The following is a 243,793-nucleotide window of genomic DNA, read 5'->3' on the forward strand; positions in this document are numbered from 1 at the left end:
AACTCTTCATACCACAGCTCGGAAGACGCAACGACTCGAAGCTGACAGCCGTTTGGATTCTGAAGTTAGAAGTATGACAACTGCTGCAGTCACGTAAGGTGACTTTCATCCAGACGATGACCCCAGAGTCCCTGGTGCTCCTCCCCTTGGCTGATGAAGCTTGTCCTGTAGTGCATTGCCCTGTGTTTGACATTCAGTGTGTCTGGTCTTGAATTCTGATTGAACATTCTTTCAACCAGAGGAGGCATATTCCTACATGAATGTCCCTTGAGGTAGTGCCTGTAGGCACAGTTTGTGTGTTTAAAATCCCACCTCCATTTCTTCCCCAACTCTTTAAGAAGTGGTTGTGGGGGTTGATAATTGGCAATTAGATAAGAGGAAAAATCAACAAGTGATCACCCTCAAGAGGAATAGCTCCGATATCAACCACTTCCCCTCCCCATGAACCAGGATGCAGGAAGCATGCAGAGCTGCTGTTTTGAAGGTGAAATGTGAAAAAGCAGACTCAATGGGCAGAAAGTTCCCTGTGCATGCTAGTGGACACAAAATGGGTCCCTCATCTATAAACTGCCACCTCCTTTAGCGCCAGCCCTAGGTGCTTAAACTGTTTTAACATCCCTGCTTGGCTCCATTTACTAAAGACCTTTGTATAGGGCCTAAGCTAAGTGGAGTCAACCCTAGAAGGCCCGTGCTATTAAAATAGAGTTGATTATTTAAATCAGCATTGGGCCAATGTGACCCCAAGCTCATGCTAACCCGAAAAAGTTCACAATATTGATTTTGAAATATGAATCACACCACTGACGAAGATTGTCATAATTGAGGCATATATGTCAGTAAGTGACCGACTTACTTAAAATGCTATAGGTTGATTTAGCATCTTGATAGTTTAAGGAAAAAATAGTCTATGAACAAAGAGAAGACTACAAAGTCTGTTGAGCAGAGAGAACCAGTATCATTTCAGTCATTTCCACCGCTGGCTCTGCATCTCTGAGAAATGGGGGAGCTCAGTCATTTTCAGTGTTTGTTTTGTGTTTTGCATGCAGATTTCCCAAATTCCATTTTCTGGGCATGTGAGCAACGTCTAATAGTATACCCCAAGTCAAGGCATGGAAGATTTAGGCCGAATATGAGAATGTTTGCAAAACAAATTTTCAAAGCAAAATTGGTTCATATTCTTATTGGACTCAATTTTGGCAAAGTATACAGAAACCCCAGATGATTTTTGTTGGCAAACTCCACAATAAACACCCCCAAATCTCTTTGCAAACACCAGCTTTGCTCAAATAGTCCAAGACCAGGTCTTAGATTTATTTTCAACAAGTGTGTTTTATTTTTAACTATCCATATTGGGATGGCTTAGATTTTTGTCCCTGGGCAGTTGGTTTGTGTTCTTTCAGTTGGTTTTATTATTAAGTCTGGTATTCTACACTACACCGTACATATCTTGTAGTGGAGACTATTGTCACCTGACAACTCTTAACTAAAATAAAGAGTGCTTTATTTTACTGAACAATATACTCCATGAAGTTGTTCCAAGAGTCAGACCTTGGCATCGCTCAGAAATTGCTGAATATCAATAAGAATTTGGGAGTTGCTCCTCATAGCATAAAAGTTCTTCATCTTGACTTAAAATTAGGCCAGTGTCTTCTGGGAGATGGGAAGAACTCACTTTGGAAATCCTTAAGAAATATTAAGTTGTGCGTGAAATCAGCACCATCTGACTAAAAACCTAAGTGAGAAAAACTGGAGATAATCTGTAATGTTGTGGCCTGAATGAGAAATGTCCCCCATGGACCTGTGTCTTTAAACAGTTGGTCCCCAGTTGGTGAAACTGACTAGGGAGGTGATGAAACCTTCAGGAGGTGGAGCCTTCCTGGGGGAGAGGGGGATTTCTTGCCCCACCCCTGCCTTTTCACTCTGCTTCTTGAGTGCTGCTTTCTCCTATCCCCGTGTTTCTCCTGCCAGGCCTTCCCTGATTTGATGGATTCTATTCCTGGAACCATAAGCAAAATAAACTCCTTCTCTGGTCTAAGTTGCTCTTGTCGGAATGTTTTATTACAGTGTATTAGCTTGCCTTTTGTTTCTCTGATAAAATATTCTTCCCAGAAGAACTTGACACAGAAAGAGTTTATCTGGCTATGTTTCCATCTCACAGCCCATCTTTGAGAGAAGCCAGGGCAGGAACTCAAGGCAGAAACTGAGGCAGAAGCCACAGAAGAATAGTGCTTACTGGCTTAATTTCCAAGGCTCGCTCAACCTGATTTCTTAACCAAGCCAGTATCAACTCTCCAGGGGGTGGCACTGCTCACAGTGGGCTCGCCTCACCCACAACAATCATTAATCAAGAAACTGTCCCCACAAAACTGCACCCAGGCCAATCTGATGGAGGCATTTGCTCAGCTGAGGTTGTCTCTTCCCAGGTGATCCAAGCTAACTTGCATCAGGGTGACAAGAAGCCCCCCAGGGCACACAGCTCCAAAAAATAACTAAGGCATGTGGTTTCCTAACTAGTGTCAACCTTCTCATTAGTGGGCCATGAACCACGGAGCGTGTGAAGAAGCCTGGGATGTAAACTACAGAGAGTTAAGGCAGAAGTTAGGAAGCAGGGAGTATAGATAGCAGAAGGAAATAGAGAAAATCCATTAAGGGACAGAAGGAAATAAAATGTGTCTATAGTATGATCTTGTGAGCCAGCTGAATCCCTAGGTGCCACACTGAGAATGGCAAGGTGTCCTCCTTCACCATCCCATTGACAGAAATCATAGCAACCAGCAGAAGCCACTACACGACCAGTGTTCTCTAATCTGCTAGGCACAGATAGCATGCACTGTCTTATCTGTCTGTTTCCTTGGGTCATGCGTATTATATTTCAGCTGCATGGTTCATCTAACATTATTTTTCTCCCCATCTCTACATACATCCTCAATTTATTTCCGCCATTAGGCAAGAGCCAATGCTTAAGTAAAAAGCAGTTTACACATCTTTGAGGCAACTGGGAAAAGAAAACTCTAGGGAGCCTTCCATCCTTCCAGGGTTTTACCCTCAAGGCTGTGAATCCAGGACATGGTGATTAATCCCTCCACCTATGCATCCTTCCATCCATTTGGCTGCCCTCTAACAAAATTAATTAGGTTCTCCTGGCGTCTGCCATAGAAGTGGAGATAAAACATGAACAATAACAACAAAAAGACCGTTTCCACCATCTTAAAGATAACCCACAAGACATTTAAATAGACATTTGCATAATTATATAAATAAATGTGTGGTTGGAAACCATAGTGAATAACATACAAAATCCTGTAGCAGAAAGCCTAGCTTTAAAGAGTTTGTTGTTATTATTTAGGGTTTACATTATTTTATGTGCCCATAGAAGCCATATCAGGGTATCAGATCCCATGGCAAGTTCAGTTATATGTGTTTGGGACCCATAGGATACAGGGTCTGGCAATGAAACTTGGGTCCTTTGCATGATTAGCAATCACTCTTCTCCTCAGGTCTCTGTTTAATTTTAGTATGTCCTAGTGAAAACAAACTCAAAGGGCCATCTTGTGTAGGCTATCCAGAGAACTTTCTCCATTGTCCACAGCCAGGAAAATAACTTGATCAAGATTTTATGTTATTTGTGCTTCAGCAAAATCTCTTGGACCTTGGCTTTTAAAATTCTGCCTCTGTTAAGCACTTCAAAAACGAATAGCAAAATAAATAAATAAGAAAAAAAGTTTATTTAGAATGTTTTAGTATTCTAACTTAAAATAAGCTAGGTTTCACTAAGAAATGAAACCCAGAGAAGAAGGATCTTGCCTGAACACAGTAACAACCTTGTACCCCTCAGGGGGATCTCAGTACAACTCCTGGCTCACCCTTGGCCAAGGATACAGAAGATCTAGGATTTTAATATACCCCTCCCCCCAACCCCGTATTACCAGTGGGTCTGCTGGACTTGAGTGGGAGTTAATGCCTGTGGCTGCTAGCAGAGACTGTGGTACAGAAGGGGACAGGAAACACTTAGAACAGGAAGAAAGGCAGGCTCATTTGAGAGGGTGACAATGAAGTCTAGAAGATTTCATTAGCTTTTTCAAAAATAACATTATATTATTATCTTTCAATTACTTACCTGTCTTCTCACCAGAATCGTCATGCTGATATTATCCCAGCCACTCACATAGCATATTATGCTTTGTACTCAAGACAGAATTCTAGCAATACTCTTTTGTATACAGGGATTCTGATGGGCGATTACTGAGAAAGGAAGGGGACATTGTTTTCAGATGTTACGGCTGGATTCTTTCCTTTTTCTTCTCCTTCTCATTCTTTCCACTTTCCTTCCCACTTCCTCTCTCCCCTTCTCTCTTGTTTCCACCTTTCCCTCCCTTCTTCACTCTTTCATTCCTTTTAAATTCCAGGACAAGAGTGTGAACATGAACTTGGGAGAACCGCAACACCAGAGAAGCGCCCTTCCAAGCAGGATGAGGTAGTAATCCACACTTGATCCCATCTGTGCAGCAGGCACTCACATTTTCTCCTTCAAAGCCTTGCTTCTGTTCGTTCCCGATTCCATGAAGGACATTTCTCCACAGCCAGCTTCTTTGCTGTATTAATGTGGCCCATTCTGAGATCTCATGGCCTGGGGAGACATTAGTATCCTTTCGCCAAAGGATTCACACTTGGCTTACCTTTCAGGAATTCAGCATGGTGTTAAGTTGGAAGCATAGACCCCAGCCCTGAGCCTGAGAGTTGTATTGATCTGGACTCCAAATCCCAGCAGGGAGACCACTCCCACAGAGTATTTAACTGAACTCCCAAAAGAGGAACATGTGGTCCCTTTTCCTTCCTCCTGTGGTTGCATTATGGCCTCCCCATTCCCCCTTGGGACCACCTAACAACACAGGAATCCCATTAAACCTAGATGTTTCTTAATTTGGCTTGTTTGGGAATTTGTGTTGGCAGAGAGCTCATGTTAGGGTTCTACAAAGATGCACAAGGGGTTTTAAATAGCAGTTGATTACAAGCATTCTCCTCTGAAATCAGTGCATCCATTAAGAAAAAAAGATCAACACTGTTAATAACATTATTACCTCAATTAAGGGGCAGCCAGCTATGAAAGGCAAATCTACAGATCTAAAAAGATCTGTAAACACAAAGAATACCCTATATATGATCAATTTAAAAAACAAAAAGATAAACTTGCCCTGTTTACCAAGTTTGGTTTATTTTACACATCAAATTTCCATTGCTTAAAAAAGGGGAAGTTCATATAAAGTATGAAACACCCTGGCTTTATTAACACAAACATATTTTTATTAAAGAGTGAATGCATTTATCTAAAGAATAGTTTACATATGTCATAATGCAACAAGCATATCTTCAGGAGGTGAGTCCTCACCAATATGACTCCATGCTTATTGTACATGCCTTGAAACTGTACCCACATGGGGGACATACACACACGTGCGTGCGCATGCACGCGCACATATACACACACACACACACACACACAAACACATACATGGACACACAGGTACACAAACCAAAAATACCAACACCATTGCTGTCTGGATTATATTAGCTTTCTCTTAAGGCTTCTAAGGTGCCCTGTTGCCCCTAACATCACGAGAAGTAAAACACACCTTTTAAAGGGGCAATATCACTTGAAAAAGTGTTTCATGTGCCCTCTTAATGTGTCTATTTACCTTAAATGTGTATATTATAACAAATACGTTCCATGATCCTTTATGATATGCAAAGATCTTAAAATTGAGAGATCTCAAGCTATCAGTGAGAATCTTTCTTCAGAACTGATGTTCAAAGGGATCATTCTGACTCTAAGATATTATTGACTTTAGGACAACAAGATCACATTTTCCTTTATAAGTTTCCAGATAGACGTGAGATTTCTACACAGACTTGATTTCACTCATTCCCTTCTTGAGTTCAATGCTGAATAATAGAGCAAGACTTCCCAGGCAATGTCATGTCAAAGTTTAAAACATCCATGAAGGAGTCATCCAACAGTGTAGTAACGATGGAAGCTACTACAAACCAGGACTTTATAAAGGGCAACCTCTATAGACGCTGGCCACCCATTCCCCCTTTTCTCTAGGGTGTCTGATGTCTGAGAGTCCTGGTAGGCTGGTAGGTTTGCTGACTGTTCATTTAATTAATTTGTTATTTCTTCTTTGTTGGAGTCCTGCAGTGTGTTGAGCCTCCATCCCTTTTGGGGAGGCTGGAAGAAGGAGAAACATGGGCGGGGGACAGGAGGAGAAAAATGATCATTAGTTGCAAGGATTCTAAGAAAATAGAAGAAGTGAATACAAGAGGAGGGTACTACTTGGTATACTCATGTAAATCAAAGCATTATCTTTAACTGTGAACTATCTGCCATCTAGCGTGCTGTTAGTTGTAAAGCTTAATCCAAGCTGTGCTGATTCATGTGCTGAGGAGAGCGTCTGCCAACATGCCAAGCAAGGAGGAGCAATCCGTCAGTCACCGGGACAAGTCCTTTCCATCCTGAAGCCTCCACATCAGCATCACCTCCCCACGCCGCCCGCCCGCCCAGGGATCACAGAGATGCTGCTAACATTCTTGCTGGATTTCATAAGGCAGATCGGAACAGTCCATCAGACTACAGCCACGGAGCATTTGCCTGAGAATGGTGAAAATAGGCATGGAGATCTCCCACCCGGAAGTGTTGAAATAAGAGAAAAACCCAAGAAGACAGTCTGGAACTTTCCTCCTCGTCCACACGCCCACTCTCCTCATGGGCACAGCAGCAGCAGATATCAATGTCACGTAATTAATGATACATTTCTTTAGATTTAGAATTGCTCTTCTGAATTTAAAAAGCATGGTCAGCCAAGAGTTTTGGCAGTCTTTTCATACCAAATTTGAATCATTGCAGATGCATCTGTCTTCCGAAACTCCTTGCCCAAATGCTGCCTTCGCTGGAACATCTCAAGTTCCTTCAGCCATCATCAGATTCCAATTCCTGGGAAGCCTCTTCAGATGAGCTGCTCCTATGGATCCGCCCATCACTCTTCATACTGTGGAAAGTCTTCTTGAAGGCCTCCATCATGGCGTGCGCCAGCTTCTTGGCCTCCAGCTTGCTCTCACACTGCACGGCGTGGCAGTCCATCTGGTAAGACAGGTCATCATTGATCTCTCTGTACACCCAGGCAAAGATGTTGGGGCTCACGTTGTGGTCAGCTGTGCAATAGGCGATGCGAGCCACCTGGAAGGTATCCATGTGCACGGTCGCCTCGCCTTTGTGGTCAAGGTGATGAAGCCAGACTTGGAATGGACGGATCTCTAGGAGGGCATTGGCTGGAAAAACATCTTCTCGGGCCAGAGTGTGTTTCTTCCAGAGCTCAATGACTGGCTTCTCCGTGCAGCCAGATAAAAACTGCATGCCTGTGGTAGAGACTTTCCCCAGATAGGTGACCTGCAGACGAGAGACAGGAAGGAAAGGGGGAGGTCAGCATGGCGTACTGAGCTCACTCGGAAAAGCTAAGAGACAAGACAGGTGATGCACACCAAAGTGGCAGAGCCACTCCTGGACCCCATGGAAGCAGAATTTCTTCTTAGCAAGTTTCCTCCAGGGCAAATGTATTGAACTTCTTTAAACAGAGTTGGACTTTTTAAAATCTAATACCCGGAGAATTCCTTCCCTCTTCCAAACCCCTTTTAAATTAAAAAATGACCAATGATGATGATCTTTCATTAATTTGGCATTTCTTTGAAATCAGAGGTCACTAGAAGTTTACTTTCATTCAGCCAGAACTGTGAGCAAGAGCTCAAAGACAGCAGGAAACCAGGAGGCCGGCGCATCTGCAAAACAAAGCCTTTATGAAACTTATCTCTTGGCTGAATCCTCTCTGCAAATCCTTCCCTTTCTGACTTCCTTTATGCTGTTTGCTTCCAGCAAATACCAAAGACACAAAAATGTGTTCTGTTCAAATTACAGCCTGAAGCATGATTTCCCCCTTCCACTGAGAAGTTTTAAAAATACAACAATGCTTTGCGAAATGAAGGGTATCTGGTTAAATGACTGTAGCTGAGAGACTAGGGAAGGCTAGAATGCAAGGTTATCAGATAGCTAGCTAGGCACTATTCAAAGGAGGGAAAATCATCCCAAAAGATTTAGATACTGTCTTTTTTAAAAAGCTTGGGAGAAAGCAAAAGAACTTAGCTGTGGCCAAGCCTGAAGACCCGAGTCCAGTCCCTGAACCTACGTGATGGAAGGAGAGAACTGACTTCCATTTGCTGTCCTCTGACCACATCTGCCTCTGTTCGTAACTTACCCAGAGGTATATGTTATTGCTTTTCTCATCAGGACAGGTAGACCTGCTACCACTGAAACGTAGACATTAAAGAACTGAATGAAACCCAAGTGGTCTGTCGTGGAATATTAAAGATGTGCTACATTCTTTTATGCTGTGGACTATTTGTTTAATGATGCAAAGATGTGTTGTATTCTTTGATATTTCATTTGTTTAACTCTATGAAACTGTGTTACATTGCCTGCCTAAACCACATGCTTAAAGACCTGAGGAGCCAATAGTTAGGCAGGAGAGAGAAATAGGCAGGGCTGGCTGGCAGAGAGAATGAAGAAAGAGAAGAGGGAGATGAGCCAAAAAAAAAAGAAGAAAAAAGAGGAGAGGAGGACACCAGAAGCCAGCCACACAGTCACACAACCAGTCTTGGAGTATGAAAGAAAGAAGAAAGAAGAAAGAAAGAAAGAAAGAAAGAAAGAAAGAAAGAAAGAAAGAAAGAAAGAAAGAAAGAAAGAAAGACATATAGAATAGAGAAAGGTAAAAGTCCAGAGACAAATGGTACACAGGATAATTTAAGAAAATCTGGCTAGAAATAAGCCAGGCTAAGACCAGGTATTCATAAGTAAGATTGTGTCTCCATCCATTTGTGAGCTGGGCCTCCAAAGAGTAAAAACAAAACAAAAAAAAAAAACCTACAGTGGTCAAGTAATGAACAATGTAAAGTTGTGTAGAATTGGTTAATTTAAGTTATAAGATCTAGCTAAAAACAAGCTTAAGCTATCAGCTGAGATTTTATAATTAGTAATAAGTCTCCATGTCATTACCGTGGAGCTGGTGGTCCCCATGAAAAAGTCTGACTAAAAGGAAGAAGTTAGATGCTGAGCGGGGGGCAGAAAAGACAAGGGAACAGGGACAGCTAAGCTTGAGTCTTTTACAACCTTCTCTTAAGAAGTACAGAGGGGCTCACATGAGATATATCTCACGTCCCTACTAATTCCTACCTTCTCCAAAGTACTGCCGTGTCCAAACAGTGCCCATTAGAGGACTGGCCTTTAATCATGAATGTATTCAACCTTGATCAAACACTATAGAAGTTCATCAAAAAAAGTTAAACCATACTTTGATTTCATTTTGATATGACTCATTCATTCTTTCTTCTGAGAGCAAATTACAGGATTTTAATTTGTCTACTCATGTTCACAGAACCCATTATGCCTGAAGTTAAAATGTGGAAAGAGCCCACGTACGCAGTGTCATACAAGTGAATGCACACATACAATGGAATATTACTTTGTACCAAGGGGAGGGAATTCTTACATATACTACCACATGGGTAAACTCTGAGTATACTAGTGTGCAATAAAATAAAATAGATAAACACTGTGATTTATCTCATATTAAAACAGTGAAAATCACAGAGAAGGAAACGAGAGTCTTGAGAGACGGAGGCACGGAGCACAGCAATGGCTGCTCTTGCCTGAGAGGTCCTGAGCTTCTGTCTTATAAGCCTGGGAGAGTTATGTTGTTCAGTGGAGGTGATGGCACTAGAACATCTGCCAGCATTAATACTACTGAAGCGTGTACTCAAAACTTGCTTAAAATGCATTCCATCGAAGCGAACTCTTCGAAAGTGTCATAAGGATGCTGAAGCGTAGCTCTCCACAACTGATGGTTCCCGGTGGGGATGGGAGTCGAGAAGAACTCAGTTTTCTTTAAGGGACTGGCCACCAAGAGTTTGACCATCCTATAGTGAGTATACGAGCAACACCAATTGGACTTGGTTTATTTGTTATTTTATTTGTTTGTGTTTTGTTTCTTCTTTTGGGGGGAGGGGTCTTAAAGGGTGGTGGGAACAGACCTGGAGGACTGAGAAGTGAATGTGCTCAAGGTTTATGATGTGAAATTTCCAAATAATCAATAAAAATACTATGAAAAATGGCTTAAGATGTCGTTTTTAGTGTTGTATGTATTTTACAAAAAGAAAAAGAAAAAAAGAAACAAACAAAACCAACTAGTTTGGGTGCCTAAAGAGAAAACATACACATCATTTTCACTGAAACTAGAAATATCAAGTTCTGTTAGATAGAAAGAAAGATAGTCTGTAGGAAGGGAAATTTTTTTGATTAACTTTCAGTGCATTTACACACACACACAAATTTTTTTAAAGTTATACAGAGAGTTCAACTGTAAGAAAATTAAAAGGTACTTTTTCCAAAGCTTCATTAAAAGCTGTAGATGACTTACTCAAATCAAAAGCAATTTTCTAGTAATAAAATTCTGGCAGCCAGCCAAAAAAAAATGTAACTCTCCTTATGAATGATTATCATCCATAAGGTAAGGATTTTTAAGGAAAATACTTTTATTTTGGAAGTTTGTTTACTGAAGAATGGAACAGATTAGACACTCAAGGTTTTGATGAGACAATAATAAAAGCTATGTAATAATGCATAGATATTTACAAAGAGAATTTTAAAGCACTGAGGTAAAACATAATGCATAGAATTTATTCTGGGTAAACTAGTGTCTACTTTCACCGATGACAGAAAAGAGCCATTAAGTAGCATTGCCAAAGGTGTCAAGTCATCACATATGCCCACAGCAAAATCAAACCCCAGTAAACTGAGGAGCTATAAAGGATGTTTGTGTCACATGCGATGGCAAAAGCATCAAATCTATCAAATTCATCGACAACTGGGATTTTCAATAGGATCTCACTACATAGTTCCAGAGGGTCTTGAACTCGTTAGGTAGGCCAGACTGACCTTGAATTCCCAGAGATGTACCTGCCTCGACCTCCCCAGTTCTGGAATTGAAGTTGGGCCATCACATCTGCTTTGGGATGGGATATTGTTCTTACTAACTCTGTCTAAAGGGCCGAACTTATACATAGGCAGGAGACGTACCCAGAATCATTCAGATAGTAGTAGGAACATACTTTGTACATAAAATGTGTGGGGTGTGAGCAACAGCTTGTTGATCTGTGAAGAATTGGACATAGAGTCTGAATGTCCATTGACTGTTTTTGCTATTGGATGAGAGAGAGAGACATCCCCATTTGTCCTTGCTGTCCCTCCATGTTCTCACTACCTCTGTCCTTAGATGGTCGCAGGCATCTAAGAGGAAGTTAGCCTTGCCACATGACTAGCGAGATTCAATTGTCTGGCACTTTTAGAATCTCTTCCAGATTCACATATATCCAGACACGTTTTAAAATAAACATGTTATTCATTTTTTTTGCAGCTCTCACAAATGACAAGAATGTGGAATCTAAAAAGGCCAAACTTGCAGAAATAGAGAGCAGGATAACCAGCAGCAGAAGCTTGGAGGGTTGGAGGGGGAAGACCCGGTTCAAGAGTGCAAAGCGACAGCCAGACAGAATAAATCAAATATTACATATACTACTGTATATAGGAGTGATTGCAGTCACATGAATTGTAAACCAGATAGCCCGAAACAGCTAAAAGACAGGATTTTGACTATTGTTATCATGAAAAAAATGATAAATGTTAAACATCTGGACTATTTATAAATATCTGATAGCTATTCAATGTAGAAATGTACAAAATTATGCTCCTGCTGGAACCTGACCTCTCCCAACCATGATCTTGACTTGTTTTATAGAACATCCTTACCCTTCCTGACTCTCCACCCTCCCTGACAATCTCTGAACCCTCCCTAACCACATGGTAACCACATGTCTTTTGATTTTTTCTGCATTTATTTATTGCCCCATTGTCTCTCTTATCTAAACCTACTTTGCAATTACTCTTGATTCTACTCCTTAAAAGGGGTCCAAGAAAGCGATTTGGGGCTGCTCTCTTTAACCTGACTTCGGAGGCAGTCGCTGGCCAGCTCTTGGGTGCACCCCAATAAAAATCAAGTTCGCTTCAAAGTTGGCTCAAATTATGATAGAATCGTACTCTCCCTGGTGGGGTTAGCAACTGTGTATGCAATTACACCCCTGCTATATACTGGGTCAAGAAGTAGCTAGATATTGGCAAACCGAAATCCTAGAGCATGGAGCATTGTATGTGTATACACCTACATCAGCAACGTCACGGGGGCTTGCTCGAAATCTATATCGGGAAAACATCCCATGCCCTAGCTACTCTCCACAGAGGCCTGCCAGGCTTGCCATCCTCTCTGCTGCATGGCTCAGTGGGTGCTACCACCAGCACAGCTGTAAAGTGTCAGAAGCAGGTGATGAGAGAGAGGGTATGTGCCAAAGAGATGAATGTTTCCTTGATGAATGGGCTTCTTTTAAGCCCTGACCGTAAGAGGTACAATCTTCTGGGGCTACAGAGTTACAAAAAATTCCATCTTTCAAAACTGGTCACTAAATCTATCCAAACTTGTACACAGGCTTTTTTCTTCTCTCTCTCTCTCTCTCTCTCTCTCTCTCTCTCTCTCTCTCTCTCTCTCTCTCTCTCTCTCTCTCTCTCTCTCTGTTGTTCTTTACCTTCCAGGGGGAATGAATAAAGAGACTTGTAAGATGAGGGGAGCAGCAGCCTTCAGAAGGATTAAGAGCTAGCTAGGCTCAGTTCATGAACACTGGAATCTCTTCTGTGGTCAGAGACAGGGGTGGGGTAAAAAACCAAGTGTAAATGAATCATTCTAAGAGCGATAAACAAATAGCAAAGAAAGGAAAACTTGTCCTCATGTGTCACTTGATGGCGTAAACTCCCACCCCAACCGGTATCCGCAGTGAGGGACAGTGAGCTTTGTACAGTCCCAGTTGAAGAGACTGTCTGAGGACATTTCGAACACGTGGCAGTGAGAGACTGTGCGTGAGAGGGAGCCATAGCATGTCTGCAGTGCTGACAGCAACCACAGCGCTGCTGTCCTCGGAACCTCTCCTTCCCAAGCATGCGCTGTCCAACCCACTCGCCAGCTCTGCCTTCGTGCCCAGTCCTGCTCAGCTCTGGCCAAACAAGCCGCGGTTCCTGAGATTTTTCCTCATTTCGGCCAACACCACTCCTCCTTCCCGGAGGCCAAATACATAACTCATTCTGCTTAGAACCTGCCCCACTTCTCTCTAGATCAGACAAGATACGAACAGTAGTGACCCTGACCTCTAACAAGGATGCAAGATGGATGGATAATAATGTTAGAGTCCACACGCCTTTGCAACCAAAGAGTTTTTGGCCTTTTTGGCTGCATAAGCCCAGCTTTATAAACTGGGCAACAGTCCAGTGTACTTCTGGAGTTCTCAAAACAGAAAAGGAAGGAAGGAAAGAAGGAAGGAAGGAAGGAAGGAAGGAAGGAAGGAAGGAAGGAAGGAAGGAAGGAAGGAAGGAAGGAAGAAAAGAAGGAAAAGACAAGAAAATGGTCCATCGACAACAAAAGCTCTCTAGAAGCACCCCTTAGGCTATGAAAGATCTTGCTCTTTCTCTGTGTTCTGTAGGAGACTGCCTTTCTCTGACTAATATAAAATAGCGTGATAGAACAGAAGGTGAAGAAAACGTAGCTGGATAGCCTCATAGCCTTCGGGTTACAAGACAGAAGATGAGAAAAACAAGAGTTACTGTTAACCCTGGGTCAAATGCCACTGCTTTGCCCTCACATTGATTTCCACTGGCATACTTCAGAGAACCGGGAATGAGAAAGCATAGGGATTATTTAAGACCTTTACTTGAATCTTCTCTCTTCTTGCCGGACAAAAAGAACAAAACTCCACTGGACACGCCCATCATTTTACAGCCCAAACTGCAAACAGATCTGCCAGTTATGGGCATGTATCATGTGCTCTAATTTGCAAAGGCAGTATTAAGAGATAATGATGTTCATAGTAAAAACTGTGAAATTTCTGTCTACAAAATAATAAGCATGGAAGATTCTAGAAGAATAGTGAGTGAAGACCAAAAGGTAGTAACTGAAAATAGTTCCTGAATCCCATGACTCAAAAGCAACAGCAGCAATTGGACCATAGATGGTGACAGTCACCCAGGGCTTCCTTTATACAAGGTTAGTGGTGAAATGATTATGCAGATCATGACCCTTCATTATGACTCCACATGTAAGGAATATTATTACCTTGCTTCTATAGACTAGGGGCCTATGGAGAAATCAAGCAATTTGTCCAAGCCAGATGGGGGCCGGGACTTAACGTAGGATTTCGAACCCTTGCTGCCATCAGCTGTATTCTGTCTGTCCTCTCATAGATGATCCGCTCAGACAGGAGGGGGTCAAGAGGCCAGTAGGTAACCAGCAGGCAGCCAGCAGGTTCCCCTGAAGGGCCTTGTCTGGCATAGGTGTCACCCTCCCAAGAGTTGAGACATCTCCATTCAAGGCTATCTGCATCCCAGAGTAACTCAGGAAAATAGTGCAAGGGAGTAGCTGATCTCTTAACTATTTTTATTGTTCCAAAAAGGCTTTAAAATGTGTTTGCTAATACTTTCCTGTAGCATGCCTACATATAATTTAGCAAATAATAAATTTCATTTACAGGTTGAGGCTTGGGGGGGCAAGGAAATAGTTCAAAGCATAGCATATATGATAGAAAATATAAATCTATTGTTAACCACAGTAAAAACTGCTGATCTGAACTAAATCACCCATTTTCCAATGAGAAGTCAGCAGATGCTTCAGGGTCCACTAGTAAACACAAGTAGAACTTGGGTCTACATCTCCCAACTTGCAAAAGAATAACCCTGTAACTCAGCATGTAACTTCATGATCTAACTTCTATGAGTCATAGCATAAGTACTTGTAATGGTGGAGAGTCCATATGAGTTTGACAGCACTACAGTGGCCAGCTGATTAGACAAGCATTGGGTGGCTGTGCAGGTCTCTTCTTGATTGTGACTAGCATCTAAGTCAGATATGTCTGAGTCAAGCAAACCAATATTCATAAGGAAGGTAGATCTGGTCCCATTCCCTGCAAGGCTGTATATCCCTCAAGGTATCTGTTGGTACTATTTACGACAGTACCAACAATACTAAAAGCAATAATTTTCTCAAGTGAATATTTATCCATAGCCTACTTATGCTCAAGCCCTTGTAGAGAAATATTTAGTAGTTTTTCCTAAGGTCATGGATATGAGGAATATTTTATAGCTTCAACATTTTCATGGATTCCGTTGACAAAACCTAAAATCAGATTCATGGGAACTTTACTGGGGGATATATTGTAACGTAAATGTATACTATGAGGGTAATAAATTAAATAAGACTAGATATCTAGGAATAATTAAGTTCTATTTTAACTGCAATGAAGTCATGCATGTGAAGCTCTGCTGTTCACCACAGCATGTGCCTCACAATTACATGTTTAGGCTGACAAATTTGCTCGTGATATATATATATATATATATATATATATATATATATATATATATATATATGATATCAAGCTGTTTCAGTAAAGTAGATGGATTAGATTTTTACATCCTACCTTGCACGTACCCAGCCATTCTGATGTGCAATTTATCCCGTCATTTGGATCTCGGATGTGTGAAGCCTGGAAATATTGTCACTGTCACTGTCAAAGATGGGAGCAATTAATCTACAGGGCACCAAAGTGTGCCCCTGAAGACAACGACACTTAATAAAAAGGACACCACACTAAAACCCACATTTCCTCAGCAGGTCCCATCTGGAAAGCTGACCTCAGAATGGTCCAGTCCCAGAGCTGCTCCACCCAGTGGCACCAGAACAATTTATTTTATGACAAGGCTTTTATTTCACCCTCTTCCTTCTCATCGGTGGAGCTTGCTGGAAGTGAGACTGACGTCCAGAAGCCTGCTATAGGCAGGTCCTCGAAGGGTCATGCTTTCTTAATGCTAAATCAATATCAGGCACACTGCTTGGGAATTACTCCGAGGAATGGTTTCAGGGGACAGGCACTGCAATGGGGAAGAAAATGTCCCCAGTCTCAGCCCTTGGAACTTTTTCCAGTTCATTTTCCTTGGCGTACAGCTCATCAGAAATAGACCACATAAGGCACTCAATGTTTGAAAAGATTAATGTTGGTATAATATTGTGTTAAGAAGTGATAAATATACAAAGCAAATGTATATAAGGTCCATAGCTCTTAATTTTTGTCCTATAGAGGTAGGACAACAAAAAGGAAAGGTACTAGTAACCAACCATGATTTGCCATGGATTCCAGAGCAGTATGGACAAGTTCAAATGAAAACCTTGGCACAAATTTCCACTGAAGCTTTGGTTTTGTTCTGTTCTAACTTGATTTTTTTATTCCCCTTTTTTCAAAGCGACTTCTGTTCCTGAGAGGATACCCTACAATGGTATTTTTCCTAAATCAATATAGTTTCTAAATGCTTATCTTTATGCCCACAGGTAAGTTCAGCTCCCACTCCGTCTCAAAGAAGCTCCTTTTTACAACAGGTGGAGACTATTAGAGAGAGCCACACTCAGTCAAAAGGCAGAGAATAAGAAACTGTGCCCAACCTCAACAGATACGCCTACAATGTGACTTTTATACTTAAACCTCACAGAGAATCACAGAAGAAACATTATAAAAGCCATACCTAGTTTGGTCTTTCATTTTTTAATCACCTTCCTTATTTTGCTCCTTCAAAGAATTGTTTATTATTTTGGAGGTATAATTCTATTATTTTCCCCCTTCCCTTCCCTCCAATATACTACTCCTTGCTCGCTTTCTTGATGACAAGAATAGAGAAAGCGGTCACTCAGGTTTTTTGATGATTGGATTGCAGACTGGTGTGACACTTTAATGGAACTGTTAATGTGGAATTCCCTCCTGCCTTCTGCCTTAGCAATGCTATAGATGTCTCATCAATATAAAAATGCACTATCGCGACTTTATCCATTACATCATCACTCATAATTATAAAACTCATAAAAGCTTTCATGCTCATACAAAACAAAGCAGTTTGATAAAGTATACTACAATCATCTAAGATGTTATTACAAAAGCATATTATATGAACTATAGCATACTATAAAAACAAATTTATTCATAGAGAATGACTTATTGGCTATATTATAATGTAAATTATAGCAGACCAAAAAGTTACTGCTCTATAAGAGCAAGAAGAAGAAGTAAAAGCTCATATTTTTATGAATTTGCTCAGTTAGGAAAAAGAAAATCCAGAAAGAACAAGAACTTGTTTCCAACAGGGGGTGGCTGGTAATGGGAATTAAATCTCACAGTGATTTGAGAACAGGGTACCCACTTGGGGAAATGATAGCTTTTAGAACATCATTCCACACAGTTGTGGCATCCAGAATAAGGGAAACTGAGATTAATGCAGGCCACAGGAAGGGGGAGAAAGAGTTCAAAGTGAAATCAAAACAAAACCGAGGGAGTCCCATGGGATTGCAAAGGAAATGTGCAGCCAGAGAGGAGGGAACAAAACACCCAAGTGATGTTCCTGTCCTCAGGCTTGAGCAGGAAAGGCTACAAGGCAATGTGGAATTATATGTGCTGTTTGCTTTTTAAAGCAGTGAATATGTGTGACCCTGCACCTGTTTTGTGCTTACTAGAGTTGCAAGTTAGACCAGTAAATGAAGAACTAGGTCTCTCACTTTTAGAAGTCAATACAGAAGGCAAAATTCTGGGGGATATGCGTAATTTGCGCAAATCCATGGCTTTTGATAGATAGACAGGTTGACACTGGTATCAACATATAGGTAGATTTTGTCCACGTGGATGCTTACACACACATATACATGTTTTTTTTTTTTTGCTGTGTCCAGTGCCCTGTGAACAGTAGCATGCATGTAGCAAAAAAGCCATGCCTGGAGAGAACCAATCCTAAACCTAACAGTTAAAACTCGGAGACCATTCCAGAACATTGAACTTTGCCAGAAAGTGGAAAGACAGAATGAAATAGTCAACAACAGCCTGAAGGCTCTCCTGTCAACCAAATGAGGGCTATCTGGCTATGGATATTTATGATGATGGTGGCAATTACACACTAAGAGAGTCAGGGTTTGTATACAGAAGATTCTGTCCCATCTGGTCCTCCAGTCATTCAGTCCCAAAGAAACACACAGAGGCTTACAATATAAACTATTTAGCCTATTGTTCAGGATTATTACTAACTACCTCTTACAACTTAAATTAACCCATATTTCTTATCTATGTTTAGCCATGTGGCATGGAACCTTTTCTCAGTAAGGTATTCTCATCTTGCTTCTTCTGCGTCTAGATGGTGACTGACTTTCTGCTTTTCTTCTTCCCGGGATTCTCTTATTCTGGTCACCCTTCCTATCCTTCCTGTCTGGCTACAGATGCTGCAAGGATGTGCCACGTGCCTGTCAGTCATCCAAAAATCATCAAGGATAAGCAGGACAGACTCAAACAGGGGAGGAGGGTGTGCTATGCTTTGTATCTGCAATGTTCTCCAGAGACTCATGTGTTGAGTGTTAGTTGCCGAGCTTGTGACACTATTTTGAAGGCTGTGGAAATTTTAGGACAGAACTGTGAAATGCACTCCTAAATTCAGGATTAGCTGGGATAGAATACTGATAGAAAAACTCAGTGAAAGAACGGTGTATTTGATTTCATTGTTCCAGCCCTTCCTATCCTGAAAAATAGAGTGTTGTGGGCCAATTTGATTCATAGTGCTAGGAGTGCTTTCTAATGGCTCGATATCAGGCGGTAGGCAGGAGACAGTAAGTATAGACAGCTAATCTACCTCAAGGGCATTGCTTAGACTTTATATATATGAGAGAATGAAGATCTTTGGGTTAAGAACACTAATGAGACTCATCCTAACGTTAGACTGGATCCTGATACTTTCCCCTTTCTATTGATATGAAGTATATTAGTGTGTGGTTACATACACCCTGCTTATAATTCCAGTCTTTTCAGGAGGCAGAGGTAGGAAGGGCAGGAGTTTAGGATAATCTACTACATAGAAAGTTCCCCACCAGCCTGGGCTACTTAAGCTACCTGTCTCAATATTTTTAAAGTAAATAAATAAGAGTATAATGGAATACAATTTATTTGGACACAATTTTACTTATGGATTCTGTTAAATACAGAGTTACACAGATTTGAACTGTACGGATCTCTTCCAATTGTCACAGTAACAGTACTTGGGATTTAGGAACAATGAAAAGAAATTCACATGTTATGAGTAGCTGCCTTTTTGTCAACCACTGTACAGTGGGAGAGAGTAATGCAGATTTGGTTGCATCACATGCTTGCATTTTTCCAGGAGAGGATTCAATAATTTCATGAGATTTTCAAAGTCTTTAGTAACACAAAAAGACATGTTATCTATGGCAAATTCCTGTGAGCAATTTCGCTGTAGCAATGAACATGAACATGTTTAAGATTTGGATATACATATTTAATTGCCTTGCAGGACATCTAATCCATGTCATATCCTGTAACTTCATGAAAGTCTTTCCAGGGACCAGATACTTTCAACAAGGGCAGCCGTCTTGTTACCAGCTTCACTAAACTGACAAATAAAAGTGTTATTCTGCTATTGTTTTAGTTACCAATAAGATGGAGTATTTTTGTGTGCTTTTTGGTGATCCATATTGCTTCCCTTGTAAATAACACATTCAATTTCTCTGACTCTCATTTCCACAAAGACTGTTTATCTGTTCTTTCCAATGTTTGTATTTCATTTTTGTTTCAAATCTCCCTTGATGGCTCAGAATGTCCAGAATGATGATAGATAAAACGGATGATAATGGCAATCTTGATCAGAAGCAGGAATTCATGTGAATCGCAAGGCAATATCAGCAGAAAAGCAGAAACACAACATAAAACAATCATTTCCCCAGATGGATTGTGATGACCTACTAGCTGAGGATTAGGGGACCAGGTACACAGGAATTTACTATTGCATGGGAGACATATTGTAATTTCTTTTATAAGTTTAACCAGTTGTGCTATTTTTAATTCAGAGGGGGAGATCACACAAAGCCATTTATACACAGAACACATAGAACTCTGAAAGTGTTTACTGTACTACCCAGGGGCATGGTGTTAAATCCTGTTTCCCGGAAGCACCATGTACCCTAGGAACTACGTTACTTCATTATTACCTTGGGGGTATTTATGTATAAATTAAATACACACTTAGACATAGACATATGCTATATTTAGATACATACATTTTCATCTGCATGCACCTCACATGGATAATGAACTCCATGGAGTCAAAGCCCTATAACTATGGAAACATGCCCAAATGGTAAAGTCATTTGTCTATAAAACTTCCTCCAATGTAAGAGACCCCAGTTTTCAGGTAATTTGCTGTTGTGGCTCTCCACAGGAGTGTGGTCCCTGAAGCAATATCAGAAGAGGCTGTAGGACTCCAGGAAGAAAAGCAACAGTACATCATCTTTGCCTATGAATTCCCAATTAGAGCACACATCTCCCTCCACATCATCACAATGTCATACGAGGGCCATGACAGAAGAAAGCCCTGGGGAATTCTCTAATTGTCAAAAGGGATGGATAGATTCTCCAGCAGGGTTCTGGTGCTATCCTGGTCCTATGATGCACACAGAAAGCTCAAGATTGCTGTCGCTGCAAGCCCCTTATTATGAGTTCAGACAGACTGTGCATCTCGAGAGGTTCTTCTACTCTATTGAACTGTACATGGATCCTCACTGATAATACCTTTTTGTAGTTGCCAGAAGTTGGTATATTTGGAAAGGTCCTGTGAAGTTGTGGCCCCTCTACATAAGCACTGCACCTGAGCCTAATCTGTATAACATGCACATGTATGCTGCCATATGTACACAATATGCCTACACAGGTCACCTTAGAGACAAAGGAGAGGTCATTAGAAATCTTGGAATAGAATGTCCCATCTCAAGATCAGTGAGCTCTGTGGGACTTCAGTCCTCAGTGACCATTTAGGTGTGCAATTCTTTGCTTTTATTCTTCCAACTGCATTAGGAAGTAAATTCTCCATAAATTTTGATTAAAACAAAAGTAACAAGAAGTTAACAGAACAAATTTTAGCTCATTAAAAGTAGAAAACCTGCTGACTAAGGAGAGCTGATAACATTACCTTTTGGGCACTAGAGTTTCTGACTGCTTGTGATTATCTGAATCATAGGATACATGTATGCATGCATGTGTATATCTATGTGCACAAGCTTATGTGAGGGCCTATGTTTGGCATCTGGTGGTTGATGTCAAGCACCTTCCTCAATTATTCTCCTTTGAGAAGCTTCTCTTACTTCATCTGTAGTTACTAACTAGGTTGGGCTAGCTAACCAGCAGACCCTAGGGACCTTCCCATGTCTTGCTAAACAGTACTGAGATGATGTCTGGGTGCCAACAAATCTCTTTTACAAGAGATCATGTAATATATACATACACAAAAAGTAGCCATGAGATGCTGGCCTTTCTTAGACTAGATTATTTTATTTAATAGGATTCTCCAGTTGCATCCATTTTCCTGCAAACTTCAGTCAGCTCTTAATGGATAAAAAAAAAAGGTCTGTTGTATGCACGTGAGAGTGCTCATGTGGATACATAATGTATAAGTCTTTGTACATGGATATAGATATGCATATATATACACCACATTTTCCTTATCTTTCCCCTTCACAACTGGGCAGCTTTATAGCCCAGTATGAATTCTTCAAGAGTCCTCAATTCTCCCCCTTCCTACTGAATACTCCATCTAGCAAGTAATATGTTCCTTTTGCAACATGACCTCAGTTGATTTACTCAGGGTCTAAAACCATGCCTTGACCAGGTATCTTCCTTCAGAAAAGTGCTAGTTGCCTGATTTTCATGGTAGAAAATACTCAAGTTCAGCTTAGAGCCAAGACAACATGGTCTCAGAGTCCCACAATTTTTACCTCTCTTTGCCATCCCATCCAAAGACATTGTGAAGTTCCCACCCTCCTCCATCCTTCCTCCAGTTTTGCTGATGTGGCTAAATAGCACCATAATGCCCATTAATTCTTCAACAAAAGGAGTACACATAATTCATACATATAATAACTATACATATATGTGGACTAAGGGTGATAAGTTCTCAGGCGGATGTTCAAAATCGCCATCTTGTGGGTCTGTGAAAATGTACATAGAAATATGAACAATAATGCAAAGAAATGTCAGATCTTTAGAGTAATGGACATAGAAGAAAACTCTCCAATTAAGTATTCTATTTTAAAGAGTCCCACTTTAACTGGCTTGCCAGCAGTAGCATCTTATCACAGCTCCTGCTCCTCCAGGGAGAAGACTGACCATCTCTTCTGCTACCAGGGACCTTCCCCTCTAATTGCTGTCACACAGGCCTTATCTTGTGGAGATTTCTCCTCAACAAATGGAGATGGATAAAGCACATGCTGCTTTTAAAGCAGATTTTCATGCTGGTCCATTTCCTCCCCTGAAGCCCTCATCCATGAATTAAATTTACTTGGTAATTTATCGTCTAATTTTACCTGGAGGTAGGTGTTCATTTTAGAAAGGGAGATAAAGCTGGTCTGAAAATTACCTAGAAGCTCCCTGGTCTCGAGCCGACGTGAAGGGAAAAGGTATTCAATTAAAATTCCGGCAGCTGGCTCCCTGCAAATGTTGGCAGTGGGCCGAGAATAATAGAAGCAACCCAAACTTGAGCATGAACCCATCTGAAAGTTTCCTTTATGAGTAACAGTAGTGTCCAGTAGATGGTTGCAGTGCAGAAACACAGCTTCGTTTCCATGGCATTTATTTTTTGCTATGTTCCAGATATAACTGCTCTGGAGCAGCGAAGTCTTTAAAGCGGTCTTAGTCACCAATGGCTTCCAACAGCAGAAGCCTGTGCCATACGAATCCAGCAGAGTCATTGTAAACCTAAACATAATAGCACTACATATGAATGGAAGGCAGATTTACATCAATTAAAACACCTGCCGAGCAGGAATAAAACATATATAAATTTGCAATATACATACAAGTTTGGCTTGTTTCCTGAGTGGATTTTTCTCAGACAGCTTCATTTCTTGTCTGAGTGTTTACATCTATTAGGAAAAATGGATGAATGGATGACTTTGAATCCTCCAAAATCAGAGTCCCAAAATCTGTGAACTTAGAAAATATAAATATACCAGGTGGTCAACGAAAGCAAAACAAGCCTTTGCCCATCTGAAAGCAAGCATTTATCAGGCACCCAAACCATGCCAGAAAGTGGCTTGCATATTGGCGACAGTGAACAAAATGGGAAAATTCCCTCCCCTCATAAGAAAAACATCCCATCTCCTTCACTGTAGTAGAAACCGAAGCCCAGAGCTTCTGGAAGTTTCCAGTGTCACATCAGCCTTTCAGGTTGTTGCCACAAGGAGAGATGACCAGCTGTGGGAACACTCTCCTGTCTACCAAGAGTTCACATCTGGCATTCCAAACAAGAATGCTGCTTTTAGCTCTGCAGCAAAGCACAGCTTCTATGATGTCTATCTATCTTGAAGAGTTTGCTGTGGGATGTGTGGACCTGGTGAATATGTATCGCTTTCATTGTTAATAAAGAAGCTGCTTTGGTCTATAACAAAGCAGAATAAAGCCAGGTGGGAAAACCAAATGTCTCCATTTGGGAAATAGGGAGATATAAGGAGAAAGAGGGGCACAGTCAGGGAGACTCCAGACAGCCAACCAAGAAGGACCGGTAAAGCCACAGCCATGTGGCAATATATAGATTAATAGAAATGGGTCAGTTTAAGTTGTGAAAGCTAATTAGTAATAAGACTGAGCAATAGGCCAAACATTTTGCAATTAATACTAAGTCTCTAAGTGATTATTTAGAAGTGGCTGCAGGACAAGGTGGGGTGAGGGGGCCACCAGAGAAATCTCCGTTTACAATAGTTGCTATGGCCACAACTATAAATGAATATGCCGAAATAAAAGAAAACTACAGGCTGGTGGTTGTGCTCAGTGGTAGAGCATATACTTAGATGTACAAGGCTCTTGGTTCAAGTTCTGCCCTCCTCCAAACAAAAGAAAATCTGATAAAGGTATTCCTTGAATTATCTGTATCTTGTATACAAAGTTGATGTACAAAATGCATCATCTGATAAACTGATGATGATCCTGCCCTTAACAGAGAAAAATTATAAATATAAATGTGATTCTGTTCTAAGCAGTCTGAGAATGTGGCCACAGACGCGGATTTTGAACTTTCACAGCCACACAGTCTCGTTGTTTTAAAAACTGGTCAACATTTTCACGTATGGCATCCAAGTAGGACCTAATTTTGTAAGCCGTGTATCTGTTACTCATGCCAGAAGCAAGATTCCAAGACTGGGCCACTTTTCCAAGGGGGACCTTCAGGTTGGAGAGAACTAAACTGCAAATCCAGAAAACCTAGAATTTCAGCTAAAAATTAATTCCTCAAAGGCAGTGATAGCTGAACACAGTCATGTCGAGTAATCCGCTTTGTCTCCTCATGAACAGACACTATTCAGTAATCTTATTCAAAGCATCTTAAGCCAAACTATTTAAACAATAAGAATACTATGAGGCAGCCTTGAAGGTCAAAATCTGGGCCAACAATCTGACCCATGGACCCCAGTTAATCTTCGAACACCTTACCATTTAAATACATAAAATCGATCCATAGCAAGCTAGTGAGATTGGGGTAATTTGTTATACAGCAGTATCATGGCCATAGATGACAGATACATAGTGCTTCTCACCGGGCAAACTTCCTCCCTGTCATCTGAAGAACAATCCATATGACTAAGTAGTCTATCTTTAAGAAATGCAAAATCTAGCAAGCACATCAATAAAACCTCAATACAATATAGCATAAATGAGACTCCTCTAAAAAATGAAAAGCAATTCCTATGATTGCAGCCCAGAGCCAAATTAATCTTTCTGCCTGATGTGCCTCTCATTTGCCTCTTCCCAGTGCATCCACCAAGCAATCTGGTAATCGAGGTGTTCACACATTTCTTCCTAAAATCAATTTCCAGTTTGAAAAATTGTCCTGCTGCTATGATTAAAATAATTTTACCCCCAAATCCCTAATGGTCTACACTAAGATATACTCTAATATTAGAGTTCTATTTTCTTGATATTTCATTTCCAAAGGTAAAGAAAATAGATGCGAAATTACCTGGTCTTTGTTTGCCTCGAGGAGGTAAACTTATTTATTTCAAGATGGAATTATCAACTTTGTTTTTCTAGCAGCATTTATCGAAGGTTTTCTCCAAGTACAAAGCAGTAGACACAACTTTATCATAACACACAGAATTTCTTTTTTTGCTGACCTTGAGATATGCTGAATGCTGCTGTGGCAACACCAGAAATAGACAAAATTTTTCATGCCAGCGCAATGCAAAAGTTAATAAAAGCATTCATTTTTCATCCTTGACTCTGTCCAGTGCACCTTCCCCCTGCAAACAAGCATTTGTCTTTTTGTTTCATTAAATTACAGGTGCACAATGAAAACAACATTCAATCACAGGGAGAACATGCCCTGCACTGTGGTGGCCACATTTATCTAGGAAAAAGTCCATCCCACAAGTAAAATACCTAAAGATTATATTAGAAATATCTTTAGAAAATTGGAATCTAGATGAAATGATATCGTAGATTCTACCCAATGGCAGAACACTCTCCCTCTGCCTTGCCCAACTCCGGGTTTTTGTTTCAATTTTCCAGAGAGATGCTAAAAAGGTATTTGAGATCACACATCTAAGAAAATGCTCTAGATCATGAAAGTACAAAGAATTCACTGAATTTTCCACCCCCGCTCACTGAAAGCCAAAGAGGAGTGGAGAGTTAAGATCTGCATGCAATAAGCTACAGAAACAGAACAAAGATTTCTTGCTGAACTATGCGTTTGCAAAGGAAATAAAGGACAATTATCAAAGCAAAGTTCTTTCTTCTTCTGAGTTAAAAAACAATTAGAAAGGTTAACTGCGCTGAGGCGGATGGCTGTGTGTCCCTTAGTAAGAGAGTAACCAGAATACAGACAACCTCCGTGATGTGGAAAGAACTGCTGTTTATGAGAAAATGCCAGAGAACCCGGCACCTCAGGATGCAGATATCCTAGATATACTAGAAGATTGTTGGAAGTCATCTTGGAAAATCAAAAAAAGTGTAATCTATTTACTGAATAGTTTTCATAAGTTCTGTTTCTCTAATGGAAATTGCCACGTTCTCAAAAGGAGAGGTGAGGTCAAGGCAGCAATTCTCCAGTAGTGTCTCTTCTTCTGTTTGAGGAGTCTTGCAACAGCAATGTTCTTCGTCATTAGCACCCAGTGGTCTCAATACTAGCTGCAGCTCAGGTAAATGCCAATGTGAAGAAGATGATTCCCTCACACTAAATGGACATTCAGATCAAGCTGACTGTATTGCAAAGATTTCCATAGGACATACACTTTGTGGCCTACTCCCCTGGTGGTTCTCCTGATCTTAGTGCTATGGCTCTTTGTGAACCTCCTGCTTTCCTTGGTCTTTCTTGTCCTGGACCCTTTAGGGACACCTGATGAGGATGCTAGGCCAGTAGAGCTTTAAATGCATTCAGTAAGTTGCTCACATGGGGAGAGAGAGCTGAAGAAGAAAAAGCCGGCTACTTAAAGAGGCAATGAAGTCTAGTTTTCCTGCCACGGGTTGTTATATTGTGTTTATAAGATCCATTTTTTTGACCAGGAAGCATGTCTACAGAGGAAGACACCCTTAGAAATCCATGAAAAGTAACCCAGCCAAGGGTTACTGGCCTTTCAAAAGGAAGACTGCATGTTAGGGTAACAGCACTCATTTTTTTTTCTCTGCAGTCTCAATATAAAATTCTATAAATATCATTCAAATCTATTTCAAGACCCTTTAATGCAAAACGAGACGAACAACAAATATGCAAAAATGATAACAGCAACCAACCGGAGACACACTTGCCCAATGTCTTGACTATTTTCAGTAGGATAAGATACAAAAGGAAGTGACAAAGAAGAGGCAGGGGATAGGAGAAGAGACTGAGGTGAGGGTGGGTTGATTGAATTCTACCATAGTGTATATCTTTGCATTAATGTTAATTAAAATTTATTTAAAGATACAAAAGAAGGAACATCTGAGAAATTAGTACGTGGGTAAGAAACAGCAGAACTAATAGAAGTAAGTGAACACATGTGGATGGGGATGGGGGATGAGAGCAGAGAGAGCGAGAGAAGGGATGCAGGAGGATTGAAAAAAGAAGGAGCGATGCTGATGATGAAAAAAAGAGGGAGGGATGCCAGTCATTTTAAGCTGTGTGGTTAGTTTTCATAGCAAAACAGAGACACTAGGAGGGACTGGTCAATCATATCCCCCACAGTGACTTGAATTCTTGAAAAAGATACTGAAAAGCCTTGACCACATTGAAATAACTCTTGTGCATTGCCCTCCAGGAAATCAAACACCTACTATGTCTTATGCACTGTGGTAGGCAGTTTCATAATTTCCTGTGTACTTTTCAAGGTCATGATCACTCTGCTGATTGACAGCAGGATCTGAGTCTCAGAGAGGCAACTCAATTTGCCTAGCTCCATAAAGCTACCTTCTTCCCCAGCCATGCTAAAGCTCTTAGGAACTCAGGCCTCCATCAATCAGTGCCAACTAACAAGCTAGCACAGGGACCACATCTTCACTTCACATAGGAATTCCAGCAAGTATCATTTGGGAAACCAACTGTAAAGTTTATTGAATAGCTTTTCCTGTCCCTTTGTTACATTCTCCCAAAGTGAATTCGTCTTCAGTGAATATATATTTACTAAGAATATTCCATGAGCTAGCATTATCCAAAGCATAGGACTATAAAAAGGAACATGTTTTACGTAGCTCATGTGGAATGACCAACACAGTGATACAAGTATTATACATAAGCAATGTTTCAGGTTCAATGTTGGGGAAGTTATGAGTATCATGGGCTCAGAGTAAGGATCCAATGTCCAGTTCAGGATCAGGGTAACATTTTCTGGGAAAGGATCCACATATGAGTCCCAAAGAAACAAGATTTAGGAGGAAGTCCTGAGGCTGGATAAGAAATAAGTGTGTTGGTGATGTGTAGAACCGTGTGATTTATCCCAAAGCCATGACTATAACAAGTGCAGAGCTTCAGGTCAGAAGATAAAATGCTCTCCTACTGAAGAAAGATCTTTGTGTTTGTAGAAAGCAAATAGACTGGGGGGTGGGGCACTGAAGCAGGCAGGGAAAAAGGTCAGAGGTCACCACAGAAATAAAAGAGGGCTTTGTTCACAATCAATAAGACATGAAGCCACCCTGATCCCTCACCAACCAGATATATATCTCACATGGGGGGAATGACAAGATGTTCTCCAGGATACTTGTCAGTTGACTGAAAGAGTGGACAGTAACTCACAGCTGAAGGAAAAAATAACAATGATTGAATCAAGGAGAAGATGACTTCATGCATCTTCCAGACAGTTTAGAGCATCTGAGACTGGCCTTGACTACTTGAAAAATATAGCTTTTAAGGAACTTTCTTTAAAAGACAGGTAGAACTTTCCACTTTGCTAAAATGAGAGCAATTCTCAAGATTAATACTTAACGTTTAAATTCTCTAATTTTTGACCAAGTTGTTGTGTTATGAGGATACCAGGATGAGAAGTTTATTTTGTGTGTGTGTGTGTGTGTGTGTGTGTGTGTGTGTGTGTGTGGTCACATCCTAGCTGCCAGCTACCATGAATGGCTGAAAATTATTTAGAGTACGACTATTTTCTTTGTTTGTGAACAGGAATTTTGGAAGGCCATGTCACAGGACGATACTAGAATCTTCTAAATGAAGGCTTTGGAGTAAAAACACAATTAAAGAGTAATAAAAATCTACTCTGCTTTCCCGCTAATTCCAAAGAGAGCCCAATAACGTGGAGTTTATAAAGCAGTTAATGGAAATGTGCTAGAGTCCTGGAATGGTGCGGCATTGCCTTGTAGAGAACAGATGGTGGCTATGAAAACTACGAAATTTAATGAGCCTAGAGTGGCCTTGTGAGGCATTGAGGCTCAAGAGAGTGATAACGAGGTACCAGCCATTGGCCCCATATTGATAGTTTGATTTTTCAGGATAACAGCTTGCTAGATGAGCTTGAACAGTCTCTGGGTGCTTAACAAGAGAGACCTTGGCTGAGTGGCAGCTACTCAAGGCTGTCAGACTTTGCTTTGAACATAGCTACTCATTTGTATACCTAGCAGGGAGACTTACTTTATTTGGATCAGCAGCAAGAATCCAAGATTCTAGGGGTGTTATTCTATGACTAACAGGGTTAAGATCTCACCCAGTTCTTAGATGGGGATGGAAATACCATCCTCGTTGAGCCAAGCTGCTGTCTACTCTTTCTATTGTGGGCAATTAGATGCTGCCTGAAACTCTGATTCAAAAGTAGAACCTGTTGGGTGTAGAGAGTGTGGAAAGTATCTATCATCAGGCACCCTATTAATCCTAGTGTATCACATCTCCCTAAATTTTTATGTTTTATACCCATATCCAAGTTGTGTAAATATACAAACACACAGAGATACACATATGTGCACATAATTTTTTAATGGAAAGAAGAGACTGAGTCAGGATACTACAAGTCGAATGTTTTCCTAGCCCACCCCACACCTTCCAATTCTGCCTGTTATCTTTCTCTTACTCCAAACCTGAGCATAACATGTCAGGCCTCGTCCATACCTGCACAGACATTTGATGGCTGTGGCCCCAGTTACATATACAGTTTATTGTCTCATGTGCAGATTACTTCCATCATGGCTGAGCTATATCATGTATAAAGAAATCATGAATTTTATTCACATTTGTAATCCAAGTCAATTCCCGCGATTTGCGATCTTACTGCCTGTAATCCCATTGCAGTTGAGTGAAAACAAGCGCCCAACCAAAGCTGAAAGCCGAACAACAAATTGAAAAATAAACCGATGAACTAAACAGAACTATAGGAACAGACATAAAGCAGAACCCGAGACTCTGTATATTCATCTGTCAAATGCCCAACTTAGACTGCTCCAGGTAGTGAAATTACAAAAACAAACAACAGTTTCTGACTTCAAAGATGAGGGGTGTAAGTTGAGAATTAAAACACAACTGGAGACACACGGAAAGCATTCGGTGGGGTTTGAGGGGTCGAAAGAAGCTGGTCAGAAGAGCTACATCTGTAGGATGTGCAGAAGATAGCTGAGTACTTACAGTCATTCTTATTTTTATGTACATGAAAACAGCCTAAAACATTAACAAAGCAAAGAGGCCTGAATAAAACCTCACCGAAGTCCGCGGAATCAAGACCCAGTTTATTAAGCTGCACCAGTTTACCAAGCATGGTGCTGTTAGCAGTGGATTGGAACACCCAATCCCCTGGCTTCTCAGACACAGATCTATGAAAGAACATGTTTACACCTAGGGGAGATAGCTGTTCATACATGGAATTGAGGCAACTAGACCCCTCTGTACTCCTCATTCGTCCTCAGCTTATGACCCTTATGACCTACATCTAGCAATCTCCATACCTCCTTCAACACCCCTCGCCCCGCCTACTTCCAGTCCTCTGTGAGGTCACTAGTGAGAAAAATTTAAAGTACCTCCCTGTCTATGGAAGAAACGAACTCAGCAGCAAGGCAAAAGAGTTTCCCTTAACATTCATCCACCAGCACCCTCTCCACTCTAGGCTGAGGCCACCCCTGGAAAGGCATACAGCACTTCTCACTTCCCCTGCATGTACCCGGTCACATCTCATCATCTTGGTCATCAATGATGGAGTGACATTTGCTGAAGTGGCCTTTAGTATTCTTGGTAATCGCCTTACTATCCAGATCTCTGCGGGGAAGTCCCTTCCAAAGCCTGCCACCAAATCCCCAACAGGCTTTATTTCTCCATGCCAGGTGACTCCTGGATTCCACTGACCATTGCACTGAGCACACCCTTAGGACAGTCACAGTCCTCTCCTCCACATCTTAGATGCCTCTCTCAACTGTGAAGCCACCCACCATGATGACTACCATGTGACGTGTGCTAGTGGAGTCAGAAAATACCTGGCATTAAGAAGGAAACACAGAGGGAATATCAGAGCCACACAAGGAAGAATAGGCAATCAGAAGAAAGCTCTGAGTGTCAGGAACTAGGTGGCATCACTGCTTGTCCTTGCTTCTTGACTTGGGACATTTGTTTCCACTGCTCCCTGAATCTGCAATGAATGCATGCAGCCAAAACTCAAACTGTCTTACAGAATACACATCCATCATGAGAAACTTTCTGATAGATTGGGCCAAGTCAAACAGTGGCAGAACTATAGCCACCCTGTGGTGGCTCTTCCCTGCCTCAAGATCTCCCCTACAAAAGTGCCCTGGCATCCCATGGGGATTCAAGAACTACTCCTGATTTCAGACTCTATCATTTATAAACCATTACATGCTCAAATAAACTCTTGAAATAATCTTATAGTACCTCAGTTTACCTTTATAAAAAGCTACAACTCATCTCTAACTCAAACTTTTTTTCCCTTTGGAAGATAAGAACTTACTATAGACGTTGACAGACAATTTATCCTGGTCCTTTCCAGTGTAATATTTCATCAGCTATAAGTATTGAGGCATGATGAATCTTGTGCTTTTCAACCTCTTAGAGAAAACTTAGAATAAAGCTTTCTAATATCCCTGAGATCAAAAGCACATTACGGTCTAAACAATAGGCCACCACCCTTACCTCTCATGTCCTGAGACACTGAGGAGGCGACATCTCTTCTACCTTGTGGTCACAAGAACCTGCTTCAAGAGAAGACTGTCTGGCAGAGGCCAGACTGAGAATCGGAGCTGGCTAGGCACTGTCTATCTTCCTGCCCACAGGACCCCTGTAGGTGAAGATTAACGTCTTCACTTGGGGAACAAAGAGAGCTAACTGGAGAGGCCATAGCGGAACTACCGTTTTCAGTAAAAGCTGGTGAATGAGTCAAGGATCAATGCCTTGCTTCTAAATCTGAAGCTTTTCCCTTGTATGGCTGGCATTTAAGAATCACCTGCTTGGAATCTCTCCAGATAGTTTGCTCTTTTCTAACCTTTCTCAAACTCCTCAGGTCCCCCTCCAGGTTGAAAAAATTTTGAAAAATGTTAATCCCTAAATAACCATAACCCAAATTCTCCTCCTGACTTTAATGTGAAGGACATTAGAAAAGGAAGCCAGACTGAGCAGAGAGATTACACATTTTCTCCTATCCCATCTTCCTAGAAACAAAGCATTAATCAGAAGAATGTATAATAAATGCAGTTGAAATTTTTTTAACCTTTGCACGAGAAAAGTACACTTTAGGGTTGATCTGAACTTGGAGAGTGAAGCAGAGAGCTGCAGGCATAATGGAGGGATTGATCGTCAGTGTGATGCCGATGGCCAAGCACAGGTGATAGTTGTAGAACTCACTACTCATGAGACCTGAAGCATGTATGAGCTAAAGGTTTACGCCTGGGGATCCAGGACTATCTCTGAACTGACCTTGGGAGAGTCACAATTTCCACCTATCACAAGGCCTCTTATTATCATCTGATCTCCAATGCGGCAAGAGTGTAAGTAGTTCTACATTACACCTGCTTCAAGTGATGGCACACTGCCCCCTGTGAAGGTGATGTCACAGTTGCAGCTTGCTGAGCTTGCGAGACACCAGCCCTCTGCTGAGGATTCTATGAATTACCTCAATAATAGTCACATAGGCCAGGTACTGAGATCTGCCCATTTACTGATAAAGAAGGACAGATGGAGTCCAGCTGGCCATTCTATAGTATTTTCTAGATACATATGTTTTGGCTTTACCATCTTTCTATACATAAACCCACAGGCATGTAAAGTTCTATTTGAGGCTGCTAAACCTCAGGAGGAAATTGTAACTGCAAGACTGAAACAGAATGTCTGGAAAGTAAGAGTCTGTTGAAGAAGAAAAAACTCTGCATTCCCTGGTTTATAATCATAACCAGCTCTATAAACGTGTGGGATGAGGACATGGGGAAGAATAAAGAACAGCCTAATGTGTCTGCTCTGACTCCTCCCAAATACGAGCCTCTGCTCAGCTTTGAAGCCTCTCTTTACACTGAGCGAAAACATTTCTCACATCACCCTTCTAAAAGTAATTTAATGTCTGTCACTGCCATAATACTGACATTTTCTTATTTGACACTCTCAAGTGGGCCAATATCTCTCTTCATAATTTTAGACACCCAGGGGATCACATATAAATCCACAAAAATAATGAATTTGTTCCCCTCTTATCAACAGAACCTATATTTTCATAACATAATAGGGGTGTGTGAATCCTATTAGAAATCAAATAACATAACCTATCATTGCATTGTGAACAAGATGTTCTTTATTTTAAAGGTTCATAAACAATAAGAGGTTAGCAGAGCCAAAAGAACAAAAATGCTCTACACTTTCTATTGAGCTGAAACCCTTATTTTAAAAATCTCAACAATTTAACAATTATAATTTTAATGTGCACATGTCTATTAACTCTATAAATCAAGGAATAGTTTCCCCCAAACCCAGTGAAAGAATTTAGCTGCACTGCAGCCCTGAGTGTAGTTTCCATTAAGGGTGATCCATCACTATGAGGTCTTTAGATTTCCACTAAAAAGTGGGTTATATCTGTTTCCTAAGTTATTTTAGGGTTACCTCTTCAGAAGAGGGGACAGTTAGAACAGCCATAAGGACCAGTAAGGGAGAACTTCTGGTTCAGAGAATAGAATCTCCGGCCTGAGTAAAGACCCAATGTTCTGGGGAGCATGTCAATCACCTGGCCAGGGACTACGCCCAGGAAGGTGAGTTCGCCTTAAGCCATGCTAGATATATGAGGAGGTCATAGCCCTTCAGTGCAATGATATACTTTTGTTTCTCAGAATCCCCACCTCCTCGGATCCTCTCTTAAAGAGGTAGATACACAGCTGGGTAAGTCAGCCTGGTTTTCTAAATTACTCAGAAAAAAAACCACAATCTTTTCGTTTTTCCTTTGAACCTCTTTGCTGAGAATGATTTCTAACATGATAGGCCTCAATCTATCTCTAAAGCTCTGCTCCCTGCCCCAGGGCTGCCAGGGACTATGTGGCTGGCCTCCATACTGGCTTCACCCAATGGCATTTTTTTTCTTGTTCTTCTCTGGTCTCCTCCAGGCAGCCGATAGAATTTACAGCTTGCTAGACCTGAGATTTTTCTTTTAAACTTCAATAAAATTGTTCTAGAGGTAAAGGAAGGAAGGAAGGAAGGAAGGAAGGAAGGAAGGAAGGAGAAATAGAAGGAAGAAGGTATTCTTACACATTTAGTGGTGGTTTGGGGTCTACTGTTTTCAAAGCCAAGGTATTCATCAAACCTGATACATGTTTTATACACAATTGTTAACAGCTAGGCAGAGGTTTAATCAGGCAATAAAGCTCATGACTGAGTGCAAAAAGAATGTCTGGGATGCAAGGAGCTTCCACAGTATCACAGTGCACAAACTGGAATTGAAGCTTAAAAGATCTCTCCATTACCCCTGTCATATAGAAGTATCTACTCAGCCAGGTAGATTAAACTGAATTACAGGGCCTACAATGCAGTTATCGTTACAAATTGGGTAATTGTTGCCATCTTTAAGCTATAATTTGGGCAAAGAGTTCTAGGTTGTGACTTTAAAAAGACAATTTGTTGCCAAAACTAAGTTTTATTAAAAGGCAGCAGGTTTTGTTGTGGCCCACCCATCATGCTAGCGGTATTTAGAATGGACAAGCCTCACACAGGTCACGTCTCTCCAGCCCTGAGTAAAGCAACCACTGCCCACCCAGAGGGAAGAGAAGACATGTGCTGTCCTAACATAAATATGCAGTGAATAGTCCAGACATCATGAAATCCAACACAACTAGAACTCTCTTTCACATCAGCATGCAAATCCAAAATTCATTATTAATTTCCAAAAAAAAGAAAACCTTTGGATTCAATCAAAGGAGGAATGAAAGCAACTCACCTGAGTTGATAAATATTTGCCATATAATCTTGTAAGATGCTAAAATATTTCAGAATATTTTAAAGTCATTGAGTCTTGTTTTATGAGAGAAAACAAACTTATGACAAAATAAACCTATTTTTCGTGGGCTAGAAAATGATCCAAGAATATGCAAAAATATATACAAACAATATCATTCCCACACCATTGCGAGGATTTCATGCATATTTCCAATCCTTGGGCCACCTTCTAAACTAAATGTAGAGCTGTCAGGTCTCCTTCAAAATAGAAATGATTAAAACATGACTTAATGGCTTGCAGATTGACAAACTGTCATATTTATAGCTTGCTTTTACAGGGCCTGTAAAACAGCAAGTCGGATGGTAAAACCTTAATATAACGATGGCACAGGAATCTTCTAGAGTGTTACAATCTGTTCGGGTAATGGTGCTTAAGATATCTGATTTCTCCTTTAGGTTTTCTCAGAAACAGACCAATATCTAAAAATGCAGAGCAAAGCAAAGGGAGGAAGAGTCCTTAGAAGATCAATGATGAAGACTTGACTGTTAAGATGGAGATGCATGAAAACGGGGTTAACCCGAGAAAAGAGAGGGAGAGAGTACGAGAAGTGAACTTAAGACATCCAAATTTCGTGGATGCTTTGACTAATATTTTACAAACACGTTCTGGCTCACTGGTAAAATCGAATATGCATTTATGCAATACAAAACTTAGGAGATGACAATGGCTCTTTCGTCATTAACTGTCATCTCAGGATCCTCCATAAATTCTTCAGGTAGGTATGCCTACACAGTCACCGAGTGTGACAAGATATTTGCCTGTCTAGGATGCTCTAACCCCTTTTTCAGAACGCCCACAGTATCAGGAGGGGAGAATTACATAGCTGGCTCTCGCGACAGGTATCAGACCTTCTCAGTCAGCCTCTCTGTAGGATGCAGTAACCAAAGTCGAGTCCTGAACAGATGTTTTCGAATCAGCTGCTCCTCTTTCTCCAACACTCAATGCCTTCTTCATTGCCTAGTGGTGGGTCCTGTTCGTAAGTTGCTCAGCTATTCTCCTTGACGGCCAGTAACCTGCCCATTAATGCCAAGTCTTCACTCCTCCTTCCCTCTCTTGGATTCTCTCACACTCTTGGTTTCAGGGATGGTACCACCTCATTTCCCCTCCTTAAACCATGCTTTCCCCCTGCTCTTCTGCCTCCTGCCTAACCTTGCCTCGCAGTATTCTTTCTCAATCAATTTGTTCTTGTGACTTCTGGCATCTTCCCGTTGACAGATGCAAACGTGCATCTTTTCCCACACTTGTTCTTCAATATCATTAGAGAGCAGAAAAGTTGGTTTTCAGAGAAGAATCAGGAAAAATAAACAAAAATGATGAAGTGTAGTTTAAATAGAAACATCTTATAACATTTGTTTAAACAAAACAAGCCAGGTTAACTTTCCAAGGCAAACTTGTTAAACAATATCAAGAAATTGTGAGAATACTAATCTAAAACATAAAAGGAAGAAAATAAGATGAAAGATTTTAAAAATATTTTGTTTGAGAATTTCACACAGGCATATAACATGTTTTGATCAAGTTCACCCTCAGTTCTTCACCCTATTCCCTTTCAATTTTATGTGTTCCTTTATTTATTTATTTATTTATTTATTTATTTATTTATACTCACTGAGTTAAGTTAGTGCTGTCAGTATGTACCTGGGTATGAGGCCATCTGCTAGAGCTCAGGGATAGAATCCTTAAAAATCTCTCTCTCTCTCTCTCTCTCTCTCTCTCTCTCTCTCTCTCTCTCTCTCTCTCCCTCCCTCCCTCCCTCCCTCCCTCCCTCCCTCTCTCTCTCTCCCTCCTCCCTCCTTCCCTCTCTCCCTCTCTTCCTCTCTCTATCATCCCCTCCTTCCCTCCCCTTCTTTCAGCAGTCATTATTTTAAAGACCTTGTTTCATTTTTTTTCAAGTCATTGTTCATCCAAACCTAGATTAAATGTAGAAATTACATCCTAAATAAACTTAAATAGATGGACAAAAGGGTTAGTCTCTTGGCTATAGTTTAATCCCAGAAAAGCTTCTCTGAGACACATCTCATTCACATGCTTGCTTTACACAAAGTATCCACTGAGTGACTCTATCTCTAACAGGTAGGACTCTTCCAGAAAAGCAAAGGCATTTCCCCAATAAAAAGGAACATCCCTATTAAGTAATTGTTTAATGCTAGACTTTCCCTAAGGAACAAAAGAAGGGATAGCTCTGTGAAGGTCTCATAAAAATCCCTCTGGGGACTCTCTTTCCTGTGCTCTCCATCTTTTCATGTTGGTTATACCTGTTTGGTTTCTTTGGTTCATTTCCCCAGTGTTTCACTCAGGTCCTTACTGAGTGTTGTGCCTAGAGAGAGGCCAGCCAAGGTTAAGGAATGGATGCTTCTATCCTTCTAAGAAAATTTTCAGAATCTTATATCATTCCATTTGAGAAGATAATTAAACCATGAAGAGAAACATGAGTCAAGATTTTATGAGCTTTTAATAATCAACATGCCCCAAGTTAAAAGAATACAGATCTGGGCTCAGTGACCAGATACATTCAGTATCTATTGTATAGTAGGAGCTGAACTATGGAGGTGGGGCCAGGAGCCATACACGAACATTTATAAATATTTCAGAATATGTTTAAAGCTACAGGATGCAAGAAAGAAAAGTCTTGGGTGGACATCTTGACATGGAAGATATGAGGTAGATCTGGGGAGATGGGATGGGATTGTGCTGGTCAGAGAAGGAGGCCTCTGTGCAGCCCTTCAAATAGGAAGGGACAGGACAAAGTTAAGGTCTTTCCTTCCTACCATTCCTCCAGTCTACCATCGATAACCTATACATGACCTAGGAATACCAGAGAGTTCATGTCCCCACCATTCACCTGACCAAGAGCAGACTCAAGCAAATTCTCAGATTTCAGGGTTCATGTGAACAAACAAATAAAAACGAGATAGGAATCTTATCTTGTTTCTTCCTTAAATTCCTGCAGTACTTGTTTGCTGTCTCCTGGTCGAAGCTCAAGGCACTTGAGGATTTTATTACATAGTTTCTCCCTCTCTTTGCAGCCTCATTTTTGCCCTAGTCTTTAGGGTCAAATAAATTCAGTGCAATGCCTTGAGCACTCTCCTCATACACCCCTGTGCCTGCACACCTTTTGTCTACTCATTCCCCTGGAGTGGCTGCCCAACTCCATCCCAGCTGCTGGGCCCACTCTGTGAATGCTTTCTGCATTCAAAAGCAATGCGAACATCATCTCTAAGTCACCAGATGAAACCAAACAGTCTGCACACACTGCTTCATCCTCATAGATACTAAGATTAGAGCTATTGCAGGATTATCCAACGCATGCCCTCCTCCGCAAGCCCAGATCATCTCTACGGCAGATGCCACTGTCTACTCTTGCTTCTTGTAGCTATTTGCGAAGTACAAGAAGAAAATAAGGGTTAGATAAACATTGAATAAATGAATGAATGAATGAATGAATATTGAATAGTTGACAGACACATTTAAATTGACTTAACCACTATTTCCTTAGCACTTACTAAATAGCAGACTTTTGCAAGACATTAAAGAAACAAAGAGAGCTGAGACTTATTAGTATGCTTAGGAAGTTTCATGCCATGCAGGGAAAGCCAAACACAGAAAACCATAATTATAACGCCACACAAAATGTGCAGTCATAGGTGTGTAAATGGCTCAGAAGTAAGACGAGAGAAAATATTGAGGCAGAATCTGGCTATAGCAAAGTCTTTAATCCAGGGAGTAAGGAAAAATAAATTTGGTCAGGAGGCTTCATTCTGATTTAGAAGCCACTGGAGAGCCACTGAGAAGCTTAGGAGAGAAATGGCCTATTGATGCAAGTGACATTTTTAGAGGCACTATTTGGCAGCCAACTGAATTCACTTGGGCCCTGAGACGGCGTCATGTATAAGATGACCTGAGATTCCTTGTCCTGAATTATAAGACGAGGCTTTCTGCTTTATAAACATACCTTGTTTCACAGCATGAATGGTGTTTTTCTCATTGGGAGAAGATAAGCAATCATGCTTCCAAAAGTTAAGCCTTAGACAAATAAAAGGGTGATGTTATGTGCAGGAGACAGTGCCTGTTTGCATCTGCTGCATGGTGCAGTTGAGAGAGAATCATTCACGACCTTGGGAAAATAGCACAGGATTCTCAACACCAAGGGAGTCTGGGAAGAGCAAAGAGCGTCAAGGGACATTTTCAGTCTAGTAGGTCCAGCTGGCTTTTCAAAGTATTCCATCTGTCAAATGAAGGCAGTAGAGAATTATAGGCTTAACCCAAAAGAAAATAGGAATGAAAATCAATAGTGTCTGCGCTGGGTAGTTTATGTTAACTTGGCACAGGCTGAAGTCATCTGAGAGAATGGAACTTCAATTAAGAAAATCCCTCCCATAAAATCAGACTGTAGGCCAACCTATAGGGCATTTTCTTAGTGATTGATAGGAAAGGGGGCAGGCCATTGTGTGTGGTACTGTTCCTGGGTTGGAGGTCCTGGGTTCTATAAGAAAACAAGTTGAGCAAACGATAGGGAGCAAGTTAGTGAGCAGCACTCCTCCATGGCCTCTCTGTCAACTCCTGCCTCCAGGTTTCTGCCCTGTTTGAAGTCCTGGCTTCCTTCGGTAATGGACTACATTGTGGAAGTGGAAGTCAAACAAATCGTTCCCTCTTCGATGTGCTTTTTGGTCATGGTGTTTCATTGCAGCAATATAAACGCTTGCTAGGACAGTCTCCAGATGGCATTTCTACATCTGGAGCTGAATGGACTAAGGATGTCTCAGTCAGTCAGTCAGTCTCAACACTCAGTAACTGCTTTTGGGGAACAGAAAAAATGTGATTGTGGTGGGAAGCATTCCTGCCCTATCTGGTCATAAGCAAGTATGCAGGCATCATTTTTCCCAGCATCCTTTACTCTCAGAAGTCTAAATCCTGAGATTGATCACCTGACCATCACCTGTATCATCCTAGTAAGAAAAGATTGTTAGCTGCCTTGGCAGAAGAGCTGGCACCAGTGGCATCAAGTGACTCATCACAGACCTTTAGAAAGGTAAACTGTCCACATTGCCGCAAGGATCTAACCACGTGAGCAAGCCTGTTAAGCAAAGAACTTTAGGCAGATAAGGTAGGAAGACTGGAGATTCTCCAGCTGCACTATTGATTAGAAGTTGGTGCAGGGCAGGTGACAAGGACTCTGGGTGGTTTCCTAGAGTGAAGAGACACCCATGACTGACGGCCACTCAGGAAACATGTAGTCCATCTATACACACCAAAGGAACTGGACTCTGCCCACAGTGTGAGCATCCTTGAAGTGACCTTTTCACCCCTGCCAATTGGGAAGCCAGTTCAGCTGTCATTAATTTCAGCTTCTAAGGACCATAGCAATGCACTTGGCCCAGACCATCATAACTCCTGACTCACAAAGGCTGTGAGATAATAATCGGGATCCCTCTAAGCTGTCTAATTTGTAGTAACCTGTAAGAGCAGCAATAGCCACTGAGTGTACCTTTAAAATGCATTAAATGATACATATCAATTGGTACCCATACATCACTTAAAACAGAATATATACTCCATTCTGATGTGATTTCACAAAGTAAGTGAGTAGATCAGACAATGAAAACTATGGGGTATAAAAGAGTGTTGAAGAGTAACAGGTTATGAAAAGGTACCTCCAGAGGAAAGGGGACCCTGTAGGCACAGTCTTGCCTCACTGTTCAGAGAAAACCTACCTGGTCCAAAACTAAATGTCTTACTTTGTAAGAACAAATATTGCGAATCCATCCATTCAAACAAAGTTCTAAGCAGTCAATCAATCCAATGTTCCCCCAGAGAGGCCGTGCATACTCATCAGTAGATGTTCTGCTACAGCCACACCAAAAGAACAAGGTCAGCTAGAATTTACTGCTGGCTGACCCAAGGAAAGAGAAGACGGACCAATATTACCAGTAAATAAGAAATGAAATTAGACCTGGAAAATAGCTTATGGCCAAAAGCTAAACACTAATATCAGCTGGAAAAGTTAATGTTGGGCCAAAGAGCTTGAAATGAATGAGAGAAGCAAATGTCAGTTATTTAGAAGGTAAGAAAATATTTGATTCAGACCATCTCTTCACTAAGTCAAAGTCTATTGTGTATTGTCCTTTGCAGTTGTCATCAGCTAATCTATTATGGATCATTCTTGTGGTTCCATGAGGCTGAAACTGACCCAGGGGTATTCATGGAGACTCACTTGTCCAGAAGTGGCATGTTTACCCAAAGTACAGAGTCTGCCATAACCACAGACAAACCACCGAACCACCGAACCGTCAAACCATTTCAGATTAGATCATTGGTAGTCACACGCGTTAGCTAACTGTAGCGGTTTAAATAAGAATGTCCCCCCACTGCCTCGGAGGCTGTTTGACTGCTTGGTTCCCAGTTTGTGGTGTTCTTTGAGTAGGTTTGGCAAGGATGGTCTTACTGTAGGAAGTATGTCACCATCACTGAGGAGGTAAGGCTTTGAGAGCCTATAGCTTCACCCAACTCCCAGTTTTCTCTCTCTGTTTTGTGTTTGGGTTCAAGGTATGAGCCCTCAGCTGCCATGCCTGCCCCTATGCCTGCCACTTCTCTTCTGTGGGAGTGAGCTTTATATCATCTTGATACAAGATATTGTCATCAGAGAGTCTTTGTTGAAAGAAAACAATCACTGTATAATTGTGCTTCTCAATCTAGGGGGTCACAATCCCTTGGTGGGGCGAGTCAAATGAACCTTTTACAGACCTTCCAGAAACCACAGGTATGTGTATGTATATATATATATATATATATATATATATATATATATATATATATTTCATAACATATATATGTTATGAATTACATTCATAAATATTCATAGCTATAATTCTTCTCCTGTTATAACTCTTCCCATCACTATTAAGCAATTCAAAAGAGGAGAAAATTAGTTATGAAGTAACAATGAAAATAATTTTATGGTTAGGGATCTCCACAACTTGAGAAACTATATTAAAGGGTCACAGCGTTAGGAAGGTTGAGAACCACTGCTCTATAAGATCATGATGTAGACAAGCATGTAGGGCATTTTCTTAATTAGTGATTGATCGGGGAAAGCCCATTGTTGGTGCTGGCATCCATGGGCTGACGGTCCTGGGTTCTGTAAGAAAGGAGGCTGAGGAAGCCAGGGAGAGCAAGCCAGTAGACAGCTCCCCTCCATGGCCTCTGCAACAGCATCTGCCTCCAGATTCCTGCACTTTGAGTTCTTGCCTTCAGTGATGAACAGAGATGTGGAAATGTAAACAAAATAAACCCTATCCTTCACAAGTTGCTTTTGGTCATGGTGTTTCATCAGCAATAACCCAAAGATACCTTCCAGGATACCTTTGGAAACCATAAGCCCAAAGAAACATTTCATTGTTTTGGTCACGGAGTTTAATTGCAGCATCAAAAAGTTAACTAATCTACCTTAATAGGTCAGTGCCCCAGGGGACCTGCCCTAGCAGGAAACCTCGTGGCAGAGTGATGGGAAGAGTGAACTGGACAGTGATGAAAGTAGCCTGGCAGCCCAGCAGCTGCCAGTGTTCACACCGTTCACACCACTTTAACCAGGCAGAGATGGTGAGTTACCTACCACACCAGGTCTGCAGGAGAGGAAACATTTACTTTACTGAATGGTTAGAAAAGGAAAGCTTTTGAAAGAACTCAACACCAATGCGACCCTTTGAATAGTTACATCCTCTTGACTGACCAGACACAGTGTTTATTACTGTGGCGTAGCATCTTAGATCCAAAAATAGAACTAAGCACAAGCAGATTTTTTTTTTTTTTGTCCAAGACACTAGCCCTCACAAACAGAAAATCAAAAGTATGACAAGGTCAGAATTCAGGTCAAAGAATACACGTGTTCCTGCTAACAGCTGTCTCCTCATCATTCATTCTTCTAAGCATTACCTAGCCAATGCTTCTGTGGCTACCATAGCAGACAAAGAGAAAAGCGGGAGGAGAGAAAAAAACCCTCTTTATTTGCAGCCGGGAATGGCGTCGACAGTTCTCAGCGTCTCCAGGTCAACCTAACATGATGACGCCTGCGGCAATGATTCGACTCAGCTGGTTGGTTTGCAGGCATGCAAACTGGTCCCGTCTCAACCCGACCTGCCTTGAGAAATTTTATCTTCTTCTTATTCCAAGTAGCCTCATGTTCCTGATTAATAACAAATGTGGACACTCAGACCATGAAGTAAGGAGAAGGCGACCAATCTTCAAACACCACAGCAATTTTATGGCTATTTAAGAAAGGACTCTCCAACCCAGAGCCAAGATAGGAAAACTTCCAAAAGCAAAGGGTAGGCCAGGTCTTCTCAGCACACTCTAACTGAGCGTCAAGTCCAGCAGGAAACAGTATTACCCCTCCAGTTGTTTGGGCAAAGCGTGCTTTGTCTCACATGTTAAAGCGACACCATTTCCACTTCTCCACGAGGACATGACCCAAGACAAATATTACTTTATTTTCCTTAGTAGTTCAAATTAGATGCTTTGTGTCAGGAGGAAATAGAATCACTTGGTTTTAAAAAAAGATGTTTTCTTCTTCTCATTTCCTTATGCATTATCATTTCTGGAATGGATACAAGAAACTTAAAGCGAAAATTCCCCAGGCTTCAGTTTCAAAGCTGAACAAAAAAATCTTCTAAACGGCGACCTGCAGTAAGACACACCAGGTTTTCTCTCTAAGTTCTGAAAAGGACAACGCCTATGGTAATTATGTTAACGGCATAGACAGCTTTAAGAACACAGCCACATACATCTCTTACGTCCTCCACTACAAAGCCTTGTGAACGTAAGAGAGAACAAGTGTTAATCTTATGCAAAGGAGGGAAACACAAGGGCACAATCTGATGCGACTCCATGGTCTTTCAGGAAGTTCATGACAAAAACTTAGGGAATGAGTTTAGATTGCTCCATCTCCCTGGGAGAATGAATCTTCAAAAATATCTCATCTGTCATTCATTCACATAAATTCTCTACCTGACATTTAAATGGTAAACCTCCACAGAGGTTTATTAGTGAACTGAACCATGAGAGAGATAGCCACAGTGCTGAGGTTCACATGGTGCCTACAGACCTGTAACAGCACGGCTTACATGCAGCTGACCTGCAGTTATAATAAACAAGAACACAAGTAACCTATGGCAGATGGAAAAGGAGCTCTTATCAATTACATATGTCCCTTTGTCCTTTCTCTGGTCAACTGGCCCGTCAGATGACAGAACTCAGTACAATTTCACTTGATATCCACAAGGAAGTATAAATTAGACAAACCTGAAATTATTTAGTACCTAAGGGTGCAGTTTCTAGAAAATAAATGTAGAAGAAAATTGCCTTTTATTTAAAATACATATATTTATTTTCAAATTAGCAACTTTGAGAATAACAATGACTTTCTTTACACATAACATTTTGGAGATCTGATGATCCATATCCTGTTTTATACTACTTACTTATATTTACATTCTGGTCTTAGTCAAAACTATAGTGGGCACATATAAAATAATATATTTCTAGCTTTAAAGGATTAGTTTTTGACAGTTTCTTTAAATTTTCAGTTGTATTTATTTATCTTTGCAAAGTTTCTATAGCCCAGGCTGGTCTCTTACTTACAGCATCATCCTATCTCAGCCCAACCCCCCACCCCAAAGGGCTGTGATTACAGATATGAATCACATCCATCCAGAAATCTTCTGTGGTTTGGAAAAGTTCTGTACAAGTAAAATGGAGAGAGATGGCATGCCTGCCAAGAGCCTGCAGCTATGACTTGAATAAACTCCCAACGCTCTAGATATTTAATGGCATCTGAAAACGCGCTGGATATGGAATGTCCTGTTCCTCAGACTTACACGTCGTCTGCAACCACATAGATCCCTTGGGTCTGTTTGATCTCTATTGAGATGCTGCTGTATCAGCTGCGTGTAGACCCAGCTCCTTTAGAGGCAAAAGGTAATAAGCCAGTCTTTGGAATGACCTTCATCCCAACACTCCAGTGTTTCCCTGGTGAGGATTCTTATTGTCACACTAATTAAGTAAAAACATAAAAGGCTTCCCCCAGCGCTGTCTGCAAGGAAACCCTTCTTGCTGATTTTATTGTATGAAATCTTTGAAATGCTAGGAGGCATATTAATTAACAGCGGAAACGATGCTGAACATCTATGGAATGCTTAATTAATTATACCAAAATGATACCTTTAATACTTGAACACTGAAGAGCCCACTCTTGGTGATGCTGTGTGGAGGAGAGGATCCTCTGCTTCGAAAGACAGGCAATGAAGGTTTGAGACTGTGGCAGGGGTGAGGTCCGTTTTGCCAGCTGACACAGTGATTGGTACCCAGAAGGGATATTTCTGTGTGTATTACAGGAAAGCACTCCCCGGCAGATAGATGAAGGCAGAGGGTAGAAAGGAGAATGGATGAGAGAGAAGATCAGAATGGAGATGGAGTGTGGCCTGTGGGTCTCTAAGAAAGTAAAGGACCCCATTGATTGAAACCATGTTGCACGCCAAGATGAAACATATGTGAGCAGTTTCCAGTACTATTTCCCGGTCAAAAGTTACTCACTTATCCCTGCCAAACCTGATCACAATGGTAATTACTGTGCAGGGCTTAACTTGCAATTCAGACCCTCCTTTCGGATATCCCACAGTAAAGACAAGGATCTCAAACATTAGCCGGTGCCGATTGTCAGTCAGCCTCCTAGGATGGCAATGTGCCCTGTTATGTCATGTCTAATAAGTAAGTTAATCAACTTAGAAATAAGTGATGAGACTCCATACGACACAGTACAAGGAGGAGGAACCTGCAGTTGGCCGAGCTGATCTGATTAAATTCACTTTAATTACCTTATTCATTTAATATTTGAATGAGAGAATTAGGTCCTGCTACTTGCTATTCTCCCCGATGTGAGGGGAGGAGCTGGATGTCAGTGCTGGTCATTTTGGCTATGTCTCCCTGTCTACTCATGAAGGCAGGTAGCTGCTGCAGTACAGGTGTAAGGCTGGTAGCTTGCAGCTCTCTTGACCCCAAGACCAGAACATTCTCATGCAGTACAAAAAAAAGAAAAAAGGCAAACCCCACCCCTCCGGCTCCTCTACTAATTTTAAAGTATCCACCTTCCTGCCTGATATAATTAGCACTTTCTGTTTCCTGAAGCTGATTCTCCTGGGTGCTTTATTTCAAAAAGCCAGAGCTTACACAAAGAAACGAGAGGAAAGTCAGCTGATGAGCCAACATCACTCGTTCATGCAAGCATGGATGCAATATATTCATTATATAATCTGGCCATGGAGGTATTTGTTGAGCAAGTACTATGTGGTAGACACTGTAGACCTGCCAAGTAGCTTTGACTCTTAGTCCTTCAGGATCACACCCTGCTAAATTGAGCCAAATTTGAACTCTCTTACTGGGCAGTATGCCTGTATAGCTTTTATCCATCCTCTCTGTTGTCCAGTACAAGCTTTCTTACACGGGAGCAAGGTCAAAGAGGTAATAATTCTCTCCTAAGCTTTCTGCAAATACTACCGCTATAATATGAAAATGATACACAATTTGCAAGCAATGAACACAACACTGTCTCTCATTTGGATCAGAATAGGTCCCGTCTTGTCCCATCTTCCCAGAAAATGAGAACTGAATTGCCTTCCCAAAGCACATGGACTATAAAGTTCATAGGGTTAAAGCACAGGAACTGGGCTGTGGTGGAGCACACCTTTAATCCCAGCACTCAGGAGGCACAGCAGGCGGATCTCTTTGAGTTCAAGGCCAACCTGATGTACAACATGAGTTCCAAGATGGTCAGGGTTATACAGAGAAACCCTATTTCAAAAAAAACAAAACAAAAGCACAGAAGACTATGTAGAAGAGGAACCACAAAAGAATGTGGGAACGTGTATTGAAATTCCCTCTGGGGTGGAAACAAAGGGATGAGCACCTCCATTTTTAGGAAACACCATCAAACCTGGGTAGCAGAGGTCCAACCAAGTCTCTATGTTGAAATGCTACCCCCCCCCCCAGCCCAAATGATGATTTTAGAAGGTGCTGCCACTGAGAGATGATCAGGTCATGAGAGCAGGACCATCACAAACAGGATTGGTGACCTTGTGAGATTATAGGGAAAAAGGCCGTCTGGGACGCATTCCCTCACTGGCACTCCAGTCTTCAGCTACCCAGCTCCCATGATGGTAATAAATAAATCTCCATGTTTATAAGCTGAAATGTCTAAGATTAAGTGGTCCGAGTGTTTTTAGTCATAGTAATCAGGCAATGTGAGAATCAACCATATTGCACAGAAAACAACAATGGTAGCCTTCACTTTGACTGACAGTGTGACTGACAAGGGCCAGGGAGATTTAGTAACGCACTTCTATGGGTGTACCTGTGAGGAAAATTCCAGAAAAGACCAGCTTGAGTATGGCTATGAGTAGCATCGTCCTGTAGGCTGGAGCTACAGATGGAGTGAAAAGAAGAAATGGAGGAGTCCAAATAACACAGACATACTCACATATTTATTCTTTCTCTCTCCCTCCCTCATTCCCTCCCTCTCTTCTTCCCTCCCTCCCTCTATCCCTCCCCTCCTCCCTCTGTCCCTCCTTCCTGTCTACCCCGCTAGGCCTCTTCCGCTCTGCCACACCCGTCCTAACATGACGGGCTGAAACTATGTACGAAAATGTGTTTCCCCCCCTTAAAGTTGTTCAGCTCCAACATCTTGCCCCCTAGCTGAGAAGCGTCTGTTAGGATCAGGTGTCTGCCTCATAGGAATTATTCATATCCTCTGATGATGTTACTCTCAGTGCAAACGTATACTAAGGCTATTTCCTATCTTGCTGCACGTTCAGCTAAATCATTTGAAAGCCTTTTAGCTCTTTTTGAAGTTGGTGCCAACCGCCCTGGCCTGTGCGTAGGTCCTGTCTTGACGAATGTCGATTGCATCCACAGACAAGACTAATGAGTTCATCAGTAAGGTGTTTCTTAACTTACCTCAAATATGGATTTATAACCCTCAAACTAATGCTTGCGTTGAGGTCAGTATTTAGGCAGCTGTTTAGTGCCTCAGCAGCTAAGGACCTCTTCTCTGAGGGTGAAAAGACAGAACTATGAGCAGAGAGTTTCAGATGCCCCAACATAAAGAAAAAAAAATTGAATTTAAACATGGGAGCTTTTGGCAACTCTGCTAACTAAACTGACCACCTGATCCGTCTTGCAAAGGAGAAAGCAGCAATGCTGGGAAACTGGCTCAAGGGACCACCAGTGGCTGAGAAGCCATCCTTGAGGAATCTTGCTTATGTTTTCTCTCAGGCATCTGAGGGGAGTTGCCCACCTCAAAAATCATCCAAGTAAAGAAGAAGCACGTTCAGTTTCCCACTCGACTAAACAGTAAGGGCTGTGAAGAGTGGGTAGGATCCAACAGTCCCATCAGGAAAGTCAGGCTTCCTTGATCTCTCCACTCAGGCCTCAACAGGAACTCCTGAGGTGCCTCTCTTCACCTCACGGTCTGGAACTTGCACAGGTCTCAAGAGTACAACTGAATATGTGCAGAAAGCCAAATCATTTAAATACGGGCTTAAATATGTCCCCTCACAAAATGAAAATCGAATACTTTGCTTGTGGAGAGCCTTTTAGTAATGGGCCTTTGCATACCTCTCTCAGTCCATTTCTTCCTCCCAAAGTGGGTGAACACAGTCTATAAATCTACGTAAAACCTCACGATGTGCTCGCTCTCGGCTCACTTGACATCTGCTCTCCTGAGCACTCAGCTCCATCACTCTCCATTTCCTATTGAGGCTAAACGTGATGTCGGGGTAATAAACCGTGGGGCCTCTCTTTACCATCACCCCTCCCCTACCCTGCAGTAGCCTGGGCTCTCTTCTCTCTTTCTAGTTATCCTTGCCAACTCCCTATTCTCTCTCTCCTTCTCTGATCTTTCTTATCTTGCTCTCCTTGCTTCAGCTAATTGTTGCTGTGTAACAGAAAGGTCAGTGGTCCCCACAAACATTCATTTCTCATGTCCCTGCCCTTTGTGGGGTTTGACAAGCACGCCTCCACTGGGCGGCGCTGTGTTCTATGTCTCTTCTTCTCGACTAGACAGCTTTCTCCATCTCACTAGCTGCAGTATGAGAGAGAGAGTCACAGCAGCCTCTATAGACCTAGGATCTGTCATCAACTCCGCCACACAAACCTAAATGAGAAAGGGACAGGATGAACTCAGGATCAGAAGTGTGAACTACATGATATAGTGTCCCCTTTCCTGGGGAAGGAAGGCGCTGCGCAAGCTGCTGGGAGAAAAAAAGACGTTGGAGCTCTGACTTTGTGATAGACCCTTCATACTGTAACACCAATCTGCCAGGTGACTGTGCCTACTCGTGCACTAGTGTTACAGCTGTGATGGGTGTATCCAACTGCACCCCAGAGAGGAAGGGATATCTGGGTTGCTTTCATCAAGGTAGGAAGACCTGCTCACTGTGGGTGGCACCAATCCCCTGGCTGGACTCCTGGCTTGTGTAAAGGAGAGGGGGCTGAGCAGCAGCTATGCATTCATTGCTCTCCTCCTGACTGTAGATGTAGCATCTCCAGCTGCTTCAAGCTCCTGCTGCTTTGATTTCCCCACCACAATGTACCTTGAACTGGGGGCTGAAACAAACCCTTTCTCCCTGGAATGGTTCTGTCACCAGCAGCAGGGAACCTCAGATGCTGTCTGCTGGCATTCTCAGCCTTTGCCCTGGTGGAGGCTGGAGGTCTGTTAGCACATTCTGGATGGATGAACCTAATAGTCAAGGGACGTCACACACGGGGGTAGGCAGTAAAGGGATATTTAGGGTGCTAACCATAGGCTTAGATAGAGTGTCTACGGAGCCATGACCCCTCCTGTGAATCTGATGTTCTGATCATCAATCCGCCTTGTAGAACGCTTAATGGAGGTGCTGCTGTTTCCTGCGAGCTTCAGTTCATACGGTGCATGGTCCGTCCTCAAGATTCTGCTAACGGAAAGCAGGAGTCTCTCCCACCCCAAAGAGCAGCAAAGCTACACCTCCTGGTCTTCTCTAATCACTAAGCCACTTACACCCAGGAAAACACTGGGTTCTCTGCCGAGAGAAACAAAACAGAGAACGTTTAGAATGAGTAACCTAGTAAAGGTTTGGCCCTTTGTTTCATACTTGGGCTTCTGCGTCTCAAAGTCTAAGTGAAAGAAAAGGGGAAAAGTACCACACAAATGGGATTCCGTTCTCTAATGGGAGAATTTAAAGCAGCCCTGAGATTTACATGTCCCAATAAGCAAGCCTCCTTCAAATGATATTTAGTAGGAAATACCCATTTTGCATTTGGGGACAAAAGTGCCATGGCCTCTTTTTTTTTTTAACTGTACAAATTTGGAGTCATTTTTGATTAACAAGTTACTTTAAAATTCTTTTCTATGCTTGTTCTTTTAGAAGCCCAATTACATTTCATTTGGGGGAGGCGTGAATTAGAAAGTGAAAAGACGTTTACATAAAATTAACATCCCAATGGCTTCCCTTGCATTGATAAGCAAATTTCTTTTCATATCAGAAACCATTCATACAGAGATGCTCATTATAGACATTGGGATCTGTCAGCTCACTGAACACAACACACTCTAGTCTTGCTGCATCCAGCTCCCCCAACCTCAAACAGACCCATCAACTCTTGCCTGAAGGCCACAGACTAAAAGCACTCCTAGGTAAGAGCAGAATCCCAAAACAAAAGTTACTATTCACTCTTAGGTGTGTGATGACTTAGTTTTCCTGGTCATTCCTGGATTTGGCTTGATCTAATCTGCTGTACACATTTTTAGGTTAGGAAAATGAGCCCGTCTTTGCAACAAACCAATTTAAGATAAAGTAAACCATAGCAGCTCCTCCTTGCATTTCTCTCTGAATTCACTGGAAACATCTAGAAGCCTGTCAGATAATTCTGAAGAATAGCCCCAGAAGTAACTCAGACAGAAACATCTGCATATATATCTCCAATTCAGTGAGCAAAACTGTCCAATCGCCTGTGAGCAAAACAGCCATATGTGTAATAGAATTACACTTAGAACTCATGCAGTCATTTGCTTCAAGGTTGGCGCTAAGGAAATGGCAGCTATTTGCCTCTTTTATTTTACTTTGGAAAATCTAAATTAAGGAAGGGAATCATAATGTCAGCATTTGCTAATATTCTCATTTTATTGAGTAGAAGCGTATGCTGCCTTTTGGACAGTGTCAGCATTGATCTAAATAATTTGTTTTGGAGGCAATATTCTTGCTAAATGAAGTGGAGATAATTTCCAGTCTTCATATAGAAGGCTCTTTATTCAGCAATTTTCTCTTAACAGGTCATCAATAAACATGACATGATCTCCAAGAGTTGACATCTAAGTTCTGGAGTGTTCGCTAACGGCGCAACAGAACACAGAGAAGACAATGTGATGAATGTAACTCTGACTCGTAGCTCCTGGCTGAAGTTTCACCTTCTTTATCTTTCCTACCTAGTGGTTCAGCTAAAGACAATGAAGTAAGGCTTTCCAAAGAGGATCACACAGGTAATATTGAAAGCACAAGAACCCCAAATACTCCAAGTTCTCAGAGAATTAGGTCTAGATTATATCGTCATGGAAGAAAAACATCATGCCTGGGCTTGGTCAGAAAAGAAAACAATTTCTAAGCAGTGTCCCTTGACCCTTGCCATGCTTTCTTATCCTAACAACCCCGCAGTCGGATCTCAAGATCTTGCTCAGAAGGCATTTGCATGTGTCGTGAAAACTAAACAAGTCAGAAGAGGAAACCAAAGAAGGAACATATGAAGCACACCACAAAACCCCAGCAATGAGATCTCAGCTGTGAAAATAGCCTATCCAAGTCATCCTGTGTTTGATTAAAAAAGAAAATATTTCTACCATGTTTGAAGTTCACTGCTGTAGCAAGACAAAACAAAGGCTTCAAGGGCTTTGCAATGTAGAAATGCATGGAGTGTTAGTGAAAAAGCAGCTCATTTGACCTCTTCGAGGATACTTGTGTTCCCTGGTATGCGGCTGCCTTCTTGGAAATCTCCCTTGCAGAAGTCCGACTTGGTATAACAGTGCCTCGGAAGGAACAAAAGCCTTGTGCTTACCTATCATCCAAGGACTCTGTCACAAATAAAAAATAGTACACTTTGAACATCCTGGGGCAACATACTCCTTCTATCTCAAGGTCTGGAACTACTGGGTTTAAAGCTGGAGCTTATAAAGATGGGTTGTTGTGGCTAAGAGAACTAACTGTCTTGGGTTGTACATCTAAGAGGCTTCTCAGCTTAATTTATGGATGCTGTAATAAAATGCGCAGACAGCAACAACAGAAAGGAGAATGACCTTATTTTAGCTCAAAGTTCCAGGTTAAAGTGTATCATAACAGGGAAGACATAGCTGCAGGACCCTGAGGGAACTGGTCAGATCACATCTATAATCAGAAACAGAACAACGAATGCATCCACGCTGGTGCTGAGCTTGCTCTATCTAATTATACACAGTTCAGAATCCCCTGACTAGGGAATGTTACCATCCACAGTGGCAGTTTCCCTACTTCAGATAACAATATCAACATATAATCCCCCACAGACATGGCCTCAGGTCAATCTTCTAATCTTCTAATCTAGAAGGTTCCCCCATTAAAACACCCTTCCCCAGGTGATTCTGGATTGTGTCAAGGTGAAAATTAAACTAGCTATCACATCTGAGAAATACGCGCCTTAAACTCGATGTTGGTATGTTTCTTTCCCAATGACTCCTTCAAAATGATAAGCGTCCGATATTATCAAATTTACAGTGTTTGTGTATAAAAGAAGTCATTTATTGACATTGTTATTATCAAATTTACAGTGTTTGTGTATAAAAGAAGTCATTTAATTGACAATGTCAAATATAATTATTCTGAAAAAAAAAGTACATATTATAGAGTGAAGTGTGTTGAAAAGATGGCAAGGAATGGCTCCTGTACTCCTTAGGTCAATCGTAGTAGAACCTTCTGACCACCATCTTCTCTGGGAAGTAACATTTATAAATTCTTCTTCACCTGGCCAAAGATCCTTTCTTGACTTTTACCGAAGATGTAAAGGATAGGACTGTTTTTGAGATATCATCTGTCTGATTCCACAAAGACGATGGGCAATAGGAAATCCTTGGAAACCTTGCTCTCAATAGTCAGACTTGGAGGTGGATGAGATGGGGCAGAAAGTTTATCCGAATCAATCGGAGACAACAGTTGGGGATTCTGGAAGGTCAGACTCATACTGCCAAGGTTTTGCTCCGTTAAAACATGCGACAGTGTGGATCCAAGAAGGCAAGTCTGAGTCTGCTATCTCGTGGTGCCTCTAAGGCAATGGTTCTCAACCTGTGGGTTGCAACCCCTTGGGTGGTCAAACAACCCTTCTACGGGGTCACCTAAGATGATCAAAAAAACACAGATACTTACATTACAGTTCATAACAGTAGCGAAATTATATTGATAAAGTAGCAACAAAATAATTTTACGGTTGGGAGGTCACCACAACATGAGGAACTATAGTAAAGGTCGCGGTGTTAGGAAGGTCAAGAACCCCTGCTCTATGAAGTCTGAGGCTGACAGGCTGACCACAGGTGTGGCACGGTGCAAATCACAGGCACTAGTCTCAGCCTAAAGCTCCGAAAGGAAGGATCTTTGACGTTGCTTCTGACCCCTTTCATCAGCTGTGAGCTGAATAAGACAGACAAGTGTTCCTTCTGAATTCTTCCCACTTATCAGTACCTGTGAAACATGAAAGAGCAAAGAAGCAGACAGGCCTACCCCGGGGAAACAAACCGAAAACTCTTGTGAAAGAGAATGGCCTCTTTATAAAAAGACTTCTCCGGACCTAGGAATAACATCATTGAAAGCATGAGAAAATATTCTTAAGTAGCTGTAAAGTAAGTGACCACTAAGCATCCACAACTTTCTGTTTGTCTCTGAAGAAATGTATTTCTTGTGACTCAAGTAGTAGTTACTCTTTTGTGGAGTTTGGGAAAAGATTTCAATCCGGCAGACATTTGTGGTGCTCGTACACAAAGCTTACATACAATATGTCTACAAGCCAATTGGTCTACTCATCTATATGCGAGATAGCCATATTTGCATTCCAATTACCCGTCTGGGCGTAAACAGATGGCTGTTTTGAAATCAGAGGAAAAGATACACCTTGCCTTTTCCTATTCTACTTCAGAAAAAAAAAAGTGATTAGTTCGAATTGAGGAAGCACAGTTATACCAGCATCTGCTCCCTTCTTTCCTTCCCTTGCAGTTTACTTGGTAAAGATGGATTCCTTTTAATACACTTTACTCCCTAAGTGAAAACCCTTTCTCAATTTACTGCCTATTCCTGTGGCTACCTCCACAACTACATACCTCTCCCCTTTCTTGATCTCTCTCACTTTCCTGAGCCTTGCTCCCACGTCCCCTCTGAGCATCTCTCCCCACAGTGCACCATGAGTTCACATCCATAGCTAGTAAGGTGATTCTGGGCTGTGTGCTTTGGCAGCCGGGAGTGATTTCTTTTTCCAGAGTTCTTTCTTCTGTTTCCAGAGTGATACTCCATCACCATTCTTTGGCGCTGTGCTCTACCACATTTCTCTGATGCTAAAGGGATGCTAAGGGTTTTATTGTTCTTCTGTCTGTCAGCATGGTCAGACAGGTGTTACCCAACACCCTGGGGCTTCACTGGAAAAACTGGCTTGGGCCTGAAAACTTCCAAGAACCAGAATCCTTACTTCTTTCCAACAATGCTTGCATCCTTCTACCACTGAAATTAGAAGTGGAAACAATTGAATCTTTTTGTTTGATTGGGGTTGTTTTTTGAGAAGGTATCTCTTGTAGTCTAGATGGACCTTGACCTGGTCAAGACAAGGGTATAGACAGGTATAGTACCTATACAGACAAGGGTAATTCTGAACTTCTGATCCTCCCACCTCTACCTCCTTCCTCAGTGCCAGGATTACAGGCATACACCACCACTCCCATTTTATACAGCACTGGAGACTGAATGGAGGCCTTTGCCCACACTAGACAACTACTTTACCAACTGTGATGCCTAGCTTTTATGTCAACTTGACATAAACTCAGTTCATCTAGGAAGAAGAAATCTTAATTGAGAAAATGCCTCCATAGGATTGACCTGTAGGCAAGTCTATAGAGCATTTTCTTAACTGATATTAGATGTGGGAGAACCCAGTTCACTGTGGATGATGTCATCCTTGGGCAAGTGGTCCTGGATGCTATAAGAAAGCAAGCTGAGGAAGCAATGGACAAGTGATCCTGGATGCTATAAGAAAGCAGGTTGAGCAAGCCATGGAGACCAGACCACTAATCAGCCCTCCTCCACGGCTTCTGCATCAGTTCCTGCCTCCAGGTTTGCCATGGGCCTTGCCAGAGAAACAGCAAGTTGTAATCGAAGTTCCAGGTATCAGCACACCAGAAGGGAATCCTCTGATGGGCCAATCTTGTTTAGGCAAGGCCACAGGACTCCAGACTCCAGAATGTCTTTTGCTTCTGTTGTGCCTTTACATGTTTGTTGCAGCTCTTTTTCTCTGGTATCTAGCATGGTATGAGTGGATGTGGGGAGATCTCCATTGCCTGTAATACAATGTGATTATCTCTTGGAAACATCCCATTCTACTGGGCATTTTTACCTGGGGACTGTCAAGAAGATGACCCCTCTCTAATTTGTACTGTCTAATTTGATAATAATAATGATAACTTATACAAAGTTTTAATGAATAAAAGTAAATACAAGGATATGTTTCATAGCCAAGGCCTGTGAATCTCACCTAAGGAGATGCATGGATTGTGGCTCAAGTTAATGACCAACAGTTGAGTCCCAAGAGCCCAGCTAGTTTAAATTCTTTTAATAAAATGTTGGGAGATGTGTTCACAGGTCTTGGAGTGCATCACAGCTGAAAAAAGCTTTGAAAATAACAAAGTTAGACTAAGATGTTTTTGTTAAATAACTTTGAGGTTAAAAAACACCCAAGAAGACAATCTAAAGCTTTAGAAAGGCACAGAATTGAATGAGAAACTCTTTAAGGTCAGAGAACAAGAACAAAGCAGCTCAATTATTACTGGCTGACATACTCTCCTTGATAGGTTTGGCTGATAACCAAAGGTGATAACTAACTTCTTATACCCATTTCTGCTCTCAATCTCCTGATGTAAAAATCTCTTAATGAATGGATATGTACCCTAAAGATTTAAAGTAGAGCTGACTGGTCTTTTACATATATAAAACTTTATATTTTTGATTTCTTTAAGATTCCTTATAAGATTAACTTTCAAAATAAGTAATTACATAATTGGCCCTTTCTTTGTACCTGCGAAATGCAGCCTGCCAGTAAAAGACCTGACAAAAACACCTTACTGGCCACATGGTTAATCTATAATAAGTTGCTTGGGTATAAATGTATGTGGGTTCTTGGGATAATTTGTTTTTTATCTGTACTACATAAAATCTTTAACCATGTGAGGGAGATGAAAAACATATTTTTACCTATAATCATTCACTTGAAAAAGGGAATGCAACTCTTTTGACTCTTGTACTGCCTGGAAGATTCTGTTGGGGCATAAAATCTGTAAAACAACATGAGATAAAGGAATGAAAAAGAATAGGAATAAAGAAGGAAAGCACCAAGAGGGTTTGTGAGGGCCATAACTCTCCTCAGATAGAAAAGTTTAGCCTTGCTGAATTTATGGGTTCCTATCAAAGCCCTGTGCTGTTGGAGGCTGGTCCATCAGACAGTGGTACAGGTTCCTGCTTTGAGTTCCTGCCCTGACTTCTCTTGGTAATAGACTGTTTCTTGTTGAATGGAGGCCACTTGTTTGTCCTGGCCACCAGAACCGAAATAATCACACAGAAACCATATTATTTAAATCACTGCTTGGCCCATTGGCTCTAGCTTCTTATTGGCTAACTCTTACATCTTAATTTAACCCATATCCATTAATCTGTGCATTACCATGAGGTTGTGGCCTGCAAGTAAAGTTACCGCATGTCTGTGTCTGGTAGCGGCTTTATGGCTTCTCCCACTCCTCCTACTTTCGCCCAGCATTCAGTTTACTTTGCCCCACCTACCTCTATTCCCTGCACAGGCCCAAGACAGTTTCTTTAATAACCAATGGTATTCACAGCCTACAGAGGAGAATCCCACATCAATTTCTGGAATGTGTTAGAAATAAACACTTTCTTCCTCAAATAAAACCCTTTTTCCCCTTGCTTTTGGTCATGATGTTTTCACATAGCAATAGAAACTGTAGCTAACATACCAACTGAACTATATCCCAGTCCAGCAGCTTAAAATATAAGTTTCACATTTCCTTGTTTCCAATCATGAACCGGTGAATCAGTAAGATAATAATCATGGGGAAAATGTTTCTAGAATATGTATTTAGAAAAGAAGAAAACACTGTGATTTTAAATCCAAAAGGGAAAAAAGGGGGAGGGATAGAATCCACAGAAGAGCAGCACAAATAAAGAGTACAATGACAGAACCACATCTTTAGCCCCTGCCCCACCACACACTGTAGAGGAAACAGGTATGGACGTAGCACATACGGGTTTATTAACCACCTGCACAGGGCACGTTTCACCCACTGTCTTTGACAGCGGCCAATTTGAGGAAGGAAACTTAATACTGAAAGGCATGGCACTAATATAAGCTTTGCTTCCAGCACAATCTAGACTGAAGAAAGTATAGGAGAGTGGATAGCACCATGGCTAAGTGGACAGAGGCGCTCGAAACCAAGCCTGACAACCTAAGTTCAAACTCTAGAACCTTTACAATGGAAGAAGAAAACTGACTCCCCCACATTGTTCTCCGACCACCACATGCTATGACAGACATGGTACACACACACACAGCTGTATTAGACGTGTAAATGACATGGTGCTTATTTGGTTATAAACTTGGAGTAGGCATAACATAAAAGAAATGGTTAAGCCCACTGCTGAATGGTACTTTGAGTTGAAATTCTGCTAGAGGAAGAGATTCCAAGAAGTACTTAAAAGGCTAGATTCCTCCTGGTGGACTTGCCAAGCAGTTAAGAAAATGTCTCCTGACTATAAGTATCAAACTAAAAAAGAAAAAAAAAAGGATTAGTGCTGACTTCTTCAATATTTAAGAGTAGAGAATGACCCCTTCTGCTTTCCATAGATGCATGTCTCCTTATAGTGCCAGAGTGAAACATCTGACTCTGGCCTATGAGGAAGGTTTCCCTCCTCCAAAATTACTTATGAAACCCTCATGTGATGATGTCAGGGGTGAGACTTCAGAGGCAATGAGGTCATGAGGGAGGAGCGCTTACAATGGGGCTAGTGCCTTCTCAGAATAACATTAGGGAGTTTGCTTCTCCTTGTTCTCTGCTCCACGCGATTTGAGGACACAAGACATTGGCCACCCTCAAGCAAGCAAGAGGCACTCACCAGACAAGAGAATCTGCAATTTCCAGAACTGGGAGAAGTAAGTTCTACTTTTAGAACCACAAACCTGTAGAATTTGTTAGAGCAATTCCAGATGACTGGCAGGTTCTCATGTTTATTTTATGTTCCAAAATAATGAAACTGTACTAAGTCATAGCAAGATCATATTGGTTAACATTTTTAAATCCATATGATTACTCACAATTTTTTAATTAATTAATTTGGGACGTAGGGGGAACACATGTATCAGAGTATATAAAGATCATATGACAAGCATACAAAGATCAAATGACAGCTTCTCAGGATCCCATCCTTTTTTTTCCATCTCATTTCCAGGCAGAAAATGAGGTTTCAGTTGCCGCCTTGCTAATTGATAATTCAGGCTGGATGATCTGCAAGCTTGCTCTTCAGGCTAATTCTCCTGGCTCTGCCTCCCACCTTCCCGCAGAAGTGCTGGGATTAAGACTTACACAACTGCCCCCAGCTTTTTAGCTGTGTCATGAGGATCAAACTCAGGTCACCAGGCTTTGGCAAGGACCTTTACCTCATGAACCATCTCCCACTCCCAGGACTGGTAATGTGGAGTCAGTTATTTTTTTTCTCTCTCTCCTTTAAATCAAATCAAACTTATTTCCAGGAAATGAAAGTAGAAAGAGCACAAAGGAAGTGAAGACTTGTGAAGGATCCCATGCATGTGCACACAGAGGATAAACCCCTCAGGCTCCTCACATACAGCAAGAGTGCAGGAGAACAATGCAGAATTGGTCTGTTCTTGCTTCTGACTCAGCCAATAAGTAAATAACACATAAATACATCCAGATTCTCTTGTCTTCTACCTGCTCGTACAGAATGTGCAGAACCCCACCTCCAATCCTGCTCATATAGATACAGATTCTTAGATGGTCTCTTCCATTAAAAGCCTCAATGCGCTAGAAATTCTCCCTAGGTCTGCTTTGTTAATGGAGATCTATTGAAACTGAAGCAGATTCAGCGTTTGTCTGGTATCAACGATCAATATCAAAGGAGTCCAGGTCAGAATTGGACTTGGGGACAATCCAGTCCCCAAACTTCCCTGCTCCTTGGAAACCCAGGTGTTCAGGGAGTCTGGCATCACAGAAGCAGGTCTGGAAACCAGACAGTCTTCGTTCATTTCAATAGCACTATCCACATCTCAGAAACACAGCCATTCTGTCCACACTCAATAAACGCTCAGTGATATGTTACCCAATCCATATGCTGTGCTTTGCAGAGTCCCAAGTAATTGGTGTAGTTAACTAGTAAGGGCTTCTTCCCCCACAGAGAGCATGAGGATGCATGAGAGGTCTCGCCTTGAAGCAGACACAGCATCACTGGGTATTCATTACAGACAAACCGACATTTATACAGCTCAGTATGGAAAATAAAAATAAGGACAGCACTGACAGCTTCTAAATATCCTAAAACCAACTAACACACAGTTCTACCTGCACCTAGACAATGCCAAACCCAAGCCAGGCACATGCAGTAAATGAGCTGTATAGAACGTTTCCTGGGTGTGGGGCAACCATAACCCAGTAAATACCAACAGCTGACTATGCCAAATAGTACAGGAAAGGGCGGGTGCTTATGTACCATCTGTTATATAATACCAAGGTCACACATGTGGTAGAAATGCCACTTGACTTATGGTAGGTAGTACTATATCCCAGCAAAAGCATTGTTCGGAAAAAAAAATCCGTCAGTCAAAAATGCAATCAATATTCAATATGCCTAACCTACTAAGCAATATAGTTTAACAACAGAACTAATCCCAGTGGAGGATCAGCTGTCCAGCCGCCTGGCTGTGTGGCTAGCTGAGAGCAGTGGCTTGCTGACGCCTGTGCAATGCTGAAAGAGAGTATCAAGTATCATGCCGCATGTTTCTAAGCTCCAAAGGGGGCCACATACCAGGCAGATGGATGTGGCCTATGGAAGTCAGAAAAGGCAAACACACGTGTCTCCTCTTTCAACCCATCAGGAAGGATTGCCAGTGTGCTGATCCCCTGGATCTGAGCTCTGTGAAAGCCACAGACATCAGATCTGAAGAAATTCACACCGTTCTGTTTGTGATTTATATGATACTATAGAGAGGTATGCTAGAGTCAAATTTAAAGACAAATAAACCCTGTGAATTTAAGAAAAATAAATGCATAAATAAAATTGCATTTTAAGCCATTTCCTTTGTTATGGTTTGTGGCGGCAGCCAGAGGAAAGAGAAAGCACAACATTTAGGACTGTGGTGCACAAGGTGAGAGGAGGAAACAGCAGGTGGTACCTGAGAGGAGGAAGTGAGACAGAGGCAGACGCACTGCCTCCCATACCATCTCAGGACAGGTAACTTTTCCTCTGAAAAATAAGCCAAACCGGTCCACGAGAAGCTGCCTTGCATGGATCCTGGTGCTTCTCCATGTGCTGTTCTCACCGTGGCATGGGGAATCAGTCATGCTCGGAAAACTCAACTGCCTATCATCTTAATGGAAGCCATAGGATAAGACCTCCCCACCCCCAGCTCCTGTTATAGATGGCATTCGTTCCAAAATGCCTCAATCTAGCAGAAAGATTCAAAAGTAGGCAAAACTACCACATACGGGAGACCTGGGATATATTTCTATTCACGCAGCACATTCATTGTCCAGGACAAACTTTCTTGAAAGCTTTGGGGGGGGAAAACAAAACAAAACAAAAAAAAAAAACACCTCTGAGAGACAAGAAGTCTTCTGGGCAGAAAGAATCAACTACCCAGTAGACAGGAAATTTTAAAAGAACTAAATCTCTTCAGGGCTATGATTTCTCAGGATGATAATACTTCTTCTTTACATTTATTTATTTATTTATTTATTTATGTGTGTGCACCTGTCTCCATCCATGTCCATGTCGGGCAATGCATGCATGTGTAGATCAGAGAAGAACTAGTGGGAATAAATCTCTTTGCAACATGTGAATTCTAAGGCTCGAGATCTTGTCGCCAGGTTTGGCTGTAAATGCCTGTCCTCACAGAGCTTGCCTATCCCAAGTCGTAGCACTTGCTCTCTATCTCACAGGCTTTGATGTTATTGGTTCTCTAAGTTCTCTAGGTTCATCCACATCTGAAGCTCCCATTTGGGCTAGGACAGTCTGCTATAAGACAGCCCTCAGTCCCCGCAATATGATGGATTACATGACCACCACATGTCAATGCAACAAGAGAAGCACTGATTTGAGCCATCTTTTGTTCCAGACATCCACGATCATTCTCCTAAATTACCTTGGAACTGCTGCACAGCCCCCTGTGGAGAAGTCTTTGATTAGCTTCACAAAGGAACACCGTGAATGCAAAGACTTCCAGGAAATGCCCCATGAAGACAGAATGTATGAAACAAGTAAGATACAAACACAAGCAAGAACATTAACGCTGAACAGTGGAATATTTCTGTGTTTGGTTAGTTTTGAATAACCAGACAGACAGGTTTCATTTTTCAACATACAAATTTATTGGACCCATGTTATCCCAAGTCAGTGCAGTAACTATTGACTGTGTAGTTTATTTAGAATGAACTACATACAATCCTATCTATGCTTCCATTTGCCCCGAACTCCTGGGAAACTGCTAACGGGTACAGTAAGCTTGCAGCTTAACATGGAGACTGACTAGCAACGGCCATTTAGAAATGTCCATGGAGGGTTTCAGGTTCTCATGCTGTCTTTTTTTCCTTCATTGCCAATACACTTTTTTTTATTTACTTGATTTTTAAGTTAAGTATTTTATTTTTTTATTTGTGTGTGTGTGTGTGTGTGTGTGTGTGTGTGTGTGTACTTGCCACATGTGTGCAAGTTCTCTCAGAAGCCAGAAGAGGGCATCAGATGTCTTGGAGCTGGATTACAGGCAACTGTGAGTCATGTGATATGGATGCTAGGAACCAACTGCAGGTCTTCTGACAGACCAAGTGCTCTTAATCACTGAGCCAATTCTCCAGCTTCGATAATTTCTCTTCTTAACGATGCATGATCAGATGCATACAGGTACACACACTGGAAAGCATACACACACACACATACATTCATTCACAAGATACACACATACACACACAAATACACATACCTACATATATACTTAGATAGACACATATGTATGCATATACACAGGGAGAAAACGTGAGAAATAAGTAAAGAAACAAGAGTCAAGTCTAAAGTCAGGAAATTCATAGCCACTGAACTTACAGACATGATCAGCTAAATGTTTTCTACTCCTGAAAAACTAAAGCACAATCTCTACAGAAGTGCTAAGCACTTCTAGGGCCTCTAGAACGAGGGTACTATTTCCTGAAACACCCATGTCCGACACATGTTTGTGTTTCCCTGTGTTCCCTGAGAATGCTACGTGGGCGGGTCATAAAGTCATGCTGTGGAGGGAGCTCAGGATAAGTTCCATACATTGTGATTTCAAATAAAACTCCTGAGACAGAAGATCGGCCGCTATGACAACAGTGAGAACGGCGCACATGTTAGTCATCAGAAGAGGGCGTGAAGAAATGTAAATAGTGCTTAGGGGACTATTTGTGGGAAGCTTGTTTTAATAAATAAAAACTTCAAAACGGCTCAGTGACCAACAGATATTCCAAACACTCTTGTACAAGAAAGCTCAGTCCTCACTGTGTTGGTGCAACACGTGGCCGTGCCATTTAGCTTCCTTTTAGAAGAAGAGAAAGGAAATTCCAAAAGCCAGGGAGATCAGAGGCACTTTCTAGAGCCAGGGCCCCAATCTGATCTGGACCCTCTCTCTCATTCCAGCAGCGCATGCAGAGGAAGTTGGGTCCTTTCTGGAGGGGAGATTCAATCAGCAACAGAGGGACTCCTTCCAGCTGCTGGGCAGCTAAACCCTGAACCCCCAGTTCAACAAAGCTAAACCCAGCCCCTCCCCTCAGGACAGAGGAAACAGTCTATTTGATCATGGATTGGACTAAGCCCCTGAGATCTGAGCTAGGAAAGGAAAATCTGGACCATTTGAATGGAGGCAGGGCAAGGGAATGAGCACCAGGTCTTGGAGTTGTTCAAGTGCTCCAGAGACTCACTTTCTGGGAGAATTGCAAGCCTCCATCACTGGAACCCTTGAGTAAGCACAGAGCGCAGGAGAATGCTCAGGAAGGTCGTCAAAGCCTGAGTTCAATGCAACCCAATACTTCAAAACAACAGCCCTCAAAGGCTACCCCAGCTTCAAATGAGAAACGGAAGCCACAAGCAGCGTTGGTATCAGAAGGAGGATGACTAGGGTCCTTAAAGCCATGTTCCATCCTTCAAACACCCAGCCTGGCCCAGAGCAAGTTCATATCAGACATCTTTTTCAGCCAATATACATCTATTCAAGAGAATAGCAGAGTGACCGGGATCAAAGTATTACTTAGGACAGCACATCTCTAGAATAAGTCACCAAAGGCATAACTGCCACTTACCAGCTTTCCCACTGAGTCCAATTAGGGCTGCACAGATCGATAGGCACAGATGATGCACAGATGTGGGGCCATCTACTGGGGAATGGTCAACTTACCATGGGGCATCCTCTTAAAGAAAACTGACTCTCAATTCTCCAGCAACCATCAACAGTCAACAGCTCCTAAGGGGAAACCCCAAGCATGCTAGATCTTGACTGACTAGATATTGTGCAGGTCTTGGGCACATAAGCACAGCTGCTGTGAGTTCAGGCATGTAATAGCCCTGTGATGTCCAGAAGGCAATATTCTGTCCCAGTCCGTCCCTGCAGACCTGTGGCTCTTATGATCATTCTAGGCTCCTCGGGTTGTTCTTCTAGTCTCAAGGCAACAGTGGTGCTAGGGAAACCAAATAATAAAGATGTCCCATTTAGGGATGGGCCCTCCACAAATCACTTATTCTCTGTACCCTGACCATTAGTGAATGTATTCACTGCCACCCACTAGAAGGAGCAGTTTTTCTGATGAGGACTGAGAGCTGCGCTAATTTATGGGTACAAAAGTAAGCATTCAGAAGGCATTCACATACCATATCCATTTAACAAAATAAGAGCAATACTACATTGGCCTGCTCAGCCATGACTTATGGCTTAGGTCTTAAATCCATTCAGAAATATGTTAGCCCCCAAACATTCATGCCTCTATTGCACTCATGGTCATATTTTTTTTTTACCAGACTTGTCATTATTGTGACTAGAAGGGTTCACAACTGGGTAAGGCTGCTAAAGACACCTCTACCCAGCAGACTGCATAGCATCTTCTGGAACTGTGAAGGCTGGCCAGCAAGGAGGAAGCTTCCAGATTAGTACCAGATTCCTGTCTCCATGTCCTGTGACCAGAGTATACGTCCAGTAACCAGGTATTATTGCCAAATTCTGGTGGGCAACAAGAACAATGTCAGAAGACTATATTGGGTTTGGGGGGAATGGTTCTCTAGGACACCCCCGACCAATTTACTCAATGGAAAGTATCCCATACCTGGTACAGATATCCAAGATTCTTTATCTATGACTTAAACCACAAACCTGGGAGCCCCTTTCTCCACACCCAGACCAAGGAAATCAGTACTGGGGATGGATGGTGACCAGAGAAAGGTAAAGTGATACATAGCATAAACCATTTTATGTAGATTATATTCCGAAATGAAACTATTTTAGCATTTGGGATTAAATAAACATTAAGATGAATTTCAAATTTTTGCTCATCTCTTCCATATGACTGCTAGAACACTTTAAGAAAAAAAAAACCATACTGTTCACGTTATCTCTCTGTTGGGTAGGGCAAGTCTGGGTTCCTAACTTGACACACATTTCCTACTTAGCCATTGAACTAACCTGACCACATGGAAACTCTAACTGGTCCCACTCCATGGATGAGAACATTGAAGCCCAAAGGGTAGAAGTCCTTTTCCCAAATGCCATACCAGTGAGCAGACGCCAGACCCGCTCCAGACAGATACATCGTTTTACTTTTACTACAGTACACACAGCATTTTCTGTGCGGTTTAAGCCACATAAGTAAAACTATGTAGGAAAATATCTGAAGAAAGAAAAGTCTTTCTAAATGACTTTTGCTAAAGGGTCTGCTACTTACCCACAAATTCAAGTTCAGATGCCGGGACCAAATAGTTGGAAAAACCAAAGTAGAATATTTTCCCCTAATGATGTTATATTTCATTAGTAAAAAGTCTGGCATAAGATGCAGAGTCGTCCGTAAAGGGAGCAGTTTAGAGTCACTGGATTCTGGTTTACCTTTCACTCTCTACCAAGGAAGAGATTGAATATGCCTTTCTGTGGACACAACCACAGCGTGGGAAGCCTGGCTATGCAATGACATGGATTTTTGGAAAAAGTGATTTCAAACTATACCTGAGAACAAGGCCCAAGAACAAAGCCCCAAATAAAGAAGTTCAATGCTGTGGGATGGCTCAGCGTGGGCTGGGAAACCAGATTTATAAGGAATCTGTATCACCATTGTCACGATAGAACTCTTTGCATTTCCCAGTAGCTGCTTGCTAAGCAGCCAGTGCTTCAGACAGTAAGAATAGAGTCTCTAGCTAGTGACACGCAGCCTCAGGATGCCAGGCAAAGAGGCACAATGAAGGGGTTCTTTGCCATCTGCAATCTTGCTTTCTGAAAAGAATCTATCCAAGGAAACATGCAGTTAAAAAAATGGAACTTGAGGCTGAAAAAAAAATGGCTCAGCAGTTAAGAGTACTGACTGTTTTTCCATAGGACCCAGGTTCAATTCCCAGTACTCACATGGTGGCTTACAATTGGTCCTAACTCCAGTTCCAGGTAATCTGACACGCTCTTTTGGCCTCCAAGGGCATTAGGCATGCAAAGGGTGCATAGACATACATATAGGCAACACCCATACACATAACATAAAAAGTAAATTTTAAATGGAACTTAATTTGTGCAAGGTAAACATTCATGCCTTCTGCCAGCAAGTGACCACTGGAAAGGATATTTTCAATCCACAGAGTGACTTTTTCCAATTTACCTTCATGCAGGAAGACACAGTCATATGAATTCTTCTGCATCTGTTTAACACGTGAGCAGTAAAACAGTATTTTTCATGTACTATAATCCATATTCTTGAGACACCTTTAGAACTTTCTAGAATGAGCTGAAGTACAAATGGTGTTCAGCACAGTGATTCGGTCATTTGGTAGCTAGGAAGGGAGGAAGGAAGGAAGACAAATGTAAAACTGACTATAGACTTGAAGAAATAGAATAAAGGAGGCATAGGAAGAAATGAATAAATAAACAGAAGAGCTATAAACTCTGTAGGAAATGCCTCACAAGCATCAGAAGTCAGTGACATCCAGTGTCAGGCGTCTTATAGGACAAAGATCAAACAACAGCTTCAAGGAAGGATTTTTGTGTAGACTCCGTTTGCTCCAGTAAGTAAGACCTGAGCTGTAGGATGCTGAATGCTTACTTAGCACAGGGACGTTAGTGATGCCTTGGGGGAAACCCTCCAGTGTCATAAAAAAAAAATCAGCGACAGTTCACTGTTGTCTCTCTTGTGCCACTTCCCACACACAAAGCAAGGACAATGACACAGATACCTGCCTCATCCCCTCTCCCTTGAAACAGAGGCACGGAACCCCCGAGCGCTGCATAGGGCAGAACGTCTGCAGAAATTACTCCCCCGCACCCATTGCACTCTTCTGAGTGGTGGGTCCCCTTAGTGTTGAGACACAGTCACCACTATAATCTTGGAGATGGTCCAGTCATGGGGTCCACCCGTGTGAAAATAATCAGTTACCTTGCTTGTCACAGTGATGAAATCACTGATAAAAATCTATATAGGGAAGGAGGAAATCCTTTCAGATCACAGTTTGAGGATACAGACAATCATGGCAGGGAGAACCCAGGAACAGGCCCAGAAACACTGACAGCTAGAGGAGAAGCAGAGGGAGGGGTCTTGCTCACGTCTCCACAGAGAGGAAACAGAAAACAGGAAGCAAACACAGGCTGTAACTCTCAAAGCCCACACGTCAGGGACCCATTTCCTCCCATTTCTGTCCTCCTTCCTAAAGGTTACCCAGACGGCACCACTATGTAGACATTAAAGTTAAATGCATGCTTCTGTAGGGCAGGGAGGGGCTGCAACTCACACTCAAACCATGATCTCCATCATGAAAAAGCCACCTTTCTGGGTGGGGGGGCATAGACAGTGCCTTCCATGCGTCTTTGTAGACTGAGTCTGCTGCTCCCTTAGGCTTGGGCTTCACAGGCTATGAACTGTAAGATCTAATTTCTGTAATTTATTATACTAGTATATGGGATTTTATTGCAGTAGCACATACTGAATGGGACACCAATCTTGATATTCTGCATCTATGTCAGCTTCAGGGATTAACTATCCAAAGTAACATGTGTAAATCCAAACCTCTAGGACCTACGCATGCGTGTTCATTTGAAAATTGGACCTTTGAAGAAATAATTGAGTTCAACATAAAGATTTCAGATAGTTCTGGATTTTAGATGGCATCTCAACCATCTGACTGGTACCCTTACTAGAGACTATAGAATATTTGAAAGTCAAGGACACACAGGGAAGAAGACTATATAAGGATGAAACAACAGGTGTTGCCACAATCTGGAGACACCTCGAAACACCACAAGCTGGAAGGAGTCTTCCCCAGAGCCCTGCCAATGCTTTAATTCTAGTTTCTGGCTTCCAGAACCATGAGAGTATACATACCCTACAGTGTTAAGCCACCACGTTAGATGCATTTTGTTGCAGTAGACCTATGCCTTAATCAGACTTTCCAATGCTGTGACGAACAACTGAGAAAAGACCTTTGAGCAGGAAGGACTTGTTTCAGGCCCCAGTTTTAGGGGTTCCAGCCCATGGTGGGCTAGACCCATCACTGTGTCGCTGAGAGGAGGCAGAAGGCATGGCATGTGATGAAATCTGCTTCCTTGTGCTGGCCAGGAGTCAGAGAGGAACTCCATCACCACTGTGGGCTCTTCATTTCTCCCGTTTGCTGTTTCACCAGGACTCCTAAGCTATGGCCACACACATCTACAGAGTGTCTTTCTGTGGTGTGCTTTCCTAATTCTCTGAGGTATTGTCAACACAATCAAATTGACAATCAAGGTTGACCCTAGGCGTTAATATATAAGATATAATATATATAATTGTTTTTAGAATCACTAAATGGGATTTCCTAGTCTCTGGATACAATGACAGATACTCTCCTATAAGGCATTCTCTTCTTCACCAAGTAGAAGGAAGGTAACAAATATAACACAAACTTGAGCAGACCCCGAAAACATCCTTCGTGAGGTGAGACTGATAACTGTCCATTTCACACCAGTTTCCCCAAGTCAAGTTGACAGTGGTTCCTTTACTTGTTCGCATTTTGAAGCAGAACGAAAGGCTCACACCAAGACTCTTCTATTGGAAATAAGGAGACACACTGCATGACTGCTAATGCTGCCTCATCTATGTGTGCTCCATGGCCTGCAGCACTGACTTCCCAGGGAAGATGGTAAGAAATGCAGGCTCACAGGACACTTACCAGAGCAACTAAGCAAGAATCCACATTTTGACAGAAGTCCCAGGTGTCTTTTGGAAACATTAAAGCTGAAAAGCTCTCAAGCATTTACTCTTTGACTATTTCAGCAGACATGCAGTTAAAACGTCTTAAAAGAAGATGTCCAGAAACCCACAAACTGAGTGACATGTGACATCAATGCACTGGTTAGAAATGCAGGCCCACTACTACCTGCGTGGTTTGCAACAGCACGGCATGCTTTGGCTTAACAAGAAAAGGGTTGGTACAGAGGGAGAACCCTGGTTGCAAAAAAGCCCATTTAACTCAACTTGGAACGAGTAGGCCATGTTTCCTTAGGAAAATGGGGCCTTTCCAGAGATCTGAAGAATACTTCCCATGAGACTTGGAAAAGAACGAACCACACAAGCAAAGGTGCAGAGGTGAGTGAGGCACTGGGCTCTAAGAACTGTGAAGTGAGAGTGAATGATAATAAAATTGAAGCCGGAGGGGCAGGGGCCCTTGTTAGCACTCTCCATGCTAAACGTCCTGGACATTGTTGTGTGAGAAATGGGCAGCCTGTTGTCCTTCTTCTGGCAGTAGAAAGAAAGAAAACCCTGAATTCTACAGAGTATGCCACAAATCAGGCTCAATATTTTTTTTAATAAAAAAAGAAAGAAACTGTTTTTAATATAATATTCACAAAATCTGGGACACTCCTGTGAGGGTTAACCTTGTCAACTTAAATGGATCAAGAGTAACCTAAAAGCCTCTTAAAACACAGAGGATCTGAATGCCAATAGCAATGCAGAGATGGGGCTGTGCTCCTTGGGTTTCAGTTGTGAAGAGAGACCTATCAGATTGTTTGCCTATGGTTCCAGTGGCTATGTTCACTTGCCCAGGTGATCAAATGCTGTTATGGCTATGGTTTAAGAGAGCCTGGTTACTTGTGAGCTCGTGCAAAACTTTGCTGTCATCCACCAGGCAGTGGTGTCACGGGAATGCAGGAAGCAAAAATTACACAGTTATGACATCATCGGCCCAGATTTCCAGTGAAAGTCTGGGAAACTGTGTAATAGGTAACAGGGTCAGAGTCCCTGAGGCCAATGTGTGAAATAGCAAGAATAACCATCAACAGCACTACTTAGAACTTTGAAGGTCATGACATTGACTAAGGAAGGGTGCAGGCAGTGGAGAAAGACTGCCCAAGGAGAATTGAGTGGGCCGCTGCCTTAGGAACACATATTATGCCACCATTGGACCTGAATGCTAGACACAATGCTTCAGGGTTTAGTGTCTGCTTTATCTTGCTTTGGTCCACCCTCACTCTTTATTCTTCTTCCAGTCCTTTCTTTTGGAGTGGAAAATACTTGTTCTGTGGCACAGTGTATTGGAAGAATATAACTATTTTCTTTTCATTCTTTTTTAATATTTGTATGAATGCAAAGACAGAGCTAAAAGTTTTCTTGAAGGAGACTTTGGATTTAAACTTTTAACCACTACTGGAACTGTTGAGACTTCAAGGAAGCAATTTGGAATGTTTAAAATTATACCCAAGACAGTTACATCATATTAGAAGGAGTCAGGATCTTTTGTTTTCTCTATTTGAAGGTTAATCATGGTATAAGGAACTTGTTTGGTAGGAAGTTGTAGATGGGATGGTCTCAAGATGGTTAATCTTGTTTGGCAACTTGCCTAGTCTGAAAGATGCATAGCAGATCACAAAGCCCTCCTCCAGGTGCATCTTTTGAGTATTTGCAGAGGATATCAGCTGGTGGAAGCTCTGGCAAAACCAATGGTTTGATCTATCCACAGACTCTTTTAGCAAATGCCTGGGAGGTGTTGGAATGTGCAAGAATGAACATATGTGATTCGTCATAAGTGTGGGTGTCTTTGAAGGATAAATCTTGACCTTGGACACTTCTTGTTATTACTTTCTTCTTGGCTTCTATTGGGGGGGAGTATGTTTCCTCTGCTGTCTCTTCTCATCTTGTTTTGGTTTATCATGGGCCCAGGAACACAGAGCCAGCTGACTCAGATCAACACCTCAAAACCCATGAGCGAAAAGGAGTAAGTCCTCCTTTTCTGTTGTATTCCTGGTGTGGTAGTCAGTTTTTAATGGTCAACTTGTCACAACCTTAGAACTACCTGAAAAGAGAGCCTCAAACGAAGGATTACTAGGATAAGCTTGACCCATGGCTTTGTCTATGTAGAATTGTCTTATTCATTGAAGTGGGAAAACACAGTACACTGTGGTGGCATTATTCCCTAGGCACAGAGTACCCAACTATGTAAGACAGGAGAAAACTAGATGAGAGCAAGGAAACACAGATCTACTTGTGTATTCTTGCTCTGTGTTCGTAACTGCAGATGCAACACTTTGACTTCTCCACAGCACTGTGGAAATGTAAACCAAAATTAACTTTTTCTTGCCTGAGCTGTTTTGTATCGGGCTGTTGTGTCGCAGCAACAGAAATAAAACTAGAACAGCTGAGTAGGTTTTCAGTAACAAAAACTGACTAAGATTGGTTTTTTTAAAAAGCAAAATACAGCTTATCTATTAGATGTTATGACGCTATGGTATAAACTAAGAAATGTTTAAGGTACATCAGAGGGTCAAACCAGTACACGGACAGCTCTAGCAATGAAATGTCACTTGGAAATTTAGTTTAGGTATTTACTAATTTACTTATACCTAAACCTGAAGGTAACACATTTTTTTTTCTTTTTTGCTAAAGCATCAGAATGAAAGTCTGCCAAGTGTGTTTGGCTAGTGTCTGTGATCCAGCACTTGGGAGGTTGAAGCAAGTAGACGGTTGTGGTTTGAGGCCAACTTTGTCTGCATAAGAAATTCTAGGCCACTCAGGACAGACTACAGAATAAGAGTGTGTCTCAGAAAACAAACGGAGTGAAAAAGATAAAGCATGGCGGGATGTTTGCGTGAGATACATGGGAACTCAAATCTTCAGGCTGCAGAAGCCCCCGAGTTCTTTCTCATACACTGTGCACTTCTGTGTTCATGGCAAGGAGTCAGAAAAACAACATGAAATTTTCCAAGCAATTAGAGAAGAAGAACAAGAGCCTTTGCGTGTCAGCAGCCCACTTGGGAATGCAGTGAAGGATGAGGTACGGATTCCCAAGTGGGCCAATCCCAGACACAAGCTGCATCATTACCTCCCACCTGCCGCCTTGCCAATGTGCACTTGCTGTCACAGAAGATATTAGGTGAGAAGAGAGGAATAGCTCAGAATTTCTCTCAACAGGAACTCTAAATCACCGAGTACTGAGAGGCATAGTAGAGACATACTTCAACGGAAAGTGAATGACATGATATCTGTTTTCCATTTTTTTTGCCATAATTGTATTTTATATTTTTAATTAGAACACATGCATCTAAAAGAAACAGATGTGACTTCTGGAGTGGACGCCTCCTTGGCCAGGCATGGCCTCCTGGGTTGGCGGAGGGCAGGAAAAGCCAGCCCAGCAGATCTGAAAGCGCTGAGCAAGCAGCAGCTGCAGGGATGGTCTGGCCAGGTCTGTTGGCCTCAGCATGGAGTAGACCCAGCCATCACAGATGTCTGCATTGCAAACCGCACATCTCCCCTTCAGTGAGTCTGTTTGAGCTCCCTCATCGTGCAGAACTGTAGAACTTGCACAGGAGCCTGCTCATGAGGTGCTTGGTAACCTAAGGCATCATCACTTCCAGTTGTTTTATCGCTGGGAGGGATAGGATCTTTGAGAATGCACCTCTCATCTGTTGGGCAACAGCTTGGCATTTCATTCCAAAAGGCAACTTCAGACCCCAGTGAGTGCCTCTGGGTTTGGCAGCCCTCTGAGTCAAGTTGAAAAGGCTCAGTTAAACATATCAGGGAGGCCTTGCAGTCTTCTACATATTTTCCTAGTCTTACGACATTCACCACAGTTTTCCCAGCAAAACCTTCCTGGCCATGATGCTGAAGCAAACCAAACCAGATGGATTTGGGAATATTTGCATTTACATAATGATTTATCTTGGAGGATAAGCGCCCCAGTCTAAAGATAGAATTTCCATACAATTGTTTTCACTTATCAGAAAGGTAATGTGGTGTGAAACCTTTTAGTTCATCTACATTTTAACTATGACCCATTACAGGATATCACATGCAGACTTTTCCACATGAGGCATCATGAGGACACTCAGAAAGTACTGGATTCTAGGGCATTTCAGATTGTGGTTTTTCCAATAAGGAATGTTTGACCTGCAGGGACACGTTCTGGCCTAGAAATCTGAAATTCAAAGGTTGCATGTTTGTTTGAGATCTGCTTTAGAAAGTATACAAGCATGGGAGAAAAAAAATTGGATGTAGCCAAATGAATTTAAACAATGCCATTTTTTACTCTTTGCTGGTTGATTTATTGTCAACTTGAAGCAATCTAGTCATTTGGGAAGAGGAATCCTCAACTGAGAAAATGGCTATGTCATGTTAGACTGTAGACAAGATTCAAGGAGCATTTCCTTGGTTAATGATTAACGTGGAAGTGTACAGCCTACTGTGGTTTGTGCCACCCCTGGGCTGGTAGTCCTGGAATGTGAAAAAAAAAAAAAAGCAGGTTGAGCAAGCCAAAGGAAGCAATCCAGTAAACTGCGATAATTCAAGGTCTCTGCCTTCAGTCCCTGCTTCCAGATCCCCTTCTTGAGCTCAGGCACTGACTTTCTTTCGATTGTGACCTGAATGTATAAGTCAAACCCTTTCTTCCCCACGTTGCTTTTGGTCATGGTGTTTATCCTAACGATAAAAATCAAAATACCACAGACTCCCCATACTTCAATTTAACTCATAGAAAGTGAGTATCTTCCTGATCTTTCTTTGTCTGTACAAATTGGATGTTTCATGTCACTGAAACCATGAAAGCAACTTTCTAAAATGAGAACTCAGAATTTTAATGGATGTACTTTAAATCCCTTTAAAGCCTCCTAATAAAAATATATTGATTAAGAAGTAAAGCAGACTTAAAGTCCAAGGGCAGCAGCGAGCCCTGCTGTCCTAATCACATGGCTAGTTAAATGACATCGAATGCCAATGAAAGTGATTTAAACTAATTTGGAAATAATCTTTTTGAAAACTGGCTCAAAATGTCAGAGACCGAAATTTTAGCGGAGTTCTGCAAAAAAAAGGAGGAAAAACCTGGCCAAACATACCTAAGATGGATATCACATTTAAACTGCTGGGATTGCAGTAAAAGATGAGTATCTGGTGTCATAAAATGCTTAAAACTGTCAGCAGTAAAGTCAGAAAGTTATAACGGATGCTGGAGTCTCTACAGACTATAGCAGGAACTTCGTGGATCCTGAAGTTAGAACTATTTCACCCGCAGAAAGCTCTTGGTTTTCATCGACTCACATACACCCATCATTACCGTTATCATTACCGCTGCAATTACTTCATCATGTGCAAAACAAAAACCACGTCAGGATATTTTAATAAATAAGTTTAGACTTTGTTTGCCATGGTCCTCTGAGTTCACTGTTAACAAGAAAATGTCTCCAGGGACTGGAGACACGGTTAGTCAGTAAAGCACTTGTCACACAAGCTTGGGGACCTCAGCACTTAGATGAAAAGCCGGAGGATCGGAAAGAACATTCCCATGTCACACCAGCATGGAGAAGCCAGGGGTGGGATCCCTACGGCTCATCAGATGAATCAGTGAACTCCAGCTTCAGTGAGAGACCCTGCCTCAAAAAATCAAATGAGGTAGAGAGTGTTTGAGGAAGACACTGATGTCAGCCTCTGAGATCTACATACAGATGCACACACAGAGACACAGACACACACAAACACACACAAACACGCACACACACACACACTACCATGTTTTCAAAAGAGAAAGAAAAGAAAACGCTTCTGATGATTTGCCAAGTAATTTCCCCTCATGTAGCAGTTCAGGATGAAAACATCTGACCTTTTCCAGCAATATACTCAAGTGGATCAATACCTTTCACACCTAGAAATGCTTCTGCTAAGTGGAAGGGATAAAGTGTTTCTAAAATAGAATTTCTTTGAGGAAAAAAAAAATGAGTCTTCTGTCTTTTCACCGTATATCACAACTGAAGGGGAAAGATGAAACCCTATTCTTGGTCATAGAAGTCAGTATGTCTCAAAACCTATTCTACATATTCAGCCAGTCCAGCCTTTAGCCTACACAATACATTTAATGAGCAGTTCTATAGCATCAGCAATATTTCATAACAGGAACAATATGACCCCCTTAACCCGTCTCTGTGTAGGTGGAGTTGCATCTGCTAAGATCTGGTTTCCCATCAGGTCCTATATAAAGCTTCTTTCAGGCCTAGTAAGTCAAGCATGGCATCAGTTATGAGAAATGATTAGTGCAGTGAAGAAATGTGCCTGCTGCATAGTGATGGATTCTAACACAAGAATGACACCAACTGATTGCGGGCCTCGAATCAGTTATCCCAACTCAAGCTTCTGCCCATCCTATGACTGCATTGGGTTATCAAAGATAACCCATAGATTCAAATTTCTAGATTCTTAAATTAGGCTGTATTTTTCTTAACTCTGTGTCAATGGGTGAACAAGTGTCCACTGTCTCTGAACCAGAACAGACCCATGTTACATAGTCCAGTACCAACATCCTATCCACAAAAGAACCAGGAGGGTCTCAGGTTTGACAATAAGTTATTTTAGGTCACCTAAAACTTTAACCAGAAACACACACACACACACACACACACACACACACACACACACACACCATTTTACAAATGGAGAGAGTAAAATACAGAAAGGTTAATGTTATTTGAAAAGCGGGAGGCTGGGCTTCAAACTCAATCCTTGCAAAGAGTCTCAGAGTTTGATGTCTGATTTCCACTCAGCTCAGACAAGTCAACAAAACATAAGCAAGTAAAGATGATGGCTAATTTTATAGAAAAATTTGGCTAGGCCACAGCACCTGGTTATATTGGTCAGCATTACTCTAGACACTCATGTGAAGGCATTTTTCTGGGCAATATTATCATTTACATCAGCAGATTACAGTAGGGCACATGATTCTCTCTGATGTGAAGGCCAGACTCCACATGGGAGAAACTTGAAGAGCCCACAACCGACTATCACGAGAGGATGAGAGAATTCTACTAATGGATAAGTCTTGTGCTGAAACAGCAACAGCACTCATTCCCTGGGCAACGCTGCTGCAACCCCAGTCCCATAAACTTGGGACGGTTTGTGGCAAGTGTGAGACATTTGTGTGCGTATGATTTAGTTATCTAAGTTAAGTCACTGGGGCAACACCTCAAGGCAATGTCCATTTCTGCTTCTGGCCTTAGCTCTCTCCTGCTTTCCAATCCAAGAGGCATGAAGGAATCTCTGGCATGAGTTGTAGCTAATCACTGTAAACTGTGCCATGCTTTCCCAACTACAGGGACTGATACAGTGGGCAAAATCAACCTCTGCTCCCTATACTGTTTTTGTCAGGCATTTTCTTTTCAGGATGATAAGAAAAGTATAAAAATCTCCTGGTTTCCTGGTATACTCCTGTTTCCCTTCCATTGCCCTGTTATCCAAGGCTAACCCTTCATCCCCAGGCCCACATCAACACATTTAAGACTTACATGCTGATTTTTTTCAGCCCACATACCTTGCCTATCTCCATCCTTCGTTTCTCTGTAAATAATCTGGTGCTACTGCTATCTGTTTAGAGATTTTCATATCTTCCATGCTGGATGTCACAGATAAAAATGTTCTGCATGATTGCCAAGGTCAACTGTACAGATCATTGATGACACCTGCCAATCACCACTGTGTCCTAGCACTCACTCTATTATTTTATCTTTCTGTTTTTCCCACATGTCTAGACCTTTGCTGCCTTTGGATCTCTGTACATCCTCTTCCTTGGCCTAGATTATTTCCCTGTTCCCTGCCATCAAGCTTCCAGAACTATCTATGCTTGCATATTTCTGGCACTAGCTAACAGGTATATTTCCAGAAACCCCCTATGCACCCATGCATGACAGTGATGTTCTGTCACCCCAGCCTTTTCTTCAAGCATTTATTCTCCTCAAAATGATAGCAATCAGTGGTTTATGATACATCACTCCATTCTCTTTTTCTATTGAAAGCTCCACAAAGCCAGTATACTTTGTACCTACATTTTAAAAGGCTAAATAAGAACATAGAATAGAGTAAGTAGACTATGTACACTCGATGAGAAAAATCTGTAAATAGATGAACTAATAGATGATGTGGTTTGTTCATTTATCATTTTTATGACCTTCTTCATGCAAATCATTCATCACTTTTATTACAGGGAAAGCAACCTGGTAGTGTCTTATCTGGGATGTCTCTCATGTTCAGGATTGCCAAGAATAAACATTTTATTTGAAAGCAGCACTAGAATAGTGTGCTTTGCTCTCTATTCTTAACTAAGGAGTCCCCTTTCCCTGTCTACATGATTATGCATTGGAGGAAGGGCAAGGCCATGCTCTTAGCACTACGTAAGAAGGATGAAAAATCTTGATTCTGTCACTAACTAGCTCTGAAACTAAGACTGGGGGATTTAATTACCCACTCTCCCAATGTTTCTTTGATGAAGGTGACAAGCAACTCTCTGTATCCTATATTTTGAAATTCGGCAGTTTTTATAAGAACAAAAAGAATGGTTAACACCTTCAACAGAGAATTTGTTATTCACACCACACACATGAAAGCAGAGACAAAAGCTACCTGTGTGTCCACTTTCCATCCAAGTAATTCTAGCATGCTGTTTTGGGGACAAAGTCTTCAACATAAAAGGATTTGAAGTAACATATGCAGACCTGAAATTACCTCAGTCATGCAGAAAAGGGCATAGTCTTTTTTTAAGAAAGTGAATCTTTTTGAATGAGTGAAGAAAAGAGCTCCCAAGATCTTGAGTAATGAAATGTTTGAAAGAAACTGGGTCTATGTCCGGAGCGTTCTCAACACACATATCTTCAGCCAATGTTACAAAACTACATTTACCTGCTCAAAACAATTCCAGCTGAGCAAACTAGTTCTCGGGCTGCATTCTAAGTCATTACACATAATTTGCCTTCTTTACCTGAACTGTCTTTTTGAAATGCCAGAGGGAATATTATTTACAGGACTTCAACTATCAAAGAACACCACTGGGTATGAAGCCGGGAGAGGTCGCAGAGCTGGTTTCCAAGGGAACAAATTCACTCTCAGAATGTGTGCTATGACCATAGTGATTTCATCTGCATGGTGCCTTCTATAACAAAGCACTTTTTCATGTACCATTTCATTTTCCATCTTGATATCTGCAAGACACTGGATTTTCTTTTTTACAATTTAAAAGCAAAATAAAAAACAAGAACAACAGCAATGCCCTGGCCTTTGGTGGGGTGGGAAGGTCTATGGGTTTAAATAAATCAACTCATTTGTCTGAACTTCTGTCATCAGTATACTATCAAGGCAGTGCCTCCTACTGGCCTGCCTTCGTCCCAACAGGATCAATACCCGGAGAGCAATCCCCAACTCCTTTCTCTTTCACCTTGCAGACAGCAGGCCCTAGGACTCTCAACAGCCAAACTTTCTCATTTAGCATAATATTTTCAAAGCTCATGGGATCTGTAGCAAGTACTTATCTTCCATGTCTTTTATGGCCAAACAGTATTCCATTTTTTATGGTTATATGACTTTTTACCTACTTATCAATGTTGGCTATCTATAAAGACCAAATAAAAGCAGTTTTGCCAAAAGCTTTAACCTAGAGCACTGCATGGTCACCACATTTAGTGAGTACACCATGTGCACATTTTCCCCTATGCATGGCATGCCATGGGAGTGTGGTTTCACAAAGTCAGTGGGTTTACCACTAAAAGCCTTCTCCATGTGAGAAACACAAGCAGACTGTGCACAGGAGGAAAAAAAACTCTGCTTGGCTTCCACAGTAGCTATGGCTTCACAATCCTTGGTGCTACTGAGGGAACAAGAGAAGATGAACCACTCATAATGTGTTTGCCAGCTTGATTCTCTGCATAGTTACAAAGCTTAATTTCTCCCCACAGCCTTCCACGGCAACCTTGAAACATGTGACCATAGCATGAGTTTGAAATGCACAGAAAGAACCACATCCAGGGGCTGGAGAGATGGCTCAGAGGTTAAGAGCGCTGGCTGCTCTTCCAGAGGTCCTGAGTTCAATTCCCAGCAACCACATGGTGGCTCACAACCATCTGTACTGAGATCTGGCATTGTATACATGATAAATAAATCTTAAAAAAAAAAGACCACATCCACGGAACACGTTTTAAAAAATTACAAAATGGAAACCTCTAAGATGTTCTAGCCCCATTTTTTTACGAAATAAGGACGATGCAGCCTCCAAGGAGGTAGGCTTTGGAGCAGCAGAAATGAAAGAGGAACGTATTCAGAGCAGAAGCTCTGGGGTTTTCCCATTGTGCTACAAGAAAAAGATGGATCTGGAGGCAATTTAACAAGTTTAAATTACAACCAGGAAAGTAATAAGCATTGCCTCCTGAGATGCTCAACCAACTGGGAACAGTCTGACAAAAAAAAAAAAAATCCTGTGTATTCCACTTTTTTCCCCCAACTAAATCCATGTAGCACTTAGCATTTAGGAGATAATATGTGGATCTATGAATCTTCAAGCAAGGTGATGGAACCTGGAATTACTAAAATGACAGCCTGAGCTGTAAAAGCTCTCCCCCATCATGTACATCAGTGATGCAGGGGTTCAGTGTACACTTGGATCATTCAACGGGATGTAGACAAGAGGGTGTGCAAGCAAGACATGTGGGCATATTCAGAGGTATCAATTCCATAAACGTATTTACTGTTGTACACTTGGTTGAGTATGTGTACAATTAGGCCATTCCGCTACTGCCTGCACTTGTCTTCACAGTCAGAGTAAGGAAACTTATTTAGCTATTCTCTAACAGTTTAGTATCTTAACACAAGGAATTTTTAAATTTTGTTTTTTCATGCCACGTACAGAGCTAAGCAAGCTTTCTGGCAGCATTCCCCCATCAAATGAGAATCACGGATCTTCTCAGCTTATGGCTCCATCTTCCTTGAGATTACTGGAGTCCTTCCTATTAGGATGCCATGGAGGAAAAAGAAGACAAAACAGCATACACGTTGAATAGGTCGTGTGGATCAGGAATTCACCACCTCTGCCCACACTTCACTGGCTGTGTGCAGATGCATGGGACGTTCACCTACCTAGGACTAGCAAATGCTATCTAGCTCAGAGCCCGGGGAGACTGGGAAAGGATGGTGTGACTCTTGCATCTTTTGACTACTGAGATCCAACATTCCTGCTTTCTGCTCTGTAGAATGAACGTAGGAATGGTAACTAAATATTATTACCCCTTCTACATGTTTCCCACACCCCAAAGCCAAGCAAAGCACAGAGTGTTGAAAATCACAGAGATTGCTAGCTTATGTCCAAAGACTGGCACAGAACACCCACCAGCATATAAAACATTTTTTTTCTTGATGGTGAGTCAAAAATGTCAACAAAAGCATCAGAAGACAGTATTGCTATGATGAGTATGGCGGTCAGAGAGAAAAGACATGGCACAGACTGTAGGTATGTTTCTTTTTCCTATTCCAGTGACCAGAGCTTCTCAGCCTTGGCACTGGAGACATCTGGGGGCCAAACCATCCCTGCTTGCAGCATCGCTAGGCTCTACCCACCAGATGCCATTAGTACTCCCCCAAGTGTAAGAACCAAAAATGTCCTCAGAAAGTTTCAGATGGTTTCTGGTGGATTAACATGCACCTCAACCCCATGCCCTGAGGACCACTGCCCTACATCATGAAAATTTGTGACTATCACAGCCCACTGTTGGATTGGGAAAAGCCTCCAGGCCAGAAACAATGTCGGACTGTAGGTCAATCTATCTCCATCTCTACCTGAGTCAGATTATCTATCTTTCCATCATTCTATCTGTCTCCCTTTCTCTACCATTCCTCCCTCACACTCTGCCTCAGTCTCTTTCTGTTTTACAGAAAGTGTGAGCAAGATCCCCAACCACTATTCTTTGGTGTTGTCATCCAGTCTCCCTAATGCTGTTTCTGCTGCTGCATGCAGACTTCCCTCAGAAGTGCTGGTCTGTTGAGGGAGTTTTACATCCTTCTTAGCCAGTGACATGTAGGGCTCGGTCTGCAGCAGCCCTGCTTCCCTGAGGATGTCATCATTATAGGTTGTTTACAGCTGGTAAGTTCCTAAACAGTCTTTTAACAAAAGGTAATAGATTGGGAGATCCAGATCTAAGTCTCGCACATTTAAAATCCCCTTAGCGGTGGAAGGTGAAGACGGTAAGAAGATCTACCCTTCGCAAGCCTCATTCCACAAAACTGCCCCGAGAGGTAACTTCCCTTTAAACGCCATCAGCTGGAAAAAGTATCTCAGCCTTGACCACAACAGGAGCCTCCCTTTAACTAACCGCTGCATTTCAGCCATGCAAATGCTCCCGGATACAAGGGTTTCAAGCAGAGATGCGCAGAAAGATTCACTCTTTGCCCTCATTGCTAAACTGGTTTTTTTTTTTTTTTTGACAAGAAAACCATTCAAAGTCCAACAGTCATTTTATATTAAAAGAGTGAATTTACCCCCAGAAAGCAACACCTAGGTCACCCAAGCCTCGGAAGGGCATCCCATGTGCAAGGCCGTGAGGACTGGGAGACTTCTTTTGATGTAAGTTTAATCCTAAAACCATTTAGTAAACCTAGAAAGTAAATGAGAATAAACACTACATATCTGCTCTTGTGTCTCAGATCATTAATGTTGGTGATAGGTAATTTTCGCAAACATCCTGCAAAATGGGTATTTATATCATAATTATAAGGATGATGCCCTGGGGCTCAGAGGAATGAATGATTTTTGCAATACAATTTTATGAATACAGAGCCAGATTTGAGTCCGAATCCCCTCCCCCCTTCATTCTGAAGCCCAGCAGCTTTTGCTGTTTTCCCTCCAGGCAATACACGGCACTATAGAAAATTCACTGACTTCAAATTCTATCTTGGCAATCACAGGTACTTCTCCACACCCAAACCGAAAGGTCACTATGGTAATAAGAACTTTAATTTTTATTTCATTTCCTGGCAGCTCTCCTCAGCTTCAGAACATATTGGATTCTGGTAACAAAACTGAATCAAACTCCAGCTATTTGGTGGGCTTTTATTTATTAGTGTTTTGGAGTATTGATGATCTATAGGAATGTATTATTACAAGTCACATTCTTAGCAACATTACTGGTCTCTCTTCCCACATCAATTAGTTGGTGCCGTCGCTTTAAAGGAGTAGAGCTAACCGAATGGAAGATTCCTATTGTGAGGTGGGTGACTGCCTGGTCTAATGAGGAAGGCAGCTGCCTTGGAGAGCAGCACCCATGGTCGCTGCTGTGGTGTTCACTTTCATTACAATGAGAACCTACCCTGCTGCCCAGCACGCTCAGGTAACCAAGGCAACCTACCAGCAACATCACTGGCACAAATTAGAGCAAAGGAGCTCTGACTGGTTCCAAACAGAAACTGAAGGAAAAGAAACCTTTCTCAAGGACGCTTCACTTTGATCTTAAAGTAGCCCCTGCCAGTGCTGTATCTGTTCAGGATCATTGCCAGAACCAAGCACAGTTTTCTTATTGATGGCTTTTAAAAGGAGTTAAAGGTAATATGTTTGAATCGTGATGACAACTAAACCGGAGAGTCACAGCTCTGAGTGACTCTGAGAGTCATAAAGGGCTTGACAAGGAGTCATTTGGATGCCAGCCTTGCTGGCCACTCAGCCTAGCCCACGTCAGTGCTAGTCAAGTGAGTGTAAGTGGCCCTGCCCCAAAATCTAAGTGGACAGCTCCTAAGGAACAACATGGAAGGATGTCTCCTGGCCTCTGCATCCATATGCATGCTCAAACACATATACACACATAAGACATACACAAAACAGTCATTGTGGGATATTTCTAGGCAAGAAACCTGTGGGTCTCACAGGCAAGTGCATGGGTTTATTTGAAGTTAGTGACTAGGAGGTTGGAAGGACATGGCGTTAGTCATGTTTCACATTGCTGTGACGAAAGGACCTCACAAAAGCGACAGTAGTTCATGCTTTGAGGACATCCCTGTCCATCAGAACCAAGAAGGTAGGACAACAGGGGACTGAGGTGGCTGGTTATACTGTACCTACAACCAGGAGCAGAGGGAAGTCTGGGGTTCAGCTCACTTTCTGTGTTTTATTCAGTCTTAAAGCCCAACCCATAGGATGGGCCACCCACAGCGTTGGTTTTCTCACAATTAACCCAATCTAGACACTCCCCCACAGCTGTGACCAGAGTTGTCTCCTGGGAAAGCCTAGATCCTGTCAGGTTGACAAGGTCAACCATCTCAGACATCAAGCTTCCTAACCCATGTTTGACTATTTCTGGGGATGGAATTCGCTTTGTGTCGTTGGCACTTAGGTCAGCTTCTGACATGGGGACGATTCTTGTGGTGTTAGTGGAACTCCACTAGTAAACCAATGCCAACCACAGCTGATGAAGGCTACATTTCTTGAGTGTGACAAAATGAAGCATGTGGTCTCACAGTTCAAGAGGCTAGATATCCAGATATCTAACATCAAGATGTCACCAGGACAAGCCATGGAAGATTGTTCTCAGGTCTGGAGTCCAGCAGTCCCTGATACAACTCTATCACATGACCTTCTCCATGTGTGTGTGTGTGTCTGTCCAACACAAGGCCTCCTCCCTACATATGTGTGCCCAACTCTCCTTTTTATAGACTAACCCTCTTTCATTAGGGGATCTTTTTATTACAATATGACCCCCCATTACTCATGACAAAGGCCACAACCTTACTTCTAAATAAGGCCTCTTGCTGAGGCAATGGAAGTTGGTACTTCAACATGCTAATTTTGAGACATCACAATTCAGCCCCTGACATCTGAATATGGTGCTTTAAATTAAAAACTGACCTTTTAAAGGGTCATGTAAACTGAGTATCTTCACACATGGTAAAGTTACCATTTTAGCTAGACTTTGTATTTTTTTTTTTTTAGCTAGACTTTGAAATGATTTAATATACTGAGTAATGTGTCCATTCTCTCAAAAGTCTCTATAAAAGGTTCATATCAGATTTGGATAACACTAATCAACCTTACTTAGCAATTATATGCCGTGATCTCAAGAACTGATACAGCTTTAAGGAAATAACAAACTTTTAGCCAAGCAACATGATATTATTGAAAGAGCTTAGCGGGGCTAGAGAGATAGCTCAGTGATTAAGAACACCTGCTGTGCTTGCAGGAGACATGGGTTTGGTTCCTGGCACCCACAGGATGGCTCTGAACCATCTATAACTTCAGTTACAGACCATCCAATGCCCTCTTCTGGCTCCACCTGGCGTAGATACACACATACACACACTAAGGCACACACACACACACTAAGGCACACATACACATAAAATCTACATTTGAACGGAAGCAACACTTTCCTTTTTAAGAAAGGAGGGTGATATTTTTACTCAAGGAGCAATGATGCCCAGTCTTGGAGAAAATAAATACTGATCTTTCTCTGTCTCAGAATTAGTCATCATGAAGGTGTGTTGACAAGAGAGCTAGTTCTCTAAGGTACAGAGAAGCACCCTCACATCCGGGGCACATTCTCCCCAGCAGTCTCAAGCCAACTTAGAGAGAGGCCAGAAGGCCCCATCATCTTTCTAACCCTTGGACCTAGTTTTCTTAATGTTTAGCTTCTTTCTTTCTAGAGACACGATGACCTGATTCATGTCCCCTTGGTGGGAACAGCTCCTTTTGAAGATATTCTGAGGTTCAGATGGCTCAAAGTCAACTAAAAGAATGAAAGGCTAGGTAAGGACATATTCTTACATTCAAGGGTAAAAGGCTAAAACACAGACATGGCAGTTTCCATCGTCTAAGCATCACAGCCAGTGACTGTGAGGACCGCAGCACTCTCTTCTCCAGGTGTGCCAGCAGGAAAGCCAAGCACCTTAAAAATATGCCCCGCTGTCTTCATGTGACAGGGGAACAAAGGGAATAGTTCATTACAAACAAACAAGACAAAACAGCTGTCTTTGGAGTTGTACAGTTCATTACAAACAAGTATGAAAAAAATCAAGCATTTGCTTTTGCTGTGTGTTCTCGGGCTCCTTCCCTGAGAACTCACAGGATCTAGGATTCGTATTCCCCTCCTCATGCTGAGGACTGGACACGGGGCTTCACACATAGGAACACTGTGCCACTGAGCGACAACCCAAGCCCATCATGTTTACTAATACTCAGGGTACCAAAACTTTGAAGAAAGTTTCCAACTGGAAATTTTTAATCTGTCTCTAATATATACTATTCTGAATTTATATGAATTCGATTTTGGATTCAGGTTAGGAATTAATCGAGGCCTCATTATGTAATTAAATGTTTAATTGGAAGCATGAATTAACATATTAAACAGAGGCATATAATTTTATGAGACAAACTCTTTCATCTCAATAAGGAAATTCACCATGGCAACAAACTGTCTGACCCATCCAATTAAGTAAGTAGTTCAAAATGACTTTTTCAAATTGCTGAAAATTGAGGTCATTATTAAACATACATATCATAATGTATGCACCGCACAACTGAAATTTTTGGAAAGCACTAAAGCCAAAAAACAGAGAAAGGGAATTTAAAACATCATTTTAAAAGTACACAAAGAAGAAAGATCAAAGCTGATCTCTCAAAGGATAAAGTGCCAACATTTTTACTGTAGCCCAGGATATCTGTGTGCTTTAATATTTTTCTCCTTGGTAACATAAGGAAATGATTCAGTGAGTGTTTAACGGTTTCTGGTAATTGTGGTAAAAGTGGGTCTGGCTCACCGCTTTCTACTAGAAAGAAACCTCGGGAACCACGTGTATAAATGAGTATCTTCAGGATCTGTCCAGCTAGCTACCTCAGAAGCTGAACCGTGTCGAATTCTTCACCGCGTTTTCTAATTACACCTTCAGCTGATGACAGGCACTCTTTATAATAAGTATTCTTTACAGCTCCAGCAGGCACACCTAAAGGCAACTCTAGGGCCCTCGGTTCAATAACCGGAAGTAACATTTCAGACAGCAGCCTGCATAAATTAGAACCAGAGAAGGCGCAAACACTATTCAGTAGGTGGCACTCTTCCCTAGGCCAGGATGCTCCCGCTTCTGTGAGACTGGAATGTTCTCTGTCTGGCAATCACGTTTATTAATTTCTTCCACAGAATGCTGCGGCCTAAATTACCATCAACTGCCTACCCTCAAATGAATCACCTGGCTTCTTCCTGAGCGCCAGTGTTCAGGGTGACACGCGAGAGCACACAGCAGTTTGACTTCACACCAGCTTCACAAAGATTTCGGTAAGGGTAGTGTTGCAGGAGACATGAAGGCAAATTAGTTCTCCATACCTGTTAAAGATGATCCAATTGATTTGACCTCTTCCACGGCTGTTGACATTATCCAATGAAGTAATTTAAAATTCTTTTAAGTAGCAAATCAGTGGGTTCCTCATCCTTGGCATTTTTCACACTGAGGACTATGGGGAAGCAAGGTCTATGAATTCGGTGTCTTTAGCAGTATACCTGGCCTCCACCTATATAATGCCAGTTAACACCTGCCTAGTATGACAAGCGAAAATACATCTAGACACTACTAGAGATCACAAGCGATGTTTGTATATAACGAAGATTCCTGCTTTTTGCTATCGATGATTGAACTATGTTATTCGTGTACTTTCAATAACGGTGCTGGCTCCCTATCAGAAGCTTGAAGTTAGTGCATGTACATTATAGAAAAGTTTGAAGCGAGTGAAAGCATAATAAGAAATAAAATCAAGCCACCAGTAATTGCTCCAGATTATAACTGGTGTCATTTTTACTGTATCACTTTAAGTTTTTTTTCTCTTCATAAGGATGTGTCTAGGGTTTTGTAATACTATCTGACTTATTAACATCTCAGAGAGACACGGAGTACTAACTTGTGAAAAGATCCTTTTAGCTCTAAATATATCCTGTGTTATTACTTTATCAAGCATAATTTAACAGTTTTATAGTATTCCTTCAAGTGACACATCACGCATTTTAGAAACCAATTTCTTATGTCAAGGCTTTTAATGTACATGACTTTTGCTCTGCTGTTGGAATAAACCCCCCAAGAGGGAATTTGGAGTACTAAACCATTTTGTGTGAGCCTCAATACAAGAGGAATGAGAGAGAGAGAGAGAAGAAAAACAAAGATAGAAAGGAAGAAAGAACAAAGAGGAGGAGAAGAAAGAGGCAGAAACTAGAAGCAGGAAAAAGTAGAGGAACACACAGGTGAGGGAGGAGGAAGGATGGAGAAGGGAGGGGAGGGCTTTGCTCAGAGGAAGCTGGCCTTGACTGGCACCTCCTGGGTTTCCTTTTAGCTCAGGCTTTGCTGGCTCACGTGGTTTCCCTTCCCACAAAAATAATTTTGCCCTTCCCCACCATTCCGAGAGCGTACACTTCAAATTATTCTCCTGTTCAATTCTTCCTGTGATTAACGCACATTAGTGAAACAGTTATGCAAAATGAAAACAGTTGAGACACCTTGAAAACATTATGTGCAGTGAAAGAAACCAATCACAAAGGACCATGTACTCGCACAATTCCTTTTTATGGAACACCCGGAATAGACAAATACGTGGAGACAGAAGGTAGATCAGTGGTTGCCAGGGGCTGTGGTCAGAGTAGATGGAAAAAGACTGCTCGATTGCCATGAGGTTTCCTGGAGGGTGATGAGGAGGATGGGTAGGAAAGGGTGGTGACAGTGTGTCACAATGATGGATGGACTAAAAGCCACTGGGCAGTATTCTCTATGCTGGTTAAATTGGTAAATCTTATAGAATGTATGAAAAAGGTCAGGAGTAGAAAACAGTAATAGAAACATTATGGTATTTGAGTTGAAAGAATTAAAAGAAATCAAAATAAGAGTAGGAAACATTAATAGACAATATTTTACTTAGTATCTTGCCAGGTGACTTTTCCTCCCACTCCCAGATGTTGTAAGACAGACCCAGGTAGTGAAGTTCAAGGATAGGCCACCACTGAAAGCTGGAAATAGAATTTGCTTTTGGATCCAAAAGTCTGGAGCCGGGGATGGACTCCAGGTTAACCAGGTGGACGGACCCTTTGATTGTTGCCTCGGGATGTATTAGCCTCTTGCGTTATCAAGACAGGGAGTCTGCAAAGTCATGAAGTAGAGAAAAGGCCCTATATCACCTGCCTGGCAGAAATTGCTCATCTCAAAAAAAGGTTGAACTAATCAGAAAATACATCCTCCAGCCCCAATGATGATGATGGTGGTGATAAGGAGGAGGACAATGATGATGACAATGATGGCTCTCCTTCCAGAAAGACCGTGGTCAAGTGTCACCATAAAGTACAAGCTGTGTGACACACAAATTTATACCCAACGAGACTGCCATGTTACAAAGGTGTCAGCCCTTTCTGAGGGCTACCTGAAGCCAAACACTATACCAAATTGCAGGCAGGCAAGCTTTCATTCGTGATCATTGTCCCAGCCAACAGCTAATGGCTGATACGAGAGATCCTGGGACAGCGACAGGCAGCTAAGCACTATACACTAATTACAAGAATCCTAGGGCTGTAGAGAGATTTGTCTCCAGCATGTCTGCAAATCCAAAGCGGTGCTGACACTTGGAGGTATGGATGTTTATACTAGGGACTGATGCGATGTGTGGAATCATCTCATTGAGTCAGGAAGGATGCTCAAAAGAGTGTGTAGAGCCTGGAGCAGAATGAACTGTTTCAGGGAAGAAGGGTTGGTGAGTGAAACACGGAACTCAAAATTATCAGCAACATGTCTGCTTTCTTCTTGTTGGTTAGTGAATAGAATGGCATCGCAAAGACTAGTCCGTATTGTCGCATGCAATTTCTAAGACAGCCCTCAACAGCCTCACCTCCCTAAACCTAAGGTCTATGGCCTCCCCATGAACCTGGGCTGAACATGCTATGACTTGCTTTCAGTAGCTTATTCCCAAGTCCTGGTTCTACCCACAGATCTGTTTACTGTCCATCTGTCCATCTCTTACTTTTTCCCTTAATTTCTAGAATGTAAGGCAGTTACAATGCTGTGCCCAACCTCAGGAAGACATTCCTGGGGCAAGGAACTGAGAAAAGCCCTGGCCCGATGCCAAAAAGAAACTGAAACGATCAGGCCACCAACCTCTAAACATCCAAATCCTGCCAATAACCACTGGTGTCCTTGGCAGGGGACTTACTGTCAGGTGAGTTTGTATTGGAGACCACTGCCCCAGTCAACAGCTCTCGGCAACTTCAAGAGTGACCCTGAGGCAAAGACTGCCAGCTCAGCCACACCGGATTTCTGAGTCTCGGAAGCTGAGACAGCCTGGCTGTTCGTTCTATGATGTCATTGATTCTAGTATAACTCTTCTATAGCAACAGGAAACAATAGAGCTAGGTTTGTTGATGCCCCGATGGTTATTAAATAAAAATAAGGATTGTAGACATGTAATTGTCTTCCCTTTTAGACTTAGCTACGTAATCATGCCGCCAAGTAAATTACCCACTTGTGAAAATAGTTTCTTCAGTCTTCCTATGTGAGTTTGGGACAATAGATAATGGACTGTTTACCCTCCATTAAAAAAAAATCAATGAAGGATTGGCACTTTCGCCCTTTGATTTAGATCTATTGGCTGGTAATGCGGGAGCCTCAGGGACACACATTGACAAGGGAAGCTATCAGAGCTATTCAATTCCCTGAGGAAACTCAGCAAAGAATTTCCTTAGAGTTCTTCACTCCCCTCTAACCCCAAACTCTATGAGGCAGCAAAGGAGAACGCAGTAGCAGGCAGGGAGGCAATGGGGAAAAGAAGATATGGGAAACATCAAGCTGCAGGTTCCTATGCCCCTCAGCAACATCCATCATAACCCTCACAGCAAACATGTTTCTGGTGAAGAAATGAGCCATCAACGAAAGCCTATGTAGCAGGAAACTTCAACTCCCTCAAAGCAAATGGGTATTTTCGACAACATTACTTTACTTCACCCCAACAGAGAAGAAAATACAAAAGAGGGGGAGCAAGTCCCTTTTTAAAATTTTTTATACATTTAAGAGCTTTATTAAATTAAGTTCATGCTCCTTTCCCTTCCATCACAAAATCTCTGCACAAGTCATTAATTTCAAGGAAAATAAGATGTGCAAGGCAATGCCCTTTGCCGATTCATCCTGAGTAGCTGCTCCATTTAATACATTTGAGAGAACGCCAGGAACAAAGGAGCGGAGGGAATCGCGTGAAAGCTGTCAAATACGCTATGCAGGTTTGTGTGGCTAAGTAGCTTAATTGGGACTGGTGTGCTTCAATAAAAAGAACCTGAGGTCCTGGCTAGGAAAACAAATTGCCTTCACCTCTGCTTTTATCATCCCTTGCCATAAAAATCATAGCTTATTGTTCACGGTAAAGATGACATCTACCTCTCACCAGAGAACTAATATTTAATACCAACTCAATTTCAAATCAAGGACACTGAGTCCTGCCCGATGTTTCCAATGAAATATTAATGGTTTAAACAAAGCATTTCCTGAACCAAGACAGAGAAATGAACAAAGGGTGAGACATGTATAAGACTTCAGAAAAGAAATCCATCCTCCCACGCTGGTAGTCTCAAAAATAATAATAAACTAAGTAACGTTAAAAGCAGGCCAACTTCACTATGTAGGGGCAGACAGGGTAAGTGTGCTCAGGGCAAATGTATCTGCCTTAATTACGTAGGTAATGCAAGCTCCATAAGCCAATGCCAAGAGTTTTGCTTTCCATAGGAAAGCACTTTGGCTGATTTACAAATATGGACACATCAAGACGATTGAAAGCTGTAGTAGATAAATTTCCCATTGTTCATCTTGAGAAACTGGAAGAGACTTTGCTGGGACACAAGTATCCTCATCAATTTCTCTACCTAGAACAGGCAAAGTGTCTGCCTTCTAAAGATGCATGTCTTAAGAAGATGAGATGTAAGCAAAGGGTGTGACTTCTCCACACATTGAGAAACCCCGTTCTGGAGAAATCAGGCTAAATGAGAGGAGGCCTCAGAGACTAAATGGCAGCAAAAGGTCCCTGTTTCATCCCAGAACCCCTGATGAAGGGGGTATATGTGCCAGGTAGAAAGGCTTGTGTAGCTAGCACACTAGGTGTGTTTAAACTTTAGTTCATGGAATTTTTCTCCTCTATCTGTTCATCACCAAGGGCTGACTGCAACCCCTGGTTCTTCAACACTGATTTCAGACACTGCTTGTAGAATTTCCCACACAGCCTCTTAGCACTCACTAGAACATTTAACTGGATCATCATTCAACCAAGACTGCAAAACGCACTAGACACAGTGCCACCGATGATCCGATGTTCTCATGGTTACTGGGTGGCACATATGTACAGACTTCATTCTCATCTGTTACTTGAGCAGACGGTGTCACTGTCTTCCAGTGTCCACTCTCTCCCCCTGCTTCCTCAGAATATCTGATTCCATTTCATAGTTCAAGCTTGTGAGGACTAGCAGCCCCAGTACTATGCCCAGCTTCGCCACATCTCAGTTGGGAATATTCCTCCCTCTAGGCCAAAATGATTTGTTCTGATCTAGGTGAGGGGTGTGATTGGATAGTAGGTCTGAACCTCGGGTGTCTTTGTTGGAAATTTGAGAGATGGAGTACAGGAAGTGAGAAAGGGGCAAAGGGGAGATGCCGGAAATGGTAAAGAAAAAGAAAAATATATAAACTAGAAATGAAAGGCCACAGAAAATAAAATAATACAATAAAAGAAAAATACAGTTTCCTTCAACCAAGCATTCTGACTGAATGCATGATAGTCACATTTTTATCTGTATGTGTGTATATGAAAATGTATCTGTGTAGGTGTCTCTGTGAGTGTGTGTGCGCATGTGCATTTGTGCATGTGTGTGTTTGTGTGTCTGTGTGTGCATATGTGTGCATGCGTGTGTGTACATATGTGTATGTGAGAATGTGTGTGTGCACACCTGTGCACATGTGAGTGTGTGCCTCTGTGTGTCTGTGTGTGCGTGTGTGTGTGTTTAAGAGTGAATGCTCATAAAGAAATCACAGGTGAGAACTTCATGTGTATTTCACAGTTTCTACCTTAGTTTTTGAGGCAGGGTCTCTTCCCTAGAGGTCACAAACTCAGCTACGGTGACTAAACCAGCAAGCTCCCAAGATGATCTTGTCTCTGCCTGCCCAGCACAGACATTATGAGCTTACACCACCATGACCCCCAGCTTTTACACAGGTGCTGGAAATCCAAACTCAGGGCTTCATGTTTTGTTCCTCATAACTTCACCCACTCAGCCATCACCCCAATTTTAATACACAAATTCCTTCTCTTGTTTTATTATCACTGTCAAAGCACTCAGCCATGTTTACGAAAAGGGAAAAACAAAGGAAACAGCTTCCCCAATGACATTTTCTTTACAATGATACCAGAATCATTAGTAAATCCAATACTGATGGTAAAAAACAGCCCTGCAGATTAATTAACTAAATGAATAATTGTACTTTATAAATACAGTGAAAATGTATTTTCTTTCTTAAATACAATCTACATATTTCCATATTTTAAATGACACGATTTGGGCATTTTTCTTTCAGGAACATATAATATTATTTGATGAACAACTACAATAACTTTCTGTCTTAATCTCCCCAAACCATGAAAAAATTGTTCCTAGAATAAGGCCAAGGATCTTATCTTCAAATATAGAGTTGATGACCAACTATGGCTATAGAAACCAGTTCTCACTTGTCAATAAATCTTAGTGTGTACACAAGCCACATTTCCTTTTAAGACCTCCACATCCATACAGTTTGTTCTGTAGAGAGGAACAGTGTCTCTGAAGCATTGGTCCAGACACCAAGAGAGCTCAGTATCAATGCTGCTTTAACTCCCATTTGTTAGCAATGCCACTGAATCTCACCCATTGTCTAGGACTTTTCCTAGATCTAACTATCTGACATAGCACTTTACTGTCTCCTAAAACAACAGCAGGCAATTATGAATGAGCTTAGCATGCTTTTGTACAAAACCAAAAAGCATCTTTCATCTTCCTCAGCCAGAAACATGGGACCATCATCTCCAAAATACACACCATACACCTAGCAGGTGCATAATAGGATCACACAGTTGAGAAGAAAATATATGTTTTTATCAGTAACCATTTTATCTTCAAACATAATACAAGTTCAACATTCCTAATGTTTACTGTTGACACTACAGCCTTGACCAGTCCACCTGACCAATGGACGTTGTCAAACACGGAGCTAAAAGTACTCTAAGATCTACAGTGGAATAGAGGGGGTACCCAAGCCACATGACCATGCAGAGTATTACAGTTCACATCTGCCCACAGCACAGTCTACTATTTCCTGGTAGTGGAAATTCAGATTTCTGAATGATACAGTCTGGTTTTAACAAAGACCAGATGAGATTTCTACAAGTAAATGATAAATTTGAGGATTTTTTTTATTTGTATAGTAGTCTGCCTGCATGTACATATGTGTACACTGCTCATGCCTGGTGCCTGTAGAGACCAGAAGAGGCTATTGAATCCCCTGCAACTGGAGTTAAAAGGATTATGAGCTGCGATGTGAATGTTGAAATGTGAATTCAGGTCCTCTGGAAGAGTAATTATGGTTCTTTCAATGCCAAGCCATTTCTCTAACCTCCTATTTATAAAATATATACAGACACAAACAATAACAAAATAGTGATGTAGATACTTTTCTGCTGACATTCAATCAGTTTTATTCCTTATTATGGGTTGAAGAGTGGTGACCCAAAGTTATCTGAGAAGAACTCAGCAGAACAGTAGTGAAGCTACCAAGGCCATGAGAAACCCGATTCTGTGTCCACTATCATTTGGGAAAGGCCTTGCCTCAATCTTGATATAAACCCGTTGCAACCACCAAGATACATATACAGTATTCTTTGCTCCCTATTTGACCATTTAAATATATACATAATACCCAATAACTAGCACACATGCTTAACCTATGTGTTAATATATTTGTAATTAGAAGAAAGCTTAAAAAGAAAAGCTATGTGCAGAGTCTAAAGTAGGGTGTGTAGTGGCCAAAAGGCAATAAACTAAATTCTTAGTGTTCTATTGGGCCTTCATTTCAGTCCTTGGACTCTGTCTCAAAGGAACCCCTGTAGATATGTTGCAGGTGACCTGTCTGCTGTAAATCTTTTGGGAGGTCACACTTTATGAGAAGAAAACAGACTCTTTTTCTGTCTTTCTCTTTTTTCCTTTTATTAAAAATGGAATTTTTCTCATATAATACTTCCTCATTACAGGTTCCTCTCACTCCACTCCTCCCAGATCCTTCCTACCTTCCCTCCCATCCAGATCCTCCCTATTGAACAGTCTTTTATAGGATAATAATAAAATAATAGTAATAAACTAGAATATAAAGCAACATAAGAAGAAACAAAAACTAACACATCAAAATTGGACAAAAAAAAACAAACGAAAGGAAAAGAGCCCAAGAGAAACCCACAAGAATCAGAGACTCATTCATCCACACTCAGGAATTCCATGAAAATATGAATCTCGAAGCCATAATATATACAAAAGGATCTGAAGGATTAAAAGAGAAAAGAAAAATACATATATAAATAAAATAAAATTTAAAATAGTAAGATAAAATTTACAAAAAGAAATGGGAAGAGCCTTGACACAATATTATGAGATAAAGAATCTCCAAAAAAAATCCATCGAATTCATTTTCTGTTGTTCCTTTACTGCTGGGCATGCAGCCTACTCTTAAGAGAAGTTTGCTGCCCCAGTGAGACTCCTTTGGAGGAAACTAAATTTATATTTGGAAGTGGTTATCAATTGGGTGTTGCTTCTGGGATAGAGATGGAGACAAGTGTTCACTTCTCCTTATAACTCTAGGAACCCGTGTGATGCAGAACTGCGCATGCCCTGAGCATGCCTTCTCGGACTCTGTGAGTTCGTGTATGTCAATCATGTTGACTCAGAGGTCTTGTTTCTTTGGTGTCCTCCATTCCCTCTGGCTCTTTCACGTTTTCTGCCTCCTTTTCCCCAGGGTTCCCTGAGCCCCAATGAGAGAGAACTGATTGACATATCCCTTTTAGGGCTGAGTGTTACAAGTTCCCTCATTCTGCATATGTGGCTGTGGGTCTCTGTATTTATTCCCATCTGCCGCAGGAGAAAGCTTCACTGATGATAGCTGAGCAAGGCACTGATCTATGAGTACAGCAGAATGTACAGCAGGAGTCATTTTTTATTGTTATGGTTTGATATTGTTTTAGAATACTAGTATTTTGTCTTACCCCAGATCCCAGGGCTATCTAATCTCAGGTTCTTGGTCACCCAAGCAGTGCCAGGAATTGGTCCCATCTCACGCAGTAGGTCTTCAGTCACATCAGATATAGTACTGAATTTATAGAAAGATATTGCTTAAATTTGGCTTTTATCATGGAATGTCTTATTTTCACAATCTACTGTGATTAAGTGTTTCATTGGGTATAGTAGTCTGGGCTGGAATCTGTGGTCTCTTGACTCTATACAACAAGGACCAGGCTCTTTTGAATTTTTGAGTGTCCTTTCAGAAGTCAGGTTTTATTGCCTTTATATGTTACTTGATCTTTTTGTCTTGTGGCTTTTAAAATTCTTTCTCTGTGTTGAGTGTCTAGTGTTTTATTATGTGCCAAGAGGATTTTGTTTTCTGGTCAGTCTATTTGATGTTCTGTATGATTCTTATACCTTGATAGGCATCTCCTTCTTTAGGTTAGGGAAATTTTCTTCTATGATTTTATTGAAAATATTTTCTGTGTCTTTGACCTGGGTTTTGTCTCCTTCCTCTATTCCTATTATTTTTATGTTTTGTCTTTTCATAATGTCTCAGATTTCCTGGATCTTTTGTGCCAGGATGTTTTCATATTTAAGATTTTGCTCAACTAAAGTATCCATTGTTTCTATTTTGTCTTTAATGCCTGAGATTCTTTCTTCCATCTTTTGAAATCTATTGGTGAGGCTTGCCTCTGAGGTTCCTGTTTGACTTCCTAAAGTTTTCATTTCTAAATGAAATGTGTGGTAGTTTGAGTAGAAATGATCCTGCAGGCCCATAGGGAGTGGCACTATAAGGAGGGATGGCCTTGTTGGAGGAAGTGTGTCTCATTCTCTTTCTGCTACCTGCAGATCCAGAGGTAGAATTCTCAGCTCCTTCTCCAGCACCATATCTGCCGCATACCACCACGCTTTCCATCATGACAAGGATAGATTAAACCTCTGAACTGTAAACCAACCCCAGTTAAATGTTTTCCTTTATAACAATTGCCATGGTCATGGTGTCTCTTCAAAGCAATAAACCCTAACTAAGACATAATGAAAACTTCAGTTTGGGTTTTCTCTTTTACTTTCAGATCTTGAATTGTTTTCATTCATTTCCTTCTACTTTGGTTTGTATTTTCATAGATTAAGGGATTTATTAGCTTCCTTTTCAAGGGCTTTATCATATTCATAAAGGCTATTGGGGGAGCTTTTTCTTGTGCTTTAGCTATGTTTCAACACTCAGGGTCTACTGTGGTAGGGTTCTGGGGCTCGAGTGGAGACATATTGTCCTAGCTACTGTTGATTGTGTTTTTACACTAGGGTCGAGACATCTGGGTTTGGGAAGATTGTAATTCTAGGTTCTGATTCTAATTCTATCTGTTCTTGTCTTTGTTGAGTGGGTGTGTTGTTCCTGGGTTTCTGTTTCCTTTCTGGTTCTTAAGAGAGTGTGGGTGGTGGCTCTGTGGTGCCTGGTTATAGACTCTTCTGGAATCCTGACAGGCATAGGCACTGGAGGTTTCTGGTAAAACATGTCCCCGCTTCCTTGGCTGAAATGCCAGAATCTCTTTATGTGGTAACCAAGACTGCACCAAGTTCTTTCTGTAGAAAGATGGTTTCTGAAGATAAAAGTTTGTTTGTTGTTTGTTTTCCAAGACAGGGTTTCTCTGTGCAACCCTGGCCATCCTGGAAATCACTCTGTAGACCAGGCTGACCTCAAACTGACAGAGATCTGCAGGTGTCGAAAGATGTGTACCACCACCGCCCTGGCAATAAGAGTTTTATAGAAAACGTATGCCTCGATCCCTGAGAGCCCGTCTTGTGCCATTCCTAACCAGGGCCTGTAGGGGCTGGGGCCGATGGCAAGAAAAGTATACTAAGATTTTGAATTAACTTGAAAAAGAGAAGGAGGAAAACAAAATGAGGGACATGGAGGTAAGCCTTGAATGACCTGGTGCTCTCTCTGCTAGGAAAGCGCGTACCCCGAAAACACAGTAGTAGAGAAATGCCTTCGCGATAATAAATGACTCCTCCAGGCCTTAGCAGACATTACAGACATAGCAGGAGGTGACAAAAGATTTCTAGCACTGTTCCCGGGTGTCACACAAACAATGTTTCAAGCGAACGCCTAATCCATCAAGGTGGAACCCCCATGCACAGAAAAAGCAATAAGCAAACCTCTAGCTTCAATGAGGTCGTTAGCTCAAAATGTAACTTTCCTGGCTTCCAGGATGATAAATTTCATTTGTCCCATGACTTCCTGAGTAAATGATTTTATAATCCCTGGATTTGGCTTATGGAGATGCCTGGTGACTCATGAATGCCAATCTGACTAATGTCTCATTTACAGACTCAGTATGCACGGGAGCCCAGACATCACTTTGCTTGCCAAATAAACGAATGTAAAACGTTTTCAGTAAAAAACAAAGAAACTAGCATCCAGTACACCGAGGAGATACACATCTGCACCCACTATCACAGCAGCCTTCATCTCCTGCTTGCTGGGTAGTCAGGAGCTGAAACACCCAGAGATGTAATAAGAAATAACTATTCCCCTTTAAAAAGCATTTTATGACCTCTTTTAGGACTGTGGTTATTCACTGAGACTTTAACATCTGTATCTTCCTCGCCACCACGTGGCCTGGTACTTCACTGGCTTTTACATTCAACGAAGGGGGTCTGTATTTCCATAGCAACCTTTATTTATTTATATAGGTAGCTCTGGTTATGACAAAAGTTCCAGGTGCTTTATAAATATATATTCAAGGGTGAAATTTAACCTCATTGTTTTCCATCACCAATAAAGATATTTTTAAAAGAAAGGTTCAAATAGTTTAAACTAATTTTAGGGAGGTTTTAATAGTTCAGAGAGGGATTGTGGGCACAGATGGCAATGACTTTAAATATTTATCTTCTCCCCATCTCCCAAACTCTACTAAGTTGATCATAATGAAAAAACTTGGAGTTATATAAAGACAGAACAAAATACAAGAGAGAGAGAGCACAGTCACACGGCAGAGGCTGTGGCAGAGACACAGAAGTTGTAGACAGGCAGCTAAATCTATGCATAGAAGCCACACCATCCAAAGCATGTTTGGTAAACTGAGGAATAGCCTCTCCATCTATATCCTGTGTCCATATTTCTCAAAAAAGCTCTGGATTTTGGAAATGAGCCCAGGATTTTTCTCTGGATTGCTTAAACTGCTTAGGAGCCCAGGATTTTTCTTTGGGTTGCTTAAACTGCCTAGGAGCCAGAGTCTCCAAGCTGAAGAGATAACCCCCAGACAGGATGAACTAAAGGAAAGCTCATGCATGGTATCACGATGCTTCAAAGTTCCAAAACCAAAGCAGGAGATTCAAAAAGCTTGCAGTGTATGGAATGAAATCATTGGATGCAAAGAAATATCAGTAGCTAAGTCAGCTGAATCTGATTTCTTCAAGGCTACTACCTAAGAGGGCAGGTAGACATCAGTATTCAGTCCCTTCATAAAAGCAGGAGACATTTCAGCTTTTCATTTCCATAATGAATATCTTAAGCTTAAAGTGAAAGCTTATTTTGGCTCACAATAGTGGAAGTTCCTTCTGCCCCACTGGCCCTTGTTACATTTGGGTCTTTGAGGCCATATATTGCTAGTGTATATGGGAAATCAAAACTGTAGAACTCATTGCCGGGGAGCATAAGACAGAAAAACAAACAAACAGGGTCTACAATTCCTTACAAGAGCACCCCCACTGACCTAAAGCTCTGCCCCTATGACCCCTTTCTTAAAGTTTCTACCATTCCCAATCAGCACCAAGCTAGGAAGCAAAACTCCATCACATAAACCTTTGGGGGACACTTAAGGTCCAAATGACAGGCCACTCAATATTCTTATTCCCAGTTAACTTTTCCAACAAGTCAAACAAAGCAGTATTTACTGGTGTTCAAAGCATAGGACTTTTATTTCTTCGTAATGTCCTCTAGCACAGAAAAGTCAAGAAGAGAAAAAGAGAATAACCAACAACGCAAGCAGTCGCAGAGGGTCCCCAAGTAACAGCATTGTACCTGGCCTAAAGACATGATGTCTACGTGGGAGGAAGACAAAGGGTAATGAAGGAGGGGCGTCTGTGAGACGACAAGGAATACAACCCAGTGATGGAATTGTTGAGTTGGTAGCATACCGATGGATATACACCAAACCTGCCTGGGCCTTGTAGGGAAATGCAAAGCTGTGTCAATTCTAAACATAAAGCACCCTGTTTTAAACTGTGGAAGACAGCAAATCAAAGTACGGTGTACTGATGGACGCTGTAGTTGCCTCACTGATAAAGACTTAACTAAACTTCCAGAAATAATTACATAAGAAAGCCAACAGGAAGAGAATGTATGAAGTTGTCATGGACCCAAATCTCTACCTACCGAATTAGAGAGCCAGGAAGTATTATGTCACATGACGGGGTGGGGAAATAGGAAAATAAATAGAAAGAAAAATACCTAAAATAACTATCTTTATGAGGGGCAAAGCTAAAAATATGATATGATTAGTTTTTCACATTACTAGATATTTGTATCGTGACAATAACTTTGATGATTATAACCGGGGGGAATGAAAACAACTGGAAACCAACTCAGAGCTCACATGAGGCCATGTCTGCAGTGTGCAGTTACCTAAGGGAATGCTTTGGCAATACTTTTCCACTAAGCAAACAATAAATTAAACTAGGCTTAAAATAGCAAGCTGACGTTGCTCACAGTCCATTTCCTCTGCATAGATACCTCTCACATAAATAATGAATGGAACCCTGGGAAAAAGAAACAGCATTAAGGGTGCTAACTCAGAAACGTTTAAACAAGAAAATCTTAAAGAAGTATAGTTGAATAAACTGGGCCTTAGCTTTGAAATTGCTAAGCTTCAAAGAGTCTCTAAGAACTTGTGTGAAGAAACACACCTCTACAGAAGCCTGAAAGCACAATAGTAATGACTTCATGGCACCCGAACCTGCTGTTATGTGTGTTGCTATGGGCTGCCCAGCCATTGGAATCTACCATACAGGGACTATATTTTAGCCACAGAGTAAATTCAGGAAGAAAGCAGAATCACCAACAAACTTTCTAAAGAAATAATTTCAAAATCCAGATAATAATAGAACTAAAATATTCAGAACTTAAGCCAACAATCTGTTTGAAAAGCTGAACTGTTCAAACAGGGCATCTCTAGGGGGTTGAAGGTAACTACCTAACAAGGGGCAGGCTACTCCCAGGATTTCCACTGGGCACATATTTTCCATTCTGCTTTCAAAATGATGCTTCAAGATTTCCTGGGAATGCACAGGAAAGCATCAATTCGCATTCCTGTGATAGAACTCTGAGGTTGCTTTTTTTTTTAGGCAGATGTTTAACACACAGATAACATTGATGCATGACATGCAGATGCTCACAACCCAGGATATGAAACCCAAATTCCATATAGAGCTTTGTATTAAATTTTTAAGATTTAAAAAATTTTTATTTTAGATAAGTGCCTGCATTTGTATATGTGAACAATATATGTTCCTGTGGAGGCCTGAAAGGGGTGTTCGATTCCCTGGAACTACAGTTGCAATGCGGATGCTGGAAACCAAACCTGGGACCACTACAAGAGCAGTATGTCCTGTTAACCTCTTAGCCGTCTCTCTAGGTCTCCCTTCTCCATCTAGAATTTTAAAGAATCTCTTTTTCAGAAAAGAAATGAATAAAGCAAAGCAATCTCAACCAATATAAAGGCAAGATGTTCCTTCCACAGAACAATCTTCCTTACTTTTCTAGTTTTAATAGCCTTCTAAACCCAATAAAAGAATGTCTTTAGGCTCAAAAACATGGCAAACTTAATCTAAACAATGAACTCTCTATAAACACTATTTATATGTCTTATATTTCATGCATATTTATATATTTAATGGATACTATATGGTGATCCCTCTCTATTCATAGGTTCTGCATACATAGAGCCACTCAATTGCTGATCAAAATATCTTTCTGAAACAATAAACCCAACAACTCTGTTCTGACAATGTCATTATGTCATAGCCAGCACAGAGAAGAGCAATTTGGGAAGTTAGAACTGTATGAGATATCATGAGCAATCCAGAGATAACTTTAAGTATTTAGGACAGCTCTACATTGGTCACATGGAGATACTGTCTGATATCATACAAGGTACTTGGACATCCTGGGATTCTGGTGTCCTCGAGAGATCAGGAGACAATACACGAGTCTTGAGACCCGATCATGAGCCCACATTCCATGGTCAACTCTGAATTCCCACATTCCATGGTCAACTATGGCGGGCTCAGTAATGCCACTCAAAGACATTAGATTCCAACCCTGCAACCTCTAAATGTTATTTAATAAGATATAGAAAGATATTTTATAAGTTAAAGATGTTATTTTATATGATAAGAAGAAGGGTCACTGCAGATTTGATTAAATTAATGACTTTGAGGGGTTGGATTATCCTGGATTATTTAATGATCACTGAACCCAGCTACAGATATCCTTGTAAGAGAGGGGAAAGGCAGGAGGCATTGGAGGAAAGAAGGCAGTGTGGGCACACAAGCAGAGGCTGGAGTGATAGAACCACAAGCAAAGAACATCTGCAGCCCCACAAACTGCAAAGGGTGATGGATGGATTTTCCTGTGGAGCCTTTAGAGAAAGCATGACTCTGCTAACACCTCACAATGTCTGGCCAAGGAATCTGATTCTTGACTTCTGGTTCCCAGAATTTGGGGAGAATACACTCCTATTGTTTGAAGCCACAAAGCAGTCTTCAGAAACCCAGAACAGAGTCCTTCCATGTGCACTTGAGTAAACCTGCAATTATTATGCTGAGCATACCAGCAAGTCTGACACAAGACAAGCCACAAATTAGACAGAAAAGGTCACTGTCCTTGAAAGTATGGAAATTCTGATCTGGGCAGAAAGAGAAGACAAACGTCCAAGTTGCGGGCTTAGAGGAAGCTGTCTTCAAAAGTGCTACTTAGGATAGAGTTACTTGCATACAATTTCCCAGAAAAACTTCTCAAGTACAAACAATTTTTTCTTTATCAACTTCTTGAGCCTATTTTAAAAGGTATGTTGATTTAATATTAAAATTTAATAAGAAAAATGAAAGTAAGTAAAAAAATGAGAAAATCGCATTAAAAGTTTTACCCACATCTTGTTACCCAGGGATGACTTATAACTGAGAGTGTGTTTCTTCTAATATTCTAAACAAAAGCTGGGAGTTGTTATTCCTTTAAGATTTATTTATTTAAGGTACACCGCTGTTTTGCCTGTATATCCATGTGGAGGTGTCAGATCCCCTGGAACTGGTGTTACAGGGGGTGAGCTGTCATGTGGGTGCTGGGAATTGAATCCCTGTTCTCAGGAAGAGCAGCCAGTACTCTTCACCACTGAGCCATCCCTCAAGCCCATTATTTTATTTTTTTAAGGAGGGAAGAATTGTGTTTGGCTCACAGTTGTAGGGTACCATCCATCATAGCAAGAACGCATAGTAGCACCTCACCTTGTACCCACAGTCAAGAGAGCCATGTATCTTCTTTGATTTTTTTGCATAGTTTTACAGAAACAGTATCCTTGAGTTGGCAAGACGGCTTAGTAAAGGTCTTAACTTGTAAGCTCAAAAACTTGAGCTTAATATCCAGAACCCAGGTTTTTAAAAGTACATTTTAGAAGGTTAGGCATAGTGGCGCACCTTCCTGGAGCACATATTTTCTCCTTTCTAACATACCTGATGCCCTTATCCAGGTAAACTGGATCCCCTCCCAGCTTTAGAGTAGAACACCTCAATAGAGCCCAAGCACCCAGAAGATTCTGTACTTTAAACATAAACACTGCTCTCAGGGTGGACACGTGACAGATCCAATATGACCACAGAACACACGAAGGCAGCTGCTTAGAACAATGGGACAAAGTCTTCTGCAGTACGCTGTGTTGGGCAGGCTTGGGGCCTGGAATTTTAAAATCACTTTGTGTTAACAAAACCATCCTGAGTGAGTTAACACAAACCCAGAAAGACAAACACGGTATGTACTCATAAGTGGATATTAGACATAAAGCAAAGGATAACCAGCCCACAGTCTACAACCCAGGGGAAACTAGGTAACAAGAAGGACCCTAGAGAGACAGACATACATGGATCCCCCTGGGAAGGGGAAATAGACAAAAAAAATCTCCTGAGTAAATTGGGAGTGTGGGGGGTAGAAGGGAAAGGAGGAGGGGAGAAGGAGAGGAGGAAGAGAACATGAGGGATCAGGATGGTCCATTGGGGGAAGGACAGAGAGGAAGAACAGTGAAAGAGACATCTTGATTGAGGGAGCCATCACGGGGCTAGTGAGAAATCTGGCACTAGGAAAATTTCCGGGAATCCACAAGGATGACCCCAGCTAAGACTCTAAGCAATAATGGAGTGGAGGCCTGAACTGCCCCTTCCCTAGAATCAGATCGGTGACTACCTTAATTGTCATCATAGAACTCTCACCCAGTAACTGATAGAAGCATGTTGTGGGGAGCTGCGGGCTGTGTTCCTGCCGCCCCAGATCCCGAATGCCTGGCTAGCTTATGCCCCGAAATAACAACACACAAACTCTATTCTTTTAAACACTGCTTGGCCCCATTAACTCTAGCCCTTACAGGCTAATTCTCATATCCCGATCAACCCATCTTTAATAATCTGTGTAGCATCAGTCTTACCGGGAAAGATTCAGCATATCTGACCTGGCAGCTTGCTTCATGGTATCTGCCTGGGAGAGGGGAGCATGGCCTCTGGTCCAGAGAGCAGAGCTGTCGAGTCTGAGCTCACTTCCTCTTCCTCCCAGCATTCTGCTCTGTTTACTCCACCCACCTATTTTCTAACCAATAAAATGGGCCAAGGCAGTTTCTTTATTTTTTAACCAATGACCTTCCTCCATCAGAAGCAGAAGCAGAAACCCACAGCTAAAACCCACAGCAACAATATGAGCAAAGGGGTCAAGACCATGATAGGATACCCACAGAAACAGCTGACCCGAATTAGTGGGAGTTCACTGACTCTGGGCTGACATCTGGGGAACCTGCATAGGACCACACTAGACCCTCTGAATGTGGGTGACAGTCTCGTGGCTTAGGCAGAATGTGGGGCCACTTGTAGTGGGACCAGTATTTATCCCTACTAATTGAACTGACTTTTTGGAGCCCATTCTCTATGGAGGGATACCTTGCTCGGCCAACAGGTGCGGGAAGGCTCTGGGACCTGCCTCAATGTAATGTGGCAGACTTTGTTGACTTCTCATAGGAAGCCTCACTCTCTCTGAGGAGCGGATGGGGGATGGGGTGAGGGGAAGGTGAAGGGAGTGGGAGGAGGGGAGGGGAGGGAGAGAAAACTAGGATTAGTATGTAAAGTGCAAAAAATGTTTACTTAAAAAAGAAAAGAAAATCTAGTCTAGTCAGGTGGTGGTGGCATATGCCTTTAATTGCAGCACTTGAGAGGCAGAGGCAGGTAGATTTCTGTGAGTTTGAGGCCAGCCTGATCTACAGAACAAGTTCCAGAACAGGTTCCAGAGCAAGTTCTAGGACAGGCTCCAAAGTTACACAGAGAAACCCTGTCTTGAACCCCATTCTCCCTCTCCCAAAAAAACTAGCCTAAGAAGAACTCTAGCCATGAGAACAAGCAGAATCCTGGTTATACAAAGCAAGAACTGTTGACCCTCCTCTTAGAATTTACAGATGAGAAGCCAAACAAATTTCAGTAGGTTAAGATAGTTCAAATTTCCTGTTATTTTTGCCCATAGCATCAAGATTCTTACTTATCTATGACTTTCACTAGTGACCAGACCCCTCAGGAGTCTGAGATATAAATGAATAAGAAAAGGAGGTGAGGAAGAGAGAGGAAATAAGGAAAAAGAAAATGGAATCAAGGAAGGAAAACGTCAAGAAACTCACAAAGTCTACAGGGAGTAATGATTTAAAAAAAAAAAAAGTGTGTCCTTTAGAGTCCATGAGATGGTTCAGTAAAAACTCCTCAAGATTCTACTGAGTACCAACTTGGGTGCTGCGTTCAATTTCCAGAAGCCATACCAAAGTGGAAAGAGAAAACGTCAATTCACAAAACTGTCCTCTGACCTCTGCATGGCCCCTGACAATAATAACTTAAAAATTAAAAATTAATTATCCATTAAACAAAGGTTTTTTTGGCTACTGTCAGGTTTTTCCCCCTTGTTACATTTTTTCATTCTTTTTTTATTAATTTTTTTTCATTTTAATAAACCAGTTCCCCCTCCCTCTCTTTCTCCCACTCCTCCACCTCCTCCCACTTCCTGCCCTCCATCCACTCCTCAGAGAGGGTAAGGCCTCCTTTGAGGAGCCAATAAAGTCTGGCATACCAAGTTGAGGCAGGAACAAGCCCCTCCAAGCCCCATATCAAGGCTGAACAAGATATTCATTCCACCATAGTGAATGAACCCCCAAAAGCCAGTTCATGTACCCAGGGCAAGTCCTGATGTCATTGCCAGAACCTCCCCTCCAACAGATCAAGCCGCATACCTACCACCCACATTCAGAGAGCCTAGTTCAGTCCCATGTGAGTTCCCCAGCTCTCGGTCCAGAGTCTGTGAGCTTGTTAAATTTAAGAAAGCAAGAAGTAGTTGTGTTTAGATTTGCTTACAAGAGAGTCTAAGAGAGAAGAAAGGAGACATGTGCCAGCTACCACCCATCCTGATTTAGAGGAACATGAACAATAAGGGGTACGGGTCTAAGTGTACGCTACACCCTGCTGCTGGTGACCATCGCTGCCCCATTGTTAGCTCCATCAGATTGAGCAATGTCTCAAAGATCAGTAAAGTGCATCTCGGGGTGTGTCTGAGATGGTGTTGACAGAAAATATTAGCTCACTTACAAGCGTTCTGATGGAGGGGACTGATGAATCCCTTGAGGGACTCGTGTCATTGACAGTGGTATTTGGAGAGTGAAGGAGAGAATGTGAGTCTAAGATGGAAGAAGTGGTTCTCTGGAAGTGCATCCCGCATCCTGTACATAGATTGGGCTCTTTCTCTCGTCCTTCCACTTCTTGTACCCCATCATGGGAGTGTCCCAACACAGGGTTCTGCTGCTAAGAGTTCGGCCCATTTACACGGGGGCCAAGCAACCACAGACACAACCCTACGCAGTCATGAACAAAATAAACCTTTCTTCTTCCTGAGTTGTTTATGTCAGGTATTTGCTTACAGTGGCACAAAAGCAGCTAATAAGATGTTCTTCATTTCCCTCGAATTCTGTCTGGATATTCAAATAAGAAAACTGATTTTGAAAAGGAAAAATCTACATAACAGAAATTGCCGAATTCATGTGTGTGAATGGGTGTTAATGGTTAAGGAAAAGAATGTGCTTTCGTTTAAAATGAGGAAAATGTGGTAGCGCATGACTCGGCCTCTAATTAAATAAACGTGCGGTCACATAAACGAAAAAGCTCAAATGGAGGAAACGGACACACGTGGTGCTGATTTCAAGCGTGTTTCAGTTCAAGTCAGGAGCCCTTATCACAAGTTCAATGGCTGGATTTCACAGCTTGGACTGGCTGTTGTACATAACCGCTACACGGCAGGGTTTGGGAACTGCCAGCAAAACCTCTCGGTTCCATCCTGTGAAACTATAAATCAACCACATCGTGCTGCCCGGTTTGATATCGAGTTGACACAAGCTAGAGTCATCTCAGAAGAAGGAACCTCAAAGAAATGTCCTAGTGAGATGCGGCTGTAGTAAATATGTAGGGCATTTTCTTAATTAGAGATTGATGTGGGCGGACCCGGCTCACTGGGGGCAGTGCCAGCCCTGGGCAGGTAATCCTGGATGGTAAAAGACAGCAGACTGAGCAACCATAAGGAACAAGCCGCTAAACAGCAGCCCTCCATGGCCTATGTTTGAGCTCTTGCCTCCAGGTTTCTGCCCTGCTTGAGTTCCTGCCCTGACTTCCCTCAATAAGAGACTGTTACTTGGAATAGATAAACCCTTTCATTCCCAAGTTGCTTTTGACCATGGTGTTCTTATCAAAACAACAGAAACCCTAAGACACGCATCCTTCTTGACTGCTAAGGGATTATTGCTGCTTCACTTGAATTCAATGAATCTCAAGAAAAGTGGCATGAACATTCTTAACTCCTTGTTGAAAATCTTTTTTTTTTTTTCTGATAGTTTCTGACCTTACAGTGAGAATAGGACATCAAAGTCCTTAGGTGGCGCCTTCAACTGTGCCAGCTCAGTGCCCCGGGGGAGGGAGAATGGGGTATGTACAAATTTCAGTTAGACAGCAGATGTGGCTCTGTGACAGACAAACAGATAAAGGATGCTGGACACTCCTCAAGCTTCAAAAAGAAAGCTCGGTCACTCCCTGTGTGGGAAGTATGGACGTGAGAAGGGAAGAGAATGAGGGGGAAGCTACCTGTTTCATCACATACCACCGGTATTCAGATGAGTGAGGAGGGCCCAGCAGGCTGTCTATACCTCATAACCTCCAGCTGCATGGAGACGGTGTAGGGCAATGACTGGGTAAATCCAGAGTTGGGGCAACAAGGCTTCTATGACATTAACTGCCTGTGACCCTCCTTCCTGAACTTCGACCTTCATCTCTTCCATTGAGATGCTCCCTTCACTTTCTAGAAGTCCTTGTACTCTGAAGTGACCACCAACCATGAGCTTTCTAAGGTGCTTTAGAGACACATGAGGTAGGATATGTTTCAATCCCCTCACCCATTATGCTGCTGATATTTTAGTTCAAACTTGTGAGTACCCTGAAGCAACAGAGGAGCTCTTCAGAGCAGGCTTTAAAGAGCACCCACCAGGATGGATAGGAACTCAGTGGGCATGCTGAGCTTGCGGATGCATGCATGCATGTGTGTATGCATTTCCCTAGTAAATTTTATGTTACAATATAGTATTCCATGTTATATATAATGTATATTATAATAAAGTATATTGCTTTTTAGTATATGCTATGCCTCTTTTTTTTTTTTAGAAAACTGAATTTAAGATTCTGAATTACTGGTGTGCTTTGCATAAATCCAGATGACACATAACACTTGCCACCTTGCTTTCTTTTTTTAATTTTTATTTATTTTTTTTAATTTTATGTGCATTAGGTGTTTTACCTGCATGTATGTCTGTGTGAAGGTGTCAGGTCCCCTGGAACAGGAGCCAGACAGTTTGGAGCAGCCATTTGATTGTTGTTTAAAAAAAAAAGTAGAGACAGAGCATTCTATGTCAATTAAATAAGATAAATTCCTGAGCCTTGCACCCTTAGATATGCATGACCATCAGATAACCACTCTTTCTATTTGCTTTCGGTCCTGTGTCTTTGGCCTCTGACTTTGCACAACACAGAAACCAAGCAGTAAAGAGACAGCCTACAGAATGAGAAACAATGTTTCAAAACATTCCTCTTACAGAGGGTTGGTGTGCAGAACAGATGCATAAGGAACTAAATGCAATTTGAACAAAGAAACCCCAAATAATCCGACTTTAAAATGGAGCCGGGATATAAATAAATACATCTCCACGGAAGATAGTGGCATGGTGAACAATTTCATAAACTCTGACCAACTCTGTTAGCAGCTGAGAAACGAAAAACGTAAGCCCAAACTTCAGTGAGATGGATCCCCACCTCAGCTACAATGGTTTTGATCTAAAAGCCAAAGATGCTGTCAGGGATGTGGAGGAAAGACAGCTCTCCACTGTGAGCAGAAATGGGAAGTAGCAAGCTGTTCTGGAGAACTCTTTGGACGGTCCTAAGAAACAGAGGGCACACTTGCCTTAGGAGACAGCCACTTCTGGATGTGGGTAAAAAGGAAAATGATATCAACAGCTTAAGGAGCGACCTGCACACTCATATTATTGCTGCACTAGTCCCAATGACAACTAAGATAAGGGATCAAGCTAGCTGCCCAATGTGGATAAATTGGTAAATAAAATATGGCAGATGGAGGAAAGAGAATGCTTTTCGACCATAAAATAATAAAATGCTATCTTTTGGGGCAAAATGTATGGGACTGGGGGTGTTTTATTGTGTAAAATAAGTAAGAAACAGAAAGATGAAAACATATGTTCTCCATCGTTATGTTTTAGATTTCTAAATTTTTCTGTGTGGTGTATGTGGTGCTAGTGTCTGGTGGGTTGACTATTTAGTGTGTGTGTGTGTGAATGTGTGCATATGTTCATACAGATATGCATGTGTACACATAGATATGAAGGCCAGAAGTCAACATTGAGTGTTTGTCTTCCATTGTTGTTTATATTTTTTTTTTCTTTTGATTCAGGGTTTCTCACTGAACCTAAAGCTCAATGATTCAGACAGGCTGGATGATCAATGAGCTTCAAGGATCCCTCTTTCTCAGCAACTATCTTTTGCCCCTAGGTGCTGGTGTTATAAGCAGGTACAAGCATGCCCAATCTTAAACATGTGTGCTGAGTATCCAAATTCATACTTGATCAGCATGCTCTTTAGCAACTGAGGTACCTTCCCAGTCTCATGGCTAAGATTTTAAATGACAACCAGTGATCATGTGTTAATGTGTGGTCTCAGGTAAGGACATTATCAGGAGGTGGTAAAGGGATTAGTAGGTAAACCATAGGTGGAGGAAGTAGGTAGTAGAGGGCAAACATGCTCTTGGGAAATGCTGGAAATATGGCTCCTTCACTTCTCTTCCTTCTCCTTCCCCTCTTCCACCTCTCAATTCAACATGCTTTTCCTGTCATGATGTTCAGCTTTGCCACAATCACGAAGTAACAGGGACAAGCAATCTGGTCTGAAACCATGAACCCAAACCACTCTTTCCACATTGTCAATATCAAATATTTTGTCACAGCAATGGAAAACCAACATACTTCTACGATTGCTGAAACATCATGAATTGTGGCAATGTATGGTGGTTTCCAGAGGCTGGGGGTGGAGGGGTGAGATGAGACAGTGAAGGTGGGAAAGCAGTCACCCAGACAGAAGTAATCAACTCTGGAGTGTAGAAAACAGTGCGGGGGCTCTAGTGCACAGTAATCTGTCATACACTTCACAGATAAATATTAGAGCAGCCTTAAAAGGCTCTAAACACACAGCAATGACAAAAAGCTGAGAGCACTAATTAGCATGGTTTGACCAGTACATAGCATACATAATTACTGAAGTCTACATAATACTGCGCATGTTTGAGCAATTCTTGTGCTAATAACTGTAAACAGAGACTGAGTTGTCATTTCCCAGCCGCCCAAACCCAAATAATCACACAGAAAATATATTAATCACAACACTGTTTTGCTAATGGCTCAGGCATATTCCTCGCTAGCTCTTAAATTAATACATTTCTATTAATATATGTATTGCCACAGGGCTGTGGCTTACCAGTAATATTGTGGCATCTTTCAACAACTACATGGTGTCTCTGACTCTGCCTATTTTCTCTCTTTATTCTCTATTTGGATTTCCCACCTGGCTTTACTCTGCTAAGCCATTGGCTAAAACAGCTTTATTCATCCAAGCAATAAAAGAAATGCATATATAAAGAACATCCCACATCAAATAACTTTTTACTTTTATGTGAATGGAAATGCTAAATAATATGATTTGATCATTGCACATAGTACCCAATAAAATTTTATAATTAAAATTGTAGTTCCGTAAACATAACGGAAAAAATTATCCATAATAAACATTTACCCTGGCTCTGACCACTAAGTCGTGTAGAAAGTTAGCTATGTATAAAAGAAGTGATTTCAAATTTGATGTACAAAGGGTCAAGCAGTTTCAAAGGAGATCTGTGGAGGAGTGTGGCCACTAGCCTAGTTGTGACAAAGCACCAGAGTCTGTTACTAGAGACACTGGGACAAACCTGGATTCTGCCAGTTATTCACTGAGTGCCAAAGACAGGATAAGGAATATCTTCTTGCCTCAACTAGCTCATCTGTGGTACGGTGGTGCACACGGCCCTTAACCCATTGAGTTGTCAGGAGGGTGAACCCGTTCTCAACCAGGAAAGGAGCATAGACACAGTGAACACACTAGAAGTGTTAACCAACCAGCTGCTCTCCAGGATCGCAGTTCCTGCATTAGGGTTTTTACCGCTGCTCATCAGCATCAGCAGCATCATCACCACCACCACATCAACATGATCTCTACTTTAATCCGCTTTCCAGAACTGAGGGCAGTGGACCAAGTAGGACAGCACCCCCTTGAGGCCAGGACACGCAGAGGCGTAGAGCCCACAAGTGCGTGCAGAAATCCCGGACCCTAGATGTCTCATCCTTGCTTTGTCACTTGCCAGTCAGTCAGTGCACAGGTTACTTACATTTATATTACCCCTGTCACACCGCTCTGTGGGCAAAATTCTCAAGCACCAAACAGCACACCTTCAGGTAAATTTCATGGTAGACTAGAGGGCAGGCTTCTGCTCTCCAGCCCTAAAGCTTAGCTCCTGGGAAGAAGAACTTGGGAATTCTGAAATACGCACACGTTTCTAAAAGTCCTTGTGATTGGAATATTGAAATGGCTCAGTAGGTCATGACACCTGCTGCCAAGATGGACAGAGCCTGGGTCCCAAGCCCTAGACTCATGTGGTAGAAAGGAGAAAACTGACTCCCAAGAAGTTGTTCTCTGACTTCTGCATGTTAGGCATTGCACACACATATGTGTACACATTCTCTATAAGAAAGTAAGCAGTAACCACACCATGGGGATCAAGAAGACCTTTTACAAGAAATAAAACAGGAAGGAAAACATACTTGAGATTATCTTACTTGGACCCTCGTATTTCCTCTGCTTGTTTGTACACTGCATTTCCTACAGTCCCTTTCTCCATGACTCCCAAATTCAGTGAACTTTCAATGTGTGCTGATTGAACAAATGTGTGGTAGAAGGTGAAGACACCCAGAATCTCATCATGCAAGATAGAGGCACAGCAAGTAGTTACCCAGCTGCAGAACTACACATAGCCTATGAGGCTCAAAGATAGAGGCACAGCAAGTAGTTACCCAGCTGCAGAACCACACATAGCCTATGAGGCTCAGAGCACCTCCAGTGGGAGTCCTAAGGGGATACAATGGGCTATCTTGTTAAAAAAAGAAAAAAGAAAGGAAAGGAAAAGAAATAAAAGAAGAAAAAAGAAACAAAACTGCACTAAAGAAAAAAAAAAGTGGCAGCAATAGAGGAGAACACACAAAGACCCAGCTGCCCGAAACATGAATAGCCTGGCAGAGCAATCTCTCCAGGACCCACTGAGAATACAGATCAGAGGGAATCAGGCTATCCAAGATGAGCGAGGGTCTCATGACGCTAACCTTCACCCATTCTCAACTCCCCCTCCCGTTTGATTCTTCCTGCCTCTTTTCCTTCCCAAAGTAAAAGTTATGCAAGTTCATCTTGGGAGCTATTAGGGAAGAAGAGGCAGTTCTGTGTAAAGACGGGGGGTCCCAAACCCTGGCCCTGCAGCTGGGCCAGCATTACATTATGCTCATTATTCCTAGGACTCACGAGTTTGAGAGAGAGCTCCTTCTGCAGCTGGCGTCTTGTGAGTTGAGTTACTCACTGGCAAAAAGAGAGAGGAAACAGTGGACTCTGTTCTTGAGGATGATTTGGGGGGGGAACAGGGGGAGGTTTGGGGATTTTTGAACAGAAATGTCAGAATTTCCAAGGTCTAACCTTTAAAAAAATAAACAAAGGAATATGACTTTGAAAACAAGAATGGCATTGTCATTGGGGGGGGGGGGGCAGTTGCAGCATATTTCCAGTTAAAATTTAGGGGTAATAAGTCAATAGCGTTCAGTCTGAGAATCACATGTTGAGGGCTTTCTTCCTTAGGGCAGAACGATCAGATAAAACGGAAATGCTCAGGGACCTGCAGAGCTGCTGGCCCTGACCCCTGATTCTAGGAGTGCCAGTATCTATCCCTTGAATCACCACCAATTCTAAGGATGCAGAGTTCACACAGTTCTTTGATGGTCTAATGGGATGTCTTCCACCTTGGCTACAGAAACTCCTCCTGGATTCAGCTGAAATCACAGCTAACGTCTCTTCGTCCAGCTAGCCAAACACACTGATACCTGGACACTGTCAGTACACATACCACATAATATCCATACATGAAATCCTCTTCTGACGTGGGAAGTCCTTCTGTATATGTGTTGCTTTTATTGGTTAATGAATAAGTAAACTGCTTTTGCCTTTGATAGGGGAGAATAATGCTAGGCGTGGGGCGGGGGAGAGGAGGAGCAGCTAAACTGAATGGTGGAAGAAAGAAAGTGGAGTCATAAGAAGCGATGTAGCCACTACTGCAGACAGATGCGCTAGAGCCTTGCTAGTAGACCAAAGCCATGTGGCAATACACAGATTAATAGAAATGGGTTAACCAAAGATATAAGAGCTAGCTATCAATAGCAGCCAGAAATGTACAAGCGCCTCTGCCTACGGTCTTCTTCTTAATCTCTTTTTTAAAAATCGTGTGTGTGTGTGTGTGTGTGTGTGTGTGTGTGTGTGTGTGTGTCTATGAATGGGCATTGCATTTGTGAGTGAAGGTCCCTGTGGATGCCTGAAGAGGTCATCAGATCCCCTAGGGCAGTGGTTCTCAGCCTTCCACATGTTGCGACCCTTTAATACAGTTCCTCATGTTGGGATGACCCCAATGATAAAATTGTTTTTGTTGCTACTTCATAGCTGTAATTTGCTACTGTCGGGAATCATAATATAAATATCTGCTGTGCAGGATATCTGATATGCTATGCAACCCCTGTGAAAGGGTCATTCAATCCCCCCAGAGGAGTCATGACCCACAGTTTGAGAAACACTGCTCTAGAGCTAGCGTCACAGGTGGTTGTAGGCCACCTGAATTGGGCACCGAAAACCTAAGTCTGGTCTCTTAATTCTGATCTCCACAAAAACGTAAGTGTTCTGTAGCCACTGAACTATCTTTTCATCTCGCTAGATCCCCATCTCCCCAGATCCTTAAATCCCCAATATCTTTTCAGAAGTAAAATAAATGAGAACAGCTTGAGGGCAGTACATGTACGTGGGGAAAAGATGAATACTGAACTCTATACACTCTCCAGAAAAATGAACCTTCCATGGATTTCTTTATTCCCCTAGAAAATGACCGCTCCTCCCTTCTTCCTTCCTGTCTCCCCTCTCCCTTTCTCTCTCTCCCCCCCTCTTCCCCCTACTTCTTATTACCCTGTTTCCCTGTCACACACACACACACACACACCCTTTTATAGGTGGATGAGGTTGCTATGGCTTCTTTGTCTTGTTTTTGAGCCAGGGTTTCACTATGTAGCTCTGGCTGCCCTGGATCTCACCATGTAGACCAGGCTGGCATTGAACTCTCAGAGATCCGCCTGCCTCTGTATCCCAAGTGATGGGATTAAAAGAGCAATGCCAGTACACCATTTTCATTCTGAAGCTTCTTTGAACTCTCCCTTGCATTTTAAGCGCACACTTTGGACTCCATCAAACGAAGCTATCCTCCTTACATTCAACCCCATGTGCTTCAAGTCATCATCTTCTCTAACAGGAGCGGAACTCAAGATGACAAGAGCACATCTTCCAAAGGGTGCACATGAACTTATTTCCAGTTACTTTCCAAAGGTTTCTTGGCTCTTCACCAGTGTTACACATGACAGACCCAAGGCCATTTTATAATTCTCTCCCTCTAGTCAACTATTCTTGGAAAGGAGAGTTACCCTATCAAAGACACCCTTTTAAAAATGGAGTCTTAGCTTGCCTAAATCCTTATTACAATTAGAACAATATCGAAACTCCTTGGCATGGCCATAAAACTCTGCTTAGCTTGACCACCCCACTCAAATCTTCCTCAGCCTCCCGAATCCACTGGCCTATTTCTTTCTCTTCAAAGTGACTACAAGCCCACATCCACTTCGAAGACTCAGGATTCCTTGTTCTTTTTACCCGATGGGAGTGTCCCAGAAGCTCTTAACAAGCTGGCTCTCACCAGTCAATGGCCTGCACATGTGTTCTCTCCTCCCTAGACTCACAAGGAGCAGCTACAGTTCCTACAGACGTTGTGGCTCTTGTCCACATTCTGCCTCTGAGCCTGGCAGGCTCTGAGCAGGCAGTAAGTATGCGTGGAATGAAAGGATGTGCGAGGGTTTGTGCGACGACTGTCACCCCAGATTGCTGCAGGTTCCAACCTGACCGCAGCTATGCAACAACAAGAAACCTGACCTGCTTCTCCAACAGGAAGTAAGGAGGAGGGTGGGTCCAAGAGGTTTTTAAAAGATATTATAAGCAAATGCGCATTTCCCCCTTCTCCTTGTTATGTTTTCTCCACCCTAAACAAGCTCCTGAGGGCAAATATGCATGAAACATATTTTCTTTGTTATCACTAAACTTATTTCTATATTCACTAACTCAAGCAAAATAAAATAGGATATGAGGGGGAAAAAAAAACCTTAAAACTTACCAAAATTGGAAATTTTGTTTCTAGTTTCGTTTCCATGTCAGGGTTGTAGTTGCATAAATGAAAAAGGGTGCTTTTGTTTTTAACAGATTCTGAGGCATGAATATTTAGTATAAAATCTGAGAGCGGAAGCAAAGAAAAATGCAAAATAACCCCCAAGGAGACTTGGGAAGTTTCAAGTATTGTTTTGCTTTAGTTTGGGGTTGGGTATTTTCATTCTTTAAGATATGTTTTATTCAGATTATTAAGATATTGTTTTATTCACATTGTAAATACAAAAGGAGAAACTACCATGAGAGACAAAACCCCTTGTGGACAGGAGAGATGGTTTAACGCTCAAGAATGCTTGCTGCTCTTGCAGAAGCCTGGAGTTTGAGTTCCAGCACCATATCCAGAAGCTCATAACTGTCTGAAAGTCCAGCTCTTAGGAATCTGCCTGCTCTTCCAATTACATGAGCATCTACATGCACACATGCACACACATACATAGACACACACACACACACAGAAAAATAATCTAAAAAAATAAAATTTCCCTTATGAAACTTAAAGTTCCTTACAACCACTGAAAGAACAATAAGAATACTATTTTTTCACACATACTAAAACCTATGTGGTTGAGGGGTATCCCCCAAATGATGAAGAATGTTCCTATTATTGAGAGAAAAACCAGGATGTGAATTCAAACTAACACCACTCAATATGCTTGCTAGTCATGCAATATTTTTGCTCTTGAAGCATGAACACCACTGAGAAACAAGACCTTCATGTTACACATGCTTGTGTCTAGCCCACCAAGAGAAACACTGTTAGTCCCATGTCTGGTACCTTGCATCCACTATGAGTCCTCGTCTTCATCAGCGGTGTGGTGGTACACAGCTCAATGGCTTCCGGTTCATGGAAGATGACCGCTGGCATAGGTTCCTTTTTCAGTGTCAGGACATTCAATTTAGACTTCAGCATAGTCTGGAAGTGCTAAAAAACGCAGAGAAACAAATCAAGAGAGTTAAATCACTTGGATATGTATCTTGACTCAATTGCATGTCAAACTTAGTAGCAAATGCTTTGTCTTGATAATTTTGTTGTAGAAGGTGAGGTCAAGAGATATTTACTCAATTGAGTGGGCAAAATCCTGTGAAGACTGGGCTAAAATGAAGCTGTGGAGAACAGCCAGTCCCCAGTAGAGACATGAAGACACAAGTACATGGTGGCATTACCTCACCCAGGATTTGATCATCTGAAAAGATTTTCCAAGGTATCATGTGTATGGATTCCTAGAGACATGATCTGTGTAGATTCAGCATCTGCTGGAAGGATGCTCAGGGAAGGACAATAAAGGGTTCAATGGAAGAGCCCATGTACCCTCTCTCCTGAGCCATCTGTAGGACCTTGGGAAATTTTCTGCTCAGTGGGCTCTTCTTCTCTGTTCTCTCCAGCCTGGACTCTAGGATCCCAGGACTCATAGGCAGCCCAATGCATCAGTTTTGAAAACCGTTCCAAATGTGGCTGCATTTGACCATTGCTGTATGTGTGTTCTAGCTTCATTTCTGTCACTGTGATAAAATGCTCTGTCCAAAAGCAACACTGGGAGGAAAAAGGTCACGGTCTGTTACTCAGGAAAGTCAGGACAGGAACTCAGAACAGAAATTTGTAGGCAGTAACCACAGAGGAATGTTGCTTACTGACTTAATCACTTGTGAAGTCCAGCTACCCCCGGAATGATGCCAGCCACATCAATCATTCATTAATCAAGACCATTTCTCACAGACCAGTATGGTTGAGGCACCTCTTCAGCTGAGCTTTCTTCCTCTCAGATGACTTTAGATCCTGTCAAACTAGCAATAAAACTAACCATCCAATCCCAGGTTTTATCTTCATTTAAACCATTGTCATGGCATCCAAAGTGTTTCTTTCACTCCCAATATTCTCCCTATAAAAGTATCACCACACAGAAGCCAAAGAGATTCTTCTAAACTTCATCTATGGTATAGCATGCCATGCCTTACTAAAACTCTCCGAAGCATCCTCATTTCTTCATTTTTTTTTAAAAAAGCCTTTATTTAGCTGCTAAACTTATTCATAACTCAGAGACCTACTGTCCCTCTGGTTCCATCTCTCACATTCAGGCTTTCAATTATGGTTTCAGACACCACAGCCTCCTTAGTGTTTGAGAATACACCAGAGACACGTGTGTTCTGGAACCTCTAAACATGCACTTCCACCCAAGGTATCTGGAAAGCTGGCTTCCTCACTTTTATAAAAGCCTTTGCCATGTATCCTTGCAAGTAGTATTATCTAAAAGTGTATACACACATGTATACACACACACACACACACACACACACACACACACCTACCTCTAACTTCATGGGCATGCAAGCTGGAAAACACAGAACCCTATGCTCAAGAGAGTCACACCCTCACAGGAATTCTTGCTTGGGTTAGTATTCTTGTTTCAAAATACTTAACAACTGCATCTTTAGATTTATATTTTTCAAGTGACACCCATGGCAGGGTGGAGCACGGTCATTCAGAAAACAGAAATAACAGGGACCTCCTCAGTCCTCGCTTATCAGTTGGGTCAGTGACGGCCCATGACTAAGAATTCTGTTGGGACCAGGTACCTAGAATGTATCAAGAGTCAAGGTGAGTATAAAATAAGTATAAGAACAATAATAAGTATAATAAGCCTATGACCAAGGAAGCAGAGATACAGACAGCCCAAGAAGCCACCCTTAGGAGTCAGAATTGTCTTCAAGTCTTCAAGTGTGAAGTCAGCTGTGTTCAAGGAACACAAGCCATCAAGAGTCCTCGCCTATGCTTTCCCTGGCACCACTTCATTATATTGGGCAACAGCCTACACCGCAATAACAGCAGAGGAAGAAAAGGGGAGGTGGAGCAATCACAGTCACTGCCCTCTGTGGTCCTTCCCTGCTCATTACCTGGCCCAAGGCAAAGCATGATATGCATTTATCAAGAAATAAAATCCAAATGGGCAGGGCAGCCTCATGCAGCACCTTCATCCCTCGAATAAAAGCAAACCACAGGCTCAACGAAGAAACGTCAACTGCACGGGCTGTTACCCTATTCCTATCTTTGCACCGAAGGTGAGCATAGCATCACAGAAACTCAAGTCAGTCATCTAAAGCTTCTGTTCTTTTTTTCTTCCTTGGAGAAGAATTAAATAGTAAACAATGATAAGAAACCACTAGGACGTTCCCAGAAAGAGATTCGTGAGCCAAGCAGAAAGCTTTGTGTTTTTCCTATGCTCTGACACTGAATTTGCATTTTGCACTGGAGCCTGCACTATTATGTAGATAGCTGAGCACACACATGCTCTGCACTGTCTCTCCCCCTCCCCTTCCTTTATTATCCTTATCATTCACCACACCTTATCATCTCTATAAAATCTTGTACTTGTTTTTGATTATCAAAACATAAGAACCACAGATGCCCAAGCTCTTTAATCCCATGAACTAGCAAAGGCGCCGAAAATGGTGCCTCACTAAGCACAGAGATCCAAGGAACATTCTGGAAGGTAGGGAAACTGATGGATGAAAGGAAAATGCAAACACAGTTTAAAGCAATGACCTCTAAATCAGAAGTCATAGACTAATCTTGCTACCTCATCCAAGTTGGTCTTTCCAGGACCTCCTATTATTTTATTTATATATTAAGAATAAACTGTCCCAAACAGTTCTTTAACTACCTCATATAACTCATGTAAAAGTACAAAGGTTTGGGAATTCATAGCATGTCGAAGTATGTATTTTAGGAGTCATCAAATGAGTACTCTGTTGGGCACATGCATGTGCCCACTGTCTAGACCACAGTGCCCAGTTATTGAGCCTGACATTCACCAGGGTGTTGGTGTGGTAGTGTTTTGCAGACAGGACTGAAGGTTTGTGGTAAGGGAGACTGTTCTAGATAATTCAGGTGGGACCATCTACTAAAAGACTTTTAAGACTGGAGCTCAGACTTCTCCGATGAGAAAGAATACTTCCACTGTGGACTAGCCCCAAGTCCGGGAGTCCTAGCCTCTTCCTCCTGATAGCCTGCCTACAGTCTCAACTTCAGGCTTGCCTAGCCAGTGCCCATGACTGAACATGCGAGTTCCTCCGTGGAGGATCTGTATATGCTACTAGTTCTGTGTCTCTGCTTGAAACTTAAAGGATGCAACCACCTTTTAGGAAACAAAATGACCGGTTCTGATATAGTTTTAATCTCTAGGTAATGTAAGGAGAAGAGGATTGTCCTTACATTACCTAGAGTGTCAACAGATGGGAAGGGAGAAAATGGGAAGACAGGGGAAGGGAGCGGAGGGGAGAAGAAGTTTTCATGTTAAGCTGAAAGCCTCTGTCTGGCTCCTACTTGATGATTTCTGTCCACTAGAAGTGTAGTGTTTGGGGCTGCAGTATGGCACAAGTCATCTATCTGGAAACCACCATGCGGGTCACTGAGCAAGAGAATGAGATCAGAAAAAGAAACTGCTTGTGAGAAAAAAACTAGGGTGGAAAGATGAGGAAAATAAATAGAAGAGGCACTCCAAAGATCAAGTGTCGAGTGGGGGAGGGGGTCTGTCGCCGCCAATCTCTTCTACCATGGAGCAGTGAGCCTCCGGGAGCTCCCAGAAGCCATTGGTCCAGAGAGTCACATTCTGACTCCTGACACACAGGGAGTTCCTAAAATGATTCTAAATGTGGGTTCCCTTTCAGGAAACACTACCTAGAACTACTGAAATTGTGTTCAGGTCACTACTGCCATCATCATAGGACCAAATCCCACAGCTATAGGCTCAGTCACAACACACAGGAGGTTAGCGGTTGCCAAAAGGCCCCAGTGCTGACCTGTGACTATCTGGCAAGAGAGCAAAATAAAAGAAATGAACAGGTAAAAAGAAAATCCAAAGGCTAGAGAGATGGCTCAGTGATTTAGAGTGCTTGCAAATGCCCTACCAAACCAGAGAATTCACACCACACACACACACACATACCACCTAAGTCTTATTATCATTATTTTGGGATGCTGGAGATTGAAGCCACGGTCTCAAGCTTGCTGGTCCTCCAGAGCACCCCCGTTCAGCTCTTAGCACGCACATCATGGCTAACAAACACCTGTAACTAAGCCCCAGATGATCTGAGACCTCAGTGGCCTCCATGGCACCTGCACTCATTTGATACACATACATAAATAAAAATTTCAAACATACACTAAGGTAGGAAAGACAAAGTTAGGAGTAAGAAAATAACTTCAGCACGCTGTGCTGTGCAACCTCAGCCCCCTAACTCTTCAGTCGGAGTGTACATAGCCAGCCAGGCTCAGGTCAAACCGTCACTCACTGATCCATGCCACACACCCCTCCTGAATAGCTGTGCTCAGATGAATATGGGGTCAGCACAACAGAAGAAATAAAATGTCAGTCTCTGCTTGGAGGCTCCTGGCAGTTTGTTGAGACTCAAATCACAAGACAAATAGCAGGCCTGGGTGACCTCTTCAGGACAGATGGAAAAAGCTAAGGTAATAAAATGAAATAGAGAAAATGGTTCTTTAAGTAGAAATTCTATCTCCTAATAGTTTTGTCCTCTTTGCCTCCTATGGAAAAAGATGAAGATAAAAAGGGGAAATAATGTAGATGTTCGATGAGCTGTTGTGTCTGCTGGGATTCATCTCTTATGGTAAATTAACATTAAATCTAATTTTGACCTTGCTATTTTAAGTCTTAGGTACCTAACTGCAAGCGTAGGAGCTATTTCTGCTAAGAGCACTTGGCTGCTCCATTCCTAGGGGAAACTTCACAAACATTTATACCCTCAGTTTAGGAAAATGTGCATGCCATAGGCTGACTGAGTACCACATAGCCATATCTAAAAGTCTTGGTTTATAGGAAACTCAAGGTTAGCTGTATCTCTTCTAAGAGATTAACAAATTCTGCACAACTTCTGATATTCTCCTACCTACAATCACTTCTCAGGATTCCTACTAGAATATGTGCTTTTAGAATTAATGCTTGGGTTGCTGATTTGTAACAAGAACAAAATTTTCAACAATTTCTAAAATGGCCTTAAACGCATTTCTTCCATTTTGTACTACATGTTCATGAAAACATTCTCAATACTGGCAATTATAAAATCGAAATACCAAGAAACACTGAGAAATGTTGAAGCCACTCGCTGTCTTAAATATCACACATTCAGTCAAGATATATCTACTTATTAAAAATAAATGCCCCTGGACCCAGCAATACCACTCTTGGGAATATACCCAAGAGAGGCCCTATCATACAACAAAAGTATATGCTCAACTATGTTCATAGCCGCATTGTTTGTAATAGCCAGAACCTGGAAACAACCTAGATGCCCTTCAGTGGAAGAATGGATGAAGAAAGTATGGAATATATACATATTAGAGTACTACTAAGCAGTAAAAAAGGACTTCTTGAATTTTGCATACAAATGGATGGAAATAGAAAACACTATCCTGAGTGAGGTAAGCCAAACCAAAAAGAGGAACATGGGATGTACTCACTCATATTTGGTTTCTAGCCATAAATAAAGGACATTGAGCCTATAATTTGCCATCCTAGAGAAGCAAAATAAGAAGGTGAACCCAAAGAAAAACATATAGGCATCCTCTTGAATATTAACCTTCATCAGGCGATGAAAGGAGACAGAGACAGAGACCCACATTGGAGCACCGGACTGAAATCTCAAGGTCCAAATCAGGAGCAGAAGGAGAGAGAGCACGAGCAAGGAATTCAGGACCGCAAGGTGTGTACCCACACACTGAGACAATGGGGATGTTCTATCGGGAACTCACCAAGGCCAGCTGGCCTGGGTCTGAAAAAGCATGGGATAAAACAGGACTTGCTGAACATAGTGGACAATGAGGACTACTGAGAACTCAAGAACAATCGCAGTGGGTTTTTGATCCTACTGCACGTACTGGCTTTGTGGGAGCCTAGGCAGTTTGGATGCTCACCTTACTAGACCTGGATGGAGGTGGGGGTTCCTTGGACTTCCCACAGATCAGGGAACCCTGATTGCTCTTCGGGCTGATGAGGGAGAGGGACTTGATTGGGGGATGGGGAGAGAAATGGGAGGCGGTGGTGGAGAGAAGGCAGAAATCTTTAATAAATAAATAAATTTAAAAAAACAAAATAAATAAAAATAAATGCGTATATCTAATAATACTTCGCTATTGTATGAAATTGTTTCCATCTTTAATGAATAATAAATTTTTGTGTTTGCCAGGGAATTATTTCAAAATGATATTTATGCTTTACCAGTAACCAGTTGACTTCCGTGCCTATTTTACATACCTATATCCATAGAAGTCACAAAAAAATTCTTGAGAAAATTACTTCCCAAGTACAAAGTGTCTAAGAAGCCATGATATAAATAGGTCATATAATCCAAAGGTTGTGTCTCAGATGAAGTTCTCAGAACCATGCCATAGTAAGGCAATCTCCAGGTCTCAAGTGATAGCCACGTGGTGTAACAGCTATGACAATGGATGGATGACAAGGACTTCACCACATTACGAAGACCTACATATGATGCCCAGCTCTTACAGAACTCCATGGCCTTGCCCTCCACTTGAGACTGTGTTCTCTAATCCACCAACTTTCGAATGCTAAACCCGGACACAGCAGGAAGCGATATCTCACTGGCTCATCACACAGCTAACCAGGCACAATGAGGATAATGTGACTTCGAAGTACACGATCCAGCAGCATTATCTAAAGGCAACGCAAGAGGAACAGCAGCCTGGAGCCTGGAAAGGCTGCTGCCTCTTAACCGAAGCTGCCCAGAGCGCCGTAAAGAAAATGTGTCATTTATTCATAAGGGGAAGAGAAGAATGGGGGAAATTAGGGCACTGCCCTGGACAAATGATGCAGAGCTCAGTTTTCTGCATTTGGTTCTTTATGAGTGTTCCCGAAATAGAGCCTCTAAATCAAACCCCATTATGTGAGTGGGGCCATCACTGTGCCCTGTATAATTTTACAGTTGGCATCGCTCTCTGCTCCTATTCAGACATTAATCTCTCACAGTTTTGCTGGCAGGGATTTACATATTTTCCCAATTCAAATTAGATGTATCTCACCTTTGTATTGATTCTGTATCCAAAACATAAAGCATCTCCAGAAGGCAAGTTCTATCTCCTTTTTCACGAGATTCCAAAAACTCTATCTTCAAATTAGGATGAAGTCCTGATGTTACTATTACTCTCGCCTTACCTCTTGATGCCCCCTAGCCGTCCGCTGTAACTTCGGCATCACTAATCCAGTAGTGCCCTAACCAAGCTTCTGAAATGCTAAAGGTTCTGAAGAGGACCAGAAGGAACAAGTGGGGAGATCAGAGAAATGGGAAACTTCAATATTCTGAACAAATGCTAATTTGTACAAGTACTTGAAATCCTCAGTCCTTGGAACTGCAGCCAAAAACACTCATAAGAAGAATGACGCTCCTGGGTGGCTCCCTCCTGTGTCCCTTCAGATAAAATCTGTTCAGACTACAAATAAGAGAGAAGAAATCACAGTGATGCTCTTTGAACACTTCTATAAGATGTTCAGCCTATTTTTGCATGAATTTCAAAATTCAATTTCCAAATATTTTGTTCTTGCGGTTCATAGGAAAAGCCTAAAAGCAAAACAGCTTTTTAAATAAAGAGCAAATAATCTATACATAATTGGGACTAATGAAGAGCAAATAAAGGAAGTTGTACTTTTATTTAAATATTTTGAATGCAAAGGGTTCTGTCTGTCCATTTAATTTGCTCTTTTTGAAAAGAAATCCAGATTAGAAAACCTCCCCTAATCTAGGAGACAAATAGGGCCATGTGACTGCAAGAACTAGCATTTTAATGTAGACTGTAAGACCATTGTTTTAAGAAAAGAAAAACCTACAAGACATTGACATTTAATCTTGTGTTGTAAGTCGATCATTCCCACTGAATGTCATACTCAAAACTGCTCTGGCTTCACTTTCAAAGTGTCTGTTCAAACACCCCTGTGTTTAAAAGCCTGTCTGTGTTTATTAAAGATAGGCTACCAATGAACTAACTGAAAATAGTTGCATTTACACATCCAAATTTATTCACAGTAATAATAAACATTGTTCCAATGTCACAGATTCACTCAGGAAAGTACATCGAGAAACACATTAATATCTTCATGCCCAGCCAGCAAGGCCATGAAAAACTCTTAAGCAGGAAGAGACTCTTTCACTCAGGGAACAGATGACTGTATGTGCCCATGTCAAGTGTGTGTATATAAATAAACATATATCCACACATGCACAGATAGGTATACATGTGTATGCATATTAATTAAATTATGTTTGAATTCTTGGACTAGACCTCCCTTATTCACAGGAGGGTATACATTCCAAGATTCCTAGTGGATGAATGAAGCTACAGGTGGAATTGAATCATGGATAAACTGGTTTTTTTTTTTCACATACATACCTACCATGAAGTTAATTTGTAAACTGGGACAGTAAGAGATTAAGCTTCATAATTAATACAAAGGAATGGATATTACAAGATGTTATAATCTCAAAGTACTCTACGCTTCTCTTTCTACTAACTGGAAACACTCTTGCCTCTCTCCTCGGTGAGTCTGAGCTGCCAGTACCGCGACTGCTGAACTGAGGGACTGTGGCCAATCAGAGGATTGTCACACCCCACAGTCAAACTGAAGATCAAGGTGGCCACAAATGACTAACAGTTGGGTAGTGTGCACTCTATGTATACAGAGCACAAAAGGCCAGTTCACATTAATGCACGTACTAAGAGTCCACCATGCCTCTCAGGAAGAAAGACGAGTGAAAATTGATCTATTCTTTACTTCTGGAATTTCCCAGTTAATAGGTTTGGTCTGTTGTTGACTGCCTGTGATAGTATTAATTACCAACCTGACAGATTCTGGAATCATCTAGAGCAGTGGTACTCAACCTTGGCAATGCTGTGACCCTTAAATACAGTTCCTCATGTTGTGGTGACCCCCAACCATAAAATTATTTTTGTTGCTACTTCAAAACTATAATTTGTTACTGTTATGAATCATAATGTAAATATATATGTTTCCCAATGCTCTTTTGTGGTCAGGACCCAAAAATTGAGAACCACTGATCTAAATACCTTCCAGGCTATGCTGTGAGAGATTAGCTAGTCCCTGGGCATGTGCATAAAAAATCACGTTAATTAGTTTAACTGATAAGTAGTGACCCTCTCTAACAATGAGTGCCAATTCCTGGGCTACAGAAAATGGACCAGAAGGCCTGGGCACAATCATGGTTCTCTGATTCCAGACCGAAGACTCAATGTGACCCCACTTCAAGTTCCTGTTGACATGACACACTGTACCTTGAACTGTGATCCAAGAGAAAAGCCCTGTCTTCCATCAGTTGCTTTGATCAGATATTTTTTCACAGCAACATACACGACAATTTCTGTGATTGACTGAGGCAACACAAAAGTGACGCCAGAGATAAGGAGAGTCTACCGAGTGTGTGTGTATGAGCATATGTGTCACCGTAAGTATGGATCTTTCAGATCAGTAGCAAAAAATAATGCTGTGTTCCTAAGTCATTTCCGTTCCCTTCTAAATGATTTTTCTCTGAGTGAAAGTTAGTTTTCTAGTCTTCTAATTGTGAGCAGTTCTTCTATTGTTAAGCATGGGTTGTAAGCTACTATTTGAGCGGCATAGTTGGCCTGCAGGTTATATGCTATTTGAATCAAAGATTGCATTGTGATTAAAATCTGAAGCTATTCAAAAACTGTTAGATATATAATTAAAATCTGCTTTCTACTTTTCTTAAAAAATCAACAGATCTGCAAAACAATGTGCATTCCCTCAAGGCAATAATTAGCTCTTGCGGGCTGTTGCCTTTCCCTCTACTGACCCAGGGCTTTCCTCTGTAATTGACCACAGTCTCTCCTTATCCCCAGGGCAAGATTTCTTTTCCAGAGTAAGTACCAGTGGCTTTTTAATAGTCATTTTATGTCTTCCTCAATTCACTCCTATCCATTACTTGGTTGACCCTTAAAAGCACTTGGATTTGCAATTGCAGGTGTAAAAATGACAAACACCAGGAACATAGAATAAAATTTTACCCTCTCATAAAGGAAATTTCAAGCATAACTGAATTAAATTGTTATGTTTAAATTATGAAAATTTAATAAAGAAGATCTGAGTGGAAAATATATAATCTAAGGGTCCAAGAAGACGCTGAAGGAAGACCCCAGACTCAAATAGCATGCAAGAACAAAGAGTATTTATTGCTATACCAGCACGTGGGGTCAAACAGCTGTACAAAATGGCGACAACCCTGAGAGGAGCGTGCAGGCTTCTTTTAAGCACAGCTAGAGAAATTTCAGGAACAGTCAGGTCATTTCAAACATAATTGGTGAAGCAGGCAGACGTTACAGTAGTATACTTTTATCTGGATGAGGTTCAATCTTATCATTTTTGGACATATTGAGCAAGTTTGGGCAAGTCCAGACATGACTTGGAATTGGGGGGCGGGGGTTTGCAGGATTTTTTCCTTCAGACATTGTGGGGCTGTACATATTCTTGCCCTCATCTCCAAATGTAAGGGTATTTGTTGATACATGTCCCTTTGTTTAAGGAACTAAAACTTGTTTGTGCTTAAAAATCTGAAACCTGGATCCAGTTGTAAAATGGGTGGGGGGATCTAGAACTCTCAAAAGAAGTAATGACCTGAAAATAAGTTGATCCTTTGGAATCTTCTTTTGGAGATTTGCAGGGAGCAGCAGGGTAGTAAGCAGTCGGAGTCGTAATTATTACATAATTATTAACATGCTCCCCCCCACCCCCAGTGCTGCGCTCATGGCTCTAAGGCTCCCGAGTTTCCACCTTAACAGGAATAAACAGACAGTTTGTACAGGCTCTGCGTGCATATCAAAAAGTACAATCTCTAATCCTTTCCAGCAGTTCTTTTCCAGCCTGGGTTTGTTTCCTTTCATGCATATGCTGATCAGCTCTCTACTGAATATTTAAGAGGGTCCCTGCAAGCCTTACAGAATGATTTCCCTCTGTGTGCTTCTCTTCTTTGTTTCCCCAGGTTTGACCTCTGTCTCCTTAGCCAGAGGATGCTGAGCACTGGGCTCTGACTGTTCTTGACCTCCCCGCACTGTGGCCTGCAAAGGTCTGCAAGGCAGTAAGCTGGCCCGTCGTGTGCCCTGTGTCACTGGGTTGTATCTCTTAGGGCTCGCCTCCTTCGTGGACAGTAAAGTCTGCAAGGCGATAAACTGGTCAGTAGTGTGACCTGCTTTCATTGGGTTGTTTCTCTAGAGGGATCACTCACTTCATTGACAGATGGCCAGGGCCTCACAGATTGTTGCTCCATACTTTCCAAAGTTGTCTTATTACTTAAAGTGAAGATTGCTCTCATTCCTGTTAACCCATGCTACTTGAAAGCAGAAATAAAAGCACAGAGCTTGCCTAGTTGTCTTAAGGTTTCTATTGCTGTGAAGAGACATTGTGGCCACGACAACTCTTGTAAAGAAAATACATTCAATTGGGGTGGCTTTCATTTTCAGAAGTTTATCTCCTTATCATCATGGTATGACACAGTGGCGTGCAGGCAGACAGTGCAGGAGAAGAAGCTGGGAGTGGAGAAGAAGCTACATTTTGATCCACAGGCGATAGGAAGTGAACCGAGACTCTATGCATGGCTTGAGCATATATGAGACCCCACAGTGACACACTTCCTCCAAAAATGTTGTACCTACTGCAGCAAAACCATACCTCCTAATAATGCCATGCCCTATGGCATTATGGTATCCAATTACATTCAAACTACCGCAGTAAGCTAAATTCTATTCAGTCTAACAAAATACACCAACCCGAGTGAGAAAGAGTTACTTGATTAGAGGAGGGTTGAAGAGCATGTTCCTGCCCAGGTGGACTGAGGGGACTTATGCCCTCCATATCCTTCAAGCCATGGCTTTTCTCCTTCTCTCCTTTATTTTTCTCTTCCAGGCAGCTGCTACATTTACTACAAAGCTCTCTTGGCTTTAAAATCCATTAAAACTAACTTTGTGATTCCACTGGAGCTCACTCTTAAATGACCTCTGTATCAGATGGTGACCATTTAAGGACTCCAAAATTCCAGTAACAAAAGTACTCACAAAAATGTGAAAAATTTCAAATGAGCCCAGAAGTTAGTTGGAGCAATTTTCATTGGCTAACATGGGAGAATCAGAGCAGAAATAAAAATAATTAATAATCTGCAATAAAAACCAATGTACAACACTAAATAATACTGATTTGGTGACAAACTTGGGGGGATAACAGGGGAAGGGAAGGAGAAAGGAAGGAAGGAAAGAGAGGTGGACAAGGGGAAGGAAGGAAGTTGGTCCTACATAAGAGTCAAGACTTTACAAATACACATAAAACAGTAAATCTAAAGCAATCGTTGAGCAAAAACCACAATTTTCAGACATGGGTCATTAGTGAGCCAATGTGATGAAAATCAGTTTCTTTCTATTGCTTTTAAAAATCTCCCCAGATGTATCGACAAAGAAAACTACAGAACCTAGAAGACATTACCTACCAGTGACCATGGCAACCACCTCCACAATGAGACATTCTGACATGACTTGCATCTTGATGTACTGCAATAATGAGGGCACAGCACCATTTCAGGAAGATCCTCATTATCTAAATTAATAGCCTGAACTTAACCTTCACAAATTACAGATAAGCCCAAATCAGAGGTATTGTAAATAATAACAGCTAGGAATTTAGAAACACTTAAAGATCGTGAAGAAAGAGAATTTAAACAGAGTTACTCTATTATGGGGCTACAAAGCCCCTACTAGACACCACAGGCTAACAAATAAAAAAGCCCAGAACTAAGAATGTGCTACTTTTTTATATTTGTTGGTCAGGGTCCTCCAGCTGACCCCCAAATATTAGGCTATTTTCTATTTTAATGCTCTTGGTTACCCTATGGAACTCGACAGAAAGACCGTATGGCTGAATCTGTCACATGCTTAAGTCACAGAATATGTCAACTTAGTGCTCTCCGGGAAGCTTCATCCCTCCTAACTAGTGCTCATGCTGCTGGAAGGTGCTGTGAACACTGCTGGCGTGCAAAAGTTGTCACCAATCTTATGCATCTGTGAGTAACCATAGTGACCGACAATGAATGCCTGCTGGTTGTCACAGTGGCACAAATGTCATGGAGTAACTAATAACTTCCTGATTGGATTTTAGGGCTTACTCTATAAGTTGAAATTCATATCTGTCACCATTATTGGATCCAAGAACCTGTGGCTAGCCAAAGCATAGGCCATCGGTGACAACCTATTACTACTATTCTGCTAAAGGGACTTGGTATTCCTAATAACCTACGATGATAGATTAGCGTAATTCAGACCCTCATCAGAGAAACTTCTTTATGGAGTAGATGGTGATGAATACTTCTGTGTGTTCAAGAGAAGCTATGATTTCATTAATTCTATGTTTTTTTGTGTGCGTTAATAAGTTGAAGGCAATGATTTTTTTCAGCTTTCTATATCCTAGGCAGAAGCCAGTAGTAAACTCTTATTTTTATTAAGTTAAAAGACAAAGCACACAAAAAAATGTTTGCAACATATGCATCAAATTTCCTAAAACACACATCAGCATTGTCCCTCAGTTCCTTTAAATCTTGACTTTTTCCAACTAGATACTTATATCTCTCTGAATGCCAGCCCATGTCCAGTGTGGTCAGCAACCCTCTCTCCGCCACCACTTTTTCTCATAGACATTACCCCTACCCTCCTCTCCAAGTCAATGCTGACTCCTATGTCTCTTCTGATGCTTCTGTCTGAAGGACCAAAAGCTGTCACCCCATCCTTTAGAACTGGCTAACATACCTGATTTTATAATGTTATTGTAATTATACTATGAATTAGAAAGCATCAGAATTCCCAAAAATACTAGCTCTACTATACATCAAAATATGGTTGGGTTGTATATACTTCTCTGAGCCTTTCCTGCCTTCTCATAAAAATACGTTTCCCAGAAAACTAAGATATGAGTGTGTATGTGTGTGTACCTTTGTGTGTGCATGTGTGTGTGTTACTTTGTATCAACTGTCAGATACAATGTAATGGTTATAGCATTTACATTTCCAATTAATACTCTAACAAAAGCAACACAGACAATTTTCTATCCCAAAGAAGCTCATTTTATATCTACAGTAGCAACTCACACACACACACACACACACACACACACACACACACACACGAGAGAGAGAGAGAAACACAGAGGGAGATACATACACATGTGCACACATACATATGCATATAGACACAGACATACACAGAGACATATGTAGACACACACAGACACACATATTTGGACACACAAGTATACATAGCATACATACATAGAGACATTCCCATACACACATATGCATGTACACAGAAACACGTACACAAGTCTTTATCATTTCCCTTCTAGACAACTACTTTACAAATGTCTGGAAGCACAGGGGCAAACGTATTAATAAGAACTATTCCTAGGTTGTTGGACTGCTTGTAGTTTTTTTTTCCCTCTTCTTTCTGTTAGTTTGCATTTCCTATTATTTAAAAAGCCACTGCACATGGACTTCAGGCCAAGTGTTATGTAAGTTATTTGTAACAATAGCAGCTGAGGCATAGATGAAGTAGATCCCATCCATGACATTCTTTGATAGAGGAGAGCTTCACAAACAAAGGCTGCCTTTGAAAACTCAATCAAAGCAAGGGTGCAGGGAGAAAGAACATAGTGTGCTTATCTTCCTCCAAAAGAGTGAGAGATCAAGGCAGACACTCAGGGTAAATCTGAGTAAACATATACCTTTTTAAAATGAAAAAGACAAAAAACAATGCAAGCTTTATAAATCAGGCCAAATATGAGTTTAATATTTCAAACACTTTCTCCCATTACCCCAAAGACTTCATTTCGGTCCCCCGCAAGAACAGCCCCAAGGGCACCTTCACATCCTGATCTGAAAGGCTTTGCCTCCTGGTGACTGTCGCTCATCAGAACTCCACACATGCCCACACGTGCTATAAACACAAGTACGTTTCTCTTTACACACATTTGGTTTTCCTTCCACTTGGTTTGTGCTAGATGAGACTTGTATATAAGGCTATGCAGGAATGAGCATCATTCTGGCAGTTTGGAAGGAAACTAAAAATAAATTTTGTCCTTGGGCTTCAAGTGGTCAGGAGGGTGAAATGCCAGAGCTTTGGCAAGTCAGAGTGCACTCTGATAAGGGCTCAGGGGAGGGCATGGTTCTGCAAAGCCATCTCTGGAGGATTTAATTGCTAGACACAATGCCTTTGGGGGGGGGTCCTTTATTTAAAGTAGAAGTTGCCTACAATTCCAGGAAGAGCAACTCTCCTTTTTTGCTGACAGTCCTCTCAACTGCCGTCACATTAATTAGACTTCTCTGCATCCTCTCACCTTGTGGCCCCAGCAGAACCAGCTTCCCTTCTTGCCTGGTAACCGGACTTTAACATATACAAAAATTAATATTTTCATGGCTAGACACCCCCCGCAGTTCTGTTTACACACTGGTTCCTTTTCACGATCTTCACCAAGTGAATGTTTAATAAATAAGCAAGTAAACACAGGAGTCAGGAAGAGTGCAACCAGAACGCTAAAGGAGTATCTCTACCGCAAACGCAAACAATACCCAAGACATGCGATTCTCCATCCACTTGATCCCCTTCCATCTCGTTCTTGCCCTGTTCCATTCTAGAAACCACCTTGACGATGTGTTTGGTCCAAATTTACAACCAAACACAGACTCACTGCGATGATCCTGACTGAATGCTCCATGGGGACTGACTATAAGCGATGGCTACGATATGAGATCTCACAAATCCCCTCTGACAAGGCAGGCACTTTGGTAGTACAGAGAAGCATGCAGAAGGTGCAGGCTGCTCTGCAGCAAGTCTTTCTTAGCTGTAGCCACAGAAACAGCTCCCTTTATGTCAGTGAAAAGCTCAAACCACGGTAGCGAGAAAATGAGGAAGTGCGCACCATGCGAGAAGGGCGCTTTCTGCCTTCCTCCCAATGGAGTGTGTGCAGGAGGTGCAGGGAGGACTCAAAGTACACGTAACATACCAGCAGGTGCGGCATGTGAAAGGAAGGGCACAGAAAGTCAAAAGAGGGGAGACAACTATTGAAAAAGGTTTTAGCAAAGGGGGTGGGAGGGGCATGGAAAGCGCTTGTGTAGCGGAACACCAGGAAGGGGTTGGGTTAAACAATGACTTTCTCACATTCTCGATCTAGGGGTTAGAAGTAAGAGAGCAGGTGTCCGCAGAGCCACACATACTCACTGGTGGCTCTAGCAAACGAGCCTTCCCTGCCTCGTTCTACTGCTCTTGTCTGTCAGAAGTCCCTAGCAAACCTGGGTTTGTAGTTGCATTGATCCAAATGTGCAGTCCTTCCCCCTCCCCACCCGCTCCCCGTGTGGTAGCACATTACCTTCCCTGTTTCTGGCTCTGTGTCCAGATTTTCTCTCTGTGAAGAGAGTAGTCACATTGGATTAGGGCCCTTGTGAAAGACCTCAGGAACCAACCTTGAGATTAATTTGAAACACACCAAAAACAAACAAAAACCAGAACATGCTTGTAGATGTCACTCAAAGTTAACCATCTCACACGGGTCCACTACATATTTGCATCCCCGTCTGAAATAGACTTTGTTCACTGATGTTCACATGTCCCACAGCCTAAAGCTTGAGCAAACAATTGCCGGGGGGGGGGGGGGGGGGGGGGATATTCAATCACACTGTGAAGGCTGCGTTTGCATTTGCATTAGTTAAATAAAATTAACCCTGGGTCAGGAGGTCAAGTTAGCGGCTAGTGGACAGAAAGTAGTCATAGAGCATTAAGGACATTTGGAAGAGATAGAATGATGCACTGGAAGCATCGGGGGGGGGGGGGGGGGGGGGTTGGAGTGGTGCAGATTCTTTGGTTGGTGGAGCAGAAAGATGCTCTCTTTTGGAGACACCCAGCAAGGAGAGTAGCTAAATGTTACTCAGCCTCTCTGAGCTAGCAGGTTTTCACCGCAGCCTTCGACCCTGGAGTCTTATTTATAAATAGAATGATAGAGATTTAGTTAGAGCTACATTTAGTGGCAGTAGCAGAGCCGGTGCTGTGGGGACAGAATTTCCCTCAGACTGTAGCCTGAGCAGCCAGGCTGCTGCTAGAGCAAGCCAGTCAGGAACTGCAGAAAGCAGCTGTAGATTAAAGCACACTGGGCCGAAGTTAAAACAACAGGCATTGGATAAATAGGGAGTTGGTTCTTAAGTGACCAAGTCACTAATTAGGAGGGAAAAAGGTCCTTTTTTTCTTGTCAAAAACAATTTTTTTAAACAAGGTTACTCTGGTTAATGATCCAATTAACTTGTAAATAAAACCATCCTAGGTTTCCATCAACAAGAATACCGTATTTCCAAGAAACAGGAAAAATGATAAATACATCCACATAATAAGCAATGTTTAAAAATTAGACCAAAAAGAGTATTTTAGAACATTACTGATTGAAAATACTGGGTAGGCAAACAGATTCAGCTCTGTCTGAAGATAAAGAATCATGACATGAAAGAAAGAAATACACACCTATCCTGGGACACATGGATGATTTCTTAAACTGCACTGGTTTTAAACATTAATTTTTTTTCTCTAAAACATGTAAGACTCTTCTTGTTGATCATGGCTTCCACCCTTCACATTCAATCCCATGCTGACTGGGAACATGACCCACGCATCTGTGATTTAGAATCTTTGGGGGGGATTATTTTTATGACACCATTGAAATTTGCTTGATTTGCAGCTACATAGGTGGATAGGTGGAAAGTCGGGTACAGCTTCGCTCATAAAATCCCCTACTGATTGCAACAGAGTGGGTGAGAGCCAGGGGAATTCTGTGACTTATTAAGATGGATTTCAGCATCCCGATGCCTGCTTCCTTCCATCTCCTGCTTCAAACACAACTCTGGCTCCCTGAACGTATTCCAAAAAGTAACATCTTTCAAGGCAACAAATTGAAAACAGGTGCATAGTTAGCATGTAAATTTAAAACAACTTTTACATTTCCTTAGTTGCCTCCAACATGCTCATAAAAATCTGGATTTCTGCAGCTTAACCCAAAGTTCCCACAAACTTTCAAAAGCCAATTAGCAAATTAAATTACAAACAAGAAAGATAAAGAAACTTGACTTCCCACCAGCGAATGGACTTGGTAAACAAACCTTAAGTCCACAAGCCAGTCAACATTAATTGGTTCCATTTGGCTCAACTCAGTCACACACCCAGCTGACTTTGCCCTGCAGGCATATGGTTTTCAATTCCTGGATCCAGCATGCAATTGCCAGTGCAGCCTTCGCTATATGTTATTTCAATTAGGTAGCCAAGTCCCCACATTGAAAAGCTAACATTCTAGAAAGTCTCACAAACCCTTACTGATGCTGACAATGCCAACAATACTTAATAGTACAAGATCTTTCCCTGTAATGCTGTCATTTCATCCATTATGGGTGGATGTCTGTCATCCATTGCTGTTTCTGTATTAGTCAATCACACTAGGATGAAGAGCAAGATACTACATAAGACTTAGAAACCAAATATTTAATTTATATGATATTTCCTGTTTTTGTTATTTTCTTTGATCAGGCAATTAATAAAAGACAGCAAAACTATCTACCACTCACCAGAAAGAACTTCTGAAGAAACATTCCTCCTCAGGTTAGCTGAGCTTAAATACCTATCCTACTTCTTACTAAATGCCCAAACTTGGGAGCCTACTTAACCCCTCAGAGGTCGGCTTGCCATCTAGAAACAGGATGATCATAGTATCAGCCCATTGTGGAGCTACATTAGCATGAAGCAGGTGAGGGCAAGCACATGCATGCCCTGTCTCAGTTCAGTGAGCATGAGTCAGGGAGGAACAAAAAGGACACACACAAGTCATCAGGAGAGGAGCCAGGCTGATCCCAGAGTGAAGCTCTGTCTGATTTCATGGAGACAACGGCCCCAACCCTGAACCACATCCTCTCAGAAAAGGTCAGACATGAAAACATGGTCCAAAGACCTTACACATGCTCCCTTTGACCACTGGCTTGCTCTCTACTTAGCCCTCCACTTTGGGTGTGTCTAGAAATGGAAGATTAGACTCTTCCCTTTACATCCCCAAACCCAGCAACTCCTGGGACTTAGGATCCAGTGCTGTCTCTCCTCAGACTGAGGTGCTGCACCAACCACACCTGCATTCCCATAAGGAAAGTGTGTGTGCCCTGGTGCCCCCAAGTCAGACATAAAGGAAAAACAAAACAAATAAACCTGTCAACGAATAGCATGGTTATTCTTTCAGAAAAAGCCTGCAGACCAGGAGCTAAAGTGGATCTTATCAACCCTACTAGGTGATCAGGAAACAGAGCTCACCCACTCTGTCCCTGCTCAGACATCATCAGATGCCCGTGGCCACTGATGTTCATCACAGCCCAGACTGTTCAAAATTTAGATGATAAAGACAAATACCATCAAGAAAGAGGGAAGCTGATGGGACTGCAGGAGACTCAAATGGAAGTTTCAGATGAAGGGCACTCTGAAGTTCTTTTTACCATTTATAAAGACAGGGTAACATCTTTAAAAAAATATGGACTGCTTGCCATTACTAACCTGTTAGAATTTGTACTTTTCCCTTTAATGCAAGCTTGTAAAACACAATCATACAAGATTCCAAGTTCTCTCTGTCTCTCTCTCTCTCTGCCTCTGTTTTTGTCTCTCTCCTCTCTGATAGGCAAAGGTATCTAGCTAGATACAAGGTAAATGACAGATTTTATCTCACTCATCAAGAACACATCCTGCTGAGTTGATTCACAAGGCAGCTACAGGCGTGCCTGCCATTTGTTTGTCTTGAATTTGGCCCTAATCGAAGCAACATGGGAGGCTGGATTCTCCTTGGTAACAAGGTCCTTTGCTGAGAAACAACTCCATCTGACCCTTCTCACTTTGTCCCTTTTCTGCTCAGCAGAGTCTCTGCTGAAGAGTTCTACTCTCAGGCTGTATAAACCAAAACCTGTGCCAAACACACACACACACACACACACACATAAAGAGAGAGAGAAGAAGAAGAAAGGGAGAGAGGAGAGAAAGAGAGAGAGAGAGAGAGAGAGAAGAAGAAGAAGAAGAAGAAGAAGAAGAAGAAGAAGAAGAAGAAGAAGAAGAAGAAGAAGAAGAAGAAGAAGAAGAAGAAGAAGAAAGGGAGAGGGGAGAGAGAGAGAGAGAGAGAGAGAGAGAGAGAGAGAGAGAGAAGAGAGAAGAGAGAAGAGAGAAGAGAGAGGGAGAAAGAAAGAGAGGGACCATCAAAGGGCCTGCCTGATTTTCCAGTGCTAACAAACTGGGCAGCTACAACCACATGGACTTTACATAGAGATATACAATCAGGTGTCCCCTTCATGTTTTAAATGTTTGTTTCATCAGTTGTTGCAAAATCTTCAAATAGTCTCATTGTGTTCTAGACTGCCAACATGACTGATGTGTATAAGGACATAGCTTAGAGTCCAATATAATTTCAAGTGTTATGGACATTGAAGTTTGTTAGAAGTTAATAAACCATGTGGAGTGTCTAATCTGTGTGCATACAGATGGAGTAATAGTTATTACTTCTTAAGTTTGTGCTAGCATTAAGCTTACTGTGTGACAGAAGGAAGCCTTCTGAAGAGGGATCACAAAGAAATAAATGTGTATTTGAGAAGCAGTAGTGGGCAGTCTAGTCTGGATGAAATAGACAAAACCAAAAGGTGACTGCAGAAATTAAAAATTTAAAGAAAGCAAATATGGATCAGGTCAAGAGAGAATATTCCACAGATCCTTTGAAGCCAATAAATATTTGAAGTAAGGGTATGACAAGATTAACCTATTATCAATATACTTTCGAAATCAGCTCTTCTTCTTTTAAATAGCAAGATGAGAGTGAAGGGTGGAAGTTACTTTGGTATCATTTCTCTGGATCTTTCTCCAGGACATCACCACTGAGCATAAAGAGACTCAAATTCCTTCTGTACCCTTGGCATGCAAATTATGTATTAAAAGATGTGGACCACCGAACCGCAACGAAACAGCTCAGAAATGACACTCTGCCTTATTTCTCTCTGCAGACATTACCATAAATGCCTGTCAGTCACGTGATAAAGGCCTGAGAACTACAGCGAGCCTCGCTAACACGCACCCATTACTGTTCGCGAGAGAAGTTAATCAGCCCTTGACTTCACCTCAGAAAGAAGACTGAATGGCACGGTTGGAGATGAAAGGGGAACTTACATGCATATTGCTACGTGAAGGAGCTACTCTGGGTGAGCTGCCTACTGTAACGATCCTAACCGTGTGACATTCTGGAAAACCGAAAGATATAGAGACAAAATAGACCAGTGGTCATCAGACACGAAGAGGGAGTGGGGCATAAAGAAGTGAAGCACAGAGGGTCTGTGAAGAGGTGGAACTGTCCAGGATGGCAGTTATGTGTCATCAAAAATATCTTCAAATTTAGAGGCACGCAGAAGCCTGGCAAAAACTATGACCTCTGGGTGACTGTAATGTTGTGATATGTCAAAAGAGATCCCTCAACTGTGGTGGATGAAGTACTCCGGGGGAAGATGCTGATAATGGGTACAGCACATGTGGAGAAGAAGGATAGGTGTGGGAGGTGTGTGTTCATGTTTGTATGAGTGCACGCACGCATAAGTGTGCATGTGTGCGCTCTCTATATCTTCTGAGTTCTACTTGGAAACAACATTCTCCAAAACACACAGAATATACTTTTAAGTAATAAAAGATGCCTCCTAGACCTGTGCTAGAGTAGTTTGGGGAAACACATTTGAACTCTGAGCGGAGAGAGAACACTGGGCACAGCTCTGTATTAAGCATCCGACGCTGTCCACCATCTCCTGTTCTGTCAGCTGACTCTCATGAATGCCATGGACTCCCGCCATCTTCAAGCCCTCAGTGACCTCAACTCCCTCTTGTGCCACCTGTCCTCTGACTCGCGCTTTCACATCCTCAGTCTTTCTTACTTTCCTAGGACAGCCATCATTGCAAATCCCTGTTATATATGCTTAACGATGACTGCATTCAATTTCCTTGGAAAAAGAAAACTTACAGAACAACTTTTTTGCCTAAGTCATGGATGCATGCACACAGCTGCCCCTGGCAGGATGAATGCAAACAAGCCAAATGGCTCTGTGTGCGATTCGCAAGCCAAGTGGGCAGTCCCCACTGTTGGCCAGTCTCGCTGGACCCTTGCTCTATGCATGGGTGTTTAATATACGGCATTATTCGAACATAGAACTGTCACAGAAATAATCAAGTAAAATTGAGGCTATCCTATTTAAGACTAACTCCATTGTAAACACATCGTATAAGGACTATAAGGGCATGTTTACAAGGCAAGGATTGCTAAAAATCACCAGCCAGCACCAGAAGCAGAAAGAAAGGCATGGAATACATTGTTCTGCAGAAGAAATGAACTCTGTTGACATCTCATTATCTCACATTCTTAACTGGAAAAAGAAATTTCTGCAGTTTGTAAGACATTGTGATAGTTACTGCTGTGTATCAACCTAACTGGGTCATGGTGCCCAAATATGTCATCAAACACTGTTTTGGGGTATCTTTAAAGGCGCTTCAAGGCAAAATTAACAGACGCTTCTACTAGTAGACTGAGTAAAGCAGATGGCCCATCTACTGAGTTGAGGCTAAGAAAACAAAGACTTAACTACAACTAAGAGGGGCCCCCATCTCCTTGTTCTCAGGCTGGCCCATCAGCCTCTTGCTGAGCTCTCCGTTTTCTGTGTATCTCAAGCTTTTGATCTAGAATGTTCACAGCTGGCTCTCCAGATTCTTGGGGCTTTCAATTGGGACTAGAACTGCACCTTTGCAGCTCCTGAGTCTTCATCTTGCAACACGGATCTAGCGATTTGTCAACCTTTTTACTTACAGTCATTTCCCATCTCCCATAGATTCTAAGTTCCCAAGAACCTCTAGAACCCCAAGAACTCATGTGTGCTACCTCAGCTGCCGTGCTAGGAAGCTAAGGAATTTTTTCTTTCTGAAGAAACTCACGCCATCCACCTTGGTTTGGTTCTTTGTCTGAAAGTTTTTGTTTGAAAAGTCTTTGGTTCTTTGTTTCTTCATTGATATAAAGCGCTCCAAGTATATAAACTGACTAGCCAGAGTTCCAGGGAACCAACAGGGTGTCACCAGAACTATGATTACAAGCATGTGCCATGACTCTTGCTTTGTAAGTAGATTCTGTGGTATCAACACAAGCTTTCATGGCAAGTACTTTATGAGCTGATAGATCTCCCCAGCCATGAGGCTGCCCTTTCAAAACAGTTATTTCATCCATTTTGACATATGACATAAATTACATACTACTGAATATGTCACCACAACCACCCAGATGGAGTAATTGAAGTCTAAGTCATTCATTTGTTCTAGAATCTTCATCTTGAGATCCACCCCCTACTTTTTCTTTGTAAGACTGGCTTTCATTCATTCTTGTGGTCAGCTATGCTCAACCAGCACCAGGACCCATGAAGAAAACATGTGCATGATTGGAGACTTTGAAATTCATTTATCTTTCCCCTAGGGAACAAAGGAAAGGGAGAGGTAAAGAAAAGAGAAGAGAAATAAATGGAGGGGCAGAGAAATAGAGGGAAAGGGAAGGTGAGGGAAGAACTAGGTAGAGAGGTGAAGAATAACATATACCCAAAGGATGTTCCATCATAAGATGGAACAGGTTAAGCCCAGCCTTAGGGGGCGTGTTCGCCTCGGGCTAATGTTTACCTATAAATCTGCAGGACGTGCACCCAGTAGCCCCTTCTGCTTCCTGTTCTCCGCAGGAACGGTCGTACTATAAGTCTATTTCCCCATTAAAGCTGTATATATTTTTTTACAATCTGTCTGCATTCATTTACGCCGTTACATCATATCATAAGGACACTTGCTCAACTATGTTCATAGCAGCTTTATTCATAATATCCATAATGTGGAAATGACCTTGATGCCCCTCAGCTGAAGAATGGATAAAGAAAATGTGATAATTTACACGATGGAGTATTACTCGGCTGTTAAAAACAATGACAACTGAAAATTTAAAAGCAAATAGATGGAACTAGATAAAAATCATCCTGTGTGAGATAATACAGACCCAGAGGTGTATAATCATTCATAAGAGGATATTAACTGTAAAGCAGAGGATAACCATGCTACAATCCACAGACCCAGAGAGGCCAGGTAACAAGAAGGACCCAAGGGGAGACTCATGAATCTCCCTGGGAAGGAAAAATCTAAGAGATCTGGGTAAACTGGGGGTGGGTAGGGATAGGAACTTGAGGGATTGGGTTGGGGGTGGGCAGAGGAGGGAGTACTGAAAGAGATTACTGTAAATAGTGGAGCATTTCAGGGTCAAGTAGAACCCAGATGCAAGGGAAACTCCACACATCCACAAGGGTGACCTTATAACTAAGACTGCTAGCAATAGCTGAACTGGCCCTCTTGTGTGATCACATTGGCGACTACTCCAACCAGTTGTCCTCAGAAAACCTTCATCCAAACTGTTGGAAACAGATGTAGAGACCCACAGCTAAACATTAGGCTGAGCTTGGGGAATCCTGTTGAAGAGAGAGAAGAATTGCAGGAGCCTGGGGGATCACGGACATCACAGAAAAACTCATAGAAACAACTAACCTGGCTCATAGGAACCCACAGAGTCTGAACCAACAATCATGGAGCCTTCATGGGACCAACCTAGACCCTCTACATATATGTGACTGTGTGTAGCTTGGTCTATTTGTGGGACTCGTAACAATGGAAGCAGGAGCTGTCCCTAAAGCTTTGACTGGCTCTTGGGAACCTATTCCTCATACTTGATTGCCTTGCCCCATCTTAATATAAGGGGAAGAGCTTAGTCTTACCACAACTTGATATGCCATGCTCTCCCATGGGAGACCTGCCCCTTCCTGAACAGAAACAGAGGATGAGTGGATTGGAGTAGGGTTGGAGGGAGGGAGGTAATGTGAGGAGAAGAGGGGTGAGAAATGTATTTGGGAAATTAAAGAAGTTAATTCTAATTAACTGAAAATATTTATATGAAGTCTATTCATTCCTATTAAATTTTTCCCAATGACAATTACTAGTTCCTTGAGAGCCCTGAAAGCAGACAATGTGCCTAAGCCATACCAGGAAAATATGGAACTCCATGGTCATTACCAGCACTCAGGGTTGGGGTTAGCTGTTTGCAGGTTCTTGTTCCCTTATTCAGGAATGAAATAAAGGCACCCCTACTTTAGATTGCAAAATCGCAAGAATACTTTTCTCAAAGCAAAGCGATGTTCAGTTTAGACAGCAAAATTGACAGCGGGCCACGTGAGTGAATGTACTCAAGGGTCCTGAGTTACTACTTGGGCTTCTTTTAAAGAAAGGGGAGGCTGGTTACTAGGGATGTAGTTTAGGCACTCTATTTTGATTGACAGATTAAATTATATATCCGTTGTCTGTTGTATATATCCCTTAACAAAATGCACCTGATTTTAATCATACACATTCTTAATTATATATAGAAATAAGATGGCAAATATGAGATTTTTTCCCCCTACAAGTTCACTGAAGGACACAATTTTGCTTTATTTCACACATACCCAAAACTTATCTGTGTTGGATTTCTCTATCTTCATGCTCAGACATATCAATATGATCAAACACAATCTGTCTAAGTTTGAGTGTTAATAGTGTAAAGAGAAACTTATTCTATTGTACAGAATGAGGTAGGCATATAGCCAAATGCAGGTGAAAGAGCCTAAGTTACTAGCCAAGTTGCTAGCTGCATTGTACAGAAAGGGATATGTGAACACAGTAGGTATAGCAAGGGGCTTCAAACTGCCAAGGGCATTATTAGAAGAAGGGTATGTGCATGGCCCAAACCAAGCAGAGTCCTAGGTTGCTAAACAATTACCTATGTTTACCTACCTCAAGATCACCTCTGCGCCATGAAGAGAACTGCACAAGTCCCTGCATATCTTTTCACACACATTTGCAACACCACAGAACAATGAGGTGGGCTTTTGTAGGTTGTTCCTACATATGAATGTCCCTCAGTCTAGAGGATGTGGAAGCTGAGCACAGTGTTCTGCTTGCCCGGTATGCATTCCCAGGATTATACCAGTAAGAGTCCTCTCAAGCACTGCCTAAGTGTCCCATAAGTTCAAGTGTGAACAACAAAGACACTTCATTCTCTCAGGCAAATGGTCTGTGCTGGGCTTAAAAAGAATGCAGAGCCTCAAGTGTTGGTTGGTTGTGTACTGATGTGGAGGCCAGATAAGAAAAGAATATTCAATGAACCAGGCTTAGTCTGACCAATGACTTTAAAATATGGGTAAGACTATCACAGGAGCTAACTTTAGGGAGTGAGTAGACGTAGCTTTGTATGTGTTTTTCTTGTCTAATAATGAAAATTGTATTTTTACTTGAATTTTCTTCCATGTCGGTATCTGACAGAATATGGTCAATATTATGCCAGTATCCTGTGAACATCTTACATGTCCATCCTCCTTTTAGTATACTGACTCCATGTTCAGGGACCTCAGAAACAATAATTTAAAAAGCTCTCCCCACCAGTTTTATTTCTATTGCTTTCTTTCATTTATGGCAAGTGGCATTAGTTTCCTAAGGAAGTCCAGGGCATAAATATTTCCTTTCAAATAAATGCACTACCTAATGAGGTGTGAAAACTTAATAACAAGAGAGAGCAAATACTTTAGTTCGCATAGTCTATAAAATGTGGGGAGGTATTCAGTGTCTCAACACAGATAGTAGAACTATACAAATGACAGAATTGGACCAGCATTCAGCTACCTCACAGACTAAAGGAGGGCAAGGACAGGCCTGCCTATTCCAGGGACATCTCAACACTGGATATGACACCAAGCATACAGCAGGTCTCACTGAATGCTATGAAAATGAACTAAGGCACAAGCTAGGGTCTGTCACTGAATAACCACAGTGTACACGGCACGTCAGAGTCAACTTCTTATCCCCTAGTAAAGTTCTGGGGGAAGAGGTTTGCCATGTGAGAGTCAAGAAAGGAGTGCAAATCTGTTGTACTCAAATGTCTAAACTCAGAACTGCCTGTTGTCAGCCCAGCGCACAGACTCCTGGCTTGCAAGCCTTCCCGGTAATTTCCCAAGCCCGTTCCTGCTTTCGGCGCTGGGGACTTTGTGATTGCTGTGGTCACTATGTTGCTTTTCAGTCTCATTCAATAGTCTGGGGCAGCTAGGTTATTTATGAAATTTTCACTTTCTGGAATGATCTGATGAACAGGGGCCACATCATCCCCCAATGGGATAAAAACTGTCCCTGGTGATTTAAAGTTCTTACTTTTGCACAGAAAGTCTTGGTATACAACTATGATATTTAACCCTGGGTACAGCATAATGTATTAAAATGTCGTTTCATGAGAGAAAAATCTAAAATAACCCCGGGGCAGAGCTATAATGGAAAAAAGCAAGAGAAGTTGTTCCTTCAGTTTTTCCAGCATGCTGACACCCGAGAGCTTCCCTGACCTTAGCCCATTCGTGGGCACCCAAGTCTCCCAGGTGTCTCCATTATCAACTTTGTCCTGGGATGAAGAGGGTAGTTGTTTTCCAACAGAAATAGAAAACAACTTGGCTAGAGGAGGCCCTTAATGCACATCTAGGGAGTTCACACCTCAGGCACAGGGCCCAGCAGTTCTTAGATTGTCAATGTGTTCCCCTGAGGAAGTGGGCTGACATTCTGAGACAACCTAGTTCCCTTCTTATGGCTGCTACAACACATAGCCCGGCTCTACATACAGAGCTTTCTCAAGCAAGAACATGAAATAATATGTCCCTAAGAAATCCATCAGGCTTTAAATGAATAAATTGAGCTCAACAGCTCACACACACACCTGGCAACTAAGACCTAAAAAGGCTTAGTGGCATTTTTTAATTCGCTCAACAAGTTCATTCATGAGCTTATGTTCACCCTTAATAGTTCAACCAAAATTAATAGGTTCAAAGCACCAGGGAATGCAATGTAATACATGAGGCAACACTTTTAAATTGGATTAAGATTTTTGAAAGAATTTTTGAGTCAAATTGAACTCGAATAAATCCTGTCAACTAAGGAGAGGGTCATGTGAGTTTGAGAGGCACATTGAGTATCAGATGGTTAGAACATTGATTCAGCATCCGGGTCCCCTCTTACTAGTCATACAGCTTAGCAAAACCAAGTCATTGTAGTCTTTGCTTGTCTCAGACAAAGACATATTAGCACAAACCAGATTAAAACACTCCAGGTAACCAAGAATGGCTTGAGTTTCTCATCTTCCTGCCTCCACCTAGTATTAGAATAACAAGCATACGCCACCACACTGGATTTATGACATGCTGGGAATCAAACTCAAAGTCCCATACAGGCCAAGTAAGCATTCTACCTACACCATCAATCCCTGACCCAAATCATTCTATGCAGACAAGCATTACATGTTTCGAATTCGGAACCTCAAAACTCCCAGAAGGCCATTGGCAAGTGAGACCCTGGCCAGATTGTGTTCCCTTGACTTCTCCAGTACGTTATCGGGTTGACTGAACGTCACTGGTTACTCAGAGCCCCAGGGAACACATTCCACAAGGTAGGGAAGCAACAGCTGCTGCCAGCTTTCTTCCTCCTTAGTTCCCAAAGTCATAGGCAGTCATTCCTGTCCCATTCTCCTATCTAGTCTCAAAAGCCAATCCAAGTTCAAGGAGGGAAGTGGAATTAGCTTTGGTTTCCCAACTAGAAACATAGCAACATATCCCTAGTCCTTGTTAGCTAACCACAGAGACCACGTGTAAATAAGCATGAGCATATCACTGCCCTGTGAGTCAAGTCCCAGGGGGAATTTGGAAGAGGACTGGGTTTGTTGTTCGTTCGTGCTGTGTGCTCCATGAGTGAGTGTGTGAAGAATTTAATTGGCACATAATAAATAGTATGCACTTAATAAAATTATACGTAGCCTTATTGGGAAATGACCTTTTAGAAGAGATCTTCCTGAAAGAAAAACAAGCAAAATTGATGTCAAGTACAATTTTCTCCCAGCCAAATTAAACATACTTTTCACAAAATGAACAGGGAAGCCATATGTTATTTTCAAAGTGACTCCCCAAGAGGGCAAGAAATATCGAGAAGGGACATTCAAGTTGCAGAATGGAAAGATGCTGTCAAAGAGGACTGACTGTCCCCATGTATAACAAAAATAATCTTTAGTCCCCCGGTACCAAGTTACAGCTCAGAAAGTCTAACGAAAACGCTAGGAGGGAATTAAGTTTAATTTGTTGTTCTAAGCCGAGAGCTGACCCACAGCTTTTCCAAGGGTCTGGAGATCCTTCTGAGTTTTTGAAAACTAATTTCAAGATGGTTAATCTCCTGTTCAGAAGTTGAAAAAAAAAGAAAATGAAATGACACAGAACCCTTCTCTAATTGGATTAAAGAAATGTAAGACGCAAGAGCTGTGGCTGCGATGTAGTCATAAAGGGAAAAGCTCATGAGTTTAGCTGTTTCTCTTTAATGCTGGGGAAACAGAGCAGCAGCACGGAAGATTTGCAAACTACCAGCTGACATGAGGGAAAGAAAACATCGCTGGAAAGACAAGAGTGGAAACAAGCTGCCACATTCCACTTCCTTTAGGAAGACGCAAAGGGAGCTTTAGAAACTAATTTTATAAAGTTGCTAGCATGTATGATAGCATCTTCTCTAGGAAACTGTTCCAAACGTCAGCAGAATGTTCAGCAATGCAGACTATAGTGCATGCTGAGGTATTTCCCACTCAAGTTTGTGACTGCAAGGTTGACATTTTACCCTAGGCTCCATATCTACTAAAATTAAGGGTCATTAATGACATTAAAATAACGGTGAGCTCACTTTTTTAATTTTACAATGTTTATCGAATGCACATATTATATATAATATATATTGTTCTATGTATTTGTTCACGTATGTGAGCATGTGTACAAGACAGAGCAACTGAGCAGTAAGAGAAAGGATATGGTATTCAGGATTTGAGAAGATCTGAAAATTATTTTTGTATATATGTTAAATGTATTTATGTTCATTATGCATATATATGTATATATATATGCACAAAATTAGCTCAGAATTTAGTCAGCAATGACTTTTTACTGTAAAATATAACCTGAAGTCAATGATAACAAAGCAGGTCAATTAACTATCAAAATGAATGTAAGAAGTTAAAACAAATATGTTGAAAGCAAATACATACAATCCAAAAACAATAATATGATAATAACCTGAAATAAAATGATTTTAAGGTAAGAAAGCAGAGAAAGAAAACTGTCTAGATTGAGATGGCATGTTCATTTCCAGGCTCCCCAGATCTGAATAATCCCACAGAAACTATTTTAATTACAACACTGTTTGGCCAATAGTTTAGGTGTATTCCTAGCTTGCTTTTACATCTTAAATTAACCCATTTCTGTTAATCTATGTATCACCATGAGGCTGTGGCCTATCGGTAAGGTTCCAGCATCTTTCTCCTTCAGCAGCTACATGACGCCTCCCTGACTCTGCCTTTCTCCCTGTATTCAGTTTAGTTTTCCCACCTAGCTCTATTCTTCCCTGCCATAGGCCAAAATATCTTCTTTATTAACCAATGGTAATAAAATATATTCACAGCATACAGAGGGGAATGCTACATCAAAATTGACTTCTACCTATGCTTGGAATAAATCACCATTTATTTGTAGATATTGGTAAGAAATCTGTAGACTATGCCACTCAAAAACCTTGCCTCATTTTCAGATCCTCATTTTCAGAGAAAAAATCTATAATTTTTGAATCACTGAAGAGAACAAACTTCATTAAAGCAGATAGTACAAGAAAGCAATGGAAACCTTAGAATGCTCAAAATAACATAATCAAAATAGTTTATCAGTCATAAGATACATAGAAATGGGTTGAATTAACTCAATAAGTTTCTTGTCTGGGTTGCATATGATCAATGTCATGTACTACTTACACAACTGGTGAACATCTGACACAGTTGCCTGACTCCAGGCACCTTTTTTTTTCTTTGACCTGTAAAACCTATGAGGTTGTATGTGCCAAATAAAATACAATCAAAATAGAAAAAAACATGAAATGCATCAAAATGCAAATAAGAAAGCACAAGTAATATTAGACAGTATATGCACACCCCTTAAAGAACTAGACTAGGGATGCAAGAAGAAGAAACACAAGAAGAATTGAATTATATTAATATCAATGAAACTTAAATTGTTAGAAATAAAAACTGGTAACTCTTGGTGGCACAAAGAATGTTTGCAAACAGTCAGTAAAATTACTAAGTAAAAGAAAGGACTCCTTAGACTTTATTTGGTTTATGTTTTAAAGCACACACTAAAAATCACATTAGATTCCCAAACTTAAAAAAACAAGTAAATAAAAACTCTCAATAGGAATCTTAAAGGGGAACAATTCATCACATAAATTTGTTAGCAGCTCTCTACTTCACTACCTGGTGATTATTCTTTTGCTTGTAGTTGTAGACTAGAAGTCATAAACTTCCTGTAATATGTTGATACAATAAAAGTTTCATCTTACATTTAAATGTAACACAGTTAAAACAATGGGAAGACAGCATGTGTAACACTAACCATGCTGCAGTGGGTGTTAAAAGAAGATAAATGGGTACCACTGTGAGACAAAGGTACCTTCCTAAACCACAGCCAAGGACAGCCAACACAGCCCACCTGCTTTTCATTTTAGGTTCACAATGTAGGTGGACAAGAATGCCAATGCCTGCCTAGGATGTAGGATTTTATTTTTTAGTTCCTCAAATCACAGGGTTGATATTTACTTTATCGTCATGTTATTCCTTTTATGACTATGTCATAACTATTTCAAAGGCATTTCACTTTTTTTTTAAGTCAATGCTCCAAAAAGGCTAAAATCAATTTAACATCAAGTGTTCTGGCTCCAACCCAGGATTATAAACTGGTGGTATCAAGAAACAATAGAAATGCAAGTTTTCTTCACAGAAAATGTTCCAGGAGTCCTTCCTGGAAATTCAGCCATTTCCTAATAAAAAGCACATTCAGATTTAAAGCAATGATGTTAAAATATTGTCACATTGAGAGGGCTGCCTTGAGTTTTCAAACAAATATTTCCTGGAAATTGAGTGTTCTCAGAGTTTATCATATTTCCCACTGCACTTCAAAAGAAATGAAACATAAGAAGATCTTTGCGTGAAGATTTCATAGGATTGCATCCACGTGCTATGCTGGGCAAGTTTTAAAACACTCAGAGAATGCAATAATTTGGTTCAGCATCTGTCCTCAGCAACAGTTGATATAATAGCACAACATTACAAGATCAAGGACAGGAAGATGAACCAAAGGACCAGTTCCCATACCTCTTCTCTACCCTGAACATTTGGCCCCTTGTTTTGAACTCCCAGCTATATGTCAAATATGTCTGTCTACGTAAGACCTCTGCCCTAATATATACACCTTCTTCTCTAAGTGCCTGAATCAGGATCTCAAAACCAATAGCCAATAAATACACCGTTCTTTTTTTTAATTTATTTATTTATTAAAGATTTCTGTCTCTTCCCCGCCACCGCCTCCCATTTCCCTCCCCCTCCCCAATAAGTCCCCCCCCCTCAGCCCGAAAAGCAATTAGGGTTCCCTGTCCTGTGGGAAGTCCAAGGAACCCCCACCTCCATCCAGGTCTAGTAAGTTGAGCATCCAAACTGCCTAGGCTCCCACAAAGCCAGTGTGTGCAGTAGGATCAGAAACCCATTGCCATTGTTCCTGAGTTCTCGGTAGTCCACCATTCTTTTTTTGAAAGAAAATAAATGCCATGTGGCATCCTGTCTTCCCTGGAATCCTCCATGAATGCTACCAACATTCACTGAGTTGTTTAAGCTAAAATCCTAAGAGACAGTTTCTTTCTCTGAGAGTCTATACCCTATCTACCGATAATTCCTGTTGTGTCTCTCATCAAAGCATACCCCCAACCAATTACCGTTCATTGACTCCATTCTTCTCATGGTCATCATTTCTTAGCTATAGTTAGTACAGTAATCTCACAGTTGGCCTCTTGTTCCCTTTCTTGTTCACTACAGCGTATCCTCCAAGAAATTGTCAGGTATTTTCTTCCATAAGATTTAATTATCTGTCAACTCTTTGTTGAAGACCCACTGTGAGCATCCTGTCACTCATAAGGTAAAATTCTAAGCTCCCTATCATGGTGATGCACTGGTGGTGTAGAGATGAGCAAAGTTTTCAAACTCCCAACTATACCTTGGCAGTTCTAACTCTGGCCCACTTTCTCAAGCCCATTTTCCTCCTGAGCTTTGTTTTCTCCCAGTAGTCTAGACACCATGACCAAGCTTGTTTTCAACATAAGGCCCTTAAGATGTTGTTCCTTCTGCCTGCAATGTATGAACCACCCGGAGCACGGGACAACCTGCTTATGAATATTTATGTTTCAAAGAGCACCTTCTCAAATAGCCAAGCTTCTCTAAATTAAAACATCCCCCTCCTCAGAGTCACATTGACCCTTTTTAGCTCCTGTACAGCACAGCGCTGCCTGAGTCTATACTATTGTACTATGGTAGTTTGCTCTAATGGTTAGGGATGTTTGCTATTTATTTCTAGTATGAGCGTGACACCCCTGGAAAGGAAGAGTCCAGTCACTTGTCACCACAGTTGTATCAGGTTCACTGTTGAGTACCTAGCATAGCACCCACTTTTTTAGTATATCCCAATGTGTGTGTGTGTTTACATATATGTGGATACTTGCGTATGCATGCACATGATCACATGTGTGCATGCATATGATGGCCTGACACTGGATGACTTCCTCGATCACTCTCTACTTTATTATTGAGGTTGGGTCTCTTACTATAGCTATCTATTTTAGCTAGACTAGCTAATCAAATTGTTGTGGGAGAAAATCAGTTTTTTTTTTTTACCTCCTACCTCCTGGGATATAGGCATGTACAGTGTTTCTAGGGATCTGAACTCTGATGCTCAAAACTGAGTGGCAAGTGTTTCATCTGCTGAGGTATCTCCCCACCCCAAGGGTGTACTTCCTTAAGCATAAAAACATTGAATTTGTGAAATCTATAAATTATCTCCATGGTTGAATTTTAAAGTGCCTTAACATTTCATAGAAAAAGTGTCTTGGACATAAATGGGAAACTCCTAATTAAACAGCTATATGAACATATGGGTATTTTTCTAACAAGGCCAATTTCAACAGTATTCCAACAATTTCTCAGAATGTTGACATCGGAACCTGTCTGCATAATGAAAAATGTATCGTACATCAAAAACTTTAATTCAAACAGCAAAATATTTAATCAAATAGTAAAATGTTCCTATATGCATTTTTATGTATGCACATACTTCAGTGCTTCTAATGTTTCAGTATTTGGGCTCCACATCAACATCTTTAGAAGGTGGACTTGACGCTCACACTATCCTGAAGAAAGCTGTAGCTTGACAACCCAGAGAAGGAATTCTTGTTCATGTGGGCAGCTATTTGGTTTGGTCAGAGCTCAACTTTCTCATTCACCCAACACATCCAAGTCCCACTGGAAAGAGAGGCCTTGGCAGACGTCTACAGGGCTGTTAAAAATCTTTCCCGTGAAAGCACATCAGAACGCTCCCCCTTCTTTACTGCCACCAAGACATCACAAGGGTCTCCAGGTGGAGCTGGTTTAGGAAAGCATATCCCTTTCCTCCATTTCACCAAAATGTCCTGGACTAAATTGCAGACGGCTGAAGGAGTCTGACTATGGACTCCTTACAATGTAGATCTGATGAAGGAACTCACCCCTACCTAGGACTTGTATCTGTTGTCAGCTGTTACAATGCTGGAGTCCATACCCACTATGTACTACATATATAACCGGCAGCAGCTGAAGCTACTTGTATTTCCAGTCCCTCTGCTGAGTTCCCACGGTGCCACCTGTACATCCAGTTCCTTCACAGCCAGCATGTAGGACCTCCAACCACAGCTGCGTTCTTTTCTTTTGACTTAATCACCTCCACCACTTGGATAAAATGGGCTTCCCAGTACCATTTAACAATCTTTTAAATGTACTCCCTGCCATTAAAAATGCAAATGGAGAAACCAGCGTGTTAATTGTGGGATTCCATCAAATGGTATACAGTAAGTCACACAAGCATCCCAAAGCCTGTGAAGATTCAGTGTTAATACTTTGGTGTCTTCACTGTCCCTAGACCTACACTGTCAATGAAGTTGAAGAACAGTATTGACTGTTCCCTAAAGCACCCTTATTGATCCTCTTGACCCTGAAGTATCATTTACAGACTTTCAAACCCACTACAATCAGAAAACAGGAGAGAGAGAGACAGAGACAGAGAGACAGACAGACAGACAGACAGAGAGACAGACAGAGAGAGCATCTTTAATGAGTGTGAATGGGCATCCCACACTGGTTTTGATTTGCATTTCCCTAATTAAAAGTCACATTTACTTTGGTTTCTACAGCATGTTGTTTTCTGATAATTATTAACTAAGATCCAGTTAGATTACTACAGTTTACACAATATTAGTATTTGGGGTTGCAGGGGGACTGACTTAAAGAGAAATAAAATTGAAGCTAGTACTTAAAATGTTTCTCTGGTCACAGAAAATCTGGAAAATAATTGTTTAGGATTTCAAAAAGAGACAAGGTCCCTTCAACCCTAAGGAAAAGCTACCTTCTCATTTAGCTGTCTAGAAGCATTAAAAAAGAAGAATACAAAGTTTTCATCACCAGTTCTGAACTAGAAGGCCACATTCCAAAATGTATAAGAGAATGAAGAAGCTCAAAATTCAGGGTGAGTATCCATTTGTGTTTTATTCAATTCTCTCTTTGAACCATGAAGAAGAATTTTTCTTGGAATTCAAGCCAATTTCTTTGATAACATCATTATTTAATCTATGCCATGACCATGTCTGCCCTGAGTTATGAATGCCATTCCTGCAAAAATGAGTAACAGACAAGGGATTGGGCATGCGCTTAAAATACAGGGCTTAAAATTGGGCTAACTGAAAGAGTATGGAGGCTGTTAACCCATTCAGAAAGTATCTGCAGATGCCCCAAATTCTGGCTCAACTGAGACATAAACAATAATACAATATTGGACTGGATAAATCAGCAATACTGCTTTGCAGAGGACCTAAGTTTGGTTCCTGTAAGTGGAGACTGCTCGTTCTTTTCCCGGCCACCCAGACCTAAATAATCACACAGAAACTACATTAATTGCAACATAGCTTGGCCAACAGCTTAGGCATATTTCTAGCTATCTCTCACATCTTAAATTAACCCATTTCTATTAACCCGTGTCTCACCACGAGGCTGTGGCCTACCAATAAGTTCCTGTGTCTTTCTCCTTCAGCAACTACATGGCATCTCCCTGACTGTAATAAGAGGAGCAGTGGGCTGCTTTCCAGCTGCCCTGGCTCCCGCATGGCTAGCTTATGCCCCGAAATAATTACACAGAAACTGTATTCTTTTAAACACTGCTTGTCCCATTAGTTTTAACCTCTTATTGGCTAGCTCTTACATATTGATCTAACCCATTTCTAATATTCTGTGTAGCACCACGAGCTGTCTTACCAGGAAAGATCTTAACCTGCGTCTGTCTGGAGTGGGAGAATCATGGCGACTGCCTGACTCGGTTTCTTTCTCCCAGCATTCTGTTCTGTTTACTCTGCCTACCTAATTTTCTGTCCTATCAGGCCAAGCAGTTTTCTTTATTAGTCAACCAATGAAAGCAACAGATAAGATACAAGACCCATCTCCATCACCTGACTCTGCCTACTCTCTCTTTATATCTCTGTTCAGATTTCCTACCTGGCATTGCTCTGCTAATCCATTGGCCGAAACAGTTTCTTTATTAACTAACGGTAATAAAACATATTCTTAGCACACAGAGGGGAATCCCACATCCAGCAGCTTGCTACCAATTATAACTCCAGCTCTATGACTATCTGATGCCTCTAGCTTCTGCAGGCACCTGCACACACAGGAACATACCCTCACACAGACATATACATACACATTATTAAAAAATGTAAATCTTTAAGTAATACTAACACTAATACTAATAATAATAATATCATGTATAACATAAACCTGACCTTCCCACACAAACTTTAGTCATCAATTCTTATCATCACTCTTAGGTAGTAGTGACAGAATACATAAAGGTGCTTTAATAGGAATGTTTTCTTCTCTGTATACATAAAAAAACATGGTATATTCTATGGGCCATCCATTTGTGATAGGATTTCATCACTCAGAAGCCTATGAATTTGATCCATTTCCCTCCCACCCTCAATGAGATTTCAAGCAATGCTCTTCATTCCACTCACAAGGACAATGACTTAAAAAGTCATTTTAGACTTCAGACCACATTGGAAAACTACAGACACTGTATCTAGAAAAAAAATGTACAGCCACATCTTAGAACTGCAGGAGTTTGAATTATCCCTTTACGAAGTCCATGCACAGAGCCTTCCCTTTGAGACACTTCTGGGGCACTGGTTACAAGGGTAGAAGAAAGGGTCTCCGATTCCATCTACTGGTTATTCTAATGAATACCAGTACTGGAGAGTCAGTGTCCTTGAGTCCACAGGAGAACCATTCACTCCAAACCCAGAAGTGAGGTAGAGGATGGTATTCCTGTTCTCTATAGTCTTATTCTTGCCAAAAGTCACATCTATGGAGAGATGGAGAAAGGAATTCCTACAGCCAAGATATAGAAACAGATGGGAAACAAATAGTACAAATGCATATACATTTCTGCTCCATAGCTAATATTCTAGACTGTTAGAATTCCACGTGTCTAGTGGCATCTCATTACCACGTGGTGTCTCCTGCATCAACATTCAAGAGCTGGAAAAACACAATGGGAAATGAAGAAACTCTGTCCGCACTGAATCCTGATCATGAACAAAATATAGATGGACATTCTCAGTCCTTGTAGCATCCAACCTTGGGTTTATGCCTCTTCCCTTCCTCAAGGTTCACACACGAATGCCCTGTGCATGGTAGATGCTTAAAACACCCTTCAGATGTAATTTACTCTATTCGAAACCAAAAATAATAATAAATAACAAAATAATTAATATTTGAATATTATTGTAATAGTCTAATATCCAGATCTGTTAGAATAATAGACACTAATGCAATGAACAGTATTGGAAACTATTAATTATAGTATGAAAATAAAATTTAACAAATTCCTGTCTTAACCTTAGGAAAGCTCTCCCTACTAAACTGATGAGCTCGAGAATGATCAGAGGAGGTCAAGTCCACACATACGCCTGCCATTTATTGCCAGGGTGGCAGTTAAGGGTGAGCAAGGGTGTGACAGTTATTTAATGGTCCCTTAGGAATTTGAGTCCCTTAACTTTAGCACCATGTTTACTGTACAAAAAGATGCAATGATAATAATGTTAATAGAAAAAATAGTATGTAATAACCAAGCCTTGCATGATTAGACAAGTGCCTAGGGTTGGTACTCTGGCACATGATAAAAATGAGCATTGTTGCTAACTGTAGAGTTCTTGCTTACATCTCACATAGGCTCTCTGAAGAACTGGATGAAACCCAAGAAGCTATGGTCTGATGTAAGATGTCCATACCCTGTTGAAGAATTCTATACTCCTTATCTGAGCCCACAATTTTTTAAAGCTCGTTCAACAGCTCATCTACCTGCCTAGGAACCACAATGCAATCAAGAGGAGAAGGATGTAAGGGGCGGAACCATACAGGCTTTGGCCTGCTGTTTCTTGCACAGCAGACAGTGGGTACAGTGGGAACTATCATTACCTATCTGAGTCTCCTCACAGTGGTTTTATGTCCATGAGTCTGCTCTAAGGACCAAGGGAATGGGATCAGCATGGTCCCTGGCTATGCAGGTAGTTGTTGAGCAGACAGTATGCATTGCTTCTGCACATAGAGGAGCCTGGATGTTATGATCCTCCAAGTCAGTCAGTGTGTACCTTCTAAGATCACATGGTAGATGATTATTCAAAATGACTTTGAGGTTTAAAGAGCCTTTCAATTACTTTCAACAAAAACTTGACTTACATTAATTTTAAAAAAAAAAAATGGGTCTTGGGGGTGAATGCACATGTGTGAGTGACCATGCAGAAGGTGTCATTGTCAGGACCCTCCTTGAAGCAGGGTCTCTCATTGGCCTGGAGCTCGCCACTTAGGCTAGACAGACTGGTCCATGAGGCTCGGGTCTCTTGTCTCCACTTCCCCAGTGCTGACATTACAACCACGAGTCACCGTCCACGGCACATTTTACATGGCTCTCGGTTCAAACTCATAGTTGCAAAAGAAGCATATGACAGACTACTGAGATGCAGTCCCAGCCAAACACACACTAATTCCATTCCAAAGAGAAGAGAAAAGTTAATCTTTTTAAATAAATAGAATAGCATTTTACTTTAATTTTCTTCTTAACTGAAAACCTTTCTCTTTTTTCAATTATTAAAAAAGTTATTAACTTTTATTTATTAAATTTATTCATTTATTTTACATTCCAACTGCAGTTTCCCTCCCTCATGTCCTCCCATTTACTCCCCCACCCCCTCTACACCCCAAATCCACATTTCCTATGTTTCTGTTCATAAAGGGGCAGGCATCCCATGGGTGTCAACAAAGCATGGCCTATCAAGTTAAGGGAGGACTAAACTTCTCCCTTCATATTAAGATTTGGTAAGGCAACCCAGTATGAGGAATAGGTTCTCCAAAGCCTCCACAGCATCAAGGACAGTCCCTGATCCCACTGCTAGGAGTCCCACAAGTAGAGCAGGCATAGGTCAGTCCCATGCAGGTTCCTTAGCTGTTGATCAGTGTCTGTGAACTCCTATGAGTCCAGGTTAGTTCTCTCTGTGAAAGTCTTTTTCATATGCAGCATTCCTTAAGAGGTAAATGTTAAAAAAAGTAGCTAAAATACACATCAGTAAACCTTACCCTAGACATTCATACAAGTTATGCATACATACACACGTACATACAGAATCACACAAACTAGAGTTTTTAAATCTACATGTGTATATTATGTATTAATCATTACATAATCCTGGTCAATATATTTCTCATTTGCAAGACTCAATTTTGCAATAACTAACTTGCACCTAACAGTTAAAACCTACTGTGTATTCATACTTCAGAAAATCCTGAGGTGGGGGGGGAGGGAGTTTTACTTAATGAGAGATTAATTTAATTATTTTTTCACAAGCTTAAATTTTAAAAAACAGAATCATATTCAGTCTTGCAAAGATTAGCTTCTGCATTCTAAATGAATAAAATTTCGAGTTTGGAGAGCAGCAGCAGCGAGCACAGGACTTGGTGAGGTAAATGCCACCTTTCAGAGCCCACACAGTAGCTACTTCAGAGAGTCAAAGAGGCTGGCAAGAGGATTTATTTCCTGCGAGAATCCTGCCCATTCAGCAGTTCTGCAGGCTACTGTTTCACCATGCGACAGGCCCACTTATTCATAAACAAATCATTAACATTCTTGACATAAATCCATAGTGGACCATTAATCCCAGCTATGATAATGTTTTAGTGCATTTGCTGTGCCCATCATGAATAGGAGTGTTGTCTTGCAGAACCCATCCCTGACAAATAAGAGACAAATTATGCCCCGTGAGAAAACTTAGAGAATGAACGGCTTACACACCAATTACAGTCTCATTTGCTGGCTGATGCCGAAATAGATCCTGTGTGTTTTGGGGGAAATACAGACTTTCCATAATAAGAACAACAACAACAACAAAATTTAAATACATATAAAACCACTTGCCAAGCTGAATTTTTTGTTGTTTGAATTTATTTCCAGGTTGGACTCTTGAGAGTCTTTCTAATAGCAAATCAGAAAGTCATGCCTTTGGGGGGAAATATTCCATGTAAACAAACAAACAAAAATGATCCAGGATGCTAGCAACTACAAAGGCCAATTGCTAACATATTTGTTATATTTCAACATTCATTATAGTCCACATCATTGTTGTCAGGAAGGCCTGTGAGTGATATAGCCAGGCATACCAACTTATTTGAGTTAAGAAGACTCTATGTTCCTTTAAATTTTTAGATCCAGTTTATAAATCACCACATACACCTCAGAGATTTTGAAAGATAAATTTCTTCATGGTTAAAAAAGTGTTGGATAAGATTCCATCTATAAGGAATATTCTACTGTGTGTTTATGATTTAGGCAAAGTAAATTCCTTTTGAGTTCTTTAACCCTGACATCCTAAGTGAAACTGCTATTGGTAGCTTAGCAAGAGCAACCAACTCGAAAGACTCCATTTGTTGATAGATAAGTCTCACCAGTGCTACCTCCAGCCTGTCTGCTAACCAGAGTCCCAGATCTGTGCTCAGCTAGAGAGCAAGCACTGCATCCATTCCTGTTTACAGAAACATGACCCTGAGCCTTTTTACCACTCCAGAAACTATCAGGATTCCAACAGTGGATGGGGAAGACAGTGACAGTGGTACTCCAACTTCACCCACACAAAAATCACTAGGGGACTCTGCTGAAACACATTCTGGGCCAGTAGATTATAGGAGGCATGTGATACCCTGCATGTCTAGTAAGCTATCAGGTCAGGTGGATGCTGCCTTCCCAAGACCACATTTCCAAAGACACCATGGAAAGAACCATGTTGCGAGAGTGGCTTGATAGATCATTTTTTGGGTCTCTTGAAACATGACACCGAAGCCTCTTCTTCTGTTGAGTTTTGCTTCCCCTAGGAAGGGTTTAAAAACATCACACTCAGCTTTAAAGCCTCCAATGCATCTCAAGGAATGGTGCCTGTGGCTGGTGCGATGCCTAGCTGTCTTAAAGGGACTGTGACAATGTATTTGATAAACAGCAAACTGTGATAACTGTCCTCTCTGCTCCCATACACGAGCTGAGGGATAAAGTCATGGAGACTCCCCGCAGTTAGACATACTGCCAACAACTCTAGGCATATATTGTAAGTTCCACTTCCAGGGATAGGGATTATCTCTCTCTCCCTCTCCTCCACCTCTGTTGAGATTATGTTAAGGTGTGTTACCTTTGTTTATGTTGCACTTGTTGAACTCTGTGAAGCTATGATACTTTGCCTGTCTAGAACACCTAATGGTCTAAGAAAGATCTAAATGGCCAATAGTTAGGCAGGAGAAAGGATAGGCAGGACTAGAAGGCAGAGCGAATATATAGGAGAAAAACCGAGAGAGGGACTTCAGAGGAAAAGTAACCAGAGAAGGAGGAGGACATCAGGAGTCAGTCATCCAGCTGCATGGAAATCCACAGAGTAAGAGTGATATTGGAAGCGGGGATAAGAGAAGAAGAAGCAAGTAGCAATGGGCCATGGACCACACTCTGGCTTTCAGCACACAGTGATAAAGGTGAGAGGACAAGATCTGGTGTGAGCAGGACTATTTGGTAAATGATAATTGGTACCTAGAAGTCAGAGGTAAAGATGAGGTAGAAGGATGAAAGAACCCATGCCTGTCTACTCAATTATAGACAATAGAGGCAAGCAAGAATATGGAATCAAAGCTGTCACTCTCCCAAGGGTCAAAGGCCACAGCTGATAAAATGACATAGGATGTGAAATCTCTGGTCTTTAAGGTGCTTGCTGACATTAACAATAAAATTCTATGAGCACTATGCTGACCAAATGAAATGCATGGTACGGCAAGTGTGGCCTGCTGGCCAGCCAGTGTGTGCCCTGTCCTAGACAGTGTCTATGGGTGGGATGCTGGCTGATCCCCCAAATCCATTGTCCCCCTTTTTGGGCATGAAGCTGGATTACATTTCCCCACCATCGGAAGTCAACTATGAACCAATGAGACTGAATTCTCCACTAACTAAACTCAAGCATAAAAATCACAGGCCGTGCATGGCACTTGCAATATGCCTGCTTATAACACATGCTTATTTATGATACATAACTCATACTTTTAATCCCAGCACTTGGAAGGTGAAAACGAAAGACTTAAAAGTTCAAGGCTAGCCTCAGCTAAAAAGTTTGAGGCCAGTCTGGGATACATGAGACCTCGTGTCAAAAGAACAACAAAGAAAGGAATACCTATTAGGAGCAGAAACTTCAAAATGTTAAAGGAATAGCAAGCAGCAGTACCTCCTCTTCATGATGTCTTTCTGCTCAAGTCTAGGTTCACACATGAGACCACTGGGGTGATGGCACTGCCATGAAGAGGAAGCCTGGATCACCCAATCACCACACGGGAGAGAGTCACTGCCTATCCAGGAATCCGGCTTTGGATGGTTCTTAAAAAATCAACATCTAAAGAACTTGAAATGTTATATTCTATGTTATATTTTAGAGACTACTAACCACCAAAACCTAGACTGGCCTGCTTAATACATTTTCTAGAGTCAATAGCCTGGGGTTTTGAAACAGAATCTTTCCTTTCCTTTGAGCTGCCTTCCATTGAAAGGAGAAGGCTACTCATGTTGGCTATTCACACCACCTTGAGCAGCAGGAGGGCCCTGCCAAGTTCACAGACTCCTTGCAATTCCGGCCCCTGGTGTCTTCTGGCTGCCAAGCTACTAGACTACTCTGGCTAATGGCAGGGACCCCCTGAGGCCTGGCTGGACTCCTTGAGGCACAGGAGCAGCCAGACCACCACCTGAGGAGCTCCACTAGTCAGGCCCTGCTGCCCAGACTTCCCTAGTAGTCCTAATTGACATTCCTAGCTCCTCCAGGCTGAAGAGTGGCAGATCCCGCCCTATAGGAGAAAAAAACCCTACCAATCTCCGAGGCTGCCCCAAGATCAGGTCATATAATCCTTGGCTATTCTAGAAATTTCTGCCCCCTCAAGAAACCCTATATAAACAGTCCTGTGTTCTGCTCAGTTCTGCTGCTTCTTACCCACGCAGAGGCAGCCACCCTCCTGGATTTTCCTTCCCAATAAATCTCTGGTGTGTGGTTTGTCATGTGGTGTGACTTTGTGGTATTCCTTGGCACCTGACTGTCAGATACCTTTTCATCTGAGAATATATCTTCTTTTAAGTTCATTTATTCTTCTCTTGTACAATGCATTTCAAGGCAGCCTCCACTCCTCCCAGTTTCCCCACATAAACCTCCCTTCTTCCCTAGACCTACTGCTCCTCCATTTGCCTTCAGATAAAGGTAGGCATCCCAGGGATATCAACTGAATACAGCATAATAAGGTACAGGAAGACTAGGCACAAACCCTTATATAAAGGCTAGATGAGGCAGCTCAGTAGGAAGAAAAGGGTCCCAGGAGCAAGCAAAAAGGTCAGAGACGCTCCCCATTTGCACTGTTAGGAGTCCCAAAAAAAAACCCAAGTTAAACAACCATAATGTATACTAGCAAGGCTCCATAGTTGACAGGGGTTTCTGTCCCACCAAGTCCCACAGGTTTAAGTCCCAAAGAAACACACAGAGGCCTACATTAATTATAAACTGGTTGGCCTATTAGCTCAGGCTTCTTATTAACTAATTTTTATATCCTACATTAACCCAATATTCTTGTCTGTGTTAACTACATGGCTTGGTACCTCTCATCAGCGAGGCATTCTCATCTTGCTTCCTCTTGGTCTGGGTAACGACTGCAGACTGAGCTTTCCTCTTCCCAGAATTCTCCTGTTCTCATCACCTCACTTCTACTTCCTGCCTAGCTACTGGCCAATCAGCATTTTATTAAAATACAAGTAACAGTGTACAGACCATTGCCCCACACTTCTCCATAACTTCTGCTTCAGTCTCTGTGAGTCCCTAAGAGCCCTGCTTAGTTAATTCTGTGTGTAGGGGAAGCCCAGCCAATCACCTTGCTTGAAGGGCGGGACCCCTTGGGGATATTATTTACTTATAAATATTGCAGGTATGCTCCCTGCCTCCCCTTCTGTTTTCCTGTTCTCTGCGGGAACCTCGGTTTTGTAAGTCCTCTCCTTATTAAAGCTGAATATTTTATTATAAATTCTGTCTGCCGTTAATTTATGCCGTAACATCTGTGGGCCATGAGTCTAAGAGCCAGGAGGATGGAGAAATGTACCTTTAATACTGACCAGGAGTAGATACCCATGCCTGCTCAATTATGTTGACGTTTTATTTGCTGATTACTTAGCAGTAGAAGTAACAATCATCTAGAACATTCATAAAGGTGCCCATGAAGAGATTGGTAAAAAGCTACCAGAAAAAGATCACTACAGGAGAAAAGAAAGGAGCATTCTGTAAACCACCTTACATAACTATTCACCAACATCCCAAGATAGCTCCCCTGAAATGGTGACTATAGTTTATATTGACATGCACCCTAAATTTTCACTTCTTACCCTTTTTTTTCTATTTCAAATGTCCTCTAAAAATGCTTTGTATTAACAAGGAATTATTTGAACTTAGAAAAGTGGGTGAGACTCTGGAAACAGATATTAGAGAGTCATCCTAAACTAGAAGAAGTAAGCAGGGAGGAGGGAGGTGACTTCAAGACACTTTGTTCAATATCTTTTGCTACAAGAGTAAATACAAAATTCAAATAATGCAGATTTTTAATTTTTTTGTTCTTTAGGTGGCAATATTTTGTTGAGGAAATGATTGCATCCCATGTTTCAAATGAGATGCAGAGGCCCCCCAGTGGATTTGGGAATCAGGGAACATATCCATCCTCCAGACCAACGTGGGTATCTGCTACCAACAGAAGTCCCCTCCAGGAGAGACACCTAAAGACTGAGCAGAGGATTGGTGGAAACAGTTAAGGAGGGTTAATCACTTGTTCCATTTGCTTCACCCAATAGGATTTAATTAAGTCTACTTTAATTAAAATTTAATCAAGCTTTCTGTGGCTATAGACAGCCATTGCTGAAAAATCACATTAACCAGTATTTTCTAAAATCCCTTTTCAAATAAAATGGTCTCATAATGAAAAAAAAATATTTATCGTGCTTGTGTATTATACTCTCCTAAGAGTGTGAGGCAGAGATTGGAGCAGAATAAAATGATCACAGAAAAGACAGTGTACAAAGAAATGTGTGAATAGATATGGGAAGCTGACTTGATAAAAAAAAGAAGTCACCCACAAATCAGAAAGCTGAGTAGCAAAGAGATGCTAAAAATGATGGGAATGTTTGTTTCCAGCAAGCTGCTGAGATATGAGGGTCCTGTGTCACCTACTGCCAATCTTCTACCAGGGCCCATTTGTGGACACTGTGCCAGAGACACTGGCAATCTTTGCAAATGCTAAATCTTCGGTTGTCTGTGATATATGAAAAATAGTTACTTATAGATCCATGATTTTCTTAAACGGTGTATGTAAGTAATATTCGGCAGACAGTTGATCATGTCTATTACCTGTGTGAACATAAATTGCCCTAGGCCTAGAAATGGTGTCAAAAGCTCTTGGGAAATCCATGAGTCTCTGTCCCAAAGCCAGAGTATTTTTATATGCAGTGGGTAACTCTCCATCCATATCTTCTGCATTAAATTATGAGTCCTGGGCTTTGTGGAACCATTTGGGTGACAGATATCTCACCTGCTTCTGGACCCACCTTGATGGTGATCTACATAAGTTATCAAAACAGCAATTTTCAAGCAAAAAGCATCATAATGCAGCCGTGTGTGTGTGTGTGTGTATGTGTGTGTGTGTTTGTGTGTGTGTGTGTACATGGTGGGTGGGCACCTAACTGTATCTAAACTATATCTACCACCTAACTGCATCTCCATCCCTTTAGTGAAATTTGATTACTAAATTTTTCAAGTAAATTATATCTTCTGATTGGTGAGTTTCTTTCTGAATTCGAAGTTGGACACAATCCTGCAGGCTTCTCTAATGAATAAGAATGTTAATGGATCTCAAAGTCACTCTTCTGGAATCAATTTTAATTTTACGATTTCACAAATAAAGAATGCACTAAACTGGTTTAATATGTAACAAACCCAGACCCACCAAGATTGTTTTTTAAGCTGAGTCGTTATTATGGTCTCTTTTCCTTGGAATTTGGGCTTTTGGGGGCAGAGGGCAGAAAATGAAGAAAAGTCTAATTGGTTTCTTTTTATCCTATAATGCTGTGTTCCTGAGCTGTGTTTGAGACAGAATTGCCTCCCTGCCCTTAGGTTAAGGGTCTAAATGTTCCTTCAAGATAAATTTATTAATTCCCTTTCAAAGTACAACTTTTGAAGTTCACCTGAAGATGAAGCAGTATTCCAACACAGACAGAGGTTATAGTAGTCATACATTGTAAGATTTCTTTCTTCCCATCTATCAAAATAAAAGTATCCCAGAAACTTGTGCAGTAGAAAGAGTAAAATCTGTAAGAATTTCACTGAGAGAATAGAGTCCAAGGTGGCTTTCTGTGCTGTACTCTGGGATAAAAAGTGGGTCCAAGTTTGAACAGGGGCTTTCTCTGATGTTCTGTCTTACATTGCTGTTTTCACACAGCAATAGCTATGTGAGGTTGCCACTAGGAATAAGCCACAGAGACAGACTGAAGCTCCCTTCCCACCCCCAGGGTCCTCTAAGGCTTTGTCATCAGAACTGGAGCTGGGATTGTGGTTGCCTTCTGGATGTCAGCACCACAGAGCGGGGAAGAGGTAAGCAGGCAGAAACCCGTGCTGAGCAGTTCACCAGTCTCACCACGTAACCAATGAGATGCTACTATTCCGTCTAAAACATGAGGACACTGAGTTTGTCATTGCCACAAAGCACAGCAAGACAAGTGGGAAATAGAATCATAAGTCAGGATTTCTCCCCACAGCGCTCTCCTGTGCAACATCCCTCCCTTACCACAAAATCCACACTCACCCAACCCCACCCTTGGACGCAGAGCTCCTGAACTCTTTCTTGAAACTCGTTGCTCAAATATGATGCCCTTTGTAGCCAGCAACAAAGAGCAAGGATGCCAGAAGACAGGAATAGAGACACTCAATGGTTCATTAGATATCACAAAATGAACACCGGGACCAAAGGAAGAGAGAAAAGACCTGAGTTAGGGGGTAGGTTAATTCTGATGTAGACTCCATGACTTACTAACCTGGAAACAGTAGGCAAGTAAGCGAACCCCCATTGAGTCCTTATACTTCACAGATCAAAGGCAAACTTCCTGTGTCTGAGAATTATGGAAAGAGACTGAGCAGATCATGGGCCCAACATACTGGGGCACCCCTAAACCTTCCTTCTGTGCCTGATCCACCACACAGCCATAGCCTCATTCAACCTCAACAGGGTTTTTGGTCATTCTGAGTGACATTTCTCTCAAGGAATACATCTGTCTGCACCATCCATCCGATTTAAGCCCTGGCTTTTTTCAATTAGGGAAATTAAATTCAGAGCGTCGGAGCCAAATACAGAGGCAAAACACAGAGCCCAGAATGGCAGAGGAAGTGTTGAGTCAGCCCGGGGCCCTTTGCAAGAATAACATTCTGCTCAAAATTCGTCCCCCAGTCAGCTTCTCAGTAACATAGTCTATTCTAGCGGCAGCTCCTTCTCCAAACGTCCACACACCACACACTCCTGTCTCTCTCCAGAGTGAACATTACATCACCGTGTCAGTCTGTCCTCCACACAGCAAATATATATGACTGACTAGGTCCAGACATACCTGAGCTTAGTCAGTTAAAAACTTAATATATGTTGTGCAATCTGTTGTTTACTTTAAGCTAGCTAGTCAAGCACTGCCAATCCAAAATAAAGAAAAATCATGCCAGTAAATTAATTATCAAATGCCACAATTATATTGACAATTTTAAACTCTCCTTATTACTTAAATATCTACATGGTCATTGTGAAAAAGGAGGCAAGGCTGGGGAAATGGCTCGGTGGATGAAGCACTTACCTCACAAGTACAAGGACCAGCAATTGAGTCCCCAGCACTGATATAAAAGCTAGGAAGGTCTAGTAACCACATGAAATCCTGGGGCTTTGTGAGTTGGGTGGTGGCGGGATGAGAGAGGCAAGAGTTTCGCTATTGTTCTGTTTTAAAGTGTGTTCTTGTTTCATTTCTGTTGCTATGACAAACACTCTAACCAAAAGTGACTCAAGGAAGAAAGAGGTTTATTTTGTTTTCAATTCCAGGTTACTCGCCATCATTTTAAGGAAGTCAAAGCAGGAACTCAAGAAGAGAGTCATATAGTACCCACAGTCCAAAGCAGAGAAACAAACACATCCATGCTGCCTGCTTGTTATTCCACATGTATTTCTGTGACCATGGAGCTTGCTTCACACCAAAGCCGTGATGGGCATGCTTGTTGAATGCTCGGGTTCACTTTGCCTAGGGACTAGTGCCACCCACAGTGAGATTGCTCTCCTCCAGCAATTCATAATCGAGACATTTCCAAGCAGACATGCCCACAGGCCAATATGATCGAGACAGTTCTTAGACTGAAGCTCTCTGTTCATGAGATTCTAGGTTTTGGCAAATATTTTAAAAAGGTAACTAGACCATAGTTTTTAAGTCAAACGAAGCGAACCATCTTTCAGCATGTTTATTGCAAACTTATACTTTCTCTCTGTGACTATTTATTTAGGCACTGCTTGTCTTTTCTGCAGTGGCTGTGAAATTGTGTATTAATACAATTGACTGTTAGCTTGTCAAACATTTTGCAGGGTATCTTCCCTACTGTATCATTTGTCTTTCAGTGGTACATAGCATAATTCTTTTTAAAAAGGTTTTAAATGCTTATTCTATTACTAAAGTAGAGCATAGAGGGCTTTAGTTTTTTGTTTTGGGTTTTGTCGTTGCTCACTTCTTTTTGAGAAGAGTTTGACTACATAGTCGTGTAGCCCTTGAGATCCCTACCTCCAACTACCCAGTTCTGGGAATTATAAGCAAGCACCACCCGGCTATAGCATGAAAATAACTTATGACCATCAGCAAAGCCTGGGTCTCACAGGCACTTTTGAATCTTCCTTTTAGTGGGTGTGTTACCAGGCTTGAATTCAGAGCCTTACTCTGCAGGGCTAAGCACTGATAGGGCACACATTATATCATAAACCCAAATGTGTGCACAGACATGGCAGTAGAATTGCATTGTGAAGCCAGAGAAAATAAATGTAAGCACACACATAGGTCTCCATTGATGTACTGGCCATTTACCAACGTGCTAAAATGCGATCGCTGACAAGGTCAGCCATGTCTAACAGTAAGTACCCTGTTATGTTTTTTAATGCAAAAGCCTTTTACCCTCAAAGCACATGTGGAGCACCTGAACTTCTCAACTGGACCCAGCTTGGAAATCCCTGACCACCAGGAAGAAGACAACATTCTTCCCATGGAAGAGGGCAGCTTCCTCAGTGAGCCATCTCATTCAGCTGGGCACATGGGTGTAAGAAAGGCCTTCATAAGTTGCAGTCTTGGAAGCCTGCCTTGTGGCTCTCATCACAGGCTCCTAAGCCACAGCAAAACAAACCAGAAAGGTAGCTTTTAACCATGGTTGGTGGTAGATATGACCCCTGCCAGGAGGGTCTCTCAACAAGCGTAGCAGTGGTGTTACTGGTGGACACATGGAAGGAACAGACACTTGTCCAAGGTTTGTCCTTGGGACCAAGTAAACACTGTCAGTCAATGGCTGTACCTGGCACCACATCGTTAGCCACATGGCTGGGCCCTGAGTTTCTGTGTCTTTGCCTCCCAAAATGATGGTGTGAGGGGGCAGCAGAGATAGCGGGCAACGAAAAGTTCATATACTACACCCTAGTAGCCAGCATCCAGATGACCGCAGGTAACAGAGGGGAGACGGAAAAATTGATGGAGAAGCTGAAGTATGGCTAAATGTGTCAAAGCACTTGCCCCATAAACATGAGGAGCATAATTTGGATCCCAACATCCCATGTAGAGAGCAATGCATAGCCACACGTCTTTAACCTCAGTTTGTGTAGGGAGCGGGGTGTGCACTGAGGACACTAAGATCATTGGGTTTATGGCCACCAGCCTGGCTCCAGATTCATTAAAAGACCATGTCTCAAATAAATAAGGTAGAAAGTGATAGAGCTGGACAGTCAATGTCCTCCTCCCGCTCTATATGGTACACAAAGGCATGTGCATCCACACCCATGTGTACATACCCCAAATACACAACACACACACCATTACACACCTTCACATACACACCCCATCACATGCCTTCACACATACACACATACACAGACCATAGCACACACCATCAATTACACACCTTCACACACACATACACACACCATCACACACCTTCATACACACACACACACACACACACACACACACACACACACACACCATCACACAAACAAAAGCAAAGTGGTAGAGAAGCAATGAATTCAAGACTCAGTGGATTAAATCCTTAGATTTCAATCTTCAAAAAAAATGTACAGACAATCCTCAAAGTGTCAAATTCTCATAAAATTAATAAAACTGTATTTCTCACTGTTACTGACATCGTGTGTTGGGTATTGGTTATTGTCTTCTTGACTTGTTTAAGACAGGGTCTATTTTGGGGTGCAGGCCTTAGGGCACAGCTTCTGTGTGCAGAGGTAATCTCTTATAAGGAAGAGACAAGGTCTAGCTTTGTTGCCTATGCGGGAGTGCAATGTCTATTCACAGGCGCCATCTCACTACTGATCCGACTAGTGATCAGCACTGCGGTTTTGACCTGTTTCACTTCCAACTTGGGTGGAGCTTGGTGGAGCCTGGAGCCACTCTGGAGGCTGGGACAAGAGTTCTGGGCTGTAGTGCAATACGCATGTGGATCGAGTGTCCTCACGAAGTTCGGCATCAATATGGTGACCTCCCAGAGCGGGGGAATACCGGATTGCCTAAGGAGGGGTGAACCTGCCTGGGTTCAAGTCATCAGGAGAACTGACGAATGATAAATGAAATTCATACACAGATAATAAGATTGCTTGATTCTTGGGCTCACGCCTTTAATCCCAGCACTCGGAGGCAGAGACGCGAGGAGATGAGGTAATAATTGTCCAAGCAGGATGGGCAATACGATGAGGTAATGAAGCCATGAGGCACAAAGTAAATTATCCAGGTCTGAAACGGAGCAGATCAAAACTCCAGTGCTAATCAGTAATGGGATCAGGCCTGTGAATAGACGCTGCACTCCACCCAGACCAGCAGAGCGAGACCCGTCTCTCCCACAGAAGACATCACCTCTGCACACAGAAGCCACGCCCTAAGGCCGGTACCCCAAAGCTATTGGTGGAACGTATTCCCACAGCAAAGATCCCCTCACAGCTGCATAAGCCAGGCTAGTCAGGCCACAGCCCCTTGTGAGTCTCAGTTTCAGCCCCCTTCTCTCAGTAGGACACTGGCGCTACTGCATCGGGGTTTCACAAGGGTTCTGGGCACCCAAACTCAGGGTGTCGGGCTTGTGAGACGAAAGCTTCATCCACTGAGGCCTCTGCTGCTGGGATGCCTTAAACGGTGTCCTCACAGAACCCAGCATGCCATGTTTTCCAGATGACAGAACTGTTGCAGGGAAGGAGAAGCACAAAACTCAAAGCCAAAAAATTGCTGTCGTTATCCCTTTCATTTTCTTTTAAAAGGGGGAACCTTCGAGTTCTCCTTCAAAACGAAAATATTTTAAAGGAAGGAAGATTTTTTTTAAATGCACAAAACCATTTTTTTTAAACATAACTCTATTGGGGTATAACGTAAGTGGAATATACAGATCTCTCAAGAATCTTGCTTTTTATAAATAATATATATGTATCCATATGTATATGTACACACACTATATATGTATATACTTTACATATATATAATCTCATAGGCTATTCAGAAGTGGCTTTAAAACCAATATAAGTTATTTTTATGAATGTTTTTCTTTTTTTATAATTTGTTGTTTTCAATTGAGCTATACATTTCCCACTCCCCTTTTTTCCTCCCCTCTCTCCTTCCACCTTGTTCCGCTGCCCTTCACACTCCCAGTTTACCCAGGAGATCTTGTCTTTTCCATCTTCCTAGGCAGATATATGTATTTCTCCTTTAAAGTCTTCTTTGTCATCTAGGTTCTCTGGGGTTGTGGACTATAAGCTGGTTATTCTTTGCTTTATGTCTAAAAGACACTTATGAGTGAGTACATATAATATTTGTCTTTCTGGGCCTGGGTTACATCACTCAGTATGTTTTTTTTTTCTAGTTCCATCCATTTGCCTACAAATTTCAAGATGTCAGCACAGAATTCAACCAGATTTTCAAAGAACTAATACCATTACTCCTCAAATTGTTCCAAACAATAGAAACAGAAGGAACACGGCCAAATTCTTTTCACAAGGCTACAGTTACCCTCATACCCAAACCATACAAAGATATAACTAAGAAAGAGAATTACAGACCATTCTCCCTCATAAACATAAATGAAAAATACTCAATAAAATACTGATAAACTGAATACAAGGACACATCAGAAAAATCTTCCACGATGATCAAGTAGGCCTCATCTCAGTGATACAGGAATGGTTCAACATACAAAAATGTGTCAATGTAATCCACCATATAAACAAACTGGAAGAAAAAAACCCACATGATCATCTCATTAGATGCTGAAAAAGCCTTCAATAAAATTCAACACCCCTTTAAAGGTCTTGGAGAGGGCAGGGATACAAGGAACATACCTAAACCTAATAAAGGCAATATACAGCAAGCCAACAGCCAACATCAAACTAAATGGAGAGAAACTCCCAGAGATTCCACTGAAATCAGGAACAAGAAAAGGTTGTCTACTCTCTCCATATCTATTCAATATAGTTCTTGAGGTCCTAGCTAGAGAAACAAAACAATAAATGAGATCAAGGGGATACAAATTGGAAAAGAAGAAGTCAAACTTTCATCATTTGCTGATGATAGTTTACATAAGTGACCCCAAAAGTTCTACCAAGGAACTTCCACAACTGATAAACACCTTCAGTAATGTAGCAGCATAAAAGATTAATTCAAAAAATTCAGTAGCCCCACCATATACAGATGATAAATGGGCTGAAAAAGAAAACACCACACTTTACAATAGCCAAAAATAACATAAAATATCTTGGGATAACTCTAGTCAGAAGTATTACCCCAGGCTAGTCTCAAACTCATAGCAATCCTCCTATCTCAGCCTCCTACATGCTGAGATTACAGGTGTGAACTGCTGCACTAACCTAGATTCAGCTTTTGAACACATATGTTGGAGAGGCTGGGGATGTGACCCAATGGGAGACTGCTTGTTTAGCCATTTAGCATTCAAAGGGGCCTGGGTTCAATCTCTAGCCCCGAGGAAGCTAAAATCACCCATTGCATTATATAGTCCTGGACTCTCTATTCCATGCTGTGAGAAAGGCTGGCCACAAGTGCCCCTTACTTCCTATCAGCCTCTTGGGTGACACAGGCAAGTGAGGATGGGACTCACTTCTTCCAGGACCTGCAGGGCACTCCAGACCCATCAGAGCTGGGGGACAACTCTTTGGGAGGCGATGCAGACAGTAATGTGGAAGGAGGAAAGACCCAGCAGAATAAATGTATGCACTAGGTAGGCTCTAAATTTAATTTATTTTATGCAGATGAGATCTATGAGTCTTTGAAAACATCAAGCTCAGCTGGTGAGGATTTGCTGTGTTTGTTTTTGTCTAATTAATGATAGTGCCTTGCTGGAGAGGGACAGCATCAAGTAAATACACTCAAAATAATCCATTCCTTGGCCCTGGCTCTGAAGTGAATGAGATTTGTCAATCTCCCCAGAGTTAGAGAATTAGAGGGAGGAGGTTGGGGAATAGAGAACCCCATCTGGAAATAGGGAGGAAGCCAATGAAAGCACAAGTCCCCTCTCAAAGAGGTATACGGTTGGCAGTTTTTGAGAGAAGCCAGAATGCCTTGCCTTAAAAAAAAAAAAACAGGACCTCCAAAAGTAGCACAAAATTGAGACACCCAACTCTTGAGAATTATCACCAAGCTCAGCACAGACTAACTTGTTCCTTTTACTTCACTTCCTCAGATTTTTGCAATAACTTCCGTTCGCCATCAGAAAATCTGTTCATCAGGGGTGACAAAGATGAATAAGCTCTTAATAGTTCTTACTACAGAGGCCCAGAGCTCAATTCCCAACACCCACAGGTATGCAGAGGCCCACAATTGCATATACTCCAGGTCCATGGGATCTGACTCCCCAGACTTCTGCAGTCTTGTCCATATACCCCCACACATAATAACATCAAATTTTAAAGACAGTCTGTTCACCATAGCACTGCAAGGACGTGTGATCACAGTCCCTGTTCTCATGCAAGAGCACCGTCCATTCTCCTCACGCACCTCCCAGCCCCCTAAGACCAGCCCATTTTTTAAGCCTGTCTTCCTCTCCTCAAAGCCCTTAACTACACTCTTTGCTCTATGAGGGATACCCTAAAAGATCTGACCTCACTGCAAACACGTGTGAATAGAGAAAGAGGAGAGAGTGATGATAGATGACAGACAGATGGGTAGATACTTAGGTCAATAGATAGGTAGGTGTATAGATGAATACATAGATGCTATATATATATGGATATATGGATGGTTAGGTAGATAGATAGATGATAGACAAATTAGATAATAGATGATAGATAGATGATAGATAGATAGATAGATAGATAGATAGATAGATAGATAGATAGATAGATGATAGATAGATGATAGATAGATAGATAGATAGATAGATAGATATGTAGATAGATAGATAGATGATAGATCAATAGATAGATATGTAGATAGATAGATAGATAGATAGATAGATAGATAGATGATAGATAGATATGTAGATAGATAGATAGATAGATAGATGATAGATAGATATGTAGATAGATAGATAGATAGATAGATAGATAGATAGATAGATGATAGATATGTAGATAGATAGATAGATAGATAGATAGATAGATAGATAGATAGATAGATAAGCAGACAGGTGGCTAGAGTACAGGGAGATGGCTAGACATAACTAATAAGCATCTGATGGAGGACAATACTAATAAACGTGTGGGGTATATGCAGTGCTCAGCAATTATACACAACCGTCATTAAACTCTGTGATGCCAATAAACCATTTTATACAGAGAAAGTGAGGAACAGGAAGGACTGGGTGGCTTGTATAGAACTAGCAATTAACCAGGAGAGAGTCTGAGGCCTAGGAACCCTTGGGGACCCCTTGACTCACAAACACTGATTTCCATCCTCACAGAAGGACAAGTCACAGAGAGCTAAAAGTTGGCCCCAACTCCACACAGGTTGGCCGCCAGAACACCAACAGGCCCTGCTCTCCAGTAAACCAGTAGGCAGTACAGTTGAACGGCAGTGCCAAGGAACAGTCGGTGGTGAGAGTCCGACCCCAGGAGGTGGTAGCGGTCAGAGCCCAGCTGGGAAAACAAGAAGAGACTTCAAAGTTCAGTGGGCTCCATCCCATTGGCACGGGTGTTCTCTAAGGCCGCAGATGTATTAGCACTGTGTGCATTTAAATAGCGTGCTCTCGTACCAGTCAGCACTCTGTTTCCCCATTAGTGCAAATTAATGAGGTGTTGTTATAGGTTTGCATTCCCCTTGGCATAAAATTAAAACCAAATAAATAAAACAGTAATTGGAAAACCCAATAAGGAAGCCATTCAGATTTAAACCGTCAATGTTTTCACCAGGGGGGTTATTTGCTATGATTTGGCTGTGCAACCATCTTGACTTTTATTTTATTCTATTTTAGCTAAAGAAAATTTTTTTAAAATATCTCTTCTGACCCCCAAAATGTCACTTGATTGCTTCTACTACAAAATATTTTCAAACCATATTCCCGACTCGGCCCCATGGAATTGGAGGCTCAGCTTAGACTTGTTCCTCGTACATCTTTCATCCTTCTTACAGAATATGCATTTCGGTTTGCATATTTTAGTCTAGGGTGCGCAACTCGCTGAGGGAGGTAAACTGGCGGGCTGATTTCTCTCCCAGCATGGGTGAGATGCAGCCAGTATGTTGAAAGTCTTCAAGAGAGCATATCCTCTTTCCTGACCTCAGACCGGGACTAGGAGGGACCCTCTGCATAGGCTCTCCTGGGTCTGCGGGTCTTCTCCATTCTCACATTTACAATTCCATACAGTCTGCCTCCTTCCCCTTTCTCCCTCTCTCGGGGACTTATCCTGAAAACTCCCCCAATCCTAAGGAAAGTGACAGTTGGTCACTCTAAGTTGAGCCTATTAAGGTTGTATTTTTAGCCCGTGTACCTGGCAACTTGCCTCCCTTGGGTGTTCATGCACAGTTTTTTGGTGCCGTGTACGTTCTGTCTGTCTTCAGACAAAGTTCAATTACTTGAGGATGGGATCTTAATGTTCGAGCACTCGGCACCAATGCACCTATCCAGCCTGATCCTGAGGCTTCACTCACCAAGAATTCTTCTCGTCCCTTGCCATCTGCCAACAATATTGTGCATGCACACATGCACACACACACACACACACAAGTGTGCACACACAAGTGCCTATAATGAGCACTAACTTTCCTCCTATTTCATCTACAGTTTAATTTTCATGTAATTACTCTTAATGATAATACTTTTGGAAATCAAAAGCACAACGTAAAGTTTAATTGGCTTTTTTTCTCAATGATTATCATTAGCATTCTTACTATATGGTTTTCATGATGGATTCAAAGGCTATGTAGGCTATGATGCTTCATTTCATGACTCACAGCAGCTGAGTTCCAGGGTACCCAGATACCTGGCCAAAGACAACGTCTGGACAGATCTGCACAGGTGGCTCTGGGTGGCATTACACTGGAACTCGTACACTGCGTGAAGCTGATTTTTCTCTCACCCTGGGTAAGACTCATCCAGTATGTTGAAAGTCTCGCTCAAATGCAAGCTTGGTGAGAAATAATAACCCCCTTGACCTAATTAACGTCTTCAAGAGAGCACATCCTCTTTCCTGACTTTACATCAGGACTCGCCAGAGCCCACTGGATCAGCTCTCCTGGGTCTGTGGGTCTCCTACATTATCACGTCAACCAGTTTCAGACAGTTTGCCTCCTCCCACTTTCCTCCTCTCTCTCCATCTCACTCTCCTCTCCCTGTCCTGCTCCATCCACACACACACACATCAGCTATGCTTCTTCACAAAATCCTCAGACATATAATCGCGTAGTTTGGTGAGTCATTTCTTGGAGGGCTTCAAAAGGATTCCAGTTTCTCACCATTATAACTATTGCCGCAGTGAACTTTTTCTTACATGTGAATTTTGTTGTCCTTAATAATGGCTGCAGGATAAATTCCCAGGGGTGAAATTGATGGGTGAGCGAATTCTATGATACCTTATAACTGTTGCCAAATTGCTTTTCTGAAGAGACTAAACATATTCCGTAGTCACTACACCAAGGGTCTTATTATTTCCTAGCATTGGCCTAAAGAATTTTTTAAAACTCTTCGTTTTGAAGCATGTAAAATGATAGTTAATATTTTAATTCTCATACATTTCATTATTGATGAGCTTAGTTTTGAAGAAAGCATATGCTTATTGTCAATGTACCAATACAGTGTTACATATGTGTCAACTAAAATACAAAATTAAGCCCTTTGACCATCACGCCAGATGTCAATACATCCTCTGGTTTGTTCTACTGTGTGCTTCATGCTACATTATTATTTATCTACTATGATGATCTAATAAGACTTCTGTATAGAAACGTCTCATTTTTTCCTTCTTTATGTTGTTTTAATAGTCAAGATGGAAAAAAAATCACAAAACCTAGGGATGAATCAGCTGTGGAATCTAGAGCCATCAATCTAGAGGTCCCCCTGGGCTACATCCTCATCTGATAAGGGGCCACTTGAAGAGTTAGGAGTCTCAACATCTCATCTGTAACTCCTAGCTATGGGCTATTATGACATTGGATGAGAAAGGACTTCCTAAGCTCAACATCGCAACTGCTTCTGTGAGTAGCAGGTGTGAGGGTGGTAGCCACTCTCCCATTCAGCACCTGCCTGTCTCCATAAATAAAAAATTTAGCATGTAACTGTGACTTACTTGGGATTAACTTTAGTATTTGGTATTTTATGCAAACTTTTCCTGGAAATTACAACCCACTTACTTAAAGATTTGCTTTTTGTTTTTGGTTTATGCATTATTTCCTTGAACCTTTTTTATTTATTTTGTTTTTTGAGACAGGGTTTCTCTGTATAGTCCTGGCTGTCCTAGAACTCCCTCTGTAGACCAGGTTGGCCTCAAACTCAGGTATTCACCTGCCTCTGCCACCTAAGTACTGGGATTAAAGGCAGGCACCACCACTGCCTTGTTACTTGAACCTTTTTACATTTTATTTTCTTAAAAGATTTATTTTTTTATTTCATGTTTTACCTACATGCACCTCTGTGAACCACATGCACGCAATACCTATAGAGCCCAGAAGAGGGCGGTAGATGCCATAGATAGAAATGAGTTGCCACATGGTGACAGGACTCAAACCCGGGTCCTCTGTAAGAACAAGTGCTCTTAACCACTGAGTCGTTTCTCCAGCCCCATGAATACAGACCATCATTATTGACAGGCTCTTGAAATGGTCAAAATGAGGAATCACATTACATAAAGTTAAACAGAGATTAACAATAGGCAAAACATCAGACTGAATGACATCATTTTGGTTTTCTATGTTGCTTCAGGTTTGGGTTTAACTTAGTAAAACTGCTTCCACAGCCAACATTTTCTAATGAGCAATGTAGTAGAGTTTACTGACCAATAGTTTCAGAATCAAAACCCCTAAATTCAAATGTCAGTTCTGAGTCACTTGACCCAAAACTAACACCTTCGTCTCCTCAAGGAATACTATGATACTACCTGTGATGCATAATGAGGACCACCCCTTCGTTCGTTACAACTATGATTCTTATACAAGGCTTGGTGGCCTAAACCATTTGACACATTGTCACAAGCACTATAGTTATACCTTGGATATGGGAGTCTGGAGAGGGAGCAGGCCCCTGGAATCTGCCATTGGCCAGCATATATTCCTTGAGCTTCAATCTTCTTGTTAGTAGTCAGAGCCTTTGGGAAGATGAAATTACCAAGTGCGTGGAACAGTTTCAAAGCCTTGCCACACAATGGTACCATACACACATCAGCACCACGCTAGCCTCTTTCCCTGACCCTCAAGAGTTATCCTTCATCTTTGGATACTGTATTTTTTTTTTTTTTTTGGTTTTTCGAGACAGGGTTTCTCTGTGGTTTTGGAGCCTGTCCTGTCTGTAGACCAGGCTGGTCTCAAACTCACAGAGATCGGCCTGCCTCTGCCTTCCGAGTGCTGGGATTAAAGGCGTGCACCACCACCGCCTGGCTGGATACTGTATTCTTGACATGCTCATAGACTTATAAGATTGGTCAGGTAATGGATGAGAAGCTTCTAGAAAAAGCTACTACAAAAATATTATAGATAGATTCTCCTGTGCTGCTACAGGGATGGGGTTATTCCCAAGGCTGTTCTCCTGTACCCAGGAACATAACTTCTATTCAGAAGTTTCTCCTCCAAGGCCAGAGATCTTCTGGGCCTTTTTAAAGATTAGGGGTAGCAAGTGCTCTCCACTGATACTGGCCTCTGATGTTTCATTAGCTCTCCCTTGTTCCCTCGACCTTACCCCTCCTCCTGGACTCCAGCCACTCCAGCATTAGCCCTCTGAGCATGCTCTGTCTGCAGTCAGGGTGCTGCTATGAATCTTAGTACTGTTGCTTTAACTGATAAGCTAACTCTTCATGGTACTATAGCTCTACACATTCATAGGCTCCGAATCCCTGGATTCAGTCAACCACAGATGAAAGTGCTTTAAAAAAAAATAATCTAAAAAGTTCCAAAGGAGCAAAACTTTAGACTGCTACACGCTGCGCCCTATGCTGAATCCGCATTAATGACATTAATGCAGAGATGTGGGCACGCCCTGCTGTGGCCTCCTGCTGTTTCCCCCATCATTAGCACTAGCCTCTCTTCAGGACTCAGTCGAGCACTGTTCAGGTGATGTCTTGTTCATAGACTGCACCTTTAGACCTATGGCAGCTGAATACAGACATTTTCCTGTCAAGTTCCCAAACCAGAACAACTGCCATACCATTCAGATTATATTTACAATTGCAAGTGATCTAGAGATGATTTAAGTACACAGAAGAGTATGTCTACGAAATACATAAACAAGTGAAAATAGCACGCCATTTTATATGAAGGACTTTTTACCCATGAGTATTGGCAACCACTGGGGGTCCTGGTACCAATTCCCAGTATTTATACATCAGTTACTACAGTCCTGGTGCTTAAACAGCAATGTTCATTTTCCATGTAGGTCTGTGACCTGGCCAAAGTTAAGCAATATTTATACAATTTCTTTTTTTTTAAGAATTAGTTTAACAGTTTCTTTTAAAAGTATAAAATTTCCCCTCAGAAAATTTTATTACTTATTTCTGAATTATCACACATAAATCAGGGGATCTACAGTGGACCTAAAAGTCACTGAAACAGTCTAATTTGGATGAACAAAATGTCTTGCTGTCATATATCCTGGCAAAACTCAAGACAGCATGACGCCTTCCAAATCCTTGTGACACCACCCAAGTCGTTAGAACTCCAAGCTCCTGTGATGTTTCCTATTAACACATGTTAGGTCCATACCCTTCCAGCTTGGCCATGTTCAGTCTATCGGAGCCCTGTCCAAAGAGCTCTGGCAGGCTGCTCACCAACACCCAAGTGTATGAGGAAACCAGAGCTGGGAAGGCCTCTCAACACTGCAAGCTCCCCAGGCTCCTCAAGTATTTCTTTCTCATGAAACTTGCCAAGAATAAAATTAAATCCAAAATAAACTCACATGTTTCTGAGGTTGGGATCATTTCATGGTGTGTGTGTGTGTGTGTGTGTGTGTGTGTGTGTGTGTGTGTGTATGTGTGTGTGTTAGGGGAATGGTGGTTTATATAATAGTAGAACTCAAGGAGGCCAGTGGTCCCTGTAAGAATCATTTTGCCCCCATTGTCACTGCAATGGCATTAAAATGGTGCTGCAAAAGGAAATGGGCTATTGGTACATATTTTTTCTTATAATTGTGCTTAATTTTCTTAACTATACGAGCAATCTCCAGATTAGAATTTAGAAATCTTATTTTGAACAGAGAAATATAAAGCTATTACAGATAAATGCAAACTAAAAATTTATATGAAATGTACAAAAATGCACATGTTTTATAAGAGCCAACATCTCTATCTGGTTATGATGCCCACACACCAACAGCCAGCATGACACAATAAACCCATAGGTGCCATGGAGGCACTCATACTTAGGCAGTAACCAATAACGGAGAGCCGCTCAACAAGAGGGAGACCATGCCTGTTACTGGAAACCTCACTAACTACTCCATGCTAGTAAAATCACGGCTACTATAGGAGACTCTACGAATGCTAATTTACTAAGCCAGCATAATCCTTAACAACAACATATACGCATTTGTCCTTATACGCACAGATAAGCATAGTCTTAACTTCTCATCGAGAAAACTCCTCTTAGCAACAGATGGAGACCAAACTCCAGAAAATCAAAACCAATCAAAATGCAGACTTGTGGAGCCCAGTCCCAATGGACACTTCTACAAAACACTCCCACACCTGAAGCTCAGAAAACGTTGCAGAAAAGGTGGTAACAAGATTGTAAGAGCCAGGAGATCAGAGGGTTAGCTGTGAGACAGGGTCTCCTTCTAATATCAGAAGTTACGCCCATGAAGTCCCATCGACATGACTGCCCAAACATGAGTTGAACAAGGAAAATGCCAATGAACATGCCAGACTAGAAGGAGAAAAGCCCATGAGGCCATAATCCTATGAAAAGGCAATTGAGAAAATCTGGGGAGCAATAGAGGGGGTCCTCCCCATGGAAGAAAACACCAAGTGGGTTACCAATGCCCACTGGTCAGCCCTAAAACATACATACTCCTAACATTATATAGACTGAACAGATTATATTTAGGAACATATTCACATATATGCATGTGATAACAATTAGTGACAAAAAAGGCCATGGGTTTGAAGAAGAGTAGGAAAGCCTATATATAAGGGGCTGGAGGGAAGAAAAAGAATGGAGAAATAATTCTAATTAAATTATAATTTTAAAAAACTACAAAAGATTTAATCTCCAAATGTCATCTCTTGTTCCAAAATAATTCAGATGAGTCATCTAATTTGTGTGGTCCAAACTGGTAGCCACATGTGACTATTTAAAATGAAGTTAAACGTAATCTTAAAAACCAAATCTTTAGTCACAGTAGCCATACTCCAAGGGCTTAGGAGCCATCTGTGGTCAGCAGCCACCATCATGAACAATGACGAGAGACACTGAGTGTTTTCACCCTCACAGCCCCGAATCTGAGCACTTTAACCTGTGAGTTAACATTCCCCCAATGGCACGTCAGTAGCAACAAACGATACTCCACTAACCTGGCCAGTCTCATCACTGGCAGCTGCTATCCATTCCCACTTTCCTTGGCCTTACCCCTTCCGGGATGCTCTGAAAGGCTGGTAGAGTTAGGATGTGATTCCAGCCAATAGGAAGCATAAAGAATGCATGGGTGGAGAGATGGCTCAGCACTTATAATATGTGCCATGCCAGCAAGAGGCTTAGAATTCTGATCCCCAGAACCCACATAAATGCTGGGTTGGTAGAACAGCTAGCCTGTAATTCCGGCGTCAGAATGCAGAGGTGGGGGAAGCCTGTGCCTAGACAGACTAGACACAGCTGCAAGTTCCGGGGTTGAGACGCTGTCTAAGAGCATAAGGTAGAAAAGTTACAGAAGAGTTAAGACTCCTGACATCAACTTCAGGCTTCTACACGAACACACACACACACAACAAATGTGTGAACACACATACATGCACACCACACATATATATACATGAAGAGAGAGAAGGGGAAGAAACATAATGTTAACAGGGAAATCGCTAACTTCCATCCTAAAAAATGTCATATTTTGCTTCTTCTTCCTTGAATATAAATGTTCTCACCAGAAATTCTGTAGCTTTCTCACGCAAGCGTATGAAAATGAAGATCAGCATACCAAATTTGACAGTGTGAAAATCTCGAACCTTCAGTTCTTATGACATGATCAAGGCGCTGACAGGCCTGTACCAGCGACTGCTCATCTCTACAATTCTGTATTACTGTTTCTCATTTAATGTGTAGTCATTCCTACACTAAAGAGTTTGCCTATTTTAAAAATGGGTCCTATTGACCATTAGTATTTTTTCAGGAATCGCCTATACATATCTTGGACTTGATTTGAAAATTGGCACACTTACCTTTGTTAATTTTCAAGATAGCTATAGAGAGGTGGCTTGGCAGGTAAGGTGAGGTACTTACTGCCAAATCTGACCACCTGAGTTCAGTCTCCAGGCCTCACACAGTGGAAGGAGAGAACTGATTCCTGCAAATTATCGTCTGACCTCCACATATGTGCTGTGCACTCTAGTGCACAATGCTCTCATTTGTGCACACACACACACACACACACACACACACATAAATAAAAAGGTGTGTCTTAGGACTTCTGTTGCTGTGATAAAACACTATGACCAAAAGCAACTTATGGAGAAAAGAGCATTTCATCTTACACATTCTAGATAATATGTCATCCCTGAGAGAGGCAGGGCAGAAACCTGGAGGTAGGAATTCAAGCAGAAGCCATTGCGGAGTCTGTTTACCACCACGAATAAATAGCCACGAAATCCACATGCTCTGGGGCCACATGCTTTCTTTCACAGTAAAACACCTTGTGCGGGAGTCCGCCATCAAGGTGACCTTGAAGCTACGTGACTCTGACAGCTTCATTCTGTGCTGCAGTTTTTGATGCTGTCTGTTAGGTATGTTCAGACCTAACTTAAAAAGTGATTAGATGTTTTATTTCTACTCAATCAAAAATCAAGACAACTCAAATGTGGGCTATCCATGGGCTTTCAAGTAGGTATGTCTTATACACCACTTGGCTCCTCCCATAGACGCCACTTACAGATGAGGGTACTTTCATCTTCAAATTTTCAAAGGTGAGAGATCCCAGCTCAACACCATGCACCCTATGATGTGGCCTTCAGATTCTGCAATCTGAACTTGGCATAAAACAGAAGTTTTTGTCAATAACTTGACTCAGGTGATCCGTTAAATTTTATTTAGCTCTTTTACTTACACATATGATACATATTAGGACTTTTGTGAAAGCACAAAGCATGCTGGGAGAAAGGACTGCCTTAAACTTTGCAAAGCAAAGCAGCTGTCCCAGGTGATATTTTTTCTGATGTCTTGAGTTCTTTGTGTTACACATTGCCTTAATTCTGATGTTTGACCTTAACCTGGGAATGAATGAGAATCTACAACAAAATAATCATTTCTAATAAACTGCCAGGGAGAGTTTCGATGTATCCACGGATAAATTAAAGGTATTTGGAACAGTCACTGTGAGTTGGTGCCAGAAGCATGTCCCATAGCGTACTATGCTATTGATAGGGTTAAAGAGGGAGAGGGAGAAGAAGATGGAGAATGGGAGGGAAGGGGTAGAAAGGAAGGGATAAAAGAAGGAAAAGATGAAGAGAGAGAGAAAATAAGGAAGATAGGAGGGGAAAGGGGAAGAGAGAGGAAGGAAGGAAGACGGAGCGGGCGAGCTAGAGAGATGCTCTGTGGCAAGGACGCAGACAGCAGGAACTCCTCAGTAAGTCCTGTGATTTGCAATATGAAGCCTTCCTGGCCTTCACTGTACTTTCTGATTAAACACCACTTAGATCCAAAACCTGTTTATCTCTTTTGACAATTGAAAGTTTTCCTGTGGATAACTTCTACGGGCCCCATTTGTATAAAGAGCCTTTATGTTATCCCATTAGTCAGCGCTATGATCCCACTGATTGTTTCAAGAGCCCAGGCCCTAATGGAATCTAAATCAACAAGAGGAAATTATTACTGCCTTCAGTGGTTTTGTAATATTTGCTTGTGATGTTTTTTTCTGAGTTAATTGGATTTAAAAAGTATCTTTTTTATTTTTTATCAGATCAGAACACGCTTTTCAAAACCAGCACAATTGAATTTATAAAGAAACATACTTTTTGCATACACATCATTTTTATGGAGTATGTATATTTGTGTATTGAGTGTAGGTATAAACATGCATATATTTAAATAATATCAAATATTGTATATTGTTATGTAAAATATATAACTTTTTCTCTTGATTTGTTTCTATTTCTTTCATGGAACTATAGTATTTATTATACTGAAAAGTGTCCTGGAACCTCCTCATAATGCAATCATGGAAGTCACTGGACTTTGCTTAGCTTCTGCCATAGTCAATATTGTCAACTAGACAGGATCTAGGATCACCTGGGGTAAAAAAATAAAACATAAAAAGAAAAAAAACCTGGGCATGCATCTGAGAAGTTATGTAGTTAATTTAGGTGGGAAGACCTCCCCCTGAAGTGTGGAGAGACTGGGCCGTGGGCTGAGGGCAGATTGTGCCATGGACTGAGGTCCCAGACTAAATAAAAAGAAGTTGAACATCACACTCATCGCTCCCTGCCTTAAACTCCTGCCACCATGATGAACTAGATATACCCTCAAACTGAGAGCCAAAGTAAATCCATTCTCCCTTGAGTTGTACACACACACACACACATGTGCTCACACACAACATACATACACATGCGCACACACACAGACACACACTCACACAGACACACATACTCACATGCAAGCACACACCAACACACACACAACCACACACATGCACACACACACACATACACACATACTTACGCATCTGCTCACAAACACAAGAAAGCCAGAAGTAAACCTCAGAATTCATCTATCTTTGACTGTGAGACTGAGTCTTTCACTGGCTTGGATCCGGTTGAGTAGGCAAGGCTGGCTAATCAGGGAGCCCCAAAACTCTATGTTTCCACCACCCCAGTCCAACATGTGCCACCATGCCTGGCTTTCTTACTTAGGTTCTGGAACTCCAACTCGAGACAGTGGGAATGGGAAAAAATCTTCACTAACCCCACATCAGACAGAGGTCTGATCTCCAAAATATAAAATAAAACTCTAGAAACTAGACACCAAAAGATCATATAATCCAATAAAAAAAATGGAGTACATACCTAAACAGAGATCTCTCAAAAGAGGAATCTAAAATGGCTGAAAGACACTTAAGGAAATATTCAACATCCTTAGTCATCAGAGAAATGTAAATCAAAACAACTCTGAGATTTCATCTTACATCTGTAAGAATGGCCAAAATCAAAACATTGATGACAACTTATGCTGGAGAGGTTGTGGGGAAAAGGGAACACTTCTGCATTGCTGATGGGAATGCAAGCTGGTACAACCCCTTTGGATGTCACTGTGGTGATTTCTTAGAAAATTAGGAAACAACCTTCCTCAAGACCCAGTAATAGCACTTTTGGGTATATATCCAAAGGATGCTCAATTGTGCCAAAAGGACATGTGCTCAACTGTGTTCACAGCAGCTTTATTTGCCATAGCCAGAAACTGGAAACAACCTAAATGCCCCTTGACTGAAGAATGAATGAGGAAAATGTAGTACATTTACACCATGGAATCTACACAGCAGAAAAAATAATGACAGCTTGTAACATGAGGGGGCCCTGCTTGCTTGTTTGTTGGGGTTTTTGTCCCACCCAGTACCCCACAACTGTTTAGTCCCAAAGAAAACCACACAAAGATCTCTAGCAGAAACAGATGGCCCAGATGTCTGAGTTCTTCATCCAGAATAGGTTCAAGACTGCTACCTGAGATGATAAAGACTTGCTGGATACTTCAGTCAAGATATCTGCACATGAGCATGACTTGAGAGGCGAGGCAGGGTCAATAGAGACAAAAATCAAGTTGAAACGCAGAAGTAGAGAAGTAGACAATTTTCAAGATCAAGTGCCTAGAAGTAAGCAGTGCACTGAACCTGGGGACCAAATTATACCACAAGAAAACAACTATAAAACTTGCTTTCTTATGAGAACACTTGTTGTGAGTCAATTAGTTACATTTATTGATGATTACAGTGAACCTTGTTGTATGGTCTATAAAAATGCCCTAAGAGGCACCTCCCTTGAAAGTCAATGACTTACATATTACAAGGAAATGGTCACAAAATACTGGCAAATGTCTAGATTGCAGATGCTACAGGAGTGATCTGCACCGAGGCCAGAGCAGTCAGAGTTTTGAAGGCTCAAGAGTAACTTTCAAAGATGAAGAGGAACAGAACATGAATCAAGCAGAGCATACAGCAAGAACTTGGAGGCACGAAAACAAGTGACAGGAGACTGGATGGACTTTGGAAGGGAGTTCCACAGAGAAAAAAAAAATTGACTACCTGGCTACTAAAGTGTAAAGTAAGGCCTTGGGCTTTAAAGAGGGTAAAAAGGAAGCCAAGTCTTTCTGTAAATGCAAATAGACAGGTAGGGATACAAACAAGTTCAGAGTCAGCAGCAGGGCACAGGCAGCCCAGAAGCTGCCTGTCATTTGTCACCTTCCCCTCCACCACATCTCTGGCTCCAGCCAGGGAGAGGTCTCTGCTTGGCAGGGTTTATGTGATTTCAATGGTTTGGGTGACCCAGGTTAATCTTATTTCAAGCACCATGATCTTAATTGCATGAACAAAGTTCCTTTTGCCTTATGATATAACAGAATGAGCAGAAACATACTGTTCCCTCAAAGACACCTACATCCCAATCCCTGTAGGTGATAAAAGGGTGGAAATGGGTTTGTGCATAAAATTGTAGTTGCCGATCTCTGATTTTAAAATGGAGCAGTCATCCCACCTCATCTGAGAGAGTCTGTGTTAGCTAGTTTTGCACAGTTGTGACCAAAATACCTAAGAAAAACATCCGGAGGAGGAAGGTTCTAGCTTGGCTCATGGTTTCAGAGAGTTTGGTCCATGGTCATCTGACCTTTGCACTTGAGCAGAAGATCATGGTGGAAATGAGTGTAGGAAACGCAGACAGGAAGGAGAGAGAAAGGGAGGGGGAGTAATGGAGGGAAAGAGAAACTAAGAGGGGAGAAAAAGAAGAGGGGGGAGAAGAAGAGAAAGGCATCCTCCTCATGAGCCTCCAGAAGAAACTCCAAGCTACAGACAGTTGAGTCTAGTGAGGCCCATTTTAGATTTTTGACAACCTGACCCATCTACATAATGCCTCTGTATTATTTTAAGCCACCGTATTTTCAATAATATACTACATCAGTACCAACAAATATACACAGCATTCTCAGGTTTCAGGGATTGGGGAGATGAGAAGATAATGAGGAAATTTGAATGACTATAGACAAGAACTGATTGAATAAAATGCCCAGAGGACCACATCAGCAAGCCTGGAGGTTCTGGTGAGAAGGCCATATCAAGGGATCTAGTCTGAAAGGCTATTGCTAGTGTAGCAGGTGAAGTATTTGGGGCACCTAGCATGGGTGTGACATACCGACCCCTCAACAAATATTAACTGCTACTCCTAAATCACTGATGACCATAAGTTCAATTTCCTGCATCCTGGACTTTCAGCTCATTAAGCCCATGATGTCATCTCTCATTCTGATTTTTAACACTCTTTGGCTCCTCTAGACCCTTGCCAGTCTTAACCCTACATTTTGCTGGAAAGATTGTTCTTCCCCTCTGCCCCTCCTTGCCTACAAGTGTAGTTTTTTCATGAATGCCTCCCACCCAAGCTTCAGTACACAGCTAGACACAGGAGTAGGGGAGCTCTCAGAAGGAGTGACTTCCTCCCCTGAGAAAAAGGTACTAAAATCAGAGAGAGAGAGAGAGAGAGAGAGAGAGAGAGAGAGAGAGAGAGAGAGAGAGAGAGCAACAATCTGCAGCGACACTCTTCATGCAATAGAAAAACTATCAGGAAAAGGTCAGGGACAAAGCTATTCCTGTGTTTGTGACTACTGTGGTATGAGAAAGGGTGGAGGACATAGACTCAAGGGAAAGGAGGGAAAGAGATACTATGCCCATTTTACAGGGAGTCTCCTTAAAATTGAAAGCTAGCCTAGCAGAAGGAGAATGTGATTGACATTTATGAAGTAATTATATACTTACCTGCGCCCTCTCCTCAACTGCCTACATGCATACATGCACACCTACACACATACACTTTTCTTAATTTTAGGAATGCCTGACAAACATTCAGCTATTGAAGTGGATCATGGGAAGGAAGTCTGTGGGATTACTAATACTAGAGTTAATTTGTATTGACTCGATAATTCATTTATACTGATGTACACAGAGTGAAATCAATTGTTCCCTTTTAAATCAATGTCCTTCTTTTATTCTCCTCTGCTAAATTGAATCTGCTTGATGGGAATGATGGGGCTAACATAAAAGTAACTGGTAACTTTGAAGGTTACTTTCAATGCTTTGTTTTTCTATTGCCATATGGTCACATTAAAATGCAATTTAGGGAACCTCTTCCTCTCACTTACTATGCTGTGTCTTGTTTAAAACATCATGTCTTCCTTTTTAATTGGCGGTGGTTAGGAAAACAAAATGCCTTAGAGGTAGAGTCCTCCATTCTCATGAATGAAACCTTAAAAGCTATCTTTCATCAACCACGAAAGCTTTTAAAGTAGGGAGGGAGAGCTTCAATCCGTAGGAAGGGGTCTCCATTCAAGCAGTAACTGCTTTTGAAATCATCCAACGGCGTAGATACTGCCTCTGCTACTTAAAATGCCAAACCACATTGCCACTCAGTTGATTTTGGAAAAGCTTCAAAACCACAAACCAGAGCCCAAAGATCAGTTGAATTTATTACTTCCACAATGAGATAAACTTTCCAAAGAAAAGAAGCTGCAAACATTTGTTTACAAAAGCAATAAAAGTTCATGTTCATGCTCCTTGATCAAGGTAGCTTTAGATATTCATCTAATGGGGAGGTGGAATGAGCCACAGATAAATGAGTAAGATAGGAGTTTATCTACAAGCACATGACCTTTGGCTCTACTTCTTGAGTAACTTAAAAAGAAATGAACTGGCTACATATGCAGAGATAGAAGATGACAAGCCAGTCTGAAGTCTTAGGTAGTACCAACTGGAGACTATGGCATCAAAGTTAGTACTAACTGACCAGCATTAAAACCCTAGAGCCATTACTAAACTTGTCAGTGACCAACATCTTCCTCTTTGTAAAACAATACTGATGATGATACAGACCTGACTGATGATGGTACAGACCTGACTGATGATGGTGTATATCTGAGTAAAGATGGTACAAACCTGAGAGATGATGGTACTGACCTGACTGATGATTGTCCAGACCTGAGGGGTGATGGTCCAGACCTGAGGATTGATTGTCCAGACCTAAGTAACGATGGTCCAGACCTGAGGGATGCTATCAAGCATAAAAGGAGCTAAAGACTCCATAAGGCTTAGTCTACAGGAAACTATTCCTTAAATGTGAGTCGCTCCCAACTCTTGTTAAATTTCCTAATATTTGTCACTAATCTGAAACATGTTTCTCATCATAATTCACTCCCACCCCAGTTTGAACCCCTGGATTTCACTTCACTCCCATTGCCGCATGATCAACAGAAGAGAAATGGTTATTTGAATGATTTCCCCACTATCCCTGGATAGTGATTCTCAACTCCTTGGAGCTGCAGACTCTCTAGGATAGGCAGCTTCTCTAGGACTGATTTGAAATCCCACAGACAAGTCTCAGATTTAATACTCTAACAGAAGGATCTGGAATATGCATTTCTAACATGATTTCAAAGGATAGATGCTGAGGATTGCTCAAGGAATCACCACGTCGAGAGTCACTGTTGAATATATCTCAAGAGACTTCAGGTCAGAGGGAAAGAGAATGGGGACTCATATTATCTGAGGAAATAAGAGAAAGAGGGACACAAATATATCAATGTCCACTATGATTTTTTTTTCCTGGAAAGATAGATACTTTTCTTTGAGCTTTGTGTATCCTCATCTGGCCTTCAACTTGCTATGAGAACACGGAAAGCCTTGAATTTCTGATCCTTCTGCTTTCATCCCCCAAGTGCAAGGGTTACAGGCATGTGATGTTATTCTCAGGTTATGTATTGCTAGGGATTGAACCCAGGGCTGCAGACATGCTAGGCAAGAATTCCACCAGCTGAGCTACATGCTCAGGTCCCCCACTATATTTTTTAATTATGCTTGTCACCACCCAGGTCAATCAGTGCTGAAGCACTAAGAGTCTGGAAGGAACTCAAACTCAACCGTGGGAGGAAACACATCAGACTTTTAGGATTTAGCAATAAGAGATGGGAACAGTAAACAAATTCCAAACAAAAGAAGTTAAGCTCTGTGTCCCTGATACCATACAAGACAAGATGATATCATTCATTCACACAGAAGGACTAAGCCACTTAATCCCTCACTGAATTAAAGTCAAGACACTGAAGTTCTTCTTTAATTAGATGTTCAAGTCATTTGCAATTAGTTCAAAACTACTTTCGATACTCACTCTTTGTTGCATTTACTTTGCAATACCTTGTATATAGCTACACGTAAGAGTCCATATAATCCTAATGAAATAGAGACCCAAAAGGTAACGATTTTATTGTAAGGCAATTCAATCTATATTCCTGGCACTGTTGCACTCATAAAATATGCATTGAAAGCTCTAGGTGGGAATTCTATTTTCATGTATATCTAAATGGTCTAACAAAGCAACACTGAACAGCTTAGCCCTGCTGGAAAATATTTCACCTGGCAATAACCCAAAGCCATTCAACTCTGCAAGTGTGTTATTAGAGGAAAGAAAAGGCAATATAGATAAAACTACGCATTTTCATGATTAAAGACTGAAAAGACTATATTGCTAATTATTTTCTAAAATCACTTCAACCTGGAATATCATAAAATAAACATAAGAAATAAAAGTAATCAAATTCAATTCCTGAAGTTGAATGTTCCCAGAAGTATTTCACAAGCAGAATCCCCTGAGACAGTCTGTGAATAAGTACTTTGTGGTCTATGTCAACAACAAAATCACTTGGCACTTGACAAATGGGAGATCGTACTTTTTAGAAATTCTCAATGACTGAGAAATCAAGCAATGTTGAATATTAGTTTCTTTAACTCACTGGTTTCCAAATGTTTTGGGTATATAGAGGACCGCCAAAGACGCATGTCCAGCCCTGAGAGAATGTATTAATGAGATCTTATGAGCTTTTAGAAAGTGGAGCAGAATGAAAGGTCCATAAGACATAGGAATTGTGAGACATCTCCCCAATTTCTCTTACTGTTTGAGATGTAGTTGTTGCCCCTCCATGAGCTCCCAGAAGAATAGGCTTCTATGCCTTCCCTAACCAGGATCCAAGTCAAGGACCCACCCGATGTTGGACTTTGAGACCCCAACAGTGTGAGTGAAATAAACCTTTGCTTTTTATCCACTAGCTGTGTCAAATGTTGTGCTATAGTGGTGCAAAGCTGACTAACACACCCAGCAAAGAAGCAGAAAATCCTGTTTTCATATATGCACTGTATCGCCCCAGATGGAGAGGTGTGAACTCATAGAATATTGTTCTCCTTCAACACATGCAACAAGGTACTGCCACAGATTCTATACATGGTTATTTCTGTCACTGCTCTCTACTGTAGAGCACACTGTTTACAATAACTGCTTTCCAGATTTTGTCATCATTTTGACTCTTGGCATTTTAGTTCTACCTTGTCTACATGTGTTTTTGTTTGATTTTCCTCTCACTGGCTTTTTTGGGAGGGTCTTAGAACCTAAAATTAATATTTTCCAACAAGTCTGGTAAACTTTTATTCGTTAAGATATTGTTCTCTGTGTCTGTGATAGCTTTAACTTGATTTTCAACTTGCCAATATCTAGAATGAATTAGGAAACAAGCCTCTGACTATGCAGTGATAGATTATTTTGATTGGGTTAACCCAGGTGGGAAGGACTCATCCAAAAGGTGTATGGCACCATTTCCTTGGCTAGAAAAAAAAAAAGCTAAAGTATTCTCTCCTCTCTACTTCCTGGCTGCAGATGCAATATGACCAGCTGCTTCAAGCCCCCAATGTTGGTTTGCTCATAATAAGCCCTTCCTTCTGTACGTTGCTTTTGACAACCCATTTTATTACAACAACTGCAACAGAATGTAACTCCAGTTTCTTGGGAATATTCATAGCAGCTAATTTGTCATCGCTGTTCCAACTCTGTGTCATCATAGGGTCTGTTTTTATTGACTCCTTTTTCTCTTGTTTCTGTGTTTCATTTTCCAGCCATATTTTTAATTTGTGATACAAATATTTTTAATTGTGATACAGAATGGTATATTTTAGATCATAGGGGGCTCTGCTGTTGTCCTGTAGTAACAGGACTGTGGCTGTATAGCCAAAGAAGCAGCTACCATTGCTCAGCAATCTCCTTGGACTTGACTTGTGGAACTTGTATTTTATTGTTTTATAGGATGACTCTCACTTTCATCTTCAGTCAAAATGAAAAATTCCTCTTACCCAGAAAGTCCATAAAATTCTGTTTACCTAGCCATAGCAAGTGTAAATATCAAAAACAACTTACAAAAATAACGTGGAAAAGTATACTTTACATAAGCATAAGTTTTCAATATGTCCATTTCCACCTTTACAACTCTGGAAGAGACTCAAGCTATGTTTTCCCTAAAAATTCAGGGAATTTTTTAAGCAATACACACACACACACACACACACACACACTCACACATATATGCACACACATATACACATGCACACACAGCACTATGTGTAAATCAAGCTTAAATCATTTTCAATCAGACAATAAAGTCTTTTAGGCCATATAAGGACCAAAATACTTCACAACTTATTTGATTATGTTAGAATGTGTTTTTAATTTTTTAGCTGTTAACCCATCAAAGTTGTTTTCTTACAAGAATCAAAAATAACAATAGAATATAGATCTGATCTGAGTCAGTTTTCAGCACCTATAGCACTCACTAACCTTCACTGGAGTTAGTTTACCTCACCATAAGATACTTGTAACAACAGCACAAACCAAGTGAAGAGCTATCACTGAGGAGAAAGATCATGGCCCTTAGGCCGTGAGGTGCAAAGGGGTACTTAACAGAGCTTGAAATATGGCTTTCCTTTTCTGATGATAAACTGCCTTAGATTAGGACTCACATGTATCCCATGAGTTGGGTTAAATCATTTAACATGTTCTGTATGCCCCCACATAAATAGGCATGATTCACACACACACACACCCAGATTATCTCATTGTCACTACAGCCTTCTCCCTTACCTCCAGAACCTGACTGCTTTTGCTCAGGGCCTCATACAGCATTCTTTTGTCCAGCTCACAATCCCGCCTTCTCATAAGCTGCCATTGCCGCCTGGTCCTCTAGCTTCTTCCATATCTGCCACCTGGCTCAGGTCACAACTCATCACGCTGGATTCATCCCTTTCAGCCTGCCACATTTGAGAGACTCCCAAAGCACTTTTTCTGTTCTTCAACACATTTTCTATACTACTATAAAAATGATCTCCCTAAAATTAACGACTATAATTTTTTTTTGTCTCCTTTAAGCCCACTGCTTTCTCTTATGCTTCAACAATAAAGACCACGGTCAGAAGCATCCCACAGAGTGATCATTCGTTGTCCCTCCATTCTATCTGAGCTCACACATCTTTCTACTCTGTCATTCTCATGCTACCCATCCACCAAGTTATGTGTACTACAATCTGGACAGGCTCTTTCATGTGACTAGGAAATGTCTCATGCCCCTTCATCTGTGGAGGGTCCCCTCTTCAGGGGATGGTTAGTCTACTCTTTGAAGATCTGTGTTATCTGCGAAGATTTCCCCCTACTGTGTGGTGGTCTATCCTCTGTATAAGGTTCACCTACTCAGTGGAGGGCCCCCTCCTCTGTTGAGGGCTCTCACATTCTGTGAAGGGTTCCCGTGCTTTTGGAAGGGTCCCCGTGCTTTGTAAAGGGTCCTCTGTTCTGTGGAGAGTTTTCTTGCTCTGTGGGGGGTTTCTGCATAGGGCGGAGCCATACCTCTCCTTCTCTGCTTTATGGTAGCACCAATGTCATACTATGGTCAATCACTTGCAGGTTGAGTGCACACCAAGGCTGTGAGCTCCCGGAGAACAAAGACAATGCCCATATAGAGTGTGGCTCAGAAATCAAGCTCAGAAAAAATAGTCACACTGATCTAATAAATAAACATTGCCTTTTCTGCACTTTGGTACCTTACATATTATAGATACATATCATTTAAATATTAAACTCTGGAATGAAAAAGAAATAATGGAAAATGGATAATCTCACCACACAAGAGAAACTATCAAAGGGAATGAGAAACAGGGAGGCATAACATTAATCTCAATCTTATTTAGTTGCATTTCTTCCATACCAAAAAGAATAAAAATCTCTTTTCACAAGATCAAGGTCATGTCTACACTGGTCAGAGCCCAACCTAGCAACTCTCTGCCCTTCCTAGCACATGTATTTTGGTTCCAAAGCCTTTCCTTTTGACTGTCTAATGTTAATAAGAACAACAAAACCATCCTCACTGGGCTGTTGTCAAGCAAAGATTAATATTGCATACTTTAATCGCAAAATTCATGTTTGGCACTAAGCCTTGGCACAGAGCCTCGCATGTACTTTTTCTAGAACTAAATTACCCATTTATAATACAAACATGGGAATGAAGAGAAAGCAGCACTGGGTAAACAAAATATGTTATTTTTCAGTTCTCAACAGAGCAGGAGTGAAACCTTACATAATCACAATTTTAGGGACATTTGGAGTCCCACACCAAGCACAGAAGGCAGGGTCTTTTCCTAGAAGCAGCACAGACCAAGAGGATCCCATCCTCCAAGGCTGTTTTGTGGTCAAGTTGTTAAGTAACCTAGCATTGTTTTGTTTTGTTTTTTTAAATAACAATGATGACAACCACAACAACAACAACAAAAAAAATGGATCCCTGATTCTTATCATCACTTAAGCAACTACAGCCAGCTGTGAAAACCAGGAGTAGGGTGGGGGCTGTAGGGGTCCCTTGAAGCCACCAAGGGCAACTGAATTTATCCACAGTCACTCGTGATCTTCTTTCCCACAATTCCTGCCCTATGAACAATATCGTTAGACAAAGGTGGATCAACCCTTCAGAATGTTTTAATATTTCTCCATCTTGTCTCAGCTAAACGAGGCAATCTTTTATAAGCAGACTGACCTGCACGTTTGATTATGTAGATTACATTTTACATTCCCCAAGTCATGTAGTTGCGGCAAGATGCAAAATTCCTTCTTTTATCTCCACAGTCAATAAAGGACATCTAACTAACAAAAGTCAGGGCCTGTTTTGTTTTGTTAATTTGTGAGGGGGTATATTCTGTGAGAGTCTGCGTGCACATGTACCCATGAGTGCACACACCTGTGAACAATCCTTAGGAGCACATCAGCCATATACTACTCTCTCCTCACTTTCTCATGAGAGCTACACATCCTAAGCGTTGACCTCTGAATGACTATCAGGAAGTTCCTACAATCCTCCCAGGGCATGTTTACTTCTGACTGTGTTGGCTGAGAAGCTTGTAGTGGCATTAGTGACTTTGGAACTCAAAGCAGTAGGAACCATGCTGAAAAACTCTGAAATCACATGGGGAGACTCCAATTTGTTTTATAGTTGCCTCATGTCAAAACGCGACACATAGATCCGCTCACCTCGACCAGGCAGCAAACTTCCATTTATGCTTAACAGCTATCTAAACTAATTAAGATGTTTGCACAGTCTCTTGAATAATGCTCTACAAAACCCACCTGTGCAAAATTCTCCCCACGACTAAGTCTCTTGCGCTTGCTCTCTATGGGTTGGTTCCCAGCAGACGGCTTTGTCAGGTTTACCCCTTAAACGTGGGCCCCAGGACTGGAGAGGCGGTGGGTAGGAGCTCTTGCTCCTCTTCCAGAGGACCTGAGTTCATCTTCTAGCATCCATATGGGGAGCTCACACACACTCTGAACTCCAGGGGATCTAATGTCCCTTCTGGTTCCTCTGGACACTGCACACATGTGGCAGACATACCCAGAGATTCACACATACATACACCTAAATTTAAAATAGAATCTATTCCAGGCAGGGTTGAGATGGAAATGCTTTTGTTTTTGTTTTTTTTAATACTCCAGGCCTCTGGAAAAGATGGAGTTGTCGTGGACTTTTCAAACACTTCTTCCCTCTCCTGTTCATGGGTCAAAGGAAAGGGGCACTGTATTTTTTTTTTCTTGCCTTCCTTCCCTCTCACGAGTTTCTAGCAACCACAGCAAAAACCCTGGTTGTACAAGAAAGGCTCTTGTTTTTATCAGCATAGATCTTTGCACAGTGTGCCAGAGCATCTGACAGGTCCGTGTAAACATCCCTGCTATTTAGAATGCAAATTCGTAGGAGCTGCTTACAAGGAACCCCAGACTGGAAGTCTGGGAGTGCATTGCACTCCTTTAATTAGTTCACTGCTAATACTTAAGTGTATTTTACAAAATATTTGTATTTGTGTGATCTCATCTCATACTCAGAACTGCGTGAGGCCATTATAATTCTACTTATTTTAATGACGGGGGAAACCAGGGCTCATGGGTTTCTAAAAGTTGCTCAGTTGTCATAAAGGTGTCCCCTTTATAACAATTTACTCGTGCACCATTTCTCTCCTTTTCCTATCAGCGAGGCCCATGGTGGCCAAAGGGCATGCTTCCATGCTTTAAAATGCCTCCCTCCAAATTTTGGTTTTGGCGTAGACGGTTGTAAGCTGTCTTTGGTATATCGTTTGTTTTGTTTGGCTTCTGACCAAATTGTGATAGGGGCTTCTATTGTGACTGGACTGAAAAACATTAAACTAAAAAAATAAATAAACAAAACTGTTGGCTCTCCTTTTCTTTAAGAGTAAAAATAAAATCTGTACATAATAACCATCCACAATTCCTGTCTGGGCAGTTTGGACTTGAAGGGGTGGGATGGCTTTACCCAGGGCAGCTCCAAATAAATCCTTTTCATTTAAGTAATTACCAGCTATCTTTCAAATTCCTATTAGTCAGGGAGCCAATGCAGCCAGCCCATCAAAAGAAATCATGTTTTAAACTCCATAGCTGTCAGCACTTAGGCCATGAAATAACATTACAGTGGAAATTATGCAAATTAGTGCAATCTTCATTCATGTACCATCTGAAGAAAAAAAAATGCTTACAGGAAAATGAGGGAACATCGGGTCCATTTTCAAGTTCCCGTATTCTATATTCCACCCCCCAGAAACACACATCCATGTAATTGAAGAGTGGAGCCCCATTGCTTACTTACCAACCTCACAATAAACAAGCTGAAGTCAGTTCCTCTATTTATCCTGTGCTATGGGCACACACACCCATTTATTATCTGTAAGGACTAACTGTGCCGCAAACCTTAGGAGCAATAAATAGTTTCAAAGGAGGGACTGTCCATCAAACAAGTCCAAACAGGAGTGGATTCCAACAAGTACAAAGATACACACACACACACAAACACAAACACATCTGTACCAGGCAGGGGGAGCACTTTCAAAACTGCCCTAAATCCTTCAGCTAAAGGACTCCTTAAAATAGTCTAAATTCTTCCCCTTTTCTGATTCTTCCAAGGTCTACCACTTCACATCCGGTCTCCTGCTGGGTCAAATGGGACAAGAAATCTCCTAAGAAAGCCAGTTCTCAAATTTTCTTTAGGAGGAATTTAGCAACTTATATATAAAGAAGGTTTGCTGAAATTGAGGGAAAAGGGAAATGCTGGGTGTTCTCAACAGGAAGAAACCCCAAACCACAGGTACTGAAAAACCAGCTACGGGATGAAGACGGAGTCTGTGTCACAACAGGGAAGTTCTCCTCAGAGAGGCTGGGTAGCTTTTACAGCCATCATGCCTAGGACATGGATGGAACAGAGATGGCAAAGGAGAACAGGAATTCAGGGATGGCCTTCGGAAAGTATGGTGGATCATTGGGGTAGTTCCGGATGCAAATGGAGAAGGAAATAAGGTGGAAACTTGTTTTCTTTTTTCTCATTTTCTCAATAAAAAAAAGATTTAAAATAAATAAATAAATATAAAAAAAAATAAAATGGTAGATACTGTTGTCCCGTTCATATAAATGAAGTTTGAGGTTCATGTTCTGCGACAACAGGGACCTGCTGGACTATCGTATTCTTTTTATTTTATTTTTGTCTGTTTCTCTATTGTTTTGTTTTCTTTTAATCTATTGTTTAGTAATTTTATATCTGCATGAAATATATTTTAGATACTTTGATTAATTCTTGGACAATTTCACACAATGCATTTTAATTAGATTCACCCACATCCACCCTGCTCCCCTTAACTCCTCCCAGATAGACTCCTACCTTCCTTTGCCCCCCTCAGTTTTGTGTCCTCTTTTTTTTCTTTGTTTACTTAGTAACCCGTTGCCCATAGACTTCCGGGTGTGGGGCCGTGGATGGCATGTGACAAACCTCTAAGGAGCCACATCCTTAAAGAAACTCGATTTTCTTTCCTTCCCACTGAAGCTGTCAACTGTCCATGGCTCCTTATTTAAGGTAGGGCTCATTAACTCCTTCCCATGCCATGGTAGAATGCTGACTGGCTTGATCTTATACAGGTCGTGACCAGGCAACAGATGGAGGGTATGAATGTTCTGTTATGTCTAGCACACACTCTCCCACACCCTTGGTCTAAAAGGGCCACTCAGACATCAGCCATCATATTCTTCACAGAACAGAGGGAAAGGTCTAGAGAGGCAGGCTCCCCTTGATATCCTTCTGTTTATACTCACCGTCCTTAACTATTTTCTTACAGGACTTATACAGAGCAAACTGTTTCTTTACAACTGGCACTTGTGACCGTGGGGAGATAAATGGTCAATAAAATTTCAAGATTCAATAAGAATGGCATCTGAGTGCTTCGATGCAATATACAAAGAAGTTTAGAATTGTTGTTTGAGCTTTCAAAATCAAAATGTTGCTGACCCACACTTTGAATTTCGGTGCTCACTGAATGAAAACGTGCAGGAGCTGTAGGCGTCACGATGAATGGATAAAGATATCCAGAAATTCCTCCTTTTACTAAAGCTAGAGGATTTGAAAACCAACTGACACAGCATGAGGTGTGTTTCCTCAGCCCATGGGAAATGTACAATACAGTAAAGTACGGCAGACAAATAGGGAACGCTTTAGCGACTTGGGACTCTACTCAACTTGGACTATGCATATATCCTTCTCTAAACAATGCGCCTAGCATCCTGCTACCTGCCTGGGACCTCACGCCTGCAGCAAGCTGCACCCATACCTGCTTTAAACAATGAAATCAAGTTGTTCCCCATTTCTTTTCAGCCACATTCAGTACACAACAGGAACCATAAGCAATAATTGACCCAGTGTATAATGGTTTGGGGATGCATGCACAGTAAGGCATACCATGTTCTTAACGTGAACTTCTAGGGAGAGCCTCTTCTATGTCTATGCAGAATTGGGCATGTATATGATTAAAAGCGGATGCATTGTGGGAAGTGGTCGTGCCGTGGTGAACAAAGACCTATTTAATCTCTACCTGTCAATCAAAATAGAGGATCACCCAAACTATTCCCCTAGTAAGCACACTCATCCCTCTCCTGAACCCTATAAACTCAGGTCCCTAAGTGCCCTCATTCATATGGCGACTTAGTCTTGATAGTGTGTCTCCTTCTCATCACTTTGTTCTATCACCTTGCTTTAAATAAAATTTCCTCACTACTTTGCAACCATTGAGGGCTTCTATTTCATTCTTAAATAAGAGGCCAAGAACCTGGAAATGCACAGCCTTGCTCCTGACTAGCTATAACAGAAGGCTAATGAAGATCTTAATGTAAACCCATGAGCCTTAGAGTTCCAAAACCCATTGGTCGAGAATTACTCATGAACAACAAGAGCGCTTTGATGGAGTCTATTTTACTGCCAGAGTCTATTGAGCCCCCAGGATATGAGCTTTCCTATAGCCGCGAGTCTGCTTTCTACTGTCGCCAAACTCAATCCTGTTTTAATGTCCTAATCTGGATTCTGCTCATATTCATAATGTGATATTTTGCCAGTGCTAACAATTACAAAATTGTTATGTCACATAAAAATCCCTCCCAGTCTAAGATGCACAAAGAAACGAGCAAAGGAGATAAAAACTTATCATTCTATCGTGCCTTCTCTCTTGACAAGTAAGCCTTAAGAGTTTAGATCAGCTCTCCTTACCCCTTGCCCTTTGTCCCTCACCCCTCACCACCTGCAACAGCAGACAAGGGAGCTGACCCTCCCCTCACCAGCAGCAGCTCTCAGGATAGAAAGCAAGCCCTCCCGTGGGCAGCACAGTAGAGCTGGCCCTGGTGGCAGAGACACAAGTGAGTTGGCCCGGAGGGTGTGAAAGTGGGTTAGCTGGCCACACACCGCTCATCGGCCCTGTAGTAAGGGTGAGGGGAAAATGCCCTCCCGTGCTTGCCATGCGCAGAGGCCAAGGGAGCGGACCCTCCCCATTATCACCTGCAGCACTCAGGAAAATGGGTCATGCACCTTGTCTAGGCAGCATGGTAGAACTGACCCTACTGATAGGGTGGTGGGTGAATCACCCCAAGAATGGGAGCTCTGGCCTCACCCCGCATCTGCCACATGGTGGTGTGGATGGGGGAGAAATGCCCTTCTTCCCAGCCTGTGGCAGGTGGGATAGGTGGCCCTGAGATCATAAGAGCAGGGGAGCTGATCCTGCCCCTCACAGGCTGCAGCACTTGGCAGAGTGGATCATGAGCCTCACCTGGGTACCACAGTGGAGCTGGCCCTGAAGGTGTAGGTGTGGGAGAGCCAACCCTGAGGATGTGAAAGCAGGGGAACTGGCCCCGCCCCTTGCTCATCACTGTATAGCCAGGGCTACACCTGATGGTGAAGACAGGGGAGACCTGGCAGGCCGACCAACCCTTCAACTATCGAGGCCCAGAAACAGACTTCTGAGTTGTCCAACCCCAACGTCTACCCCATCTGTGATCTTCTGGAGCATGTGAAGGCCATTCCTGCAGACCCCAAACTGCAGCATCTCCACAACACTGGACAACAGCAGGATATGCAAGAAGAGTCCCAGTGAGGGCCCAGCATTGATGGAGTAGCAGTAACCAGAGGCCTCAGATCAGACCAACGACTCTTTTGGATGAACACTTGCAAGTAAAGATATATGGGTAAAACGGTAGGGTTTACTGCACAACATCACGGCTTCCATGATGAGATTTTTTTTCTATTTGTTCACAGCGTCCATGATGAGATTTTTTTCTATTTGTTTATTCTTTTCTTCCCTTTCTTTAAAAAGTATCAGCTCTGCAAGGAAAACAGGCACCTGCTAAGTTACCAGAGAGATTTGGGTGCGTTTCACAATAAATCCACAATGTAACAATACCTCTCAGTTCTACCCCTCCCCCCTCCACACACCACCTTTGGTTCTTCCTGTTATTGAAAGACTGGGGGATGGAACTCCAAAGTCTCAGGCACAATCATCAAACACTTTACCACTAAGTCACATTCTAGCATTTTCTCTTCGGTTATAGCCCACGAAATGAGTTTTGATGGCCATCTAATACAAACATAATACCCTCCTAACTAAAAGCCAAAAGGAAAAAAAAAAGAGTAAAAGAAAAACAACAAAGCAATAAGCTTTGAAGCAGCAGCCAAATTTGGTTTCGCTCAATGTGGTTGTGACTTCCAGCGCACCAAGAGCCCACAGCTGCTGGAAGAGCAAGAGGGAGAAAGAAGAGGTAGCAATCACCCCCTTGGAAAAGCTATTAAAAAAATATATCCAAAAGGTTCAGCGGTTCTCTAGAGTATGACAAAGAAATTTAGGGATAGACTGAACGTCACTAGCTTAATTTGGGGGTGGGGGGAGAAGCAAGAAAGGAGAGTGAGGACAGAAGTGGACCCACATTTCAGAGCCATTCCACCTTACATATATAATTGGGATCCTTGTAAATGTAAATCTACTTTTGTTTCCAAAGGACTCCTTCCAAGTTTTTATTGGATGCTGTCCCTACTCCTGAGCAGCCTGCCAGTGGGCATGCCCTCTGCTCAGAGCAAACATAGAGCTCAAGGGTCAGCCTCCGCTCAGCAGAGGCATTAAACTCTGTGATGAAGAAAAATGCCAATTCCTGGGGCCAAGCGGCAGATAGATCTGCATGATGCTGTTTGTGCTGCTTCCCATGAACATGGCAGAGACACAGAAACACGAATCAGGGGGCGTCTTCAACCTTCAGACTCTTCCTTCTCAGGCTGCGTTTCTTCCTGAAAGCTGACAGCGCTGGAACACTCAAATCAGCTTCCTATAAGAGATCCAGGCTAGATTCGACACCCAAATATTTAAGTGTAATTCCTCCAGGGCCACCCCTCTAAGGGAAACCTAATCTGAATCTGCTTTCGTTGTATACTTCCGCTACACCGTTCATTTTCTACAAAGCGTCACGCTCCTAGACAGTAGACAGAGGGTGAGTGGGAAGGAGGGAGGGGAGATCCGCCAAGCTAACTTATGCCAGATGAACTTTCCTGGAAACAGAGCTTTGTTTTGAAGATTTCCGCCTTGCATTAAATCAAGGCAGAAAAATGGGTCTTGAAGACTAGGGAATATCACAGTCTCTCTCCAGGAGGCCGGGACTGCCAAAGACGGAGGTATTTAACTTTCTGGCCTAAAGAATCGTCTACATTGTCCTCAGATGAACTTACAGAACCACTCACATTGTAAACCAGTGACCGCAAATGTTCCTCGAGAAATGGAACCCAAACAGCCTGAGACCCTGACTTTTTGACATCGTTGGCCGGAGCAGCTGGTTGCAAGCTTAATACGGTTCCCACTCCAGACTCAGAACCGAGAGGGGGCTCTCGGTGTGATGCGCATGAAGGCTGCCTGATTTGTTTTGGATGCGGTAAAAGCGTCATTACTTACAGTGGTGACACTCTGCTTTTTCAGCGCAGACTTTTGGCAAGAAGGTGGGAGCAGCAGCCAAGTTATAAAAACCTTAAGATTTATAGCAGATGCCAAGAGCAGGCCCACACCCTGATAAACACGGATGGAAATCTTCTTCCAGGGACCTGCCAGATGAGGGAAGCCATGGGCCAGGAATATGGCAGGCTCAGGATTATGTTTCCTTGGTTACTTAATAAAGTAAGGGCATGTACATAGGGAGAATGTGTCACCCCTTTTCTCTTCCCCACAGGAACACGCAGCTCCGTGTACAACTTTCTAGGAAAGGAAAGAAAAGCTAAACATTGGTCTTCGGGGGAAAGTTCCACCTGTGCACTCATCAGAACTCTGTGCTTGTAAGTCATGACACCAGCTGTAGCTCACTTGCCAAGGTCCCTGACCTCAGGGTCAGGAAAGGGTTCCTTTCAACCTCTGTATCACTGCACTCAGGATTCCAACTTCAGGCATTAATCTGGTTTGGGGCTCCCACAAACCCACAGCCAAAGGACCACATGTTAATGGGCTGACAACCTTCCCCCTCAACACGCACTCACACACACACACACACACACACACACACACACACACACACACACTGGACTGGGGGAAGAAAAACTAGAAAGCTTTTCAGTTGGGGTGCAGCTAATGGAAGAGGAAGATGGAACTGAAACTGGGCAGAAACAACAGATGTAGCCTCTGCTTCCACTGAAGCATCTCGGTGTTTCTGTTGAATTATTTTTCAGTTCCTAGGGACAACTTTGGTGAAAACAACCTACACCATCATCCAAATCTGAGAGACAGCATCTCCTACAAAGAACCAAATGACATACTCTAGGGATATAGAGTCACGTGTGAAAGGGTCAAAATTCAATCCCTTTAAGAGACATACACACGTTACACAGAGACAAAAAGAAAAAAAGAACCTCATGATACATTCTAGGCGGGGCTCAGGGTTAGCTGCTCTGTGCTCAGACACTGTGGGTAAGTCTATGTAACTCTCAATGTTTATGATACTTGAACTACATTCAGAGATGGAAGCTTTTGCCCCCCTCCATAATTTTAATTATAACTTTAAGTTTTCAAATGTGACCAGATCCCTGCTTTTGTTACATGACTGGTGTTTGAGGAATTTGATACTGGTCTTGTTTTAACGGCATTTTATCTTTTACTAAAAATGATTTCAAAACTTGATTTTTCCCTGTATGAACCCAAAGCTAACCTTCGCAGCACATAGGGATATAATGCGCATCTGCCGTGTGGATTTGTACCTTGGCTATGACTTCGTATTCTCTAGATAACCTCACCCTTTCATTTTTGTTCTTGTAAGAAGCTTGTGCAGAAAATACTTCAGAAGATTTTCCAGTTTTCAAAGCCCCTATGGGAAAATAGATCCAATAACATAGATAGATGGAGTTGTGGTTTGAATGAAAAACGCCGCCCACAGGCTCATGTATTTGAAAACTTGGTCCCCAGCTGGTGGTTCTGTCTGTGAGAATAAGAAATCTTTAGGGTGTGGACCCTTGTTAGAGAAAGTATGCCACTAGAGATGGAATCTGACAGTTTCTATAGCCTTACCCAACTTCCTGCTCTCTCTCCGCTCCCCATGTGTAGCTGAGATGTGATCTCTTGGCCTCCCGCTTTGCCACCATGTCTCTCCCACCATTATGGGCTCCTAACTCTCTGGAACTATAAGTCAAAATAAGTTCTTAAGTTGTCTTCGTTCATGGTATTTTATCACAGCAGCAACAACAAAAAAATCTAAATCAGAAGTATAAGTAGGCAGATACATAAAAATATAATAGACAGATTTGAGTATGACTATAATGTAGAATGATTTTTAAAAAGTTAACGAAGTTTGTATTTGAATGGAAAGGAGGGACAGACACCTCTTTTGAAGCTACAGTTAGCCAGCTTCACCCATCTGGAAATCTGATGGAAATCTCCAGAACTAAGAAACGCATATCTATAAAGCAAGAAGATGGGTGGAGGACAAGAGATCTAACTCATTGCTCTGGAGCTCAAGTTGTTGTGTGAGTTAATTCCAGGGGCTTTGCTGGACGAAAATAGAATCTAGACAGCCACAGCAATGGGTGGTGGTGAGGGTAAATCAAAATAGAAGCCAGGAGGCTTCCAGGATGACCAGAGGACATCTGCAAAGCGATAATTTGCATTCCCTAAGTATGAAGGAGTGGTCACCTTGAGGATGTCTTCCACATGGGGTTTTCTGAATGGTTCTACACAGGCTGATAATATTCATGCTAAAAACGACCCACTTGCCTTCAGATTTCTCCTCTCTGAGAATATCTCTGTCCACTGTTTGGCATCTCTCAGAATGAGCCAATACCATGACTGAAAGGAGTTCAGTTGCCTGAAGTGGTAGGGAGAAGAAAAGAGGTCTTCACCTAGTTAAAAGAAGCCATTTGCTTCTCCCTAGGCTTTGGCTTAGGAAATCTGATAAGTAGCCACACTTCTGGCTCTGTGCCAGTGCTTACCCAGGAAAAGAGGGCTGGGGTGTCCCCATTTCAGTCACACAAACTCCAGAACATACATCTCCAGAGAAGAGGGGACTACCAGGATAGCACGTATAGAACAGGGCATCTTAATTCACACTTCAGAAACTCAAGAGACCAAGCCATTTGGTCCTGATTTCAGTATTAAGAGAATATTGAACTGAAGTTGTTGTTGTTGTTGTTTATATCGTAATGTGAAGGAGTTAAACTAGGTCAGGATTCCCAGCTCAGGACCCTACAAGGATCACCGGACTATGTGATTTAATGAAACATACCAATGCAGCCTGGGACAAGCTGGATGCTCCATGCCATCTACCAAAGAAAACCACAAGCCCTGCCTCTGACCCTCCTATTTTCAAGAGAATCAGAAAGTCCAACTTGCCTTCAAAATTCCTATAATTTTTCAACACCAGATACTAATTTGTAAAATTTTATATGTACTGAAAGAGCCAAAGGCAGCATTTCTGCAAGTTGGAGCCAAACCTCAGACCCATGTGGTGCCAACTTAAGGAGTTCATGTTCTGTACAGAGGCTCCATGGGCTGTGGAAATTCCCACTGTTAAGGATCCCACTGTCGGCTCTCTCTCGTAAACCCATGGAGCTACCACATCTAAGACTATGAGAAGTCCTGCCATGCATGACCAGACTTAGTTTGTTTCACTTAAGCTTCCTACACTTGTTCCAATTCTGGACTCCTTGTAGCAAGAGCCATGTGAGCAACTTGCTGAACTTGTGCTCCATGGGAAACACCAAATCTCTACTCTCTACTAAAATTTAAAGTTGTGTATTTCTCTTCTATGGTTATCCTTGGAGCTAAATTAATATTTACTGACCCCTGTGGTATAGTAGAGGCCAGGCAAAGCCCTTTACAGTTAACATTCATAACATCTAAGAACTAAATGCTATCATCCTCCATTTGCAGGCAGAGAAGATATACAAACAGAAAGCAGGGTCCCTGTGGCAATACTCAGTGAGTAAGCAGGCAAGGTGTGCCTGCATGATGCCCTATTCAAAACCCTGTCATCCCCCACAGCCAATAGCCTGTCACACAAACAATTCTCACCATTTCACATTTGTCTCCAACTGTGTGGTTTTGGAAATACATACATACATACATACACACACACAAACATACACACATACATGCACACACACGTGCACACACACAATAGGTCAGTCTCTGGAGTTATTATGTGCATGGAAATGCCAGTCTAAAGCAACCAGGTGATCTACACAGGTGAGGTTGGAATGTCTGTGCTCGACATATGAATAGACAAGAATTGCATTTAACACATGACTTTTCACTCTGAGCCATATATGTTCCAGATTCAACGCCAGGTAAGTGTGTGGTCTCCATCGCCCTTCTGTTTCTTCCTGTCAGCAGATGCGCAGCCTTTAGCTCCTCCACTTCACTCTCTTCCCTCTTCCTGATTTTCTAACCTATCTTTCATCTTTCTTCTCTGTCTGGCTCATTAAAAAGGCTTTGACATGGGCCAGAGAAATGGCTCAGCAGATAAGAAAAAGGGAGGGGGGGTTGCACCCAAGCCTGAACGCCTGAGTTAGCTGCACGCAGCCCGCGTGGTGGAAGGAGAGGAGTGACTCTTCCTGCACTCCAGAGCGAACATAGCTAAGAGCAAACACCTACCATTCTATGCGCAGCTCTGCACGGGACACCTGGCTTTATTCCTCTGCCAGTTAATTAAAAACAGTGTCTGTGGGGTGTCACTATCACCCCAGATTGGACAACCTGCCACATGGCCTCTTTACACACACCTCGGAGTCTTACTGCCTTGGGTGTAAGAGAGATTGAGCGCAATGCCTTGACTTGTCCTCCATGGAAGGAACATTTTTAAACATGTAGCTTAAAGCCGTTTGTGTGACTGCTTTTCATTGTGGGTTGAGTGATGCAGTTTATCCATCCCGTCTCCTTGCTTCAGCCGTCATGCGCCTGAGTTATTTCTCAAGGAATCTAACCCTTCCATCTGCTGGGCATATTACTTTGAGTCACAAGCTAAAATCCAAAGCCACTAATGATTTGGTTGATGTATTCCCTATGTGCTTTCTATCCTGAGAGAAAAAAAACAGGAGGTGATGACCCAGAGGGTCACAGAGGCAAAAGCAGTGTGCCCTTTCACCAGCAATGCTCTTGGCATCTACAGACAACAGGACTGGAGCGGGGCACTGGGATACAGGGCTTTCAAATTCCCCTGAGAACCGAGCCAGCTTGGAAAAACCAGTACGTGAGGTAGAAGTGCCAAACACATGGGCATGGAGCTTGGATGAGAAACAGGGCCATGAAGAACGACTATCAGTAAGGCTCCAAAGCTAACTTTCCACCTTCGATCTGGAGTTCTTGTTGAGCCACAGGTTTTACCGTAAGAACTTTAGATAAACAAGAGCGAATCTGAACATGTCATTTCACCCCAGTGTGGTGACACATTCCTGTAATCCCAGCACTTGAGGTGAAAAGGGAGGGCAAGGACGAGACACTATAGTACCAAACGTTTGACCATCCTGGGCTACATAGAAAGATTTTGATAGGAGAGAAAGGAGAGGGGGAGACGAAAAAAGTCATCAGACATTTTCAATGTAAAGAACTACATGAAAAAAGAAAAAAAAGAGAGAGTTAATTATTTAGATTCCAGGATAGAGTCTGGATTTCAAGTGGGGTGGGGGAAATGAGAGTCACAGAGAATTCTAAGGATTGAGAACAAATGCATTGTTAGCTCCTCAATAGCTAGTACAAGACCTCGTACACAATCTTACACACAAGCATGCACGCTTACACATACTCTCATGTACTTAGACACACATACATCATTTTAAAGTTTTTTTATAGGTTCAGTTACCATGAAATAAACCATACTAGTAGATACAGCTTGAGTCTTGCATAAACCCAGGAAATTCTCTGCTATAATCAAGGCATGGGCTCATTGTTTCTCCTAAACATCCCCAAGCCCCTCGTGATCCCTTCTCAGTCCATTCTCAGACAGCATTGCTCTCTGGACCTTCCCACCGCAGTGCTTGGGAGTACTGATTCCTCCACACCCTCACCCACACTCAGCCTGGCTTCAGCCTTATGTGTTTGTTTTACATTTTATTTACTTCTTTTGCGGGAAGTGGAGAAGTGCATACCACAAGATACATGTGGAGGACAGAAGAAAATTTGCAGGTGCCTGTCTTCACCTTCTACCACATGGGTTCTCGAGATGTAACTCAAGCTGTCCGACTTGGAAGAATGTTCTTTTCCTGGCTAGGCCATCTCTCTCTGGCCCTGGTAAAGCCTTCATAATTTTAGCTTTTTCAGTGTTATATACTGATACTTTCTGTGGCTTTAATTTTCATTTCCCCAGTGATTAATGTTATTGAACATCTTTTTATGTGTTTTTCTGCAAACCATATGGCTTTTTGTGCTAACAATATGCCCATTTTAGTGCAGTTATTTACCTATTATTAAGTTCTGGCAATTTATTTTCTTATATATCCAGACTCCGAGTCCTTTATTGTACACATGACATGCAAATGTTTTCTCTCTTATCTTTCCCATTCTCTCGTCAGTCTCTTGCAAAAAGCACAGGTTTTTAAAATTTGGATGCAGTCCAATTTGCTATTGATTGTACTTTTGTCATAACTCTGTAAAATCCCTCTGTAACTCAAAGCTTTTGGATGTGATGCCCATCATCTTGACTGCAATGTTTTGATTTCCACAACTTTGCAATGGCCCTTACAGTACTGGAGCCTGAACCCAGCGTTCCATCCATGCTAGTCAAGCCTTGTCCCCCTGAGCTACCTCCGCAGCCCAATATGGAGAAACTCCTGAAACAGGAATTTACATGGAAGGCACGAAATAATGTGGACATAAATCGACCCTCCTCACAAAGAGAAGACCAGGCAAACCGTAGCCCCACCACAGACTTCTATATAGTCTAAACGAAGTAAACTGGAACCTATATGTACTGACCAGAAAAGTAAAGGCCTCTCCCCCATCAAAAAAGAAGAAACTGTGGGTAAAATGCATTTGAAAAACTTAAGTATGCCTGAAAAAAAGTAAGCCAGGAGACGACCACTAAAAGCCAGAACACAGAGAGACCACAAAGGGCTTTCTTCATGAGTAGAATTGGGAATGGGATACAGCACAAGACTATCAGCTTCTTTCCATACCTTTAAACTGCCTGCTACCTTAAACAGGTATCTTTCACAATTTTAAGTTCAACAGTAGCCTTAGCCTGCAGCAAATGTCCCCTATATCTCCTACCTACACTTACACTTGGAAACAATGTTTGCTCATATTTGTTTTAATGCTTGACCAATGAAGAAAAAAAAAAAAACATCGGTGGACTGGAGAATCCAAAAGGAAGCATCCTGGTGGATTAAGGAAAGGGGAACACAGGGAGAAACCTTAACCCCAGTATCTCAGAAAGTGACTGCTTTGGGTGGGATATTGGGATGTCTTGCCTGCAATTAGCTAACAGGAAACAGTCCTAGAGTAAAGTAGCTCCTCTGACCTAACAAGACTGATGCAAGCATGCAGAGGGAAATTTAGAAATTTAGATGTAGGGACAGTGCCATGTGAAAATGGCAATTATGTCGCCATAGTTCAAGGAATGCCAAGGACTGCCAGCAACTGTCAGAGCCAGAGAGAGGCGTGCAGCAGATTCTCCTCACTGCCTCAGAAGAAGCCAGGCCTGACCGTACCTTAACTGTGGACTCAGCCTCTAGAAGTGGGACCCACTCTCTCACTGAGACTTAAGTTACTAAGAACATGGTAGTGTGTTAGAGAAAGTCTATAAACATATGATTCAGAGGCCAAGAGCTCAACTCTAACAGCAATGTGGAGCACCCATCTAGGCCACATCCCACAGCCCCCAGCTCTGTCTTCAGGGAACAGCTGAGAGAGCTCAAGAAGTGAATGTTAGCATCCGCTGCCCAACAGTAAGGGAGGTTTTACAGCAGCCTGCCACTTACATAGAGAGAATGGGCCACTCCCAATGCCCTGGTGGCCACATGTGCTGGGCTGAAAACTCCAGCTTTAGTCTTAGACCACAATAACAGAGCAGCACGGAGAAGGACTTGGTGTTGAAGGAATAAAACAGATTCCATCCTGAGGGAGTATGATGGTTTGAAATCACCCAGGAGACACACCCCTGGGCATGTCTGTGACAGGGTCCCCAGGGAGGACTGAGTATGGGGAGAGACCCAACCCTGAATATGAGGAGCACCATCCCATGGGCTGGGACCCAGGAATGAGTGAGAAGGAAGAAAAAAGGAAGTCATCTGAGCGCCTGTATTTACATCTGTCTTCTTGACCCACCCAGATGTGAGAAATCTCTGCTGCCACAGCTGGTAGCTGTTTCAAAGGCTCTAACCACCATGTCCTCCCATAAGGAGGGACAGCATCCATTCAAACCACGAGCCTAAATAAACCTCCTTTCCTTCAGTTGCTTCCTGCTGGTTATTCGGTTCGAGTATAAGAAACATGACTAACGCAGGGTGACAGGCAGTTTGGTACCCTTTGTTCCTAGTTACTGTTCGCTTCCCCAGTCCTGAAGCACACAGGCAATGCTCGTCTCTGAAGAGAAGAATGAAAAGCCAGACAGCGTTTAAAGCTAAACGCTGTTAGCTATGGTACTCCTTGGAGAAGCACAAGCCAAAAGGCAACTGGACAGCAACATAGGCACCCTGCCTCCACTGTGGAAGGGTGAAAAATGTTTGTGTCTCTCACAGCTGTTAAGCCAAAAAGATGAACTTGTCAGGACAGAGGGTCTTCTGATTTCTGGTAGCATTTCTTTTTGTCCTAAAATGACTTCCAAGATAAAAATTAATTCTCCTTCAGAATAACTGACGCAGGGAGCAAAGAAGACAATGCAAAACACCCAGAACCCAGAACCAGATGCAGTCAGTCTGACTGAACACATTGGTGCTGTCCTAGAGGTCGAGGGAATGCACATGTGCTCTGTGCCACTGGCGTGCTTTCCCGGCTGAGAAGAGGTGAACTGCAGGGTTCAGCCCCACGGTCTACCAAGCACATTTGAAAACAAGATTCGAAATCCTACTGACCCCTTGGACCCAGAGAACTGGGGAAACTCCAGTCAGCTCCACCTGATGGTGACATCACAACAGGCACGAAATCTTATCTGGTACCAAAGTTCACTGACTTCATAATAAAGCACATTGCCTGTCACTTCCCAAAGTCCCTACCTTCAGGGACGAAGTACATGCCACATCCAAGGCGTTTAGCCTCGTCCTAGAAGGCTGACAAGAAGAGGAGGAAAGAGAAAGCACAGGTTGCTTAGGTTTTCTCTCCGCTCCCACTGTTTCCAAAGTTAAAGTAGCTAACATAAGGAGGAAATTCACTGTGACCAAGCACATGACATCTGGGGACAGGCAAACCAGAAGGCATGCATGGACACACAGAGAGGGTGACAGGCTTCAATTCAATTTGTGTGCGCTTCCTAGCCCTTGAGGAACAGGTTACACCAACTAGGCAGACAAAAACAATAGGAATTTAGCCACTCACGAGTTAGAAAGCTAAAAGGCAAAACTAGAGATGTTAGCTAGATGTGCTCCATCCATGGCTTCGGGAAAGAATGTTTCCTGGTGGCTTCAGGGAAGAATGCTTCCTGGACTCACCTGGTCTCTGGTATTTCCCACCGATCCTTGGCATTCCTTAGCATGAAGCCACAGAGTACCTTCTTTTGCCCCTATCTTCAAGTAGTTTTCCTATGTGTGTGGTCCATGCCTACAAATCTGCCCTTACAAAGACAGCAGCCATTGGTCCCAAGGCTCCTGACAGTGCAGTTTGGCCTCATCATCACCTCAACATCTACACAAAGTTTTTTTTTTTCCAAAAAGGTCACATTTGCAAGTATCAGAGGTTAAAGTTTCAACGTAACTATCGGGAAGACACAGTTCGGCCCATAACAGTAAGATGTGGAGACCTTAGTTTGAAACTGAATTTTGGTCCCTTCTTCACTATGTCAAAGACATACTAAGTCCCATGTCCTACAACACGCATGCTTAAATAGTGAAAGAAGGTGGCTTTTCATTGGGAGGTAAGTTCCCCAGCTGCTTAGCCGCCCAGATTCCCTCCTTCCTGCCATCCAGCTCCTTACTCTCTATGTTGTGAGTCCCACCATGGCTACTGAGATGTCAGCCATCACATTCATGCTCAGGGCAGGAGGAAGACAGAAGAGGGGGAAGGCAACTCCCTCAAGAAGCTTCACTTGTTATTCCTAAAGGTAAGGTAGTGGATTTTCTCCTATAGTACAGCAGCTGCACACTGATCTCTGAAAACTAGACCACGTGTAATGAGATAGGTCTAGATAATTTTTCCTGATCCAACCAGGGCTCAGTTAACAGAAGGCAACACTGTAGGATGGACTGAGGTTAGCTAAGTAATCATCATCTGTGGCCGTCCATTCCATCACCATTAAAGGAGAAAGATTCTCTGTACCTCGGGATTTTCTTAGGGGTTCAACACACTTTCCATGCACAGCGAAACACTCTGCACAGGACACAGAAACACACAACACAGGCTGTGGGCCTTGAAGCCAGACAGCCAAGCACACACTCCAGTCTCCCTCCAAGGAATGCTGGGAGGATAAAGAAGCTCCAAAAAGGCAATACTTAGGTTTGAATGAGAGTGTCCCCCATAGGCTCGGATATTTGAATATTCGGTGCCTGACAGTGATGCTGTCTGGGAAGGTGTACCTTTTCTGGAGAGCCTCTCCCCACTTCCAGGTCTCTTTCTGCTTCCTGTTCACAGTTGAAGAGGTGATCTCTGTTCCCCGTTCTAGCAGCCTGTTGCCATGTCTCCCCATGTGTCAATTATTCTCTCCCCCCTTTTCTTCCTCCCCCATCTCTTTCTAGAACCATAACCCGAAATAAACTCCTTCATCTCTAAGCTGCTCCTTGTCATGACGTTTTATCACACCACCACCACAAAGGAATCAATACACTTAATAAGTATTATGTAAAACACCTGCTGCTGCCACTGTCATTACTAATAATAACCATTGTCTATGAATGTAAGCTTGCAACAAAGGGTCACTAATATTGTTGTTGTCTCCCTCCATTCACTGAAACTGGCAGGAGATGTAAAAGTCTCTGATAAAGGCCCTGGCAAATGACAGTTCAGAAGTAAGCCTCACTGAGGTGTAAGAAAGCATGGTCCAGATCTCCTGACCACAGTGCAGTCTTTTTACTGCTCTTTTGGGCAGCAACGTCCCTGAGGGCCCCTAAAGGCTTTATTCTTCCAGCTACGAATACCTGAGAGCCACTACAGATAACTGAGACCAAGTGTGGACTTGGAAACTTGTAGAATTTCTAAGTGGCTAAAACTTTCCTCTGGAGACATGGCTCCCAACCCCAACGGGACTTCATAAGAATCATCTCTTACATGATATCCCCGGAGATGTGTGTGACATTTCAGAAACCAAGGATGTGGCAGCATCTCAACACAAGCTTATCTCCAGGACACTCACAGACAGGTGATCCCAGTGGCCAGTGGGTATATGACACCCGACCCCTTTCCAAGACACAACCCAGATCCAGCCCCACCCTCACCCTTAGAAGTGCATGAGAACCAGAGCAGCTGAGCTGAACACTAGACCCACCTCTGAGGATAACTCCACGCAAGGGCTCACACTTTCCCCTCAGACAAAGCTAAAAGAATTCCCCAAGTGAGACTTAACCACCGAGAAGTTTACAGCATTCGCACAGCCTCTGGGTTAGGAAACCAGAATCATCAGAAACAGTCAAAGCTGCAACACACGGCAGGGAACAAAACAATAGTAAGTCCAACTTGGAGATAAAAATAAAAACAAGTCCTCTAAAGTATACAATGATATATTTCCTTCCCAGAAGCTCCCTCCACTCGCCTCACCCTACGGTGAAGGGGGATTGGGACCTGAAAGATGTGTGATAAGGACAGCGGGAGAGCACAGACCTCAAACACGGATAGGTGAGAGTACTAATGTGACCAGCCTTAAAACACACACTCCTGTAGAGCAAGGGGATCCAGTGTTCCCAAACCTCAGCAAAGAGGCTCTTTTTGTGGTAGAGATGGAGAAAGCCAAACTGGAGAAGCTATAGGAATGAACAATAGGGCTGGAAAGATAGTTCAGGCAGGAAAGTTCCTGCCTCTTAAGCAGGATTCAAGTTTGCTCTCCAAAAGTGGCCTGTGCTTTTAACAGTACTGGGAAGACAGAGACAAGGGAGCCTTAGTCAGCCAGCTTTACAGACCCAATGAGAGACTCTGTTTCAAAAAAGAACTTAGGGTGACGGTTCCTGAGGTACACCTCCCAAGTCTGTCCTCTGGCCTCCATGTTCAAGGGTGTGCACCCATACCTATCCACACGTGAACTAGCACACACACGTACAAACACATTACAAAGCCTAAACTATATAGCCTTGTTGGCGAACAACTTAATCAAATTTATTTATGAAGAGACAGGTTTCCTTCTTTGGTTACTTTTTAGCCCAATGATGTCTTTTTTCTGGGACAACCTGCTCAATAGCATTATTACAAGGAGGCCCCTTAACTAGGTGATCGTGGGGCAAACAGAAGACTACAGAGGAGGTTCGGGTGATGAAACGTGGAAAGGGAGACCTTGCCCAAACATCAGAAGTACTGAAAAGTGCCAGTTGGGAAGCAATTCTGTTCCTCTTTTATGACACCTTCCCTTGTGAGTCCTCAGGCCCACCCAGAGCTCAGATCTGGTGAACACACTATGGTGTTATATCACTAGGTAGCTGTTAAATTGGGACCAGAACTTGCTTTTTAGTTCATGTGAGCTGATGGTAAACTAATTGCACTGGGCTTTGAGGGAGGCTGTGGACAAACACCCCAACTAATTTTTCCCGTTCTCCTTCTACAGAGCCTCTGTTTAGACCTGAGGCCCCTGGGGACCCAGAGGCACACTGTAGCCATTGAGCACCTCTGAACTTGTTTGGTTTGCTGGCCAATGAGGTGGTCTGGTGTTATTCGGGGAGTCACACGGCAGTCCTGTGGAAGACAGTCTGATTTCTAGGGACTTCAGGGCTGTAGGCTGACTCCACCAGCGTCTCCTCCAGGGATAAGGGACAGGACAGAATGGAGTCAGTGTGCAGGGAAGGTCCGGGCAGAGATAATCTAGAACATCAAACAGCATGCAGAGATTGCCCAATGCTGGAAGATAAACCAGAACAGTCAACAAGAAACAGTCATCAAACAACGGGAACCAGGGGCCTGGGAGTCTTCCAGTGCCAGCATTTCGCAAATCATTTTGCGGGGATTTGGCCGACTGGCTTGCAGAAAGTCAATGACATAAAACAGCAACGCATGTCTGGGAGAGGGGAACTCATGTCTGATTAACAACCCAAGTTCTCTCTTCCTGGAGGAGAAGGCATAGTGCTATGTGCATTTCTATAAGAGAATGGAGGAATGCAAGCTTTAGAGCGGATTGATGGGGAGGTGATGGAGAGATAGGGCCTCTGAGGAGAAAGGGTTGGTCTCTCTGGATCTTCCTTGCCTCTCTTCCTGCCCCTCACCCATGTCTTACCCTAAACTCAGGCAACTGGGTTTGACTTAAAGCCTCCAGTTCATATAAATACCACGTGCCCCATTGGAAAAGCATCTCAAAGGACAGTTGGGAATTCCAGGCATCATGTGACCCAGTCGTTGATTGCTCTTAAAGACCTGAGTCACCAAACCTTGAGGAGCTCTGGGCCAACACAGCTAGCTACATCGCTGCTATAGGAAATGTGAGAACATGCCGGGGATGGACGTACAGACTGACTCCCTAGGTACTCAGAAAGCTGAAGCGGGAGGACCACAAACCTCAGGGTAGCCTGGGCTACAGAGTGAGTTCAGAGTCAACTTTGGCAACTGGATGAGACCATGGCCCAAAATAAATCTATAAGCAACGGCTCAGGATGTAGCCCAGTTGGTAAAGTACTTGCGTAGCATGCATTAAACCCCTGGGCTTGATCCCCAGCACTGTAACAAAATGGATGTAGTGGATTAAGCCTGTAATCCCAGAACTAAGGACACACAGCAGGGGGGCCAGTTCAAGGCTACAGTGTGTCGGACATGAGCCTGGGATACATAAGTCTCAGGCCAAACAAACAAATAAAAGCGAGAATGCAACTTAGCAGTAGAACACTTACCCAATGTATGTGTGAGGCTCTAAATTCAATCCCTCGTACCAGAGAAAGGGGTTGAGCAAAAGGCAAGCATTGTTCTCACCATCAGCATCAGCACCAATATGTGCATCACACCCTTCCTTGTATCACAGTCCCACAGATTAGTGAAGAGGGTCTTGCACCAAATCTCCCAAGTCGAACTCTGGCTCAGACCATTTCTTGCTACCGACTCTGGCCAAACCATTTCAAACTCTCTGGCCTCCCATCTCTATGTCTATGAAATGGGAATAAAACCAGCCATGGAAATAAATGATCTGGATAATTTATATCAAACTCAGTGTAGTGGGGCACAGAGAGAACAGGTGCTGGACAAGTAGGCTGCTCTCCCCTCCCCACCCTGGTCTGTGTTCCTTTTGTCAATTTGGACTGCCTGGCAGAGTGTCCGACTGACCAAGTTTTCGGTCTGCTTGATGAGCCAGGTCTAACGGTCTCCAGCTGCTGTGATCGCTGGCTTGTCAGGATCGCTTCTTGAGGGACGAGGGAAACTGCCATAACAACAGAGACATCAATCTGGAACAATCCACTCAGCATCAGGAAAAGACACACCAGGCGTAACACAGCAGAGTAAGCACAAGGCAATTCTGAGGAACAATACACTTTCCTGCCTCCTAAATCACTCAAGAAACATTTTATTGGAAAACTTTGTTCACGGTTTATATGTGAAATGCTCCCCCCACAGGCTTGTGTGCTTGGGTGCTTGGTCCCCAGCTAGTGGATCCATTGTGAGAGGTGGGGCCTAGCTAAAAGAAGCAGGTCATTGAGTAGTGAGCCTGACCCCATATGTTGTCCTGTCTCTGAGCTATGAAAAGTGGAGAAGCCTAGCAGTATGTTCCCCTACCATGGAGCCAGCTATGCAACAAGTCTTCTCCAACACAGTGGACTGTATTTCCTCAAACCATGAACCAAGAGAAGTCCTCCTTTAAAGTCGCCTCTGTCAGCTATATTGTCACAGCCCCAACAAAGGTCGCTAACACAAGTTTCAACCTCTTTATCAGCCAGAAGTTGAACAGGAAACCAAACGTAAGGCTGGGTGGCGATGGTTTTCTGAGTGGCCACTGTCGCTTCCTCATTTTGTCCAAGGCACAGGCATTGACCAAATGAGAGTGAAGAGACAAAGAGGGGTCCTGGTCTTGAGAAAACAAAACCCAGATGCAGGGACAAAAAACAGAAAAGGTGTGATCTCTCAGAAATGACTCAATTGGAATTTTTACGGAGTATCTTATGAAGGAGTAGTTTATAGACAGTCATGGAATTTGCTAGAACTTACCCGCCAGGCTTTGCTAGACTCAAGCTCCTCCACTCTATCCCTGACATGTCCCCTCCCTTAAGGATGTGTTGGCCTCTATCCCTGCAATGTCCCCACCTCTAATGATGTCTTGGCCTCCTTTGTTTTGATAATCTTATTTTAATCACCATCCTTCCTCCCCTCTGGGGACTTATGCGTCTATTGTAACACATAACTATAACACCTTAGGTTTCGTCTTTCTAAAGACCATTAGAAGCAATCATTTAAATCCACTGGAAACCCAGGCAGATTCTGAAGTATCAAAGCTAAAGCAATTACTCTATTTGAAAAACAAAACAAAACAAAAAACAAACAAGTCTTAGCCTTTTCTACTGAAAGAAAGTTCCCTCCACTTGTCTGAAAAGATCCTGCCTCAAACGGCCTCTTTTAAAAATCTGTAACTCCCATGATTCTCTGCAAGGAAAGAAAAAAGTCAACTTTGCAGAGAAGAAGGTGAAAAGGGAAGAATTCATATTTACATTTTTACAAACATGGGATGGCGAATTAAGTCTTCATGTTCCTTTTGCTCCTATTATGCATTTAATGGCAGAAGCATCCAGGAAAGAACTTGAGTACAACACAGCAGTTTTAAAATTCAAGGGAGCAGATGAAGTGGCCACAATTCTTGGGACTGAATGAGAAATTACCCAGCTCAGCCCTGCCCAGGGCAACAGGTTGATTCGCCCGGACTGGATTTGGGTCAAAGAACTAAATTTCAAATCAGAAAAGAGAAGCAGCATTATTTTTTTTACTAACAGGTAGATAATGGTGACAATAATAATCCAGTCTGATAAAAGATTCCCCAAGCTCCTGAACCCTCACTGTATTCTCTGAAAAGACGGTCAGTCCGAGGGTGAATGTCTGGGCTGGGGAAAGTTGGGCCACATTCCCAGACCCTCGGAGCTTTCCAATGGGAACTGATAAAAATCAATTAAGAAAGGATGCTGTTCTTTGCTCCTGGACCTCTTCTGTGTCTAGGTGTTTATACAACTGATGGATGGCCTGGCCCTGTTGGGAAGTTCATGGAATGCTTCCTTGAAGTATTTTCTGTGCTCTGGCTCCTCTCAAAATGTTTGTATTGAAAATCAGCAAAGGAAAAAATAAGTGAGTCTTTAGGACAAAGCTGAAGATATCCGTAAGCAGAGCCCAGGGCTTAAGATCTGTTGGAAAGTGGGGCTCACTGGCAATTTCCCCACCCAATACCACCCATGTCCATGTCTTCTGTGTCTGGGAATGGAAACATGCCAGAACCAGAAACCATTATATCTATCTGATTGTGTCTTGAGGACCAAAGGAGGCTGAAAATCACCTCAGAGAACAGAGACATGAGAGAGGCAACCATTTGACAGAAATACCCAGGCAAACAGTCTCAGTAACTTATAACAGGCAGCTGTCTCACAACTTCAGCCTCAACGGCTTCCTCTCAAAGAAGCAAAAACCAAAAACTTATAAACTGTATGTCTTTTAGAAGAATCCAGGAGCAATTTGGGAAGAAGCCCTGAGCAAGAAGAACATGCCCCCCATTTTTGCTCACTTTTACAGATCTCAAGGTTTGAGACGGATTTTGCTTGGAGCCATGTAGTGGTGCTGGCTGAAGGTGAGCCCCTCCAGCAGTGACTGGCTGCTTCGCTATGATAAACCCTCCTCGCTACAGCTTTCCAGAACCCTAAAGCCCAGGCCCTTTCAACATGGCACCTGGAAATAAAGCAACCTCCTAGCATACCCGAGCTATAAGATGCTCATAGGGAAATACATGTGCATGTTTTCCGTAAGTAGCGGAAAATACATCAGTCAAGGAGCAATATCCACGGGGGATTAAAGCCAGACCACTTGCCTGCCAAGAGTCACGTGCTGCAGAACTGAGGAAGAATGAAAAAGGCCCGTAAGGGTAACCTCAATAGATGGAAACCTACAAATAGCTCAGAGGCACAGAGTGCCAGGCGATACACACCCCCTCAAGGACCTGGGACCACATCTCTGACAGGATTTCGAAGCCCTATTCTCAGCACCTGGATGGCAACCACCACCTCCACTCGCTCGTGCTGATTCTCTGGAATTGAATTCAGGCCTTGATCCAGGAGAGGAATTCGAATGCACCACTGACATCTGATACCATTTATAAAATATACTTAGGTTACCTTGTGCCAGTTGCCCAGGGTCAGGGGGGCACTCTGATATTCTCTTAATAGACCAGAGACAGAGGGTCAGGAGACTGGGCACCCCCTCTTCATCGCCAAAGTTAGCCAACGGTTTTGATTTTATCTCTTTGAAACCCGAAAGAATTGGCCTGGAATCTGGGGGACTCTATAAGTGGGAACATGCTCTCCTCAACTCACAGCCCCGGGGAACACTGGAAAGGGCTTTTTTTTGTGGAGTGAGGGCAATCTGGTTAGGCGAAATGCAATGCCCCCTGCAGGCTAAGGCTGGGTATAAGGGCCGAGAGGCAGAGTTGGCTTTGCTGAGCATCTGACTGTCTGTTTGGAGCTTGGAAGGCTGTCTGAGAAACGTCCCAAAGTCAGCCGGGATCCTGGCCTCTCCAACGTAAGTCTCCTGGTGACGCTCAGCCTCCAGCCGTACTGTACTTTTACCACTTACACACTTCTTCAAAGTTTACTATGCAGCAGTGTGGCCCCGAGTCTGCCAAAAGTCTAGCTGGAGGATTTAGAGACTAGCTGTTGTTGCTGTTTCCCCTGAAGATCATCTGTGAGCAAATGGCGGTCATCAAACCTTGTAGCCAGGGCCATCCCGAGGACCAGAGTGTCATGGGATGAGTCCGATCTGGGAAAACTCCCTTCTTTTCCATATTACCTCCCTCTCCCCGCTCTCTACCTTAGAAGCCTAAATCAAAGACCCTGTGGCATTTCAGGGGACAGCAATGAAAAACTTTTGGTGGGATGACCTGAAACATCAGCATTCCTGGCTTTTGAAATTAACTTTCGCCTTTCAAATATCTGCAGGAGGTTGGGTTCAGGGGACATGAAGGGAAGAGGGTGCCAATGAATAAAGGGAAAAGAAAATACGTCGCATACCACGACCAAGCCAAACCAAGCTTGACATGTCCAAATTATATTGGCAAGTGCATGCTTTCACAAATCATGTGTTCTGTCTTCTCCTAGAGACGAGAGAAAGGGGGAGAGAGACAGAGACAGAGAGAGAGAGAGAGAGAGAGAGAGAGAGAGAGAGAGAGAGAGAGAGAGAGAGAGATCTGGATTCAAATATCCTAACCCCAGACTAGTAAATTGTGTCAGTGAGATGCTATCTTAAATCTTGTTCAGAAAGTCTGACGCTATTTATAACAACATGCGCACCAACACCTTCGAGCCAAAAGTTGTAAGGCTTGAGACAGCCCCTTAATCAGTGTCATCATCCCCCGACCCTGGATGGGTACAGGGCTCTGGGTTGAGCCCACAGCATCCAGTTCCCATAAATACATCTTATGGGATAGGGGGGTCAGAGTAGGTAGGGGTATACATCTCTGAAAATGGGCCAAAGCATCACCTTGGCTTCTTCAGCCCAGCACCTCCTCCTCCAGGCTGGCCCCGAGTCTCTCGAGTGCCCCTTACCTGCAGGCGCTCAGTAGCCGGCTGCCACATCTTCCAGCCTTGGGGTTTTGGCGGTGGAGACGCAGGGAGACTCTGTGGATCGCGCCGGGAAGGAGAAGGGGCCGCGGTCCCGCTGTCACATCTGGGGTCCACGTCTGCGGGTGGAGCGTCCTGGCGCCGGCCGCAGCCGGTGGGCACAGGGGCTGCTAGCGGGACGAGGTGGCGCTCTGCTCCCGGCAACTTGTGGGCTCCGCTTCGGCCGCCAGTGGGTGCGCAGCTCAGACGATTGCGCAGCTCCGCCCGGGCCACAGCGCCACGGCCGCTCCCTCCTCCCCTCTCCACCATCCGGACCTGCGCGCTCTGAGCATGCCCGAGCGGGCTTCTGCGGGGGTGGGGGGAACCGGAGCCCTAGGCTGGGGGGGTCTACACCCCGCAGACCCCCCAGCAGCCAGCTAGCCCTGGAGAGTCTGGACCAACACAGAGGAAAGAAGCTGTTCAAGCCTCCACCCCCACTCCCCCACCCCCACCCCCGCGTAAAGCCCCGGCGTTGGGATCTGGGAGAAGAGACAAAGTGGCTGGGGAGGAAGGGCCTGGTGGAAAGAGAGTGATGCCCCACCAGGTTCCATTCTGTGGGAGTCTCTAACTCACTTGGAACACACATGCCATGTTGCTAGGGAGACACTTCTATTCCTTGGGATAACTGAGCGCCCTTTATGTTCCACCTGCTTCTTTAAGTTCCTGAGATACGGTGGTGCTCAGGAGAGGACAAGAACATACCCCTCTCATGGGCTTACATTACGTGAGGGAGATGGTAGTGACGGAGGACAGGCCCGCTGGAAATAAGTACTAGGAAAAAAAGCATCAGGCCTTGTGTGTGGAGAAACACAGAGGAAGAGTGTCCTCAATGGGGCCCTTGGAAATGTCTGCAGAAAGACTTGAATCAAGGGCCATTGGCATGGTGTAGGGCTCTCTGCTGGATAAAGGACCTGGGAACCTTAGGAGAGAAGAAACGAAATTCTAGCTCACCAACAAGCATCTATCCCCAGATCAGCCAGGTGCCAAAGGAGTTCTGAGAACCCATAGGGACACCGTACTGGCCTCCCAGGTCTGGAGATCCCCAGGCGGCTACTGTCCACATAGCACCTATGCGGGCCTGGGCACTTCTGCAAGATAAGTGTGACTAACCCCAGAGTGTCAGCGGAATGGTATGGCATGTGGAGTTTGGGTCACCTATCCAGGTCACAAGGCCAGAGAGTAGCTTGAACAATGCGTTCAAATGGCATGGAGGAGGAGTTCCTGGCCATGGATATGCCTTGGGATGCAAATCTACCTGAGATAGGGGCTCTGGGAAAGTTGGTCCTGGTTAGGATGGGTACCTGGGTATGCACGCTGAGGAAGAACATGGGACCAAAACATATGTGGAAGAAAGCTTCTGAGGCAGAATAGAGAGAATGGAGAACCTGGCCCCAAACCAGTGCAATGGAAGATCCAGAAATCAGCAGAGCAGGTGTAAAACCATTTATGAGACCTCACAAAGCCTAATCGCCTATGTGAAGTCAACATCAGTTCCTGAAGGGAGAGGAGCAGAGTGCTTCCCACAGAACGAAGTATTCCAGAATCTACTCCTCGATTGGATACATGCCTCATTTCCCAAGGTGCACGGAGCCACGTAAGGGGCGCATCTACTATTCAGACCCAAGGCTCCAGGCTTTTGGATCTTGAAGTCATTATACAATATATGTCTCAGGTAAACCCAGGGCCTCAGGTGTCCCACTGAGCCAATAGCAAAGCCACAGGGTTGCCACAAGCTTTTTTTTTTTTTTTTTTTTTTTTTTTTATCTCACCAGACCTCCACATGGCTCTCCTGCTAACTTGGACCTTCTCAGTCTTTCCTGACTCCCAGATCCTTACTCTGTCTGGATCAATCTTTAAAAAAATAAATAAAATAAAATAATACAAAGCTGCTCACTCTGTGTAGGTAAGTGCCTCAGGCCTGTGTGGAAATGTACTTTCCCAGTTTTGCTAATATGATTGGTTCCTATCATTTTCAGATGAGAATTTTTTCCCTTTTTTTAATAACTAGTTCCCCAGCATACTCTTAACACCTAGAAAATCCCTGATAAAACACATCCTTCTGATCTCCTACTTCTCCTTAATCACGTCCCCAAATTGAGAGATGCACTTCATTTAATAAAATCTAGCTACTCCAAAGGTACGTATGAAACCCCTCAGGCAGCTAAAATAGGAATCTTCAGTTGCCAAAGATGTCTTTAGACAAGCTTCGAAACCATCCTTGGTTGCAGATACTTCCACAGGGGGAAAATGACTTTGTTTTAAATAGCAGTGGGATGAGATAACAGCCTAAATTCAAATCGCATTAGAGCGTTAAATCCCCGTCTTCTCACCTTCGAATGTAATTAATTGTTATGACTCAGTAATGCAGCCTCTAGTTGTGAGCGTGGAGCTATTTAAAGAAAAAGAGGCTTCGGCTCTGGGAGAATGCTTTCAGCCACCACCACTTCCTACTTTGTGAAGCTGAGGATGTATTTATACCCAAATCATTTGTCCCAACTTTCCCTAGGCAGTGAATCGGGTAACTAGGTGGCTGGAGAGACGAGGGGCCAGGTATGGGATGCTGGGGGGGACAAAAGGGACGACTCCCACTACTTAGGTTTTCCAAGTGGAACCTGCAAGAAGGGTGAATGAAACAGAGCCATCTACTGGCCAGAGTTGAGATGTGCATGTAGATCCCTCCAAGCAAGGCCCTGTACTTCTATGCCAGCTAGCTCAATATGGTCATTCAGAACATGCACTTTAGAGGAGCAAACAGGCTCATTCTTGGCAAGGAACCACGCCTGAAGTAAGCAAAAGGTGCTCAGTTGCTGTGAGTGAAAACGTCAGATGCATAAGTACGTGTCTAATTTCATGTATTTAATCACTGCCAATTATCTAAGCAGGTCTCATCATGCTAATAAAAACAAGTTCAAGGAAAATGACAAAGGGAGAAAAAAAAGAAATGTGATCCTCAAGATCATTGCAAACACATTTAGCAATTTTGCTAAACCGAAACTGATCTAATTCAGAGTTCTAAGCCCTAATCTAAGCAACCTAGATGGTCACATCAGGATAACGAGGAAACATCATACCAAACGTGTCCAACATACCAAAGGCGTGTTAACATACCGTGCAATGACTAAGATCGTGGCTGTGAAGTGTGGGAGCTAAGAAGGATGTAGGAAACAATTATGTTTTTAAAGTAGGCTAAATAAAATGGATAATGTTCGCGCATCTATAAAATGTATGTGAATCAGAATAAACATCAGAAATAAGGTAGGGGAAGACTCGAGTTGAATCCTGGCCTTATAACTATGCAGCCCTAGTGAGTCATTTGCCTTGCAGAAACTCGGAAGACTAACTATAAGAGAGTGATAATATGGCCCGATACTTAGGATTGTAATGCATTATGTAACCTGCCCTGCCGAGGGAGCTTTGCAGAAACCATCAGTTTGTGTCCTTATTATAATCCTGTCCCATTTTGTTCTGGAGTGAGAAGATTCTCATGAAGTAGCCTGTGCTTCCTGGGGTTAAGACATTCCCACTTGAAATATTGGTAGATTTCACTATTCCATTTAGTTTCTCAAATTAAAATGCCAGGCCCTTTGAAAGTTAACTCACAGTTCTAATTTAAACAGATGTCAGGGAAATTTACTAAGGCTCTATGTATATTTAGCAAGAGTGAGCCTAAGAAAGCCCTTCTTGGGATTTTGCTGACCTCATTTCCAAGGTACTAAAACAGTTGTAGATATGAATTTTTAAAAAATCATGAAATTCAGGGGCTGGGGAGATGTTTCAGCAGTTAAGAATACCTGCTGCTCTCTCTGAAGATGTGAGTTGTTCAGTTCCCAGCATCCACATTTGAGAGTTTGCCCCTGCCTATAACTTCAACTCCAGGGAGCCTGACGCCTCCTTCTGGCCTCCTTAGACATACAGATGGGATCTACTCACACAGAAGCCCACGTATACACACATACGCCTTTAATCCCAGCACTCGGGAGGCAGAGGCAGGCGGATCTCTGTGAGTTCGAGACCAGCCTGGTCTACAAGAGCTAGTTCCAGGACAGGCTCCAAAGCCACAGAGAAACCCTGTCTCGAAAAACCAAAAGAAAAAAATCTTAAAAATTTTAATAAAATGTATTAAACCATTAAAACTTCCCCATAGTGACAAAGCCACTGGCTTTTGTGCCCACATGAGTGGCAGGTTTTTATTGGAACACTAAGATGGTCCTTTCTTCCTTTAAGAGGAAGCACACATTCTTTGTCTTTTCAAACACTGTTAAAAATCAAGGACTGGTTCATGTGTATGCTGAAGCACAGCTACTTATGATTCCCTTGTTCTAGAGTTGGCTTTGATCACGTGACAGGTAACTTCCAAACATGGCCACAGTCTCTCTCTACCCAGAGAACCATGCCCCTGAGCATTGGAACGTACTGATTTCTCACATTAATAGGTAGAATCGTGTGTGTGTGTGTGTGTGTGTGCATGTGTGTGTGTGTGTGTAGTGTGTATGTGATATGTGCCTATGTCAGTGGAGGCATGTGTGTGCTACAACATACATGTAAAAGAATTGGAGGGAAACTGTGAGTGTTGGTCTTCATCTTTCACTCTTTTTGAGACAAGGTCTATCTTGCTTGCTGCTGTGGAAGTCAACTAACTGGCCCTTCAAAGTTCTGGGGATTTTTCTGCCTCTACATCCTGTCTCCTTGTAGGTGTAGACTGGGATTACAGACCCCTGGGGTACAATGTCCCACTTTCCGTGAGATTGGAAGGACCCATACTCAGACTGCCATGCTTGTTATCTTTCCATGAGGTGGAATCAGCTCACTCTCCTTCATTCTGTGCTGCACATGTGATTTAGTTGACCAGCTTCAGGGCTGCATGTATGGGATGCCCAGACATAGGGCCCCAAAGACCTGACAGCTCTGTTCTCGCCTTCTTGGAACCCACAACAATACTGTAAGGAAACCAAGATGAGCCTCTCAATGATGAGAACAAGAGGGAGGCCAGGTCCAAAGAGAGCACTGCTGGCTAAACATGTGTGTTAAGTTCAACTTAGAATACACAGCTCCAGGTATGAGAAGACAGTGGTCACAAGAGTGACCTCCGGCATACAGCCCAAGAACTGCTCAGCTGTGACCATCCCAAGTCATGGCATTGAATCAGGGCACAAAACTTAGAGACTTTCAGTCCATCGGTGTCAGAGTGGTTTGTCAGATGCTGAAAGACAATGGGGACAGCATCACCAGCAGGAGATATTCCCATCAGTCCTCACACCCATCTCACCATTTCCCAGCAACCAATAAAAACAAAAGAACTGTCAATAATTGAAGTCCACCAGATAGACCCTTCCTTTCTTGGCTCATTTCTGCTCTGCCAAGCACCCTGCAGCAAGACTTCTCTCTTAGTCTCTAATGGGAGGGTCAAGCTTCTGGGTCCCATGAGTTTAACTGTCTAGAAAATTGCTCTTAAGGAAGAAGGTAAGTGGGATGAGTCTTGGTCAAAGAATGGTAAAAAAGGATTAAGTTTCTGGCATGATTTGTGGTCCACGTGGTATTGCCTGTTCTTTTACGTGTTGCCTTTCCCACAGCCTCTGGAGAAATGCCCCGTCTGTGTTAGCCAGCCCTTCCATCATGTAAGGAAAATACCTGCTCACCTAAAGGAACAAAGACTTGTTTTGGCTCCTGGTTTCCAAACTTTCAGTCTGTGGTCCCTGCCTGGCTCTATAATTTTTGGCCGGGAGTAAGGCAAAACATCACAGTAATATGAGCCTGTGGTAGAAGACTGTGAGGTCCAAGCTCTGATGCCAAGAAAGACAGAGGGTTATGGGAGGCCAGGGAGGCGCAAGTGAAAATAAGAAACCTTAGCCAAGACATATTTTATTGACTCAAGATGAAGGCTGCCAGACAGGCAGCTGCCATCAGACTCCCAGGCACACAGGCTATTCACCGTTGGGCACAGGAACATACGAACTGGTGCACAGGTCACACACACATGCCTAGAAAAAGTGCACACAGACAGGCCTGCAAACGTGACGGTAAAGACTTAGACCTCAAAGCTACGTTTACTCAAAGTCACACAAAAATGACATTCTGCCAAAAGGTTATGTAACAGATTGCACTGATGTTTATTTTGTGGTCCCCTGGACATCCTGGGTCAGTCATGTTTTAGCAGACTCATTATCGGATATTTTGTCAGAGCCATGTCATCGAAACGTAAACCGGGCCCCTGCGTTCTTCAGATCCCTACAAAGAGACAGCTCACCGCATGCAGCCAGCAAGCAAAGCAAGAGACAGAAATGGCAGGAAATAAGATATACCCTCCAAAGGCAACCACGCAGTGACCTCTTTCCTATAATCAGGCTCCAGCAACTAAGAGCAAATTCTCTATGGATGGATTGATCCAGAGAGGAAGTTAGCGCCTTTCAATAAGCTAATTCTCAATAGCGCCACCGTCTGGGGACCAAAGGGAGCAACATCATCCTACTGGGTAGATAAATAGGACTTGTGCAGAGATGAGCAAGTTGGGAGTGAATGGGAAACAATGCTTTAGTCCGCAGTAACCACATGTAAATTGGAAAAGGGCCGCTCTGAACACCCACGTATTGGCAGATCACTTTTTCTCTCTCTACCATGTCCTGACCAACTGAACCTAAATATGTTCCCACAGAAGATCACGGTATGCTACAATTTAGACTCTCCCCCCACCACCTCATCCATTCTCCATCTGAGCTGGTTTCACACAGGAAAAAAAAATTCTCTTTGCTTCTATTTTTTTCTCTCTTTCTTCTCACTTCTACCACCACAGCCAAGAATTACTAATTTCGAAACCTGCAAGAAATGAGTTGGTACAACTTGTAGAAATGAGGCCATCTCGAAGAAACATCTCCACCGTGAGAAGGATTTTTCCTGACCCTTAACCTTCGCTGAGTTCAGAACCTCTGGACTCCACCATGCTGTGCAGACCTGGGGCTGGCACACCTGGCCAGACTGTTAGTCCCTGTGCTTCCTCCCAAAAGTCACAAGGATGTATAAAAAGTAGAAGGGGAGACTAGGATCTCAGCTTAGTGATAAAGATTTTGCCTAGAATTTGTAAGGCCCTAGGTTCAATTTCCATCTCTCAAAACAAACAAAACTATAGATAGATAGATAGATAGATAGATAGATAGATAGATAGATAGATAGATAGATGATCGATAGATAGATTTAGGAGATACCTCAGTGGGCAAAACACAGCCTGAGAACAAGAGTTTAGATGCCCAGCTCTTGGATGAAAGAGGCAGATGCAGTTTCTGGAGATGACTGGCTTCATTAGCCAAATGGGCAGGTTCTGGGTTTAATGATGGATGAGGCCTCAATAAATGGATAATAAGAAAAATCATCAAAGAAGACACAGATGTCTTTGGCCTCCACATGCGTATGCGCATGCATGCACACACATTCACACACACACACACATACTTACATACATGTAAAAAAAATAAAATAAAATCTTCAGAGCCTCTCATGTGTGCAGAAACCCAAGGGTCCACCCAAAACTTCACTATGAAGAGAATGGTATCCCAGGGGAGGATGACATCACCACTCCAGGTGATGCTGGATTTGTCAAATTTAAATCCCAAATGGGGGAAAAAAACAAGACAGGCTGGAACTTGGGGACACAATTCAATACCTTTGAAGATCTTGAGTGCCCAGAAGAGCTGAGATTTTTTCAACCCCATGCCCCAAAAGAAGCCTACCCCTTACAAGAAAACGATCTGGAGCCCAGTGTATTTTGCAAAGCATCGTGTACAGCGGTAGAGTGTCCAGTCTTTACAAGCACACACCCACACAGGCTCTCCAGCTCCTCGGTAATTTAAAAAAAAATGGAAATAATGCTAAAAGCAAAACCCAAACCAAAACACGCCGAGTCTCTGGTCTCCTGCATGTGAGTGGCATGGAAAACTGAGAGTCAACACAATGTTTGACTCTAAAGAGAGTGACTCTCTGACCACACAAGATTGACTCACGAGTCTGTAACAGAATGCCTTCTAACCTGTTTGGTAATGTTTAGAAACTGAACAACACACTGTTAAATAATCAGCGACTCACAGAAAAAAAAAATCACAAGGTAAAATGTGAACATATTTTACTTCAGGAGTAAGGAGTAGCCTATCACCAGTTCTGTGTATAACAACCACAGTACAAGTATGTGTGACATCCTCGGAAAAGATAGCTGGATTCGATGGTGCACACCTTTAATCTCAGCACTCAAAAGGCAGAGGCAAGTGGATCTCTGAGATTGAGGAAAACCTGATCTACAGAGCCAGTTCCATGACAGCTAGGGCTACACAGTAAAACCCTGTCTCAAAAAACCAAAAATGAAAAAAAAAAGATATCAAGATTCAATTTTCTAAGCCTCTCTCTTGAGAATCTAAGAAAAGGAAAAAGCAAAAAGGAGTGGGCTGCCTGGGACTCTTTCATGTCACCACTTAGAATATAAAATGTCACAACTATTTCAGAAAGTAGCTTAGCAGTTTTCCATAACACTGAACATATGCTGATCATATGACCCAGCAATCCCTCTTCTAGGTATTTACTCAAGAAAAAGATGAGAACATATGCCACACAAGGCCACAAGTATTTATAGTAGCTATATTCATCACTGGCCAAATTGGAAGCCACCCAAGTATGAATACCCAAGAGACAAATGACTTACTAAGCTGTGGTATGTCCTTTCAGTGGACTAGTTCTTGGCAATGCAAAGTGAGACGTGTTTAGCCAACAACATAGGTGGACTTTAAAATCATAGATTGAGCAAAAGAGAAGCTAGACACAGTGCCCTATTAATGAAGGAGGGAGCTCTAGACAGCCTGGACATGGCAAAAATGGCTCTGGCATGACATTCTCCCATAGTGCCCCTTCCTTGCCAAGAACCTTTTCTTTACATTCTTAAAGCTAGCCACCAAGGTCCATTCCCTTATTTGGCCACTTCCTCCCCCTGAGGTTGACTACCAGGGTCTAACTATTAAAGTATTGAAGTTCAGTAATCCAAAGCCCCTGGTGGCTGTTCTAAGTAACCTGCCCAACCAAAATTAAACACCTCATCCTAACACACGGTTTTACCTTTTATCTTTATATACTGCCATATGGGCCACATCTGTCTCCTTTCTATCCAGAGGCAATCCTTTGTCCATCCAGGAAAAATATCCCTTCTCCCTCTCCCTTTCCCTTCTCCTTCTCCCTCATCTACTCTCTCCCTGTGTCTGTCTCTTATCCCCAGCCCTCTATCCCTCTGGAACAAATAAATCTCCTTTGTGCTGAGAACTTAGTCTTGGGTATCTTGTGCCAAAAACCTATCCTTTCAATTATGTCATCTAATGATATGATTATATGTTTTTTCTTTCAGTTTATTTACATGATGGATTACAATGACAGATTTTCATATGTTGAACCATCACTGCATCTCTACGATGAAAACAACTTGATCATGGTGGATTTTTTTATGTGTTTTTGTGTTTGGTTTGCCAGTATTTTACTGAATATTTTTGTATCAATGTTCATGAGGGATATTGATCTGTAATTCCCTTTCTTAGATCAGTCTTTGAGTGGTTTGGGTGTCAGGGTAACTGCAGCCTCATAGAAAGAGTTTGGCAGTGTTCCTTCTGTTTCTGTTGTGTGGAACAATTTGAGGAGTATAGAGATTCACTCTTCTTTGAAGTTCTGGTAGAATTATGCACTGAAACCATATGACCCTGGGCATTTTTTTTTTGGCTGGAAGACTTTCGATGACTTCTATTTTCTTAGGGGTTATAGGTCTATTTAAATTTTTTTATCTGGTCTTGATTTAATTTTGGTATGTGGTACCTACCCAGAATTTTTTTCTTTTTTTAGATTTTCCAATTTGGGGGCATATGCTATCCAAGTATGACCTAATGACTCTCTGGAAATCCTTAGTGTCTGTTGTTATATTCCCCTTTTCATTTCTGATTTTTTTAATTTGGACATTTTCTCTCTGCCTTTTGGTTAGTCTGGATAAGGCATTATTTATCTTCATGATTTTCTCAAAGAACCACCTCCTTGTTTTATTGATTCTTTGTATTGTTTTTATTTCTATTTTATTGATTTCAAGCGCTCTCAATTTGATTATTCTCTGTCATCTACTCCTCCTGGGTGAGTCTGCTTCTTTTTGTTCTAGAGTCTTCAAGTGTGCTGTTAAGTCACTAGTGTGAGATTTCTCCATTTTCTTTATGTAGGCACTTTGTACTATGAACTTTCCTTTTAGCACTGATTTCATAGTGTACCATAAGTATGGGTATGTTGTGCATTCATTTTTGTTGAATTCTAGGAAGACTTTAATTTTTTTCTTTATTTCTTCCTTGACCTAGGGGCGATACATTTGAGTGTTTTTCAATTTCCATGAGTTTGTAGACTTTCTGTAATTGGTGCTATTGTTAAATTCTTACTTTAAGCCATGTTGATCAGATAAGATTCAGGGGGTTACTCCAGTTTTTTTTGTATCTGTGGAGGTTTGTTTTGTTACTAAGTGTGTGGTCAATTTTAGAGAAGGTTCCTTGAGTTGCTGAGAAGAAGGTATATTCTTTTGTGTTTGGGTAAAATGTTCTATAGATGTCAGTTAAGTCCATTTGAGTCATAACATGTTAGTTCCCTTATTTCTCTGTTAAGTTTCTGTCTAGCAGACCCATCCAGTAGTAACAGTGGAGTGTTGAAGTCTCCCACTATTGGTGTGTGGGATTTAATGTAAAATTTAGCTTTAGTAATGTTTATTTTATATAAATGGGTGTTCTTGTATTTGGGGCATAAATATTCAGAAATGAGACTTTATCTTGATGAATTTTTCCTGTGGTGAGTATAAAGTGTCCTTCTCCATCTTTTTTGATTGATTTAGTTTGAAGTCTATTTTCTTAGGTATTAGGATAGGTTTACCTGCTTGTTTCTTACGTCCATTTGATTGGAAAATCTTTCCCCAATTCTTTACTTTGAGGCAGTGTCTGTCTTTGAGTTTGAGGTGTTTTTCTTGTATGTAGCAGAAGGATGGATTCTGTTTTTGTATCCATTCTGTTAACTTGTGTCTTTTTATAGGTTAATTAAATCCATTGATATTAAGAGATATTAATGACAAGTGATTGTTAATTCCTGTTATTTTTCACTGGTGGTGTTTGTTTACCTTCTTTAGGGTGTGTTGGTATGAGGTATGAGTTTATCTGTTGCCTGTGTTTTCATGGGTACAGCTAACTTACTTGGGTTGAAGTTTAACTTCTAGGAATTTCTGCAAGGCTGAGTTTGTGGATAGGTATTGTTTAAATCGGGTTTTATAATAAAATATCTTGTTTTCTCTGTCTATGGTGATTGAAAGCTGTGCTGGGGATAGTAGTCTGGGCTTGCATCTGTGGTCTCTTAATATCTGCAGCACATCTTTCCAGAGCCTTCTGACTTTCAGTTTCCACTGAGAAGTCAGGTTTAATTCTGATAGGTCTGTCTTTATATGTTACTGGCCTTTTTCCTTTGTGGTTCTTAATATTCTTTCTTTATTCTCTATATTTTGTATTTTGATCATTATATGGTGAGGGGATTTTTTTATTTTTTTGGTCCAGTCGATTTGGTGTTCTGTAAGCATCTTGTACCTTCATAGGCATATCTTTCTTTAGGTTGGGGAAGTTTTCTTCTATAGTTTTGTTGAATATATTTTCTGTGTCTTTGAGCTGGAGTTCTTCTCCTTTTTCTATACCTATTATTCTAAGATTTGGTCTTTTCCTGATGTCCCAGATCTCCTGGACGTTTTGTGTTAAGGATTTGTTTTCTTTGACCGATGTATCTATTTCCTCTACCATATCTTCAACTCCTGGGATTCTCTCTTTCATCTCTTATAATCTGTTGGCTATGCTTGTATCTGTAGTTCCTGTTCATTTATCCAGATTTTCCATTTCAAGAATTCCCTCAGTATTTTCTCTATTGTATCTATTTCAATTTTTAAATCTTGCATTGTTTGAACTGTTTGCTTCACCTGCTTGATTGTTTTTTCTTGCTCTTCTTGATTTTCTTTAAGAAGGTCATTGATATTTTTTTCCAATTTTTTGTTTATTTTTCCTCCATTTCTTTAAGGGAGTTTTTCATTTCCTCTTGATGATGTGGTATTTCCCACTGTATGCTGTGAATATGTTTTATTACCATTGGTTAATAAAGAAACTGCTTTGACTTACGGCTGGGCATAATAGATGGAGCTAGACAGGAAAACTAAACTGAATGCAAGGAGAAGGAAGGCAGAGTCAGAGAGACGCCATGTAACTGTCAAAGGAGAAAGATGCTGGAAACTTACCTTGGGCCACAGCCTTATGGTGATATATACATTAACAGAAATTGGTCAATTTAAGATTAAAGAGCTAGCTAGGAATATGCCTAAGCTATTGGCCAAATAGTGTTGTAATTAATATAGTTTCTGTGTGATTATTTGGGTCTCGGTAGTTGAGAAATGGAAGCACAGTCTCCGGTTACACTCTTTAAGGGTCTCTATCACCTTCGTAAAGTTATATTTAAAAATTTTTTTTTGCTTCTTCTGGGTTAGGATGTTCAGGTCCTCCTTTTGTAGGATCACTGGGTTCAGGAGTTGCCATATTACTATTTAGGTTGTTGAATGTATTCTTCCATTGGCACCTACCCATCTCTTCCTCCAAGGGATGCAGATGGGGCCTGTGCTTCAGGGGGTCTCTCTTCCTCCAATTGATGCAGGTGAAGCTTGTGGCTTAGGTGCTCACTCTTTCTCCTAATGCAGGTGGGGCCCGGCCTCTGGCAGTCACTGATACAGCCCTGGAGGGGTGCGGTCCTTTCCTGGTGCAATCAGGGCCAAGGCTCCAGTGGTCATAGGTGCAGTAGGGGGGCTGGATCTTTGGAGCTTGGTGGTTGGGAGTGGGGCATAAGATGTTCCTCTGTGGGCTAGGACCTGGAGAGCAGGGTCCTCTAGCTGGAAACCCAGACACTCACCTCTCCAGGGGGAATTAAGGCCAAGGCTCCAGTGGTCAGAGATGCAGTAGAGAATGGTTGTGGGTGTGTGGAGGCAGCTCTCAGATCTCTGGGATTTTGCTGGGTGGGGGTAGGGTGTGGGATGTGTCTTGGGAGCTAGGGTCTAGAGAGCAGGGCCGGCTATCCATGAACCCAGACACTCACCACTCCAGGGGCAGTCAGGGCCAAGGCTCCCATAGTCAGAGATGCCTTTGGGGGATGGTAGCCCATAGGTGATTTTTATTTGTGCTTCAGTTGTCTATAATCTGCCACTTTCTAGTAGCTAGGAGTTCAGACTCCAAAATCATACAGATATGTTATGATACCCACCCCCCCAAAACCCTCTAGAAACCAGATCCCTCCAAACAGTCCCACTGTGTCTGGAAATAAACAAAATGTTCTGTGCTTTTAAAATCTTTAAAAATATTTCTGTGTAAGATTTCATTCTCTTCTCCTAACAACACATTACAAGATTAGGCAACGGGCTCTCTGTGTTCTTACAGAAACAGCTGCAGTCCCAGCTGAGAGTCCCGCTGGCTTTTCCCAGAGGGACTTTACATGCAGCTAGGGATATTCTCTTCTTGCTATGTGACTTTTCAGTGTATCTGAAAATCAAATTTTAGAACACTATGCTGAATTAAAGGTTATAGTGATGATGTTTCTATGGTTTTACTCTCTGGTGAGTTATTGACCTTAAGAGCTAAGCTTCATGTCACAATCGTGAAGTTCCAACTGCTCACCATAAATGCTCATGATTAAGGACAAGAGCACATAAGCAGGGTCCTTGCTTTCTTCCCTCCAACATATTTCACATGAGCTTATAAGCTTTCTAAGTGTTTCTTGTCCCCCAGATGATCAGTGTCCTGTGATGTCATCATGAAACCGAGGAAGATTAAGAACTTTAGCCTGTAATGATAATGTGTCGATGTGTTCAGAGTCCAGGATTGGGGACCAGCCCAGCCTACTACTCAGTTGCCAAGTGACTTTGACAAAGTCACTTAACCCCTCTCAGGCTTATTTTCATCATCTTTGAAATAGATGATCTGGGTTCATTTACTTCCAAGCTTTGTTCTAGCTTTAATTTTTTACTTATTATTTTTATTATCATTTGGCTAATGATCCTATTAAAAGAATATAATGTGGCACATCGATAATGCTAACAAAATTAATTCCTTAAGTCTTGTGACAATTTCAGGTTTTCACCGTCATTTAAGTCTATTTTTATACTTGGAGCAACTGATGCAGGATTTTCCCCTTGGGGCTCTCCAAGTACAGTGTGTGAAGAAGGGTGGAGAGAGGTAAAAGTGTGGGAGTGGAAGGGTGTTATTTTAGATCATAACCTGTTAGTATAAATATATACACATATCACTAACACTTGTATGTATCACTAGCATAGATAGATGATAGAAAGATTAGATAGATAGATAGATAGATAGATAGATAGATAGATAGATAGATAGATGATAGATAGATAGATAGATAGATAGATAGATAGATAGATAGATACTAAATAGGTAGATAGGTGATAGATAGAAGATAGATAGATAGATAGATAGATAGATAGATAGATAGATAGATAGATAGATAGATAGATAATAGATTATGGATGGATAAATGATAGATGATAGATAAATAGATAGATAGATAGATAGATAGATAGATAGATAGATAGATAGATAGATAGATAGATGATAGATAGATAGATAGATAGATGATAGATAGATAGATAATGTATCAATAGATACTAAAAGATAGATATGTAGATAGGTAGGTAGAAGATGATAGATAGATAGATAGATAGATAGATAGATAGATAGATAGATAGATAGATGAATGGATAATAGATAGGTAGAAGACAGGTTATAGATAGGTAGAAGACAGATGATAAATAGATACATAGATACATAGATAGACAGACAGACAATCAAGCAGACATCTGATACATTGGTATAAGACAGATAAAACATTTAAAAAGGAGTTGCTATTCCATCCCAAGAAACACCAAATCTTCAGTTGCTTGAAAGCCTAGCTGCCTTATAGTTAGTGGGTGGTACCATACATTTTAAGATGTTCTCTTGAAACTGACCAATTCCAAATACATGACCATCTTTTGAGAGAGTTCCACCTGTCTTTCCATTAGTGGCTCAGTTTCTTTCAACTCTAGGGCATTTCTCAAGTGATTGTCTCATCTTTGACCCTCACTGCTGCCTAATACCTACTTACTCCTCCTCCAGACATGACTTCAATGGATAAGAAATAGGCTCTACAAATTTTGTGATGAAATAAAAATCTCGCTAGGATTCTTCAAAATTCCAAACCTACCTCGTAGCAAAATAATCATCTTACAAAAATATTTGAATTCCCAACACAAATGAAAGATAGTATGTGTGGACAATACTGTAAAGAAAGAAAAGTCCACAACAGTGTGGCTCTATGTCAGGATTCAGCTAACAATGGCTGCCTTCTACTGAACTCTTTCCCTGCATCATTCTACTGGTACGTTACACAGCCACCCTCTCCAGGAAGCTTTGCAACAGATCTTTATCAGCACCATGATGTCAGTGACGAAAAGGAGAGAGGTAAATAATATTCCTGATTGCATTGCTATAAATTGATTTACAGGTAGGCGTGTCTGACTTGAATCCTCTTAGGTCTCGGCATTAGACTAGACAAAATTGTCTCAGTAAATTTCTAAGCCTGGTGGAAGAACCCAACTAATCCATCCCAATTATCTGAGAGATTAACAGTTGTGTCCAAACTCTGGAACTCGAGGGTGCGTGACGTGGGGATAGAAATGGGAGGCTTATGGTTAGCTAGAGATAGACCATCTAGCAGATGCATCGCAACAAATAGAAGTCAAGGTTTCCTAGCAGAATTTTCCAGACACTGAGCTACACACAATGGGTATATATACTATCTCATTAGTCCCATCAATAACTCCAGGTATTTTGTGTGTGTGTGTGTGTGTGTGTGTGTGTGTGTGTGTGTGTGTGTGATGAATATTAACATGTGTGAACATGTGGAGGAGTGTTCATATGTGCGGAGGACAGAGGTATTTTTATCAGTTGCTCTTCACCTTATCTTTTGAGATAGAGCCCTTCACTAACCCTGGAGCTCACCTCTTTGGCTAGGCTTGCCCGCCAATGAGCTCTAGACATCTTCCCTTCTCTAACCCCCACATCACACACCCTTGAGTTCCAGAAGTTTTTGACCATACCCAGATTTACGGGTGCTGAGGATTTGAACTCTGGTCCTCATGCCTGTGGGGGAATCTCCCCAAACCCTCCAGGCACTATTTTTACCTCTATGAAGGGTAAAGTACAAACAGAGGAGTCTACAGTCACACAGCCAATGACCCAGGCTTTAAACACTGCTCTGTGTTCCCCAAAGCATCCACGCAGGATAGGTAGAGGATCAGGCAAGGGTACTGACCCAGCAGTGCAGTTCTGGGGTTCTTCCACTGTAGGACCTGCCCACCACATCCCAGGCCTGAGTCCTGCCACAGCTGTTCCTTTGTTACTGTGATCTCCCCCCGCCCCCTCTGTGGCTTTGTACTGCCCACAGAGCTTCCTGAGGATGTCCAGAGTGCTCACATGGAAGGAGGTCCACAGACTTTCCTGACACAAACGCAAGTGTCGAGTCAAATTTCTCAACTGTTCCAACGTGTCTCGTTCTCAGAAGATATTCTGCAAGGATTGTGTAACGTTCTGAATGCGTTTGTGACTCACTGGCAAATGAGTCTGCAAGGATTGTGGAAAGAACAGAATTAACAATGAAGTACGGAATATCACATTGTTATCAGAATCACAGACTTCCTAGATTTTCTTAGAAATCTTTTCTCAAAAGCTTTGCTTTTGTAGTTACAGGCAAAATTAAATTTTATTGTTGAATGTCAAAAACCTTTAAGGCCATATTTTCTGACCGTATTTTTAGGGATATTATAGATTTTTCTTAGAATTATCTATAAATACATATTTATTTAGAAAGCATCTTGGTATCCAGTTGTCAACTTCATATTATATTTTTCTATTTGTGCTACATTATGATTTTCTAATATTCTGTTACAAAGAATTATAATTTATTATTTTGATTATGTGTGAAAGGGCCTACTGTAAATATACTTGAAGTAAAATTTATTTAATTTTTGAGAATACAAAGCTTAATAAATCTAATCTGTGTAGTTATTTACATTTTCTGTGTCTTTATTTTCCAAAATTTAATTTTAGGATCATGCAAACACACACACAATTTTGCTCCTCATATTTCTAACAATACATCATATATGACTTTGCAGCCATATTATTGGGATGACACAGTTCCTCTCCCAGTTACTTACTACTTCTCTTAATGTTATCTGCATAGAATAATTCTCTCCTGAATTCAGCCCTTTTGTTCATTTCTATTGATGTCTTGGCCTTGTTTCATTGTCAGCACACTGACACACTGCTCACTCTATCAGTAATATTTCAATATTTTCTTAAATGTAGTGTCCATTTTTACCATACACTCATTCCTAAATTAATTCTCACTACTGTAGTTGCCTTTCTAGACTTCTTTACTCTTGGATTTTACCTTTTCTCACTATTAATTTTTCTTTCAACAACTTGTTACAGATATTTATCTACTTCGTTTTTATCTGCTTGGTTTCTAAAAGTATAGAGTTGTTGCTTTGACATCCACTCGAAATTTCATAAAATGCTTTTTCACAAAAATGTTTTCACGCCGTATCTTATGACTTTAGAAGGCAGCCTATTATTTTTGTATTCCAGTCACAGAGAACTAGAACTTTGTGCTTATTGTTCCATCCTTCCATTCATTAGATAATAACTTGTCCTGATAACAGAATCGCTTAAGAGATGTTTGTTTCGGCTGCATAGGATAGAGCCCATCAATGTGGGGAAGCAGGGTGAATGACTCTGCCCGGTCTGCAGCAGAGGGAATTTGTGTCAGAGCTTGTTCACAGTTTGACAGACCACAAAGCAGACAACAAGCAGTTGGGTTTGGCGGAACTCAAGTTTCCTAAATTTTACAGCACTCATTTCTTTCTTCCATGTGAACAACAACGACAACAAGCCAAGCAGGAACAGAAAGCGCATCTCTCACTGACCACATCAGACAGGACTAGCATCAGCGATAGGGGGCTGTATGATGTAGCTTATGGACCAATTAGAGAGGAGCAGCATCCAAGAGGAGAGACTGACAAGACATGCTCCTCTTAAAATCTGGCCGTAGGAAACTCCACCCGGTAGTCCTGAGGCTACACCACTATGCACATGCTCTTTTGAAACAGGACACTAGTTCTGCTACAAGTTTTCATTTTTTTTCCCCAGATTTCCCCAAATTCTCATTTCATACTATAGACTTTGAGCTTGTTTCAGCAAAAACAGAAGCAAGAGACTAGGAAAACACACTCCCAATATTTTTTTTACATCCTCTGTTTCATCACGCAGAGCATTCGTGTTCTCTACGTGTTTTTCTCTCACTCTAGACACAAGTCATGTGTCCTCCACATTCCCGTCTTAAAGAATGAGCTGTCGTTGACAGGAGACTGGCCTTGCTGAAGGGCAGGCAGTCTCTCTGTGTTCTTTGCTCCGGTTCCAATAACAGCAATTTCTTTCCCTTCCTAAGGATATTGTTTTTCATTCCCAATGTTTTCTTTTATTACACTGGAGAAAATACTGAATAGAAGTACATTCAAAAGTGAGCTGTGGCGACTCTACCCAGGCAAACTGGCTGTGCTTTCTCTACTGAGGTCTCCTCTGTGTTTGAGGCTCCTGCATTCTCAGGAGGAAGAGTGAGGCTCAGATGCAACAGTATCATAAAGACCAAGATGATGGCACATCAGAAACAGAAATGAGGCAGGAAATGCAGGTGTTGGTGTTCTAATGAAGCCGTGTTGACGAGTCCAGAAAGGACATGCTGGCAGGCTCCCAGCAAACACAAGGGCCTCCCGTTGTTGTCCCTATAACTACCTCAATCAGGGTTCTTTGCAATCAAGCACCCTTTGATCACCTGCCCTAATGTGCTGATCACAAAGGGGCTTCATTGTTCTTTATTGACCCGCACTCATTTTCTGCATTAAACAGAAGCTGCAGGTGGTATGTTCTCAGTGTAACAAACCTCCCCCTGCAGGGAGAAGGGTTAGACAGCACTGAGAGAGGCCCAAGGCTGATCTTGGGATCCTCTTAACTTCCAGACTCAAATGTTCCCTTCAGTGAAAGTTAGGGGAATGCATGCAACTTCTCAAAAGTTCTTCCCTAACATCATGTTGCAACAAGTATTTCCCAAAGAGTATTCGATTGAAAATATATTTCCTATGCAAAGAACTGCCAACACAATAACAATTCAGGCTTCTGTCAGCATCCCTGCTTGGGGTACCTACCTACCAGGTAGCTGGACATCTGGCTTCAGATTTTTGCCTTCTGGAGGTGATGGGTCAGGAGGGCTGGAGCCAGGCTGGGTGGACCTTTGGATCTGGCTAAGCTTCCAAAGGCCTCCTGTTGGGCCTGGAATTGGGCCAGGGTTTGGACCAGGCTCAGAGGTGTTGGGGATCGCCCCTTATTCCCCGCCATGTGAGTTCTGTAGAGGAATGGCATACTGTGGACCTCATTGGCCTGGAGACTTTGCAACCTGAGGGCCAGGTGGGAGCGGGGAATGGAGAGCAACTCAGAGGGGGCCTTGCCTGGGCCCTGTGCTGTCTGCCTCTGCGCCATGAAGTCGGAGAAGGTGGAACCGACTCCCAAGAAGTCTCGGACATGAAAGCCCTGCAGAAGGAACTAGACCAGTTCACCAAGCTGTTGATGCAGAAGACACCTTGGGGTACACCCAGCTAGGAATGGGCTCACCCTGGGCGTTCTCTTTGGAAAGGTATACAAACAAACTACCATCTGCCGCTTTGAGGCCCTGCATCTGGGCTTCAAGAGTACGTGCAAACTGCAGCCCTAGCTGGAGATATGGGTGGAGGAAACCAACGACAATGAGAACCCTTAGGGGGCATGCGAAGCAGAGACCTTGTGCAGGTCAGCAAGGGGAAACGGGGGAGCACTGAGAAATGTATGAGGGGAAAACTGGAGAGCATGTTTCCGCAGTGCTGCAGCCCAACCCGTGGTTGGACAAATCAGCATCATCGCTCAGCAGCTTGGAGAAGGATGTGGTCTGAGTATATTTCTGTAACCGGTGCCAGAAGGACAAGCTATCAAGCTTTGACTATTCTCAAGGAGAAGGAAGAGCTCTCCCATGCATTCAAACTGAAGCGCCAGCCCTTCCTAGGGATGATGTGAGCTGAGGCAAAGGAAAGGAGGTAGAAGAAGAGAACCTGGAGCCCCCGTACCTTCGGGGTTAAGTTCATTTACTGAAAAGGGATCAGAAGCCCCAAAAGGGTTGAGGTGGGAGAGATGAAGTTCAGTGATTCTGTTGATCTTGAGCCCAACACTCGTCATTTTGTTCTTAAATAAAAAAAAAGCCTGGGACACATTTTAAAAATAATAATAATAATTCAGTTATTTTATTTCCTTTTCTGAGATACGTATAACTGTTCTTCAGAACTGTCAGTCAATAAGAGATGAACATAATTAACACATTAAGCTAATAAAGAACTTGCCAAAGGCAAATAAACGGCTTTGGTTTGCTCTGGTGATCTTATCATGGGAAAATGTGTGGTTTCTGTTAAGTTTTCAGAAAAACTGAAGACAGTTCTGAACTCCTATTACTCTGAAAGTAAGGCAGGGTTTTGAGAGTTGGTTATCACATCTCTCTTTAGCTGTTGTTTTCGAGGCGCTACAATGCTATCCCTGACAACTTAGATAAGATAAATAAACAGAGACTAGCATTAAGTCTCACAGTGGAGAAAGGCTTAGAGAACTATGCAAGGCCCGCCTCAAATGCACAAAATCATAACAAATTGTGTTTGTAAGCTATGTGCCTCAGAGTTCAATAAGCCCGGCGGCAAGCAGCTTCTTCAATGAAGGATGGTTCCAAGAGAAACTTTAGCTTTTGGGTTCTCACGCTAGCCTGAGCCTTGGTATCATAGCCAGCTCTTCAAGATAATGTGTCAGGCACATATTCCTGCAAGACACCATATAAGATGTCAGCCACCTCAATGATGAAAAATGAGATTCCAACTTGAGTTGTCAACCAAGGCTCGAGAACCTAACTTAGACCTCTAACATCAATCACATTCCTTCCCCGCTTCAGTCCAATTAAACAAATACCCTCAGGTGCTTTCTGTACGGCACTTCTGGGGTCTGAACCAATCTAAGAAAGTGCCCTGTGGATGTGCGGCAAATGCACAGCAGTGGAGGTTGTTTATAGAAGACCTGCTTGAGATGGGACCCGTCATCACTCCTCCCTGAGGAGCCAAAGGCATTAATGGCTGCTGGGGAGTGAGAATTATTTTCTCCCGTGGTGTAACTACTGTTGAGTTGCCCATGTTCCAGGAAATAGTCAACCACGTATGCTCACATGGGCAACCCTAATTAGACGCGTGGGTCACACACAAAGAAAGACGTTATTAAAGCAAAGGGGACATTGTTGGATAGAGGAAGAGTTCAACAGGGGGAGGGTATAAAAGAGGATAATGGAAGGGTGAAATGATCAAAATACATTTTATACATATACTGTCCAGGAATAAGTTTTAAATTTAAAGAAAATATAGGTTAAAGTGATGAAATAAACACTAACCTAGAAGATGCTTTCAGCCTCTTATCTAAGAAAGGAGATCATGACACATATCCAACAGAGGGAATACCAGTCCCTGCCTTGCTGGACCCTTGTAAAGATTAAGTGAAATAATATATATGAGTTGATCTACATGGGGGTAGACATCGGGTGACATCTGGCTAAAATGGCATGGCCAGACACGATACATCTACTCTGAGTTATTTTGTCTTCCTTATCCTTTCTCATGCTACTGTGAGACCAGTGGCTTATTATTCCAAGTCTCAAAGAGATCCAATCACAAAATCACAAAGTATATTTGCAAGTCATTTAGATCCTACAAAAAATTTTACAAAGATATGGGGAGAGACATTTATAAGGAAAATGTAATAAAAATTCTCCAGTAAGCATTTCCGGGCTTTTTCCAGAACATTTCAGATTCTGTCCTTCATCTCTCTCCTCACTACCACTTCCCACCTTCACACTAGACAAAATCCATTCCCTTTGTCTGAGCTCAGAGCTCTAACCCTTCTGTGTGTGTGGGGGGGTGTCCTACTTTAAAGACTGTGGCCCCATAGAAATTACCTCTGCATTTATATTTTGTATATGCATTGTTGGCTATTGTTCTGGGGCAATAGAAAGGTCTGGTAAAGGACTTTTATCCAGTCAGACTTTTATCTGATGAAAATTGCTTTTAGCTCAAGGGCTCAGCCTTTCTAGTTTGCCCATCTCTCTGTGCTGTGTGTACCTCAGATATTCAATGGTGCATCTATAGTCCTCAGGCTTTACCCAACTCCCTATGGCTTGACAGTATAGAATCATGGTCCCAGAGGCGGAAAAGGGCACCGTCTGTATAAGGATACTCTGTTAATTCTTGCTACTTGCTCTGTATCCTTTCCTATTCTATCTCATGGAGCCACAGATTTATGCCGGTGCTGCATTACACTCCCAGAAGCATCTCCTTTTTCCCAGCTTCATGAGTGCTGGGGCTGTATTCTGTATCTGTTTTATACGGCTAACGGTGTTTTCTTTGCATGTTGGCGCCTCTAGACACCATGCAGAAAAACATTAAACAATGAGACATCGTATTAAATGTGGTGGAATTTTGTGATTTGTATGTTCAACAGAGGAAAAATACCTTGGCTATGACCTTAGAAGAGTCTTGGCACCTGCTGTGCTGTCTTGTTTTCTGTCAGTTTGACAAAAACCATAATCATCTGAGAGAAGGAACCTCATTTGAGAAAATACCTCCATGAGATTGGATTAGAGGCAAGCCTGGAGAGCATTTTCTTAATTAGTAATCGATTGCTATGGGAGAGCTCAGTTCAATGTGGGTGGTCCCACCCTGGACCGGTTGTCCTGGGTGTTCTAGGAAAGCCAACCAAACAAGTAATAGGGAACCAGTCAGTAAGCAGCACTCCTCGCTGTCTTCGTATCCACTCCTGTCTCCAGGTTGCTGCCCTGACTGCCTTTGATGACAGGATGTCATTCAGGATATGTAAGCCAAATAAACCCTCCCCCAAACCAAGTTGACC

At 42.1% G+C, this 243,793-nt stretch overlaps 1 protein-coding gene and 1 pseudogene across 5 annotated transcripts; one reads left to right on the top strand and one right to left on the bottom strand.

Annotated features, from left to right (window-relative positions):
- Nucleotides 1-5,193: 5,193 nt before the first annotated feature.
- Pid1 (phosphotyrosine interaction domain containing 1) lies at nucleotides 5,194-221,075 on the bottom strand. 5 transcript variants are annotated; one of them, XM_075951636.1, is made up of 3 exons: nucleotides 220,575-221,075; nucleotides 116,800-116,946; nucleotides 5,194-7,441 (listed from the first exon to the last, which is right to left on the bottom strand). In XM_075951636.1, exons 1-3 carry the CDS (start codon nucleotides 220,896-220,898, stop codon nucleotides 6,965-6,967), a joined length of 948 nt encoding a protein of 315 aa, XP_075807751.1. In that variant the 5' UTR covers nucleotides 220,899-221,075; the 3' UTR covers nucleotides 5,194-6,964. The 5 variants fall into 5 exon arrangements, with proteins under 5 accessions (XP_075807751.1, XP_075807753.1, XP_075807755.1 ...); XM_075951638.1 differs by lacking the exon at nucleotides 220,575-221,075 and adding an exon at nucleotides 165,915-165,986; XM_075951640.1 differs by lacking the exon at nucleotides 220,575-221,075 and adding an exon at nucleotides 140,422-140,440.
- A 17,438-nt stretch (nucleotides 221,076-238,513) lies between these two features.
- On the top strand, nucleotides 238,514-240,888 carry LOC142836836 (POU domain, class 5, transcription factor 1-like; annotated as a pseudogene).
- The last annotated feature ends 2,905 nt before the right edge of the window (nucleotides 240,889-243,793 follow it).

Source organism: Microtus pennsylvanicus, chromosome 17 (assembly GCF_037038515.1).
Source record: "Microtus pennsylvanicus isolate mMicPen1 chromosome 17, mMicPen1.hap1, whole genome shotgun sequence".
Classification (NCBI taxonomy): Eukaryota; Metazoa; Chordata; class Mammalia; order Rodentia; family Cricetidae; genus Microtus; species Microtus pennsylvanicus.

What these genes read in the sequence shown, in the direction of transcription:
- Pid1 (XM_075951636.1), bottom strand. Translation starts at nt 220,898, where the DNA reads ATGGTGGAGAGGGGAGGAGGGAGCGGCCGTGGCGCTGTGGCCCGGGCG. An exon ending in CGGCTACTGAGCGCCTGCAG is followed by an intron (nt 116,947 to 220,574) that starts GTAAGGGGCACT and finishes TGCGTTTTTTAG; the next exon opens with CACTTCCAGACTATGCTGAA. An exon ending in GGACTCATAGTGGATGCAAG is followed by an intron (nt 7,442 to 116,799) that starts GTACCAGACATG and finishes TCTCGTCTGCAG; the next exon opens with GTCACCTATCTGGGGAAAGT.